The 288,358-nt window shown below is 35.1% G+C and overlaps 1 protein-coding gene across 2 annotated transcripts; it reads right to left on the reverse strand.

Annotated features, from left to right (window-relative positions):
* Nucleotides 1–220: 220 nt before the first annotated feature.
* On the reverse strand, nucleotides 221–237,320 carry TLL1 (tolloid like 1). Of its 2 annotated transcripts, XM_059923965.1 has the most exons (21): nucleotides 237,152–237,320; nucleotides 130,105–130,215; nucleotides 126,091–126,171; nucleotides 124,436–124,588; nucleotides 123,828–123,945; nucleotides 115,858–116,036; nucleotides 111,062–111,167; nucleotides 98,115–98,239; nucleotides 89,799–89,914; nucleotides 60,963–61,065; nucleotides 58,303–58,419; nucleotides 56,949–57,094; nucleotides 47,542–47,737; nucleotides 45,766–45,891; nucleotides 44,502–44,662; nucleotides 41,843–42,023; nucleotides 32,816–32,941; nucleotides 30,133–30,260; nucleotides 7,930–8,143; nucleotides 1,495–1,745; nucleotides 221–355 (listed from the first exon to the last, which is right to left on the reverse strand). In XM_059923965.1, exons 1-21 carry the CDS (start codon nucleotides 237,318–237,320, stop codon nucleotides 221–223), a joined length of 3,042 nt encoding a protein of 1,013 aa, XP_059779948.1. The 2 variants fall into 2 exon arrangements, with proteins under 2 accessions (XP_059779948.1, XP_059779947.1); XM_059923964.1 differs by lacking the exon at nucleotides 221–355 and having other exon boundaries at nucleotides 1,342–1,745.
* Nucleotides 237,321–288,358: the final 51,038 nt, after the last annotated feature.

Raw genomic sequence — 288,358 nt, forward strand, 5'->3', positions numbered from 1 at the left:
TTTATATTTATACTGTCAAGAATGAAGTTCAGATATCCTGGTAATGCTGATCAGGGTTAGCTGGAAACTTCTCTTTTAGTACAGAGATAATTCTGGTCTTGCAGTTTTCTTCTTCTCAAACTCATTATATAAAACTTTGTGCTAAAATCTTCATTTAAAAAAGAAATACATCTTCTTTCCATTATGCCCATTCCTTTATGTTTTGATGGAGGTTTTGGTGTTATTTTTTGGTATGCGTGGTATCTGGATATCTGATGCTTTTGTATCTTATATGAAATCCTTTCTTGCTGATTGTGTCATCAGTGTGAAAATGAATTAAAACTGTATCACCAATTGAATAGATCTCTTCTGGTGGCTGAAGACAAAAACAAACAAAACAAATAAACAAACAACAAGAATGAGTTATTTTTTCTTCAATGTAATTCATGTTTGGGATTTTTTTGGTATATAATTTAAACCTCCCAACAACATTGAAAAGTGGATAAGAGTGACTTTATTTTACAGATGAGAAAACTTGAGTTTCAGAGAACAGATGACATGCTCAAGATCACAAGGCTGATCAGTGATATAACTGAGCTTTGAACATAATTAAGTCTATTTCCAAATTCTGGAACTTGGTGTTTTTTCCCAAAATTTTAAGTCAATTTCCTTTGATTTACAAGTAATGAAAGTGAGGTTCACAGAGGATAAAGGGACATTAAATCTATTTCAGAAGGTGCTCTGAGGCAGAGCCACTTCCAGAATCCAAATCCATTCCTTCTTGTTTTAATAATCTAAGTACCAAGAATAATTTTCGTTTCATTTCAGTAGCTATTTGGACAGGATTTCAATATTATTTAAGAAATAGTCACTGGTAGACATTTGAAAAATGGGACTAATATCTTCAGAACAAAATATGTATTCAGAAGAACATTTGATATTAATGCAGTGAATCCTGGGGGAAAAGCATTGAGAAAACCTTAAGCTTTCCTGTTTCTTATTTCTCATGTAGACACCCTCTGACCTATGTTTGGTACTCCGTACTGTGCCCACTGCAGTGGAGCAACATTCAACAGTACTGGCTAAACCCCCACACCAATGGTAGATACTGCCACTTATCAAATATATTGTTGAGAGAGGAATGCCAATGATGTGCATATTCTTTTTGCTTTATGATTTAATTTATGAAGCTTACAAAATTGTCAAAGGTGTGTGTTTAGGCATATTGCTTTTAGATAATTAAACATTTAAATATTTATTGCACAACAAAAACATGAATTAAAAAAGTTAAGATGTGGACAGTAACAAGAAGTTATAGCTATTGAATTCATCTGTCTTGTTCAATATTATTGAGCAAATTCATTAGAGATGGAGAAGTAAGGGAAGAAGAGGCATGTTATAACTTGTCAAGCCATTTTGTAAAAGCACTGCTGATTTGCATATGTTACACATATCAATCACCAATTTATAGGCATTTTTATCATGTCTATGGTATCCTGCTGGTACTGTATTTACCCCTGATCCACAGAATCGACCAAGCCCCACCGCTGTTGAATCGAGACCATCAAAAAGCTCAACATAGTCATAGCCACAGTCAGCTTCTTCTTCCACTTCAAAAATCTGGAAGGATAACTCGAGTTGAGAGCCCCGTTCTGACACTAACAGCCATTCACAGTCAACTTGTCCTGGGTAGTTGTTATCACCAAACTGAGCATGTGAGTACAGATCTCTGGGTTTTGATTCCACTTTCAGTCTGCCACCACACTCTGCCCAGGAAAGAAAAATGAAATAAGTGAGCTCAATGAGCTTTAACAATTCAAATTTCTCTTTTAATATAGTCTAACCACTCTCTAACTTCTGTATTCATTTCCACCATCAGTTATGTTCCCCATATTTGAAGATTCAGATGGCATAGTGGGTACCGCTATAGGCCCTAAAGAGACTGCTGGGTTGGAATTTCAGCTCCATACCTACTAGCTCAGTGACTTTGGATAAGTGACATCACTTCTCTGATCCATAGGGTAAAGTGGTCAAGAGTAAAGTGCAGATGATAATAATAGTACCAATCTTAGTGGGTTTTGAGGATTTAATTAACACACAAAAATCACTTAAAACAGTACCTGCTATATAGTAACTCTCAATGCATTTTTTTATTGTTATATCTCATGTTGTTTTCAGTCTTAAATAATCGTTTTCATGGAAAAAAGGTCAGTGTCTTAATTTGAGTTTAATCTTAATAATTTAAGAACCCAGAATCCAAAGGAATAAGAAATAACTTAAAGATCAACAAAATATATAAAACTCCTATATGTGCATATGTGTCATATAGAACTCTCTGCATAGAATATACAGACCAGTATTACTTTATTTAGGTAGAAATATTTATCTAACTTGGTTGGGAAAAGCATACACACATCATTAATTGTAGTTATTTTTGTAGTTCCAGAACCTTGTCAGTTATATTTTGTGTTTTTAATAAACAAAGGAATTTTAAATGCTCTTTTTACGGCTTTTTCAGAGAGCTATTAATAAATATTGGCTTTACCAGTTACTACTTTTGTCATTAGAGGTAAATATACCAAAGAAATATATAAGCCTGCATAAAATTTACATTTAGTGTAATTTAGAGAATAAAAGTTTTCAAAATTTTCTCAGAAACTCTTTGTAGTCTGAGCTCCCAGATTTTACAATGACTAAAGAATAAATTGTAGAGGAAGTCTACAATGTCTCCTCCAACCAAGTACACATACAAACATATGGTTGGGGGTAGGGAGAAAAAGAAAGGGATATGAAAAGTGTCAGGAGAAAGTAGAGTTTCTTTCTGCCCTTATTTGCCAATGACTGAGGTTCCTGGGAAACAGTAATTTCAGTACTAAAACCAGGAAAGTCCCAAGAAAACTGGTATGAGTTGGGAGGGAACAGAAACAAAAATCCAATGTGGAAAGATTTGGACAGCTAAGCCTCTGGTTATCAAAACACAATTGTAACCCTGGTGTGGTCACCTGTGACCAGATTGTCCTTGGCAGGACCCAGTGAACGTGAATTAGGACAGCTAAAATTCTTAGATTTTTCAGATTTGTATATGATTTACCCACATTGTGGTTTGGTGATTTTAAGTAACAAAATATTTCTGAATTCCCAGGATGGAACCCCATCTAGATGTGTCTGAATACAAGTAGGCTCAGCCAAAACTATGGGCATTGTCACAGACAACTGCACATTCAGAGACCTTTGTGCAACTAACATATGAAAGAACTTCCAACTAGGGTTTCAATCATGAGAATGGCTTCCCCATCATTAACATGATGTCCCTTTGTCTTCCAGATGGTAGGTGGGGTGTCTTGCACAATCTATTGATGTAGGTGCCACAATTACAAATGTAAACATGTGAAGAAACACATGTGCTTAGAACCACTCTGGAAAGCTGCAAATCTCATGTCTTGGGAATCATCTCTTAAGTGTCACAGACGGGAAGCCAAGCATCCTTCCTTTCCCACCACGGTGCTTCTCTTACCCCAGTAATTCCAAGAATTATTGTCCTCTCCCTGTGACAGAACTCCACAGCTAAATGGCCTGGGTACAAATCTGAACTCTATGCTTCATCAGCTGTGGGATTTTGTCCCCCACTTCATTCCTAAAGTGGGGATCATACATAGTACTCAAATGATAGGGTCTAGATGAAGAGTGATGGGCTAATATATGTAAAATCATTGAAGGATAACTTGCACATAGGAAAAGCCAGATAAGTATACACAATCATCATTTTGTTATTATTTTCTAGTCAGAATATCTAAATGCCATCATCTATACTCCTAGGGATCCACTCAGGCATGAAAAGAAAAGCCAGAAAAATTGAAAAACAATTTAAAGCACTATTAATCTGTTTTCAGAAAGGAAGGATTATATTTTTGAAGGCCAGTAAAATATTTTGTGAAAGTATTTCTGAATTCAATATATAAATGTATAAACCAGTGTAATCTCATTTACAGATATTTAAAAAATTCGACTTATTCTCAAAGTTTGATATAATTGAGTGCTTTGTTTTGTTTACAACTGTCGACACTTGTATTACTCTTATTCCGCAATCCAGGAAGGGGCAGACTGTGGGAGAGGCACTGGCTTCTGCATGCCTACTTCAGAGAAACAAAGTAGCAAAACAAATCAGGATCCAGAGGAGACAATTCTCTGTCAACCCCAGATCAGAACAGAAATCAAGAAGGAAATGAAGTATTTAAACAAAAAGAGATTTCACAAAGCCTTTGTGAATCTGAAATGTGAGGCATCATTATTTGATTTTATTGAAAACTTCTAGAAAATGACAATACTCAAAACAAATGACTTAAACTACAATTAAGAGTGACTTAAAATGTTTCAGAAAGAGTGGCCCTCATTTTAATTTGGAAAGACTTCTGTTCATTTCCTGGTAAAGTGTTAAATCCTTGTGAGGGCCTGTAATTTGAGCAATAAATGCTTTTAGTAGGCACTATAATTTAATTAAGTTCTATCAAAATAATTTCTAAGGAGCCTAATAATATATTATTTGATTTTTAAATTAGGATGATGCTTTCTGCTGCAGAATAAAGTCCTACCTGACATGCCATATTTTAAAATATTTTCTCTCCACACTCCCCCTCTTTTTCTGTATTATAGCCTTATCCTCTGAGAGAATATATAGGTTATTATTTTTTTACTGAAAGAATTTTTTTCTTCAATAATTTATCTAAGGCTGGCATAACACTATTTGTTACCTGATTAAAATAAATTTGGACTTAGAATTTGGACCTACCTTTAGAGGAAAAAGGGACTTTTTCCAATAAAGTCCATTTCCCATTGATTTGGATAGTATTACTTGTAAAAAAAAATAGCCATAAAGCAATATTAATATTTCTCTTCACCTAATTTCAAAATTCATAGTATTAGAAGCTTTCCTTGTGGATAAAATTAAAATTGTATATAGAAATATAAATTTACTCAAGCAAATTAAAATGTATACTTCAGGGCCCCTTAATAAAAGTTACATGTATTCTAGAAAACATTAAATAATGAATAAATGCCTTATACATTTAGCAGAAATTGACAGGTGTGGTACTGGACTTGGCTGTCTTGTTGGTAAAAACTGACTGAAAATCATAAGTATAACTTATCAGACTATAGCTGTCAAAAGGCAGGAATTCCTTCTGTTTTCTCATAAGTTCCCACAAAATTCCTAACTTTTTGCTATGAATTACTAATATTTTACAGTGTCTATTCAAAGCAGGTACCAAATAAATATTTCATGAAAGACTGTGGAATAAACTTGTTAAAGAGAAAGCTTTCAAAAGAAATAAATAGTAAGCAGTACATAAGAATATTTCAGCATGTGTGGCTACTTGAAAGTAACAGTGTAAATAAAATCTACCCAGAAAATTCAAAGACAGCTGGTTAAGTGAGAGCAAAAATTTACACGTGAAATAGACAAGCAAACAAACAAACAGGTAATGCCAAAAATTTTGACGAGCACAGCTGAGCAGGAGTTGGGAGGCTAGGACTCTAATTCTAACTGTTATTTTTTGTGCTACTTCGGTTTCATTTGAATCTTAGTCTCAAAATCCTCATTTCTGAGATGACAGGACCGAATCATGTTTTGCCTACAAAATATGATTGAGGCTGCTCACGTGGGTATTTGAATGGATTTGAACTGAACAGGGAGAAAAAATGAGCCTCTTCAGTTGGATAGTTGGAACAGAAGATTTGATTAAGACAAATATGGAAGCATTCAGTCTCTACCTATTGTTTCAATTAACAGTGATCCAGTTTTGTATTGGTTTTCTTCCTAATCCAAAATGTTTATGTTAAGAGAAAATATACCATAGTAGAAAGTACATGAGCATTGGAAACAGAATTAGGATAAAATCCAGGCTTTGATATAATTTTAGAAGTCTTTGCAAATCAATTAATCCTTCCGATTTTAAATTTCTTTATCTGAAGATAAAGATAATAATTCATACTTCATATAGCTCTTTTGAGAACTCAATGTATGTAATTTATATTAAGTATATGTATGTGCCTGAAATATCAAGTGCATGCTATATATACAATTGGATTTCAATATATGATCTCTATGAGAAGATAATTAGGTCCTACCAGTGGATTCTAAATGGTAATGCAAACACTGAAATAGAGTCCAGAGCAGAGGCTGTGCAAATTAAGGAGTCATGGAGTTATATAGCTGCAAGAAAACTTGAGATTTAAGGTAAAGGTAAAGATAAAAAGAGAAACTATAAAAGTAGGTTTTTATGAAACTAAGACAGAGGAATTTATAGGTAAGTAATTTAAAAATAGTGTATCAGCTATTTCAAGAATTTTGATATTTTTACACTCCATTCTTGGAACCTGTGACAGCCAGGATTTTTAATTTTTTTTATTATTTATTTATTTATTTATTTATTTATGGCTGTGTTGGGTCTTTGTTTCTGTGCGAGGGCTTTCTCTAGTTGTGGCAAGTGGGGGCCACTCTTCATCGCGGTGCGCGGGCCTCTCATTATCGCGGCCTCTCTTGTTGCGGAGCACAGGCTCCAGACGCGCACGCTCTGTAATTGTGGCTCACGGGCCTAGTTGCTCCGCGGCATGTGGGATCTTCCCAGGCCAGGGCTTGAACTCGTGTCCCCCGCATTGGCAGGCAGATTCTCAACCACTGCGCCACCAGGGAAGCCCAGCCAGGATTATTTTAAAAATTGTGCCATTAACTCTGTGCTTCAGAAAAATATTGATCAAGTCATAGGATTCCAATTTTTCCATTCCTTCAATGTGTGACAAGTTATCAGGAAAATATTTAAAGAACAAACGTAAAGTGTATTAAAAAATCCTTCATTAGTATGAAATTTTTAATCCATGAAAGATTTTTCTCAAACCAGAATATTTATATTAATCATGAGAAATAATTACTTTGTATTATTTATGAGTCCAGTCATTACTAGCATGGATCAGACAATATCCACTTTCTCACAAATAGACTTCAATATAAATCTAATGCTCATAATAGAATATACTAGAGTGGAAAATAATATTGGACAATGGAATAAAGTTATGATTTCTAAAATGAAAGGAAAGTAAAAGGAGAAAACAATAATCAGGAAACCATGACAAAAATTACTGCACTAAAATTGTTTCATTGATGAATTTGTAGCCTATTATACTGCATTTTACACCAAGATAAATTTGTGTCTCGATAGTTTTGGCATTAGAACTGCCACTAGGTGTCACTATAAGCTAAATGATTTCAGTAAATATGGATTTTTTTTTTTTTTTAACTGAATAAAAAAAAGATATTTACTGGACATTTATGGAATATATTATAAACTTGCTCCAAATTATAAAAAAGTTATTTGACATTTTTGCTTAAAATTTTCCATATTTTTCTAAATTATATTTTATTTCTTAAAGACTTCCATTAGAGCTGGAATCTGTAAGAGTCAAATTAGGGATTAGGATTAGGGAAAAGATTGTGTTGCCTACCAAATAAAAGGGAAAAAAATAAGGCTCTGTAAAACAGAGAGTTAAATTCCAAATTTGGCTTACAAAAATATATTAATGTGAAAGTTAGCTAAACAAGTAGGATTTTAGCAAAAACAAAATTTTTGAATTCCAAGCTATAGATTTCTATCTGTTAAATATAACATATAAATCAAACTGCTAAAGTTAACATGGAATACACCATATAAATATTTAGAGATAGTTCTTCTTGATCATACCACACTGAACATGAATCAGATCAAACTATTGTGTTTCTTTTAATTAGTTCAACAGCTACAAAGATATTTAGTTAGGATGCTATGTAGTTCTCAAATATTTCACACAGTGCTTCAGTGAGACTTCTGATTCATTTATAATCCTGTTATAGATCCCCTGCACACACTAGAAGAGAAACTTGGATCTTACTCAGAAAAGAGAAGCATCCCCTAATTTACTGACCTGTAGAATGTGTGGCTTGAAAGCCTTTTCTTTGAACAGATGCATCAGAAACAAACCGAACAAACATTTTATTTCCAGTAGCCACAAGGGGCTCTGGTATCTTGTTCCCACACAGTCGTCCAAGAATTGGTGATTTTTCCGTTTCTCCATCAAATACTTCCAAGTGATCATAAGCACATTCTTGATGCTGCTCAATCTCAAACTCACTAAAGACCTATTAAAAAAGAAAGAAAGAAAGGGGAAAAAAATAAAAAAGCCACATATCACTCAAAATAGGTTCTTTTCTTTGGAGCAGAAATACAGAACAATAATATGTCCAGGCCATGCAAATGATTCAATCCATCTAGCACATCATTGAAAGGGGTGTGAAATCAATAGAATATAAAGTCTCTAGGAAGACTTTATAATGAGGAAAACAATGTAATAATTTCACATGAAATTCTATTGTACTATTTGACTATTGCAACTAATTCTACTATTGCAATTAAGTCTACTCCAGAATTGACAGATTATAATAACAAATGATATTTTATTCTGAATTTAATTCTGAATTTATTCTTAATGCATCAGAAAATTTTAAACAATTATATTTTGAAAATGATTCCTTCTGGTGTTAATGATCATAAACTACTGAACATCATCATAGCATTGAGCACTTAAACTAAAAAGAAAACCCCATAAAATAATTAAACAAGTAATTATTTTCACAAAAATTAAATGTAGTAAATCTTAATAGAATACATAACACAAAGGGATTTTTCATTATACATTTCTTTATTTAGATCTTACAACCCATATTATTAGAAAACACTAATATGACTTTAGGCTAGATTATTTTTAATTAACTTTTCAGAGAGATGGTACACTTATTTTAATATTTGGAGTCTTGCAAAGTTTAGTATGCTTTTTTATGTGTAGCAAATTCTTAAAATAGAAGTTTATTAAATATTTAACACATTAAATATAACAATGAAAGTTTAATTGAGACTGACTGAAAATAATAATTGTCCAAACTATTAATAATTCCAGGGATTCTAGGTTATTTGCCATTGCAAATTAAGGCTTTTTCCATTCCTCATAAAAACCATCATACATTCAAGAAATAAACCATCACTACTACTTAAGTCTATAGGGCAAAGCTAAAAAAAAAATAAAATAAATTGGAGGAAATATAAAATATGCTTGAAAATGTATTAATTTTGCTACAATCCCTACAGCATAAAATATTTGTACATAAACTTTCTACATACATGTTTTCTTTAATGCAGTTTTGTGAAGTGATTATAATTCTCAATTTAAAGCATACATGTTGTATTTTTGAAAGAAAAAAGTGACTAAGACTGGTTCTCCTTCACTGTTGACCACATTTATCTATTCCAACCACACTACCATCTGCTCTCACTTCTGACTTTAGAGGAGTAAGGGAAGAAATGAAGGAAGCAATTTATATTAATTAGGGAGTAGGAGAAAAGAGTGAAGAGACAAAAGAAAAGGAAGTGGGCTGATCTCTCATGTCTCATTCCACTGTGCCCTACTTAAAAATATAAATTAAAATGTTATAACCAATAAGCATTAGTGAATCACTATTTGCTATAATTATTACGAGTAAAAAGGAATATTTACTTCATTCAACCAATGACTCTGGCTAGTTCAAAAAAGATTAAATACAGCACAAAGAATCTCACTGGAAACAAACACAGTGCAGAAAAATATAGTGAACAAGGAGACTTCAGCAGAGTTTATTTAATCTGAAGCACAACATTCAAAGTACACCATCACCAAAGGGTTTGTCACTTATTAATCTCTGTAATCTAGTGGCAGAGAATGAAGCAGAGTAGACACACGGTGCATGGACTATAGAAGACACTGAATGGATTGTTGGCTGGATGTCTGGATAAGTCTGTCCATTCATCTACCTAATTACTTAAACCCAGTTTATGGCCAATCCCATGAATGGAAACAATGTAGACATGGCAAACCAAAACTTCTGGTTATCTGCCTCTCATAAGATGGTACTCAGTCAGCTTCTATTATCTTTGTGTACACAGAAACAGTCTTAATATCAGTTTGTAACTGTTAAGAAAGCAATAAGAGAAAATCAGCTTAACTGCACCAAGAGTTTTTTTTTTTTTTTAGCTAAATATGCAACAAAGCTTCTAAATAATAAGATAAATATTGCTTAAAAAGAAATATAACAATATCTGAAAACTGTTGCATGTTGAATAATTGTCTCTTTTGAATGGGCTTTAGAACCATTCATCTATAAATATAAAGAGCAGAGAAACCTACTGTGTACAAGAGAAAATTTTAAGAATGATGGGGGTAATAGCATTCTAAAGCTTATCCTTTAAGTAAAAGTTAAAAATGGGATCAGAATTTACAGACCACACATGTTCAGTCCATTGATTGGTCCACTGAAAACTAAGTGAATGAGATAACTAAGTGGCTACTTCATTCTCTAATGAAATAAATGCAGGATTTCTGGAGTAAATCATAACATATTTTACAGAGCAGAGCAATACAACACAAGGTGGCATTGAACTAGTGGGCTGGGGGCATGCTGACACCTGGTCTGGAGTCAGTTGGCTCCAGCTTTTTATCAGATTACTAATGGAATCAGACTGACTCTATAAGAGTCAGATTAGGCAAAGCTTTTGTAGCTGACACATTCTCAACGATGCAAATAACTCTCATTCATTAAAGTACTGTTGAATTTTCTTCTTGGAATAAGTAGCAGCTTGTTAGGTCAGCTGCAAAGATTGGGGGGTCCTTTTGGTCCTTTTCCAGAAGTCAGCTTAACCAAATGCTCCACCACACACAAGCAAAATGTGACAAATTCACATGCTGAGATCTCATAAATCGGCCCTGTAATATCATAGAGACATCCACGTAGAGACCCCTCCATATATAGTGACTTTGCCTTAATATAAAATATTTCTAGGCCATAGAATGGTATTATAGGAGTCCATGGGAAAATAGAAAATCTTTAAAAACGGTTTTTAGAGTCCCCAAAGATAATGTGAGATACACAATTTAGTACTTTATTCTATTACACATTCTGAGCCATGAGTCTCTATGTCTAAATGATGCAGAATGTGAAAATTTCCAGCCACCAGGAACCAATGGCACAGAAATGTCTCCCTAGAAGACACTTAGATTCCCAAAAAAGATTCCCCCAAAGTCCTTCAACTTTACAATGGAGACAGAACAGAAAAGCTGATGTGTGGAGCTGTAAGAAACTCTGATTTCTGCTGAAACACTGCCTTCTTTTTTGGGGACTTTTAAATATTTTTCTTAAGCGTGTATATTCAGACTTTACAGTTTGGTATTCAAACATTTAAACCTTATTCACTCCATGATTATATTTCTATGATTTTAAGGTTCATAATCCAGGTTTTAGAAAGACCAAAAAGAGTGAATAACAGTAAGTTCTAGTAAGAAATTCTAATGCATTTAAGGAGTTTCATTCAAAAGGAATAAAATTGAACTTTCATTTTAAGCTCTGGAAAGAATAACTGTTTGTTTCTGGAACATCCAAGCAAGCCTAATCTACCTTCCTGGCCACCAGCCAAGCTTCCATATGCAACCCCCTCATATGAACATCTGTAGAGGTACTTTTACTGAAAATACAGGCACTGGCTAAAGGATAAGGCCATTCAAAGTCACATTCACAAGGGACAAGATAATAAAATGATAATACTTAATGTGGAAGTAAAATCTAGCTAAGATTTAAACTAAGAGAATTAAAGAGACTGATACAATGTGAGCAGTTGTGAGATGAAATTCAGAGCTCTCGAGTTCTAGCCATCCTTCGCCTTTTCCTCCCTTCGGTGAGAACTATCATTTGGTTTCCCACAAGATGTTGGAAGGATTAGAGGCCACTGGAAAAAAAAGGCACAGTGGAATATAAACCCCAGTCTTCTGATTCAAAAGACCTTTTCTTTCCCATGAATACTCTATAACAGTGATCAAATATACTTATAATGGATTGATGGTGGAGAATTATATAACACTTATGGGTGTTTTGTTTTCCAAATATCCCATATATGAAGCTGTAAATCACAACTATATAACTTAGCAAAGCTTTAGGATATGATAAATAAAATAAAAATGACATAAGCCTATTGTGTGCTCCTATGCCTAGAACTCTATTTCTGTTTCATTTGTTTTATTTTGTTTTTAATGAAGAGTAATTCAGAATATGAAAAAAGTACCAGAAATTTAATGATCAGTTGAGCCTCCCAGAACCAAGACAGGGTGAAGCCAGGAATGATAGAACTTTATCCCTTTATTCATTCAGAACTTTATCTCTCTTCTAGTAGGACGACTTTTTCCAAGTATCTTTCAACCAAGGTTTCTTTTACTTTAAAACTGTTATCATGCATTTAGCATCTCATGATTAAACACACACACACACACAAATACACACTCTAAAAACAAGGCAAATATATTAGTTTCCTATTGCTGCTCTAGCAAATTAACACATACTTAGTGACTCAATACAACACACTTTTCTGGGGACTAGGACAAGGTCATCTTTGGGGAATGGGGAGCATTATTCGGCCTACCATAGAAAGTAAGGCCAAATATTTTCACCCTCTGATTCTCAGGGGAAATGAGGACAAACACTTATAACTGCATGATTTCAAACTCTTTTATCCATAACTTTATTAGCTTAGTCAAGAAACTAAGTCCCATACAGGAAATCTGGCTTGAAGCCTGCTTTTTTGTAATTAAACTTTTACTGGAACACAACCATGTCCATTCATTTGTGCATTGACTGGCCTCACCTAGCAGCAGACAGGCTGCCTAAGGACCTCCTGAGCCCACAGCCCTCTGGACACAGCCCTATCCAGCAGATGGCCAGGACCCAGCTCTACCCACCAGTGAGAAGGCACCAGCTTCAGAATCCCCTGGGCCCTGGTGCTGCCCTTCAGGAAGCCTGGCCTAGCCTCTGGATCAGCCTCACCCACCAGGGAGCAGAAAACAGATGCAAGAAAACCACAATCCCGTAACCTGTGGACCTAACCTGCCTACAGCAGGCCAGACCCTGCCCTGGGACCAGCTGGGCCCTGACCCTGCCCAGTAGCAGGCCAACACAAACTCCAGAACACCCCAGACCCAGTACCCACCTGTGTTTCAGGAACTGCCCCCACCCCCCCATTAGTGATCTTATATCAGCTCTGGGACTCCTGGGCCCTGTAACCAGACCCCAGAACCTGATTCTGCCTGCCAGTAGTCTAGCACTAACACCAGGACCTGGTTTCACCCACCAGTGTGTGGGCAACAGCCCCGGAGTCTTATGGACCCTAACTCTTCCCATTAGTGAGCCAGCACTAGCCTTGGGGCCCCCCGGGGTTCTGCAGCTAGCTGCCTTGTGACCAGGCCCCACCAACCAGCAGCTGGCAGCCTCCACACAAGGCAGGTCCAAGCAACCAACCAGACCAGGGGCCAACCAAGCCTAACAGTCCACCCACATAGTCAGCCTGCCACAATGGAAGAACCCATGCAGGCCTAATAGGGAGAACTCCTAGAGCATATAGCTTGGGTGACAAGAAGGGAGCACACTGCTGGGACACATAGGACATCTGCAAAAGGCCCCTTCTCCAAGACGAGGAAGCATAACCAACCTACTAGATACATAAAAATAAAAATAAAAACAGCAACTTAGGCAAAATGAAGTGGCAGAGGAACATGTTCCAGATGAAGTAACAAAATAAAAACCCCAGAAGAACTAAATGAAGTGGAGCTAGGCAATCTACCTGAGAAAGGTTCAAGGTAGTGATTGTAAAGATAATCAAAGAACTTGGGAGGAGAATGATGCACAAAATGAGAAGTTAGCAGGTTTAAACAAGGAGTTAGAACAACCAAACAGAGATGAAAAATATTATAACTGAGATGAAAAATACACTAGAAGGAATCAAGTGTAGGCTAAATAATAGAGAAACAGATCAGCAAGCTGGAAGACAGAGTAGTGGAAATCACTGATGATGGACAGAGAAAAGAAAAAAAGAATGAAAAGAAATGAGGACAGTTTAAGGGACCACTGGAACAACATCAAGTGCACTAATATTTGCATTAGAGTCCCAGAAGGAGAAGAGAAAGGGGCTGATAATGAATTTTAAGACATAATAGCTGAAAACTTCCCTAACATAGGAAACTTAACAGTCATCCAAGTCCAGGAAGTGCAGAGTCACATATAGGATTAACCCAAGGAGGAACACACCAAACACTCCAAAACACATTGTAATTAAAATGACAGAAAGGGGGTCTTGAGAAGATGGCAGAAGAGTAAGACGTGGAGATCACCTTCCTCCCCACAAGATACATCCGAAATATATCTACACATGGAACTGCTCTTATAGAACACCTACTGAACGCTGGCAGAAGACCTCAGACCTCCCAAAAGGCAAGAAACTCCCCACGTACCTGGGTAGGGCAAAAGAAAAAAGAAAAAACAGAGACAAAAGAATAGGGGCAGGACCTGCACCAGTGGGAGGGAGCCGTGAAGGAGGAAAAGTTTCCACACACTAGGAAGCCCTTTCACGGGCGGAGACTGTGGGTGGCAGAGGGGGGAGCTTCGTGACCGCGGAGGAGAGCGCAGCAACAGGGGTGCGGAGGGCAAGGCGGAGAGATTCCCACACGGAGGATGGGTGCTGACCAGCACTCACCAGCCCGATAGGCTTGTCTGCTCACCTGCTGGGGTGGGCAGGGGCTGGGAGCTGAGGCTCCGGCTTTGGTCGGATTGCAGGGAGAGGACTGGGGTTGGCTGCGTGAACACAGCCTGAAGGGGGCTAGTGCGCCACGGCTAGCCAGGAGGGAGTCCGGGAAAAGCCTGGAGCTGCTGAAGAGACAAGAGACTTTTTCTTCCCTCTTTGTTTCCTGGTGCGCGAGGAGAGGGGATTCAGAGCACTGCTTAAAGGAGCTCCAGAGATGGGCGTGAGCCGCGGTTATCAGCGTGGACCCCAGAGACGGGCATGAGATGCTAAGGCTGATGCTGCCACCACCAAGAAGCCTGTGTGCGAGCACAGGTCACTACCACACCTCCCCTCCCGGGAGCCTGTGCAGCCCGCCACTGCCAGGGTCCTGTGATCCAGGGACAACTTCCCCAGGAGAATGCATAGTGCGCCTCAGCCTGGTGCAACGTCACGCCGGCCTCTGCTGCTGCAGGCTCGTCCCACATCTGTACCCCTCCCTCCCCCCGGCCTGAGTGAGCCAGAGCCCCTGAATCAGCTGCTCCTTTAACCTCATCCTGTCTGAGTGAAGAACAGACGCCCTCAGGTGACCTACAGGCAGAGGCGGGTCCAAATCCAAAGCTGAGCCCCGGGAGCTGTGTGAACAAAGAAGAGAAAGGGAAATCTCTCCCAGCAGCCTCAGAAGCAGCGGATTAAAGCTCCACAATCAACTTGATATACCTGCATCTGTGGAATACCTGAATAGACAACGAATCATCCCAAATTGAGGAGGTGGACTTTGGGAGCAAGATAAATTATTTTTTCCCCTTTTCCTCTTTTTGTGAGTGTGTATGTGTATGCTTCTGTGTGAGATTTTGTCTGTATAGCTTTGCTTTCACTATTTGTCCTAGGATTCTGTCTGTCTGTTCTTTTTTCTTTTCTTTTTTTTTTACTTTTTAAAATTTTTTTCATGATTATTCTTTATTTTTTATTTTAATAACTTTATTTTATTTTATCTCACTTTATTTTATTTTATCCTCTTTCTTTCTTTCTTTCTTTCTATTTTTTCTCCCTTTTATTCTGAGCCTTGTGGATGAAAGGCTCTTGGTGCTCAAGCCAGGAGTCAGCTTCTGAGGTGGGAGAACCAACTTCAGGACACTGGTCCACAAGAGACCTCCCAGATCCACATAATATCAAATGGCGAAACTCTCCTAGGGATCTCTATCTCAACACAAAGGCCCAGCTTCACTCAACGACCAGCAAGCTACAGTGCTGGACACCCTATGCCAAACAACTAGCAATACAGGAACACAGCCCCATCCATTAGCAGAGAGGCTGCCTAAAATCATAATAAGGCCAGAGACACCTCAAAACACACCACCAGACGTGGACCTGCCCACCAGAAAGACAAGATCCAGCCTCATCCACCAGAACACAAGCACTAGTCCCTTCCACCAGGAAGCCTACACAACCCACTGAACCAAACTTAGCCACTGGGGACAGACACCAAAAACAACAGGAACTACGAACATGCAGCCTGTGAAAAGGAGACCCCAAACACAGTAAGATAGGCAAAATGAGAAGAGAGAGAAACACAGAGCAGATGAAGGAGCAAGGTAAAAACCCATCAGACCTAACAAATGAAGAGGAAATAGGCAGTCTACCTGAAAAAGAATTCAGAATAATGATAGTAAAGATGATACAAAATCTTGGAAATAGAAAAGAGAAAATGCAAGAAACATTTAACAAGGACCTAGAAGAACTAAAGAGGAAACAAGCAATGATGAACAACACAATAAATGAAATTAAAAATACTCTAGACGGGATCAATAGCAGAATAACTGAGGCAGAAGAACGGATAAGTGACCTGGAAGATAAAATAGTGGAAATAATTACTGCAGAGCAGAATAAAGAAAAAAGAATGAAAAGAACTGAGGACAGTCTCAGAGACTTCTGGGACAACATTAAACGCACCAACATTCGAATTATACGGGTCCCAGAAGAAGAAGAGAAAAAGAAAGGGACTGAGAAAATATTTGAAGAGGTTATAGTTGAAAACTTCCCTAATATGGGAAAGGAAATAGTTAATCAAGTCCTGGAAGCACAGAGAGTCCCATACAGGATAAATCCAAAGAGAAACACGCCAAGACACATATTAATCAAACTATCAAAAATTAAATACAAAGAAAACACATTAAAAGCAGCAAGGAAAAAACAACAAATAACACACAAGGGAATGCCCATAAGGTTAACAGCTGATCTTTCAGCAGAAACTCTGCCAGCCAGAAGGGAATGGCAGGACATATTTAAAGTGATGAATGAGAAAAACCTACAACCAAGATTACTCTACCCAGCAAGGATCTCATTCAGATTTGATGGAGAAATTAAAACCTTTACAGACAAGCAAAAGCTGAGAGAGTTCAGCACCACCAAACCAGCTTTACAACAAATGCTAAAGGAACTTCTCTAGGCAAGAAACAAAAAAGAAGGAAAAGACCTACAATAACAAACACAAAACATTTAAGAAAATGGGAATAGGAACTTACATATCGATAATTACCTTAAATGTAAATGGATTAAATGCTCCCACCAAAAAACACAGACTGACTGAATGGATACAAAAACAAGACCTGTATATATGCTGTCTACAAGAGACCCACTTCAGACGTAGGGACACATACAGACTGAAAGTGAGGGGATGGAAAAAGATATTCTGTGCAAATAGAAATCAAAAGAAAGCTGGAGTAGCAATTCTCATATCAGACAAAATAGACTTTAAAATAAAGACTATTACAAGAGACAAAGAAGGACACTACATAATGATCAAGGGATCAATCTAAGAAGAAGATATAACAATTGTAAATATTTATGCACCCAACATAGGAGCACCTCAATACATAGGCAAATACTAACAGCCATAAAAGGGGAAATTGACAGTAACACAATCATAGTAAGGGACTTTAACACCCCACTTTCACCAATGGACAGATCATCCAAAATGAAAATAAACAGGGAAACACAGGCTTTAAATGATACATTAAACAAGATGGACTTAATGGATATTTATAGGACATTCCACCCAAAAACAACAGAATACACATTTTTCTCAAGTGCTCATGGAACATTCTCCAGGATAGATCATATCTTGGGTCACAAATCAAGCCTTGGTAAATTTAAGAAAATTGAAATCATATCAAGTATCTTTTCCTACCACAACGCTATGAGACTAGATATCAATTACAGGAAAAAAATCTGTAAGAAATACAAACACATGGAGGCTAAACAATACACTACTTAATAACGAAGTGATCACTGAAGAAATCAAAGAGGAAATCAAAAAATACATAGAAACAAATAGCAATGAAAACATGACGACCCAAAACCTATGGGATGCAGCAAAAGCAGTTCTAAGAGGGAAGTTTATTGCAATACACTCCTACCTTAGGAAACAGGAAACATCTCAAATAAAAAACCTAACCTTGCACCTAAAGCAATTAGAGAAAGAACAAAAAAAAAAAAAACCCAAAGTTAGCAGAAGGAAAGAAATCATAAAGATCAGATCAGAAATAAATGAAAAAGAAATGAAGGAAACGAAAGCAAAGATCAATAAAACTAAAACCTGGTTCTTTGAGAAGATAAACAAAATTGATAAACCATTAGCCAGACTCATCAAGAAAAAAAGGGAGAAGACTCAAATCAATAGAATTAGACATGAAAAAGGAGAAGTAACAACTGACACTGCAGAAATACAAACGATCATGAGAGATTACTACAAGCAACTGTATGCCAATAAATTGGACAACCTGGAAGAAATGGACAAATTCTTAGAAATGCACAACCAGCCGAGACTGAACCAGGAAGAAATAGAAAATATGAACAGACCAATCACAAGCACTGAAATTGAAACTGTGATTAAAAATCTTCCAACAAACAAAAGCCCAGGACCAGATGGCTTCACAGGCGAATTCTATCAAACATTCAGAGAAGAGCTAAAACATATCATTCTCAAAGTCTTCCAAAATATAGCAGAGGGAGGAACACTCCCAAACTCATTCTACAAGGCCACCATCACCCTGATACCAAAACCAGACAAAGATGTCACAAAGAACGAAAACTACAGGTCAATATCACTGATGAACATAGATGCAAAAAACCTCAACAAAATACTAGCAAACAGAATCCAACAGCACATTAAAAGGATCATACACCATGATCAAGTGGGGTTTATTCCAGGAATGCAAGGATTCTTCAATACACGCAAATCAATCAACGTGATACATCATATTAACAAATTGAAGGAGAAAAACCATATGATCATCTCAATAGATGCAGGGAAAGCTTTTGACAAAATTCAACACCCATTTATGATAAAAACCCTGCAGAAAGTATACATAGAGGGAACTTTCCTCAACATAATAAAGGCCATATATGACAAACCCACAGCCAACATCATCCTCAATGGTGAAAAACTGAAACCATTTCCACTACGATCAGGAACAAGACAAGGTTGCCCACTCTCACCACTATTATTCAACATAGTTTTGGAAGTTTTAGCCACAGCAATCAGAGAAGAAAAAGAAATGAAAGGAATCAAAATCGGAAAAGAAGAAGTAAAGCTGTCACTGTTTGCAGATGACATGATACTATACATAGAGAAACCTAAAGATGCTACCAGACAACTACTAGAGCTAATCAATGAATTTGGTAAAGTAGAAGGATACAAAATTAATGCACAGAAATCTCTGGCATTCCTATACACTAATGATGAAAAATCTGAAAGTGAAATTAAGAAAACACTCCAATTTACCATTGCAACAAAAAGAATAAAATATCTAGGAATAAACATACCTAAGGAGACAAAAGACCTGTATGTGGAAAATTATAAGACACTGATGAAAGAAATTAAAGATGATACAAATAGATGGAGAGATATGCCATGTTCTTGGATTGGAAGAATCAACATTGTGAAAATGACTCTACTACCCAAAGCAATCTACAGATTCAATGCAATCCCTATCAAACTACCACTGGCATTTTTCACAGAACTAGAACAAAAAAGTTCACAATTTGTATGAAAACACAAAAGACCCCGAATAGCCAAAGCAATCTTGAGAACGAAAAATGGAGCTGGAGGAATCAGGCTCCCTGACTTCAGACTATACTACTAAGCTACAGTAATCAAGACAGTATGGTACTGGCACAAAAACAGAAACATAGATCAATGGAACAGGATAGAAAGCCCAGAGATAAAACCATGCACATATGGTGACCTTATCTTTGATAAAGGAGGCAAGCACATACAGTGGAGAAAAGACAGCCTCTTCAATAAGTGGTGCTGGGAAAACTGGACAGGTACATGTAAAAGAATGAAATTAGAACACTCCCTAACATCATACACAAAAATAAACTCAAAATGGATTAAAGACCTAAATGTAAACCCAGACACTTTAAAACTCTTAGAGGAAAACATAGGCAGAACACTCTATGACATAAATCACAGCAAGCTCCTTTTTGACCCACCTCCTAGAGAAATGGGAAGAAAAACAAAAATAAACATTTGGGACCTATTGAAACTTCAAAGCTTTTGCACAGCAAAGGAAACCATAAACAAGACCAAAAGACAACCCTCAGAATGGGAGAAAATATTTGCAAATGAAGCAACTGACAAAGGATTAATGTCCAAAATTTACAAGCAGCTCATGCAGCTCAATAACAAAAAAACAAACAACCCAATCCAAAAATGGGCAGAAGACCTAAATAGACATTTCTCCAAAGAAGATATACAGATTGCCAACAAACACATGAAAGAATGCTCAACATCATTAATCATTAGAGAAATGCAAATCAAAACTACAATGAGATATCATCTCACACCAGTCAGAATGGCCATCATCAAAAAATCTAGAAACAATAAATGCTGGAGAGGGTGTGGGGAAAAGGGAACCCTCTTGCACTGTTGGTGGGAATATAAATTGATACAGTCACTATGGAGAATAGTATGGATGTTCCTTAAAACACTAAAAATAGAATTACCTTACGACCCAGCAATCCCACTACTGGGCATATACCCTGAGAAAACCATAATTCAAAAAGAGTCATGTACCAAAATATTCATTGCAGCTGTATTTAGAATACCCAGGACATGGAAGCAACCTAAGCGTCCATCAACAGATGAATGGATAAAGAAGATGTAGCACATATATTCAATGGAATATTACCCAGCCATAAAAAGAAACGAAATTGAGTTATTTGTCGTGAGGTGGATGGACCTAGAGTCTGTCATACAGAGTGAAGTAAGTCAGAAAGAGAAAAACAAATACAGTATGCTAACACATATATATGGAATCTAAGAAAAAAAAAAAAGGTCATGAAGACCTAGGGGTAAGATGGGAATAAAGACACAGACTTACTAGAGAATGGACTTGAGGATATGGGGAGGGGGAAGAGTAAGCTGTGACAAAGTGAGAGAGTGGCTTGGACATATATACACTACCAAATGTAATGTAGATAGCCAGTGCGAAGCAGCCTCATAGCACAGGGAGATCAGATTGGTGGTTTGTGACCACCTAGAGGTGGGGGATAGGGAGGGTGGGAGGGAGGGAGACGTAAGAAGGAAGAGATATGGGAACATATGTATATGTATAACTGATTCACTTTGTTATCAATCAGAAACTAACACACCATTGTAAAGCAATTATACTCCAGTAAAGATGTTAAACAAAAAGAAATGATAAAAAGGTAAAGAGAGAATATTAAAAGTAGCAAGGGAAAAGCAACAAATAACATACAAGGGAACTTCCATAAGACTATCAGCTGATTTTTTTCAGCAGAAACTCTGCAGGCCAGAAGGGAGTGGCACAATATATTTAAAATGATGAAAGAGAAAAATTTCCACCCAAGAATACTCTACCCAGCAAGGTTCTTGTTCAGATTTGATGGAAAAATCAAAAACTTTACAAACAAGCAAAAGCTAAAAGAATTCAGCACCACCAAACCAGCTTTACAACAAATGTTAAAGGAACCTGTCTAGGCAAAAAAGAAAAGGCCACAATTAGAGACAAGAAAATTACAAAATGAAAAAGTTTGCCAGTAAAGGCAAACATACAGCAAAGGTAGGAAATCATACACATACAAGCTAGTAAGGAGGTTAAAAGACAAAACTAGTAAAATCATCTGTATTCAGAGTAAGCAGTTAAGGGATACACAAAAGAATTAGATGTAAAATATGATACCCAAAACAGTAATCATGATAGGAGGAGAGTACAAATGCAGGGATTTTAAAATGCATTTGAAATGAAGAGATCAGCAAATTAAAATAATCACATATATACATAGACTGCTATAAAAAAAAACCTGTGGTAATTTCAAACCAAAAATCTATAATAAATATGCACACAAAAAAGGAAAAGGAATCTAAAGACATAATACTAAACACAGTCATCAAATCACAAGAGAAGGGAAAAAAGAAGAAGAAAGGAAAAAAAATGACCTACAAAAACAACCCCAAAACCATTAACAAAGTGGCAACAAAACATGCATATCAATAATTACCTTAAATGTAAATGGACTAATTGCTCCAGCCAAAAGACACAGGGTCACTGAATGGATACAAAAACAGGACCCATATATTTGCTGCCTACAAGAGACTCACTTCAGATCTAAAGACACCCATAGACTGGGAATTCCCTGGTCGTCCAATGGCTAGGACTCTGTCCTTCCACTGAAGGGAGACTTGGTTGGAGAATTAAGATCCTGAGAGCCATGAGGCATGGCCAAAAAAAAAAAAAGGCACACATAGACTGAAAGTGAGGGGATGGAAAAAAGTATTCCATGCAAATGGAAATCAAAAGAAAGCTGGAGTAGCAATACTTATAGCAGACAAAATAGACTTTAAGATAAAGACTGTTACAAGAGACAAAGACACTACATAATGATGAAGGGATCAATCCAAGAAGAAGATATAACAATTGTGAATATCTATGCACCCAGCATAGGAGCACCTAAATATTGAATATATAAAGCAAATATGAACAGACATAAAGGGAGAAATTGACAGTAACCCAATAATAGTAGGGGACTTTAACACCTCACTTACATCAACGGACAGATCATCCAGATAGAAAATGAATCTGGAAACGCTGGCCTTAAATGACCCATTAGACCAGATGGACTTAATAGATATGTAGAGAACACTCCATCTGAAAGCCACAGAACACATTCTTTTCAAGTGCACATGGAACATTCTCCAGGATAGGTCACATGCTAGCCTACAAAACAAGTCTCAGTAAATTTAAGAAAACTGAAATCATATCAAGCATCTTTTCAGATCACAACACTTTGAGACTAGAAATCAATTATAAGAAAAAAACTACAAAAAACAGAAACACATGGAGGCTACACAATATGCTACTAAACAATCAGTGGATCACTGAGGATTGTATTTCAAATTGATATGGCTACAAAAAACTTGATCATGGTTGAATTTTCAATAAAAATAAAAAATTTTTAGATTAATATCATAATTATGATTATTATTATGATCTCATACAGCAGCATTTAATGGCACTTAATAAAGCACTGTGCCAAATACGTTTTATACAAGTTCATTTTGTATACACACAAAATTCGTAAACAGCAGCTTCAATTTCCAGATGAAGAAATCAAGGTTTTAAAATGATAAGTATCTTCCCAAGATAACACAACTAGTAAGTAGAAGCGCTAGGATCTAGACACAAGTCTGTGCTGTATATTTGTTTAATCATTTATTTAATCATTGTAATTTTGTTAGGATGTTATCCTAACAAATGTTCCTAATCATATTAGGAAATATGATTATTTTCCATTTAAATTATTGCATAAATGTACACAGCAATTATGGATCTCTTTCTTCTCTGATGCAGGATGCTATAAGGAAAAATAAGATTTTTCTGTAGAGACAGAATGCTTGGGCTTGAAGGTACTTAGACTCCTACTACCTTTATAAACTTTCCAAGTCATCTAAACTGCCTGGGACTGCTTCCTTATCTATAAGTGTCATTTATGACATCAACTTCAGGTAATATACAAGATACCACTTTGAAACCATTGGGAACTATACACACAGTCTTAGCCTAAGTACAGTTTTAAGAGATACAAATGTGCCCAAGCTACATTTTACAATTTGGAGAGCATTTTCAAGAAATGGAAAACTTAAAAACATTCATATTTTTATTTGAAGAATTTCATATGAGAGAGTGACTATTTTAGAATTTTCAAAAATGACACTCCCAGGGTCTCTGGATCCCAGCTCCCTAGCTTACTGCATTTATATGAAGATAATATTCCAGGGTCTTATAAAGATAAGAGAAGGTATATACAAGAATACAAAAAATCCTCAAGAACCGCTATATTGACTCATACACACAATTCTACTTGATTTTCATATTTTGCTTTATAATAGGGAATTCATGACTTAAAGACAAAAATTAATGAGTATGTTCATTATGTAGAGACATAATTTATGTTATTATTGTATTCAAATTGCTATTTTATATTACTGGATAGAATTTAGTATTGAATTAGAAAAAAATTACCTTTAAATATTTCCTGTTTGTATACTAGGTGGTATACTAGAACCTAACAGTATTCTGACTGCACATTCTGGACTTTGCCTAGAGAAAACTACTCAGGAGAGTATAGGTAGTAACTCATTTGTGTCATCTTTACTTTCCCGAATATATGCTGTCTCATACACTTAAATGCATGTGTGGGATTAAAGATGGCTACACATTCTTTGCTACTTCTCCCATTGAATCATGAAGTCTAATATTCTTCCCCTTCAATACTGGTTAGCTTTTCTGATTTGCTTTACCATAGAATGCATAGAGGTAATGTTCAGGAGCTACTTAGGTATTCCCCTGGGCCTCTTGGAACACTCTTTTTGGGGATCCAGAACTTCCATGTAAAGGGTATGGTTCCCCTGAGACCACCATGCTAGAATGGTCATGTGTAGGTGCTCTGGTTGTCCCAGCTAAGTCAGCCTTCTAGCCCTCCCTACCAAGGTGACAGACATAAAGTTAAAGCCAACTTGACCCTCCCAACCAGACCATGCCCCAGGTGAATATTACTTACTGACCTCAATCAATGCCATGGGCAACCGAAGAATTGCCAGTAAAGCATTACTCAAATCATGATCTCGTCCCCACAAAACCATGGGATATTATAAAATGGTTCTTGTTTTAAGTCATGAAGTTTTGGGTTAGCTTATTATGAAGCAGTAGATAACTAGAACAGTGCATAAAAGGTAATAATTGCATATTAATGCCAGAACTCTTAAATTTCCATAAATCAGTAATAAACTACCACTACTGATAGTTCAGTCCTTACACATAATTACTGTACACTAGATATAGATAACCACACTATGGTAAATAAATACTATGCACAAGAATGTTTGTATCTCACAAAGGGCACTGAATTTTATTGTAATTCCTCTTATATTCCATAATGGCAAGATTATCTAAATAACCTAAATAATATTAATTTGTAGTCTTACAAATAAACCAAATTAACTAAAATAATGGTTATCTCAGATGCAGTGAAAGAGGCTTGCTTATGCCCATAAGCCACTACTTGCACGTCACTCAATTCAACTCTATGTTAAGTTAAAGGAATATCTGGGTTAGAAAGAACAGTAAGACTCTCAAAATTCATAAACAAGGTGTTTTAAAAAATATGTCATGGAATTGTCTTCAGGGACAATTTCCTTTCTTTGCTTCTGTATGAATAGGTAAAATATTTAGAAATGTTTTCTTATTTTTCCACACAGCCTAAGGTAAGAGGAGTAAATATGAGTTGTAAAGAAAGCTCCATGGTGCACACAGGGACACCAAATCTTTTCTTTGCCTTTTCTTTTTTGCCTTGGCCTATAAAGAAACTAGCTTGGAACCAAGTATCTATCAGCAGTTCTTGACCTAACAGGATTAATAGATTTCAGAATTTTCCAAGTTTCCTTGGAATCTATTTTCCAAATTTAGTTTGGGTTCAAGTTCCTCCATGAAAATTAAGGACCCTAAAGAAAACAAACAAAATGCATTTATTTTAAACAATATATCTTTTTGATCAAATCTCCTGTATAATAAATGTCAAAACATATAGGTAGGTAATTGAATGGTTTGAATATTACAAACAATGCTGGTCAAATGTCCATTGGCTGAGATCCATAACAGATAGTGGTTTCAGTTTTAAAGTAGATAAGATTCATTAACAGTTATATTACAAGCAGGGAGACAAAAATAGTAAACGTAAGCAACAATAATGTCAAAATGGTAAGAGTTAAAAAGTATAGAACTAAAATATCACTTGAAGTTGGTAGCTAATCTGTTACAACACACTTTCTACTGATCCTGATTGTTAGAGTGATATTGTGAGTCAGGCTTTATATAAACATGATTAATGAAATAAGAGAGTGGAATCAATATTACGCTCTGATTCAGAAAACTTGGAGTGGCAAAAATGTGTTTTAACAAGTCTTCCAGGCTAATTCTGATGCATGTTAAGATTCTGGCTTAGACTGTAACTACTTCTACAAAGATCACAAAGTCAAATACTTAAAACAAAGATCAATAGTTGCATTAAAGCTCCTTTCCTTCTAAAAATTATCTTCTTAGGATACTAGCATGTATGGCCATTGTTGAACAGACTCTCCTGATCTTCAAGTGGAATATTTGCCTGTAATTTGTAAAGAAGCAGACTGTCCTAGAGTTGAAAGGGATGCTCAATAAGCTGAAAGGTATATAATTGAGAAAAAATAAATTATTGACATTTTTTCAAGTTGAGGTATATTAGGAGTTCTATTTCCCCTTGGATATAGAAAGCTGGGACTAGTGTTCCTTCTACCGTAGCAAGAAAACCCATGTAAAGTAAAAAAATCACAACTTTGCTGAACACATCAAAGAGCCAAAGTCACTAGTCAACCAAGTAGTATCAAATCCACTGACTCTCAGCCCCTGCCAAGGAGAGATGAGACACGAGCATGTCACCAGTGACAGACTACAGTTAGAGGAGATGCTGGGTGCCATATAACTAGGTTAGATGCATTCAGCTACAATTGTAATGTATTGTAAAGGTCAGTTGTGGACTAGAGTATAGCACCCTAGGAGCTGTAGACACAGGAGTTTGCACCCACTTGCAGGCTCTTCTCCACGGACTTCAATCTCCTGCTCATGAGAAAGACTGTGGGAAGAGCAGGAGTTAGGCAAGTGCCTTTCTTGGTGTTGCAGGCTTGGAGGGGGAAGTGGTCACTGCTGGGAGAAAAGCATGAAGTCCTGTTGCAACCCTTCTCTGGAAAAGAAAATAAGCCTCTGGGGGAGGAGCAGAAAACCTGTCACCACCAGGGCAAACATGCAGACCCACTGTAGCCACAGGAAAGCTTAAACAAACAAACAAACAAATAACACTTCCAACCCTGGGGAAGTCTTGGACTCAGGAGCCTACACCAATAATATCAGAGACCTGCTACAACTGGGAGAGGGAGAAGAAACTCTACCATGGAAGACCAACCAGAGATAGATGGAGTTTGGCTGCCAGGAAGAGAAGAGGCAGGACCACTGAGAAAGGCTATTTCTAAGACCTAGAAACACAGATCCTGTCTAAGGTAGAGAACCCCTTGTCCTCACCACAAGACTACCAAGCACCAAGCAGTGTGTAACTGCGGTCTATCACTGGTTGAGGGAAAAAAGTGTGAAGAGGGATACAGTTTGTGGTAGAAATGAAAGCGGAAGCTAAAGGTAAAGGAGAAACATTGAGAAAATGCATCTGAAATTCCAGCCTTCAATCTAAGAGAAAGGAATTAAAAGCCAATGATTCACTGAAGGTAATCATAGGAACAAGACAACCCAAACTCAGCTAATTACTGACTATATTCACTCAACAACATCCCTTCCCACATACACACATTCACTAACAGCCTAACAGAAGAGATGTACCCATTTCCAGATATAAAGTCTCTACTGTTAAACACAAAATATCTGATGTTTAATCAAAAATCACATGACACACAAAAAGGCAAGAAGAAAAGCACAGTGTTAAGAGAGAAAATAATCAACAGAGCAGACTCAAACATGACCCCTATGTTTAATCTATCAAATGAGAAATTTCAGCAGAGATGGTGTTATGAACTGAATTGTGCATCCTGGCCAAACTCATGCATTGAAGCCCTAAACCCAATGTGACTGCATTAGGGGACAGGTCCTTTAGGGAGGTAATCAAGGTTAAATGAGGTCATAAGGGTGAGGCCAGATCCCACAGGGCTAATGTCCTTATAAGAATATGAAGAGACACCAGAGCATGTACTCTCTCTCTCTCTGTCTCTCTCTCTTCATATGTACACACAGAGGAAAGGCCAAGTGAGGACACAGTGATAAAGCAGCCATCTACAAGTCAGGAAAAGAGGCCTCACCAGACACCAGTCCCCACGGCTCCTTGACCTTGAACATCTAGCCTCCAGATCTGTGAGAAAATACATTTTTGTTGTTTTAGCCACTCCATGTGTGGTATTTTGTTATGGCCACCTAAGCAGACTAATACACATGAAAAATCAAATGGAAATTCAAGAAATAAAAAAAACATGATAAGGGAGATAAAGAATACCTCTGTCAAACTCATAAGTACACTCAAGACAGCTGAATAGACAATCATTGAACTTGAAGATCAGTCCATAGAAATAACCCAAGCTTAAAACCAAAAAGAGTGGCAAAAAAATAACAGAATTCAAGAGTTATGGGATAATATGAAACAATCTCACATATGTGTAATTTGAATCCCAGAAGAAGAGAGACAATAATGCAGGAGAATTTTGTCAAAAATAATGGTCAAAAGTTTTCAAAAATTCATGGCAGACATCACAACATAGATGCAAGAAATTCAGAGACTTCTCAGAAGGATAAATTACTAAACAGATAGACAGACAGACGGACACACACACACACACACACACACTCCCAGATACATTATATTCAAAGTGCTGATAAAAAAATGTTGAAGGCAGCCATCAGAGAAAAGAATCATTATTTCCACAGGAATAAAATTAAGATTTACCACAGACATTAAAAACCATGAAGGACAGAAAATAGTGGAGTCAGGTATTTAAAGTGCAGCTGGGAAAATAAAATTGCTATCTTAGAATTTTATACCCAATGAAAATATCTTTAAAAAGTGAAACTGCACAGACATACTCTACACACAATATAAAAAGAAATTCTTCAGGGAGAAGGAATATGATACCAGATGAAACTTGGATGTACACACACACACACAAAAGTCTTCAGGAAAATCCATTTTCCCAACTCCCTTAGCTATTGCACTGCTGAAAAGAATGCAGCCTTTGCATCTCAGCCCATAAGCTTCAGAGAGTGATCATCTCAGTCAGGGTCTTCAACAGGACTGGAAAGCAATCAAATCCTACAGTGCTGTTATCTTAGCACCTAGCATCCTTCCAAAGAGTGGCTGAAATGAATTGATGTCTCTGTTCAAAAAGTCATTTCCTGATATCTTACAAATACGGTGATTGGAAGGAACTCCATAATAGGAATATGAATATCTCAGTGACAGTCTCTAATAACATTATTATTATGTTGCATATGAATAAGATGTCTTTATTGGCCAAAAAAACCCACTGAAGGAAAGGGTTCAAACAGACTTTCAAAATTAACTGGACTGGTCCAGTAAGCTACAGTGGACTGGTAGCCTCATTCTCAAGACAATTTCTTGTCCTTTATTATGGTTCTTCTTAGACTGTCCTGAACTTTGCTAGTTGGCATTCCTTCCTGCTTTTGACAACAGCCTACTTCAGAAAATTGTTAAAATTTCTATATTCCTATGATTCTATTTCTTTAAATTATATTCTTCAAGTATGTACTGTCAGATGACCAGGACAGAATGCAAGACTCATAGAATACAGGAGAGAGGACATATATTACATTCATATTTGAATTTGGAAGAAGTCTAACAATAATGGTACTCATCTAAAGAGGGCAACTACATTATGCAAAAATAATATTCCATAAACCATAAGACAAACTTAGTTTTATTATAAAAATACATATGCTTTGTATATGAGTCATATAGAATTGACACAACCGATAGAATTTACTATGCTGCATTGAAGTGAATACTTATTGCTTTCTTGCTGAATATCTGATATTTTTGTTCCTTCATTTATATCTCCATTTGGAAACATTATTTCAATAATATATTAGGAAGTAGAACATACGGTTTTGTAGTAATTTTGGTAATGCCTTTTAAAGCATCCCATCCAGGATAAGAAGACTGTACAAGAACTACATGGCTACCATTACTATCACCTTGATCTAGGAAATCAGGAATTTATTTAGTGTTAGTAGGAAAACATAAGAAAGAAAGTCTTTCCCATCTGCCTACTAATTCAATTCAATTCAATAAACATTCATTTTATTTATTTTATTTCCATGCACTAGCTGTGCAAGACACGGGCAGGCAGCTTAACAGAAAAAAGAACAACGCGCTCACTTACTAATTTGATTCGATGACCAGGAGTTGCACTGATTTCCCATGTGCATTCTTTCCTGCTTGGGTACTTGTCTGGCCAGTTGGGACTAGTGATGAAGCCACTTGGACTGTGAATCTTCTGTTCACACTCAGCTGTGCCAATAATGATAAAATCAATTAGTGTGGAAATCCAGCCCAGGATTGGGCCAGCAAGGAAGTAGCCTGTTTACACACTATCCTGATGAAAGATTTTCCTCAATAACTAATCATCACTCTAGTCTCCAGTATCATATTCATCCGCTTTGGTAAACCTGTTGCATAATCATAATCATAATCAGAAAATGTTTGTTTTTGGGTTCACATGAAATTGTGTTTACAATGAATTAGATAAATGCCTCCAAGAAAATGAACTATTTTTAACTGCTGGATCTGTAAGTTTAGATTTTAACAGAGCAACATTATTGACAATCAAAGGTATCAACTCTTGGTATGTGCAAAATATTTAATGCAATGCCACAACAAAAATGACTATGTCATTTTCAGTTATTTTTTTCCTATTAACAGCAACATCATTTATAGCTAATTAGTATCACTAAGCCACTTTATGAAACATGTCTTTACATTTTCTCTCTCTTTGTTAAATTATACACTTGAATACTTAAACCATAATTTTAGCTGCTAAAGTAAATTATCTGTCATTTCATCACAGTGAAATGAAGCACTAAGGGGAAAAATATGTAAACAACTACTAGCTTCTGAATTAATTTTTAAAAATGTCATTCAATTAACATGAAATTTCTTTTAGGTCTTACAATTTAAACAACTTCATCTTGGAGGGGACCATCCAATATTGTTAATTTCAAACTTCAAAAACATGTAATATCCTCAGACTGTATTCTATCTATATAATTTATGAAGTGTCACCCTGCACATTCTGGCATAGGCTGGAAATTATTTGTTATGTATTGTGTAATCCATTCTAAAATACAATTAATTCTGTGAAATTTTCCAAGAAATCTCTGGGGAAATACTTTACTATATGGAAAAAACACTTGTTGCACTACAGGGCTGCACAGTAAGGATAAAATGACTGACATTACTGTGCTGTTGGCACATGCTTTCCGACTAGACCTTTGCTTCAGCTGTGCCGGGTTTCCATAGGGAGATTTGGATTCTTAATCAAGGAACACAAAAAAAGGGTGAAATTCAGCTCCTTTCAAACAATATAGGGTCATGCAGCAAGACAGTAGTCTTAAAGTCTGGATCCTGTCTTGACAAGGTTTCCTAAATCCCATTATCCCTGTCCTTGCCTTGGTCATATGAAGTGTGGAATCTCCCAGATCTGGCAAATAGTTTAGTTTATAAGACAAAGCCAAGAGGCTCACTGCTAAACTGTATAAGGCACCTGTACTATAGCAGTGGTGAAAGAAAATCCAGCCCCTTTACTAACAGTAAAGATGAACTTTATTAGGGGTGCCTGGATACAGTTCCATTTAAAAAGAGTCCTTTCTTGAAAATATTTACTGTAATGAAGAGAGACTTTGGATATCTAAATTTATTTGCTACCTGTGAGTCACAGGCTACATGCATACTCTGAAAAGCTGTCTCTCTTTTTTCTGAATTACCTTCCATATTTCAAAATAACTGGGCCTATTTCCCAGCCTATTGATTTAACAGAATACTTTACCAAGTTACACATATCATAATCTCATTGGTTTATGCTCATACATGAAAGTAAAAAGAGAAAAAATCCTACTTGCATATGATTCTGGGCAATGTCATTAACTCTGTGAAATAAAGAGGAAAAAAATGTGACATATGACCATATTTGAATGGAACTGAATGGAACAAGGGTCAATTCAGGGTATTCTGTACTATTCAAATGTGCATACAAAGAAGTGCTATCTACCTGTGGTTCTAGTCAGGCACCCACCACTCTACATGTGCTAATGACTAGTTATGAAACCTGCCTTAGTAATAAATCCAAGTTAAATGGAAAATTCAGGAGCAGACCCACAAAGGAAGAAGTAAGACCTGAATAACTATTTCTTGTTCCCATGTAGTTCATATTGGCTAATATGATAATAAGATAATTATCTTTATAAAACCTTGGAATATGGTAAGACTTTAGGACCAAAAACTGGTAGGCTAATATTGAGTTACTAGGATGCTTTTGTGTGTGTGTGTGCTGGGGAGGGGGCAAAACCATGACTTAAAACTCTAAATGGCACAGTATTTTCAAATGTCTTTCTTCTGGTAAGCATTTGAATTTGATACTCCTGGTATTTAAAGTGACATCACTCATGTAGCACATATATGAGATATTTTGGGGAGGGAAATTGAACCAAATGTAAGACATTTAGCAGAAGTTAAGTTTAAATATGGAGATAGTTATAAGGTCTGGTCTGTGAAGACTGAGGGATAATGTAGTGCTTTTCTGGCTGCCAGATGGCATCACAGCAGCTTCTATGTCTGTTATACAAAGTTATTCTAATGCCAACCATATATGAAGTGCAGTACCTTTAGGTAATACAAGGTTTCCAATAGTATGACTTGGATCTTTGAACACTGCATGTATTTTTATTTTTGACATTTGAACAGTTAACATTTATCACTCATTGATATGATTAACTCTACCTGGAAGAACTGCTTTACCCAAACTGCATGAAATTCTAGATGTTGTCAAAAAAAGAACACTTCTTTCATACCTTCCTTGCAATCATGTTTATTTTCATGCAGAACAAATCCATTACGGCACTGACACATGTAGCTTCCCATTGTGTTGACACACTCATGATGGCACCCGCCATTATCCTTAGAACACTCATCTTTGTCTAGCAAAGAGATAACCCCATAGATTAGTAAGTAACTTTAAAAACAAAGGATATCAAAGGAGAGTCATTTAGTTGTGGTTAACACTGGCAAAGGGTAAACTAAGTCACAGCTTTCTGTGTTCCCAACATAAAACAAAAAAAAATCAAAAAATTTATAGTGTCTTAGTTCTACCCACTCCTTGTTTAGCTTGGAGCCTTGTGCCATGAATTGTTTCCAAGATCATTTGCACTAGGGTGACAACATGTAGTCCTCTTTCATTCCTATGCTGGAGAAGTTTTGAGTAGGGCAAAGGAAATGAAAGAATCTTTTTCCAACTAATCCTAAACATTTATAGCCAATTTTTAAAATAAATTAAAAATTGTGAGTAGTTTGATTAAATGCAAATAATGGCATTTAAGTGGAGGGAAATCCTTCACTGTATTAACCATGTTGTATAGGCAGAGGCTAAACACAAATTTCCAAGATTTGTGTGTAATCGTTTTTTAAAAATCACTCAGTATAATTACTGTAGTTGATTTTTTTCATTAACTTTGCAGTTATGCTTAGCATTAATAAATATGAACATTTTATAATATTTCAAGACAGAATAAGGCATCTTTAGACTATCCTAAAGAAGAAACAATTTATATATTTTAAATTAATCTCCTCTAGCAGACCAGTTTATTAAGAAGTAATTCTGTAAAAGGGCTTTTAGTGTGCTAGAAGTAAAGGTTAGAATAGGAAATATGAACTTTAAGAAATAGCCAACAAATTCACTACAGGGAAAAAATCCCAACTATATTAGCAGGCAGTCAATTCAGTGAGAGGCATCAGCCACCATATTATGCTGCTTAGCTGTCATTCCATGACTGGCTTGTCCTTTGAAGTAAAAACCTGGCCTCTGCTCCTGACACATACATATGATGACACATCACTCAGACCTTCCCCACTCCCATAGCACAGAGAACAAAAAGGACACACGGCAGTCACATCAAAGGTCAGGCTGAATTCAAAATTTACACTGTCAACTGATTTTTCTAGTGAGAATTTGTGAGCTCATGGTGGCATACAAATAGCAAATTTTTTTTTGCTTTTGTAATCAAATCAATATTCCCCCTATGGAGATGGGTTTAGGAAAGACATTTTTATCCAAGGATCTGATAGTAATTTTTATGAATGCAACTATTTTTCCCATTTTGTAGACTGATAACACGACATAGCACATATATGCTATGTCTTATATTGCCAATTCATGCATTGGCAATATCAGAATATTCCATATACATACAGGCAGTCCCAAAGTTCTAAAGAATATATCAGGATCAATATATCTGCAATTTATGTGTTCTCTACCGATCCTTAACACTTCCATTACACTTTTAATACTTACTATGGAGGCTAAGCAGAGGAGAAAAAAAGCATAGAATAAAGAAAATTTATCTCTAAAAGAGCATCAAACATCAAAATATATAAGAAATCAGAAATTAATAGAGAACTAGCCTCGTAAAATTAATTTTAGAGAAATTCATAATTTGGCAGTCCCATTACCTTAATTGTATCAACAGTGACAATTACACGTGGTAAGTTGTGAATGACCTATGCAGAATGGGTGAATGGTGAACCATACTTCCTACTACCATGCTGTCAGCTACCTGCATTTCCTAATTCAGACAGTCAAGCAGTAGATGATTTAAATTTATATTTTAACACACCTTTCCAGGGGCTCTTAAGATGCTTTGGAAAAATACTTCTTCATGAGTTGATGCAGAAATACACTTCATCATTGTTAAAAGGAAAGAGCCAATTTAAAAATTTCTGGTGCTAGAATTACCCACTCTGAAATAGACACATATTTCCTATAAAAATATTTATCTGTTGTTTGCTTGGTATACTTAAAACCTGATATAGTGAACTTTAGTTGTACTCTAGGTCAACCAGATTTTTGAGGGTTGGTTGGAAATCTAACAATTGTAAGTAAAGTAGTTTAGAAAAAATTAGTTCACATTTGCAATTGACTGGTAAACAGGTTGCTCAGTGACAAACCTATCGGGGCAGGGACTGCCTGAGTCATCCTTTTATTTGGATCTGTTTAGACTACCATACATGAGAGATATAAAAATGTTAAAAAAAAGAACACAAGTTAGTATTGCTGAACTTTTAAACCTACTGTCATTTTATAATGAAAACAATTCCAAACCATAAAATATTTCTAACATTTAAACTTCATTCTAGTGGAAATCTCATGTTGCTAGGTGATATTTGTAAGGAGAGTTATTTTCTTTAGATTTGATAGAACATAATCTGACTTGTGGTAATGGTAAGTAAACAGAAATAAAGTTGAAAGTGAAACCATTCATATTTGAATAGTAGTTTTTTGTAGCCAGTTTTTCCTATTTCTGTTGTGCTGGAAAAATAATTTTTAGAGGAAGAAGAATAAAATGAGGAAGAAGAGGAGGAGCATGAAGATTTTATATAGTCATATTGTCTAAGTATCTATTATTTTTCAGTGTTCCAGTTGATAAATGTTTCCTGTCTTCTTCCCTGCATCAAACATTGCTTAATACAAGCAATATCATGTGAAAATTGAGTTATCAAATACACTGCTAGAATATATGTATAGGTTAATCTAAAGCTTAGCTAAAATTCAAAATTGGACAAATCAAAATAGAAATTAAAAGCAGCAGGTAAAAGTCATCATCCCCAGCAAAGTAGCATATAAAATCGTACTGGCATATGCCAAATAGTCAATATGAAAAGACAAAATTTTAGTAAACATCGGAATACTTGGAATTATCCAGACTTTTTAATATCACGCAAACAAAGTTATTTATTTAACTTAATATCATAAAAGATGAGTTCCACAAATATATTCTGAACTTATTATAAAAGATCATCAAACTTGAGGAAAAAAAAAAAACTAAGCAAATATAATTCTGTTTTCACTTTCTTTCCTTTTATCCTCTTAGGACACAAACTACTAATATTTTGAAAAATGAAAATCCAAAGAAAGAGAGAAGGAAGGAGGATGCAGAGTTTTAAAAATTTCTCAGAAAGTCTGCATAACAAATTCAATAACTGAGAATTATATCAATGATTCATTTGAAATTTTCTAACATTTTCATACTATAGGCATGGAATTTAAAAAATAGTTTTTATTAGTAAGAGAAACAAACATTTTATTGAGTAGAAATCAAAACATTTAATTTTTGCAGGTGGAAATTAGCCTCCTTCTTTGGAATGGACATATCTGATTTCCATTCCTTCATGCTAGATGAAGGAAAGGTTCATTATTATGGAAAAAGGAAGTGGCATTTTCCCATCAGAGGCCTGGAGAGTATCCTTGAGTCTATCAGAGGCCATCAGTCTATGAATAATACATACTGGATGGGACTGAAGTGGCAACCTATATTAAGTTTTTGAAAGATTCAAAAATAAAAATTTTCTCTTTGCAGAAAGTTTCCTTGTCTGTAGGAAAAAGAAGTAAAGGGTCCACGCACCAGAACAGAAACACATGAGCAGATATACTTACAATAAATGCTAAAATATAAAATAAACAGATCACGCACACTCATGCATACACACATACACCCCATGCATGTGTGCATGCATACAAGACACACACAGGTTTCAACACAAAACTGTTGAAAAAATAATCACCTTCAAAAGAGCTCTGATAAGCTCTACTGAGAGCAACGACAGACAATTTGCTCTTTCTAAAACATGCAAATATTTAAATATCATAAATCATGAAACTTGGAACAGGATTCAGAATCATAGGAGAGCTTTATTTGAAATTAATCACACTAACATTTAAAGTTTTGTTAGAATAATATCAGGTTGAATTTATTCTAAAAATATCTATGACCATTCCATGAAAGAAATGGTGTACAGGAGGAACAATGTAAAGAAATATCTATAAACACTGAAAGGTAGATAAGATGAGGAGCAGGTCAGTTGAAATCACTTGAATACAGAGGTAGAAATATCACACAAATCATTTTATCTGACTCCTATATTTGTTACAGACAGAAATAAACTGGGAATCAAGAAATCTGGGTTTTACTGCATTTCTGCTACTGTGCAGGTTACTGGGTCCATCAGGAAAAGATCACATTCCCATTAAGTTACCTGTGAGGGGGACTGCCATTTAATGAGGTTATCCTTCAAGGCATCATTGAGTCTTTTCACCACTACCAGGTTGCCTAAAGAAGGTGGAATGTCTATGCACAGCTCTCACTGCCTGAAGTTATTTGTTACATTATTCCCAAATAATGAACAGTGTGATTAAATTAAAAGTCCAGTTTCCCAAATGTTGCTGCTTTTACATGCATAAAATCCTACTAATATTTCCTTTAAGTTTAACCTATTTAAAGAAAAATAATTTTGTTCTGAGTAGAATACAGTTAATTTTGCTTAATCACTTAAAATAAGTAAACTATATCATGTATACTTATGCAGATTTGTATACTTGTGTTCAAATATAACATCATATAAAATTAAGTTTGGTTTTACTATCATAAAAGTAAAGTAATTATTGTTAATCTAAAAACAAACTTCATTCATTCCAAGAAAATAACAGTATTATATTGTTGAACCAGATCTCTTCTAGAAAATGCCTATGCCATTATATTCTGAATTACATAAAAAATTTAATAGACAAGTAATTTTACATCATGTTCAAATAGCCTTACTTTTATAGTTGTAATTTCCTTATTTACTTCGATATTATTTCATTATATTGCTTTATAACATACCCTTAATATCAGAACAATATGACACTAATTTTTATAGAGGAGCTTGTGGATATTCTGCTATATAAACCAATCACTTCTAGATTTTCAAGCTATAGCATTTTTCATGACTAATTTAAGACATTAAATAAGAATTTATGTGATGGTTTCTTACTTTGATGAGCATAGAAGTGACAGAAATCTGTATTAATTATTTTGCTAAGAAGTTCTTAGTGTCATTTTTCCAATTCCATTTCTTAGGTCTATAAAGTGCTTATTTAAAATCAGAGGCTATGTGCAAAAACAAGTAAAATCTCAGTATGATTATTTCATTAAATAATTGTATTTTTTAAAATAATGCTATGGTTTATTTCATTATATTCATTAAAAATCTGAATACATTTCCTTGTGTTTTTTCTTTCTTGATGTATCACTTAGTTGCAAGACAGCTAGAAGTTATTTTTAAATAGCTTTCCTTTACAAAATATATGAAATCACTTATAATAAATATTGTTTGTTTTTTAATTGAATTTCTTGATAATATTTCTGGGAAAAAGTATGCTGAAAAAATAGCTAAACATGGTATATTTCTCATTATGTTTTCATAAATTCATAATCACTTCTAAACTTTTTAGAAAACTGGTTATAAACAGAACCACTTAAGATTAAGTCTCCAGACAGGGTGGGAGGGAGACGCAAGAGGGAGGAGATATGGGGATATATGTATATGTATAGCTGATTCACTTTGTTATACAGCAGAAACTAACACATCATTGTAAAGCAATTATACTCCAATAAAGTTGTTAAAACAAAAAAAGTTTGTCTCCATCAAATGTTTCCGGAATAACACACACAATACAGCAAACATTTATTCAATTGTCTATAAGATATTATAAATTAACTATAAAAATAAAAATTAGAAGCTTTAACTAAATTCAAAACACTTGTATTAATATTATTAATTTGTATTAATATTTATTAACTAATTAATAAATAGATGGATTTAAAAATTTCACTCTCAAAGATCAAAGTCTATTAGGTAATGTTTTCAAATCTAGAAAATATCTGGGGTAAAAGATAAGTAGAAATATGATGTGTGTTTTCCTTTTAAAGTTATTTTTATATTTAAATCAGATGAAAACTGAGAAAAATTGTGGTGAAACTACACTGCACCATCTTTTCACCTTAACACAAACATTCTAGGTATTTTAAAATAGTATCGTTCAGATCTGTTCCCACCCACGTGCTTAGCTGTATGCACAGTGCACATATAGCTTTATACCTAGATTTCCATTAATATTTTATCATATACAACTTTTTACACCATGAAATCATTAAACCATCCTTATGGTATGGAAGAGCTCACACAGTGCATTTGAATGTTGTTTAAAATTTCTGTCACTATCACAGTATATTGAAAATCCTTCTTCCAGATTTTGAAATATTTCTTTATGAAAGAGTCCCAAGAATTGAATTTCTGAGCAAACAGATTAGTCATTGTAATAATTCGTGATTCCTATGTTAAATTTATTTCTAAAGAATTTGTCACAATTAATGCAGTAATGCATTTTATCAAATCCCCAAGAGTGAATTTTAACATAAAAAAATCCTTCAATTTTGTTTGTGAAATACAATATCCCCATGGTTTACATGCCTACTTTCTAATAAATATGATGAGTTATTTGACTTTTAACACACAATTACACTTATAGCATTATTAGAACTCTAAAATGATATTTTCAATGTGAATAGAATCTATATATTACAATGGATGATCTTCTGTAAATTATGTTTTGGTAAGATGATCATAATCAGGACATTAAGTAACACTGCCATCTCTTTATTGTACAAAACAAATATGTTTTTATCTTCCCTTTTCCTGAGCAAACATCCTCCCCACTAGCAGAAACTCCCAAGAATTTAAATGTGAAATAGATCTAATTACTTATCCAGGACTATAGTATTTTAAATATGAATCTGACAAACTGCCAAGACTTTTCAATGAATCAAAAAGAAAACGCTGAATGTTTATACTTAATTATCTTGGACTTTACAAAATAATAATCTAATAAAGAAGTGAAAAGTATATCTATTGTTTTCCAGGTCACAGATATGTTGAACATAACACATAACTAATACAATTTGCAAAGGACGTGATCATCTCTTATGGTTAAGAGAACCCGAGATGAACTGGGGTTAAATACTTTGTGACACTGAACAGTTAGAATATTACAGTTTTACTTTGATTATTAAAGAGATAATGTATGCCTGCATAATAGGTTCTCAGAATGATAGCTACAACATGAGAATTTGGGGTTTAATTTTCCCTGAACTTCATTGTTCAGTTTACTTAACAATATTGTTGTCCTAACGACACAGACAAATAACCTGTCTTTAGAATTTGGGAAGTTTTGCCTGAACATAAATATCAGATAATGAATTTTAGATACTCTAGGGAACTTTAAATTTACTTATACTTTGTCACCAGTATATGTAGCATGCCTCTTTTAAAAAAAGTTTTATTAAATACAATGAGTGATTAAAGTATAGGATCCTGAATATTAATAATATAATAAAATCTATTCACCTTATAATTTTAATTTTTAAAATAAATATTTAGGTGGTTCTAAGATAAGAAGCCATATCTCTAAACACTGGATCACCTAAAATTTGTAAACTACATAATATTTATAGAATAGTAAAGTCTAAGGAAGTCTTCCTTTCATTGAAATAGTATATTAAAATGCTACTTTGAATAACAAATCTTAAATGAATGCCTGAGAATAATTTTATTTATTTATTTATTTATTTATTTATATTGAGGTATAGTTGATTTACAATGTTGTATTAGTTTAAAGTAAACAACATTGTGATTCAATATTTTTATAGATTATAATCCATTTAAAGTTATTATAAAATATTGGCTATATTCCCTATGCTGTACATTACATCCTTGCAGCTTATTTATTTTATACATAGTAGTTTTTACCTCTTAATCCCCTCCCCTTATCTTGCCTCTCTCCCCCTTCCCTCTCTTTACTGATAACCACTAGTTTGTTTTCTATATCTGAGAATAACTTTTAAAAGGCAATTAAATCTGAGGGAAGGAAGCGAATGAGAACAAGGGAGCCAAGATCCATTGTATTTTGAATGTTACTTTCATATATGACTTGGACCTCAATGGAACTTGTGAACCATTAATTTCAATTACACTGAAAGCCCCAAACAAACCCCAGGCACTGTAAATCTCATTAATCTTAAATACATGGGGACTGGAATAAATAGACTTTGAATTAACTCAATCTAAATTACCTGAAATTAAAACATAATTGGAATTCAGTTGCTTTACATTGCTTGCCAGTCTTTCAGGCAGAATAGATTGCTATATCTAGCAAGGCTTATTACAATTTTATCTATTTTTGAAGTTTCAGAGTAATATTTTTAAAAGGAACAATTTTGGAATTGGGAAAATAAGGGCATTTCACTGATGTTTCTATCTAGTTTCTTAAAATTTAGGGACTTTTAATCAAATTTCAGCTCTTTAAGAGGGAATTTTTAATGTGAGTTGGTTCAACTAAACATTAAATTCCAAATGTAGACATGTCAACTGCTAAATGTATCTGATAATATATTATTTTTAGTAAAAATATAATTTCCATATTTCTAGGCCTCTTACTGCAATTATTTCTATAATGATGAGGTAAAGTATGATTTTAAATGTCTGCTTAATAAAAAGAATGAAAATATAATAGCAAGAAGAGGAATAATAAACATGTTGCTAAGCAGTAAGAATAAAAAATATGTTGCTAAAATGAGACCACATATTCCAAATACAAAAATAATTTTGAAAAAGTCTGCCACTTTTTGGAAGTCTGGTATCATTATTGCTATCCACTTATAAAGTCACTGTGTGAAAATATTACCATAATAATTTTGTGTTATTTTTACTAGCCTTTGAAATATTTGATGAGAATTTATGTAAGATCTAAGTGTTGGAGAGCTGCATTTCATCAGGGCCATTCTTATTAATATCTTAATTTAAAAAAAGTATTAAACTAGGATAAATGTTCATGCATTCTATGTACCTCCAAGTTCATTTACAGAAAACTGGGAAGAATGGATAGCATACAATTTAAGCCAATCCATCTTTAAAATCTGTAATATACACATGCAGCATGAGAATACTGATACCTGAGAAGAAATGTGCTTTGAAGCCCTTCTTGGATACAGTATTGTCAGATTTGAATTCAATTCTCATATTGTTGAACTGAGATGTGATCACGTCAGGCACTTCAGCACCACAAAATTTGCCATGCAATTTAGGCTCGGAAGAAAGACCACTCCAAATCTCCACATAATCGTATTTGCAAACCTAGAAATAAACATGGTTACTGTAATCACCAGATTTGAGAGCATCAGATGATTGACATTTATTTTTTTTTAATTTGTTATGTTTTTCCCTCTTTACTCCTGTGGTAGTCAAACTGGACTTAACAGGTCCAAAAATCAAGAAAAATTGTCCAAATATGAAGCAGAAGGCATGATACACAGGTGAGAGAAGATTTTGCTCCGAATAGCCCCAAGAGATGTATATACAAATGTATGCTTTGTATATATGTATTTACAGCATACATGTTTCCCAAAAAATACAGACTTAAGGAAAACTGAGATGAATAATTGTTTAACAAAGCATATGATTGAACTCTGGGCATGATGTGTACTTTGCAATATGTCAACTCAAATTACTGGCTGTGATATTAATTAGGTGGTAAATAAGCAAAATGTTGCTAGGAAAAATGAAATAAGTTTTCTATCTACTTTGTTACAACTGCAACTTTTATTTAGAGAGGGCTCTGACACAAGATGGGATAATGTTACCAAAGCTAAAGTTGTTTGATATTGACTTTCCTTTTAGATATCAGTAAAATGAATAAAAGAATGAAGTTATAACTTAACCCAGTATTCTATAAGTCAAGATTTTGCTCATGCCTTTATTTTAAATATTCAAGACTTTAAACTATGAAAATGCACAGAATTTTATTAATAACGTTCCACACAGTAACCTCATCATAAGTTTAAGAATTCCAGGATATGTTACAGAGTTTGTAAAGGGTCCTTCCATGAATAAAGACTGCTACCATGAGAAAAATGCTTTCAAACACAATGCCCCATTTATTTTAAACCATCTACCCTTCTTCCTCATAAACATAAACGTTTATCCTTCTTAAGAACACCTATCAATTAGTGAATCAAAATGCCATTTCTGCCACAACCAACAGCTTTAGGGAAACTGAGAAAGTAGAAGCCATTCACATTACATTGAAGAACTGGCAGGGAGATTCCCATTTTCAAAACGTGTTGCTCATATGAAAGCTGTTCTAAGATTACTATAAAAATATGTTCTTAATTTTAATATTTCCCCAAATTTAAGGTAATTATTAAAGAAAAATGATGTTTCATGTGGATAAATTATGTAAGAAATATAAATTGCAGTCTTTTCCATCATAAAACTTACATGATGTAAAGAAGATCTCAAAAGGTCCATTGAGCTCTAAAATTGTACAATTCTCTGAAATATCAGTGCATTACACTTCATATTTTAATTTCCTTTAAGGCAACACAAAAGTCTGCACTTCTTTTTAACTCAAAACCACAGAAGTGCCTTGACTACTACAAATAGAATTTTTAAAAAATGATTAAAAGAAAGAAGGATAAGTGGGAGGGGAAAAAAGAAGCAAAGATACATACACAAAGACAAAATTACAGTATAAAACCCACAAATATTACCAACAATTATTGCCCAGGAGCACAGATACATTATATTTCTGTTCTCTCAGTTCTTTATGAGTGTTCCAACAGATATACATCAAAGACAAAATAATTTTTGAGTGAATTTTATCATACTTTTGGATCTCGTTCATTTTAAAATAAACACAGGAAAAAAAAGTTTTTGGGAGGAAGGATGTGGGAGTTAGAGAAAAGAAAAGAAAGTAGAAAAGCTGAAACAGAACAAACATTTATTACATTTTCTCTAGACTTAATGTTGACCAATCACACAAGACACAGTTCTAAAAGTTGTCATCTCTAGGCCTGACATTCCATTTGAATTTGGTGTGTGTGTACTAGCACATAGGAATTCTCAAATAAATGATTTCACTTGTTTAAAAGTGATCACCAGACAGAAAACTGGACGTTTACTATGGTAAGCTATAAAGGCAAAGGAAAGATAGTGTCAACTAAATACATGTTTTATTGAGGTTAAAAAAATTTCTTTCTTCTTCTCTCTCTATATTTCTCACTTTATCTGTGAACCATAAGCATACTCATAATGAAAAACTACTTATATAATGAAAATATACCCATTTCCACAAGTGAAATATACCAGGTTTTCCCAAAAAGGTATTTTTGTTATGACTCAACAAGTGAATTTTGGTTTATTTTTTCTAGAAAAATCTATGTGACATTACCCTAATATTTTCATAGTACTTTAATAAATCAGGAAAATGCTGGGGGGTAATTTTCAATCTCCCAGAGACAGTCTAAAATATCATCCAATGCCAATAGGAATTATAAGCAGTTGCAGAAATGAGAAATAGAGCAAAGAAAGACTACAGCGTTTATACTGTTGTACTACTGCAATTTTCCTTCCTCCCTTCATTTTTTCCTTCCTCCCTTCATTTTTTCCTTCCTTCCTTCCTCCCTCCCTTCCTCCCTCCCTTCCTTCTTCCTTCCTTTCTTTATTTCTTCTTCTCTATCTCTCTTTCTTTTTTTTTTTTTTTTTTAGTTTACGAGATTGCCTTTAGGGATTCCTAAAACACTTTATAAAAAAATATATTTATTATTCACTTACTTCATTGCCCTCCAATTCAAAAAACTCAAACTTCATAGAAATTCTGTACTGTGTTGGTGCCACCACTTGCCACACACAGTGCTTGTTGGGAGGGTACTCCTTCGGCCAGCCTGGAGTGGTTATGGTGCCATTCAGTTTTGTAAGAAGTCCACCGCAAGCCGCTAGAAAGAAAGAAAAGGGAAAGGTTTCCCCTAATAAATCTACTCCCTTCTTAGCATCTTTCCATTGATAATCAAACATCTCAGCATTAAATTTCAACCATCTTCTGGATTTTTCAAAATCTAGAAAGCTGCAGTCTCTATTCCTTAGTCTTTAGTACAACTATTTTAATCATCTAATCCAATTTATAAAGTGTTATTTTGTAGCTTTGGAGCGAAGAAAATGATGGCTGTACATTTTAGATCACTTCAAAGTTGGGCGAGCAATATAAAGAAAACTGGGGGTCAGATTTCTTATATTTTAAATGCGTATAATAATATCTACACCATACGATTGTTGTGAGAATTAACAAAAAGATACATGTAAAGTACAATACAGCATGATGTAGTAAGACCAAAATCAATTGTTTATTTCCCCAAACTCTTTTTTTTTTTTCCAAGACAAGGAACTTGTTACTTGTTTCCAAGACAAGGAAAGAGTTACTTGAGCTAGCAGGCAAGGTAAACTATAGTAAATAGAGCATATTTGTTATTCCAAAAACTCCATTTAACAACTGGTTTTCTTTCTCTTTTGGATGATCTATTTAAAAGAGGTACTATTTATGTTACCTCTCTTTCTTATTGATAGTGAAATTAGGAAAATTAGGGTTTCAAAAGCAAGTTAAGTGAAATGAACATATTGTACACAGTTCCTAATTAATTCCTAGGGAGTCAAGAGTTAGCTAAAGTAACTGGTCTCTTGAATTGCCTTTGTGTATATAGGCATATGTATGTATATGTGGATATGTATGTTAGCTAATATAAATATTACTATATTTATAAATATATTTTTTAAACTACCTGTAATCTCAGGTTTACCATATTTGGTAAGTTTCTAAAGTGTATTTATTTTTAGTAGTCACGTGGAAATAACAGCCACATAACTTCATTATTATCTGGAATACAATGTCCTGTGTTTTAAAGATACTGTATTTTCTTCATAACTGTGTCTATTTTATTCTAGTATAAGAGGAAGGCATAAAAAGAGAAAGAGAATGAGACTACATGGTAGAACGAAATGGGTAGGGGTTTCAGGCAGGGAACTCCACATGCAAATCCAGTCCCACCTTCGCACGTCCTTTTGTCAGGTCCCAGCTCATAGCCAGGCTCGCAGGAGCACTGGTAACTGCCCAGTGTGTTCAGACAACGCTGCTCACAGCCTCCACGGTCAGGCTTGGCACACTCATCTTCCTCTATAAAAATGGCGACAATTAGACAATTGATTTCTTCAACGAAGGAACAGGAACAATTTGCAAGCCCTTGACTGATGACATACAAGAACCCATGTCACTGCAATCTAAGAATTGTGTAAGAACCAGAAGGACTGGGCCAACTGAAGATCACCTCATCTCAGACACAGTATGTTTTTTTTCTGAATTTAAAGTTAAAGAGGATTATTAAAACCTAGAGATTTTTCAGAATGGAATAGAAAAACTTACTGAAAAAACATGGACTCACCTGCACCTGTTCATTTCATTGTATAGTTTGCTAGGTAGCCTGAAGAAATGCTTTTAAAGTAATATCATTATTAAGAAATAAAATATGGTGACTAAAAATTAAAAAGAAGGAAAACTATGAAACTTACTAGACCTCTTTAAATTGAAAACATTCACTGTTTTCTATATAGATATGTTGATCCAGAAAATACAATAATTCCATATTTTTGTAAACAGAAACTATTTTAATTGTATATGGTAACATGAAATATATATATGAAATAGACATATGAAAAATATATACTATTTTAAAAAACACATATGACAAAGTACTCCATAATCTCACTCTTTAGGAATAACCTACTGTGAGTTAGGAAAACAGCAAACAATATTCCATGGAGAAATTATGCATCATCCAAAGACTAAGCATTTTGTTAAGCAAATACACAAACATCACATGAGAGACTCTTATAGTATGTTTCTTCTACTGTAAAATATAACATAGAGAAGATTTAAAGCATGTAAATGAACATTTTAATGAATACTTGGGATACATATAGTAGAAGTGCCAAGGTTCTCTGCCTTTCAGTTCAAATGGTGAGCATCTAAGTAATGCTCAGGAAAAATCCATTATATTACTGCTCTTTGAATAATGAAAATATCTAGATATTATTCACACTAAATTTTGACATACACTACTGAATCCATCACTTATTCTTTAAAAATTATTATAGAGAAAATTTATTTTCTCTTCCCATAAAAGAATTTTATTCTATAATAACACACTTAACCTAAGTGCCTATGAATTTTCAAAATACAAATCTGATGTTATTATTTGCACTAAAATAGCTTTCTTTTTACCTGAGGAATACACACCAAACATGGGACATGAAAATAAACTAAAATTTGGTTATACAATTCAAAATTAAAGCTGATCAGTAATAATGTCAAAAAGACATTTTAGGGATCAGAATGTTCTACTAAGGAGGCCATAAATTATTTCTAATGTGGTAGAATTCTGTTCTCTAAGGGATGGTTTAGAAATGCTGCCACCCGGAAATAAATTGATAAACTATATATCAGTAATCCCCTTCTGGTTATGAACCCTTTGTTGACTATATTGCAAATATTTTCCTCTTGTCTGTATATTTCTGGATTTTGCTATTTTGACTATTTCCTAAAAAACAGGTGGTAGAATATCCTAATGGAGTTCCTACCCTGTGCTACAAATCTCCAAATTCCAGTTTTTTAACCAGTAAACTATTTCATCAAAAACCATCAAAATATCTTTATGAATAGTGCATACTTCAATCTTCAATATTACTTTATTTCTCCCCTAACTCAAAGCTAAATACCACATTTATCCTTGACAGAGAAAAGCTTCCACTTTAAATGATTTCAAATTACCTTTAAAAAAATTGGCAGCGAACCCTGCTTTGTTCACAGTTCCATCAGAAACAAACTTCATCCACAAGGTATTGGAGGTAGATCTGATATCTTCAGGTTTATCATAACCACAGAAACGCCCTATTAAAGGACTATTTTCACTGGTTCCATCTCGAACTTCTAGGTAGTCATAGGCACAGTTGTCATGTCTCTCAATCTGTAAGAGTAAAAATATGTGATCTATCTCATTAACAGACAAAGCTATTTCTATAAAAAGTATCATGTATTCTCAGTGCCATAGTACTAACATGGCCATATTACTTATACCAAAAGAGAGCATTTCTGTTGAGTGTGTATGGTAATATCTACACTGTCCATGAATAAAGGATTATTAATCTGGTAGAGAGACAGAGGAAAAAATCTATGAAAAAGTGCTTCCACATGCACTACGATCAATAGAAGTTAACTGCCTTTTAAAATAAAATAAAAATACAAGTAGTAATTCTTTGGAAAATAGAATTTAAGAGAATCCAGACTTATCATTAGAAATCTGGGCTAGATATGCTATAAGCAGTGCATAATTTGTTCTGAAACATAGTTATAAAAATTGCTCATAGTTGATCAAAAAAATCATTATTTTATCAATAGAGCTGCTGAATTCATATTATTGACAAATGTTGCACTATTTTAGGTTATACATATCTTTTTGAAGCAAAATCTGATAACATGGGATTACATTTCTTCCTAGTCTATGAAATCCTTTATCCATAGTTAGAATAGCTTTGTGTGGGAAGACTACTCCATTGTAGAACTAGCACTGGCCGCCCCTCTCAGGGTAACAGGCATGTTTAGATGAGCCTTTTACCTTAACATATTATTCTCGACCCATGCACCCTGGATGTATTCAATCTCTTTCCTAAACAACTAAATGCAAATATTAGCTCAGACTATTGGATTTATGAAGAAGTGAATGTTTGTAGACCTTTGTTTTAGCCCTAAACTTCTACAAACAACAAAACAAAATTTACAAATTTTTTATAAATTATAAGACAATTTCTAAATAAATTCTTGCTTTTTTATTTTCATAGAAAATGGGCCCTAACTCTGAAGTCTTAATAGAGTCAACTACTTATTAGGTATTTGAAGCTGGAAAGCACTGACATCTATAATTATAAACCATGAAAAGTATCACATGTTGTCAACCATCATTCAACATACAATTCACTAATTTATGGAATTCTCCTATTACAGAACGAATGTCAGGGAACACATTCATTCTATGAACTACAACCTGTATGCATGAAACTGCTGGTATAGTTGGTTGAAGAAGTCATTTCCTGATTTGTCAATACATTAACAATGATAGTCTTCAAATTAGGCAGCATAAGGACAAACAGAAAAAAATAGATTTTGAAGCAGGTTTGGTTAGAACTAAGTATTGCACTTGCTGCTGCCCTTTTCCCAATCACAAATCAGAATTCATTCATTTCTTCAATAAATATTCAGTGCCGGTTCTGTGCTGTGCACTCTTCTCACTGCTTAGTATGCATCATTCATCAAAATAACAGAGCCTTGCCCTGCTGGAGCTTATACTGGTGGGTAGACAGCAAAGGAACAATAAACAAGGTAAATAATAATCATAAAATATTAGAAAGTAATACATTCTATGGAAAAATACAAAGTGAAACAAGATAGGAAGTATGAGCAGTGGGGGTGGCGGGCGTGAAGGTTGCAATTTTAAATTGCTCCTACTATCAGTAGGAGCTCACTGTGACTCATAAATCCAGATTTTTCCCTAAAAATGTATTCTCTTCATGTGTGGAATTATGGGAAAGAATTGGAAAATATTTAACATTAAAAATATCTCATTATTTAAAGCATACTTTTGAGACAGTAGCTGTTAAATAGAGAGGTGAGGGAGAGCTAGCAGTCTCACTAGGAAAACAATTAGTCACTGGGGTGACAAGGCCAATCTGACCAGCTATAACATACCTTCTTCTCTCAGTCTTTAATACAGTCCCTTCAAAATCAGAGTTCTCCATAAATATGAGAACATTTCCAGATGGCCAATGTCTATTCATTGGTTAAGGGGACATATAAAATAATATCTAAAACTCTCAAGGTGTACAACTCGATAAAAGGGTAAGCAAAACTGAACAAACAACAAAACTGTAGGAAAAATAACCAAAGGTCTCAGCAAGTCAACCTATCTATCTTCACCTACTTGAGCAGCACAGAATGAAATGCTTGCAACTCATGAATTATATTGGAAGGGGGGAAAAAGTTAATTAGAAGAGGAAAGGGAGTGAGAACACACAATGAAGAAAGTAGCTGCTTGCCATAGAAAGTTAATTAATAGAAAAAAAAAATCACGTTGCTTCATATCAGAAGCCATACCAGAGTAAAAAATAAGAAGGTTAATTAAAATGGGTTTTTAATTACTATTTTGAAGAAATTACTGCTTTTGAAAATTACAGTATGAAGAAAACAAGAGAGACACTGTTGAAAAAAAATTACATATGATCAGTGATTAAAAGGATATAGGATAATGGGTATTTCCCTGTATATAAAACTCACCCTGTTCCTTTAATAGTTAAACAATAGATCTCTTTACATTTTAATTTATAGTGTATTCACTGGTTACTTAGTAAAAATTAGAGCTTTAAATATTTTATATGATACACAAAGTGTAAATATCTCATGGGTAAAATGAATAAAAATGACCAATTTTAAGATTGATTCCACCAGTACCTATTTATGAATTACATCTTACTTATATATTAAGTATTATGCACCTGGTATTAGGGGTAAAACAATAGAAATATACACTGTAGTCTCACACAGTAAATGCCATGGTTGTTGACCTAGATATCATATCAATGACCTCCATGATCTTTGTTTACATGTTTTTCCAGTTTAATTATATTAATCCTAATTGCAATACCAGCACAATAAATCTGCTCTATTGGTGTTAATTATAATTATACCTCTTCAACTACATCCACATAACAGTAATGATGGTGAGCACAAATAGGAGTTTGATTTATTTTATTTATGTTATTTGTGTAACGTTTTCTCCAGCAGTATTGATTACTTTATAAATTAGTGTAAATATAGTTGAAGAAATAAATATGGTTGAAGCTAAAAAGTGGATAAGTTCATTGATGTTATGCCAGTAACCTTAGGTACCATGAGAAAAAGAACACCAAAGTCAGTAATTCATAAAAAAAAGAAAAAGAAAAACAGTCTCTTCTTGATTTAAAGCATGGACATGTAATAAATGTTTGGTAATGATGATGCTGATTCATTACAGACTTTAAGGTAATCAGAACACAAACCATATAGGAATGTGGCAAGTTTATCATAACGTAAACAGACCTAATATGTATATAGAGAAAACAGTGAAAGTGACATTAAGTTCTGAAGAATTTTTTAGAAAACTGATATATAAATGATATTGGAAGTAAATCCAAATACACAGAGAAGGAAGAATAAGTACAAACCTTAGCCAGAAGGGATTAATATTACATTTCATTACTAAGTGGGGGGGTCCATGTCTTTACTGGCAGGTTAGAGAGGAAGCATCAAAAAACTGAGTTATTTTATTTAGCAAGAACTAAAATCAATTAAAAGTAACCTAAAGTAGTCAGCCTCTCATTCTAACACTGCCAACCAGTGCAGAGCTTTGTGGTCAGTGCATGTGGGGGAGCTCTAAGACTGAAGGAATGCCAGCCCTGGAGTGAGATACCATACCCAGGCTCAGGGGCCATTCACACACTTTGCTTTCATTTTACAATCAAATTTCCAAATAAATATAACATTGCAAAAACATCTACTGCAATACCTACTTATTTGTAAAAACCTCTGAAAACTCCAAAGTTTCTAGGTAATAGTTTCAGTAAAAGCTCTCCCGTACTCCCTGAAAAATTGAAAATAAAATTACCATATGATTCAGCAATTCCACTTCCGGGTTTTATATTTGGAAAATTGAAAGCAGGGTCTTGGAGAGATACTTGTACATCCATGTTCATATCAGCATTATCCATAATAGCCAAGGGGTGGAAGCAATCCAAATGTCCATCAGTGGATGAATGGATAAGCAAAATGTGGTCTATACATAAAATGGGATATTAGCCATAAAAAGGAAGGAAATCCTTTCAAGTGCTATAACATGGATGAACCTTGAGGATATTACACTAAGTGAAATTTAAAAAGTCACACAAAAAGTCAAATATTCTATGATTTCACTTACACGAGGTACCTAGAATAGTCAAATTCAAAGAGACATAAAGCAGAAGAGTGATTGCCAGGGGCTGGGGGGAGGGGGAAATGGGAAGTTGTTGCTTACTGGGTAAAGAGTTTCAGTTTTGCAGGATGAAAAGTGTTCTGCAGGTTGATTACACAACAATGTGAATGTACTTAACACTACTGTGTTATACACTTAAAAAATAGTTAAGATGGTAAATTTTATGTTATGTCTCTTTTACCATAATAAAAAAAGTCTTCTGTGAGTGTTAGAATGTAATTTCAAAATATAATTCATACTATCAACTCCATAAATGATTTAACTTTTATAGATAATATAACTTAAAATTCTATACATTTAGAACAATGCTAAGTCATTATTTTTTGCTTTGAGGTAAAATGTTAAAGAAAAGTATGACTAACAAAAACAATCAAGATTAGCATTTATTATTAAAAATAAATTAATTTTAATAATGAGAAAAATACAGTAAGTTTAAGTAATAAATGCTATGACAAAAGGAATTTTAAATAAAAAGGAAAAACGTTTAATAGATGATTATTTTAAAATGTACCACTGTCATATTTAATATTTTATTAATTAGTATTAGTTTTATTATTACTATTTAATACTTAATGAATATTGATACGTATACAATTAGAGCTCAAAAATGGAGGAGAAAAAACAAAATGCTCAACCATGTGAAAATCAAAACCATAAGGCTGGGTTAGGTCTATTTTTATATGATTCAGGTTTCTCAATGCTGCCATTTGATTTTTTTTTTCCTTCATGACACAATTATTTTTTACTCACTTATAAATTTAATAAATATTTACTGAAAACCTATAATGACCAGATAATAAATATATACTTGACAGTATATAAACAGTGATGAATAAACAGACATGTCCCTGACTGACAGGCATTTATTGATTAAACAACTCAAATGTACAAATGACAGTAGTTATGATGGGAAAGAATTTATTGCCATGAGAGAATTAGATGCCTCATTTTGCTACCAAGACCTGGGTGTAAGAGTGCCAGGCCATGGAACTGGTATCACTCACAGTCTACCAATTAAGAACGGTGTGACCTTGGGAAAGTTTATTTAATCTAATCTTTCAGAGCAGAATGATAGCCTAAACTATAATTCTGAAGAGCTACTTACTTCTCTTATATAGTCATTAACCAATATACATTCTTAGCCAAATATCCAAAGATAGTGCAGGGCAAGCATTAAAATGTTAACTAATTAAGATCTTGTCTTGGCTTCCTAGTTCATTCACAAAGACTAGTCTACTTAACTTAAACTAATATAAAATATTTAAAGGAATTAAAGTATTACTCTTAATTAGGTAATTCACAAAGTACAGTTGACCCTTGAACAACGTAGGGGTTAGGGGTGCCAACCCAGCACAGTTGGAAAAACCGCCAACTGCTATCTCTGCCTCAAAAACAAAGGAACTGATAAATGACTCACCCAAGGGAAGGAGGCTGAAATAGTTTGGAGAGGTTCACCACTTAAACCCTAATTCTTCTGATTCCATATATTGTGATCTCTAATCAAACACAAACTTTCCCCCACACTTAAAGATCTGTAAAATGAAAATAACAGGTACTATGTTTATTTTAAAAAGTCTACATATAAGTGGACCCCTGCAGTTCAAACCTGTGTTGTTCAAGGGTCAACTGTACCAAGATAAAAAATTTTCGTATGTAGTTTAGAATGTTGCTAGTAATGACGGGAAAGACTATAATATACTATGGTTTTCAAAAGGAACATATAACCAAATCACAGTGTGTAGAAATATTGATAAGTACCTCAAATGTAATCCCACTTAAATAAATGTATGTAGGGATTTTAATTAAACATAACTAAGCTCTGGGTTTATTTCACTTATTTCCTGCTTTATTGACATTTCTTTGAAGTTGTACTATAAAGTCTCCCCAACTTTTTCTCTTATGTATTTCTGCACACTGAAAGTTCTCAAGTGAAATAGTAGTATAGAGGCTTTTTTACAAATAACACCACTGCTGAAGAGAAGACGGTCCTTCAAAATGATTTTAGACATTATCTACATTCATGTACAAACTCACTTCAGTATTGGTCTTAAGAGTCAACATACCAGTAACTACTAGAGAAGAAAAATCTTCCCAAAGGTGATGATTACAGAAGTATTAGGACTCTATTACCCTCATTAACAAAAGCACTTGTTCAGATTTCTTTCTGTACTTACATTAAAATCTAAGTAGCATTAGGAGAGGTGAATATTCATGACATAAATTCACAGAAAGGCATAAATAATGAACAGCCAGTAAGTTCTTTATAGTAGATTTCAACAGAACTAGCTTATCTTAAGGGCCCTTTTATCTGAAAAAGGGAGAGAGTAACATAGGGAATAAAAGAGTTACAAAAATAGAAAGTGTTTGAAAAAGTCAAAGATTGATATCAGTGAATAAAAACAGTTTTGTCAGAGAAAGACACAAAACACTGAGAAATAGTGAAGACCTTTTTAAAATTATACATTTTAAATATAAAATGCATAAGCTGTATATTGAAAATATGTTATGTAAACAAAAACAAATCGATATAAACAGATAACTGAGTAACTGAAACAAACCACCTAATGACCACTAGACCAAATTAAAAATATATACAGTTGATTCTAGTATTAGCAGTAGTTGAGTTCAACAAAGTCACTGAAAACACTGAGTTAGTGAATACTGATACATGACTCCTGGAGAAATACAGGGTTAGGTTCCTGAGAGCTTCTGGTCACAAAATTTCTGTCATCATATCAATACTTAACCTTGCTTTATGTGTGTTTCTGTTTAAAGGTACCTTCACAGATATTCCAATTCATTAACAGTGAACTCATGGCCAACAGTATTATAACGCACGCCTGAAAGTCTAACACAAAGATTTTCCCCATGAGGCACATGGGGAGTAGTGTTTGATAAAACTTTAAGCAGAGGAGTGTTTGATATAACTTACACTGTGAAAGTATCATCCCAGCTGTTGTGTGGATATCAGGATATGTAGGGCAAGTGTAGAGATGTGAAGAGCTCACCAAAGTTCCAAAGCAAGAGGCAGTGATTAGAACAGTGGTGGCCAGAAAGTAGGTATAAAGTGGTCATGTATGTGGTATATTTTAAAGACATAGCAAATGGAATATGCTGATTAATTGGCCTTGGGGTTTAAGACAAAACGTGGAATTAGGGATATTCTTTGAGTAAATAGTGACATACTGAAACACTAAATACTGAAATAGGGAAGACTGAAGGTTAGTGTGAGTAAAACAAGACAATCAAAGGCTTGATGTTAGTCAGTTAAAGATGAGAGGCCTACTAGACATTCAAATATGTCCAGCATATAAATAAAGGAGGAAAAACATAAGGAAATAAAGCAAAATGAAGAAAGGACAGGAAACTAGAGATAATAAATAAAATGTACTATCAGCCAAACTGTGACATGATTTTACCTCATTTCCAAAGCTTAGCAATAACTTATTCCTTCACTTAATCAACAAGTATTTATTAAATGACTACTCTGTGTCAGGCATGGTTTTAAGTGCCTGAGGTGTAAATCTTTCTTATTTGTCCTTACATTATTCTATTTTTGAAGAATATCACTCTTACTATATTGATATATCAAAACAAACAAACGAATGAAAAAAACGTAGAAAACCAAAAAAAAACTGCAAACCAGCTAAGCCAGCAATTTCTGCATCTCTGTTTTTAGATGCATGGAATGAATGTATTTGCTGACATCACTACTATAATAGAATTCTATAAAACATTGAATTATATATTGAAAGGCAGTTCATCTCTTAATTTTTGCAATAGTACAAACTATTAACACATGTAATGTGGCCATTAGATAATTTTTCAGTGAACCAGTTGTTTTGGTCTAAAAAGTGAATCCTACCCAATTTTAGTTTACTCTTTACAATAAAGTGTTCTATTTGAATAATGTTTGCAATCCAATAAAATTTAAAAATAAATGTGAATCAGATAATCTCAGAACCAAGGTTTCCAAGAATGCAAAGGGGTCAGGGGCATAAACATCATGATCACAGCATAAAAGAGAGTTTTTTCATGATTAAAAAGAAATATGTCTTGAAAATTAAAAGGTACAAGCAAAGGGGTAGAGACAATACCAAAAAATATGTTACACAGTTTACAGGTGGGGGTATGAGTTTCTCTGGGCTTTTGAGTAACACCTGGATTCCCCTGGAGCTCCTGCTATGGGGACTGGGACACTACACAGTCACCACACTCAGTGGCAAGTACATCCTGGCAATGAATGGGGTTCTCTACCCCGGCCTCCTGATCACTTGGACAGTAAGTAGGCCTTCTAATTTCAGTAAAGAAATAATCTCCAGGAATGGCATCTGGATCTCTAACTTTCCTGGACCTACTGCCAGCACCTCATCATTCCTTCCTACTCCACCTTGGGCTCTCAATTTCTAGCCTGATTCTGTAATTTAAACATGCTCAGGAGTTCTTGACAAATTCCCATATCCCTTAGCTTCTAATCCCTCACTCAGTTCTCCCCACTACACAAAAATGACTCATTAGCTAGTGCAGTAGTTTTAGATGCAGACTTTGCTGCAGGATTCTGACTGGCCTTTGGTTTATTCTGCCCTCATCTAATGCAGTGTCGGTGCTGATCTCTTCCCCAATAAATATTTTTGATGAAGTCAAAAGCTCCTAAGAATATTTAAATCCCTGTTTTTTGATATAAATAATTTTTGGCACAATGATAAAAAGGTGAAAAATGGATTTACACTGTAACAACAACAAAAAAGATGATCTACCTTTAACCTCTTAGTTTAGAAGAGAAAGACAAGTTTTTTATTTAATGGACTCTTCAAGCATTCTTGTGAAACAAGCCTGGGCATTTGTCAAAAGAAACTATTGACAGTACTTCAAACATTCTAATTCAAAAAGCACAGATAATGTAAACTCACTTTAATCTTCTTGAAAATGTCTGCAGTAAGAGGAAAGAAGGAAAAAAAAAAACCTCTTTCGCTCTTGATGTTGCATTTTATAGGCAATCCTTTGCTTCTTTGTTGATGAAAAAGCTGATTCTCTAGTTCTTTGCTTTTTTAATGAGGATCCCATTAAATGCACTGTCATTTATGGAGGATGTGCCCCACAAAGGCTGCCTGAAGGACTTTACCTCAAAGGCCTGAAAGGTCAGCCCGACATAGCAGTCTTCTGACACTGCTATTTTCCATACACATTCTTTCATCGGCCTGTAGTCATCGGGATAATTAGGAGACTGAATCTGTCCTTCATTTTTACGTATCTCACCTCCACAGATAGCTGAGGAAAGCAAAAATAAACAAATAAATAAACCTAGACATGCTATTTCATTTTCGTTTTCTTCTAAGATAACATTTTAGTTTGGTGCCTTGAGCTGAGTATATAAAAACCAGGTTATAAAAATCAAGGTTGGCTGGTTGTAAATATTTAGTTGGTTAAAAAATAAGAATCTAGTCACTTAACTATAAATATTAGATAACAGTCAGCAGAGGAATATATGATTTTTAAATCACTGTTAATTCACATTTTTACCAAAAACAAGCATTTAAAAAAAAAACTTTAAAAACCTTTTGAGATTTTGTAATTTATTCTATGTGAGTTTCCTCTTTGATTCTCTGAACTGCTTCTTTAGGTCTTTTACCTCAGTGGAAGAGCTGATCAGGAGAGAAGCTCCACAAAACTCCCTGGGCCTCTGGCTGTGAGCGGCCCTCGTGCTCAACATCTGTGGCTCCATCCAAATCATACTCTTCACAACCACACAGTTAATCTCTAAAACAAATGCTTCCATTCTCTTAAAAGTCTAAGAGAAGCAGAAATCTTCTGTCTTCTAAATAGCCTAAACTTCTGCGCTGGCAGAGGCAGGAGCAAGAAGGGTCTTCTCTACCCATGATCTGGCAAGAAGGTTTTTAAAGCCAGGAAGCACAATGCCAGTTTACTGTTTTAGATACATATAGAACAAAGCCTCTAGTAAATTCTTCTTGAATGCTGACTCTTTCATTTAGACAAAGCAAGCTCCAGAACTGTGCGCAATTACTTTCTGTGCAGTTTACTTTATCAAGGCATTTCCGCAGTACAGGTATCAAATACACACAAACTCAGCACAAAGAGAAGTGGTAATTTCTTCACAACATTTTAATGTTGTCATGAAAAAACAAAAGTTTTTCTTAAACCGAAGTTTAAGAACTCTTTTGCCGTTTGTTGTTGCTGTTGTTTTCCACACATCTCTAATGGGGTTTTTTTCCCCCCACACATCCCAGATGAGTACATTTACATGTTACCACGTTACTGGTACCAGAAAGCAGGTTGTTTTTGCAGTTCAAATTTACCGAGTATTTTTATTAAAATCATCATAATGAACATTATAATACAGGTTTAGAAAATTTTGTAATTAAAATACAGTTACAATATCATTCTAATGAAATTGAGAGAAAGGATATTTCTGCTTAGAGGTCTAAGAGGAAGCCATCTCTAAACTCAGTGTGACTTGCCTTCATAGATGGCTGCAAAGCCCTTTCCCACCCAATTACTGCTGCTACGAAACTCAATCCACATTCTGCTGTCTGTAGAGGTAAGAACTTCAGGCAATTTGTCCCCACAGAATCTACCTAAAAGAAATAAAAGAATAAAGAGACTCCTAAATATGACTTTATATTCTACTTGCTTTTCATACTAGCTACAAATTGCATGCATAAAACCTGATTTGGTTCCTATATCTACCCCTAGGAACTAGAGCCATAACTATTCCTTAATATTTACTTAATAAAGGTGGATAAATAAATCCCTTCATATTTATTTATAGAATATTGGAACATATCACTCTCAGATTAAATGACTGATGTCAGTATCATTATCTATAGAATTAAGAAACAGCTAGCTCAAAACATGTCCTATTTGTAAAATGACACATGATATATCAAGGTGGGGAATATTATTCTATGGAAAACAGATAAAAGTACAGGTGATGCTGAAAAACTGCTTCAAAATTTCAGTTTGGTCATTAGTAGGGAAGTGACAGCTCAAAGTATAGTTCTTTGTTTAGCCATGTTCAATGGCGACTTGTCAGGGAAACCCACAGGCTGCCCAAGGATCTTATGTTACTACATACATTCCATCATCTCATCTATAAAGCTGTAGTATGTAGTGTAGTAGGCAGAATGGCAAACAGTATCAGAAGACTTGATAATGAGTTCTAATTTTTTTCTGATTGTTTATCCACAGGCAAGTATAATACTGAGCAAATACATTATTGCCTGTCATTCCTTCTTCCTTCCTTCAACCTTCCACAAATATTCGTTGCTTACTGTATATCTGCTACTGTGCTCTAAGATTTTATATGATGACAGAAAGTTAAATATGACAATGCACATGAAATAATTCCACAAAGAATAATATATTGTCATCCATTTTTGTGTGCCCTTGGTAATAATGTCATACAGAGTTTTCGTATATGAAAAATGTCAGTCAACTTAAAACAAATTCATACTAACAGATAGCAGGTGAAAAAATGTCTCCCTAAATGGCAAAGTAAATTAGGGGCATGTAAAAGAGAGCAATGTCTCTTAAACTGTAATGTGTGGGAAAGAGAGGGGGAGAGGGATAATTAGGAGTATGAGATTAACAGATACAAACTACTATGTATAAAATAGATAAACAAAAAGGATTTACTGTAAAGCACAGGAAACCATATTCAAAACCTTGTAATAACCTGTAATGGAATATAATCTGAAAAAAGAATCTATATCTATATATCTATACCTATATCTATATCTATATCTGAACCACTTTGCTGTACACCTGAAACTAACACAACACTGTAAATCAACTATACTTCAATTCTTTAAAAAAGGAAACTGGAAGAAAGTAACCTGACTAAAAGAGAAAAAGCTGTAATGTGCATATGAATTGCCAGGGAGTCTGTCAAAATGCAGTCTCTGGTTCAGAAGGTATGGAGTGGGACCTGCATTTCCATACTTCTAACCTTCTAAGTGATTCTGATGCTTCCAGTGTGACAGCTGCACTCTGAGGAACAAGGTCTCAGAGGAAATAGTGCGGAAAGCTTTCCACATGAATATTGTAGTCAGACTAAGCCAGTCTGTTAGGCCATTATACCATGCAATGTGTAATGGTGATGGTGCTCTAAAAAGTGTTCTCAATATTTCAGTTTTAGAATTGGTTTTTCAATATGAGTTTAATGAAATGTTTTCTTTGGAACACACATAAATATATTACAAATTGCTTCATCTAGGCTAAGAAACTAAATGTTCAAGACAATGTTTTCCTCATCCTGATTTATCAAATTAGCTCAAATCTTAGTTTTTCCTTATTTTTAAGCATTTCTACAGATCTCTTGGACTTACTAAGGCTGCTGTCACTTTTAATACAACAGTGTCCATTCAGCAGGTTTTAGATATTAAGAAGAAAAGATCTGTAGGCACATAAACACAGCTGAGTAAAGCTACTTCTAAAAATAGAAGGAAAAGTTACAATCTCAAAAAAAAAAAATCAGTAGAGTAGATGCTCACATGCTCACAGCAGCTCTCACCTTTAAGTAAAACAGAGGGCAACAGAAAGCGCCTCATGTAAGTTAGTGATGTCGTCTGTGGTTAAATGTTGGTAGCACACTTTCGTGAGCATCAAGTCTGAGCCACAATTTATACACAAACTGCAGATGCACCTTCTCAGCCACAAAAACTTGAGTAGCAAAACTGTGATGTCTACAGTAAGAACCAATATCCTTGGCGCAGGAAGCCAGCAACCAAATGTGTACCTAACAGCTCACGCTCTACTGCCTTAGCAAACAAAGCAAAACAACATACATACACAAATACACAATTTTTCTGGTTTACTCATTAAAACTCTGATTTTAAAATTAAAAATACAGAATATGTGATGATTATTCACTATAAGCTATTCTAAATCATTATGTTCAGGTCCAAATACCACCTCATAATTGAAGCTGGTTTAAATCAATTAATTGTCTATTTATCTATCTGTCTGTGAGTATTTTTGCTGTGATTGAAAAAAGTATAAGAAAAATTAAAATGTTTGTTTCATACATTTTAAACTCTAAGATAACTCTTGAAAGAATTGTCTCTAGACAAGACAGACTACATGCATAGCCACATAAGAGGCAAAAAAAATTTCTTACCAAGGAGAGGTGATTTCCTCCAGTACCCATCTCTTACTTCAATGTAATCATACCAGCACAAACTACTTTTGTATAGGTCCATCGTAGTAAAGTTTAAGACAATCTGCAAAATGTAACAAAAGAATACACAGATTAAAAATGATTGTAACTTCACATGGCTAGGAACCCAGGACTACTGTGAAAAGAGATTCATAGCACATTTTTTTTCCCTGTATCAGTATCCCTCTAATACTTTTTAAATAAACAACTCAAAAAAACACCCATTTTCTCATTCACTTTAATGTCTAACAATTTAGAAGCACAATGTCAATAAAGAAACTAAACATTTCAGCAATTAAACCAAAGTTTCTGTAAAGTTAATTTGAACAATTGTGAAACAAACAGAAATCTTTATTCAAATAGTTTATTTTGAATTTTCTTAGATAAACATGACTTAAACCATGAGAACTTCTGATTTTACTATGAGTGTCTTCTTTTTAATAATTTATTTCAGACATCTATAATTACGTTAAAAATAACCACCATGTGCCATATTCCGGGAACATAATATCATTGTGTATGTTGAAATGTTTTAAATACAGCTCTAGAATTAAAATTTGTCCATGTAACTATAATCAAAGACAGATGTCACTATGTTTCTCCAGATCCAAGAATATGTATTCGAAGACCTTTTAAGTTAGAAGATCTTGTACATGACCCTTTATTCTGTACTTTGTTTTGAAATGATGTTGCTTTTTAAGATAATTCAAGAGCAACTTTAGAAAAAACAGTTTTCTTACTGCTTTATAAAAAGACTTTACTTTTCATATAATTAACTTTTTTTTTAGTTGATTACACCAAAAAGTAGAGCCAAACTAACATAAAAATGCACGTATCTGCTGAGGTAAAATTCACTTGGAAAATACTTTTGTATATTCAAAAACTCATTCTAACTCTATTCTGCTTAAAACATCTAAGATGCTTAAGGTGTACAATGAACCTGTTCTTTAATCTAGAAATTGAAATGGACTTTGGCCAAAAGCAACAAATTATGAATATTTGACATATTTCTAATATAAAACTGTAGGTTGTAACAGTATTTACAGAATCCTTTTGTGTCAGTATAAAAATTCGAATGTAGGAAGACTCTCGAGGAATGAAAAAAAAGAAAAGAAAAAGTATAATCAATTTTGAATCCATATTCCCTAAACGTACTACCTTTTTTGTGTTAGAAAACATATACTTCTCCCCTTTCTTGAGCATAGTATTTAACAGAAAGGTAAGTACTAATTATGGCAAATCAATCCTCACTCAACTAGCTTACTTCTTCCTAGGATGAAGATACAGCATAACAATAAATATTTTTCATGGCATCTTATATCTCAGCACTGTGATGATCATTGATGAAATTGTATGTCAAAGTTCGTTTTAATTGCCCATATAAATAACCATTTCACAGAGATGGAAACTAAGAATTTATCTAACTATAATGAAAGTCAGTTGTACCTTATAATGGTGTTAACATTTCACCATTAAATTCAACATTTACCAGTTTCTTTAAACATGTACTTTCTTGATTACAAAAGGATGAAATCTATCAAGGATGTGAAAATAGAGACAAGATGTTGTTTAACTGTAATGCAGTAGGCGTGGCATAATTTGCTTCGGTTTAATAAAACTTCATTTATTTCTTTCTACCTTATTTATAGTTTTTTTCTTTTTCCTTTGTTTTTTTTTTCCTTCATCTGATTTTATCATTCTAAATATTCTAAAAAAGTTTTACAAGAATTTCCAAAATATCAAAGGACAAAGGACTAATCTTTTTTTTCCCTTTCTTTTTCAATAACCCTCCATATTTGATTATCAAAATGCATAGTTTCTAAACTATTTTCCTGAAGTTACCAATATGCTTGCTCTTCCATCTCTGAATACCAATTCAACATTAGGTTATTCTTAGGACATAATTGGGAAATAATTTCTGGTTTCCCTCCTTATATTTACTTTAAGGCTGCTACAAATGGGGAATACTACCACTGTCTGATATTAAGTTTCATTCTCCATTTGTATTCTCCCTATAGCAACCACCAGGGTTTCAACTCTGTATGATCATATGAGAACTTATTTGTTATAGCAGAGACGGCAAAACTAGAATACAGACACAAACAGTAGACCTCAAGGCTCATTTGTGGCTTCCCTCTGGGATATAAAGGAGAGTTGTATAATGGTATGCAAAGAGTTTCAACTTCCTCCTCGATGAGGAAAAAATCAGCTAAATTGGAGGGATGCGTGTCATCAAAATTTATTCAAAATTGAAACGATGTGGTTGGATTGCTAACAAATAGTTAATATTTGAAGTCCGGAACACACACACATACAACATACGTGCACGCACACACACACACACACACATACACACACAGTTGGAAGGGGGTAACTCTAAACAGAAAAGTTTCCTATCTTGTTTTTAATCTTCTATTTTAAACTCCAAGCACTGTGAAGGAACAAAACTGGCCTACTTTAATGTAAAACATAGCGTCCTTTAGAAGCAGAAAATGTAATAAAGATAGGTTTTCTAAAATCAAATCTTAGGGCTCTGATGTAGAAGTAAAATGTTGGCCTTTGACTAAGGTTGCTAGCAGAATCCATACTTGAATTACAAATCAAAAGCACTTGAAAAATATTTGATTGTTTTATATTATATTATGCTATTTTATATAAATATGTTGCATCTTTTTCTCAAAGAATGATGAAATAAAAACTACCTAGAACAATTATATAGATGTTTTATTTCTTATGTTAAGTATCAGTTTACCATTTCTCAATTTAAAATTAATCATAGTTCCTCTGGAACATGGGATTGAGGGAGATACAAGGAACAATTCTAAGATTTCCTGTCATCTGTTTGGCGTCTTAGTTGCTATTCTGCAAATTAAATGGATTCAATTGCTATGGAGTTTGCTTATTAAAGACTTTGTTTTACAATCTTACAGAGTGAACAATCTTGAAGAAAGGCAGATCAACAGTCAAGGGACTAGATGTCTGGAAGTCTCCAGAGAAAGATATAACCAGTGAACTTTTGTCAGCACGATTAAGATATTACTGACTACCTAAATTAATTCCATGAATACCATAAAAAGACCAATTAGAATATATTTATACCTTATAGTGCTGGGGCTGGGGAAGATAGAAATCTTGTCAATTAGACTGATATTATTAAATAGTTCTTTAGAAAGAGATATTAGAATTAAAAGCAGTAAAATAAAATAGATTTCAGGGCTCCATCCAGAAGTAGCTTGGACAAGTCTGATAAACTCTCTAGGCAGACAACAGTTTTCTTCTCAGAAATAAGACTAGGGGCAAAATCAGGGACCAGTAAACTATACCCCATGGGCCAAATCCAGCCTATAGCCAGTTTTTGTAAAGAAAGTTTTGTTATACACATTCTTTTACATATTGTCTATGACTGCTTTTGCAATACAATGGTAGCATTGGGTATTTGAACAAACTGTATATCTGGCAGAGCCAAAAATATTTACTGTATATCCTCTCCAGAAAGATTTGCCAAATCCTAGAATAACTGATAATTAAGGTTTTGTTCAGTGCTGAACTATATCATACTAAAGGGAAAATTTGCATTTATTATCACAACTAGGAGTTGTTTGTGACTGTGAGTCAAAAAGTGTAGGTTCAAGTTTTAGCTTCTCAGTTTGCTAGTTTACTTAAACTTTCTGAGTTTGAATGAATGTTCTTGCTATAAAATGGAGATCATCATATCAGGCTGATCTCAGCAGAATTAAATCAGAAAGATTTAATTGGATAATGTGTAGAAAAACACTAAGGTAATCTAAATACATTGTTAAGAATCTCATGTATTATTATTTTCATGGTACATATTTGAGCATCCCTTACAATATAAATCCTAAACAGTTATGAAATAAATAAAAATATTAATCCAATTTACTTAATCCAACTCTGCTGGGAGACATAAAAACATTAAAGTTTCCCAGGAAAATCAACATGTTAAAATAAGGGATTCTTAATTTAAATTCTAAAGAAGAAAGGGCAGGAGAACTTGGGGCCTTGGTTTAAGCCCCTGCCTTACAACAGACTAGTTGTATGACTCAGATCATAATTCCATCAGGGATTCATTATATGGCAGGTGAAAACCAGGAGCTGGATTAGGCTATGAAAATAATTTTTCTGCTTAAATATATATGATAATATCTGGATTTTGAAATTTTGATTTGTCATCACCAACTATTCACAGGAACACTTTTTATACCTGCCTTTCCTTAATCCTTACTCCATCCCTATATCTAATCAGTTGCCAATTTCTATAGATACTCTGCAATGCCCCTGAAAATGTTCTTCTCCTTCTATTTCACTGTCAGTGCTCTCCATGCTTCTCTGAATTAATGTAAGAGCTTCACAAGATGTGTTTTGGTTTTTAATTGAACTCTTCTCCAATTCATCCTACACTCTATGATCATTTTAAACCCAGTAAAGTTGGGTTCCCATCATGGTATTGGTGGCTTTACATCCATCATTATAAATTTCTAAGCCTGGGCATCAAAGATTCTAGGTGATAACCTACCTTTGCTGCCTCACTTTCACTATCTCAAACGAAGAATCTTCATCCCACTCATCCCTGACTCTTGCTATTGCGTCCTGACAAAGTACCCCAATTTTAGTATCCCTTTATTCAAGGTATACATAATTCTACCTGGGATCCTACTTTCTCCTTCCCTATTTCTAGAAACTCTTCATATCTCTCAAAGTTTGAAATAAATACTGCCCTCTCTTCAGTCATGTCTGGATCTCCCAACAAGATCTGAGCTCTCTTATCTCTGCAAATCCATGACAAGTTGTGTCTTGCTTTCTTCAGCTATTTTTCAGTTTGCCTATTATATTACTAGGCCTTGTCCTTGTTATATGTTTGTAAGATTCTTGATGGCAAAGATTTCTTTCACAAACAAGCAGATGCATTTATTTTAATAAAATCAAAGATTTTTCTACATAGCAATTGCTAAATTTAAGCAGTGGCCTTTGGCAATATAAATATTATATTGTAAATTGACCCCATATGTGTAAATCATTAGATTTTGTAAAAAGAAAGTTTTGCAAAATGAAAGAGATCAAATGATAGTTTTTAAATGGGCTATATAGGAAAAGAAAAAAATATTAACTCTAGTCAAGACATAAGCAATATGCCCTTGTAGAAAGGTCAATCAATTCTAAGGAATGAAAAAATCGATATTATGTGCTTCTGTCAGCTCAGTACGGCTACATTCCCAGAGGCACATTCTGGGCTGTTCCCAGCATTTGCTGTGCAATGTCAAGGACGGCCTGGGATTGAACAGGACTGCCTTTACCTTAGGAAGCTCAGTCCTAGGAAGACATACATGTACACTGACAATCTTATTATTATTATTATTATGTTCAATCTTATTATTTTTAACTGTGGTAAAATAAACATAAAATTTAACATTTTAACCATTTTAAGTATACAGTTCTGTGGCATTAAGTACATTCACATTATTGCGCAACAACACTCTTATTTAAAAAATATTTTTTCCTGGATAAAGTAATATAAGTTTATTGTAGAAAAGGAAAGGAAGAAGAAATCAAAACCTATTTGTAAACCTACCAGGGAGAAATAAGCATTGTGTTGGTATATACCAACACAATGCTTATATTCTTCTATAATCTTGTCTCTAACATATGTAATTTAAAAATTAGATCTTTTCATGCCTATGATTTTTAACCTGCTTATTAAACTTACCAATAATTTGAAAACATAGTCTCTAGTTCCAGGAAATATAGTCTTTTAAAAAAAATAGTTTGTAATAAGGGTGCCATGATATTTTAAAATAATAACTCATGTGATCATCTTCAGAGAGAGAAATTTAGTGACAGTCTTCTCATTTATACCATGTTTTATTCCTTCTTAATAAAAATAATTTGTTAAGTAAATTATCAAATAAACATTTCACTTTTGCATTGGCCATTATGTATATTTTTGTAAAATAGAATGTTTAGTACTTAAAAAAAATCAATCAGTGTTTTTTTTCGACTTTCAAATTTTATTTTGTTTTCAATTTTTCATTTTTCTAAATAGCTATCTTTGCATATAAACAGATAATTGCTGTAGGATAAATTTCTAAGATAAAGTGTTTTGCAAAATGTGATACAGATTAGCAGAGTTCTTCAGAAATGTTATCTCAATGTTTATTTCCAGGAGCTGGGTACTCTCACCATCATTTGATATTATCATTCTATTCCTTCTTTGCCAATTTAATGAATGAAGTACAGCACATTGTTGTAACATTACTTTGATAAAAAATGAGAGTAAACAATTTCATACATTGATTAAATATCTATTTACCCTGATACTTCAATAAATACTCTGCTTCTTCAGTCATTTTCTAATATGGTGTAAATCTTTATTTATTAATTTATAACAGCTCTTCATATATGTATAACATCAATGTTGTCTTATCCATTTGTACTATAATATTCTTCATTTTGATTTTAATATGTATATTTGCATTTTTATAAAAGAGATTTAGTTTATGTAAATAGCTCTGAAAAATTATTTTATTACATTTTCTTTTTTTCAATTTATGTACCTGACATCTTTTTCAAAATAAAAAACAAATCATTTATGCTTTCTTTAGAAAAAATATGCAATATAAAATAAAACTTTAGGGATCTCCCTGGTGGTGCAATGGTTAAGAATCCACCTGCTGATGCAGGGGACATGGGTTCAAGCCCTGGTCCAGGACGTCCCACAGGCTGCGGAGCAACTAAGCCCATGTGCCACAACTACTGAGCCTGTGCAGTAGAGCCCACAAGCCAGAGCCACTAAGCCCGCATGTTGCAGCTACTGAAACCCACACACCTAGAGCCTGTGCTCTGCAAGAAGAGAAGCTGCCGCAATGAGAATCCCAGGCACCACAACGAAGAACTAGAGAAAGCCTGCATGCAGCAACAAAGACCCAACGCAGCCATAAATAAATAAATAAATTTATAAAATAAAAGTTTAATGTTTTCAAAAATATTTTAAAATGATTTCATTATTATTTATTAAAAAAATCTTTTCCCAATTTATTTGAGACATCATCTCTATAAATGAGTATGTGATGTCTTCTCTTCCCTGAGGCATAATTCTGACTTTTTTAGATTAATCCAGAAGCCTATTTTACAATACCACAGAATTTGAATTACTGAAACTTCATAATGTTTTTTTACTATCTTACAGTGCAATTCACTCCCTTTTGTTAATTATTTTCAAATTTGCCTTGGGGGAGAGAGCTTCAAGATGGCAGAAGAGTAAGACGTGGAGATCAACTTCCTCCCCACAAATACATCAGAAATACATCTACATGTGGAACAACTCCTACAGAACACCCACTGAATGCTGGCAGAAGACCTCAGACTTCCCAAAAGGCAAGAAACTCCCCACGTACCTGGGTAGGGCAAAAGAAAAAAGAAAAAACAGAGACAAAAGAATACGGACGGGACCTGCACCAGTGGGAGGGAGCTGTGAAGGAGGAAAGGTTTCCACACACTACGAAGCCCCTTCATGGGCGGAGACCATGGGTGGCAGAGGGGGGAAGCTTAGGAGCCAAGGAGGAGAGTGCAGCAACAAGGGTGTGGAGGGCAAGGCGGAGAGATTCCCACACAGAGGATCAGTGCCGACCAGCAGTCACCAGTCCAAGAGCTTTGTAGGCTCACCCGCCAGGGCGGGTGGGTGCTGGGAGCTGAGGCTCAGGCTTCAGAGGTCGGATCCCAGGGAGAGGACTGGGGTCGGCTGTGTGAACACAGCCTGAAGGGGGCTAGTGTGCCACAGCTAGCCAGGGGGGAGTCTGGGAAAAAGTCTGGAGCTGCCGAAGAGGCAAGAGACTTTTTCTTGCCTCTTTGTTTCCTGGTGCGCGAGGAGAGGGGATTAAGAGCCCTGCTTAAAGGAGCTCCAGAGATGGGCGTGAGCCGCGGCTATCAGCGCGGACCCCAGAGACGGGCATGAGACGTTAAGGCTGCTGCTGCCAACACCAAGAAGCCTGTGTGCAAGGACAGGTCACTCTCCACACCTCCCCTGCCAGGAGCCTGTGCAGCCCGCCACTGCCAGGGTCCCGTGATCCAGGGAAAACTTCCCTGAGAGAACACATGGTGCGCCTGAGGCTGGTGCAACGTCATGCTGGCCTTTGCCGCCACAGGTTCACCCCGCATCTGTACTCCTCCCTCCTCCCGGCCTGAGTGAGCCAGAAACCAGAAGCAGCTGCTCCATTAACACCGCCCTGTCTGAGCGGGAACAGACGCCCGCAGGCGACCTACACACAGAGGAGGGTCCAGATCCAAAGCTGAACCCCACGAGCTGTACAAACCAAAAAGAGAAAGGTAAATCTCTCCCAGCAGAGGAGCAGTGGATTAAATCACCACAGTCAACTTGATCTGCCTTGCATCTGTGGAATACATGAATAGACAACGAATCATCCCAAATTGAGGAGGTGGATGTTGGGAGCAAAGATATATATATATATTTCCCTTTATCTCTTTTTGTGAGTGTATATGTGTATGATTCTGTCTGTGATTTTGTCTGTATAGCTTTGATTTTACCATTTGTCCTAGGGTTCTGTTGGTCCAATTTTTTTTTATTACAAAAAAAATTTTTTTCTTAATAATTATTTTTTATTTTAATAACTTTTTAAATTTTATTTTATTTTATATTCTTCTTTCTTTCTTCCTTTGTTTCCTCCCTTTTATTCTGAGCCATGTGGAGGACAGGCTCTTGGTGCTCCAGCCAGGCATCAGGGCTGTGATACTGAGGTGGGAGAATCAAGTTCAGGACACTGGTCCACAAGATATCTCCCAGCTCCATGTAATATCAAATGGCAAAAATCTCCCAGAGATCTCCATCTCAACGCCAAGTCCCAGCTCCACTCAAAAACCAGCAAGCTACAGTGCTGGATACCCTATGCCAAACAACAAGCAAGACAGGAACAAAACCCCATCCATTACCACAGAGGCTGCCTAAAATCAAAATGAGGCCACAGACACCCCAAAAAACACCACCAGATGTGGACCTGCCCACCAGAAAGACAAGATCCAGCCTCATCCACCAGAGCACAGGCACTAGTCCCCTCCACCAGGAACCTACACAACCCACTGAACCAACCTTAGCCACTGGGGACAGACACCAAAAACAACTCAAACTACGAACCTGCAACCTGCGAAAAGGAGACCCCAAACACAGTAAGTTAAGCAAAATAAGACAGAGAAACACACAGATGAAGGAGCAAGGCAAAAACCCACCAGACCTAACAAATGAAGAGGAAATAGGCAGTCTACCTGAAAAATAATTCAGAATAATGATAGTAAAGGTGATCCAAAATCTTGGAAATAACATGGAGAAAATACAAGAGACGTTTAACAAGGACTTAGAAGAACTAAAGAGCAAACAAACAGTGATGAGCAACAGAATAAATGAAATTAAAAATTCTCTAGAAGGGATCAATAGCAGGATAACTGAGGCAAAAGAACGGATAAGTGACTTGGAAGATAAAATAGTGGAAATAACTACTGCAGAGCAGAATAAAGAAAAAAAGAATGAAAAGAATTGAGGACGGTCTCAGAGACCTCTGGGACAATATTAAACGCACCAACATTCGAATTATAGGGGTCCAAGAAGAAGAAGAGGAAAAGAAAGGGACTGAGAAAATATTTGAAGAGATTGGAGTTGAAAACTTCCCTAATATGGGAAAGGAAATAGTTAATCAAGTCCAGAAAGCAGAGAGAGTCCCATACAGGATAAATCCAAGGAGAAACATGCCAAGACACATATTAATCAAACTATCAGAAATTAAATACAAAGAACTAATATTAAAAGCAGCAAGGGAAAAACAACAAATAACATATAAATGAATCCCCATAAGGTTAACAGCTGGTCTTTCAGCAGAAACTTTGCAAGCCAGAAGGGAGTGGCCTGACATATTTAACGTGATGAAGGAGAAAAACATACAACTAAGATTACTCTACCCAGCAAGAATCTCATTCAGATTTGAAAGAGAAATTAAAAGCTTTACAGACAAGCAAAAGCTAAGAGAATTCAGCACCACCAAACCAGCTTTACAACAAATGCTAAAGGAACTTCTCTAGGCCGGAAACACAAGAGAAGGAAAAGACCTACAATAATAAACCCAAAGCAGTTAAGAAAATGTTAATAGGAACATACACATCGATAATTACCTTAAATGTAAATGGATTAAATGCTCCAACCAAAAGACATAGACTGGCTGAATGGATACAAAAACAAGACCTGTATATATGCTGTCTACAAGAGACCCACTTCAGACCTAGAGACACATACAGACTGAAAGTGAGGGGATGGAAAAAGATATTCCATGCAAATGGAAATCAAAAGAAGGCTGGAGTAGCAATTCTCATATCAGACAAAATAGACTTTAAAATAAAGACTATTCCAAGAGACAAAGAAGGACACTATATAATGATCAAGGGATCGATCCAAGAGGAAGATATAACAATTGTAAATACTTATGCACCCAACATAGGAGCACCTCAATACATAAGGCAAATACTAACAGCCATAAAAGGGGAAATCGACAGTAACACAATCATAGTAGGGGACTTTAACACCCCACTTTCACCAATGGACAGATCATCCAAAATGAAAATAAATAAGGAAACACAAGCTTTAAATGATATGTTAAACAAGATGGACTTAATGGATATTTATAGGAGATTCCATCCCAAAACAACAGAATAGACATTCTTCTCAAGTGCTCATGGAACATTTTCCAGGATAGATCATATCTTGGGTCACAAATCAAGCCTTGGTAAATTTATGAAAATTGAAATCATATCAAGTATCTTTTCTGACCACAACGCTATGAGACTAGATATCAATTACAGGAAAAAAATCTGTAAGAAATACAAACACATGGAGGCTAAACAATACACTACTTAATAACGAAGTGATCACTGAAGAAATCAAAGGGGAAATCAAAAAATACCTAGAAACAAATGACAATGGAGACACGAGGATCCAAAACCTATGGGATGCAGCAAAAGCAGTTCTAAGAGGGAAGTTTATAGCAATACAATCCTACATCAAGAAACAGGAAACATCTCAAATAAATAACCTAATGTTGCACCTAAAGCAATTAGAGAAAGAGGAACAAAAAAACCTCAAAGTTAGCAGAAGGAAAGAAATCATAAAGATCAGATCAGAAATAAATGAAAAAGAAATGAAGGAAATGATAGCAAAGATCAATAAAAGTAAAAGCTGGTACTTTGAGAAGAGAAACAGAATTGATAAACCATTAGCCAGACTCATCAAGAAAAAAAGGGAGAAGACTCAAATCAATAGAATTAGACATGAAAAAGGAGAAGTAACAACTGACACTGCAGAAATACAAACGATCATGAGAGACTACTACTAGCAACTCTATGCCAATAAAATGGACAAACTGGAAGAAATGGACAAATTCTTAGAAATGCACAACTGCTGAGAGTGAACCAGGAAGAAATAGAAAATATGAACAGAGCAATCACAAGCATTGAAATTGAAACTGTGTTTAAAAATCTTACAACAAACAAAAGCCCAAGACCAGATGGCTTCACAGGCGAATTCTATCAAACATTTACAGAAGAGCTAACACCTAATCTTCTCAAACTCTTCCAAAATATTGCAGAGGGAGAAACACTCCCCAACTCATTCTATGAGGCCACCATCACCCTGATACCAAAACCAGAGAAAGATGTCACAAAGAAAGAAAACTAAAGGCCAATATCACTGATGAACATAGATGCAGAAATCCTCAACAAAATACTAGCAAGGAGAATCCAACAGCACATTAAAAGGATCATACACCATGATCAAGTGGGGTTTATTCCAGGAATGCAAGGATTCTTCAATATATGCAAATCACTCAACGTGATACATCATATTAACAAACTGAAGGAGAAAAACCATATGATCATCTCAATAGATGCAGAGAAAGCTTTTGACAAAATTCAACACCCATTTATGATAAAAGCCCTGCAGAAAGTAGGCATAGAGGGAACTTTCCTCAACATAATAAAGGCCATATATGACAAACCCACAGCCAACATTGTCCTCAATGGTGAAAAACTGAAAACATTTCCACTACGATCAGGAACAAGACAAGGTTGCCCACTCTCACCACTATTATTCAACATAGTTTTGGAAGTTTTAGCCACAGCAATCAGAGAAGAAAAAGAAATAAAATGAATCCAAATCGGAAAAGAAGAAGTAAAGCTGTCACTGTTTGCAGATGACATGATACTAAACATAGAGAATCCTAAAGATGCTACCAGAAAATGACTAGAGTTAATGAATGAATTTGGTAAAGTAGCAGGATACAAAATTAATGCACAGAAATCTCTGGCCTTCCTATACACTAATGATGAAAAATCTGAAAGTGAAATTAAGAAAACACTCCAATTTACCATTGCAACAAAAAGAATAAAATATCTAGGAATAAACCTACCTAAGAAGACAAAAGACCTGTATGCAGAAAATTATAAAACACTGATGAAAGAAATTAAAGATGATACAAATAGATGGAGAGATATGCCATGTTCTTGAATTGGAAGAATCAACATTGTGAAAATGACTCTACTACCCAAAGCAATCTACAGATTCAATGAAATCCCTATCAAACTACCACTGGCATTTTTCACAGAACTAAAACAAAAAATTTCACAATTTGTATGGAAACACAAAGACCCTGAATAGCCAAAGCAATCTTGAGAACGAAAAATGGAGCTGGAGGGATTAGGCTCCCTGACTTCAGACTATACTACAAAGCTACAGTAATCAAGGCAGTATGGTACTGGCACAAAAACAGAAACATAGATCAATGGAACAGGATAGAAAGCCCAGAGATAAACCCATGCACATATGGTCACCTTATCTTTGATAAAGGAGGCAAGCATATAAATTGGAGAAAAGACAGCCTCTTCCATAAGTGGTGTTGGGAAAACTGGACAGGTACATGTAAAAGAATGAAATTAGAACACTCCATAACACCATACACAAAAATAAATTCAAAATGTATTAAAGACCTAAATGTAAACCCAGACACTATCAAACTCTTAGAGGAAAACAGGCAGAACACTCTATGACATAAATCACAGCAAGATCCTTTTTGACCCACCTCCGAGAGAAATGGGAAGAAAAACAAAAATAAACATTTGGGACCTAATGAAACTTAAAAGCTTTTGCACAGCAAAGGAAACCATAAACAAGACCAAAAGACAACCCTCAGAATGGGAGAAAATTTTGCAAATGAAGCAACAGACAAAGGATTAATGTCCAAAATTTACACGCAGCTCATGCAGCTCAATAACAAAAAAACAAACAACTCAATCCAAAAATGGGCAGAAGATCTAAATAGACATTTCTCCAAAGAAGATATACAGATTGCCAACAAACACATGAAAGAATGCTCAACATCATTAATCATTAGAGAAATGCAAATCAAATCTACAATGAGATATCATCTCACATCAGTCAGAATGGCCATCATCAAAAAATCTAGAAACAATAAATGCTGGAGAGGGTGTGGAGAAAAAGGAACCCTCTTGCACTGTTGGTGGGAATATAAATTGATACAGTCACTATGGAGAACAGTATGGAGGTTCCTTAAAAAACTAAAAATAGAACTACCATATGACCCAACAATCCCACTACTGCGCATATTCCCTGATAAAACCATAATTCAAAAAGAGTCTTGTACCAAAATATTCATTGCAGTTCTATTAACAATAGCCAGGACATGGAAGCAACCTAAGTGTCCATCATCAGATGAATGGATAAAGAAGATGTGGCACATATATACAATGGAATATTACTCAGCCATATAAAGAAACGAAATTGAGTTATTTGTCATGAGGTGGATGGACCTAGAGCCTGTCATACAGAGTGAAGTAAGTCAGAAAGAGAAAAACAAATACAGTATGCTAATACATATATATGGAGTCTAAGGGGGAAAAAAAAAAGGTCATGAAGAACCTAGTGGTAAGACGGGAATAAAGACACAGACCTACTAGAGAATGGATTTGAGGATATGGGGAGGGGGAAGGGCAAGCTGTGACAAAGTGAGAGAGTGACATGGACATATATACACTACCAAACGTAAAATAGATAGGTAGTGGGAAGCAGCCGCATAGCACAGGGAGATTAGCTCCGTGCTTTGTGATCACCTAGAGGGGTGGGATAGGGAGGGTGGGAGGGAGGGAGACGCAAGAGGGAAGAGATATGGGAACATATGTATATGTATAACTGATTCACTTTGTTATAAAGCAGAAACTAACACACCATTGTAAAGCAATTATACTCCAATAAAGCCGTTAAAAAAATAAAAGTAATAGTGAAAGAAGAAAGGACATGAAAATTTTAAATTACCATTAAGTTTTTACCTTGGTGTTGGGGATGGCCATTATAAAGTAAAAATTATATGTTTTATGGAGATGTTTATTTAACTATCAATCTGATGATGATGGCAAATAAAAGGTCAATTCCTTCACTGATGACTGTGTTTTTCTATGATTAGTGTCATTATAGTACAATTCTTAACCATCTGGCTTGAACAGGGAGTACAAATTTGGAGCTCTATGGAGAAATGGGTGGGATGTATACCTATAAACAAGCATTCAAACACTTTTCCCCCTAATTTCTAACAGGCTCTGTAAATGAGAAGCAAGGGGCTTGTGGCTCCAACTCCAACCAAGGACCTGGATTACAAGTAATACACAAGACTACATACATTTTAAAATGTCTGTCTTAACAAGTAAGTTAATGAAGGCCATGCTTATTTTCTTTTAAGTAAAGCAGGACAGCAGTCTTAATAGATAACCATGGTCAAGTAAAACATTTCTCAGCATAGAAGTCATGCCTGTGTAAAATTGAAAAGTATATGTTTGTAGGTTGATTACACAAAACAGAAAACTGTGTAAGTCACATCTCCTACATAAAGAATAGTTGGAAATAAATATGAAAAAATTTAAGTGTTTCTGACATATATGGTGAATAAAGCATTCATATCCTAAATATGTAAAATCTTTTCTTCAAATCAAAATGGAATGAATTATCACTCTAATAGAAAAATGGAGAATGGACATTTGAAATTCATTTAAAAATATATGAAAATAAAATTTCAGAAAATGGATGTTAAAAGAAAATAACCTTTTACTCATATCAAATAAGCAAGTTTTTTTTTTTGTTGTTGTTGGCTGTGTCAGGTCTTAGTTGCAGCATGCAGGATCTTTGTTGCAGCAGGATATTTCTTTGCAGTGCAGGGGCTCCCCTCTAGTTGCAGCTAGCAGGCTTGGTCGCCCTGTGGCATGTGAGATCTTAGTTCCCCAACCAGGGATCAAACCCTGCATTGGAAGGTGGATTCATAACCACTGGACCACCAGGGAAGTTCTGGCAATTTTTTAAAAATATTCTTTTCTACTGGGAACCAAAATATAAATCAAGCTTTCTATATCTGAATTCGGGACTGTAAAACTATTCTAGAGAACAATATACCTTATAAGTGTGAATACATTTTGAGTTGGTAACTATGGCAAAAAAGATACATATATACCAATAAAGTGTCCAACGATGTGGAAAATCTACCATATTTTATCTATGATACAAATGTAAAACTATTTAATTTCTATGGATGATCAAATGGGCAAATAAAGCATACTATTTGATACATTAAAAAAATATTTGGTAAATATTCAACAAATGTTGTTGAGAAAAATGGATCTCTATGTGGAAGAGAATGAATTTAGATTCTTATCTTAAGCCATATACAAAAGTTAACTCAACAATGGATTAAAGACCTATACATAAAACTCAAAACTCTAAACCTCTGAGGAGAAAACATAGGGGAAAATCTTCATTATACTGGATCTGGCAATGATTTCTTGGTTATGTCTCCAAAAGCAAAGGAAACAAAAACAAAAAATAGATAATTAGTACTACATCAACTAAAAAGCTTTTGTGAAGCAAAGGAAATGATCAACATTGTCAAAAGGCATCTACAGAAAAGGACAAAATATTTGCAAGTCATATGTCTCATAAGGGGTAAGTATCCAGAATATATAAAGGACCCCTACAACACAAGAAAAAATTAAATAATCCAATTTAAAAAATGGGCAAAAGGCTTGAATAGACATTTCTCCGAAGATGATGTACAAATGCCCAATAATCATATGAAAAAATGCTCAACATCACTAATCATGAGAGAAATGTAAATCAAAACCATAAGGAATTATCACCTCACACCCATTAGAATGGTGAGTATCAAAACATTTGAAAATAACACATGTTGGTGAAGATGTGGAGAAATTGGACCCCCATGTGTGGTGTTGGAGAGATTCTGAATAGTGCAGCCACTATGGAAGACAGTATGAAGGTTCCTCAAATAATTAAAAATAGAACTGCAATATGATCCAGCAATCCCTGAGAAGTTATGCATGCTACAACATGAATAAGCCTTGAGGCCATTATGCAAAGTAAAATAAGTCAGTTACAAAAGAACAAATACTGTGTGACTTCACTTATATGAGGTATCTAAAGCAGTCAAATTCATAAGAAACAGAAAGTAAATGGTGCTTACCAGATCTGAGGGGAGGGGAAAAAGGAGAGTTGTTTAACAGATATAGAGTTTCAGTTTTGCAAGATCAAAAAGTTCTGGAGAACTGTTTCATAAAGTGTGAATGTATTTAACACTATTATATTGCATATTTAAGAATGGTTAAAGGACTTCCTTAGTGGTCCACTGGGAAAGACTCTGCACTCCCAATGCAGGGGGCCCAGGTTCAATCCCTGGTTGGGGAACTAGATCCACATGCATGCCACAACTAAGAGTTTGCATGCCACAACTAAGAAGTCCACATACCAGAACTAAGAGTCTGCATGCCGCAACTAAGATCCCGTGTGCTGCAACTAAGACCTGGGGCAGCCTAAATCAATCAATCAATTAATCAATCAATATTTGAAAAAATGTTTAAGACAGCAATTTTATGTTGTATGTTTTTTTATCACAATAAAAATGTTAGGTAAATATCTGCATATAGATCAATGTTAAGTGCAAAAAAACAATAATAACATCTCATTTGCTTCAGGAAGAAAACAAGCTTGAAAACAAATCAAAACAATAGCATGTGACAATGTGAATCATAATCTTTCTTTAACATCTTTTATGGTTTGGGAGGAGGATAAAGATACTAATTATATATGACTCCATTAAAAGAGTAGCCTGGAGCTTCAAGATGATGGAAGAGTAAGACGTGGAGATCACCTTCCTCCCCACAAATACATCAGAAATACATCTACATGTAGAACAACTCCTACAGAACACCTACTGAACGCTGGCAGAAGACCTCAGACCTCCCAAAAGGAAAGAAACTCCCCACGTACCTGGGTAGGGCAAAAGAAAAAAGAAAAAACAGAGACAAAAGAATAGGGATGGGACCTGCACCAGTGGGAGGGAGCCGTGAAGGAGGAAAGGTTTCCACACACTAAGAAGCCCCTTCACGGATGGAGACAGCGGGTGGCGGAGGGGAGAAGCTTTGGAGCCAAGGAGGAGAGCGCAGCAACAGGGGCGCGGAGGGCAAAGTGGAGAGATTCCTGCACAGAGGATCAGTGCTGACCAGCACTCACCAGCCCGAGAGGCTTGTCTGCTCACCCGCTGGGGCAGGCGGGGGCTGGGAGCTGAGGCTCAGGCTTCGGAGGTCGGATTCCAGGGAGAGGACTGGGGTCGGCTGCGTGAACACAGCCTGAAGGGGGCTAGTGCACCACAGCTAGCTGGTGTCTGGGGAGTCTGGGGAAAAGTCTGGAGCTGCCGAAGAGGCAAGAGACTTTTTCTTGCCTCTTTGTTTCCTGGTGCGCGAGGAGAGGGGATTAAGAGCCCTGCTTAAAGGAGCTCCAGAGACGGGCGCAAGCCGCCGCTATCAGCACAGACCCCAGAGACGGGCATGAGACGCTAAGGCTGTTGCTGCAGCCACCAAGAAGCCTGTGAACAAGCACAGGTCACTCTCCACACCTCCCCTGTCAGGAGCCTGTGCAGCCCGCCACTGCCAGGGTCCCGTGATCCAGGGACAACTTCCCCGGGAGAACACACGGCGTGCCTGAGGCTGGTGCAACATCATGCTGGCCTCTGCCGCCGCAGGCTCGCCCCGCATCCATACCCCTCCCTCCCCCCGTCCTCAGTGAGCCAGAGCCCCCGAATCAGCTGCTCCTTTAACCCCATCCTGTCTGAGCAAAGAACAGACGCCCTCAGGTGACCTACACGCAGAGGCGGGTCCAGATCCAAAGCTGAACCCCTGTAGCTGTGTGAAAAAAGAAGAGAAAGGGAAATTTCTCCCAGCAGCCTCAGGAGCAGTGGATTAAATCTCCACAATCAAGTTGATGTACCCTGCATCTGTGGAATACCAGAATATACAACGAATCACCCGACATTGAGGAGGTAGACTTTGGGAGCAAGAATATATATATATATATATATATATATATATATATATATATATATATATATATATATATATTGCCTTTTTCTCTTTTTGTGAGTGTATATGTGTATGCTTCTGTCTGTGATTTTGTCTGTATAGCTTTGATTTTCCCATTTGTCCTAGGGTTCTGTCTGTCCATTTTTTTTTTTTTTAATTACTTAAAAAAATTTTTTTCTTAATAATTATTTTTTATTTTAATTATTTTATTTTATCTTCTTTCTTCTTTCTTTCTTTCTTTCTTTCTTTCTTTCTTTCTTCCTTCCTTCCTTCCTTCCTTTTTCTTCCTTCCTTTCTTTCTTTCTTTCTTCCTTTCTTTCTTTCTTTCTTACTCTCTTTCTTAGTTTCTTTCTTTCTTTCTTTCTTTCATCCCTTTTATTCTAATCTGTGTGGAGGACAGGCTCTTGCAGCTCCAGCCAGCCATCAGGGCTGTGCCAGTGAGATGGGAGAGCCAAGTCCAGGACATTGGTCCACAAGAGACCTCCCAGCTCCATGTAATATCAAACGACAAAAATCTCCCAGAGATCTCCATCTCAATGCCAAGACCCAGCTCCACTCAATGACCAGCAAACTACAGTGCAGGACACACTATCTCAAACAATTAGCAATACAGGAACACAACCCAATCCATTACCACAGAGGCTGCTTAAAATCATAGTAAGGCCACAGACACCCCAAAACACACCATCAGACATGGACCTGCCCACCAGAAAGACAAGATCCAGCCTCATCCACCAGAACACAGGCACTAGTCCCCTCTACCAGGAAGCCTACACAACCCACTAAACCAACCTTAGCCACTGGGCACAGACACCAAAAACAGCAGGAACTACGAACCTGCAACCTGTGAAAAGGAGACCCCAAACACAATAAGTTAAGCAAAATGAGAAGACAGAGAAACACACAGATGAAGGAGCAAGGCAAAAACCCACCAGACCTAACAAATGAAGAGGAAATAGGCAATCTACCTGAAAAAGAATTAAGAATAATGAGGGTAAAGATGATACAAAATCTTGGAAATAGAATGGAGAAAATACAAGAAACGTTTAACAAGGACCTAGAAGAACTAAAGAGCAAACAAACAGTGATAAACAACACAATAAATGAAATTAAAGATTATCTAGAAGGGATCAATAGCACAAAAACTGATGCAGAAGAATGGATAAGTAACCTGGAAGATAAAATAGTGGAAGTAACTACTGCAGAGCAGAATAAAGAAAAAAGAATGAAAAGAACTGAGGACAGTCTCAGAGACCTCTGGGACAACATTAAACACACCAACATTCGAATTATAGGGGTCCAAGAAGAAGAAGAGGAAAAGAAAGGGACTGAGAAAATATTTGAAGAGATTAGAGTTGAAAACTTCCCTAATATGGGAAAGGAAATAGTTAATCAAGTCCAGAAAGCAGACAGAGTCTCATACAGGATAAATCCAAGGAGAAACAGGCCAAGACACATATTAATCAAACTATCAGAAATTAAATACAAAGAACAAACACTAAAAGCAGCAAGGGAAAACAACAAATAACACATAAGGAAATCCCCATAAAGTTAACAGCTGAACTTTCAGCAGAAACTTTGAAAGCCAGAAGGGAGTGGCAGGGCACATTAAAAGTGATGAAGGAGAAAAACCTACAACCAAGATTATTCTACCCAGCAAGGATCTCATTCAGATTTGACAGAGAAATTAAAAGCTTTACAGATAAGCAAAAGCTAAGAGAATTCAGCATCACCAAACCAGCTTTACAACAAATGCTAAAGGAACTTCTCTAGGCCGGAAACACAAGAGAAGGAAAAGACCTACAATAATAAACCCAAAGCAATTAAGAAAATGTTAATAGGAACATACACATCGATAATTACCTTAAATGTAAATGGATTAAATGCTCCAACCAAAAGACATAGACTGGCTGAATGGATACAAAAACAAGACCTGTATATATGCTGTCTACAAGAGACCCACTTCAGACCTAGAGACACATACAGACTGAAAGTGAGGGGATGGAAAAAGATATTCCATGCAAATGGAAATCAAAAGAAGGCTGGAGTAGCAATTCTCATATCAGACAAAATAGACTTTAAAATAAAGACTATTCCAAGAGACAAAGAAGGACACTATATAATGATCAAGGGATCGATCCAAGAGGAAGATATAACAATTGTAAATACTTATGCACCCAACATAGGAGCACCTCAATACATAAGGCAAATACTAACAGTCATAAAAGGGGAAATCGACAGTAACACAATCATAGTAGGGGACTTTAACACCCCACTTTCACCAATGGACAGATCATCCAAAATGAAAATAAATAAGGAAACACAAGCTTTAAATGATATGTTAAACAAGATGGACTTAATGGATATTTATAGGAGATTCCATCCCAAAACAACAGAATAGACATTCTTCTCAAGTGCTCATGGAACATTTTCCAGGATAGGTCATATCTTGGGTCACAAATCAAGCCTTGGTAAATTTATGAAAATTGAAATCATATCAAGTATCTTTTCTGACCACAACGCTATGAGACTAGATATCAATTACAGGAGAAAAATCTGTAAGAAATACAAACACATGGAAGCTAAACAACACACTACTTAACAACCAAGAGAGCACTGATGAAATCAAAGAGGAAATAAAAAAATACCTAGAAAAAATGACAATGAAAATATGACGTCCCAAAAGCAAAACCTATGGGATGCAGCAAAAGAAGTTCTAAGAGGGAAGTTTATAGCAATACAATCCTACCTTAAGAAACAAGAAACATCTCAAATAAACAACCTAACCTTATACCTAAAGCAATTAGAGAAAGAAGAACAAAAGAACCCCAAAGTTAGCAGAAGGAAAGAAATCATAAAGATCAGATCAGAAATAAATGAAAAAGAAATGAAGGAAACAATAGCAAAGATCAATAAAACTAAAAGCTGGTTCTTTGAGAAGATACACAAAATTGATAAACCATTAGCTAGACTTATGAAGAAAAAAAGGGAGAAGACTCAAATCAATAGAATTAGAAATGAAAAAGGAGAAGTAACAACTGACACTGCAGAAATACAAAGGATCATCAGAGATTACAACAAGTAATTGTATGCCAATAAAATGGACAACCTGGAAGAAATGGACAAATTCTTAGAAATGCACAACCTGTCAAGACTGAACCAGGCAGAAATAGAAAATATGAACAGACCAATCACAAGCACTGAAATAGAAACTGTGATTAAAAATCTTCCAACAGGGCTTCCCTGATGGTGCAGTGGTTGAGAATCTGCCTGCAAATGCAGGGGACACAAGTTCGAGCCCTGGTCTAGGAAGATCCCACATACCACGGAGCCACTGGGCCCATGAGTCACAACTACTGAGCCTGCACGTCAGGAGCCTGTGCTCTGGAACAAGAGAGGCCGCGACGGTGAGAGGCCCACACACCGCGATGAAGAGTGCCCCATGCTCGCCGCAACTAGAGAAAGTCCTCGCACAGAAAGGAAGACCCAACATACCCAAAAATAAATAAAATAAATAAATAAATAAAAATTAAAAAAAAAAAATCTTCCAACAAACAAAAGCCCAGGACTGCATGGCTTCACAGGTGAATTCTATCAAACATTTACAGAAGAGCTAACACCTATCCTTCTCCAACTCTTCCAAACTATAGCAGATGGAGGAACATTGCGAAAGTCATTCTACAAGGCCACCATCACACTGATACCAAAACCAGACAAAGACGTCACAAAGAAAGAAAACTACAGGTCAATATCACTGATGAACATAGATGCAGAAATCCTCAACAAAATACTAGCAAACGGAATCCAACAGCACCTTATAAGGATCATACACTATGACAAGTGGGGTTTATCCCAGGAATGCAAGGATTCTTCAATATAGGCAAATCAAGCAACATGATACACCATATTAACAAACTGAAGGAGAAAAACCATATGATCATCTCAATAGATGCAGAGAAAGCTTTTGACAAAATTCAACGCCCATTTATGATAATAACCCTACAGAAAGTAGACATAGAGGGAACTTTCCTCAACTTTCCTCCTTTCCTCAATAAAGGCCATATATGACAAACCCACAGCCAACATCGTCTTCAATGGTGAAAAACTGAAACCATTTCCACTAAGATCAGGAACAAGACAAGGTTGCCCACTCTTATTCAACATAGTTTTGGAAGTTTTAGCCACAGCAATTAGAGAAGAAAAAGAAATAAAGGAATCTAAATTGGAAAAGAAGAAGTGAAGCTGTAACTGTTTGCAGATGACAAGGTACTAAACATAGAGAATCCTAAAGATGTTACCAGAAAACTACTAGAGCTAATCAATGAATTTGGTAGAGTAGCAGGATACAAAATTAGTGCACAGAAATCTCTGGCATTCCTATACACTAATGATGAAAAATCTGAAAGTCAATTTAAGAAAACACTGCCATTTACCATTGTGACAAAAAGAATAAAATATCTAGGAATAAACCTACCTGAGGAGACAAATGACCTTATGCAGAAAATTATAAGACACTGATGAAAGAAATTAAAGATGATACAAATAGATGGAGAGATATGCCATGTTCTTGGATTGGAAGCATCAACATTGTGAAAATGACTCTACTACCCAAAGCAATCTACAGATTCAATGAAATCCCTATCAAACTACCACTGGCATTTTTCACAGAACTAGAACAAAAAATTTCACAATTTGTATGGAAACACAAAAGACCCCGAATAGCCAAAGCAATCTTGAGAACGAAAAATGGAGCTGGAGGAATCAGGCTCCCTGACTTCAGACTATACTACAAAGCTACAGTAATCAAGACAGTATGGTACCGGCACAGAAACAGAAACATAGATCAATGGAACAGGATAGAAAGCCCAGAGATAAACCCACGCACATATGGTCACCTTATCTTTGATAAAGGAGGCAAGCATATACAGTGGAGAAAAGACAACCTCTTCAATAAGTGGTGCTGGGAAAACTGGACAGGTACATGTAAAAGAATGAAATTAGAACACTCCCTAACACCATACACAAAAATAAACTCAAAATGGATTAAAGACCTAAATGTAAGGCCAGACACCATCCGACTCTTAGAGGAAAACATAGGCAGAACACTATGACATAAATCACAGCAAGATCCTTTTTGATCCACCTCCTAGAGAAATGGAAATAAAAACAAAAATAAACAAATGGGACCTAATGAAACTTAAAAGTTTTTGCACAGCAAAGGAAACCATAAACAAGACCAAAAAACAACCCTCAGAATGGGAGAAAATATTTGCAAATGAAGCAACCGATAAAAGATTAATCTCCAAAATTTACAAACAGTGCATGCAGCTCAATAACAAAAAAACAAACAACTCAATCCAAAAATGGACATAAGACCTAAATAGACATTTCTCCAAAGAAGATATACAGATTGCCAACAAACACATGAAAGAATTTGTATTTGTAGTGAGGTGGATGGAGTTAGAGTCTGTCATACAGAGTGAAGTAAGTCAGAAAGAGAAAAACCAATACAGTGTGCTAACACATATATATATGGAATCTAAGGGAAAAAAAAAAAGAGGTCATGAAGAACCTAGTGGCAAGACGGGAATAAAGACACAGACCTACTAGAGAATGGATTTGAGGATATGGGGAGGGGGAAGGGCAAGATGTGACAAAGTGAGAGAGTGGCATGGACATATATACACTACCAAACGTAAAACAGGTAGCTAGTGGGAAGCAACCGCATAGCACAGGGAGATCAGCTCTGTGCTTTGTGACAACCTAGAGGGGTGGGATAGGAAGGTGAGAGGGAGGGAGATGCAAGAGGGAAGAGATATGGGAATATATGTATATGTATAACTGATTCACTTTGTTATAAAGCAGAAACTAACACACCATTGTAAAGCAATTATACTCCAATAAAGATGTTAAAAAAAAAAACTCAAAATGTATTAAAAACCTAAATGAAAGACCAGAAACCATAAAAATCCTAGAAGAGAACATAGGCAGAGCACTCTTTGACATAAATAGTAGCAATATTTTTTTGATCTGTCTCCTAAGGCAAAAGAAATAAGAGCAAAAATAAACAAATGGGACCTAATTAAACTTAAAAGTTTTTGCACAGGAAAGGAAACCATCAACAAAACAAAAAGACAACTTACTGAATGGGAGAAAATGTTTGCAAATGATATGACTGACAAGGGTTTAATATCCAAAATACATAATCAGCTCATACAACTCAATATAAAAAAAAGGCAATCCAATAAAAAACTGGAAAGAATCTTCTGACAGACATTTCTCCAAAAAGACATACAGATGGCCAACAGGCACATGAAGAGATGCTCAATATGGCTAATTATTAGAGAAATGCAAATCAAAACCACAAGGGGATATCACCTCACACCTGTCACAATGGCTATAATCAAAAATTCTACAAATAGCAAATGTTGGAGAGGATGTGGAGAAAAGAGAACCCTCCTACACTATTGGTGGGAAAGTAAATTGATGCAGCCACTCTAGAAAACAGTACGGAGGTTCCTCAAAAAACTAAAAATTGAACTATCATATGATCCAGCAATTTGATCCCTGGGTATATATCTGGAAAAAATGACAACACTAATTCAAAAGGATACATGCACCCCAACGTTCACAGCAGCTCTATTTACAGTAGTCAAGATATGGAAGCACCCAAGTGTCAATCTACAGATGAATGGATATAGAAGATATGCCATATATATATATATATATATATATATATATATATATATATATATATATATACACACATTCCTTTGTATATAGCAATATTAGCCATAAAAAGAATGAAATCCTGCCATTTGCAGCAACATGGATGGATCCAGAGAATATTATGCTTAGTGAAACAAAGTCAGATGGAGAAAGACATATACTGTATGAAATCACTTATATGTGGATTCTAAAATATAATACAAATGAATGTATATACAAAACAGAAACAGACTCACAGATATAGAAAACAAAATTGTAGTTACCAGAAGGGAGAGGTAGAGGAGGAGGGACAAATCAGGGGCATGGGAATAAAAGATAAAAACTACTATGTATAAAATAAGTAAGCAAAAAGGATATATTGTACAGCACAGATAACTATAGCCATTATCTTGTAATAATTTTAATGGAGTATAATCTGTAAAAATACTGAATCACTATGCTGTACACCTGAAACTAATATAAAACTGTAAGTCAACAATACTTCAATAAAATATAAAAGAAGAGCAGAATGAACTTAAATATTGAAAGAAAATAATAAAAATATAAGAATAAAAAATGAGTTAATATTGTTCATTGGCCACTTATAACAATAAATTTATTTGCTCATAATTGTACACAATATTAAAAAAATAGGAGAAAAAATGATAGATTTGTTTATTTTTTCCTATTTGCAACATTTTGGAAAATACCATTTTATTAGTAATCCTAGATACAAGAAAACTGAATAAACTTTGAATGCTGATGGTATGGGTACTGCAGTTAGATAGGAGAAACTTTTTTTCCAGGTATTATTTTGCTCTTACAAACTGATTTAATTTGATTAATCTTGTGCCAAAACTTTCCATATTCTACAATGCTTTACTTTAAAAACTCATGTATATTGCAGCAACATGGATGGATCTAGAGATTGTCATATTGAGTGAAATAAGTCAGATAGAGAAAGACAAATGTCATATGATATAACTTATATGTAGAATCTTAAAAAATAGTACAAATGAACATCTACAAAACATAAATAGAGTTACAGATGTAGAAAACAAACTTATGGTTACCAGGGGGTAAGGGGGTGGGGGTGGAAGGTATAAAGTGGGAGATTGGGATTGACATACACACATTACTATATATAAAATAGATAACTAAAAAGGGCCTACTCTATAGCACAGGGAACTCTACTCAATACTCTGTAATGGCCTATATGCGAACAGAATCTAAAAAAGAGTGGACATATGTATATGTAAAACTGATTCACTTTGCTATACACTTGAAACTAACACAACATTGTAAATCAACTAGACTCCAATAAAAATGTTTTTAAAAAACTAAGAAAAACTGAAAAAAAAATATCATGTACAATTTTAAACTTTCTCTGAAGCTTTATCATCTTTTATATCTTGCTCTTCAGTACCTCTTTAATGATTTTCATAATATGTTTTCAGGGGCTTATTCAAAGGATTTAAACAGAAATTGATCAACACCTATAACTATATTACAACATAGACTCATAATGCTTAAAAATAACTCTATAAAGAATTATGTATGTGTTCATGTATTACAAGTCAGTTGTAACTTTTTATGTATAAAATCTGTTTATGCTACGCAAGAGTTTCATTTAGTTTTCATTGTGAGTATTGCAACATCCTGGACAACTCCATACCCATGATACTCGTAACAACACTCAATTTTCAGGGAGTTGAAACTTTCTTAACTACATTTGCTTTTCCACCAAAACTCAAAGTGTATATGAGTCATTCCAGATGAATTAGTCAAAGGCGAAGGACAAAAATAATTTAATAACTAGTAAAAAACAAAAATTGATATCATTACAATCTTGGTCTGGGAAGACTTTTAAGGTTAGCATTCCAGACAGAATCCAGAAATTAATAGATTTATTCATTTCACTTCTTAATAATTTTAAATTCTATAACCAAACAAACAATATGATAAAAGGAATTTTATGTCTTCCTTTTTAATTCTTACATGTGTAATTCCGTTTTCTTGCCTTAACATGCTACTATTTCCACCAAAATGTTAAAAAAAGAAGAGGACTGGTGGACATACTTGGTTTTTTACTTATCTCAAAGGAAATACTTTCAGAATTACCCTAATGATAATGGTATTTGCACTAATTTTTGTTGCTTCTCTTTATAAGATTAATACTCTTCTATTCCTAGTTTGCTCAGGCTTTGTTGTTGTTGTTAAATCATTAATAGATTATTTTTCTTGATTTAATTGAGATACTCATCTAATGGTGCTTGTATATATTTACATATACATATACACACAAACATATATACATAATATATCATACATATATACACATATCCATGCATATATCTGCCCTTGAAATATATATATATTATATATTATCTATATATTTACAGATTGATAGATAGATACATACATACATACACAGGCATATATATTTGCATTTGGTTTGCTAATGTGGGGAGGATTTTACATACATATTCAAGTGTGAGTCTGGGTTAAAATTTTCCTTTCTTACACTGTTCTTGTCATCAGGATGGCTATCAAGGTTTTGCTAGCCATATCAATAGGAGAGGGTATCTTTTATTTTATTCCCTGGAAGACTTTATATAAGATTATACTTAATTCTTATTTGGTTGTTGTGTAGAACTCACTGATGAAGCCATCTGAGCCTGGATTTCATTGTTGAAAAAATTTTGACTAATAATTCAATAAAATAGTAATTTGATTTCTTTAGTGGTTATAGGAGCATTCAAGCTTTTTATTTCTTCTCAAATAAGAACTTAGTAAGTAATATTTTGTAGTAATTTGCCCATTTCATTTACAATTTTAAAGTTATTGGCATAATGTTCAAAATGTTCTTTTGGTGCCTAAAGTATCTATGGTTATAATCTTTTTATTCTAAATATTAGCTAATTGTGCTTTCTCTGTTATTCTTTTTTTTTCTTGATCTCTTTTCACCCATTTCTCTATTTTTCTAAATTGTTTCAAGTACCAACTTTGTCCACACTTTGTACAATACCATGATATTTTCAACTTTATCTTTTATTTATTACTTCCTCCTTTATGTACTTTGTCATTTATTTTATTGCTCTTTTTCTAGTCTCTTTATGTGAATGTCAATCTCATTAGTTTTGGGTATTTCTTATTTCCTAATATGAGCATTTAGGTCTGTGAATTTCCTTCTAAGTACTGCTTTAGGTGCATCTTACAGGTTTGGTATTCTCAGTATTTTTGTTATAATTGAAAATAATTTCTAATTTTATCACAATATCTTCTTGAATGAATTGAATATTTAATGTGTATTTCTCAATTTTAAAATGTGTGGGATTTTTCTAGTTATCCATCTGATACTGACTTTTAATTTCAGTGTGTCTGAGTACATAATTTGTATTATGTCAACCCTTTTAGACCATTTACCATTTCTTTTAAAATTACATCTTTCAAAAAATTCCTGGAGTTTGAGTAATTTCCGTTATAAAATTTCTGAGCTATTTTACTAATCAAACAAGAATAAAAAACAAAGTAAATTATATTTGAAAGAAAATGAACCTTTGCATCTGAGATTAAAGGAGAACTCTTGATGGGATAAACTACCTTCTCTCCTGGGGTCACAGAAACTCTCCAGATGCAGTGTGTATAAGATGGGTAGCCATTTGGAAATCCTGGGGAGGAAAGGTTGCCATTGGATTCTTGTAGGGTTTCTCCACATGCTGAAAGAAAAAAAAAAAAGTTTGATTTTCTTAAAAGATGAAAAAGATAAGATTATTCTCTAATTTTTATGAAAGACATTGGCCTCATAAATAAAATCTCCAGTCTTTTGGTGTTAGACAAGAATATATATTTGTATTTTATAAAACACTTTTCCTTTCTAAGTAATTTCTCTTTACGTCTTTCTTACTAGAATTTCAGTATACTTAATCGGATTACTATAGCTAACCATATAACAAGATTATGAGATAAATAACCTGAAGAACCACAAAGTTCTTCCTCATGGAAACCTTTCTCATTCATTCTCAAGGAGCCAGTAGCCAACTTATACGTCACCCATATTCAGCTTCAGGCCAGTGGATACCTAGTTGATGTGGCTCTGGGACCACACAAAACATTCCATTAGTATATTTGGTGTAGAGTGAGGTTAATTTTAATAATGAATACCATATCAAAGTTGAAAAAAGAAATCGTAAATAATAATGAATAAATAATCAATAAGAGGTGCCAAAATGTCACACACAACGAAAATATTTTTCAAAATAAACTGGAAAAAAATTGAAAGATAAAAACATCATGGAAGGGCTTCTCTGGTGGTGCACTGGTTAAGAATCCGCCTGCCAATGCAGAGGGCACAGGTTCGAGCCCTGGTCCGGGAAGATCCCACATGCCACAGAGCAACTAAGCCCGTGCACCACAACTACGGAAGCCTGCGCACCTAGAGCCCGTGCTCTGCAACAAGAGAAGCCAATGCAATGAGAAGTCCGCACACTGCACTGAAGAGTACCCCCCGCTGGCCACAGCTAGAGAAAGCCCACGTGCAGCAACAAAGACACGATGCGGCCAAAAATAAATAAATAAAATATAAAAAAAGTGGAAACAAACTTAAAAAAAAAAATCACCGAAGATTCAAATTTTCAAATAAGATGTAGACATTTATTTATTCTCTGTTTTCTGTCAATCATAAGTAGAAATTACTGGAAAAGCAATTATATTTTCCTCTTACTAAGCCTTTCTAATTTCTTGGAAGTGATTACCAGTCATCTGAAATAGCAAATAATAATCAGTTACACAGCTTCAAAATCTGTGTGATTGATATCTATAGGCCATTTCAACAAAGGCAAGAACAGAGCATAATTAACTCTGTTTCAGCCAAGGTTTGTAGTTAGAAGCATTCTATAATGGATTTTCTTGTTGTTTTTGCAAGACATGGTATGAGCCACATGAACCTAGGCTGCTTTAAGTATCCTTAATTCAAGAATAATTCCTATACTGCAGCCAGTTTATATAAAGATTTATATAAACATGTTTATAACCTGCACTCAACAATTTGAAAGAACAGCCCCTTCCCTCTGAAGGGACTGAAATAAAAACTGATATACTACCATATTATAGAACCATAGCTCCCAGCAAGTGAACTCTTGTCTCATCAAATCAATAAATTATAAATGGTCTGCATATCTTGATTTAAATGAAGAAACAAAGATTATGGCTTTGAAAACATAAAATAGAGCTGTAAAAACAGTCTGATAAGATATAAGTATTTATTTAGAAACACAGATATTATGTTTGCACAACAAAATAAATTTAAAGTAAGAGCAAGCCGTGTTTATTCTGATGAATAGGCAGATAAAAGCAATTTCAGAATGAAACAAAAATGCTCAAGGTAAAAAATATATAATCAGCACTTTCCAAGAATCATCTAAGGATACTGGTAAATGTGACATTACAAGAACCCTTAGAAAAAGGAAAATTTGTTAAGATTTATTAATGCAGACAATGTGCTTCTAACTAGGATCAGTTTAGATGCTGAATAGTCATTTGGGAATTGAGTGGGTTTCAATGAAAAAAGGCTGCAATTTACAGTAGTTTAGAAATAAATTCTGAAATAATTGAAAACTCCACTAAGCCACATAGAATGCTGGTACTGGATTTCCTAAAGTGGAATTTAAAAAATTAAATATATTTGACTCACAAATGTAAACAAACACTACGGTTCTGATAAAAAAGATAAAAACTCTCTAAAATGTAAAAAAACAGAATATAATTCAAAAATTAAATCTATTATATAGCACCTGCTTATAATTCAAGAAGTACAAACACATATTGTCAAGTTGTGGTAATCATTTGTGCATTTTCCTCAATAAGTGTGGCTGTCCCAGGCTACATGATCACTATTTCAGAAAATTTCATCAACTTTCCTGGCCATTTGTTGATTCATCTGAAGATATATAAAAAAAACTTTAATATTAAAAGAACTAAAGGAAAATTAACAAGGAAAAGATGGTACTACTAAGTTAAATACATAGTCTGTCCATTTACTCAGAAAGCTATGTGGATGAGAAAAGAGAAGTTGAGTCATGGCATTACCCCTTGTTAATTATGTCATACAAGCAAGTCTCAAAAGCTTCAACTTCAGTTTTCTCTTCTGTAAAGTGGCTATCTTATTAATATGTACTTCATAAAGTTGTGTTGTAGGAGTCAAGTATTGTGATGCCCAAAGATCTCTTTTTAACCCTTAGATACCTCTGACACAGGTAGGAAGACTGTGCGCTTAATTGTTAGAATGTATCTTTGAGCTCGAAAATGCAGTCTTATTTAAGAGCAAAAAGGCATAAAGAAATATACAAAGGCAAATTATTATCACTCTCCTAATCAAAATTACTCTAAAATGAAACATAATTCAGAAGTTAAACTGCTATCTCTCTAGGCAGATGACATGATCTTATATGTGCAAAATTATAAAGATTCCACAGACAAAAAAAAAATACTGTTAGAAGTAATAAAAAATACTCAACAAAATTGCAGAATACAAAATCAACACACAAAATCAGTTGCATAAACTAACAACAAACAATATGAAAAGGAAATTAAGAAAACAACCCCATTTATAAGAACACCAAAAAGAATAAAATATTTAGGAATAAACTTAACCAATAAGGCAAAAGACATGTAAGGTGAAAACTACAAAACATTGCTGAAAGAAATTTAGGGAGACAAAAAAATGTGTTCATGGATTGGAAGACTTAATATTGTTAAAATGATATCCTTACTACCCAAAGCAATCTACAGATTCAGTGCAATCCCTATCAAATTCCCAGTGGTGTTTTTTGCAGAAATGGGGAAAAGTGCTTAAAATTCATATAGAACCACAAACCCTAAATAGCCAAAACAACCTTGGGAAAAAAGAACAAAGCTGGAAGCCTCACACTTCTTGACTTCAAAACATATTACAAATCTACAGTAATTAAGAGTATGGTACCGGCATAAGAGAGACTTATAGACCAATGGGACAGAATAAAGAGCCAAAAATAAACCCACACCTAAACAGTAAACTGGGATCTTCAACAAGGGTGCCAAGACTGTACAACATGGAAAGGATAGTCTCTTCCATAAATGGTGTTGGGGAAATTAGATATACACATACAAAAGAATAAAATTGGACCCTTTTCTTTCATTATACACAAAAATCAACTCAAAGTGGATTAAAGAGTTAAAAGGAAGACCCAAAATTGTAAAATTCCTAGAAGAAAAAACATATGTGAAAAGTTCCATAACTGTGATCTTGGCAATGATTGCTCAGATATTGACACTAAAAGGCTTTAAAAGCTAAAATAGACAAGGGGGACTACATCAATCTAAAAAGCTTCTGTGCAGTGAAGGAAACAATCAATAGAGTGAAAAGCAATCTTTGGAATGGAAGAAAACATATGCAAATCATGCATCTCATAAGGGGTTACTATCCAAAATATATAAGGAACTCTTACAACTCAATAGCAAAAAAGCAAACAAAGAACAACAAACCCCAAATAACCAAATTTTAAAATGGGCAAAGGACTTGAATAGACAGTTCAAAGAAGACATACAAACGGCCAATAGGTACATGAAAAAAATGCTCAACATCACTAATCATCAGGGGAATGCAAATCAAAACCACAATGAGATATCACCTCACACCTGTTAAGATGGCCGTTATCAAAAAACAGGAAATAACAAGTGTTGGTGAGGATGTGGAGAAATTGGAACCACTTTAACTGTTGGTAGGAAAGTAAAATGGTGCAGTCACTGTGGAAAACAGTATGAGTTTCCTCAGAAATTATAAATAGAACTACCAAATTATCCAGCAACTCTACTTCTGGATATTGATGCAAAAGAACTGAAAACAGAATCGTGAAGAAATACATACACTCACATATTCATTGAAGCATTATTCAGAGTAGCCAAGAGATAGAAACAAACTAAATGTCCATCACTGGATGAATGAATAAAGAAAATGTGGTATATACATACAATGGAATATTATTCAGCCTTAAAACAGAAAGAAATCTGTCATGTGCTAATAACATGGATGAACCCTGAGGACACTATTCTAAGTGCAATAAGCCAGTCACACACAGAAGGACAAATACTGCAGGAGGTTTCTAAAGTAGTCAGACTCAAAGAGGTGGAAAGTAAAATGGTGGTTGCCAGAGTTTGGGAGGACAGGAACAGGGAGCTGCTGTTCAATAGATATAGAGTTTCAGTTTCAGTCATGCGAGCTGGAAAAGTTCTAGAGATCTGCTGTAAAGCAATGTGTATATAGTTAACAGTACTGTATTGTGCAATTAGAAGTTTGTTAATAGGACAGGTCTAATGTTATGTGTTTTGCCAAAGTTAAAAAATAGTTAATAATAAAAAGTTCTTTATTCTATGATCCATCTCACTTTTGCATCACATGATTCTAGTGTAACTTACCTCTTCCAAGATAGAAAATTGTGTTTGAATTGTATAAATGCTACTTGGATTGTGTGTGGCTGAGAAATTATTACAAATTCTTGTGTTATTAACAATATGGTTAAATTTACTGCTGATTGTATTTACATCTACAGATATTTTCCCAAGCAAATGTTTACAACATCCACCAAATATCAAAGATTGAGAATCCTTTTTCCAATTTTTTATAAGAACACTTTACAATTTTACTAACTCTAAATAAAACAGACAATAATGTATTATATAAATCTCTTCCCCCAAAATCTTGATAAACTCTAGAGTAGGGGAAGAAATAAAACTATATCTAATCAACTTAGCACTACCTAATTAACTTTTTCATACATCCATGGCTCCCTTAAACTTTTATATGTAATAAATAAAATTTAGATTTAAAATTATTTTAAGATAAGGAATGTTAAAAGAAATCCCAAGTCATCTGAGCCATAATGGTGAGATTAATTACTGAAATATTTTAAAATCTATTTCAATAGTAACTCCCTAGCCAAGTTTGAATCATCTTTGAAGATGAAGCACAAACCAACTCCAAGAAGCCTTCCTCATTCCAGGGTGCAGCTCAGTTTAGGCACCCCTCTCAGAACTGCTTTAGCATCCTTTACTGATGAGATTTACTTCCTCAACAAGTAATATTGTCTGTATAATCCCACAGATGATTGGCTATTTGTGTGTATAATCTGTGCTTCCTTCTCTGTGGCCATAATATCTGGTGCAGTACTTTTCTCATATTAAAGCAACTATTTCATTCATACAACAACTTATTGAGCATCTAACTTATATCTGATTCAGAATACCCTGAGGAAAAAGCCTAACTCCAATCCTAAAGATTATACTCTAATGTGGGAAATGACAAGTGAATTGATGATTATAGGAGTAAGACATAAGGCCAGAACCAAATAAAGCATTTATCAACATGGGAATCCTGGGAGACCAGCGAGTTTTTAAGTAGGAGGTTACATAGGAGTCAAATTCTGAATATGAATTAGGATTTAGCCAGGAGGCAGTTAAGAGTTTTCTGGCTGGAGGAAGAAGCAAGAGGCAAGCATACTGTAGTGTCAGGGGCTGAATGAAGTAGAGGTGAGAAACTAGGCTGTAAGGGAAATACCTAGAGAAGAGGCTGGGGGAAGAGACAGGGGAAAATCTTGAAAGAGACATTGAGAAGGAAATCAGCCTTTATCCTAGAATAAGCAGAGTAAGATTTGCATATTGAAAAGTCACTTGTGTGTGGCCAGAGAACTAAAGAAATGTAAGGATGGAGGGAAGAGCTTACTTAGGAAACATTGTAGCAATCCAGACAAAAGAAGAGGATCCCTAGAATAGGGGATTCACTTCAAGAACATGAGATAAATACCAAGAAGGCAGCAGGACTGACTAGTTGTGGGAAGTGAGGCGAAAGGAGGAAGGAAGGAAGAATGCCCTCCAGGTTCTGGCTTGGGAAGATCTATGTGTGGTACCATCAACTGAACTAAGGAATGTTTTATGGGAGAAGAATAAATGGGTCCATGAATAAGTGGGAAAATGGCTAAATTCTTTTTGCATGTTGGCAATATATTTTAGTCAAGAATTGTACATAAGCACATATATCAAGGGTATTCTGGCTGGAATCTCAGAGCATTATATAAGGAATTAAAGAGATTAATATTTTAGGTAACTAAAAAGAACCTCATATTAATTAAAAAGTAAATTTAATGTATGAGTGTTTAAAAAGTTTCTGGTATTCAAATTCCATGAACACTGAAACTGGTCTTCCATCCCTACAACCACACAGATGTGCATCCATAGACGTGGATATCCTGTACATATACTGTATGTGTAACAACACTTTTAAATTTGTAAACATAGATTGTATGTGGGTTCATGTGTGAATACACATACACTTTTATATAATTATGAACACTCTAATCCTCAGAAGCTCCTTTATTTTTAGATATTAATTTACTTTATTTTTTCCTAGTTTTATTATGTTACTTGACATTTAATTAAAGAAGATTTACTGAGAGAATATTACGTTTGACAGTTGGCATAAGTATGAGGTAGTTATAAGCCAAAAGTTCATGGGACTACAGAAAAACTATATTAAGAGAAAATGCAAATAAAGACCAGAGACTGTATTAGAAGAAGAGTTCAGCTTCAGGAGTTTAGAAATTAAAAAGGAAAGTAATCCTAAAATTAGATCCAAGTAGAGAAGAATACATTTAGAAAATGAGAGTCACAAGAAAAAGAAGGCCCCCAAAAAGAGAGAGAACAAGACAACAAATGAATCATTTATGAAGAGAAGAAGATGCACCACCACTCACACACCTCAGAGAGGATCTCTTTCACAAGCAGACTGCTGATTACCGGGATAAAGGGAAGATGAAGACCATTCTCTGCCCCATGTAGATGTTTCTATATGTTAATGAGCAAATATTACATTTGTGAATGAATCAGCTAGCCCTCTCTTGTACCCTACAAAGAAAGTTTCCTGGACTGGTACCAATAATCACAGTAAACTTAGTTAATATAACTTCCCAATAGTTAAATATATATATAAATAAAATTTAAACAAAACCTATGTAAAACTTCAATGATTAATATACCCATCTTATCTCTGAATGTCTGCACAAATTATTAGAATAGCAGCCAGTTAAAACTTTTATAGTTATTTTACCACTTGTGATCTTAGTATCTGGAACAAAAAGTGAATTCCATAGGTATTAGTTTCCATAAACAAAAAAATTTGGGAAAAGCTGTGTTAAGCAAAGTTAAGCATGTATCTTTGATATAAGCTATTTCAAGCATTTTGAGTATATAGGAGGTGCATAGAGTAATAAGTATTTCCAGTTTGGAAGCAGAATCTTTTCTTTCTTGGACCAGTAAGGCATTAGTGTTCCCTTGGAACATTGTTATTAAGACCTTCCTTTAATCTTTTTTCACAACTTTAATAGCAAACATTTAGTAGTTCACTAGAAACATGGTTAGAACTTATTTTTTGCAACAAAGTTATAAATTCCACTTAATTAAATTTAAATTTATATACTGTTAATGATGGTATTTGGAAGAAAAGATCATTCAGGACTCAATTCTGAAGTTAAAATAAAGGATATTCTTTTTATGTTGACAAGGAAGCTCTTAATTTGACTATGAAATCATGCAACCATTTAATAACAACTATAAAACAACGTTTTTTTCTCTTTTACTCATTAAATTAAAAGAAATAAAGCTTACTATCCCTGTTCTTGAAATATGATCTCTAGCAATTTGTTTTTAATTATACCAATGGGTGTTCCAGAGTTCTCTCCTATTTCATTTTATGATTAGCAACTTTGAACTGAATATGTCAGTCACATGCCAGCATGAAAAGAGACAAGTAAACAGTTAAGTAAATTGTGGCTTATTTATCTGTAAGAGCACTATCAGGCACAACTATGCTTCTGAGTTTGGGTGGTGCAATACCTGGACATCTGTACAGCTTTCTTGCCTGTGCAATATCTCCTTTGCTTAAACGGGTTCGCTGACCAATTGCTGGACGTATGCCATTATCATCACGTGAGGGGAGAATGGTATCCAGAAACATCCCCCTGGAAAAAATCAGAAGCAAGTCACACATAAGTCACCAAATTAAGACACATATATTCCTTACAAATATGTTTTTTTTTTTCCAAACTCAAACCAAAGGAGAAATATATCAGTGTTAAGATTTAAAGAGTGTGTCAGACTTTCAAAACACCTTCATCAAAGTAGAAGAAAATTGTGTGCTAAATGTGTATGGCTAATATAAAGTCAGTGATGGCATTCACTTTTTCCTTAAAAATGTATATTATTTGTTTTTTAAAATCTAAAATTCTATATAGTCCCTATCAAGTACACTATGGTTCTTGTTTTGGTAGCTCAAGATCTAAAAACAATTAAATTACCAAGTTGTCAAACAATTCTTCCTCATAGCGATCTATTTTCTTAAGAACAGCTTATAATAAATATTTTTTAGATTACTAAACGTGTAAAAGTCAAACAAAACAAGTATGTTAATATTTTTAAATTAAACTACTAATTTAACCTAAGCATTTTTTGAAGTCAAATTATTACAGTATATGTTACAAGAAGGAGGAAAAACAAAAAGTGTCAAATTTTAGGAAGTTTAAAGCAAAATAATTTTGTCACACACACATAAATACAAACACACATATACATATAGTGTAAAAACTTCATGGTAAAGTTTATAAGTAAAAAAAAAAAACAACTAAGCAATGCACTAATAATGCTAAGCTACAGATACTGAGCTTTTTCACACCCAAGGTTGTGATACAAACTTGCTATGCATGACTAAAACTTCTGAATACAGTAAACTAAAGATACAGTCTAATTTTGCAATGAATATTAACATTTGTAGCTCTAAAGAAAGTAACTGAGCTTGAAAGTTAAATGGATTGGGAGACTATTCCAAATGGTGAGGATGGATTGTATAAAAAGAGACACTTTTTATAAAAGTATTTTAAATTAAGAAATACAATTATTTTTTAAAAAAACAACTTTGAAACTGGGATGAATGATGGAACAGCTTCTTTCCAAAATTTTTAAATGAAAAATTGTATTTAAACTGCAGGTTAAAAGAACAACATTTTAGCTCTACTTTTTCTTCCTTTAAGAAATATTTACTGGGAATTCCCTGGTGGTCCAGTGGTTAGGACTCCACACTTCCACTGCAGGGGGCATAGGTTTGATCCCTGGTCAGGGAACTAAGATCCTGCATGCCATGTGGCATGGCCAAAAAAAAAAAAAAAAAAAAAAAAAAAATTTACTGAGCATTGTTATAGACCTACAGACCTGGATTTATAGCAGTAAATAAAAGAAACAAAAATTCCTTCCCTTAAGATTCTCACATTCTAATGGAGGGAGAAAGTCTTTAACAAAGATTGATAACTGAGATAGTGACAGATACTTTGGAGAAAAATAAGGAAGAGAAGATGGATATTGATTATCCACTGATGGGATAGCTTTTAAATAGAGTGATCCAAGTAAAGCTCACTTGGAAGTTGACATTTTAGCCAAACATCAAGGAAGTGAAGGCGAGGTAAATGTGGGTAACTGGGAGTAGAGAGTCACAGAGAGAAAGAACTTTAAGAAATACAGCAACCCTGAGATGGGAGGATGCTTTGTTTGAGTGTCAAAGTTTAACTTTTAACCTGAGGAAAACTCTTAATATGTGGATGATGGTAAACAGAGGTATGACATGATCTATACATAATTTATGACTAACCTCCCTAGCTTCTAGGTAGGAGTGGTGATCTTTAGATAAAACCCAGATAACTCAAATAGATACTGGAACTCTTTTAAAACCAAATCTAAGTCTCTACAAAATTCCATATGTATACTACCTGAGATGAAGGTAGGGAAGGGGAACTAATGATCATCAAAAGTGAGAGCTTGCACACACTTAATAAAACACAACTCCAGCTAAGCCAGTGCAACTGAAGGGGAAGTTGAACTATAGGGTAGCACCGAGAAAAGTTATTCTTCAACTTTGCTGCACAAATCAACAGATACATTAAGTAGGTAAGTCCAAATTAGTGAAGTGTTACAACTTCTGCAGTACTTCAGTACTAATGAAGTATTCACTATTTTCTATTCCTATTTCTAAAAAAAAAAAAACCATAGTCTTCGAAAAATTTTGTGTTTTCCAGTTTTCAAAAAAAAAGATTCAATTTTAAAAGGTCAAGGACATCTTGGAGAAGATATATTCAAACTCAGGTGATAGAACGATGAATTTTGGCTCATTTAATCTATGGAGGTAATCTGCCTTCCATTTGTATGGGTGTCAGTCACCCATTCTTTTGATCTTTCTTTGTGGTCAGAAAGTTAACAATTCTCTCCTTCCACAACCAGGCCATTAAGCAATGTAGGCTTTTCCTGAACATTCTTTCAGACAGACCATAGATGGGGTCACTTACTAATCTTCATTTGTTTTACCTACATTAGAAGAGTGAATTAACTGTGCTTTTCATAAAACTTCATAAAATTTTACAATTCTCTTATTAGAAATGGGCAGTTCCAATTTGCAAGCATGTACATTACAAATTATCTATGCATATAAAGCCCCCTATATGCAGCCCTGTTCTTCCCACAGTAAGTACCTAAATCTGCTCATGGGAAATATTGATGAAAACAACTAAAACTTTTATAGACTATCTGGGTTCAGAATAGAAGAAACTATAAAACTTCAAATACTTACATTAACAGAATGAAGGACAAAAGCCACATGTTCATCTAATTGATGCAGAAAAAGCATTTGACAAAATTCAAAACACTTTCATGATAAAAGCACTCAACAAACTAGTAATAGAAGGGAACTATCTCAACATAAAAGGTCATATATGAAAAACCTACAGATAACATCATGCTCAATGAAAAACTGAAAACTTTTCATTTAAGATCGGGAAGATGGCAAGGATGTTTGCTCTCACCATTTTTATTCAACATAGTATTGAAAGTCCTAGTCAGAGAAATTAGGCAAGAAAAAGAGTCAAAAGGTATACATGTTGAAAAGAAAGAAGTAAAGTGATCTCTGTTTGCAGATAACACGATCTTTTTTTTTTGTTTTGTTTTGTTTTGTTTTGTTTGTTTTTTTATACTGCAGGTTCTTATTAGGCATCAGTTTTATACACATCAGTGTATACATGTCAATCCCAATCGCCCAATTCAGCACACCACCATCCCCACCCCACCGCAGTTTTCCCCCCTTGGTGTCCATATGTCCATTCTCTACATCTGTGTCTCAACTTCTGCCCTGCAAACTGGCTCATCTGTACCATTTTTCTAGGTTCCGCATACATGCATTAATATACGATATTTGTTTTTCTCTTTCTGACTTACTTCACTCTGTATGACAGTCTCTAGATCCATCCACGTCTCAACAAATGACTCAATTTCGTTCCTTTTTATGGCTGAGTAATATTCCATTGTATATATGTACCACAACTTCTTTATCCATTCGTCTGTTGATGGGCATTTAGGTTGCTTCCATGACCTGGCTATTGTAAATAGTGCTGCAATGAACATTCGGGTGCATGTGTCTTTTTGAATTACGGTTTTCTCTGGGTATATGCCCAGTAGTGGGATTGCTGGGTCATATGGTAATTCTATTTTTAGTTTTTTAAGGAACCTCCATATTGTTCTCCATAGTGGCTGTATCAATTTACATTCCCACCAACAGTGCAAGAGGGTTCCCTTTTCACCACACCCTCTCCAGCATTTGTTGTTTGTAGATTTTCTGATGATGCCCATTCTAACAGGAGTGAGGTGATACCTCATTGTAGTTTTGATTTGCATTTCTCTAATAATTAGTGATGTTGAGCATCTTTTCATGTGCTTCGTGGCCGTCTGTATGTCTTCTTTGGAGAAATGTCTATTTAGGTCTTCTGCCCATTTTTGGATTGGGGTGTTTGTTTCTTTAATATTGAGCTGAATGAGCTGTTTATATATTTTGGAGATTAATCCTTTGTCCGTTGATTCATTTGCAAATATTTTCTCCCATTCTGAGGGTTGTCTTTTCGTCTTGTTTATGGTTTCCTTTGCTGTGCAAAAGCTTTGAAGTTTCATTAGGTCCCACTTGTTTATTTTTGTTTTTATTTCCATTACTCTAGGAGGTGGATCAAAAAAGATCTTGCTGTGATTTATGTCAAAGAGTGTTCTTCCTATGATTTCCTCTAAGAGTTTTATAGTGTCCAGTCTTATATTTAGGTCTCTAATCCATTTTGAGTTTATTTTTGTGTATGGTGTTAGGGAGTATTCTAATTTCATTCTTTTACATGTAGCTGTCCAGTTTTCCCAGCACCACTTATTGAAGAGACTGTCTTTTCTCCATTGTATATCTTTGCCTCCTTTGTCATAGATTAGTTGACCATAGGTGCGTGGGTTAATCTCTGGGCTTTCTATCTTGTTCCATTGATCTATGTTTCTGTTTTTGTGCCAGTACCATATTGTCTTGATTACTGTAGCTTTGTAGTATAGTCTGAAGTCAGGGAGTCTGATTCCTCCAGCTCCATTTTTTTGCCTCAAGACTGCTTTGCCTATTCGGGGTCTTTTGTGTCTCCATACAAATTTTAAGATGATTTGTTCTAGCTCCGTAAAAAATGCCATTGGTAATTTGATAGGGATTGCATTGAATCTGTAGATTGCTTTGGGTAGTATACTCATTTTCACAATGTTGATTCTTCCAATCCAAGAACATGGTATATCTCTCCATCTGTTGGTATCATCTTTAATTTCTTTCATCAGTGTCTTATAGTTTTCTGCATACAGGTCTTTTGTCTCCCTAGGTAGGTTTATTCCTAGGTATTTTATTCTTTTTGTTGCAATGGTAAATGGGAGTGTTTCCATAATTTCTCTTTCAGATTTTTCATCGTTAGTGTATAGGAATGCAAGAGATTTCTGTGCATTAATTTTGTATCCTGCAACTTTACCATATTCATTAATTAGCTCTAGCAGTTTTCTGGTGGCAGTTTTAGGATTCTCTATGTATAGTATCATGTCATCCGCAAACAGTGCCAGTTTTACTTCTTCTTTTCCAATTTGTATTCCTTTTATTTCTTTTTCTTCTCTGATTGCCGTGGCTAGGACTTCCAAAACTATGTTGAATAATAGTGGTGAGAGTGGACATCCTTGTCTCGTTCCTGATCTTAGAGGAAATGCTTTCAGTTTTTCACCATTGAGAATGATATTTGCTGTGGGTTTGTCATATATGGCCTTTATTATGTTGAGGTAGGTTCCCTCTATGCCCACTTTCTGGAGAGTTTTTATCAGAAATGGGTGTTGAATTTTGTCAGAAGCTTTTTCTGCATCTATTGAGATGATCATATGGTTTTTATTCTTCAATTTGTTAATATGGTGTATCACATTGATTGATTTGCGTATATTGAAGAATCCTTGCATCCCTGGGATAAATCCCACTTGATCGTGGTGTATGATCCTTTTAATGTGTTGTTGGATTCTGTTTGCTAGTATTTTGTTGAGGATTTTTGCATCTATATTCATCAGTGATATTGGTCTGTAATTTTCTTTTTTTGTAGTGTCTTTGTCTGGTTTTGGTATCAGGGTGATGGTGGCCTCATAGAATGAGTTTGGGAGTGTTCCTTCCTCTGCAATTTTTTGGAAGAGTTTGAGAAGGATGGGTGTTAGCTCTTCTCTAAATGTTTGATAGAATTCACCTGTGAAGCCATCTGGTCCTGGACTTTTGTTTGTTGGAAGATTTTTAATCACCGTTTCAATTTCATTACTTGTGATTGGTCTGTTCATATTTTCTGTTTCTTCCTGGTTCAGTCTTGGAAGGTTATACCTTTCTAAGAATTTGTCCATTTCTTCCAGGTTGTCCATTTTATTGGCATAGAGTTGCTTGTAGTAGTCTCTTAGGATGCTTTGTATTTCTGCAGTGTCTGTTGTAACTTCTCCTTTTTCATTTCTGATTTTATTGATTTGAGTCCTCTCCCTCTTTTTCTTGATGAGTCTGGCTAATGGCTTATCAATTTTGTTTATCTTCTCAAAGAACCAACTTTTAGTTTTATTGATCTTTGCTATTGTTTTCTTTGTTTCTATTTCATTTATTTCTGCTCTGATCTTTATGATTTCTTTCCTTCTGCTAACTTTGGGTTTTGTTTGTTCTTCTTTCTCTAGTTTCTTTAGGTGTAAGGTTAGATTGTTTACTTGAGCTTTTTCTTGTTTTTTTAGGTAGGCTTGTATAGCTATAAACTTCCCTCTTAGAACTGCTTTTGCTGCATCCCATAGGCTTTGGGTCGTCGTGTTTTCATTGTCATTTGTCTCTAGGTATTTTTTGATTTCCTCTTTGATTTCTTCAGTGATCTCTTGGTTATTTAGTAACGTATTGTTTAGCCTCCATGTGTTTGTCTTTTTTACGCTTTTTTCCCTGTAATTCATTTCTAATCTCATAGCGTTGTGGTCAGAAAAGATGCTTGATATGATTTCAATTTTCTTAAATTTACTGAGGCTTGATTTGTGACCCAAGATGTGATCTATCCTGGAGAATGTTCCGTGCGCACTTGAGAAGAATGTGTAATCTGCTGTTTTTGGATGGAATGTCCGATATATATCAATTAAATCTATCTGGTCTATTGTGTCATTTAAAGCTTCTGTTTCCTTATTTATTTTCATTTTGGATGATCTGTCCATTGGTGTAAGTGAGGTGTTAAAGTCCCCCAGTATGATTGTTTTACTGTCAATTTCCTCTTTTATAGATGTTAGCATTTGCCTTATGTATTGAGGTGCTCCTATGTTGGGTGCATATATATTTATAATTGTTATATCTTCTTCTTGGATTGATCCCTGGATCATTATGTAGTGTCCTTCCTTGTCTGTTGTAACATTCTTTATTTTAAAGTCTATTTTATCTGATATGAGTATAGCTACTCCAGCTTTCTTTTGATTTCCATTTGCATGGAATATCTTTTTCCATCCCCTCACTTTCAGTCTGTATGTGTCCCTAGGTCTAAAGTGGGTCTCTTGTAGACAGCATATATATGGGTCTTGTTTTTGTATCCATTCAGCCAGTCTATGTCTTTTGGTTGGGGCATTTAATCCATTCACGTTTAAGGTAATAATCGATATGTATGTTCCTATGACCATTTTCTTAATTGTTTTGCGTTTGTTTTTGTAGGTCCTTTTCTTCTCTTGTGTTTCCCACTTAGAGAAGTTCCTTTAGCATTTGTTGTAGAGCTGGTTTGGTGGTGCTGAATTCTCTTAGCTTTTGCTTGTCTGTAAAGCTTTTGATTTCTCCATCAAATCTAAATGAGATCCTTGCCGGGTAGAGTAATCTTGGTTGTAGGTTCTTCCCTTTCATCACTTTAAGTATATCATGACACTCCCTTCTGGCTTGCAGAGTTTCTGCTGAGAAATCAGCTGTTAACCTTATGGGAGTTCCCTTGTATGTTATTTGTTGTTTTTCCCTTGCTGCTTTCAATAATTTTTCTTTGTCCTTAATTTTTGCCACTTTGATTACTATGTGTCTCGGCGTGTTTCTCCTTGGGTTTATCCTGTATGGGACTCTCTGCACTTCCTGGACTTGGGTGGCTATTTCCTTTCCCATGTTAGGGAAGTTTTCGACTATAATCTCTTCAAATATTTTCTCGGGTCCTTTCTCTCTCTCTTCTCCTTCTGGGACCCCTATAATGCGAATGTTGTTGCATTTAATGTTGTCCCAGAGGTCTCTTAGGCTGTCTTCATTTCTTTTCATTCTTTTTTCTTTAGTCTGTTCCGCAGCAGTGAATTCCATCATTCTGTCTTCCAGGTTACTTATCCGTTCTTCTGCCTCAGTTATTCTGCTATTGATTCCTTCTAGTGTAGTTTTCATTTCAGTTATTGTATTGGTCATCTCTGTTTGTTTGTTCTTTAATTCTTCTAGGTCTTTGTTAATCATTTCTTGCATCTTCTCAATCTTTGCCTCCATTCTTATTCCAAGGTCCTGGATCATCTTCACTATCATTATTCTGAATTCTTTTTCTGGAAGGTTGCCTATCTCCACTTCATTTAGTTGTTTTTCTGGGGTTTTTTCTTGTTCCTTCATCTGGTACATAGCCCTCTGCCTTTTCATCTTGTCTATCTTTCTGTAACTCAACACGATCTTATATGTATAAAATCCTAGTGAGTCCACCCAAAAACTATCAGAACTGATAAATGAATTCAGCAAAGTGGCAGGATACAAAATCAACACTCAAAAATCAGTTGCATTTCTATACAATAACAGTGAAAAATCTTTAAAGGAAATTAGGAAAACAATTCCATTTAAAATAGCATCAAAAAGAATAAAATACTTGGGAATAAACTTAACCAAGGAAGCAAAAGACTTATACACTGAAAATTACAAAACATCATTGAAAGAAATTAAAGAAGACACAAACAAATGGAAAAACATTCTATATTTATGGATTGGATGACCTTATTTGTTAAGATGTTCACATTACTCAAAACAATCAACATAATCCCTATCAAAACCAAAATGGCATTTATTGTGGAAATAATAGAAAAAATAACAGTTTTAAAATTCATATGTAATCTCTTAGAACCTTGAATAGCCAAACATGTTTTGAAAAAAAGAACAAAGGTGGAGGACTCACAGTTTCAGATTTCAAAACATATTACAAAGCTTAAGTAACTAAAACAGTGTGATATTGGCATACAGACAGACCTATAGAACAATGGAATTGAACAGGAATAAAATACACCCTAGTATATATAATGACCTTTAACAACGGTATTAAAGGTATTAACTCAATGGGGAAAAGATAATCTTTACAACAAATGATGTTGGGAAAACTGGATATCCATGTGCAAAAGAACAAAGACCCTTATCAAAGCCATATATAAAAATAACTCAGAAGAGATTAAAGACCTGAATATAAGACCCCAAATTATAAAACTCTTAGAAGAAAACATAGGGGAAAAGCTTCATGACATTGAATATGGCAATGATTTCTTGGATATGACACCAAAAGCATAGGCAACAAAAGCAAAAACAGGTAAGTGGGTCTAGATTTTTAATTAAAAAGCTTGTGCACAGCAAAGGAAACAATCAAGTGAAAAGGAGAGAAAATATTTGCAAGATATATATATATCTGATAAGAGACCAGAATATACCAAGAAATTCTACAGCTCAACAATAGAAAAATGGAGTAATCTGATTTAAAAATACTCAGAAGATTTGAATGGAGATTTTTTTCTTTTTTTTCCCTAATATTTATTGGAGTATAGTTGCTTTACAATGTTGTGTTAGTTTCTACTGTACAGTAAAGTGAATCAGCTATACGTATACATACATCTCCTCTTTTTTGGATTTCCTTCCCATTTAGGTCATGCAGAGCACTGAGTAGAGTTCCCTGTGCTATACAGTAGGTTCTCATTTGTTATCTACTTTATACATAGTATCAATAGTGTATATATGTCAAGCCTCATCTCCCAATTCATCACACCCTCCTCCTTCTCCCTTGGTATCCATATGTTTGTTCTCTACGTCTGTGTATCTATTTCTGCTTCACAAATAAGATCATCTACACCATTTTTTTAAGATTACACATATATGCGTTAATATACAATATTTGTTTTTCTCTTTCTGACTTACTTCACTCTGTATGACAGTCTCTAGGTCCGTCAACATCTCTACATATGACACAATTTCTTTCCTTTTTATGGCTGAGTAATATTCCATTGTATATATGTATCACATCTTCTTTATCCATTCTTCTGTTGATGGACATTTAGGTTACTTCCATGTCCTGGTTATTGTAAATAGTGCTGCAATGAACATTGGGGTGCGTGTGCCTTTTTGAATTATGGTTTTCTCCGAGTATATGCCCAATACTGGCATTGCTGGGTCATATGGTAGTTCTACTTTTAGTTTTTTAAGGAACCTCATACTGTTCTCCATAGTGGTTGTATCAATTTACATTCCCAGCAACAGTGCAAGAGGGTTCCCATTTCTCCACATGCTCTCCAGCATTTATTGTTTGTAGATTTTTAAAAAATAAATTTATTTATTTTATTTTATTTATTTTATGTTTGGCTGCTTTGGGTCTTTGTTGCTGCATGTGGGCTTTTCTCTGGTTGCTGCGAGTGGGGGCTACTCTTCTTTGTGGTACACAGGCTTCTCATTGTGGTGGCTTCTCTTGTTGGGAGCATGGGCTCTAGGCGTGTGGGCTTCAGTAGTTGTGGCACATGGGCTCAGTAGTTGTGGTGCACGGGCTTAGTTGCTCCGCGGCATGTGGGATCTTCCTGGACCAGGGCTCGAACCCACGTCTCCTGCATTGGCAGGTGGATCCTTAACCACTGCACCACCAGGGAAGCCCTGTTTGTAGATTTTTTGATGCTGGCCATTCTGACCGGTGTGAGGTGATACCTCATTGTGGTTTTGATTTGCATTTCTCTAGTAATTGGTGATGTTGATGGCCAAGCATATAAAAGTATGCTCAACATCACTAATTATCAGAGAAATGCAAATCAAAACCATAATGAGACATCACATCATACCCATTAGGATGGCTACTATCAAAAAATTAAAAAACAAAACAGAAAAGAACACATGTTGGTGAGGATATGGAGAAATTGGAACACTTGTGCACTGTTGATGGGATTGTGAAATAGTGCAGCATCTAAGAAAAAAATTATGGAGGTTCTTCAAAAAATTAAACATAGAACTACTATACAGTTCAGCAATCCCACTTCTGTGTATATATATCCAAAACAATGGAAAACAGGATCTGGAAGAGATATTTGCATACCCATGTTCATGGCAGCACTATTCACAGTAGCCAAGAGGTGAAAGCAACTCAGATGTCCATCAACAAATGAATGAATAAACAAAATGTGGTATATACATCCAATGGAATATTATTCAGCCTTAAAAAGGAAGGAAATTCTGTTACATGCTACAACATAGATGAACCTAAAGGATTTTATGCTAGGTGAAATAAACCAGTCACAAAAAGGAAAATACTGTGTGATTCTACTTGGTATCTAAAGTAGCCAAATTCAGAGACACAGAAAGTGGAAAGGTGGTCCAGAGGCTGGCGGTGGGGTGGGGGTGGGGTGGGGAGAGAGGAGAGCTGTTGTTTAATGGGTATATGGTTTCAGTTTTTCAAGATGAAAAGTTTCTGGACATCTGTTTCACAACAATGTGAATGTACTTAATACTACTAAATTGTACACTTAAAATTAGATAATACAGTAAATTTGATATTGAGGTTTCTTTACCACAATAATAATTAAAAAAATTCAAATACTTTGGAGGTGGTGGCTGAGAGCTGTGTGAAATATTTCCTCTCATGAAATTCAGAACAAAAAAATAATGTGTATTGAATCAATTCTTCTAACAGGTAGATACAGTTACTTTCACTATTGGAATATAAGTTTATTTGGGAAAATGGAATAGGTAAATTTTGAAACAATAAGAGAAAATAATAGTTCAAGGCTAGTTGTCGTGCAACTCCAAAGTTAGGTGTAGGGGGTGATAAATTGCAAGAACCTCGTGGTTTATGGAAAAGCAACAATTTAAAGACATAAAAGGAGTACAGAATAAGGGAAAATGTATGTTTCAAACTTTGGTTTAGGTTCATTGTTTACCAGGGATAGAAAGAATAAATTACGTTTTCCATTCTCCAGCTCTATTCCAAAGAATCTAAACTCAGTTTATTTCTAACTAATATAACTCAACAGTATAAGAGAAACACTTTGGCTAAACTGGTACCTAAATTCTCATTTTTCTCATGTTTCTAAAGAAAACTCAATTCCAAGCATGAAAACAAAGCTTTATAAGCTTTATAAGCTTTATAATTCTTTAAGATTAATTTCAGGCCAAATTTATGGATGTATTTCTACTAAAACTTCAATTCAATTCAAAAAACAAGTATTTGGGTAGTTATTATATTTGAACAAATATATACTTCAGAATAAAATGATTTTTAAAATACAGTTAACACTCAATTATGTTAATAATAAAGTTTGGTCATAAAAATCATCATTTAAATATTTATCCAAGTATTAAGAGTTTGTTTACACCCTTCTCTACTTATTACCACAAATTTTTTTTTAAAACAGGGAATTAACTTGAATTTACTGTCTTCTTCCTGACCCTGCCTTTAAACATAGACATTAATGAATTGTGAAATGGGCATGGTGATCAGAAAAGAATGAGTGGAATGGACATGAGTGTAAAATGGGTATAAAATGGGAAAAAGATATGACTTCAATGGTTTTAACAGTTTCAGATTCCTTACCTGGAAACCATTGCCTTGATGACATCTTGTTTAGAGTGAAATAGATCAAAACCCAAATTTATTACACTCTTAAAAATTAGCATTCAGTCACTAATGAAATAATTTTAAGGTTAATAACTGGAAAGTATATGAAGTAAAATATCTTCCTAAAATGTTCTCTGAGAATTATTTTACTATAACATTTTTCTAGTGAAATTAGTACTTGAGCAACAGAAAATACACAATAAAAGCACAAGTCACATGGAGAGTATAACATTCCAACTCAACAACTGAGCTTGCTATTTGACTTGAAATGCCTAATTTCCATTAATAGTGCTTTGCCAATTTAACATGCTGATTGGTTTGGTAATCATTTTAATTGAACTTTTTTAAGATTTAAGAATATTAAATAATGTAAATAATCAAACAATTTTAATTTTTACTTTGAATCTATTTATTTGATAGGAAATGTGAAAATGTGTTTTTAAAATCTCAAATGCCTGTTGTTGGCTATAAACACCAATCAAGTATATTTTGTACTTTATGACAGCAATATTTGAAAGTGGTTCTAGTTCTAATGTTAAACCTAGTTTTGTGAGGAGCCACACAGAGGAAAGGAATTAAAAGTCAAAAGGTATAACCTGAGACTCCAACCTTGAGAAGGTGTTCCTGGCATAGTGCATGATACTGTCAAAATCATATCTTTCTCCAAGCGAGTTCACTTCTCCAGGCTCCATCTTCAGAAAATTGTACTCTTGCCCTAAGAATTAGGCACAGAAAACACTTCAGAAGCCTCTTAACAGACAGAAAAGAGAACAGAAGAGCCCTTCCTGCCTCTATCTGCTCTCTACCAAATGCTGATCGCTGATTTTCATGACGTTGTATTTACACACTAACACCCAGGTACTCGCAAAAGGGTACATCCAGTGCCACTGCTTGCACTTGAATGCCATCCTGAAAGAGTAATATTGAATTTCATTAATAAGTTAATTTTGGCAAAAAGGTAGATTACCAAAAGCATGCTTTGGATTTGTTTTCTTTGTATACTCTTCCACCTTCTCTAAATATTTGTTCCTTTAAAACTACTGTTTTTTTTTTTTTAACAATATTGTGATTATAAAAAGTTACATTTTTACTTAATAAGTTTCCCACCTTTCTCTTATGACTATATTTGCCAAGACCCCCCTAAAAAAACTTCCTATTTGTGTTAGAGTCTATGAAACACTGGGAAAAATATAAAAACTATATTTGTATGTACACAGAACATTGCAGGCATTTGCTATGTGACTTTGTCACTAAAGATAAAACCACAGCAACTGAAACAAGATTCTCTTTGATGAAAAGGAGACGCTACTTGGAGGGCTTTTTTGGTCAAGAGAATATGCTTCAGAACTTACTTTTTCATTTTTTACTTTTCACGACTGCTATTTTAACTTCTGGACATCTTCATGTTAATAGATTTCTCAACTGCCTGTTTGTATCTGTATTGTAATATTATTTCTTGAAATTTGAAAATAACATAGTGTTAAATGTGTAGATCTACATCAATGGTTCCAGAGGCAGAGTATTTCCTCAGATAGAGTTTAGGTTTCAGTGATTCATTTTTCACAATTTCAGCAGCCAAAGATGGTTGCTTTTATAGCTCATTTTGAAACATCAAAGTGTAAAGCTGAGTTATTAGGTTTCCAAATTCAAGGCTGGGGTTCAAAAAAGAACTATTATTGTACAACACTTATGTAACTATTTTAATTTTATTCCAACTGCCGTATTACTACTGAATATAAAAATATTACATTAAAAATTTCCCAAAAGGCAATAAAAAAACTGAGTGATGCCACAGAGTATAATATCTTTCCTACATGTGATAAGGAAGTCTGATATACTCACTTGAGCATTAAAGATAAAACAATCAGCCTGAAGTTACAGAACCCAAGTCCCAGAGTAAAGTGTTTCAGTCCACCTTACAATGAATTCACACAATAAATAGTTTTCAATGAACTAACTACACCATATAGTGAAATACATGTTCCACAAATCTCTGGTTTGTCTGTCTGTATTACAACTATTCTTGGGAAATACCCTGCATTATCTTCAACCTTTGATAGAAGTAACTGTTAAAAACTCTGTTCTTCATGAAACATGGTAAGTATATTTTAGTACAACCAATTCTAAGGTGAGATTTTTGTAAAGCTGTGGAGCTGATTTTTTAATATTAATCTATAACCCACTGGAGATTTCAAATTTCAAGCACAATATGTGAGTATACTCTCTAATTAAAGCAAAATGTTTCATAAAAATTTCTGAAAGTGGAACACGAAGCAACTTCAGTAATACATTTTGATGTATATAACTGAGCAGTTACCATGTATGTGAAACAGTGTTTTGTGCTAGTTAAAAAGAACACAGCCATACTTGGTCCAAATAAAGAAAATCAGACATTTCATAACAGAAGAGAAGAGGATCAGAGATACAGAGCACCAGTGGAACTCACCCTAAACAATTTTTTAAAAAATGACAACCTCCTTCTTGAAGGCATGTTCTAAAGTGGATTAAAGTAATCCAATCTTTGTACCAAATTGGCTCCTATCATAGTCACTAATTTTGCATATAAATGCAGCTAAAGTCCACACTTATTAGACGTTGCCCTAGAATAACACTTGATCTAAAATTTCTGAGCCAAAGTAAGTCACAAATTTGCTCAATATTATTCTCCAACATGAATTTTTCATACTAGAATTACCTTGCTATAGTACAGTCAGCCTTCAGTATCTGCAGGGGACTGGTTCCAGGAAGCCCTTGGATACCAAAATCTGTGGATGTTTAAGTCCCTTATATAAAATGGTTTAGTACAATGAATAAGAAATTTCAGTTCAAAGGTTGGTTGAATCCATGGATGCAAAACCCTATGAATATGGAGGGTCAACTGTCCATACATACAAATGATTGCAAGTGAGTGAGAAAAGTGAAAATAATCATATGTTGAGAATATCGTTGAATCCAAGCAAGGTATGACAAAATGTGCATGGAGTTCCAAATACTGAGGACATCTCATGCAATAAATTGTTGTTTTCTATTAGATTGAATGTTGACTCAAAATATGAGTCAACATTATGAGTCATATTGACTCAAAAATATGAAAAGCCATAAATGGTTTAGCACTGTGTTAAGTATTATACATTTACATACTATTTATACATTTCTGCTTGTTTTAGCTACATAAATTTATGTTGAACCAGAGTCCTATTTTTAAGAGCAAGAATCATTCTTGGAAGTTACTTCCTTTATAAGTTATTTTGTCCACATAATAGAGGAAATTTAGTAACTGTGGTTGATAGAAAACTTTTCATTTAATTGGTAGTTGGAGTAATTTTCAGAAATATTATTTTCTCTTTGTCTCCCAATGATATAAAGTATAAGATGAACCTTGATAGCTGGTCAGGCATTAGAGTCTTCTATATTGGGAGTATAGATGTTATTTACTTCTCTTTCAACACTACAGATTACTTCTTTATTCTTGAAGTGATCTCTTCCCTGTAACATCACATTCATTGATTTTTCTCCTACTTCTTAGACCAAACTTTTTTAATCTTTTGAGAGATATTCTACAAAATGTTGCTTAAATATTGATGTTCCCCATATTCTACCCACAATCTTATTTTCTTCTTCCTCCAACATTTTCCTAGACAGTCAAATCCACTAACAAATTTCTATCTCTAGATATCTTAAAGTCTAGACTCACCTTTCCTTTGTCTACTAAATATCTCCACTTGGACCATCTAAAGGCTTCTCAAACTCAAGGATATGCTAAATGAAATTATTTGTCTTTCTTCCTCTTAAAAATATGTTGCTTTAACCACATTTCTTACTTCATTTGATGGTGCCACCATTCATCCTGTTGCCTAAAAATAAAATCTTGAAGATTTGCTTTCACATGATGTTCCTCTTAAAATATTTTTGAAAGATTATTCCTCTCCTTCTTCTTGGCCTACACCACCCTAACTGAGGACTTAGTCACCTCTTATAAACGATTTATTTAAGTTTCTAATAGGTTTCCCTGATGTCACGTTCATCCTCCCCACCCCCATATCCCCATTCTCAGTTAATAATCCCTACAGCTGAAAGAATTCTTTTTTTAAATCTGAACTTGCTCTGCTTTCAATCCTTTGATTATTCTCCAGTAGCTAGAGGATAAAATCTAAATTTCTTAGCTTCAGATAGAAAATCCCTATGATCTAATCTCCCTTGGTAATTACCAACTAATCTCTCACTTGTAACTTACCATGCAGACATTTGGGCAAATAAAAATGATTTAATTATCTGTAATTGTAGCTTTGATCATGATGCTTTTTTTTTTTCCAGTTAGAAATTCCATCACTCTTCTGGGCACTTAGAACCCCTTTACTTCTAAATTTCAGTTCCTTTGTGGCGTCTCCCTTGACTCGGAAGGCACATTTTGTCACACCTTGCTTGGACTGGGCTGTGTTCTCAATATAACACTATTCTCACTCGCTTGCAGTCGTTTGTATACATGGATATACATACACTAAGCTCTATAATTTTCATGAAGTATCTCTAACATCTAATAGTGCCTCAATAAATAACTGGCAGCAAATATGCTATGAACAAATAAATAGAGCAACGCTGTTAATCACAGGAAATTCTAAGGAATTAAATGTTTGTAACTTAAAACTGGCCATGATAAGGAAATAAGGACACATTTCTACTTTACTTCTGCTAGAAATACACACAACTTTCTAAGACAATTCTAAACAACAGGATTTTTCTTCTGGCAATTGAGATGTACTTATCGTTATGAATTATGAAAGGTAAAACAAATGAAAAACTAAATGAGGTGATTATCACACATCAACTGTCGGAGAAAATTAAATTTTAATTATATATTAACTATTGAACTACTGAAACTATTGAAAACATTCTTAAGAATTTGTCTTTAGTATAGTTAAAGGGAAATCTCAAGAAAATATTTGGACTATCCTGGAAATGACTCACTTCCCTGGAATTTTCTCCAGAACTTGTCCCTGGTATAATATAGATTTGTATGGTAGCAGCACATTTTGTGGCAAACCCTGGACCCTTTTTAAATGCCAACAACATAAATTATAGAATTAAGTATAGAAAATACTTTTAAAAAATTTATTAATATTAATTTATGTTTTAATAGCCTACACCCATTCTTGGAAAGCACCGAAGTTTGGATATAAAATAGCTAAATCTTAAGAAAAAAAAGCAAGCCTAAAAAATGCATAAGATCATTTGATCTGCAGGAAAAAATTAACACCATAGCAGCTATTTTTAAATCAAGCAAAATGTTGATCTACAATATCAACAAAATCAGTTCACAGTTTTTAAGAAGGTAAATGATAAATAGTACAATACATTTAAAAGATATTTAGTCAACCTTAAACCCAACACATTCTGAAGCCTCTCACCTGGCTGGATGTTTTCTCTTATGATAGTTACATGATTATCTCGATCTGGTCGTGTGTGTTCATGCCAAAAACCTATCACATGGCCCAATTCATGAACAACAATTCCAAATTTATCACAGTTCTTGCCAATAGAGATCGCCTGAGGTCCATTTCCACGCCGACCTACATAGGAGCAGCATCTGGAATAAAGTAGAAAGTGCAGATGGTGGTGGACAGGGAGACGCTGAGTGAATTACAGTAGGGTGAAACTTTTGTAAAAATTTGTCATGAACTGTAAAGTCCAACACATTCAGAGGCAGAACAATTTTTCATTAATAAATATTTCATTAATAAAAATTTCTAGTAATCCTGGTAGATTTATGTACGAGTCCCCAAATAATCTATTGAAGTGCCTTTGTACTAATTCATATATTAGAAGATGTGCCTTAAATAATTTTTAGGAGTATTCAGAAGATAAATCAGAAAATAAAATACTTATGATGATGATTAATGGTTATTATACATATAGTTAAACTTAAGACATCAACTCACATGTATTTCTAATACAATTTTTTATCCTCAAGACCCATTTAGGTAACTACTTTGTCAATATGGTTATCTAACAATAATCCATTATTTCAGTATTAAAAATAAAAACAAAGTTTATTTTTCCTCTTTGAGAAAAACAATTAACTTTATGAGAAATGTTGGTTAATTAAAAAAGGAATTACTTTTCCTCTTCATGGGAGAATTTTTTTAAAGAAGAGAACTTTTAAGAGAAGTCAATCGAGGAAAATTAGTTTCAAAAGGTGAATTATCTAGGGTTAATGGTTGACTGGTGAAGGAAAATCAACAACTGGTAGAATTATGAGACTGTGTCAAATGGTCAGGCAAATGTTTAGTGTGATAGTCCATTTCACCTTCTGAAAGAATCTCTTGGACTTTCAGAATGTGAACCATGCAGAGCATCTTCCTGCAAATTTTCTTCAGTTTATTGATATTTATACATATTCAAATAGTGATGCTTTTCTACCCAAAATATAGATATTCCGTTTATTCATATTGTGTGTGTGTGCATACGTGCATGTGTGTCAGTGTGCATGAGAGAGTGTGCACACACATGCAAGGGTGGACACATAGGAACACACTTTAAAATAAGCTTTAAATGGTATAATAATATGGTAACTACAATCATAGTTATAAATAAAATTACACTTAAAACTTCAAAATTTAGGGTTTACATTAAAATAGCTTATCTAAGGGCCACCCCTCTAGACAGCAATAGAGGGCAGTAAATAACTGGTCTTGAATAGATGGGAATCATAATGTGCTGGACACTGAGCACCTTTTCTAATTTATTAAGTTAAAAGAAGAAATTGCCCAAAATTAATTGCCCAAATTTTTAAAATGCATTTCACTAATTTCACTTTTCAGAGTAAGCACATTTGTCATTCCAATTATTTCTGTAGGCTTTCAATGCCAGCTAGAAGAAGTAATTCAACTTATTATTTATGAATCTATTATAACAGTTAATTAAGCTTAATAAATCAATAAAAGAAAGAAAAGTGAAGTAAGTGGTAGGGGAAAAAATCAGGGAATTGTATTTTTGCTCTCAGGTAGATTTTTTTTTACCAAGACTTTTAAATTTATACATATGTAGTTATTTATTACATACTGAAATAGTAAAGTATTAGGTGTAGCAAAACTCAAAATTTGCAAATTTTGGAGAGATTTAAACTGAAATATTTGCTACCATAAAGCAATAGTGATGAAAGTGAAATATCTGAGGATTATACAGCAACTAAATTACCCACACTGAATCATTCTTGCTGGTTATATTCAGAGAAAAAAGTACTTTGCAAATCAAAATCCAGGAGATAGTCAAGCAATGTGGTTGATTCTTTTAATCTAAAACACCTTTTATTAGCATAATTTTACCTATAACAATTTCCAATAAATAAGATGGGGTTTCATAATGGAAAGCAAAAATACGTTTCACACTGGCTTTTACAATGGTCCTGTGAAGAAAAATGTGGTGTTTTGATCTCTGACATACTACAGGTCCAGGAACGGAAGAATTTTAGATGCTCAAATGACTAAATAGCTAAATATATGCACATACAATTATGTATGGAATGACAGGTTAATATGCACAGTTTATTTTTAATATGCACAGTTTATAAAAACATGGTTTTAACATGTCTGAGTTTCTTTCTAATTCCATCCAGGTTTGATGCCGTTTTCTTGTACATGGCTTTTGATTTTCTGTTTCAAATTTGAGTGCTGCTTTTAAAGCTTGGCCATTATAAGCCCTACCTGTCCTCTCAAGAAAATCTTTTACTAATTTTAGAGAAGCCTCACTAAGCCATAGAGAGCAAGAAGGTAATCCAAAACCCACTATTCCCTACTTTGGCCTTGGATTGGTGGAGCAAAGCCTATACGCACAAAGAGAGTTGCTTGTAAGCTTTATGCCCTCCTCACAGCAGTCTTTTCTCTCAGCATAAAGATATGTTTTAAATGTAAACTCAGATTACTCCACTTCTTTACTCAATATTCTCCAATGACTATGTCGTAAATTGTGTCAATATTCAAAAGTATTCATTACCCCTCTCTGGGAGATAATTATACATCCCTACCCTACTGATGCTGGGTTTAGTCATGTGACTTGCTCTGGACAATGTCATGTGAGCAAAAAATGTGTCATTTCTGGAGAGAATCTTTAAGAGCAAATATGGTTGACCATATTGTTTCTATTCTTTCTGCTACAACTGCAAGGTTCCAAAAAGAGGCTTCTCCATCAGACTGGACACCATAGTGATGACTCTGGAGTGAGCTACAGCTAACCAGTGGCAGATATACAGTAAGAGTAAGGAGTAAGTGTTTGTTGCTCTTGCTCCTGGGATTTGGGAGTTGTTTGTTACCACATCATAAATTGCCTTAGCTGACTGATACAGGCTATTTTGCTCAGAGGAAAATCAAAGTACTTATAAAAAAACTATAAGATCTTACACAATCTTCACACACAAATATCTTACCATATAGATCTCGTCTCTTATTATCATCCCTGTCACTCCACTCGAGCCATGAAGTTTCCTTGTTGTGCCCTGAGCATGCAGACATACTCTTGCCTCAGAGCCTTTTTACTGTCTATTTTCTCTGTCAAGAACTCTGTTTCCCAGATATACATATGGCTTGTTTCCTCCTCTCTTTCAAGTTCTGTGCAAATGTCCTTCCATCCCACTTACACTACTTTTCTTTTTGTCCTAGAATTTATTGTCTATTAATACATTTTATATTTCATTTATCTTTGCAGGGTTTTTGCCTCCCCACCTAGAATGTAAGCTTTTGGTGGGCAGAAAGTGTACTTGTTTTGCTCATGCTATAATGCTAGCTCCTAGAATACAGCCTGGTACATAATAGAACTCAATAGATACAGAGAACATATTGGTGGTTGCCAGAGGTGGGGGCTAAGGGTGGGTGAAATGGATGAAAGGCGGTCAAAATGTACAGACTTCCAGTTACACAATAAGTAATTTCTGAGGCTGTAATGTGCAGCATGGTGACTAAAGTTAACAATACCGTATCATATATTTGAAAGTTGCTAAGAGAGTAGATCTCAAAAGTTCTCATCACAAGAAAAAAGAAAAACGTGTAACTAAGTATGATGATGGATGTTAACTAAACTTATTATGGTGATCACTTCACAATATATACAAGTCTAAAATCATCATGTTATACACCTAAAACAGTATGTTATATGTCAATTATATCTCAATAAAACTGGAAATATTTTGAAAAATAAAAAGTTAAAAATTTTAATAAATAAACATTTATTGAAAGAACAGATCTCCTAAGTGCAGGACAGAGCCAAGACTCTAGTAATTAGCAGCAAGCATCCAAAGAAGTGGTGGAAATGCTCAAGGTGAAGGGTTCAACATGCTCTTTCTGAGACTCCTCCTTCAGCCTGGCTCTCCACTTTTTCTATTAGTGTAATTCTATAGATTCCTTTAAAAAACTATTTTTTCTGCTTAAGTTAGCCAGTCTCTGTTGCTTGAGAACAAGAATCCTGGCTAGCACACTTCCTCTGCCTAACTATAACATCCTTGCAGAGAGAAAACAACTTACATTCAATTTTATAGTCCCCAAAGTTAGTACAGTAAGTGGTACAAAATGGGAATTCAACAGGAAAGGATGAATAAGTGACTACTGTTACAGTCTGAATAATCAAACTGACCAAAGTTAAATACAATTAAAGCATATGAAATCTAGAAAATAAGAAAATAAGTTAACTCTACGTTTGTTTGTTTGATTGTTTTTTGGCAATCATTAAAAATCAGCATATAATAGATGAAGGTAATAAATTCAGTTACATAAATCTCTGACTTACAAAGAATAAAATCAAACAACTTCTATTATAAAATGGTCTCACATTTTGCTGTTTATAATTAATAATCTTGTAAAATAAATAAATGCCACTGAAGCTAATAGACATTCATTGAAAAATATGTATAGCTCAGTTCAAACCTTTTGTCAATATAGAGGGTTAAAGCCTATGTCCACTGCAGATGAAGCAAAGATATCATATACCTAAAAACATGCATACAGATATATATAAACATAATGTACGATTATAATGCAACTTAAAAATAGGAAATACACTAGAGCTAAATGGCAAAAAGGTCTGATTTCTACTTTTTGCTTTTTAAAATTTTATTATTTTCCCACCTATCAAAGGCCTGATATGGAATTAGACACCCACTAAATATTTATTGAATAAAAATTGACTGTAGCAGAATAAGATGGGAAATATAATGCTCTAAATGATATAGGTGATTCCATGTTTAATAATTCCTCCCATAAGTATGGAGATTATTTTAGCTTTTATTTTTAAAAATTGCAAGAGCTACAAGTTGTCTGACTTAGTGGGTAAACTCAATGAAAGTGAAGACAGTGATAAGAAGTAAGACACATTTGCCTTCTAGATTAAAGCTAGAAACAGAACTAATAAATGTTGCCATCCATATCAATGGCACCACCTTACAGGTTCTCCATATTCTATGGATATTTACACTAGGTATTGCTAAATGTGGTGCATTATATGCCGCAGCTCTTATAGGAAAAAAGACCCAATACTAAATCCAATAGAGTGTTAAATGTTTGACTCAAAATATATCTTATTGCAGATGGCCTTCACTATTTTGTGTAATACCAACTGTCAAACTCTTTAATAATTTAAATTGATTTTTATGAGATATAAATGCAGCATTATCATAGCAAGAATGATGAAATAACCACAATTTCATGAAATTGTGGCCAATAACGGTAATTTAAAATGAAATTTAGAAGTCACAAAATGATTAGAATGATTAGCAGGCCAATGATCAAATTTTATAAAAAGTATCATCCTTCCTATCACTGAAAAAATAATACAGGGCAAACTTTGAACTGGAAAATGAGCACCAAAACAAATCACCAAAATGCAACATTACTACTATAACAGTCACAAATAAACTCAAGAGTCTAATTTCAGGAATGTAACTACAGATTCAAGTATCTTGGGGAAAGTCATAACTTCAGTTTTCACATCTCTAAATTGATGACGTACATGTTCTTCAAACCCCCTTTGAATTCTTACATTTTTTAATCTCAGGATTACACACAATGTACTTTAGCTGACATGTAAATTGTTGGTACTTTCCTAATCACCTACCTATAAAGCCATGTGCTGTGTGTCATGAGGGACACAGAGGTAAGCTCCCTGCCCTCATCATTGATGAAGGTAGACATTTGAACCAACAGTGGAAATGGAGCTATTATAGCTGTTGTAGAGCAAAGTCCCACTGCAGGCAGCTCAAAAATGGTTGAGCATGAAATATGTGAAAGATTTCCACTGATGAAAATGGAAAGTAAAGGCATTCAAGCAACTAAAACATCACAAAAACAAACATGAAGGAATGATAGTGAATGGGGAAAAATAGTTTAGCAGTATAAAACAAATGAAATGGAAAACTTTGAAAAGAACCAAATTAATAAAAGAAAATGAGTATAAATATGAATTTGTTACAAACAGAATTTGAGCAATAAAATAATAAGTGATTGGTGCTTTGGATGTATTTACAGAATTGAAGGGTGGGTAAAGAAAAGATGTATTGATCTGAATACATTTTATATTTAGAAATATGTAATCTGAGCTATATCCACTCCTATTAGATAATCAGAAGGAAGGAAGGACAGTCTAGATTTAGACCATAAAAGGTCCTTAATATTTAAAAATATTAAATACATACAAAGAATTAAGAGGGACTTCAAATGTAACCAAAACTTTGCAAGAGTAAGTAATTAGAGTAATTTAGAAGAAAACATTGCTTAAATAAATCATAGCTAAAAAAATCATGGTACTATCAAAATATATAGAAAAATAATAATGTATAATTTTTCCTAATGTCACTTAAGTAGGGCCAAAATTAAAACTCATTACTTTGTAAGTTAAGTTAAATGTTCTAGGAAAATATGGTAGAACAAAGCCAGATGATGTAATGCCCCCAATACCTAGTGAAATATATACTTCCTCCACCCTGAAAATATGTGTCATTAGGGCATGAACTATTTCCTCCAAAGGAATTATGCATTTATTTTTACTTCTCTGTGTGAACTATAATAGAGGGTATTCAAATACTTACAGTTGATTAGAGATAATTCCTCTTTATAGAAGAATTTCAGCTAATAAATGTAGAAGGAATAAAAGAAAAGAACAACATGAGAAAATGACTATTCTGCAATGACGGGAACTTACAATTGAGGGACCTGGCTGTCACCATTTGAATCCACTGATCAATCACAGTATCACTAAAGTGGTAGGTCCAGGCATATGTGCCTTTTGATGTGATGCAGTGTAAAGTAGATAGCACACCCTATCAAGTATTCTTAACAAACAAACAAACAAAAATGGAAACAATTTAAATACTCAAATACTTAAATATAAGTTCCAATTAACTGGAAATATAGGGAGAAAAAATTTGAAAGTTTTCACAATGAAAAGTCTTTTAAAGTATACAGCATTGCTTGGAGAACTGCTGTTACTATAACTTGGCTAGATTATGGGATTTGTGGAGAGAAGTGGTGGCAGCAGAAGCAGCAGATGGAAGCTGTGGTAAGTTCATGGCATTCCTTAAATGTTACATCCAAGCATCTAGGTTTTATTCTCAAGCTAGCATTTCCCAGAATGTGTTCTGGAATACTGATATACATTCCTCACTATTAACAGGGTGAGATGGGTGTTCCCTTTTTAAAAAAAGTTTAGGGAACACTGTATTCTATATTTCTTTCAATTGGTTGAATATTAGTAAGGTTTAGCACACTGCTTGTAGAAATACCTATTGAAATTTAACACAGCATTTTCACAACTTATAGAATAGTTTATTTTGAAGAGAGTATTGTTATCCTGTAAGAAGCAAATCTAGAAAATATCACTGTAGGAGGAAACACTGAGGAATCTCAATAAGTGTAGTATTTTGCTCTGAAGAGTATTTTTTGAAGATAATTCTAGTGGCAGTGAATTGGTGAGGCAAGACTGGAGAGCAGCTGGAATACAGCTGGTGTGAGAGGACAAAGACATGAACGGACCAAGGGACTGACATGGGATAAAAGTGGAAACCATAAGACACAGTGGATATCAACAGAAATGCATTGTTTCTGTTGATATCACTAAAAAATCCATCACTAAAAACAATACTGAGGTTTCTAACTCAGGTTAGTGGGATGTTGGCAATGCCACCATATAGTTAGAACAGAAGGGAAGGCAGCTGTGGTGGTGGAGGATGCACAGAGGTCTGTGATCAAAGAATATATTTATTTAATATATAATATTCTCTTATGTAAAATTCATACTTTCTCACGGGCAAAATACTAAGCAAATATTAAAAAGTGAATCTTACCTATGGATTTTTTTTTCCCTTCTAAATTTACTTAAGTCATTCCCTGGTTCTACTTACCCACAAGGCCTATATGTGAATACAATGTAACTCTCTTCATCCCCTCTTTCAATGAAAGTCACGCATGTGTGCTTTTCCCAGTGCCTCATGGCCTGCTTGAACATGGCTCGCTGGCTGCCTGGAAAAATGGCATGACATTAATAAAACAATGGGCTCTTCCATCCCAGGTCTGGCTGCACAGGTCAGACACCACCTCTATCATCAACCAAAGAATACTAGCTCCAAGCACTGCAGTGAGCCACTCTTGAGAGTGGGCACTGCCTTCATAATCAGTAGGCTTGAGCTTACTGTCTCTACAAGTATGTGTGTACAAGGCTCCGTAAACAAGACATACATTATTCCTGTCAGCTGAAATCAGCTTCCAGATTTAATAGGTACATTTGAAATTCAATTTAAAAACCAGAATAGTTCTTTAGATTCTTAGAACTCAAGATTAAATATATTTTTAAATTTCAAGACACCCTAACTGACAACTCAGGTGAATGGAATATTTCTCGTGTTTCATTTAATACTATGTTTTATATGTTAGTATTCTTTAAAAATATACACTTAATCTATATGATAATTATTAATTCTTTATCAAAATAGACCCTCTGGGAATATCTTACCAGTGAAGTTGCCTCCTATAACGTAAGGAATAACACCTCCAGGCCATACTCTTTCAGTTCTTGATGTAGCAGCTCTGGGAACTCGATTTTTCTCATTTTGCCCTGAGAATTTTAGAGGTACTTTTTCCTTAACTGTGTTGTTTTGCTCCAAGCCTGCAGTGACATTTAAAACATTCTGTGAAACAGAAGTCCTTGGTCAGAGAATCATTTACCTCTTAAAGGACAAGGTGAAATGTCTTATTTACACATTTATATAAATATGCCTGAAGTCAAAATGCATTAAAGAAAAACTTCATTTATATTACATACTTGAAAAAAGTGTTAAAATATTTAAGTAGTTCATGTCAAAATACTATTTCCTAATGCTCTATGAACAAATTTTGATGAATTTCCATACAACAGCCCACAGTGGACAGAAGTCAGGTAGACTTTGTAAGCCACAGAAAAATTCTTTTGTTTTCTACTTTACTAGAACACTAAGAAATTCACCACTAGAATTAAAAAGACATTGTTTAAAAAGTCCTATGATGTTCAAAACCTTTCTTACTCCTGCTAAATCCCTAGTCCTTTAAATCAGAATTGATATTCTGTAGTACAGCTTAAAATTGTGAATATTACACTGTAGAGATAGTAAATGAAATAGAATAAGACAGATATGGTCTCAGATTCTGGGACAAGGGGCTATCTCTATTTCAATTTCCTCAGGATTCATATCCACACAACAGAAAAGATTTAGAGAGCAGTACACAAGGTGAACAGGCCAACATAAAATGCAGTCTATTGTGGAAGAGCTTTCAAGTCTGCAGTCACTGACTTTTCTTGGTGACCCTTCATAATTTTTTTGTTACTGTTTTATTTTTCCTACATTTTCATGATTATTTTTTCTTATTTACATATCATTGTTGATACAAATAGTTTACCACTTACATACACTTCAGACACAACGAACACTGAATGTATGCGCCCTATGCCTGTGTTCCTAACATGTCTAACTTTTTAATATCCTGGAGCAAAGTATCTTCACTTTGGAAAATTAGTCCTTAAAAGTAGGCACTTTAAAATATTTCATTAGTATTAATCAATTGAAGAGATGTTAGGATATGAACTTTGAACAGAAGACTTGAAAAAGAAACTCTAAAATCTACAAATAGTGATTAATAAATTCAATACTTTAAATATTAACTAATCATTAAGCCAGAAGGCAGTTTCTCTGAATGTTTTCCTATATATATTTTTGGAAGGGTAAAAAATATTTTCAATTATTTTTTAATCTAATTAATCAGTTTGACAATTTACTTTAAGTGGATTTTATTTCAAAAGAAACAGCCATGATATTTTTCCATTTGACTAAAACTGATGTAGCTCCATGCTTGATAAAAATACCAATCTACTGGAAATAAATACCAACAATAAAATAAACACCTAATACATTTTTTTATTAAAGAGAAGCTGAAAATAAGCTAAAATATTTCAAATGTCCCCAATTAAGTTCTAAAAAACTTACGTTGGATATCAACTAACAAAATAACAATGAATAAAGGACTCTTTCTCAGCATATATCCTTTCCATAATTTGCAGCTTAATGGCAAACAGAACTGCTATGAGTATAATATTCACTGTACATCAAGTGTCTGAAACTTTAAACATTGGTATACCAGAGCCAATTCTTCTTATCCTGTCTATAAGTTGGTAGAGGGCCCCTCGTTTCTTTGACATACCATGGTCTCCAAATCCACCTTAAAGAGTAAAAGAAAATAGTAAGTTAACTTCACTGTAAATTAAAGTTCTTGTAAATAAGCAATAGTAGTAGGCTACATTGATTTCTCTTTGGACATCTCTTTTTATGTGGTCTTAAAGTAATGAATACCCGTAAATCTTGGAAGAGGGTAAAAATTCTACAATAACAAATTTTAGTAACTAAAACTAAGGGGGTAAGAGAAATTAAGAGAGCAATCTAAATGACTTTATTTGGACATCATGGCAATTGAGTCATCTATTGATAATCTGAAACATTTTTCTTCACTGTGACCTTGACATCACATAGTATTATATAGGATGACAGCAAGTTGTTCTGCCCTGTTGAGTGCATTCCAGCTATTTTCCCAATACAAACTAAATATTTTCAGATGGCAAACCAGCAAATGGAAATAAAAACGTTAGAAGAGCATAGGTATGTAAATTCTCAATGCAACAGGGAAAAAAAGCAAGTGTATAGTGCAACTTTTGCCCCAAAGCTTGGATAAATTTTGAGATATTTCTAATAGCATATGACATTTTATAATGTATTCAAATAAATTTTGAAAATTAGTTTCTATAATTTATAAAAACCAATAACAAAAATTAAAAAAAATTCACAAGGTGAGACTCCAAAACGATGTCCAGCTGCAAAATACATTGTTATGTTATGCAATTTGCAAAATTTATAAAGGGGATATAAAGAATTTTATAGCTCAAAATGTAGAGGAGAGGGTGACATAAGGAAATATGTCTTCTTGCAATTTTAAGAACAAAGTCATATCAGAAAACAGATCATTTGACGAAAATCCAAATCTTCTGATTCTCATTCCAGGGCTTTAACAAAATGCTCTCCCAGTTTTATCTCCTATTTTGCCTTCTCCTTGAATCTTTGATAGAAAAATACAAAGAGGTATCATTGAGCAAACAATTAATTTGATCACTAATGATATCAGAACAAGGTGGTTCATGAGCCTGTGGGCTAAGACAATGAAAAAGGACCAGAAATTCATGCAAACCACAAACTGTTCTTGCATGGAAATAGTTTGAACTATTTCCTTCCAATATTTTTTCCCCTTTGAAATTAATACTGAAACTTAATTACCTAGATTGAAGCTAATAACAAACAAAAACAATAATAAAAATTATTAATATATAAGCCTCTTATAGGAAATATCTATTAAGTCCTTATAAGGCAAATAAGTTAGAGTGCTTGTTCACTAATAATCTGCTTAATTATGTGAATTACATGGTCACATTTTTGCTGTGCCCCTTGAGAAAAATTTTTGAAATTTTTTCATTGAATATTTTAGAAAGATGAGGTAATACTTAAATGCATTCATTCCTAAGCAGTTACAACAAACATTTTTAAAGGATAGTAAAAATGTATTTGAAATGACCATTACCTAACAATTATATTGCATATTAGGTAGGTCTGAAACACATATAAATATGTATAGAAGGAGGCTAATTATGAGGAAAAAAGAAATATCTTCGTTAATATTAAGGTAATTATAAGCATAAGAATAATTATAGGCTAGGAAAAACATTTCAAGACTCTCAAAGTCAATAATGTTTTAATAATTTTGAATAATTTTTATAGCAATATAAATAAAATTCTGTGTAGATAGTTCATTGAAATAGAAAAAAGGAAAATTCATAGTATGTGTTTATTTCTCATATATTCTAAAATTTTTAAAATAAAAATATACAAACCTAATAAATATTTATGAGAAAGACAATACATTTTGAAATAAGAAAATAAATATAGTCAATTCAGCACAAACTAACAAGAAAGGGAAAAGTTAGAGTAAGAAAAAACTAAAATATAGAATTCTTTATGATGCTTGAAATTCAACTGAATAGTATAAATTACTTTGAAACATGTACCTTTCACATATATATTTACAATATGATTTTTATAATTGATAGTATAATTGTTTTATGTTATTTATCTAAATAATGATATTTTATTTCCAAATGTTACTATTTCAGAGCTTAACTATAAATGAAATGACAAAATTACATAGTATTAAAATGTTCTGAATCACAGAAAATGAATGTCTCCAGTACAAAGAGAGGACAATGGGTTAAATAAATGACCTGAATAAAGCTTGAATCTAATGAAAATCTTAATAAAAATTGAGAATGTAATGTGATAAATTTAAGATTTTGCTGAGTTATACCATTGCTCTCTTGTTCCAAATCTGTTAATCTCTGTGACAGTGTTAAGTGTGAGATAATGGTTGGAGTCTGTCAATAAACATACCTATAGGAATATACTATCTGCGATTACACTGCAAAGCAGTTTCCCTCATATATTTGATGTATGTTTCAGAAAATAAAAAGGCTAAAGCATATTATTTTTAAGTACTGTATTATTTGTTTTATTACCTTACATAACTTTCTTATATGTAATAATATTTTGATCATGTACAATAATGTCTTTATTCTTAAAAGGGCATGTTAACCTATTTAATATTGAAAAGCTATGTTGTTGGTAATTAACTTCAAAATATTTTATACATACTTATACATGTATGCATGCACACACACATACAGAGAGCAAATATGGTAAACTGAACAACTGCTGAATCTTCAAGGTGTATGGGTGTTGCTTGCATTATCCTATCAACTTTTAGATATCTTTGAAACATGTCATAATAAAAAGCTGCGAAAAAGTAAATTGGGCAAAGAGAGATGTTAATTCACAGTAAAAAGTCTTAAGACTAAAATATATTTGTCTGCTAGATACCACAAAGGAACTATATGTTTTATTTTCCATAAAATACAAGAAGAAAGTAAAAATAGCATTGGACAGAAGGAGAGATTCAATGAAATCAAAAAGCATGACACTGAATAAATGTTTTAGCTATAACTACAAAAAGAAATTTTACATTTTTAACCTTGCAATTTTTCTCCAAAATAAAATACAGAATAAAAATTGTATCAAGATAATATAAAATAGGGGCTTCCCTGGTGGCGCAGTGGTTGAGAGTCTGCCTGCAAATGCAGGGGACACGAGTTCGAGCCCTGGTCTGGGAAGATCCCACATGCCGCGGAGCAACTAGGCCCGTGAGCCACAACTACTGAGCCTGCGCGTCTGGAGCCTGTGCTCCGCAACAGGAGAGGCCGCAATAGTGAGAGGCCCGCGCACCGCAATGAAGAGTGGCCCCCACTTGCCACAACTAGAGAAAGCCCTCGCACAGAAACGAAGACCCAACACAGCCAAAAATAAAATAAATAAACTAAAAAGATAATATAAAATAATTTTTAAATTTTAGTACAGATATTTTAAAATGAGGACCCAAATGTCTTTTAAAATATTACAAGTCTCATATAGGCATAATTCAAATATGTTCAAACAGTTGAAATTGAAATTTTCTTCCAGGTTTTCACAAAAATTATAAAAATAGATAGATAATTTTTCTAAATAAGTTTGTATATAATTACTCTAAGAATAATTTACTTTTTGCATCTCAATATCCAAATAGGAGGCAACTGAATATAATGTTCAAGACTATGAAATTTAACCTTCCTCAGAATTGAATTTTGGTCCTGACTCAGTCATTTCCTGGCTATGTGACAATAAGAAAACGACATAACCTTGTAAATCTCCATCTCCTCACTTGTAAATCACAATAAGCAGCTACCTTCATGGGGTCATTATGAGGATTCAAAGAGTTAACACCTGCAAAGTACTTAAACCAGGCCTGGTACATGGTACATGGTAAACACTACAACATCTTTGTTAAATACATTAATTAATAAAATTAAAACTATGAATAAAACTTAAATTTCTAAATAGGCTCATTCATATCAAGAAAATCAAAGTGATCACTGGAACATCAAAAATGATCCAAAGAGTATTTTAGCATTTCAAGAGTATATTTTCTTCTAAATGAATGCAAACTGAATCAAATAATCAACTGTACCTGTGGTATGTCCAAATTTTCCAAAGGGGTTCTGTGTAAGGTCAATTGTCCTATCAATTTGAAAGATATTTAAGTCTTCATCGTCTAAGGCAATGTCACCCCAAAACACAGCTAAAAAAGAAAATTTCAATTAAAATATAAATTATTTAAGAGCAAAAATCGATGCAAACAAAGCTAATTAGAAAAATATTGCTAAAAAATGTGGAAATGTGGTCCCTAAAGATGTAGAGATATTTCAGAAAGTAAGTGTAACTGAACCTACTGGACCTGTTACAGTGTAATATAAGCCACCTGTGAAAGCACGTGACCCACTTTTTTTACTTTGATGTTTGAGGGGAGAGGGAGAAAGTTATTTCTTTGAATGAAATGGCCTCAGATTTATGGGGTGGGGATGGGGTTCTAAGGGAAGAAAATTCAGCAATCATGGCTAATTTGCAAATAAATGAAAATCTGATAAGAATGTCTATATTTACAGTGGATGTCTGAGATCAGCAGGTCTTCACTGACAGGTAGAAGAAGAGGTAGTAGCAACTAAACTGTGTGCTATGATAGCTTCATAAAGTGAGGTTCAATTGAGACAAAAGAATATTGTGCTGTTATAACAACTCATTCATCACATTTTTATACAGTTATAATGCACTTTCTCTAAAGATGACATTGCCTCTGAGTCTCTATAAAATGTATAAATAAAGTCAACTTTTATTTAGGCAATGACCAGGTGCTGACCTTTCATCATTAATGACAAATAAGACACTGCCCATATTTTTAGGAGCGTCAAAATCATTACCCTGATCCTGGAAACACTCTATCTTTTATACCCAGCAGTTTATGCTACTTAATAAAGCAAAGCTCTATAAACCATTGTGAATGTATTTAAACCAGTAAGTGAATTCTCTTTTAAGGTCAGAAATATACATTTGCATAACAAAAATGGCCTCCTTGTTTATTTGAGCCCAAAAGTATCCCTTTGTACTATCAGATGTCAAAATATAATAACTTTAGGAAATGTAGCAAATTTAAGAGAGAGAATAAATTAATCATGAAATAGTAAAACATTGACAAATGCCTTGGAAATTCTGGGATATTTGTTTCTTGATACAGGTTTACAAATTTGCTTTTTAAATTTTTTCTTCAGATTTTTCTTCTGCAAAACCAAAAAGGAGGGGAGGAATTTACATTAAAACATTTAGAGAGAATCCTACTCAATATATTGTAATCACCTATAAGGTAAAAGAATCTGAAAAAGTGTATATATATATATATATATATATAACTGTATCACCATGCTGTACACCTGAAACTAACACAACATTGTAAATCAACTATATTTCAATTTAAAAAAGTGAAAAAAATTTAGAAAATGACAAAATCCATCCTTTTCAAATCACTTTTACTAAATTCAAACCTTAATATGTATGAATTTTAGCTATAAAAACTAATTAATAAAATGAGTTTTAAGTCATAAACTTCAATCCTGAAAGCTATACAATGCTTTAGGCTTTGATCAAAGGTTTATCATAAAAAATTATATACTTAGTTTAGTTCGCTTATACAAAACTGACATGAGATAAGAAGAGGTTTATTTATGTGTAAATCTAGAAAGGAAGAAAACAGAAATTAGTTCAAGATGCGTTATCAGTTCAACATATGAAAAAATCTTCATTAGAATTAGAATTCGCTCATCAACCCCTCTCTTCTGCCCTACTGTCAACGGAATGGCAGTCTGTAGAAGTTATGCTTACAATCTTTTGATATCAGGGATGAAGAAGTCTGTAGAAGAGTTAATAGTGCTGACTAAGAAGTTGGTCTTGATGACTGAAATTGAATCCAGATTCTAATCAGTTTCATACACATGCAGCAGAAACTGCTAAGTCTCCACCGTCCCTAAAGCCAGACATCCTAACAAATAGATGGCCTACCTAAATAAAATATCTTCCAATTATATAAAGCCTTGTTCGTTTTCATAAATAAATTTTGCACTCTTTTTTTTTTCAAGATTTTTCACTATTCTAAGGTAAATACAAGTTTGCTAGTTATTTAAATCTTCTATCATGTGTATTTACTATGCACATAGTTGTGAGCACTGACTGGCAGTGACTCTCTCAGTCTGCCTCTTCCTTCCCTAGTGCTGGGGGACAGTTAGGGACACTAAAAAAGTGCTTCTCTTTTATTTTTCCAGGAATCACAGCAAATCTGGTAAAAATGCAGGCTCTGATTTAGTAGGTCTGGGGAGAGGTCTCAGATCTACATTTTTAACAAGCTCCCATTACTACAAATAATTATCATTGTCATTATCTTTATTAGAATCATTTTTTTCTCCAACAATAAATTTTACTTCTCTCTGAATCAGCTGGTTGACTTGAAAGCTTAAGCATTCAACCAAATAAAGTGTATTTCATCTGTACTACATTTATATAATAAAGGTAGTAGTAAAATAAAACTCAAATGTGTTTTAGATTTTTATTTTCTTGTAGTGACTTTTCACATGCAATAGGATTCATGTCTTGATGGATTATATCAAACTAAGATCAGCAGTCCAGGTTGATATAACACTTCACAGAAGAAAAAAAATTATTTCTGGAATAAGAATGGCATAAGACCAGATGATTCTCGAAGGAGACAAAACTGCTCTGGAGTACATAGCCTATTTTTTATTTATTGTTATTTTTTTTCTAACTAATAGCCTCAGTAGTTTTGCAGTTCTGAATCCGCCATGAATTGCTTCAGGAGCAATAGTGAGTGACTAAGCCAATTCGTATATGTGTAGACTTGATGTACTGTAGGCCATATATACCTTTAAATCTTGATATTGTCTACAGCAACAAAAAATAGACATCTTAGAATTTTCAACTTATCACATAGTTTAAAATGCACAATTTCGGGCTTCCCTGGTGGCGCAGTGGTTGAGAATCTGCCTGCCAATGCAGGGTACACGGGTTCGACCCCTGGTTCGGGAGGATCCCACATGCCGCGGAGCGGCTGGGCCCGTGGGCCACAATTACTGAGCCTGCGCATCTGGAGCCTGTGCCCCGCAACAAGAGAGGCCACGATAGTGAGAGGCCCGCGCACCGCGATGAGGAGTGGCCCCCGCTTGCCACGACTGGAGAAAGCCCTCGCACAGAAACGAAGACCCAACACAGCCATAAATAAATAAATAAATAAATAAATAATTAAAAAAAAAAAAAGCACAGTTTCTTTTTTTTTTTTTGCACACATTTGAAGGTTTCCTTAATTCACCTTCTACTTTAGTCTAAGTGACTTATTTCTACATGTTAAATATTTACTTATGCATTGGCATAGCAGCTGGAAGATGACAATTTATATTAATATGTATTTAGAATTTGCATTGTAATCCAACATATATTTTTTATATAGGTTCCAAGATATTTGTAATTCTCAAGTCCACATTGGAGCTTTTTGTTTTTCTTTCTATATGGTATTTTCTATTTATTTTACATCAAAAAACAAAAATTAAAGAGAAATACTTTTAAAACTATAAATTATCAGGCTTCCCTGGTGGTACAGTGTTAAAAATCCACCTGCCAATGCAGGGGACACGGGTTCAAGCCCTGGCCCAGGAAGATCCCACATGCTGTGGAGCAACTAAGCCCATGCGCCACAGCTACTAAGCCTGAGCTCTAGAGCCCGTGAGCTACAACTACTGAGCCCACATGCCACAACTACTGAAGCCCACGTGCCTAGAGCCCGTGCTCCACAACAAGAGAAACCACGACAATGAGAAGCCCGCACACCACCAACCTGCCGCAACTAGAGAAAGCCCGAGCGCAGCAACGAAGACCCAACACAGCCAAAAATAAACAAATTAATTAATTAATTTAAAAAACTATAAATTATCAGTCATTAGCCCCATTTAATACAGTGATTTGAGTTTACTGATATCAGATACAGAAGCAATATAGGAAACTGGTTATAAATTACGATACTAGGGAAATGTTCAGTGCAATTAGAATATTTACTATCTGTTTGGAATTCTGCTCAGATTCCAGTCAAAAAATGGGGATGTAGCTAACCAATAGTCCAAAATAAAATGTCAAAAATAACAATTTTGAAACTACATGGAAAACCACAGATTTTGTTTTTCCCCAAAGGCTATTTGCATTCATTGTACTACAAAAAAATTTTTTAATCAGAGACCAAAAAACAAAAAAAAAAAGACAGGGTGCTTTTACTGCACATTTTATAAAAGAATATATGGTGAAAATAAGCCATCCAAGGTTGTGATTCCCTATACTCTAACTTTAAATGATGTCTCTTCCACCCACATCCCGATTCCCCAGTGATCTATAGTCCTGCAATTTTGAAGCTGGGGTCCAGGGACCAGCTTTAAGGACACTTCAAGCCTGTGATTTCCTAAAAGCTGTATGCAAAAAATATGTATGAGTTTGTAAACACAGTCACTACATGTTTTCCAGAGAAGAGGTCCATAGTAGATTACCAAAAGGGTTCACACAAAGTAAAGAACCTCTACTTTTGCAAAAAGCAGAGCCTTTCAATGCACTCAGGAGAAAATACTTACAAACTAAATATTCTCAAGAAAACGAATATATTTTCTTGATAGTTGATGTAGACAAGATGACAGAGCTCCTCAGGCATTTCTTACAGAAAGCCCCCCCAGGAAGCTCCTCTCCCCAACTAACCCTTAGGGGTCTCACCCGCCTCCATGTCCTGCCTGTCTTTCCAACACACAAGATTTCATAACATGCTTTCGATTGTCTGATTCCTCAACCTAAGTTTAAAAATACTGACCACAGGAAGGATGTGTTGCTCATCTTTAAACACTCACTGCCAGAGTGCCTGACATAAAGTAGTCCTCAGTATATGTTATGAGGCACAAAAAATGTGAATGAGTAAATGAATTGGGGTATAGTTGTATATAAGAAAAATGAGGCTAGGCATGCGACATAATTCACAAATTTGCCTTATGACCCCAAATACTAGGTGTTCAACCATTCCAAAGAATATTTCAAATCCTTTCAAGCTACAGGGAATTATTGTTGTATACTTTAAAATAAAAAACAATTAAAAGGTAGCTGTCTTTCTTTTTATTCCAATAGCATATATTATTAAGTGTAGTTATGGGAAGTGTATCATTTTTTCCTAAACATCACAATGATGTGCTCAGGAAATACATGACTGAACTAACAGATCAGTTATATTGAGACATATAGGATTTGAGCGATAACTTAAAGATTCAACAATAGCCAAGAGGATTTGCTTATCACACTTTTTCAGTTTAAACTTTATGCTGTTATTGATGTTGGATTTAGGGAGGAAGATGATGTCATGTGAAGGCCTGACAAAGCTACTTTGGCTACTGTAGGCTAAAATAAAGGCCTAGGGAAAATCTCCTCAGACAAGGGCAACAGCGAAGGCTTAAAAGTCAACAATTTTTACATGATTGATTGACAACCACTAAGCAAATTCCCAAGGAAAAGTAAGATTTAGCAAAAGTTCCAATATATATATTTTGGAGACAACATTACCTTATTTAAAAGAGGAAATAGTTTTCTGGTGGCATTTCATATGCACAGAATAAATTTTTTCCCCAAAATGACAAACATGAAAGTTACTTTAAGTTCCAAGTTTGGGAAACAATTATCTAACATTTTAAAAGTTCTTGATACAATACTAAAATAAATGAAGATATATTTTTATATAGATTCTCAGAAATGATCTTCAAAAATAAAAGGGTAAGAAATTTTTCATGTAGTACATTTCTTTCTTAAATTTCTAATAATAAGAAAGGATTTGTAGTCCAGTTATTTTAGTGGTTGTTCATAAAAAAATCATATGCAATGCTTTATTTAAAATATTTCATAGGGTTTTTTCAAGATCTGCATTATAACTTCTACCATAAACTATCACATAAACCGAACAAAATCATCCAATCTACAAAAAATGTGATGTGGTGAAGTATAAATGATGAGTTAAATAAAATGGTTTACTCATCTTTCTCCGAAAAACTGGATTGAAAGGTGCTTCTGGATAATATGACTCTCATCTGCCGCCTTAAAACAAGACGCCTCTATGTACCAAGGGCAGGTTTTCTGGAGGAAGGGGGTGTGGTACAGTATAAAAAGCTAACTGTTTGGGCCATTATTTTAAAAAAAAGCTGTCCAAACATACTCCAAATTTAGAGGTTGCTTCAAAGAACACAAAACTGCTGCTCGAGTTAAACACAGTTTTGATTATTTCTTGAATCAGGAAACAAAATACAGTCTCAGCACAAAATCATATGTTCAATCTGAAATGCAAAACAAATAAACATATGCATATACATGTACATATATACCATGCAAGGAATATTCCTCCAGAATATGGAGACATTTGATAATAATTTTTCAGGATATTAATGAGTTTCAAGATAAATCTAGATTGATCAATAGATTCTGAACACAGAACAGAAGCAGCAATTTATCTTTTTAAAATCTTTTTTTCCCTGTTTTAATGCACTTTAACAATATGGATGTGATTAAATACTAAATTTTCAAATAATTGTATCTTTCTTTTTAAGTAAGAAAACCAAATTTTTCCCACAAAAAGTGATCCATCAAAATACCGTGTCAATCTGCATTTATAACCCACAATGCCCATGGATAGGGTTCCTCAGGACATTTTAAAAATGTCAACCACATCACAAATACTCATTTTGAACTCTTTGACTCAAAAGAAAAAACACTGACAGAAAAGTACTTTGATCAAGAAATGTAAAGATAAATATTGAAACTTATTTTGTGTATGGCCTAATATTTTCTGTCACAAGCTTTAAAAAAAATGGTTTATTGTAGCTCATAAGTTTTTAAAAACTGCCATTCTTATACTGCTCAAATAATGAATATATAATCAACCACTACCAAGATTTGGTTTATTTATATTTCCCATGTCTCCTCCATCTTATAACAATTGAGCTGTTTTTTTCTTCCCTTAGGCTTGAGTTTTTTCTTCCCTTAGGAAGTTTGTCTACAAACTGTGGCCAGTGTAGGAGTCACCCTAATACTTCTTTTTAAATTAATTTACATTTTTAAATTAAATTGGTTTATTTTCTAAATATTGACCTTAGCTCTTGGAGTAAATCTTGATGCCTTCCTGGAAGTAAGGTCATTCATGAAAATGCTATTTTCTATATTCTAGCTATGTTTTACCCACTGGCTGGTCAACTCTTCACAAAAACAGAAGAACCTTTTTTCTCACTTTTTCCATTTTTATTAGTCTATTGTTATAATAGGTTAAGAGAGAAAATGTTATATTCCAACCTTTCTGACCATTATTCATCTTTGTAAAAGATTTCCTCTAGGGCACAAGTCAAAGGTTGGAGTCTTTTTTCTTTGCTTAATTTATGCCATTGCACAGCCCTCAAGTCAACATGTGCTCAGTGAAATAGCCTTTACAAAATTTAAAAGCTCATTAACATCCTAAAAACTTGACTCCACATACTGTTTTCTATTCCTTCTCTTCATAGTCTCAGAGACCTTCAACAATTGAAAGGATAATTAAATGGAACTTTATTCACACCAAAACAAGCAAAAAATAGAAATATCTGTGAAATATCCTTGGTCAATATTATTTTGAACTTTGTAAAAGTTCCATAAAGTGTCAGTAACTTATATTGATATTAAATGTATGGTGCTTAATGTTAATAAAGCACCCTCATCAATATTATTCCAATTGAGCCTTAGAAAATTCTACGATATAGATTCATATTACTAACCTGTCGATAGAATTTACTTTTTAAAAACTTACCATCTCTTATTGCCCATTATATTATACTATCTCCCTTTATTTGATTTGGGAGTTTATTGGCACTAACTTCAGGTAATTTTTTAGAGAAAAAAGATTCTGAGTCAGAAGCACTGTCTGTCTAAAAATTTCAATTTGAGGTAATGCTGGTGCCCCATATGAACCACTTGATGGTCTCATATGGCAAATGAAGAGAAGAGGTGCTTTTCTTTTTGGATGGAGAGGAACAAGGATGGACTGCATTGGCATATGGAGATGATGTACTTCACTGACAATTGGAAATGATATACCAAAAAAATAGTATTTTAGTAGTACTACTAAAAAAAAAAGGAGTTCATCATAGCTGGCGTGCTGGAAGGAGAGAAAACACCAAAGACTCTGCTTATTATCTAGTTGCAATATTAATATTACTAAATAATCTGCCAGTAATGTTTCAAGTCTGGTTATAGATAATAAATTAGAAGGAAATAGATGCTGAAATGTAAAATGAAATGCATGCATATTAGATAAATAAAATCTTTATAAATACCAGAAAAATCATTATTTAAATTTCAATATTAAATAATTATGCCATTATTTCAATTTAAATATTTAGAACTGTCATAAGTCTTAGCTAATAGATATAAATTGGAAAACTGGCCATAAAATCCTCCAGTTTCTCTGTAGCAATAGTGATGAGTTATTTTTAAAAAGAGAATAACTTAGAAGCTAAATAAACTACCAAATGTGTATCATGAGCAAAAATTATATATTTAATATTGAGCAAAATAATACAGTTGGAAAAAATCTATCTATTACTTGAATAAAGTCACTGTAGTCTTATAAAACAAACCAATGTCTGAAAAATGTAAAGAAAGGTCATAAATAAACCTGTATTTTTAATATCCCCACATATTTAATTTCTTTGACATCATGTTTTAAATCATTTTGTTTAAGTGTATCCCTTAACTACTTATCGTGGATATAGGTGATTTTACTACTTTTGTCTTTTAACCTTCCTTTTAGCTTTATAAGGGGTTGATATACTACATTTGCCATATATTTGTTTTAACCAGTGAGATTTTTCCTTTTTGTAATGTTCACACTTTATTTCAACAACATAAAATAAGCATGTATATGATTTCATGGAGATTAAACAACATGCTACTAAAAAACTAATGGATCAAAGATGAAATCAAAGAGAAAATTAAAAAATACCTTGAGACAAATGACAAAGAACACACACACCATACAAAATCTATGGGATGCAGCAAAAGCAGTTAGTACAGGGAAGTTCATAGCGATACAGGCCTTTTTCAAAAAACAAGAAAAATCTCAAATAAACAATCTAACTTAAAAGAGTTAGAAAAAGAAGAACAAACAAACCTTAAAGTGAGCAGAAGGAAGGAAATAAAAGATCACAGAGGATATAAATAAAATAGAGATTTAAAAAAATAGAAAAAATTGATAGAGACTTTCCAGGATGGCGGAGGAATAAGAGGACATGGAGTACATCTCTCCCCACAAATAGATCAAGAATACATCTACAGGACTTCCCTGCAGTGGTTAAGAATCCACCTGTCAATGCAGGGGACACGAGTTCGAGCCCTGGTCCGGGAAGATCCCACATGCCGTGGAGCAACTAAGCCTGTGTGCCACAACTACTGAGCCTGTGCTCTAGAGCCCACGAGCCACAACTACTGAGCCACATGCTGCAACTACTGAAGCCCATGCACCTAGAGCCCGTGCTCTGCAACAAGAGAAGCCACCGCAATGAAAACCCCGTGCACCGTGATGAAGAGTAGTCCCCGCTCGCTGCAACTAGGGAAAGCCCACCTGCAGCAATGGAGAAACAACGCAGCCAAAAATAAATAAATAAAATTTATTAAAAAAAAAAAAGAATACATCTACAAATGGAACAATTCTCACAGAGTACCTGCTAAATACTAGCAGACAATTTTGAACACCTAAAAGAACAAGAAAGATCCCCATGTAACCAGGTAGGAGGAAAGAAAGAAGAAGGGAAAAGGAAGAGGAGAGGAAGCAGGATGGGACCTACACTCCTGGTGGGGAGCCGAAGGTAAGGAGGTTCCCTCATCTGGGGAAACCCCCTCACCAGTGGGAGATCAGCTGGCACAGAAGGGGAGTTTTGGGGGCTTGGAGGAGAACCCAGCAACTGGTCTGTGGCAGGCAGGATAGAGTGGGACCTACACAGATGGTCCATGCCACAGCCCTGTGTGTCCCAGCCTGAGATGGGTGTCTGCTGGTGTGCACGGGGGCTGGGTGCTGGGATGTGCGGTTTGGAGAGCAGACCCAGGGAGGGGACTGCTGTTGGCTGTGAAAAGAAAGCCTGAGGGGACAGGAACACTGTGGAGGGCCCCCACAGGAGCTGGTTCGTGTGCCCCTGCCATTGCCTCCTCCACCCCCTCCCACCTGGGTGGCCTGCTCTCCATGATCACTGCCTCGGCTCCTTCTTGCCTGGGCTCCCATGTGGTCTAGCAACCTCCAAAGCAGACTCCATTGGGCAGGACACACACAGAGGTGAGGCTAAAACCACAGCTGAGCCCCAGGGGCCATGTGACTAGGGAAGAAGCACAGAAATCTCTCCTCGCAGCTGTGTGAATCACAGAGTTACACCTCCACTGACGGCTTCCTTGCCTGTGAAACATCTGAAAGGGAACAAGTGCTCCTGCAGATGCGATGGGTCAGGCTTTAGCAGCTGTGGGCTTTGTGGGCACGTAAATGGATTAAATGCTCCAACCAAAAGACATAGACTGGCTGAAAAGATACAAAAACAAGACCCGTATATGTGCTGCCTACAAGAGACCCACTTCAGACCTAGGGACACATACAGACTGAAAGTGAGGGGATGGAAAAAGATATTCCATGCAAATGGAAATCAAAAGAAAGCTGGAGTAGCAATACTCATATCAGACAAAATAGACTTTAAAATAAAGGCTGTTAAAAGAGACAAGGAAAGACACTACATAATGATCAAGAGATCAATCCAAGAAGAAGAGATAAAAATTATAAATATTTATGCACCTAACATAGGAGCACCTCAATACATAAGGCAACTGCTAATAGGCATAAAAGGGGAAATCAACAGTACCACAATAATATCGGGGGATTTTAACACCCCACTTACACCAATGGACACAGCATCCAGACAGAAAATTAGTAAGGAAACACAAGCCTTAAATGACACATTAGACCAGATAGACATAATTGATATTTATAGGACATTCCATCTGAAAACAGCAGAATACACTTTCTTCTCAAGGGCACATGGAACATTCTCCAGGGTAGATCACATCTTGGGCCACAAACCAAGCCTTGGTAAATGTAAGAAAATTGAAATCTTATCAAGCATCTTTTCTGACCACAACACTATGAGATTAGAAATCAAACACAGGAAATAACTAAAAACCCCAAACACATGGAGGCTAAACAATATGTTACTAAATAATCAATGGATTACTGAAATAAATGGGAAATCAAAAAATACCTAGAGACAAATTACATTAAAACATGATGATCCAAAACTATGGAATGCAGCAAAAGCAGTTCTAAGAGGGAAGTTTATAGCAATACAATCTTACCTCAGGAAACAAGACAAATCTCAAATAAACAACCTTAGCTTATACTTAAAGCAACTAAAGTAAGAAGAACAAACAAAACCTAAAGTAGGTAGAAGGAAAGAAATCATGAGGATCAGACCAGAAATAAATGAAATAGAGATGAAGAAAACAGCAGCAAATATCAATGAAACTAAAAGCTTTTTCTCTGAGAAGATAAAGAAAATTGATAAACGTTTAGCCAGACTCATCAAGAAAAAAAGGGGAGGACTCAAATCAATAAAATTAAAAAATGAAAAAGGAGAAGTTACAGTGGACCCCAAAGAAATACAAAGCATCATAAGAGACTACTACAAGCAACTTTATGTCCAAAAATGGACAACCTAGAAGAAATGAACAAATTCTTAGAAAGGTACAACCTTCCTAGACTGAACCAAGAAGAAATAAAAAATATGAGCAGACTAATCACAAGTACTGAAATTTAAACTGTGATTAAAAATCTTCCAACAAACAAAAGTCCAGGACCAGATGGTGTCACAGGTGAATTCTATCAAATATTTAGAGAAGAGATATAATGTATACTTCTGAAACTCTTCCAAAAATTGCAGAGGAAGGAACAATTACAAGCTCATTCTACGAAGCCACCATCACCTTGATACCAAAATTAGAGAAAGTATCACAAAAAAAGTAAACTATAGGCCAATATTACTGATGAACATAGATGCAAATACCACCAACAAAAAACTAGCAAACAAAATCCAACAACACATTAAAAGGATCATATAGCGTGATCAAGTGGGATTTATCGCAGGGATGCAAGGATTCCTAAATATATGCAAATCAATCAATGTGATACACCACATGAAAAACTGAAGAATAAAAACCATATGATCATCTCAATAGATGCAGAAAAAGCTTTTGACAAAATTCAGCACCCATTTATGATAAAAACTCTCCAGAAAGTGGGCATAGAGGGAACCTACCTCAACATAATAAACGACATATATGACAAACCCACAGCAAACCTCATTCTCAATGGTGAAAAACTGAAAGCATTTCCTCAGAGATCAGGAACAAGACAAGGATGTCCACTCTCACCACTATAATTCAACATAGTTTTGGAAGCCCTTGCCATGGCAATCAGAGAAGAAAAAGAAACAAAAGGAATCCAAATTGGAAAAGAAGAAGTAAAACTGTCACTGTTTGCAGATGACATGATACTATACAGAGAAAATTGTAAAGATGCTACCAAAAATCTACTAGAGCTCATAAATGAATTTAGTAAAGTTGCAAGATACAATATTAACACACAGAAATCTCTTGCATTCCTATACACTAACAACAAAAGATCATAAAGAGAAATTAGGGAAACAATTCAATTTAACATCACATCAAAAATAATGAAATACCTAGGAATAAACCTACCTAAGGAGACAAAATACCTGTACTCAGAAAACTACAAGATACTGATGAAAGAAATCAAAGATGACACAAACAGATGGCAAGATATACCGTGTTCTTGAATTGGAAGAATCAATATTGTGAAAATGACTATACTACCCAAAGCAATCTACAGATCCAATGCAATCCCTATCAAATTACCAATGGCATTTTTCACAGAATTAGAACAAAAAATTGCACAACTTGTATGGAAACACAAAAGACACTGAATGCCCAAAGCAATCTTGAGAAAGAAAAATGGAGCTGGGGGAATCAGGCTCCCTGACTTCAGACTATACTACTAAGCTACAGTCATCAAAACAGTATGGTACTGGCACAAAAACAGAAATATAGATCAATGGAACAGGATAGAAAGCCCAGAGATAAACCTATGTACCTATGGTCACCTAATCTATGACAAAGGAGGCAAGAATATACAATGGAGAAAAGACAGTCTCTTCAACAAGTGGTGCTGGGAAAACTGGACATGTAAAAGAATGAAATTAGAACACTCCCTAACACCATACACAAAAATAAACTCAAAATGGAATAAAGACCTAAATGTAAGACTGGATACTATCAAACTCTTAGAGGAAAACATAGGCAGAACACTCTCTGACATAAATCACAGCAAGATCTTTTTTGACCCACCTCCTAGAGTAAAGAAAATAAAAACAAAAATAGACAAATAGGATGAAATTCAACTTAAAGGCTTTTGCTTTTAAGGAAACCATAAACAAAATGAAAGGACAACTCTTAGAATGGAAGAAAATATTTGAAAATGAAGCAACAAACAAGGGATTAATCTCCAAAATATACAAATAGCTCATGCAGCTCAATATCAAAAAAAAAAAAAAAATCAAAAAATGTGAGGAAGGTCTAAATAGATATTTCTCCAAAATGACATACAGATGGCCAAAAAGCACATGAAAAGATGCTCAACATCACAAATTATTAGAGAAATGCAAATCAAAGCTACAATGAAGTATCACCTCACAACACTCAGAATGGCCATCATCAAAAATCTACACACAATAAATGCTGGAGAGGGTATGGAGAAAAGCGAACCCTTCTACATTGTTGGTGGGAATATAAATTGATACAGCTACTATGGAAAACAGTACAGAGCTTACTTAAAAACTAAAAATAGAGCTACGATATGATCCAACAATCTCACTCCTGGGCATATATCCAGAGAAAACTATAATTCAAAAAGATACATGCATCCCAATGTTCATTGCAGCAGTATTTACAATAGCCAGGACATGGAAGCAACCTAAATGTCCATCAACAGAGGAATGGATAAAGAAGAACTGGTACATATATATAATGGAATATTACTCAACTACTAAAAAGAACAAAATAATGCCATTTGCAGCAACAAGGATGGACCTAGAGATTATCATATTGAGTGAAGTAAGTCAGACAGAGAAAGACAAATATCATACGATATTGCTTATATGTGGAATCTTAAAAAAGGGTACAAATGAACTTATCTAAAAAACAGAAATGGAGTCACAGATGTAGAAAACAAACTTATGGTTACCAGGGGTAAAGTGAGGGAGGGATAAATTGGGAGATTGGGATTGACATATACACACTACTATGTAGTGATTGGAATGCGTGAGCCTCTCAGGGAGGGGGGATCTGAGATGGTGATAGAGGAGAGCGTGTCGCCCAGGCAGGAGGGAGATAGTGGAGGAGGTGATGACGGGGGCGCGTGAGCCTGCTCCAGTGGGAGCCCTCCTTATTGCCCATGGAGGCAGGAACCAGAGGGTGAGAAGAGATGCTGCAATGGTGGCTCCACATTTTGCGTGTCCCCATGGTGGTCCGGGCTTCCTCCATGAGCATTCCTGATAGTGGAGCTCCTCACTTCTGTCCTCTCAGGCTGTCTCCTCACAGCCAACAGCAGTCCCCTCCCTGGGTCTGCTCTCCAAACCCCACATTCCAGCACCCAGCCCCCTTGCACACTGGTGGACACCTATCTCAGGCTGGGGAACACAGGGCTGTGGCATGGACCATCTGTGTAGGTCTCACTCTGTGCCGCCTGTCACAGACCGTTGCTGGGCTCTCCTCCAAGCCCCAGAAATTCCCCTTCTGTCCCAGCGGATCTCTCCACTAGTGAGGGGGCTTCCCCAGATGTGGGAACCTCTCCTCACCTTCAGCTCCCTGCAAGGGGCACATGTCCATCCTGCTTCCTCTCCTCTCCCTTTTCCCTTCTTTCTTTCAGCCTGCCTGGTTAGATGGTGATCTTTCTTGTCGTTTTAGATGTCTGCGGTCCTCTGTTAATGTTCAGCAAGTGCTCTGTAAGAATTGCTCCATTTGGGGCTTCCCTGGTGGCGCAGTGGTTGAGAGTCTGCCTGCTAGTGCAGGGGACACGGGTTCGAGCCCTGGTCTGGGAGGATCCCACATGCCGCGGAGCAGCTGGGCCCGTGAGCCACAACTACTGAGCCTGCGCGTCTGGAGCCTGTGCTCCGCAACAAGAGGGGCCACGATAGTGAGAGGCCCGCGCACCGCGATGAAGAGTGGCCCCCGCTTGCCGCAGCTAGAGAAAGCCCTCGCGCAGAGGCGAAGACCCAACACAGCCAAATAAATAAATAAATAAATAAATAAATAATAATTAAAGGTGCTAATAATTAAAAAAAAAAAAAAAAGAATTGCTCTATTTGTAGATGTATTTTTTTTTAAGTCTTTATTGAATTTGTTACAATACTGCTTCTGTTTTACATTTTTTGTTTTATTTTGGCCCTGAGGCATGTGGGATCTTAGCTCCCTGACCAGGGATCGAACACACACGCTCTGCATTGGAAGGCAAAGTCTTAACCACTGGACCAGCAGGGAAGCCCCTTTAGATGTATTCCTGATGCATTTGTGGGGAGAGATGAACTCCACATCCTCCTACTTCTCCAACATCTTGAGGATCTCTAAAGAGAAGCCTTGTAATATTTTACTGCTAACTATGCTTTTAGCTAAAGGGTTATGGCAGATACTTTATTAGGTCAAAGAAGCCTCTTATGTTCCTATCTTGAATTTTAGCATTTTGATTTATAAAAGAGATTGGCCCATAATATTTTTCTCTTATTTTCACCTGTCTAGCTTTAGAATCAAAGTTATAGTAACCTCCTAAAATAAGCTGGAAGACATTATTTCTTTTCTAGTTACTCAGACAACTTGTGTAAGAGTGGGATTATTTATTCCTTAAACAGTTGGTAGGAATGATCTGTATCCATGTCTGAGCATGGTATTACATTTAAGGGCATATGTTTTTTCTAAATAGTAGCCTAGTTGTTTCCTCGCTCCACTGCCTCTATAAATATGGAGGAGATTGGGAGATGGGTACAATTACTAGAGTCTTTTCCATGTTTTTTTTTTATTTATTGAATTATAGTTTACTTATAATATTATATCAGTTTCAAGTATACAACAGTAATTTGATATTTTTATAGATTACCCACAATACAAAGTTATTATAAAATATTAACTATATTCTGTGCTGTGTATTACATCCCAATGACTTACTTATTTTGTAACTGGTAGTTTGTACTTCCTAATTCCTTCATCTCTTTAGCCCCTTCTCCCATCCCTCTCCACTACTTTGTTCTCTGTATCTGTGAGTCTCTTTCTGCTTTGTTATATTTGTTCATTTGTTTTGTTTTTAGATTCCACACATAACTGACAATATACAGTATTTATCTTTCTCTGTCTGATATTTCACTAAGCATAATATTCTCCAGGTCCATCCATATTGTTACAAATGGCAGAATTTTATTCCTTTTTATGACAGAGTAGTATTTCAGTGTGTTTGTGTGTGTGTGTGTATATATATATATATATATATATATATACACACACACATACAGACAGACAATGTATATATGTGCACACATATATATAAGATATATACTATATCTTCTTTATCCATTCATCTGGTGATGGACACTTAGGTTGTTTCCATATCTTGGCTATTGTAAATAATGCTGCTATGTCTATGGTATTTTTTAGAGGATGCTTTGATAAGCTCCTGAGATCCCACCTCTTGTTTGAAGAATTTATTCCCAGATCCTGGAAAGGTTGTTGACCGAAAAACTTCAGCTATCAGTCCCTTTGGCTGAAGACTTACGCCATCCATAGCCAAACCCATCTTGTGTAGGTAGCCAGCATCCAATAACTGGTAGAGGAGAGTACATAAGGGTGTAGCCCCACCTCAACACAACTTGGGACATCTCTGATGAGTCATCCTAGCATCAGAGCTCTAGATTTGTCTGGGACCTCCACTGAGACTACATTATAAGCCAATATCTTCCTTTGCCCATCTTGCTCCCTTCCCTTCCTTTCACAAGTGGTGCTCCCCACAGGAATTATCCCTGATAAAGCCCTACATGTTAATGTCCATCATCAAGTCTGCTTCCCGAGCAACCCAACCTGTGACACTTGGTGCCAATATTGGTACACATAAGCACACACTAAAATGAGATCTTGGCAATGGAGATTTTTGGCTGGCAATGAGAACTTCATCACTGGTTGTAAGTAGAACACAAATAGCCTCTGGCGTAAGATAACAGTATAATTGTTAAATTTTTCTCCTGTAGTGATGGTAGACCATATAAGGGAATGCTAGTGTAATGTATCAGGTTTTGTGCAATACAGGGGAAATAGTAACTCTAAGGACAGCAAATTAGGCGGCTAATGCTAAACGCCGTTGATGTTTGTTAAATGTTAACAAAAGACTGAGAACAATTAATTAGTAATTAAAAGCTATGGGTGAAAACCAGAAAGCCTCCTCAGTAGCATATAAATATGCTCTTGTCTCCTACAGCTTGATGGCAGAGAACAATTAAAGATGAGGTCCAGGACCAAGTCCCAAGAGTTATAGAGCTCTAAGGAAGGGCTATCCTCCTGATCTCAGCAGGTCAACTATAGCAAAGTTATGTTCTTCTCGGTAAAAAGTAGTACCCTGACACAAATGAAGAAATATGAGTTGATGCACCTGAAAATCGTGAGCTTCCAGATCTCTCTGAAAACTCTGAGTCTGAAGAAGTGGCCTACTCCATCCTATGAAGTACTAGTGTTCTCCCCTTATTTAAAGATGATGCAGTGACCCTACCCTGAAAGATAAAATGCTCCCCTCAAGATCTGCCCTCACCTCCCTTTCTGACCTCTAAACTAATAATAACTGGGATTAAATCACAAAATAAGTTGACCAGGATGAGTTCGGCCTAAAATGGAAGGCAAGAGACTGTATCCAAAAGTATCTACAGAACCTAGCTGACTTGTACCTGGAGGAGCCGAGAGTACAAAAGGACTCAAATCTAAGGGTGGCACATGAAGTTATGCAAGAGAGAGTTTATTCATTTGGAAATGCTATCCTGGGATACAGGTTTTAATACCCTTGAAAGGACACCAGAAGATAATATAAACATGCTCTTAGCACTGACCTACCTTAAGTAAGAGAGAAATGCCAAAATTGTAAATGCCAGAGGGATTAAAAGGCTCAGAGAAGTAAGTATGAGTGAATGGACATATTATGTTCAGCCAGAAAACCCACCAGATAACTATACTACACAGCAGGACCCTGAAGATATACCACTTACCAAAGACATAAGGAACACAATGGTGAAAGAGCCAACATCAGTAAGAAGTGATAATCCTCTGAAAGCCAAGACTGATGGCAGAAGATGGTGTTAACAGAACTGGGCTTGCTGACAATAATGGGTATGATAGAATCCCCCCAAAATAGAAGTCATAAGATGAAGCTCAATTAACATAAGCAATTACCACAAGCCAGGTAGAGGCAGTTATCATAATTCATGGCAAGGTTGGAGTCACATGCAGAAACCCTGACCCTCAGAGAGTTATGAGATAGTTCATAGAATGTGGCATCCAAGTGGCAAAATAAACAGGCAGTCGACCAAGGGTATTATGCAATGTGTACAATAAAAAATATGGAAGCTGTAGGATGAAAAGATTGAGAGTGGTTAACTCTTACCTTCCAAAAAATACCTCAGTGAGCTTCAGGATATGAACCAGTGTTCAGACCTGGAACCCATATACTGAAGAAGGAATCAGGGTTCCAAGAAGAAGAACCCTGTAACACCATGAAAAGAATATATAATAATGATTCTTCAGTTGTTCCACAGAGGCCTAAGCTATTTCCTCGGATAACTATACACAGATATTTTGAGGACTGTTGGAAACAGAGCATGAGGAAAGAGATACCCCTTGAAACTGGATGAGAAGGAAACATCTAAAATTAACAAATTCTTAAAGGCTCAGTGTGGACTGGCATCACAATAAAAAGCCTAGAGGGAGAAATAGAAGTGGTCTTATTAACACCGCTCTCAGTAACCCACTGGGAAATTTGTGCTTCTAGTCACCCACAGCTCTGTACTCTGCACATTTAAAGGTCTTTGTTCACAAAGAAAGAGCTTTTCCACCTGAAGACAAGGCAAGAATCCCATTGAATTTTAAACTATGACTGCTGCCTGGCCTTCTTCTGCCAAGGTACCAGCAGGCAAGATAAGGAATCACCATCCTGAAAGGGGAATTGACCCTGATTATCAGAGGAATTGGGGCTGCTGTTATACACTTGGCAATAGAGAAATATGTTTGGCAGCAGTTAATTCCCTTGGGAAACACATGATACTTTCTTGACCAATTTTTATTGTAAATACAGCAGCCATGGCCTGAGAAGGGCACCATAAGTGGTGGCTTAGAGCCCTCAGGGATGTTGGTGTAGGTGAATCCACTAGATAATCCACCCAGAGTAACCAAGGAGAGTCTAAAACTACCAACCCACAGGGTGTGACCTTGGGGAGAAAAAAAACTCATGAATTTCAATTTCTGTTGCACACGAAAATATTGGATCACCAGTAAACCAATTCAATTTTATATTGACTATTTATTCTTTGAAACAGAATAACTATAATCACTTAAATAATGTGTTAATTTCTTTTTTAAGAAGCATACTCTAGAGTAGGAAATTTGAATAGGTAAAAAAGCAAAGGCAAATATTCTCAGAATCCAGTTATACACAGTCAAAAGAATAATGTCTATTTTAAATGCTAACATTCTTGCACCTCTTATTTAAAATGGAGACACAACCTCCTCCTAAAGTTTTTACTTACCAGAAGAGAACAAAGATTGAACATTTATAGTAATTTGTAATTATTTTATTTCTTTTTTTAATTGACATATAATTGATTTACAATGCTTTGTTAATTTCTGCTGTACAGCAAAGTGATTCAGTTATACATACATATATATTATTTTTTATATTTTCTTTCCCTGTTGTATACTGTAGGTCCTAGCTGTTTATTATTTTATTTCTTAACTATTCATTGTACATTATGCTTTGTAAAGTTTATTAGAGCAGAGACTTTGTTTTTCTGGTTCAATGCTAAATTTTCAGCTTCACATACAGAGCTGAGTACATAATAAGTGCTATGTTAACATTAGTTACATAAATGAACCTGGTTCCAAAAAAAAAGATTGAGTGGCAAGTAATAGTCTCTAATATACTTTAAATATCTCAAAAAATTCACCTGCTTAAGAATATAATAGTTGGTCATATTTCAGTTACTTGTGAATCCACTGGAGTGAATTCCCATTGGATCATTTCCAAGGCCATTGTGAATATGTATTCTTGTGTTCCTTCTTTCATACATGTAGAAATCAAAGAAGGGAGGGAGATCAAGATAGCACAGGACATGAAGTTCACTTTCTTCCACAATCACATCAAAAATATATCTACATATGGAACAGTTCTCATGGAAAACTAACTGGAAACTGGCAGGACTCCTTTACAACCAAGGCTGTAAGAAAGATATACATGTAATTGAGTAGGATGAGAAGAAAAGCATCAGATCGGGACCTGTGCCCCTGGGAGGGGAATCAGAGGAAAAGGGAGATCACATGTGTGGACCCTTACCCTGGGGAGTGGGCAGGACAAGCCACAGACTGGGCCTCCTAGTCCTGGGATCCTATGCATAGGAGACAAGCCCCTTTCACTGCTCGCAGAACTGCTGGGACAAATAGAAGGTCTGAAGAAGCCTAGATTCCACTCGTGAGGAGTACACAGATTCTTCCCTAGAGGTCTGCCCTATCATTGGCTACTGCACCACGCTCCCCAGTCTGAGCCAAGTGAACACCTTAGCCTCGCTCACTCCATGCCATACCTTGGCACTGGATCTAGGGCAGCCAATACCTGGGAAAAGACTTGACCTAGGGATGCAGAGGTGACCCAGTCCTGGGACAGAGCCCAGGTGGGGGTGGCAGTCATTGTTGGTGCTTACTCAAGCAGTGCCCCAGAAGCAGCCCAGACTTCTGAAAGCAGTGCAGCTGCCAGAATTCCCACAGCTGCCTTGCTGTGCACCACAGCACACTCCACAGCACAGTGTGGCACTAGACCTAGAGTGGCCATGACGGGAAAAAACACAACCTTGGGATGCATCTAAGCAGAACTTCAGACACTTACACAGGCAGAGCATTGGACCTCTGTGAGCACATGAGCCCCACTTGCTTCAGCACTCCCCTCCTTTGGGGCAAAGCCCCCAGTACAGAGAGAAGGAAAACTACAAACGTAAAGGAAACAGAGTCAGTTTAAGCCTGACCCTCAGGGCTTCCACTCGACAACTTGACAGCAGACCCCATTCCTGACAAGGTGGTGACAGCCACTGAGCAGAGGAAGTCCTGCCTCACAACCTGCACAAACTCCAGCTCCTACATCTCCGACCACTCCCCCTAATAAGGTGAGAGTGGCCAAAACACCCTGAGTAAATACATGACTGGCATTCACATCAAATCCAGCCCTCTACCACAGGTCCTCCCACTGTGCTGGGCAGACGCAGTCTACATAGGGACATGCCCACATAAGAACACCTCTTCAAGACCACAATAGGTAACTGTTTCACCTAAATTCATAGATCAGAGGAACTACTCCCAATTGAAAGAACAAGAGAAAACCCCTGGAAAAATAATGAAACATAAATAATTTGCCAGGCATAAAATTTAAACATTAGTAATAAAAATGTTAACTGAGTTAGGGAAGAGAATTGATCTAAACACAGATCATTTAAACAAGGAACTAGAAAATATAAAGAAGACCCAATCAAAAATAGATAATTTAATATCTGAGATATAAAGCACTCTAGAAGCACTCTAGACTAAATGACATAAAAGAATGCATAAGTCACCTGGAAGGTTGAATAATGGAAATCACCAAATCAGAACAGCAGACAAAAAGACAAATGACAAAGAAATGAATACAACACATGAGATCTCTGGGATAACATCAAATGTGACAAATTTGCACTTTAAGGGTTCCAAAAGAAGAAGAGACAGATAAGGGTATCAAAAATGTATTTGAAGAAATTATGGCTGAAAACTTCCCCAACCTAAAGAAGGAAACAGATATCCAGGTACGGGAAGCACAGAGGGTCCCAAACAGGATGAACCCAAACAGACCCACACCAAGCATATCATAATTAAAATGACAAAAGTTAAAGAGAAAATTCTAAAGGCAACAAGAGAAAAACAAAGAGTCATTGCAAGGGAACCCCCATAAGGCTATCAGCTGATTTCTCTGCAGAAACTTTGCAAGACTGAAGAGACGGGCATGATATATTCAAAGTCCTGAAAGGGAAAAACAGGATATTCTACACAGCAGGATTATCATTTAGAATAGAAGAAGAGATAAGGAACTTTTCAGACAAGCAAAAACTAAAAGAATTCCTCAATACTAAACCTACCCTAAAAGAAATGTTGAAGGGTCTTCTCTAAATGGAAAAGAAGTAAGAATCTCTAGGACAGGGAAAATCCCTATAGGAAAGGCAAGTATATAATAAGTATTGAAGATCACTTAAATAAGCTAGTGAGTAGATTAAAAGACAAGAAATTGCAAATCCAACTATAACTACAATAAACAGTAAAGGAATAAGCATGAAGATATAAAATATGACATCAAAAACACAAAATGTGGGGGAGGGGAAAAATGTAGATTTTTTAGAATGTATTTAAACTTAAAATGACTATCAGTTTAAAGCAAACCTAGAGGCTGTTATACAGAGTGCAGTAAGTCAGAAGAGAAAAACAAATATTGTATATTAATGCATATATGTGGAATCTAGAAAAATGGTACAGATGAACCTATTTGCAGGGCAGAAAAAGAGATGCAGACATAGAGAATGGACTTGTAGACATTGGGTGGGGGAGGGGAGGGTGGGACAAACTGAGAGAGTAGCATTGACATATATACTCTACCATGTGTAAAATAGATAGCTAGTGGGAAGCTGCTGTATAGCACAGGGAGCTCAGCTCAGTGCTCTGTGATGACCTAGAGGGGTGGGACAGGGGGGTGGGAGGGAAGCTCAAGAGGGAGGGGATATATGTATACATATAGCTGATTCAATTTACTGTATAGCAGAAGCTAACACAACATTGTAAAGCAATTATACTCCAATTTAAAAAAAAGATGATATAATTATGGATCAACACATATGAACTGCATGGAAACCACAAATCAAAAACCTATAATAGATACACAAAAACCAAAAAGAAAGGAAACAAAGCATAATATAAAATAAAATCATTAAACCACAATGGGAGAAACAAAAAGAAAAAGAAATGAATAGAGACAAACTATTGATAAAAACCAACTGGAAAACAAATACTAAAATGGAAATAAGTACATACCTATCAATACCTACTTTAAATGTCAATGGACTAAATGCTCTGATCAAAAGACATACGGTAGCTGATTGGATAAAAAAAATAAGAACCTTCCCATATGCTGCATACAAGAGACTCACTTCAGGGCTAAAGCCACACAAAGACTGAGAGCAAGGGGACATAAAAGGATATTTCATGCAAACAGAAATTACAAGAAAGTGGAGGTGGCAATAATCCTATCGTACAAAACAGACTTTACCAAAGGCCATAACAAAAGATGAAGGGTGTTATATAATGATAAAAGTATGAATATAAGAAGAGGATATTACACTTGTTAACATATATGTACCCAATACAAGAGCATCTAAAAATATAAAGCAAACATTAACAGACATAAAGGGAGAAATAGACAGTAACAAATAATAGTAGGGGGCTTTAACACCCCACTGACATCAATGGACAAATCATCCAGATAGGAACTCAGTAAGGCAACAGTGGTCTTAAATGACACAACACACCAATTGGACTTAATAGATATCTACAGTTCAGTACACCCAAACCCAGCAGCATACACATTCTTTCAAAGTGCACATGGAATGTTCTCCAGGATAGATAACATATGAGGTTACAAAATAAACCTCAACAAATTTAAGAGGATAGCAATTATATCAAGCACTTTTTTTCCAACTAAAACAGTATGAAACTAGAAATCAACTACAGAAAGTAAAACAAGAAAAGAACAAACATGTGGAGACTAAACAGCATGCTATTAAAAAACCAATGAGTCAATGATGACATCAAAGAGGAAATCAGAAAATACCTCAAGACAAAAGAAAATGGAAACACAACTTTCCAAAATCTTTGGGATGCAGCAAAAGCAGTTCTAGGAGGGAAGTTCATAGTGATACAGTCCTTCCTCAATAAACAAGAAAAACCTCAAATAAACAACTTAACCTACCACCAAAAAGAATTAGAAAAAGAAGAACAAACAAAGCCCAAAGACCACAGAAGGAAGGAAATAATACATATCAGAGAGGAAATAAATAAAATAGAGATCAAAAAACTAGAAAAAGATCAATGAAACAAAGATCTGGTTTTTTGAAAAGATAAACAAAATTGATAAACCTTTAGCCAGGCTCACGAAGAAGAAAAGAGAGAGGACCTAAATCAACAAAATAAGAAATGAAAGGGGAGAAATAACAACCAGTACTATAGAGATATGAAAAAATCAAAAGAGAATACTATGAACAGTTATATGCCAACAAATTAGACAACGTAGAAGAAATGGACAAATTTCTAGAAATATACAGCCTGTAAAGATTGAGTCAAAAAGAAACAGACAATTTGAACAGACCAACATTGTAAGTGAAATTGAATTTGTAATAAAAAAAAACTCCCAGCAGACAAAAGTCCAGGACTGGAAGGCATCACAGGGGAATTCTCCCAAACATATAAAGAACTAATACCTATACTTCTCAAACTATTCCAAAATTGAAGAGGAGGGAACACTCTCAAATTAATTCTACAAGGCCACCATTTCCCTGATACCAAAACCAGAAAGACACTACAAAAAAAGAGAAAATTACAGGCCAATATCTTTGATGACTATAGATGCAAAAATCCTCAACAAAATATTAGCAAACTGAATCCAGCAATACATTAAAAGGATCATACACTATGGTCAAGTTGGATTTATTCCAGGATCACATGGATAGTTCAATATTCACAAATCAATATGTGTGACAAACCATATTAACAAAAGGGAGGATAAAAGTCACAAGATTATCTCAATAGATGCAGGAAAAACATCTAACAGAATTCAACATCCATTCATGATAAAAACTCTCATCAAAGTAGGTATAGAGGGAATAAATCTCAACATTAAAAAGGCTATTTATGAGAAACCCACAGCTAACATAATACTTAATGGTGAAAAGCTGAAAGCCTTCCCTCTTAAACCAGGAGCAAGACAAGGATGTCTACTCTTGCCTCTTCTATTTAACATAGTATTGGAAGTCCTAGCCACAGCAATCATACAAGAAAGAGGAATGAAAGTTATCCAAATTGGAAGGGAAGTGGTAAAACTGTCACTGTTTGCAGAGGACATGATACTTCATAATACTTCTCTATACTTCATATAGAGAACCCTGAAATTTCCACCCAAGAATGATTAGAATTAATAAATGAATTCAGCAAGGTTGTAGGATACAAGATTAATATACAGAAATCTGTTGCATTTCTATACACTAAAAATGAACAGTCAGAAAGAGAAAGTAAAAAAAAAAATTTGTTTAAAATCACATTGAAAAAAAAAAACCTGGGAATAAACTTAACCAAGTAGGTGGAAAACCTATACTCTGAAAACTGTATAACATTGATGAAGGAAATTGAAGATGACTCAAAGAAATGGAAAGATATGCTGTGCACTTGGGTTGGCAGAATTAATATTTTTAAAATGGCCATACTATCCAAAGCAATCTATAGATTTAATGCAAACCCTATCAAAATACCTAGGACATGTTTCACAGGACTAGAACAATTAATCCTAAAAGAACCACAAAAGATCCTGAATTGCCAAAGCAACCTTGAGAAAAAAAGAACAAAGCTGGAGCTATACCCCTCCCAGTTTTCAGACTGTACTACAAACTGTACTACAACCAGCAAAGGAAACCATCAACAAACCAAAAAGACAACCTACAGAAAGGGAGAAAATGTGTACAAGTGATGTGACTGACAAGGGGTTCATATCCAAAATATACAAACAGCTCATACAACTCAATATAAAAAAAAATTTAAGAATGGGCAGAAGACCTGAATAGACACTTCTCCAAAGAAGATATACAGATGGCTAACAGGCACATGAAAAGATACTCAACATCACTAATTATTAGAGAGATACAAATCAAAACCACAATGAGGTATCCCTTCACTCCTATCATCAAAAAGTCTACAAATAACAAATGTTGGAGAGGATGTGGAGAAAAGGGAACCCTTGTACGCTGTTGGTGGGAATGTAAATTGGTGCAACCACTATGGAAGAGAGTATGGAGGTCCTTCAAAAAACTAAAAACAGAACTACCATATGATCCAGTAATCCTACTCCTAGGTATATATCCAGAAAAAATAAAAACACTAATTCAAAAAGATACTTGCACCCAAATGTTCACAGCAGCATTATTTACAATAGCTAAGACACAGAAGCAACCTAAGTGTACATCAACAGATGATTGGATTAAGAAGATATGATATACACACACACACACACACACACACACACACACACACAATGGAATATTATTCAGCCTTAAGAAGAATGAAATACTGCTGTTTGTGGCTATGGGGATTGGCCTAGAGAATATTATGCTTTGTGAAATAAATCAGTGAAAGGCAAATACTGTATGATGTCACATATGTGAAATCTGAAAAATAATACGAGTGAATGCATAGGCAAAAGAGAAACAGACACACAGATACAGAAAACAAAGTTATGGCTACCAAAAGGGAGAGGGAAGGGGGAAGGGATAAATTAGGGGTATGGGATTAACATATACAAATTACTATATATAAAATAGATAAGCAACAAGGATATACTGTATAGCACAGGGAATTATAGCCACTGTCTTGTAATAACCTATAGTGGAGTGTAATCTGCAAAAATGCTGAGTCACTATGCTGTACACCTGAAATAACATAATATTGTAAATCAACTATGCTTCATATAAAAAAAGAAATCAAAGAAAAGAGGGTTCCTTAGGAAAGAGCAATGTTTACAGTATTCTAAAAATATTTCACTTCTAATATCTCGAAGCACAAAAGTAGTGAATAAACATTTTTAAAAATCTGATTAATTACAAATATTAATAGGCAAACAGAGAATTAAAATTTTTGAATTTTGTTCTTTTCAAAAAGTGGTCTTCTATGGCCTTAGAACACTTTTTAGAAGTTCAATGTTTACATCTTATATAGTAATGAGACATTCAGAATCTTTCTTAGTTTGTGTATTTAATATTAACAAATTCCCTTAGAGTTATGCAGGATGAAAAATTGTGTGGGAATGGTAGATTCCTATAAAATTATACATACAATATTACATATAGTAAAACTCTAGTTAGGAATAACAACTTCTCATAAACTTTATATGATAAGGATATGCCCTAGTGATGATAAAATATACAAAACAAAATTCTTCAAAGGATGTTAGTGTTTTCAATATTTTAATATGAAAAAGTCCTTCTAAGTACAGTGATTAATAATTCTGAACCTGTGCTCTATTGTTTATTTTCATGACAGCAAGAATGCCACACTCCCATGAAAGACAGAGAAAAGCAGACCCTGAGTAAATTCTGTCAGGTCATCTCTAAAATAATGACAAAAAAAACTACCAATTTATGATACTCTCTGCTATCATAAGTTGTATCCATTTGAGGATATTTTCCATATTTTTTTTCACTATTTGGGTTAGAGCTAGAATTTGAAGCCTGTTTGAAAACATACAGCATATATGCAGGGCTTTTAAAAAATGTGTGTACATATGACTATTTACAATGTTATGCACTCCAACTCTACCAAATAAAGTTAGAGACAATCTCAGTGCTTAATGGCTTAGGGTCCTGAACTCTTTCTAAATGAATGTCTGCTGAACACAATAATAAAGGTAAAACTACTATTTCAATATAATTAAATACAAACATACTGGTAATGACTGACTGATTTGTGCCATCAAGGCACAAATTAAAATTTTAAATTGAACTCAGGCATTCTGGACTAGAATACAATTTAACATTGACAAGACAAAATTTCCAGGTTCAAACAAGAAGGCCCCATGATTAACAGTTCAAAACACTTCCAGGTTCTTCAAGGATCAACATATACATATTTATATTCTTTCCTTTCACCACCCAGGCAATAATGGAAGTAGCTTTCCAAAACCACAGTTGATATTTCTTTGACCCAAGGTGTCACAGCTCCTGATGTGGCTCCTTCTAACTATTGCTACAGTTACATGGAGGCAAAAGCTCTGACTTTTAATTTAAAAGATGAACTATAAAACAATTTTGATCTCATAGGTTGGAAAAAATAATATATGGTAGAAAATATTATGGTTTGAATCTTTTTTCTTAAAAAATATTGGCAAAAACTCCTCTTTTAGGCTATCAATGTGTCTTAATTGGCTTATATTTTCTCCGACAGAAAGCCAACACCGCCATGTTTATTTTAATATAATACAACCCAGTAGGTTATAAAATCTTAATGGGACTCTGCCATACTTAGCTTAAAATCTTGAGATTCTGGCATATAGAAGTTTCTCATTAAGGCTTTAATGACAACACAATTCTAGCAAAGATATCACATAACACATGTTATTTGGTTGATCAGGGATATTTTTAGTGATGTTCTGCTGCACTGGTATCTCCTTCCATTTCTCCCAACCTTACTTTTTCACTTAATCCATTTTCATGCTGAATGCACAGCAGCTGTGAATCTATAAACCTCAGCGCCATCACCATGGAGACTCATCCTCACCTAACAGATGTAGATAGAGACTCTTCATTGAGCTTTCACCCTTGCTCCTCACAGTTTATGAAAAATTATAGACAATTGCAATCCTTCCAGTCTTCCAATAGTATTATGCATTTTCCCCTTCATATGGATTATCTTTTGTCTATTATTCTTCAATCCTCACTATAAAAATCTTACAATTCCAGAATCAAAATGCAACCCTCCCTGAGCTTTGAGATTATAATATCCCCAATTACCCTGACAAAGAAAGAAAATATGATACATGACAAACATAAAATAGTGATAAGACCATCATGAAAAGAAACTAATCCAAATATGTGCTTCATTTAAATGTCTTTGTGATATTAATATGGTCTCAGAATTCTGTCTTTCTTCTGCTATCACACCCCAATACTCTGCTTGGCTGATGGTTTTTTTCCCTCAGTAAGTTTGTGTTCATAATTTGTTCCATTTACATTTTTATGAGTCCATTAATATTTTCCAGATTGTTAAAAAAATCTTCCTTTTGAAGAATCCACTTGCTCCCTGTAACTGATTTACCCCTTTCACTCCTCTCAAGTGTTTAGGTATTCTGAGTATTTCAGAAAAGTAGTTATGGTCTATCTTACTCAGACATTCTTAAAATCCTCCTCTCCCCATATACTTGGCACCCCCCCACTGTTATGGGGTAGTGTTGTGTGGCCCTTTGAAACATTCTTATACAAATCCAATTAGTGAATGTTGGAAAGAAGCCAGTAATTATTAGCGGAGTTAAAGTAATAAAGATCCAAAATAAGATATAATAAAAATAAATTTTGAGTTTAAAATAAAAACTTCAAGATAGTATCCAAATTAAGAATTCTAGCCACCAGAGTTTGAAATAGATAAATTAGGTGAGCACTTGTGTTTAATTACAAAGATCATTTCAAGGGAAGTAAAAATTCAAGGAAATACCATAATTATTATAAGCAATTCTGCCACAGGATCCTTTCTTAGGCCTAGAACCTCACAAAGATTTTGCAATGGAATTTATTTCAATTACAAAAGGCTAGCATTCACATTCCAATTCAGAAACACCTTCTGTCTAATAAAGTTATAAAAAGATATTTAAGGGAAATTATGCTCTACTGTTAAATAAAGAGAAGTGTATAAATGGCATTGTGTCCTTGACTAAACTGAGTGAAATTCACTCTCTTCATTTGTACCAAAAATATGGCAAAGAGGGAATGGATGACCTATCTCAAAGGCGTTTTTAATGACAAATAAATACCACTGCAGTTAACATCTCTGCAAATGGAAAGCAACAACAACAAAACCAGCTGGGTGCTGCAGCATGAGGTGATATATAAATAGATGTTCCATGGAGAGAACACAGCAGTGGAAAGGCAGGTAGAAGTTAGCTCCTGGGGCTTCAGCACTGACGCAGTTAACCAGACTCCAGATGGAGAAGTGAAGCTTGGGGGAGCCAGGTATGTGAGAAGCACAGGCTGTCCATCTGGCAGCCCCTCATGGTTCATGAAAACTGAGGTTGGGTGAGAACTTGAGCAATAACAATAAAAAACAAAGGACAAATACCAAACACACTCGCTTGGACTTGCCTCTATTATCCAAAGCCATGGTTATTGTCAAAATGTAGAAGTCACTCATCATTTCAGCATGGCACTGGTAGTCATGATGTCAAACCTAATACTTGTACCACTATGCCTTGACAAGACAGCAACTGCTTTTAACATCTAATTTTGACCTTCATTTTAACTTTACATCTTAGACATGTTAAGTCTTTTTGAAAGACTAGTAAAAAAAAATAAGAATCTACCAGGATTATAATTAAGGAAATATACATAAGTGAAGTTGGAAATTAAGCAAACATGTCAGCAATAAAATCTGCACAATATCTCAAGTTTTCTTTCTCTTTTTAAGCTCATTCTTGCTCTCTAGTGTGGGACACTTTGTGCAGTATAATTTGGAAGACAAAAAAAAGACCTTTTTCCTTTAAATTTTTGGATCCATTTGTCTTTTGAAAATATTGATTTTTGTCTCCCCAGTCATATGAACTGGGGAGTTAACATAGGTATTTTGGCAGAGAGTCAATTCTATTGTGCCTTCCACTGACTATTAATATATTAGAACCATGAAAACAGTAGATCTGTATGTCCTTAGAAGGCACTCAACATCTTCTAATACCCTATAATCCTTCATTTATTTATTTGCTTGTATTTTCATGTACAAGTAAGTCCACCCATTCTCATCAATCTTCATAAGAAATCTATAAGATGGAAGGGCAATAATTAAGTAGGAGCCCCAGGTCACAAAATAATGAGCAATATCTAAAACTCAGGTTTTTAATTCCTTGCCCAGTGATCTCCCCACTTCACTTTTTCGTTATTCAAATCACTCTTTAAAATATTCAAGTTGATGCACAATTTATAATTCACTCTCAGACAAGTTTTCTTCAAAACCAGAATAGAGAATCATTCAAATGTTCCAAATGTTTCCTCAAGATTGTACAAAAATTTTTAAAAGTTATATCTGATCCATAAGATTTCATAATTTTAATAGGGGAAAATATGAACAAAATAACAATGAAATATTACAGAAATTTAGTATAATCTTTTGGTATGTTTCATATTTAGAAGAGCATCATTTCACATTTTCCTTGACTTGGCCAAAATTGTAGAGTCCATCAGAATAATTTGATGAGCAGGAAATTCTCCATTTAGAAATATTTTCTAACAGGTAACTGCAAAAGTCAACCTTTTATTTCTACCTGTTCATAAAATACAACAGACCAGTTGTTCAGATTTATAACAAAAGTAGAAAATAACCACAATGCTACACAAAATGTAATACAGAGTAGATCAGCAGTGCTCTAGCACTGTGATCTTTAAGATCAACCACACTGCTTAAAAAGAATAAAAATTCAGGAACACCTGAAATTAGGTTGACTTGGTGGAAATGGACCAATGACTGTAATGGAATTAAAACACTATATGGAGTATAGCAAGGTGCTTATATTTGTCACCTAAAGAAACTTCACTCCAGTGCAGGACACCGTGGCTGAGTAGGGAGCTTACGGAAGTACCCAATGATAAAAGAGGAACTATCTTTGCCACCAGTACCACCAGAATGTGAAGTAATGCACAATCAAGTCAAAATTCTTCTCTGCATACCCACTGCATCACTAGGGTAACGCACATAATTAGCCCTTCCTTTTTAATGTGACACATTCCTCTTGAGACTCTTTCTCTCCTTCAAAGACCACCTAGACCTTCTTGAATGTAGCTACTGAAGCCTGGCCTTAACCGTCCATGGGCCAAGTGTGACCCAGACAGTCCTTATGTCAGTGGCCCATTCCTGCCAGCAGGCTGGGTCTGGGATTTCCCCTTGGTGCAATAAATCTGTGTTTGGCCACTGTACCATAGTCTGATTTTCTCATTATTGTGCTTTCCCCAACATCTTGTCCTAAATTCTAGCCCTCCTATACCTGAAGTTTTCTCTCTTGGAAGGATATTAACTGGAATTTGATTTCTTTAATAGATATAGGCTGTTTGGGTTACCACTTCTTCTTGGATGAGGTTTAGTAGTCTGTGTCTTTCAATGAATAAGTCCGTTTCATCTAAGCTGTCAAATTTTATGTGCATAGAGGATTTTTTGTTGTTTTCCATTTCAATAATTCTAGGATCAGTAATTACATCCCCTCTTTCATTCCTAATGTTTGTAACTTGTGTGTTCTCTCTTTTTCACTTAGTCCATCTGGCTAGATGTTTATTAATATTATTTTACTTTTTTTCAAAGAATCAGCTTTTGGTTTCACTGATGTTTCTCTAATGTTTGTCTCTTCTCAATTTAACAGATTTCTTCCCTGATCTTTATGATTTCCTTCCTTTTACTTACTTTATGTTTTTTCTCCTCCTTTTCTAGATTCTAAAGGTAGAAGATCAAGTTATTGTTTTGAGAAGTTTTTCTCTTTTCTAATGAGAGCATTTAGTGCTATAAATTCCCTCCTAAAAACTGCTTTAGCAACACCATGCATATTTTGATACATTGTAGACTCATATTCTTTCAGTTCAAATATTTCTAATTTGCTTTGCTATTGTTCCTTTGATCCCTGGGTTATTTATTTGTATGTTAGTTATATTATTTAGTATTTCCAAATATATGGAGATTTTCCATCTATTCTTCTGTTATCTATTTCTACTTTAATTCCATTATAGTAAAAATATCTTTAATAATTTCATTTTTTAAATTTATTAAGGCTTATTTTATGACCCATAATATAGTCTAACTTGGTGAATGTTCAATGTACACTTGAAAAGAATGTATATTCTGCTGTTGTTGAGTAGAATGTTCCATAAATGTCAACCAGGTCAGGTTGATTGATTATGTTGCTCAAGTTTTCTGTATATATTTGCTAATTTCCTTTTTGTTACAGCAATTAATGAGAAAGCAATGTTGAAGTCTCTAAATATAATTGTAGATTTCTCTAGTTCTTTCAGTTCTTTTAGTTTTTGCTTCACATGTTTTGAAGCTTTATTGTAAAAGACCTACTTGAATTTTTATGCCTTAATGAGTTGACTGTTTCATCATTACATAATATTCCTCTTTGTCCCTGATAATTTTCCTTGTTCTGAAGCCTTCTTTGGCTGATATTCTTTAGCTACTCTAGCTTTTGTTTTTATTCAAGTTTTTGTGATATATCTTTTTCCATCCTTTTGTTTCAAGTGAGTTTCCTGGTAGATAGCATATAGTTGGGCCTTGCTTTTACATCTAATCTGATAACCTCAGTCTTTAATGCTGTAGTTAGACCATTTACCTTTAACATAATTGATTTGGTTGGATTTATGTCTGTCATTTTAGTATTACTTTTCTATTCATTCCTTACGTTTTGTTGTGTTAGTTTTCTACCACTGCTGTAGCAAATTAGTATAAATAGAGTGGTTTAAAATAACTCATTAATTATATCAGAGTTTCTAGGCACAGTGTGGTTCAAATAGTTCCTCTGCTTAAAGTGTCACCAGGTTGAAACTGACTAAGGCTCTGGGAAAGAATGAGCTTCTAACCTCTTTCAGGTTGCTGGAAGAATTCAGTTCCTTGCAGCAATAGAGATGAGGTCCCCATTTTTTGCTGACTGGTGGCTGTTGGCTGGGAGCCTCTCAGATCCTTAATGTTTCTTGCATTCCTCATCATCTTGCCCTTCAATAACAGTAAGTTAAGGACTTCTCACTTTAAATCTCTCTGACTTCTATTTTTGTGGAATCTCTCTAACTCTCTTACCTTCCTCTTCTGTTTTTAAGGTCTTATGTGATTATACTGAGTCAATCTAGATAAAACAGGATAATCTCCCTATGTTAAGATCAGCTGGTTACATCTTAATTACAACTGCAATGCCCCTTTGCAGCAGTAGTTGGATTAACTTGATTGAATAACCAGAATAGTAGAATCTTGGGAAAACATCTTATAAATTATGTCTACCACAGTCTACCTTCAGGTCCCCAAAGGTTCAGATCTCTCCCAAAGGCAAAATACATTCACACTCCTCCCAATGTTCCCAAGAGTTTCATTCCATTACAGCATCAGCTCAAAGCATAAAAATCTCATATAAATCTTATCTGCTCAAAAGTCCAAAATCTCTCATTTAAATCAAGTGTGGGTGAGTAATCCATTAAATAGAACTCCTGGGAATAATCTCTCTCTCTCTGTGAACCTGTGAAATTAAAGACACATATTATCTGTCCCCAATGTACACATGTGAGACAGACATAGGGTGTCAGTTACAAACATGCTAGTTCCAACAGGGGAAAAATGGAAGGTAAAACATAGTCGCAGTTTCAATGCAGTTTTAATATCTAGGTAGGACAAGTACATTAGGTGTCAAGACTTGGGAAAATTCTCTTTGGCTTTTGTTTCTGCCCTCTAAGATCCCAGTCCCAACCTTTGGGCTCAGTACACCTCTGTTTTCTCTGAAAGGTAACACCTATTTGCAGTTGAGTAGTTTTATCATGAATTTTATCTGTCAGTAGAATTTTGGGGATCACACAGCCAGACTTAATTAGTTTCATACTCCTCTGTCTTTCTTTGTCCAAGCTGGCAGTGTTTCTACCAGTATAAAATTCTTAAAACCTGTGTGGGCTTTCTGTGAATTTCACAGGGTTTCACTCCATTAGACAAGACGTCCCTTCACAGATCTTTTCTCGATAATGTCTTCCCTAGTTTTGCCTTCTGCTGTGATGGCTGAGGAACAATACTCTTCAGATTCCTAGAAGCCCCTGGTTTGAATGAGGGGATCTGTTAATCACACCTTTAATCTCTTCAAAGACCCTTCTATGTACCTGAAACTTTGATCTTTTGTAGAGTCACACCCTTAGACTTTTCTCCACAGCACCTTTTACTGGCAATAAATCTCTTAATTTTAGAGTCTTTTGCCATCTGGATAGGGTGAGAGCTTCCAAAATCATTAGGTTCTTTTTTATTTTTGTTTAATAATTTTCTGCTCAATTTATCTTTCTCATCTCACAATTTACTATAAGCAAGAAGAAGCCATATGTTATGGACTGTATGTGTCCCCCTAAAATTCCTACTTTGAAGCCCTAACCCCAGTTTGGCTGTATTTCAAGTAAGAAAGTGATTAAGGTTAAATGAAGTCATAGGAGTGGGGCCCTGATCAAATAGAATTAGTGTCCTCATAAGAAGAGACTCCGCAAATAAAAAGAAGCCCTGTGAGCACAGTGAGATGGCAGTCACCTACAAGCCAAGAGAAGAGCCCTCAGAATGCAATCTACCTTGTCAGAACTGTGAGAAATAAATTTCTGTTGTTTAAGCCTCCCGTTCTGTGGTATTTTGTTACAGCACCCTAAGCACACTAATACACCTCGTAACATCCTCCATATTTTGCTTGGAAATCTCAAGTAAATATTCAAGTTCATCACTTACAAGTTCTGCTTATAACATAACTACAGGACACAATTTTGCTATGTACTCTGCCACTATGTGACAATGATCTCCATTCCTCCAGGTTCCAATAACGTTCCTCACTCCCTTCTAAGCTCTCATCAGAAGCATTCTTAATGTCCACTTTCATGTTCAAGGCAATCTAGGCATTTTCCATCAGAGTCCTCAAAATTCTTTCAGCCTCTGTCCACAGCCCTGAGTGCAAATCCATTTCTGAATTTTAAAGTATTTGTTACAAAAGCACCCTACTTCCCAGGTACCAAAATCTGTATTAATTTTTATTGCTGCCCTAACAAATTACGACAAATTTTGTGGCTTAAACCAACACCAGTTATTTCACAATTGCTGTAGGTCAGAAGTCCAAGCACAGAAGTCCAGGCTCAGCTAGTTCCTCTGCTTAGAGTCTCACAAGGCTGAAATTGAGGTGTCAGTAAGGTGACGTTCCTTTCTGGAAGGTCTGGAGAAGAATCAGATCTTCCAAGCTTGTTCAGGTTGTTGGAAGAATTCATTTCCTTGGGGCTATAGGGCAGAGATCTCCAAGATCCCTTTTCCTTGGTGCCTCTTTTGGCTCCTTACAGCTGTGTGCCTCACTCTTCACCAGCAAGAGCAGGTGGAGCTGTTTCCCTCCCACATTCATCTCACACTTCAGGGCTCTCTGCTTATTCTACTGCATTTCTCTGACTGATTCTTCTGTCTCCTGCTTTCAAGAGCTGATGGGACTACAGTGAACTCACCTGAACAATCTAGGATAATATCCTTATTTTAAGGTCAATTGTTTAGTAACTTGACTTCCATCTTCAAAGTCCTCTCAGAGCAGTACCTGGATTGGTGTTTGGCTGAATGACCTGTGGGCAAGAATCTTGGGGGACATCTTTAGAATCTGCCCACAAAACTTACATTCTGATTTTCCTTCCCTGCCCTCTTTTGATACCTTTGAATATTTTTTACAATTCCATTTTAATTTTCTTGACTTTTTTTTACCATAACCTTTTATATAGTCTTTTACATAGCTTTATATAATTTCTTCAGTTGTTCTAAGGCTTACAATATATAATTCACACTTTATACCATCAACTTAGAATTAACAATTTGACCACTTTGAACAAAAATAAATAGACTTTACAATTATGAAGGTCCTTTTCCATCCCCTTTATGATGTCACCACATGCAGCACACTGAAAGCCCTATCAGAGAATTTTCTCTGCTTTCTGCTGAATCACCAACCATTCCTTCTCTACTAGATGACTCCCATCAACATACAAACTTGCTCCAATACCTATTATTCTTTTCAAAGTCCTCTCCTGCCCCAAAATGTCCCTAGTGCTATTATACCATTCTCTGCTTACCATTCAGAAAGATTTTTAAAAGTTGTCTATACTTGCTATCTTTAGTACCTCCTCTCCTCTTTAATGAACTTCTGCCCAATTTTTGCTCCCACAACAACACTAAAACTTCTCTTGCCAAATTAGTAATAGTTCAGGTGGTTTATTTCAATCTCTCAGCAGCATCACACAAGGTAGAACACTTATTCTCTCAGCATCTCACAATGCTTTCCTCCTACGTTATTTGCTAGCTTTCCTCCTACGTTATTTGCCATTCCTCCCCAGTCTATTTGCTGACTCTGCAAAATTCTACTTCTTAAATGTTAGGATTTCTCAAGCTTTTTCCCTGGACTTTCTTCCTTCCCAACAGTGCCTCCCAGTTAATTATATCTAGTCCTGTGTATTTGAATAACAGTTACATATTGAAGATTGTCAAATTAATTTCTTTAGTTAAGACCTCTTTTCCGAGTTCAAAACTCACATATCCACTTCCTAGTTGACATCTTTACATGCATCTCAGATATCTTCAACACAGCATGTCCAAAATCTTTTTGATCCCCTACCCCAAACTTGTAATGCCAATGCCAGAATTACACATCTACAGAAAATGCACCAACATTATCTTCTCTCAAGTTCCCGTTTTCTTAAAACTCTACTACCACTACTTGAAATCCAAATTACCATCTTCTTCCCTAGATGCTGCACAAGGCTCCTAATGGATTTTCCCAGCTTTACTCTTTCCTACGTCTGATTCAATCTTCAAGAGCAGTGAATCTGAACTCCTTTAAATTCAGACCTTTTTATCCCCTTCTAGAAACCTTACAAGGATTTCTCTTTATACTATGAAATAAGTCCAATTTAGTTTAATACTGCCTTCCAGGCCCTGCTAAATTCTGTAACCTTATCTCATGTCATTATCTTGCCACCCATTATGCTCCAGCCACACTGGTCTTCCTTCAGTTTAAGAAACACATCAGGATCCTTCCTGCCTCAGGAACTTTGCATAAACTGTTCTCTATGTGGGAAGAAATATATTCTTAATCATTCATTCTTAACCTTTAGTATATTGTTCTGCTCCTATTAAACAATATAGATAAATCCCAGGTCTTCAAGGTCTACCATTTATGGTAGAGAAGACAATAACAAAGAAAAAAATATATATGTATAATCAAGTAAATAAATGATATCATGACAGACAACATGGGGACATGGGGGAAGGAGTAAGTTGGGGTTGATGGAGAAGACCTCTCTAAGAAGGTAATATTTCATTTGAGGCCTGCATGATAAGTATAAGTCAGTTAAGTAAATGAGTCAAGAGCATTCAAAGCAAAGAGAAGAGAATGTGCAAAGGCCCTGAATCCAGAAAGAGTGTCCTGTGTTAGAACTGAAATATGGCCATGGAGACTCAAGCACTTTGAGTCAGAAAAGAAGGTCCTGCAATAAAGTAGGAGAGCAGATAAAGGCCTAATCAGGGAGGAATTTGGATTTTGTAAGTATTTTGGACAGCTTTTGGAGTTGTTTAAGCAATAGAGTGACACAATTTAATGTATAAAAATAACTTTAACGTAGTGTATTTTAACGGCTCTCTCTCAAAATCAACAGTTGAGATCACCGATAAAAAGACTATCTGCAAATAATGAATGTCCTCCAAAGGGGCATTTTATCCTTTTTTATGAAGTTATATCAGCTTATTCTCAAATAGCTAAGTTCATAAAGTCTGAAACAAGAATTTATTTGAAACTACTAAAACTATATACACACAAGCATAAAGAAGTCAGTCCCCAAAAGGAAGGTGGATTAGCTTAACCAAATAATATCATGATGCACAAAAGTCAATATACAATTGTGCATATGCAGCATCAATAAAAAAAACTATAAATGTTCAATTCAAATAAAATACACAGCACAATGTAATAATAAAAAAAAAAACTCCAATCTACTTAGCAGCTTTGTTTATGTAGTACACACATTTTCTTTTTCATGACTTTGCCTTATTATGGCTTTAATGATGAGGTCCATAATAAGTATTTTGCTTCACATTTTCCAAAGAGTACATGTGGCTTAGGAAGACTATAAGGGAACAATTTCCGAATAATCACAAATTAGAACTCAGATTCATGGTTTACTTAATACTTCCTGGCATGACATTTTAAAGGTTCAATTTTAAGGAGATAAGCAGTTTTCTTCTAAAGAAAGCTTTTTATATTATATGCATTTTATCTCTTCTTAAGAAAAATCATATTAGGAATATCTAAAAGAAACAAAAAATGTAAAATACTACCAAGAGAGAAGAGCTTATGATCTTTTAAAATTTGGAACTTTCAAAGCTCTCTAAGAAGATTTCTAATTAAATTAACTAATTTTAATTATTTAAAACTGATATTACAGTGTATACAACTAATAAAGTAAGATTTTTTTAAATCAAGGAGTTTCTAAGAAACTTAAAATTTTACTTCTTTGTGTGAAAGCTTAAAATGTATTGTTTTGAAAGTTAGTTTTTAAATTGTTAAATAAAAAAGAAGGAAAATCCATTTAAGCAATTATTCTATTTGCATGAGCTAGCAATCTTTTCTTTTATGCTGAGTATAGCAAATAAACAAGGAAGTTAATCTTGCAGTGCAATTAATTTTGGTTTAAAGTACCTAGGCAAACATTTCAAATTTAGAGAGGAATAAAGAGAACTTGAATGTCCTATTTACCTTTGATAACTGAAGAATTTTTTTTTTAAATTTATTTACCCATTTATTTTATGGCTGTGTTGGGTCCTTGCCTCTGTGCGAGGGCCTTCCCCAGCCGCGGCAAGCGGGGGCCACCCCTCATCACGGTGCGCGGGTCTCTCACCATCGCGGCCTCTCCTGTTGCGGAGCACAGGCTCCAGAGGTGCAAGCTCAGCAATTGTGGCACACGGGCCCAGCCGCTCCGTGGCATGTGGGTTCCTCCCAGACCAGGGCTCGAGCCCATGTCCCCTGCACCGGCAGGCAGACTCTCAACCACTGCGCCACCAGGGAAGCCCCTGAAGGATTTTTTTCTGCTCTTTCCAATCTTTAAATGAAATATTCTTTCAGAGAAAATATTTGTCTGAAGTGAAAATAAATGGTGCTCAAGAAGATCCATGACCAGTGATAATCGACATAGTTTGGTGTTCTGAGAAAGCCTATGTATGTGAATAATCTTAGACACTGATAATAATCCAGAAACAGCTCTCATTTACTGAGTAAGCTTCCCATGGCATGTATGCACTTGACATATGTTATCTCACTTCTCATAATTATCCTATGAGGATGGAAATAGTATTGAAGCCAACTGAAGTACAACTGAAGAAGCAAAAGCTAAAATAAGTAAGTTATTCAAATTATACCAACTTATAATTTAAAAGATTATATTCTTCTCTCAATTGCTCTTCCATACTGAAAGATACTCAGCTAGACTCTGGTAATAGAAAGACTGGAAGTAATCTTTGCCTCAGCCTGATCATGGAGATAAGGAATGCCATGGGAGCCCAGCATCATCTTTTTTTTTTTTTAACACAGCCATAGGTGGACAGAGAAGGAAGGCTTTCTGCTGGAAGTGATGCTAGGGTTGGAACTGAGTCTTGGAAGAGGATGAAGAGTTAGCCAGGATGAGAAATGGGCAGGGTAGTGGGAAGAACCTCAGAGATAAGTGCATTACAAAGTCACACATATATGAAATGGCAACTGCAAATGCCAGTGGTGTTGGAAGTATAGGCTTGTGTAGAGAAATGGCCAAAAGTGAAACTGGAAAAAACATCAGATGTCCCTGATGAAGAAACTATGAATTATGTTATCTTGGGAAAACTACTTAGTTTTATTATCCATGCTCCCATCTCTTCATCTGTAAAATGGCTTAATAATACCTCCAGTTTTTGTGAGGAATAAATGGGTTAATAACCAAAATGTAAAAGAATGACCAGAACACCATACATATTCAAATATTTGCTATTATTAGCTAACAGAAGAAAAGTAGCTAGACCTAGATCATACAGCTAGTAAGTATCCTAGCTGAGGCCTAAACTCAGATTGGAGGAACTCTAAAGTCATTGATTCTAACCCTACCTTAAGTCAATGCATTTCAAACAAGTGTTGTTTTTCCTCATTTTTTTACTTGGGAGCTCCCCAATTTTTTAAAATCCCAGAATTTAAAAAAAGAAAGTCAAGGTGACAAGGAAGGAGGGCAAAATAACAGGAAAGAGAGTCTGAATATAGTAATTGTGTTTTATGATGTAGGAAAAAAAAAAGAAAAATGAATGAGAGAGAGAGAGAGGAAGGAAGGAAGGAAAGCTAATAAAAATTAGCTATTGGTAACAGAATTTACTCTTTATATGTGGGAGTACTTTGGACAATTATTTCCTATTTTTTACTTAATTTTAAGTTCTTTTTCAAATGAATGTACTTCAAACTTAAATACATTTTCATGTTGGTATTGGGCCATAAAAATCCCAATCTTTGTTAAGGTGTAATGCTAAGTTTGATCAGTCAATACATTTCAGCAACAATGAATTATTAAAATATGTCTTAGCCTCATCATTCATTAAATACCCTGTCCTCTGTTTCCCGCCTCATAAATTCTCAGCTATGCTAAAATGGTTTGCACTTTGTTTCATTCATACATGGTATATGTTCTTTTTATATTATTAAACAACTTCTTGTCTTCAATTTATCTCTACTTTTCTCCTAAAATTTAATTCTTTCCTCATCATTAGAACAAGTTCAATTTATTCTGTAGGACCTGAGAGGAATCACCTCTTCTCAAGCTCTCTCTTTTATAAACCAGTAAATAAGGAGTAAATTAATTCAGTAAAGTCTTTATGTTCAGAAGTAAAGACAGTAGAACAAAAGTTACAGAAAACCAAATCATGTCTTTCAAACATGTATTGAGAAGACATTCATTTTAGGTTTTTATATAACCTTGATCCAATTACAAAGCTCTGAAGATATAGAAAATACATCTTATTCTCAGATCTAAACGATGTAAAGTGATAATGAAATCTCTGATACAACAAAATCATGTTGAATTCTAAGTTATTCTGTACATAGAATGAAATAATCAATCCTAAGAGATAAGATTGAGCAAATGTATAACATTTCCAGCTAAGCAGCAGGATATAGAACATCAAGGAGAAATATCCCAATACATGGTGAATGCTTACAAAATGCAAGCAAGTTTGATGCTGTCCAATTTTGTACTCAGTTGAGAAATTAGATAACAAAGGTTGCATGTGCATTCTGCTCTTTAATAAAACAGATGATATATGATAAGTAAAAGTCACATCCTCTTTCATGTCTTTCCTAACAATAACACAGACAGGAATATCTAGGAGGGCAAAAAATCTCATGGTATTTTGCTTGGAACAATTTCTACTCTGCACATATGCATATAATTGAGAAATCTTATCTTCTTGAACAACTTAAGAAATAAATTTCTCCTCTCCATACAACAAATTTGTCCATGATAAAATTACCAATTTCTTTGGCTATCTTTATGCCTAGTGTATACATATATATACACTGTGTGTGTGTGTGTAAAGAAAGAGCTATTTTGTACAGTTTTTAGGAATTTCAACTTCCTTACATCAGTTTGACAGAATTTACACTGAGCAGATTTCTTTAGTTATACAAATGTGTAACGTATATCTCTTATTAGAATAAAAGAAAAAATAGCTCAAACTGGATTTAAGCAGCAGCAATGGAAAGAAAACGTTGAATGCAATCACATAAAACTTTAAAGAAAAACAAGTGGATTGATTTAATTTCCAATTATATATGTAGGTTGTATTTAAAGGTACTTCTAAAATGTCAAGCATGATTGCATAGGAAAACTATAGTGTCCTGAAGTAGGAAAGAGAAGAGAAGCTGGTTTTGTAAGAAATATATCTTTGATTTTAATATTTGACTTTTTTACTAAAATGTATAGAACACAGAAATGAAAATGCCCAATAAGAAGGTGGACATACAGAACTGCAGTTTGGTTAAAGCTAGATATGATCATCCAAGTGATCACTGATGGAAAGTCAAAAAAGTGATAATTATAAAATGCTGAATTACATCCATGTTTAACAGATATTATAGATGACAGTGGCACCATAAGAATAGACAAAGAGAAAGGAAGATATAAGAGAATAAAAGTAATAAAAACCATGAAAGTTACAGGGAATTATGCCCAATATCTTGTAATAACCTATAATGGAGTATAATCTGAAAAAAACCTGAATCAGTGTGCTGTACATCTGAAATGAACACAATATTATAAATCAACTATACTTCAATTAAAAAAAAAAGAGTAGTATGATAGTTGTGTCAAATGCTGTAAAAGACTGCAGTTTATGTAGAGAAGTCCATAGCTATATTTAAGGATATAGCTGTAGACTTCTCATTTCAAGATGGATATTTAAAGACATTTCCATACTCTTCTACTTTCAAAAACATCCCATAAACAATAGATAGAACAAGAAAGCAAGGTCTAGACACCATCTTGAATGAAACTAAGATACACCTTAAACCTAAATAGTAAGTAGATAGAGGAAGCATAGGTGACTTAGCAAAATGGAAGGAAGATAATCCTTAAGAAATAATGAAGAGGAAGCAAGCCAATTCACCCTGTAGAACCCTAGAAATGTTCAAGTATGGAGAGCTCCAAGTATAGTGGAAGGCTAAGACGAGGCTGGGGCTGAAAACAGGTGGGTCTTTTCAAAATCTGTTTAAAGAATAGTTGGATACCCAAATCCTACCCCATCCAGATCTGTCAAGCTTTCCAGAAAAAAGTTTTATAGGTTCTGGAGAAACTTAGCCAATCAGATTCCAGACTTAGGAACACCAAGCAGAGAATAAACCCAGGATGAGATGTGGCATTCAAAACAAAATGGTTAAGTGATATTTTCATAGCCATCAGTGAGATCCAGAGCTCCCTTTTCCTGCCCCAAATTTGTAAGACTAGAATAATCAGGAAGGACATGAGTGGCTCATTCTTTGGAGGTAGCAAACCACACCAAGCAAAACATTTACAAATAATTTTGAAGTTAACAATGAATACATTCACTCTGCAGTGAAGCCCAAAACCCTGAAAGACCCACCCAGGCACACAGACTTCCAATCAGCTTTTCAGCACTTCACATTGAATATGATTGGATAGTTAAGAACCATCGGACATCTGAAAAATATATTCAACTTTATAAAAAGAATAGCAAAACAAAAAGGAAAAGGGAACTCTGAGGAACTGCAGAAAAAGCTTTCAGGAAACCTTAATTAACATCTACAGACAGATAAAATGGCATTGCAGCCATGAAATAAGAACAAGATGTTAAGAAAAATTTAAAATACAGCTTAAATTAAAATTCTTGTTAGAAGGATAATTAGAAAAACTATAAGTTCAGGAAATTTACAAGAAAAGAGAACAAAAAGACAGAGATTTTAAGGGGAAACTCCAGTAATAGAAAACACAGTGGTGGTTGTCGGGAGATGAGAACAGGGTAAGGGGATTGACAACAAAGGAGCACAAGGGAAGTTTGGGATATTGTGGTGACAGTTAAATGACTGCATGAATTTGTCAGCACATCAAACTTAAACTTGAAAAGTGTGGCTTTTATAAATTATATAATTATATTCTTAAAAAAGGCAAAAAGATGGTGCCTTACTCCTTTTGGTCTGCTAAAACAGATTACCACAGACTGGGTGGTTTATAAATGACAGACGTTTATTTTTCACAGTTTTTGAGGCTGGGAAGTCCAAGGTGCTGGCTGGTGAGAGTCTGTTTTGTGGTTCATGGACAGTCTTCTTTTTGCTGTGTCCTTACATGGCAGAAAGGGCAAGGGAGTTCTCTGGGGTCTCTTTTATAAGGGCACTAATCTCCTTCATGAGGGCTGCACCCTCATGACATAACCACCTCCCACATGCCCCATCTCTAAATATCATCACATTGGGGATTAGGATCTCAATATATGAATTTTGTGGGGACACAAACAGTCTGACTATAGCAGGTAAAAACAACAAAACAAAAGGAAAATAATTAGAAAATTAATTCAGGAAGCCAAGCATTCAACTAATAAGAATTATAAAATGAGAGAATTAAGAAAGTGAGGAGAGAAAAATTAAAGAAATAATAGAAGACACTAATCATCAGGGAAATGCAAATCAAAACCACAATGAGATATCACCTCATACCTGTTAAAATGGCTATTATCAAAAAGACAAGAAATAACAAGTGTTGGTGAGGATGTGGAGAAAAGGGAACCCTCATGCACCGTTGGTGGGATTGTAAATTGGTGCAGCCAACATGGAAGACAGTATGGAGGTTTCTCAAACCATTAAAAATAGAACTGCAATATGATCCAGCATTTCACTTCTGGATATTTACCTAAGAAAATGAAAACACTAATTTAAGAAGACATATGTATCCCTATGTTCACTACAGTGTTTGTTATTCACAATAGCTGAGGCATAGAAGCAACCTAAGTGTCCATAAATAGATGAATGGATAAAGAATATGTGGTAAAAATATACAATGGAATATTACTCAGCCATAAAAAAGAATGAATTCTTGCCATTGGCAACAACATGGATGAATTTACAGGGTATTATGCTAAGTGAAATAAGACAGAGAGAGACAAATACTGTATGCTCTCAATTATATGTGGAATCTAAAGAACAAAACAAAATGAAAACAGACTCATAGATACAGAGAACAAATGTGTGATTCCTGGGGGGAAGGGTTGGGTGAAACAGGTGAAGAGAATTAACAGGTAAAGACCTCCAGTTATAAAATAAATAAATTGGGATGTAATATACAGCATAAGGAATATGGTCAATAATATGGTAGTAAGTTTGTATGGGGAGAGATGGTTACTAGATTTATCATGGTGATCATTTCATAACATATGCAAATGTCAAATCATTAAGGATTTTGTCAAAAACAGAATTTTCAGTGGCTGTATTAATTCTGGAAATTGGGTAGTTATAGCTATACTCCTGAGTTAAACAATGAATGATATTCATAATATCCTTAGGTATTATAATAATTAAATACAATTTAAAATAAACTCAGTAAGGAGTGCACATTTTTCAATAAGAGCTAAAATAAGAAGATGGTAATGGAGAAAATACTAGACTAAGAGTAAAGAGGCACATGAGTTTTAACTCTTGCAATGGCACTGACTACTGTCTCCATATCATTCAAAACTCTAAGTTCCAGGAGGGCCGGAACTGTTTGTCCTATTCAGCATTAAAACATCAATCAATAAACATTTGTTGCTTAACTGAAAAAAATGTCAAATCACTATGTAGTACACCTGAAACTAACTATATTTCAATTAAAAAATATAAATAAAAGAAGAAAATTTTCCCAAACTGAAGAACAAGACTTTCTACATAAAAAACGTTTCACCTGGTGCCTAGCCCAATGAAAGAATAAAGACTTACACTAAGGCAAATACTTGAGAAATTTCAGAACACTGGGTATGAAAAGAAGCAGAAAAAGGAGAAACATACAGTAAAACAGGAGTCACAACAGCTTCTGAATTTTAACATAATATTAGATGCTAAAAATCAGTGAGGCAATACTATCAAAATAATTAAAGGAACTTATAACCACTCTATTATTTTATATCTAGTCTCTGAAGGAAACAAAACAAATAAAAAAATTATAATAAAAAATTCCCCAAATAAAGATATTTAAAATTATATATTAAGAAAGCACATAATATACCTGAGAGTATCAACCCATAACTACCAACATCAACAGATAATCTAGTAAAATTCTGGACTTGAAAGAAAAAAAAAATCCTGTGGACATTGAGATAAAAGGAGTATATGAAGTATAAGGGAAAGAAAACAATTGTCTTTCAGAGTGGTGCTTTATTTCAGAAATAAATGGAGAGTATGATTAAGATGCTCAAAAAAAATGAAAATTTGAGCCAAAGATCATTCTTAACAAAACTGACTTTCAACGTAAACTGTTATCAATAGGAAAGAACTCACAGAAGGTGGTTACTATTAGCCCTTCTTCAGGAATCTATTAGAGAACAAATTTCAGGCAATAAAAATGTCTAGAGAGACATCAACAGAAGAACTTGTGTGGAGCATTAAATAAATAGTTATTTGCAGAACAAAGAAAAATGATGAAGGTTAGAAGGAAGAAAATATTATATGTTATGGCTATAAGCTCTGACAAAAAATTGAGGTTCATAGATGTATATATGCAAAGACATTTTGTTTTATTGTTTTCAGTAATCAGAATTGGTAATAATAGTTCTAGTATTGTTATTCTGAGAACGTTGTGTGTGATATGTGAGACAGAATAATCATGGAATATTCTAACACCCTCTGTTGTCCTTGAGAACCAAAATGAAATAAAGAGATAAGTGAAAACCCCAAGATCCAAAATTTGAATTAGCAATATCTGAATGAACACATCAGGTATTTCACCTTTAAAAATACATGATATTTCATAGTTTTTCCAGTGGGTAGGCCAAGAAACAATGACAAATGATAGATGAAAGGATCTTGGAGCATGACGAAGGAAGGAAGAACAAGAGAAGGAGCAGAATTTGGGGGTGTACACAATAGGTCTCTTCCTCATGGGTTTTATAAGTCATATTTGATGATTAAAATGAAAATTATAATACTATCTGTTACTCAAAACAGTGATATTTATTTTTTCCCAGATTTACTGAGACAAAATTGACTTATAGCATTGTACAACTTTAAGGTGTACGGGTTGAATTGGAACCTTCGTATATTGCAAAATGATGGCCACCATAGCTTTAGTCAACACCTCTTTCATGTCACATAATTACCATTTCTCTTTTGTGATGAGAAGTTAAGATTTACTCCCTCAGTAACTTTCAAGTGTATAATATAGTATTATTTACTATAATCACCATGCAGTACATTAGATCCTGAGAACTTATTCAACTTAAAACTGGAAGTTTGTACTATTGGACCAACATCTCCCTATATCCCCCACCCATCAGGCCCAGGTAATCAGCATTCTAGTCTTTATTGCTAGGAGTTCAGCTTTTCAGATTCTAAATATGAGTGATATCATACAGTTTTTAAGACAATGATACTTAAATTTAAATATTTAAATTTGGGAGAGGGAAAGAGACCTAAATGGAGAGGAGGTTTTCACATTTCCTTTTAAGAAGTAAAATGCTGTGCAACAAGATTTCTCCTCCTGCCCATCTCTGCTCCTATGGCTCGAAACCACCTTGTCTTCTTCCAGCTGACTTTACATTTTTGAAGTTGAGAGAGAAGGCATCTAAAGCCTTCAAATGTCATAGAAAACTTCTGTCATATTGTTCAGCAGCAAACTTAGCAGTAATTTCTCATCTCTTCCAGAAAATAACTGTCAATCAGTTAGTAGAAAAATATTTAAAATTTAAATAAATTATTGAGGGGGCGCCTTCAAGATGGTGGAGGAGTAGGACATGGAGATCACCTTCCTCCCCACAAATACATCAAAACTATATCTACATGTGGAACAACGCCTACAGAACACCTACTGAATGCTGGCAGAAGACCTCAGACTTCCCAAACGATGCCCTCAAGCGACCTACATGCAGAGGTGGGGCCAAATCCAAAACTGAACCCCAGGAGCTGTGTGAACAAAGAAGATAAAGGGAATTTCTGTCCCCAGCCTCAGGAGCAGTGGATTAAATCTCCACAATCAACGTGATGCACCCTGAATCTGTGGAATACCTGAGTAGACAATTAATCATCCCAAAATTGAGGTGGTGGACTTTGGGAGCAAATGCAGACTTGGGGTTTGCTTTCTGCATTTAATTTATTTCTGGTTTTACATTTACCTTAGTTTAGTATTTAGAGCTTATTATCATTGGTAGATTTGTTTATTGATTTGGTTGCTCTCTTCCTTTTTTCATTATATATATATATATTTTTTCTTTTTTCTCTTCTTGTGAGTGTGTATGTGTATGCTTCTTTTTGTGATTTTGTCTGTATAGCTTTGTTTTTGCCATTTGTCCCAGGGTTCTGACTAGCCTTTTTTTGTTTTTGGTTTGTTTTTTGTTTTTAGTATAGTTTTTAGCACTTGTTATCATTGGTGGATTTGTTTTTCTCGTTTGGTTGCATGCTATGTTCTTTCTCTCTTTCTTTTGTTTTTTATTACTTTTTAATTTTTTTATCTTTAATAATTTCTTTCTATTTTAATAACTTTATTTTATTTGTTTAAATTTTTCTTTCTCTTATTTTCTCGCTTTTCTACTGAGCAATGTAGGCTGAAAGGGTCTTGGAGCTCTGGCCGGGTGTCAGGCCTGAGCCTCTGAGATGGGAGAGCTGAGTTCAGGACATTGGTCCACCAGAGATCTGCTGGCCCCATGTAATATCAAATGGCGAAAGCTCTCCCAGAGGTCTCCATCTCAATACTAAGACACAGCTCTACTCAACGACCAGCAAGCTACAGTACTGGACACCCAATGCCAAACAACTAGCAAGACAGGAACACGAACCATCCATTAGCAGAGAGGCTGCCTAAAATCATAATAAGTTCACAGACACCCCAAAACACACGAAGGGACATGGTCCTGCCCACCAGAAAGACAAGATCCAGCCTCATCCACCAGAACACAGGCACCAGTCCCCTCCACCAGGAAGCCTACACAACCCACTGAACCACACTTACTCACTGGGAGCAGACATCCAAAACAACGGGAACTACGAACCTGCAGTCTGTGAAACAGAGATCCCAAACACAGTAACTTAAGCAAAATGAGAAGACAGAGAAATACACAGCAGATGAAGGAGCAAGGTAAAAACCCACCAGACCAAACAAATAAAGAGGCAATAAGCAGTCTACCTGAAAAAGAATTCAGAGTAATGATAGTAAAGATGATCCATAATCTTGGAAATAGAATGGAGAAAATACAAGAAACGTTTAACAAGGACCTGAAAGAACTAAAGAGCAAACAAACAATGATGAGCAACAGAATAAATGAAATTAAAAATTCTCTAGAAGGAATCAATAGCAGAATAACTGAGGCAGAAGAATGGATAAGTGACCTGGAAGATAAAATTGTGGAAATAACTACCACAGAGCAGAATAAAGAAAAAAGAATTAAAAGGATTGAGGACAGTCTCAGAGAACTCTGGGACAACATTAAATGCACCAACATTCAAATTATAGGGGTCTCAGAAGAAGAAGAGAACAAAAAAGGGACTGAGAAAATATTTGAAGAGATTATGGTTGAAAACTTCCCTAATATGGGTAAGGAAATAGCCAATCAAGTCCAGGAGCACAGAGAGTCCCATACAGGATAAATCCAAGGAGAAACATGCCAAGACACATATTAATCAAACTATCAAAAATTAAACACAAAGAAAAAATTTTAAAAGCAGCAAGGGAAAAGCAACAATTAACATACAAGGGAAACCCCATAAGGTTAATAACAGCTGATCTTTCAGCAGAAACTCTGCAAGCCAGAAGGGAGGGGCAGGACATATTTAAAGTGTTGAAAGGGAAAAAACTACAACCAAGATTACTCTACACAGCAAGGATTTCCTTCAGATTTGAGGGAGAAATTAAAACCTTTACAGATAAGCAAAACCTAAGAGAATTCAGCACCACCAAACGAGCTCTACAACAAATGTTAAAGGAACTTCTCTAGGCAGGAAACAAAAGAGAAGGAAAACACTTACAATAACAAACCCAAAACAATTAAGAAAATGTTAATAGGAACAAACATATCGATACCTACCTTAAATGTAGATGTATTAAATGCTCCAACCAAAAGACATAGACTGGCTGAATGGATACAAAAACAAGACCCGTACATATGCTGTCTACAAGAGACCCACTTCAGACCTAGAGACACATACAGACTGAAAGTGAGGGGATGGAAAAAGATATTCCATGCAGATGGAAATCAAAAGAAAGCTGGAGTAGCAATTCTCATATCAGACAAAATAGACTTTAAAATAAAGACTATTACAAGTGACAAAGAAGGACACTAAATAATGATCAAGGGATCAATCCCAAAAGAAGATATAACAATTGTAAATATTTATGCACCCAACGTAGGAGCATCTCAATACATAAGGCAAATGCTAACATCCATGAAAGGGGAAATCAACAGTAACACAATCATAGTAGAGGACTTTAGCACTCCACTTTCACCAATGGACAGATATTCCAAAATGAAAAAAAATAAGGAAACACAAGTTTTAAATGATACATTAAACAAGATGGACTTAATGGATATTTATAGGATATTCCATCCCCAAACAGCAGATTACCCTTTCTTCTCAAGTGCTCATGGAACACTCTCCAGGATATATTATATCTTGGGTCACAAATCATGCCTTGCTAAATTTAAGAAAATTGAAATCATATGAAGTATCTTTTCTCACCACAGCGCTATGAGACTAGATATCAATTACAGGAAAAAATCTGTAAAACTTACAGACACATGGAGGCTAGACAATACAGTACTAAGTAAGCAAGAGATCACTGAAGAAATCAAAGAGGAAATCAAAAAATACCTAGAAACAAATGACAGTGAAAACACGACAACCCATCCCATGACTATGGGATGCAGCAAAAGCAGTTCTAAGAGGGAACTTTACAGCAATACAATCCTACCTCAAGAAACAATAAACATCTCAGATAAACAACCTAATCATACACTTAAAACAATCAGAGAAAGAAGAACAAAAAACCCAAAAGTTAGCAGAAGGAACAAAATCATAAAGGTCAGATCAGAAACAAATGAAACAGAAATGAAGGAAATGATAGCAAAGGTCAATAAAACTAAAAGCTGGTTCTTGGAGAAGATAAACAATATTGATAAACCATTAGCCAAACTCATCAAGAAAAACAGGGAGAAGACTCAAATCAACAGAAATAGAAATGAAAAAGGGGAAGTAACAACTGACACTGCAGAAATACAAAGAATCTTGAGGGATTACTACAAGCAAATATACACCAATAAAATGGACAACCTGGAAGAAATGGACACATTCTTAGAAAAGCACAACCTTCTGAGACTGAACCAGGAAGAAATAGAAAATATAAAGAGACCAAGCACAAGCACTGAAATTGAAACTGTCATTTAAAATCTTCCAACAAACAAAAGCCCAGGACCAGATGGCTTCACAGGTGAATTCTATCAAACATTTAGAGAAGAGCTAACACCTATCCTTCTCAAACTCTTCCAAAATATAGCAGAGGGAGGAACACTCCCAAACACATTCTACGAGGTCACCATCACCCTGATACCAAAACCAGATAAAGATGTCACAAAAAAGAAAACTACAGGCCAATATCACTGATGAACATAGATGCAAAAATCCTCAACAAAATACTAGCAAACAGAATCCAACAGCACATTATAAGGATCATACAATATGATCAAGTGGGGTTTACTCCAAGAATGCAAGGATTCTTCAATATACGCAAATCAATCAATGTGATAAACCATATTAACAAATTGAAGTATAAAAACCATATGATCGTCTCAGTAGGTGCAGAAAAAGCTTTCGAAAAATTCAACACCGATTTATGATAAAAACCTTCCAGAAAGTAGGCATAGAGGGAACTTACCTCAACATAATAAAGGCCATATATGACAAACCCACAGCCAACATTGTCCTCAATGGTGAAAAACTGAAACCATTTCCACTAAGATCAGGAACAAGACAAGGTTGCCCACTCTCACCACTATTATTCAACATAGTTTTGGAAGTTTTAGCCACAGCAATCAGAGAAGAAAAAGAAATAAAAGGAATCCAAATTGGAAAAGAAGAAGCAAAACGGTCACTGTTTGCAGATGACATGATACTATACATAGAGAATCCTAAAGATGCTACCAGAAAACGACTAGAGCTAATCAATGAATTTGGTAAAGTAGCAGAATACAAAATTAATGCACGGAAATCTCTTGCATTCCTATACACTAATGATGAAAAATCTGAAAGAGAAATTAAGGAAACACTCCCATTTACCACTGCAACAAAAAGGATAAAATACTTAGGTATAAACCTACCTAAGGAGACAAAAGACCTGTAGGCAAAAATCTATAAGACACTGATGAAAGAAATTAAAGATGATACAAAGAGATGGAGAGATATATCATGTTCTTGGATTGGAAAAATCAACATTGTGAAAATGACTCTACTACCCAAAGCAATCTACAGATTCAATGCAATCCCTATCAAACTACCAATGGCATTTTTCACAGAACTAGAACAAAAAGTTTCACAATTTGTATGGAAACACAAAAGACCCCGAAGAGCCAAAGCAATCTTGAGAACGAAAAATGGAGCTGGAGGAATCAGGCTCCCTGACTTCAGACTATACTACAAAGCTACAGTAATCAAGACAGTATGGTACTGGCACAAAAACAGAAATATAGATCAGTGGAACAGGATAGAAAGCCCAGAGATAAACCCATGCACATATGGTCACCTTATCTTTGATAAAGGAGGCAAGAATATACAGTGGAGAAAAGACAGCCTCTTCAATAAGTGGTGCTGGGAAAACTGGACAGCTACATGTAAAAGAATGAAATTAGAACACTCCCTAACACCATACACAAAAATAAACTCAAAATGGATTAAAGACCTAAATGTAAGGCCAGACACTATCAAACTCTTAGAGGAAACCATAGGCAGAACGAACACTCCATGACATAAATCACAGCAAGATCCTTTTGAACCTCCTCCTAGAGAAATGGAAATAAAAACAGAAATAAACAAATGGGACCTAATGAAACTTCAAAGCTTTTGCACAGCAAAGGAAACCATAAACAAGACGAAAAGACAACCCTCAGAATCGGAGAAAATATTTGCAAACGAAGCAACTGACAAAGGATTAATCTCCAAAATATACAAGCAGCTCACGCAGCTCAATATCGGAAAAACAAACAACCCAATCTAAAAATGGGCAGAAGACCTAAATAGACATTTCTCCAAAGAAGATATACAGATTGCCAACAAACACATGAAAGGATGCTCAACATCACTAATCATTAGAGAAATGCAAATTGAACTACGATGAGGTATCACCTCACACCGGTCAGAATGGTCATCATCAAAAAATCTACAAACAATAAATGCTGGAGGAGATGTGGAGAAAAGGGAACCCTCCTGCACTGTTGGTGGGAATGTAAATTGATATAGCCACTATGGAGAACAGTATGGAGGTTCCTCAGAAAACTAAAAATAGAGCTACCATATGACCCAGCAATCCCACTACTGGGCATATACTGTGAGAAAACCACAATTCAAAAAGAGTCATGTACCACAATGTTCATTGCAGCTCTATTTACAGTAGCCAGGACATGGAAGCAACTTAAGTGTCCATCAACAGATGAATGGATAAAGAAGATGGGGCACATATATACAATGGAATATTATTCGGCCATAAAAAGAAATGAAATTGAGTTATTTGTAGTGAGGTGGATGGACCTAGAGATTGTCATACAGAGTGAAGTAAGTCAGAAAGAGAAAAACAAATACCATATGCTAACACATATATATGGAATCTAAAAAAAAAAAAAAAAAAAAAAGGTTCTGAAGGACCTAGGGGCAGGACAGGAATAAAGACACAGACGTAGAGAATGGACTTGAGGACATGAGGAGGGGGAAGGGTAAGCTGGGATGAAGGGAGAGAGTGACGTGGACATGTATACATATATATTTTACATATATACGAAATGTAAAATAGATAGCTAGTGGGAAGCAGCCACTTGGCACAGGGAGATCAGCTCGGTGCTTTGTGACCACCTAGAGGCGTGGGATAGGGAGGGTGGGAGGGAGATGCAAGATGCAAGAGGGAGGAGATATGGGGATGTATGTAGCTGATTCAGTTTGTTATTCAGTTTGTTATACAGCAGAAACTAACACACCATTGTAAAGCAATTATACTCCAATAAAGATGTTAAAAGAAAAAAAAAAAGAAATAAAATGCTGATACCACTAGGTGATGTCACATATGAATACTGTAATACCCAGAGCAACCACTAAAAATGCTATACCAAAAATCACTATAAATAAAGCAAGACAGATTTCTAATTTTAGGTAATCACAGAAGGCTAAAACACATCAACTATGTTTGAATTAGTTCATAATGGTTTTTTACAACACTAATTGTTGCCTTAGAGGAAGACAGGGAATGAAATTGTTGCCTTTATAATTGTGTAAATAAAGGTAAGGAAACAAACATTTATCCTGCCTTTCCTGTATGAACTAATTCTCTCTGGGTAACCAAAAAAATAGAAGAGTGGAAGGATTTTTTTTTTTAATTATATAAATGAAAAAAAAATACAATATCATCATTTTGTAACTCTCAAGGAGTTAATACTCATTATAAGCATTAAGTAGCAACAGCTTTTAATATTTTTAAAAAGTTAAAACCAGACATGATGTACATCCTGATAAAAGAACATACCACCAGCAGAGAGATCTAACTCCAGTCTGATTACACATCTAGACCCAGCTGCCAAGTAGAGAAACGTAAAGACAAAGGAACAGGTTGAATGCACCACAAGTCTCCAAATCAGCAAAATCATACTCTTATGATGAACTATACCAGTTAAAGGGTATAAGTTCTTCTTCAAATAGATTATAAAGAAAAGAAAGAAATTGAAAGGGAACCTGTAGACTAAAGGAGACTTAAAAGATATATCACATTTTTAAATGGGCCAGACTAAACTATGGTGTCTAGGAAAGCACTCTTAGCTTATACAACCACATGGAAAAGTGGTTATTATAAAAATCAGGGTGGCGGTTATATATGAAGAATGCAATAGGCCTACGACAGGGGCTGGGCACATGGATAGCTTCTTGGGCCACTAGAAATGTTCTATTTCTTGACTTGGATGGTGATTCCAAGGGTATTCAGCTTACAATTCACTAACCTATATGTTTGTTTTGTCTGGTTCCCTACATCTGAGTTTTATTTTATAACTCTTAGTTCTAAAAAAAGTTAAACTTAGATCATGTGCATTAAGTTAGTACTACATTAATTTTATATAAGTTACAGCAAAAGAGACTGATGTCAGACAGGTAATACTAACTCTTTCAGCATAACTTCCTCAGTGTGTTCTGAAGATAACTAAGCACTAAGCATTGTTTATTTGTCACAAAATTTTTTTCATCACAGAAATATTTCTAACATGTTCTATTTGCTGAAGCTTAATGACTTGACAAGGCATGGGTTCTGATTTCAGACAGACCTAAATTTCAATCCTAATCCCACTTCTTTTTAGTTTTGTGACTCAGCCTTTCTGATTTTCAGTTTCCTTGTCTGCACAATGATTCCCAACTACTGGTACTGTTGTTTTTAAAGATACTAAAAAAATACCATACACTATTATGATTATAGAAATTCCTTTCATAATTCTAATATTTACTTTAACAAAATAACAAGGCCCCAAGTACTGACTGTTCCATAACAAAGAAAACACAGAATTTTGGTTAGAATTAATTTAATATTAATATTTTTATTCAATTTCCCATTAATAGCTTCCACATATTTTGAACCAATGAGAAATATTACAGTTTTTTATTAAACTATTTTTTATTATTACATCTTTTTATTATGAGATCTTGTGGCTGTGGTGACAAACATTAAAACGTACCAGAATCCTGGAGGCCACTAACAAAGGGATAAGGCCACCAGGACACTGTCTAGAGGTGACCCGAAGTTGTTGGAATGAGCTCTACCAAAGCAGTAAAAAGGCACGTGGTGCAGAGCTGGGGAATGTATTCCTGTGCCTCTTGTTTTTCTCTTCAACTGAATCTCTTTCTCCCTGCCTTCAGCTCCCTGGGGCATTCTTCTAAAGTTGGATGCAAGATCTTTGTGTCTGATTTGTAAGCACAACTTTCTGTGCTTGTTTTCCATTTGAATCACTGCCTGACGTGGAGGAGGCCTCATCCTCTAACTTCTGGTTGCCAGGACTAGTGCAGTCAGTTTAAGCCACAAATCAGAGGGTACAGAAATGATACTCTGAAGCATAACTGTATTTTTAAAAATTTTTCTCTATGACAAAGTGTGTTTCCCAGTAGGCATTTTGCACTTGAAAAGGGAGGATGAACTCCACCTTGAGAAGGAGGTGGATATGACCTACGGGAATTTCCAGCAAAAGAGAAATAAGAGAAGCTCATAGAAATTTGAAAGGTAAGAGAAGCAACAGGGGAATCAGTCATGAAAAGTGTTCCAGCTCCCACACCGTGTGTTGAAACAGCAAAAGGTACAGGGGTGCTGAGAGAAAACTGAATGCAGGGAGCATTTGGAGATCTGAGAGGGAGGTGCTGGCCTAGTGGACCTCCTCCAAAGTGGGGTCGTGCAAGTTAGCACTCCCCAACCCCCGAGGGGCGAGGAACGTGGTGAGGATATTCTCTGAGCCCGGCGCAGAATGAAAAGGTAATCGACAGTGCTGGATAAGATTTCCAAGGGAGTTACCACAATAGAGTCGAAGTGGTCCTGAAATGAAAAGCTGAAGGACAGACTGCCAGGACAGAATGGACTGTAGACCTTGGGATTTTCAACCATGGGGACACTCCATGGGGTTTGCGTCAGTAGGGACCCAAGTTCTTCATCCCTGATTTCCACAGTGAACGCCAGCCAAGGAAACAGCAGTGGGCACAAGAGCAGCATCTTCACAGCCCCAGCAGAGGCCAGTGAGAATCCAGGGACGGCACTCAGATCTGAGGCTTCCTTTCACTCAAGACCATGATGTCAAAAAACAACCCTCTCCCCTGCTCCCACGCACCCACATAACATCCCAGGGAGTATATGAGACAAAACTGATCAGACAAGGAGGTGAACTTACTGAACAATTAAGCAAAATGAGACTGAGATAACCACTTGGTGCTTTAAGTACCCATCACCACACCCAACACCACCACCAGCATGCAGTGGAAGCTTGAAAAATAGGACAGAGAAAAGAAAAATGCTTGGGTTTTTTTTTTTTGGTTTGTTTTGGGGGTGTGGGGGGCATATATAGTAGAGTGTAAACTTATGAAGTCTTATACAAGAATTTTTTTGAGAAAGTTTGTATAATTAAGGCTGCTTTAACATTCTAATCAAAAGTGGTACGCATACCCAGGTAACATGTGTCGTACTGTACAACTGATAAGAGCAGTAGTGTATCTGACCAACATTTACACTGTAGCTTTCACAGATCTTTTCCATGCATCAAACAGTTCAACGTCACAATTCATAATGCAGTGCAGCAAACTTATCATCTCAGAGGAAATTTAAATTTTCAAATCAATGTATACAAAATGGATGGCTTTATTCACAGAGTCAAAGGAATAAGGAATACACTACTGATATTAATGTATTAAAGTGTATGATTAATGTATTAATAATTTAATAATTATATAAATAATATATAATAACGTTTGATTTATAAATTACATAAACAAAATAACTTAATTATAGAATTATTATTAATGGATTAATGTTTTAAAATATTTTTCTGACAAGTAATTCTAAATCTGTTCAATAACAACTGATTATAAGTAAATTCTAAAGAACAGGAGGGATTCTGAATCATGAATGTCAGAACATCCAGCTACATGGTCTTCATGTCGAGCCTGGCAGCTGAGCTTCATCTCCTGAGTTAACGTGTGGTTACTGCAGATACGGATGAGTGTCCCTAATTTGAAAGGTTTATAGGTTATCTCTGTTCATGAATCTGCCCTTTATCTTGAGGTAAACAGCTATACAGATAGAACTTTATAAAGATAGGAGTAAGGGATAAGAAATACTTCATTAGGAATACTCACTTTCTACCCACAAAAATATTTCAGTTGAGAATCTCCCAGTATAAAGAAACAATCTAGAAGAGATGGTGACAGGAGGAACAAGTTAAATAACATTTTCCGAGTGGAAAGCATATGGCGACATGCTGAATAGCTGAAACAGCTGTGCTGAGGGTTCAAGAAAATGGGGTGTGGTGCGGGCTCTCATGAGCGTGGACTAAGTTGGGGAGTTTCTCATCTCAAATGTCTCTGTCTTTTCATTGTATTCTTTTATGCTTCCCCAAGACAAGTTCCAGAGTTAGCAGAGATAAGTGGCATGAAATACTGGACTGCAAACATCTCACTACCTATTTCACAGTGTACAACCCTTGTCTGACTGTCGTGCAAAGTTAAGTCCCATTTAGGGCTTCTACTTGTATTCAAACTCTTAACAGTCATTCCTCTGACATGCTTAATGATCCACTTAGTATAGATTCTGCTTTGCTACTAAAAGCCATACAGGGGATCATACCCTTTGCTTATCAATTATCCAGCCACCAGCTAAGAACTTGTCTTTGCTCCAAGCCACTTCCTCTTTGTGTAAAGTATCTCAGAATGAACTGCTGAATGGAGGACTATCCTCTGCAGAGTATGAAGCCAGTCATTTCAATCTCCAATATGGGCTCACTTGAATGCATTAACTTTAGAGAAAGAAAAAAATAAACCCAATAGAAATCTAACTGTATAAAAAAATAAATTTAGAAGTTTAAGAAAATTCAATTAAGCTCAGAACTGAAAACTACCAAATTACAATTCAATTCTCCTTTTATTAAAACTATTCTACATCATTCTTAATACATTTGTCATGGAATACAGTCAGTGCCTTGGCTTTACAGTCTCAAGAAATGTAACTATTCATTTGTATCAATAAACCCATGAAATATATTATAAATGATATTTTATTAGTTGTTTTTCTTACAAGTTAAATTCTTCAACTGTATTCATGACTAAAAAATGTCATCTATAAAATGAGGATAATAATTATCATACTTCAACGCAGACCTACTAGAGAATGGACTTGAGGATACAGGGAGGGGGAAGGGTAAGCTGGAACAAAGTGAGAGAGTGGCATGGACATATATACACTACCAAACTTAAAATAGATAGCTAGTGGGAAGCAGCCGCGTAGCACAGGGAGATCAGCTCGGTGCTTTGTGACCACCTAGAGGGGTGGGATAGGGAGGGTGGGAGGGAGGGAGACGCAAGAGGGAAGAGATATGGGGACATATGTATATGTATAACTGATTCACTTTATTAAAAAGCAGAAACTAACACACCATTGTGAAACAATTATACTCTAATAAAGATGTTAAAAAATAATAATAATAATTATCCTACTTCAAAGGGTTGCTGAAAAAAAAATTTAAAAGTACTTAGAACAGTGTCTAATACAGAATAAACACATTATAAACATTTGCTGTTGTTATTGTTATTTATTCACTTCCCTAATACAACTGGTAACACTATTCGAGATCACTTTGCAGTCACTATACTACTATATGCATATGTTTTTTTCTGGAGTGCTTATAGATCATAAGAAACATACTTCCTTTTACACATTATTTCAATATTTCCATTTTAAAAGAATTTTTCAGGTATTATAAAGCAAATAAGATGAAAAGAAAGTATTTGGGGTTATCATTTCTTCAAAAGAAAATAATTTCATTTGTCTAGGTGAATTGGACACTGAGAGAATTTATCTATAGTTTTTGTTTACCAAAGGTATTTCTTTAAAGCAAGGGTCAGCATACTTTTTCTGTAAAGAGACAGATAGTAAATATTTTAGTCTTTGTGGGCCATAAATTCTCTGTTGCAACTGCATAACTTGCCATTGTAATGCAAAAGCAGCCACAGCCTATCTATAAATGAACATGTGCGGCTGTCTCTTAAGCAGGCAGCAGATGATTATTTACATAGAAAACAAAATCTAATAGACCATAAAAGAAAAAGCATCTATGGCATAATGAACAATCTTTAAGAACTCAAAACACTTTAAATCTCGTAAGTCACACTTAGGACTGCTTGCCCGCTAATTCTTCAGTATGGTCCCTCTGTTAGTACCACTGCTGGTCTCTACATACTAAAGGGGGACATGTTGACCTTCAGCATATTCATCTGTACCTCCTCCTCCTCTAACCAACCTGATTGACAGCTGAACTCCACTGATTCTGGGAGAATGCACCCAGGCCTTGCTTTCTGCACATTCCTCCTTAGATCAGTACAGATTTAAAACTATTGGCTTAACTTAGTGGCCAAATTCATAAAGCTGTACTGATTCAGCTCTAGCCAAGTCGACTCTTTCTGGGATATTTATTAGGTTAAGTGAAGTTGTGACAAATTCATAATGAGCAGCTAATCATGAATTTTACATTCTGATGGGAAAAAAAAAGAGGTTGCCAAATGTCAGACTAATTAGAATTTAGTCATACAAACCGGAAACTAACTGATATCAAGGGTGGAAAAATACTTATTTGTGTTATAGAACCTTTTTCTTCACAAATACTCTATAGACATTACTTCATAAGTCCTGAGCCAAGAACAGCAGGTACTATTAGATTTATTTCTAGAAAGAGAAGTTCAGACATCAAGAAGTTAAGTGTAACAGAAAGTCAGCTCTTGGCTGGAAAGAGAAGAGAGATTTCCTGAACTCTCCTGTCACTGTGATATCTACTACATGACTTCTTTTTATATCTGGATATTTCCAAAGAAAAGCAGCAAAAGGAGTTATTCTACTTAAACTCCCTTCTCCTGAGAAAAGTCAGATTTGCTGAGGGAAAACTCACGCAAAATTTGTCTACTTCTTTACAGCTGATAAAATATCAGTTTCCCTCAGAATACTCTCATTTCCTTTTATGACATACTCTAAGGGAAGATACTGATTTTCACAGCTGCAAAAGAAAATTGAATATGATGGTGCCTTAGGCCAAGCTGAGATTCACTAGTTCAGCAATGCTGACCAATGTTTGGTCACGAAGCCAAAAATTGGTGCTGCCTGTTGTCCATGTGTGGCAGAAGCCTTGGTACTATTTCTGTCATCATGCTCTCTACTTGTTTTAGGAGAGTTGAACGGGATGACACTACATTTGGCCCACCTACATTTGTGAATTAAATCAGCTGTTTTAATTACCCAAGTCCATTGCCCCAAGGGGATTATTAAAATTCTAAACTATTTCCAGGGAATTTGATAGAGGGGAAAAGCAGACACTTCTTAAAATTTGGATGTGTTGTTCCTGGCTCTTCTGCACCACAATCCACAGTTTTAACAATGAAGCAGCAGATCAGGCACAAGTTAAGACAAGTACAATAGGAAAGACAGGACCTGACCGGATCCTCAGACTGTGATCCAGGCTGTCTGTGCTTGTGATGAACACTTTGGACATGAACCAATGGTTCCAGTGCAAGGGCTATGTGATAATATTTATTTTTCACAGCTTTAAAGTTCTTTTGTAAATTTTTGATATTTTAAAGCAACACAAGAAGAGCATTTTCATTCAGCAACCATATCCCCATCACACTGAAACTTTTCCACATTACTTAACCTAACAGGGCTTTCATAATCCTAAGCTTTTGCCTATGCCATTCCTTTTGTCTGGGATGCCCTGCCTCCCCTTCTGGCAAATTCCTCCTGTCGTCCAATAGCCTCTTTTATTAGAATGCTTTTCACAGTGTGTGATCACTTTTATTTACACGTCCGTCTCCCCAGTTAAATCACAGGCATTGAGAAATCAGAAGCTACATCTTCTGATCTTCTGTATCAGTTCACTCACAGCACCTAGAATGGCATTTGACACAAGTAGGTGCTTGTGTGAGGTTGAATGAATGGTTTAGCCAAAATATTTTGGTTTTCTTAGGCTAAAAGAAACCTCAGATCTCGCTCAGTTCTGACTTTTAGAGAAAGAAATGAAAGAGGTAAGTGACATGTCCAAGGTTGTACAGCCAAGTGCAGGCCTCCTGACCACCTTTTCATTCTGTACAAGCCACACCTTAGGAAATAACTCTTAAAAGATTACATTTAGTACAAAATAGACAGCCACTTACCCTTCTCCACAAAGCTACACATACCTATTTAAGTAAGAGGAATGGAAAAAGAAAGAAGGAAAAGGAAAAAGGAAAGCAATAGGAGGAAGCAATAAACACTCCTAGACCAGGGCTTCTCAACCTTGGCACTATTTGACATTTTGGATTGGATAATTCTTTGTTGGGGGCTGTCCTATGCACGGTAGGATGTTTAGCAGCATCGCTGGCTTCTATTCCCTAGATGCTTGTAGCAACCCACCTCCCCAGCTGTGACAACCAAAAATGTTTCCAGATATTGCCAAATGTTCCCTGGGGGCAAAATTGCTCCTTGGTTGAGAATGACTACCCCAGGTGAACAATCTCAGAGGAGGTAATCTTCTACATTACTTCAAGCAAAGTGCCAATAAATTAGCATGTACTGGCTTCAAACCAATACTCTCATATTAAGCATAGAAGCCAGAATCTAAAATGCTTAATCTTCTTACATTTTTATTAATCTGTTTTATTAAAAACAATGATGTCACTTGGTCTATGGTTGCTAATGCAATAGCCAGAGCAGGAAAAATAATTTTTAAAACTAGCTAAAATTTCCAGTTCTAAAGAGAATTAAACACACTTAATATGTTCTAGAGATAATCTTAATAATTTTTATTTTAGTTTTACTTTAAACTTGCTTAAAATTCCTTCATCAGTATCAAACATAAGAATCACAATTTCAATATTCCTACAAAACACAGTCTAAGGAAATAAAAGGAAAATAAAAAGTTTGAAAGAGTAAGCTAATATCCTTCACTTGATTTTAGTATGTATCTTCCAAAGGCCATGCCTTCCTTCATTGAAGCAAAAGTTTCCAATTGAGATTTTTATATTCTTGTTTTTTTTATTATTTTTTTTAATTCTTAAAGGTAGCTTCAGTAGTTAGAGTTCTGCTCTAGATTCTAAATAAGTAATATAACATCAAATTCACATTTCAAAACTGTAATATCAAACATGAATAGTCAATGGCCAGAGCTATTACTTTTTATTTTGATAAAGAAGCTGGAATTAATTTTAAAAAAATAACATAAACCTAGTATTCTCCACTCATCTAGTGCAATAAAACCTTATCATGATTTAATAAATAGAGTCCAAAACTGTAGTTGCTCAATTGTATAAACCATAATGTTCCAATATTGCGAAGTTAGTGAAACAACAGAGTCGGACAGTACAGCAATCTGGCTGGGAGTTCTTGGGGTCTGACTTCCAGCTCCTGGCTCTGGTATGGCACCACTGGGTAGCACCTGTCTACTTTGGCTTAAATATCAATGAAAAGAATGCATGGCACTAATGCCAGCTGAGATGTCCAGAACAACAGTAGGAATCCCTGAAAATTAGGTGATTTCATCACTAGATTGTGCAAATTGAACCTAAAAGATACTCAAGACTCACCCTCTGCCTTCTGCTTCTTGAGACAGAATGGCCTCCTGTTTCCCTCCCTGAGCCACCTTCTCCCATAGGAACTTTAGCCAGAGGATAAGAGCAAATTGCCAATCACATTATTTCCAAATTTCATTTCTTCTGGGGTTTTAATATTCATGTTTTAAATGCATTTAAGAGGAATATTACAGTTTCAAATATAAAGTTTTTAACTGCAAACCTTTCCCATCCAGCTTGCTATCTCCTGAGTAGGTCTTAAAACCTGAATTCATATGTTAAAAAAAAAAGATAGATACAGATAAAAAAGATAGCTGGATAGAAAAAACCTATACACACATACACACACACACACACACACACACACACACACACACACATAGAGGCACAATTTGATATCTTACTTCTATTGCAACCCACAGGTTCCCAAGTTATCTGAGAATCTGGGATGCTATCAAGGCTGGCAAATCAAAATTACTGTTATCAACTCTTTGACCCATGATAGTATTCAAAATTTAAACTTTTATTTAAATTGCATTATCTTTCTATTCCAAAGCCTCACTGAATAGCTTAGAAACAATTTTCTGATTTACTTTTCTAATAATTAATATCATATGACTATATTTAAAATAATATTTATTTATATAATATTTAAAATAATACTTTATTTAAAACTTTGAAAACTGACAGATAAAATGTTGATAATCTGTTAATTCCAAAAGTCAGCAATTTCTGATTATTGACTAAGAGTGAAAACAAGTTTTTGCTGTATTTTGGGGTTTGATAATATATAAAGCATCATCATGTTTAGAGAAAATTTCCCATTTTTCCCATTGCCCTATGGCTTGGAGGTAGGGCTACTGCATGTAACTGTAGTACTATTTATACATCCGTGACAGTTTCCAGGTGGCACACAGAGGCCTAAACCTAGCCCAGTCTCGGTGCCAAGCCACACTTGAAAGGAAGAGTCAATTGGTGCAATTCTTCTGCTCAGAGAAGGCACTTTTTTTTGTAATTTATTCAAAGACAAATACAAGCTAGTTAATGATATTCCTACCTGAGAGACCGAGGTACACTACAGCATCTCGAGAATCCCTCAAATGCAGAAAATCAGGCAGAGGAAGGAATGCCAATTGACCAGAGGTCAACTCTCAAATACTGTTCTTGTTACCAGATTCTAACCCTCAGAGAAGAGCAGCCTCTGTCTAAAGATCACATTCCAAATTTTCCAGTTTTTACACAGATATAAATTCTGAAAATCATAAGACAATGCTAACAAATAGCCCAAATTATTGAAGTAATGCTCTATTTTTTTAAACTGTTTTGTCTTTGTCAATATCAGTTTCTTTATGCAACAGGGAAAATTTGAAAATTCACTGTGACACATTAATCTCCTTTGAGTTTATGGTGCCTATGATTGATATGTTTGAAGAAAATACTTGTGAGATATCCCATTGTCCAGTGAGGACCTGTAAGTCTAAAGAAATCATTCTAAAATCTTGCGGTGGGAGAACTGAAAACAAGGAAGGAAAGGAAACAGAAAGAGACAGAGGAAGAAAGGGAAGGAAAAGGATGATTATAATAAATGAAGAAAAGGGAACAATGGAGAACCCAATTTTCCACCTCAGGGTAATTACAGAATGGTATACAATGTTCATGCAAATATTGCACTTTTTAAACCACTCTTTCAATTGCAGGCTTCAAAAAACAAACAACCAATAACAAAGAATCAGAATTAAGTTTATGATGTTTAAACTATGAATGCCAAGATAAATGAGTTCCTTACCTCCTGCTACCCATTCATTTGTGGCGTTTTTCTCCCTTCCAGTGTTCTTGGTGTGTGCTGTTCCCCAGGTTTCAGAACTCCAGTCAGCTCTCCTGACATCAGCCCTGACAAGCCACAGCAACCCTGGCATAATGAGCTCTCTGTCTTTCTCTCATCCAACAGCCTTCCAGAACTCATCTCCAACAGAAAAATTCACCTTTGACTGCTATCCTGTTTATGCAATTCAGGTTTCTTTGTATTTCTTCTCAAACTCTGCTTACTTTCCTTTTTATGCATTACTTTTCTGGTTCTGCCCTTCTCTGAGTTTTCATTCTAAACATGTGGTGAGATTCAATAAATTTTTCTTTAGTTGTAAATGGCAGTGACAGATACAATTAAAGGGTTTCAAACCACAGAACTGTCTCAGTTAATGCACAGACATACACTCCTGTCAATACCGCCTGTGGTTTTGTTACTCACTGGGACCAAAGACTGCTCTCTTTTCTCTGGTCCACAGCTGAGAGCTCCACCTTGTCTTACTACAAAACACCAAGGGAAAGGTGTCCAAACTTTTTCTACAAAACCTGCCAGGATGTCTATGTGATGTAATACCGACAAAGAGGGTCCACAAAATATAAAACTTAAGGTCAGGAGACAAGCAGGAAAGTCCTACCAACCTTGGAAAGTAAGGGAGTAGAAAGAAAACAGAGTGGAGAAAGGGAGAGAAGGAAGTAGAGAAGTTAGAGAGGGCAGGGGAGAGAGGAGGGAGGGCTGACAAAGGCAGTCTGATTCCATTATATGCCGTGGTAGCTAAAGCTGCTTTTTGTAAATATTTTGATGTTGTTATTCTATGTATTTCAGTCCACTATATATTAATTGCTGTGTTTCTTACTCTTTTTTTTCACATTTTAAAAAATTCTTTTAAAATTTTTAATGTTTTTAGCCACACCACGCACCATGCAGGAGAGGATCTTAATTCCCCTACCAGGGATGGAACCCGCACCCCCTGCAGTGGAAGCATGGAGTCTTAACCACTGGACCACCAGGGAAGTCCCTCCTTACTCTTTTTAAATAAAAGTTATATAAGGAAGATGTCCTTCTCTAAAGTTGCTGGATAAAACACCCAGATTATTTTAAATGTTTTGTTCTAAATCTTGCCCAAAAGATTAACAAATTTTCTACAGTCTGTTACAGTTAACATAGTACTTTTACATATTTACTCTCATTTCGTCCTCACAACAACTTAGGAGGGTAGGCAGGGAAGGGAATCAGATCTGATACTCACAAAACTTAAATGACTCTCTTTTAAACTGATTATGGGAAGCCTAAAATATGCCTGGGGCTTTTTGCTTTAGGTACTTTCCAGTTCTCACTATTTTAATATGTTATGGATTGGATTCAATGAAGGAAAATAGCAATATGTGAAACATTACTTTATATGATATAAGTTTAAACTTGTTTATCAGAGTTAGATGCAAGCCATTAGATAGAAAAACAGAAACCAGTTTGAATCTTTACTTACTGTAGAACTTTGTTGTCCTTTCTATATAATGAAGTATTATAATTTTACACAAAAGTTCTAGAGTTCAACAGTACAAGAAAATTATCCTCTCATGATCTTCAAACACCATAACCTTGTAACTTATAAACAGCTAGAAGAAAACTGTTTGAAAAGATATTTAGATCCCCAGGACTTGATGAGAATAAACTTGATGGTATTATGATATTTTCTATTATTTCATCACTTTCTCCTCTTCTATTCTTAATGAAAACTCCGTCTTAATACAAGCATCATATTACAACTTCTTTATTTTGCCCCAAAGGAAAAACCCAATCCTAGTCTCGTGTAATTTATCACAAATGAACATTATTTCTACTATTTCTATTATCCATTTGTACACATCAAGTGTTTTCTGATAGAATTTACTGAGCTGTTATCTTTGGGAATTCCTACATGGTTGACATTTCATGAAGTAACATCACTGAAAAGAAATAAATCTGTACTAAGCAACAATGCTCAACAACAATGTCAAATTACAGCAAAATTAAAACTTTTCTCAAAGATAGAAATCTTGCAGCTTTGCCCACTTATGCATTTATGAGTACATTTATGCTCATCTTTAAAGTCCACAAAAATTTTAAATTAGACTTTCTAAGTTTTCTGTAAACTATCATTGATGGAAATTTTCAAAGTAACTCCAGTTTCCTTAAAGTAATATTTTCATGGAATTGAAAATATTGATGGGTAATCCTAGGGAAACAACAAATTGAACACATATCTTTGCACTGTGCTTTTCACCAGAGATACATAAGAATTAACACTTGAGAAACGCTTCTAAAGTTTTATTTTAGGTCAAAGGCAAGATTTTGTGGTATGATGATGACAAACACCACACACTGTAAATAATCTTTTATATGGCTGACTTCATACAGACCTAAATCACTGAAGGGATTTAGCTGCCCCTGTTAGGAAGTCACTTACATTGATTCTGACCTCCCATCATGAGAAGTCCTGGTGCTTCTTCTTGAACTTCAAGGGGTCGGGCAGCCCAGGCATTGCCCCAACACTGCTTAGAGCAGTGGTCAGTCTGGAAGTAAAGAAGCACAGTAGTATCCCAAAGTGAGTGTTTTAAACAAGGCCTTCAAGAGGCACTACCCTTGAATCCATGTTTGGCCACATGTCACTTGAGACTATAACATTATCCCGCCACAGCAAGAAATGGTGATGAAAACCTAGAATAAACTGTATTTTTCAAAAGGATATATCAAAAAAGGTTTATAAACAGATTTTCCACATTTTGATTCCTTTGGAAATTAGCTGTAATGACATGACAATATTGTAACTCCATATTTTAAAAAATTCTGGAATACATAGAAGGCAAGTTAACTGTATATAGTATATGAATAATATTGTTGTCTATAAATGAGAACAAAATCATAAGAATTAATATAAAATAGGTAAAATTATTTTACAATAGGTAAAATTACTTTAAATATTTATTTTTTATTATATGATCTTTAAACTTAATATATATCCCATAATTAAAACTAGTCTATTACACATATAGTACATTATCACAGAAAAAAGTTAAATATAATATAATAAATATGTAGTACATAAAATTTAGAGTAGCCAACTAAAAGTGCACTGTACTTTCTCCTGGCCACAAATAACTCTGTTTATGGAGCAGCTTGACCAATCCAGTTCAGGTATCTAGGGGCTAAGCCAATATCTTCACTCATCCCCCAGTGCTTCAGAAAATACAAATGTACGATACCCGTGAGGCTCATCCACCAAAACAAGGCCTGACTACACATAATAGATCTCTCCCAAGGGTTTTGAGGACCACATGAACTCATTAAGAAAAACACAGTCTGGAGTAACCAAAGGAAAGCAGTGGGAAAAGCACTGGTTTAAGAGGAGACCAAGATTCTTTTTTAATTCTGAAGGCAAATAGTCTATGACTTCACCAAGATCTAGAGCACTTCTGTTTCCTTTCTAAATGTTGCCAAAAAACAAAAAACAAAAACAGATGGATGATTCTGACATTGACATCATGGTAGAATCACCAGGGGAGCTTTTGAAAACTAGGACTATTCAGGCCCTATTCACAGAGATTCTAATTTAATGCATCTGGAGTATGGCATTAGTAATTTTTTAAAACCTCCTGAAATAAGGATTAAAAACCACTAATTTAGAATTCCAGAAGATCTCAAAGCTTCTTCCCAACCTTCCAAATTTTATGATTCTGTACAGTGAGCTCATTTTGTCACCTTGAAAACTATGAAATATGATTTAAAAAAGAATTTGAAATGATACACAAAGAAAGCATTATACAACTACTGAGCTACAGTACATAAAACTTTGACATTTGTTTCTCCTTCAAATGATATACTATTATCTTATATGTATATGTATGCTGGGGTGGATAAAATATATTTAATATTTTAGAATAAAATGTATTTGCTTTATTTATTTATATATCCCAGCTAACATTTTCATTAGTCTGAAGTGGTGCCTACTACAATTAAGAATATCTTTATCCACTTAATATGAAAAAGTAGCATCTTTACATTGCAATATTTTTAAGTTACACTAATGACTGAAATTTTAATGTCTCACCCTTTTAAAATTCTACATTCCTTACATTTTGAGTTGTACAAGTCTACAATTCTTACATTTTGAAATTTTTAGGGAGAAGACTAGAAAGCAGTAATCAACACTAAAATCTGAGAAATAAAAAAGAATCTCTTAAAGGAGAACAGAGGTAGGGAATAAATAAACCCAATCATAATGTGCTTTATAGATGACTCATGTTTCTGTATAAAGAACTGTAAGAATTACAGTGTGCATGTTTTATTGACATGACAAGTGAAGATGTAAATCCTATAAATATTCAGAAGCACAATCTCTTATGAAAGTAAATGTCAGCTATAAATAAAAAGTAAAATAAACAAAACAAAATATAAACATACAATGTTAAAACTAAAAGTCATTCACTAGCAAATTCTAAGGTTACCATTAATAAAAGTTTTAATAATAGATTTTATTAAATACTCTGATCTGTAGGGTGTGATTATTATCCCTATTTTATACCCAAGGAAAAAGACTCAGAGAACTTGAGTAACTTTCCCAAGATCTCACACTTAGAAATGTCACAAGAATTAAACCTAAGGTAGTCTTGACTTCAGAGATTCTTACCCTCTAAATGTTCTAGAGGAGTATAAGAGCAAGGAGAAGCCATTTTTAAGTAGTCCTTCATTATGACTTATACCAGTCAAACACCAGAGGCAAAGTCATTTTTTTGTTTTCCCAAAAAAGACATTAGGAGAATCTATGTAAAGTTCATGGACCTTTTCTAAAGAAGTTGCCTTCACTGCTATACTTTCAAAGAAATATATTGATCAGGAAATGTCAGTTGTATTCATTTGTATGTGAACATAAAACTGAAATGGATAGTTGGTTCATAAATACCATAGAATATATAAATTCACAATTGATTCTAATTTCAAAAGCATGAAAACTGCCTCAATGCTACAAGCATGAAAAATAAAAAAGGAAGGAAAAGTATATTTTCCCGAAATTAAGAGTTTCAATAATACCATAGAATGCCTTTTTTTCATCTTTGATAACACTCATGATTTTTCTGACACTTATATAAAGAAATCTTGGGGCAAATGATCAAATTTTAATATAAAGACAAGGTGCCGAATGAGTTCTTTTGGTTCTAATTGCTGCCCTGCCAATGACTTAATCTTCTTCTCCCTAAACCTCACTTTCCTCATTTTAAAAATGAGAGAGTTGAACTATATTGGTGAGTTTTCTAAATGTACAGCAAAGTTGAAAGAAGCACACCTAAGATCTTCCATCTATATTCTACCATTAACAGGCAACTATACTTTCTTCATTGTATATCCATCCTATATCTACCCATCAATCTACCTTATTTTTGGTGTGTTTCTAAGTAAATCACAGACATCAGTATATCTCCCCCTAAATACTTCAGCATGCTCCAATTGAGATCATTAATTGTTTATAGTGTTTTACATAAAATTCAAATGTAATAAAACATACAAATGCATGCATCCAAACTCCTATCAAGTTATAAATTGTTCTCAAACTATTCCAAAAAAATTGAAGATGAAACACTCCCAAATTCATTTTATGGGGCCAGCATTACTCTCATACCAAAACCAGACAAAGACACTACAATAAAGAAAATTACAGGCCAATATCTTTGATGAATATTGATGCAAAAATCCTCAAAAAAAATTAAGAAACTGAATCCAACAATATATATAAAGGATCATAGACCATGATCGAGTGGAATTTATTCCAGGGATGCAAAGATGGTTCAACATACACAAATCAATCAGTGTGATACACCACATTAACAAAAGATAGGATCAAAAATCACATGATCATCTCAATAGACACAGAAAAAAGCATTTGACAAAATTCAACATCCTTTCATGATAAAAAAAAAAAAAAAACTCATCAAAGTTGGTATCTCAACATTATAAAGGTCATTTATGACCAAATCACAGCTAACATCATACTCAGTGGTAAAAAGCTGAAAGTTTTCCTCTAAAATCAGGAACAAGACAAGGATGCCCACTCTCACAACTTCTGTTTAACATAATATTAGAAGTCCTAGCTACGACAATCAGAAAAGAAAAAGAAATAAAAGGCATCCCAATTGGAAAGGAAGAAGTAAAACTGTCACTATTTTCAGATGACTTGATACTTTATGTAGAAAACCCTAAAGTCTCTCCACCAAAAAAATACTAGAACTAATAAATGAATTCAGAAAGGTTGCCGGATATAAGATTAATATACAGATATCTGTTGCTTTTCTATACACTAATAATGAATTATCAGAAAGAGAAAGCAAAACTAAAATCCTGTTTAAAATCACATCAACAGAATAAAATTCCTAGGAATAAACTTAACCAATGAGGTGAAAGACATATTCTGAAAACCACAAAACACTGATGAAGGAAATTGAAGATGACACAAAGAAATGTAAAGATACTCCTGCTCTTGGATTGGAAGAATTAATATTTTTAAAATGGTTATACTACCCAAAGCAATCTATGATTTAATGCAATCCCTATCAAAATGCCCATGACATTTTTCACAGAACTAGAACAAATAATCCTAAAAGAACAACCAAAGACCCTGAATTGCCAAAGCAACCTTGAGGAAAAAAAGAACAAAGTTGGAGGTATAACCCTTCCAGACTTCAGACTATACTCCAAAGCTACAGGAATCATAAAAGCATGGTGTTGGCACAAAAACAGACACATAGATTAAGGGAACAGAATAAAGAGGCCAGAAAATAAATTCATACACTTATGGTCAATTAATCTATGACCAAGAGGCAAGAATATACAATGGAGAAAAGACAGTCTCTTCAATAAGTGATGATGGGAAAACTGGAAAAAAGCCACACATAAGAGAATGAAATTAGAACATTTCCTCACACCATATACAAAAAACTCAAAATGTATTAAAGACCTGAGACCATAAATGTAAGACCTGAGACAATAAATCTCCTAGAAGAAAACATAGGCAGAACTCTTTGACATATATCATAGCAATATGTTTTTAAGATTTGTCTCTTAAAGCAAAATAAATAAAAGCAAAAATAAACAAATGGGACCTAATTAAACTTAAAAGCTTTTGCACAGCAAAGAAAACCATTGACAAAACAAAAAGACAACCTATTGAATGGGAGAAAATATTTGCAAATGATATGTCTGAGAAAGAGTTAATATCCAAAATCTATAAACAGCTCATACAACTCAATATCAAACAAAGCAAACAACCCAATTAAAAATGGGCAGAAGACCTGAATAGACATTTTTTCCAAAGAAGATATACAGATGGTCAACAGGCACATGTAAAGATGCTCAACATAGCAAATCATCAGAAAAATGCAAATCAAAACCACAATGAGATATCACCTCACTCCTGTGAAAATGGCTATTATCAATAAGTCTACAAATACCAAAAGTTCAAAAGGATGTGGAGAAAAGGGAACCTTAGGACACTGTTGTTGGAAATGTAAATTTGTGCAGCCACTATGAAAAACAATATGGAGGTTCCTCAAAAATATAAAAATAGAACTACCATATGATCCAGCAATTCCACTGCTGGGTATATATCTGACAAAAAGGAAAATACTAATTCAAAAAGATATGTGCATCCCAATATTCATAGCAGCATTATTTCCAATAGCCAAGATATGGAAGCAACTTAAGTGTCCATGAAGAAATGAATGGATATATATATACTATATATATAGTATATAGATATGGTATATATATTTTATATATATATATATATATATGATGGAATATTACTCAACCATAAAAAAATGGAATTCTGCTATTTGCAATAATGTGGACAGTCCTGGAGAGTATTACGCTTGGTGAAATAAGTCAGACAGAGAAAAACAAATACTCTATGTTATCACTTATATGTGGAATCTAAAAACAAAAGAATGTATGTAACAAAAGAGAAACAGACTCACAGATATAGAAAACAAACCAGTGGTTACCAATGTGGAGAAGGAAGTGAGGAGGGGCAAGATAGGAGTAGGGGATTAAGAGGTACAAACTGTTATGTATAAAATAAATAAGCAACAGGGATATATTGCACGGCACAGGGAATTATAGCCACTATCTTGTAATAACTTTAAATGGAGTACAATCTATAAAAATATTGAATCACTATGTTATACACATGAAACTAATATTATATTATAAAACAACTATATTCAATAAAAAATAAAAGATATAAAATACTATACAAGCAAGTTTTAAAGTTTGTTTTCTAAATAACAGAAGCCAAGCTGTGAAACAGGTACAAGTAGAGTGTCTCTATTAGAAATAAGTAAAAGTGAAGATCTTAACCCTCAGAGGGTCCCTCTGTCCTGCTTCAGGGTTCCAAGAGCTTGGGGCTCCTAAAGGGAAGAAAATCATCCCAACAGGTGCCAAGATACCTTCCAGCTCAGTACGGCCAATGCCTCTGACTGCAGATGAAAATATTTAAATCACTCTGACATTCTCTGCCTTTCACTAAACATCTCAATGCTCAAAAGTTTCACTGGTAAATTGGAATTGATTTAATTGTTTATTGTGCTTAAGGCAATCCTGTATTTGCATTTCAGATATTCATCTTTTAAAAATTATTCTGAATGACAATTAATATTTTTCCACACTAGGGCTGAGCTCTAATCATAAACTGAAATGCACCTTCATACATTCTGGCAAGTTCCCAAATACAATACTAGTTTGAGTAGGTATTTACACTGACAAGTGGAGTTTTCTATACATAGAGGATTAAAGTCCTACTGAGATCAGTCAGTCTCCACCTCTCTGTCTCACTCATTTTCGACCTGAACACAATGTGCTCCTTTAGAATAAACCAACGACCTCCAGGAAGATATGCTCCTCCCCTTTGTGTAACTTTAGGTGAGTCTCCCAGACTCCCTGGGCCTCAGTTCTCTAGTTGGTAGTATTGATTTGAGAGGGGGGTACTAAATACTCCTCAGCATTAATAACCTCAATCATATGACTAGTTAACACAAAAAGTCACTTTGAAAGAGCCAGTTTTAATCAGTATCTTATAGTTTTTTGAGCACAGGTCTTTTCCCTCCTTAGATAAGTTTACTCCTAGGTATTTTATTCTTTTTGTTGCAGTGGTAAATGAGATTGTTTCCTTGATTTCTCTTTCTGATCTTTCGTTGTTAGTATATAGGAATGCAAGAGATTTCTGTGCATTAATTTTGTATCCTGCAACTATACCAAATTCATTGATTAGCTCTAGTAGTTTTCTGGTGGCATCTTTAGGATTTTCCATGTATAGTATCATGTCATCTGCAAACAGTGACAGTTTTACTTCTTCTTTTCCAATTTAGATTAGTTTTATTTCTTTTTCTTCTCTGATTGCCATGGCTAGGACTTCCAAAACTATGTTGAATAATAGTGGCAAGAGTGGACACCCTTGTCTTATTCTTGATCTTAGAGGAAATGCTTTCAGTTTTTCACCATTGAGAATGATGTTTGCTGTGGGTTTGTCATATATGGCCTTTATTACACTGAGGTAGGTTCCATCTATGCCCACTTTCTGGAGAGTTTTTACCATAAATGGGTGTTGAATTTTGTCAAAAGCTTTTTCTTCATCTATTGAGATGATGATATAGTTTTTATTATTTAATTTGTTAATATTGTGTATCACATTAATTTGTGTATATTGAAGAATCCTTGCATCCCTGGGAAAAATCTCACTTGATCATAGTGTATTATGCTTTTAATGTGTTGTTGGATTCTGTTTGCTAGTATTTTGTTGAGGATTTTCGTATCTATGCTCATCAGTGATATTGGTCTGTAATTTTCTTTTTTTGTGATATCTTTTTCTGGTTTTGGTATCAAGGTGATGGTGGCCTCATAGAATGAGTTTTAGAGTGTTGCACCCTCTGCAATTTTTTGGAAGAGTTTGAGAAGAATAGATGTTAACTCTTCTCTATATGTTTGATAGCATTCACCTGTGACACCATCTGGTCCTGGACTTTTGTTTGTTGGAAGATTTTTAATTACAGTTTCAATTTCATTACTTGTGTTTGGTCTGTTTAAATTTTCTATTTCTTCCTGGTTCAGTCTTGGAAGGTTGTACTTTTCTAAGGATTTGTCCATTTCTTCCAGGTTGTCCATTTTACTGGCATATAGTTGCTTGTAGTAGTCTCTTATGATTCTTTTTATTTCTGTGGTGTCAGTTGTGATTTCTCCTTTTTCATTTCTAATTTTACTGATTTAAATCCTCTCCCTTTTTTCTTGATGAGTCTGGCTAAAGGTTTATCAGTTTTCTTCATCTTCTCTAAGAACCAGCTTTTAGTTTCATTGATTTTTGCTATTGTTATCTTCATTTCTATTTCATTTATTTCTGCTCTGATTTTTATGATTTCTTTCCTTCTATTAACTTTGGGTTTTGTTTGTTCTTCTTTCTCTAGTTGATTTAGGTGTAAGGTTGGGTTGTTTATTTGAGATTTTTCTTGTTTCTAGAGGTAGGATTGAATTGGTATAAACTTCCCATCTTAGGACTGCTTTTGCTGCATCCATAGGTTTTGGGTCCTTGCGTTTTCATTGTCATTTGTTTCTATGTATTTTTTAATTTCCTTTTTAATTCCTTCAGTGATCTCTTGGTTATTTATTAGCTTATTGTTTAGCCTCCATGTGTTTGTGTTTTTTACAGTTTTTTTCCTGTAATGGATTTCTAACCTCATAGTGTTGTGGTCAGAAAAGATGCTTGATATGATTTCATTTTTCTTAAATTTACCAAGGTTTGATTTGTGACCCAAGATGTGATCTATCCTAGAGAATGTTCCGTGTGCACTTGAGAAGAAATGACAGAGACAGATGGAGAGATATACCATGTTCTTTGATTGGAAGAATCAGTACTGTGAAGATGACTATACTACCCAAAGCAATCTACAGATTCAATGCAATCTCTATCAAAGTACCAATGGCATTTTTCACAGAATTAAAACAAAAAATTTTATAATTTATATGGAAACACAAAAGACACCAAATAGCCAAAGCAATCTTGAGAAAGAAAAATGGAGCTTGAGGAATCAGGGTCCCTGACTTCAGACTATACTACAAAGGTACAGTAATCAAGACAGTATGGTACTGGCACAAAAACAGAAATATAGATCAATGGAACAGGATAGAAAGCCCAAAGATAAACCCATGCACTTATGGTCACCTAATCTATGACAAAGGATGCAAGAACATATAATGGAGAAAAGACAGTCTCTTCAATAAGTGGTGCTGGGAAAACTGGTCAGCTACATGTAAAAGAATGAACTTAAAACACTCCCTAACACCATACACAAAAATAAACTCAAAATGGATTAAAAACCATTTTGGTTTTACACTATAAGACCAGACACTATAAAACTCTTAGAGGAAAATATAGGAAGAACACTCTTTGACGTAAATCACAGCAAGATCCTTTTTGACCCACCTCCTAGAGAAATGGAAATAAAAACAAAAATAAACAAATGGGACCTAATTAAACTCAAAAGCTTTTCCACAGCAAAGAAAACCATAAATGAGACAAAAAAGACCACCCTCAGAATGGGAGAAAATATTTGCAAATAAAGCAACTGACAGGGATTAAAGCTCATGCAGCTGAATATCAAAAAAAAAAAAAAAAAAAAACACACAAAAATGGGTGGAAGACCTCAATAGACATTGCTCCAAAGAAGACATAGAGACAGCCAAGAGGCACATGAAAAGATGCTCAACATCACTAATTATTAGAGAAACACAGATCAAAACTACAATGAGGTGTCACCTTACACCACTCAGAATGGCCATCATGAAAAAATCTACAAACAATAAATGTTGGAGAGGGTGTGGAGAAAAGGGAACCCTCTTGCATTGTTGGTGGGAATGTAAGTTGATATAGCCACTATGGAGAACAGTATGGAAGTTCCTTAAAACACTAAAACTAGAACTACCATATGACCGAGCAATCCCACTACTGGGCATATGCCCAGAGAAAACCATAATTCAAAAAGACACGTGCACCCCAATGTTCATTGCAGCACTATTTACAATAGCCAGGACATGGAAACAACCTAAATGTCCATCGACAGAGGAATGGATAAAGAAGATGTGGTACATATATACAACAGAATATTAGCCATAAAAAGGAAAGAAGCTGGGTCATTTGTAGAGATGTGGATGGACTTAGAGTCTGTCATACAGAGCAAAGTAAGTAAGAAAAAGAAAAACAAATATCGTATATTAATGCATATATATGGGACCTAGAAATATGGTACAGACGAACCTCTTTGCAGGGCAGGAATAGAAATGCAGAGGTAGAGAGCAGAAATTTGGACATGGAGGGTCATGGGATGAATTGGGAGATTGGGATTGAGGTATGTACACTGCCATGTATAAAACAGATAGCTATTGGGAACCTGTTGTACAGTGCAGGGATCTCAGCTCGGTGCTCTGTGGTGATCTAGATGGGTGGGAGGGAGGTCCAAGAGCGAGGGGATATATGTATACGTATAGCTGATTCACTTCATTGTACAGCAGAAACTAACACAAAATTGTAAAGCAACTATACCCCAATTGAAAGAAAGAAAGAAAGAAAGAAAGAGAAAGAAAGAAAGAAAGAAAGAGAGAGAGAGAAAGAAAGAAAGAAAAAGAAAGAAAGAAAGAGAGAGAGAAAGAAAGAGACATCTTAATGCAGGCAATTAAGTACCTGCCAAAAGAAAAAAAAAAAAAAAGAAAGAAAGGATAGCCTCTGTAGTTCATCACATCACACCATCCCCTAAACTCTCAATCCTAACCAGGAGCTTTAACTCCAACTGTAGAAAGAGACTGTTCTCAATAGTCCTGTCTGAATAGCTGGCCCTTATTTCTCTGACATGTCTTATTTCCTTTTTGTTTCTCAGTTCTTCTTTAAAAGGCAATTCCAGTTTGGGCTATTGTTATTGAACATGTTTCCTAGAACCCGCTTATGCAGTGTTCATCTGTATGAAAGGGGGCTGGTCTAGGATGAACTGCCCTTCCCTCTGTGCTTCTAGGCATTATGTTCTAGCCGCACTGTTAACCATCAATATTGCCTATGATACTGGTGATATAAAAAGATACACCCCAAGGTAAACTCAGGTAACCAGAATTAGTAGAATGGGTATAAAATTCTGATAGGAATAGTTTAAATCATGATCATATTCATTGCTCAGGACTATTGAGAGACAATTCTCCAAAGGTCTCTTGTGGGCATATCTTGTGGTAAGTACTGATGTCCTTCGTTCTAGACTACCTTTTCAAGGAATTTTTATAGAGGACAGTCTAGACAGATAGGGCAGTGGGCAGATTTATTTTCTGAGCAGTATAACATCTCTTTCCAGGGCAGAGTTTGGAGAGGCTTGGCTGCAGCCCATTTGAGGTCCCTGATTGTGACTCTGCTCCTCCGCATTAGCGCCAACTACTCGGCCCTCCACGGCACCCCCGAGGGACCTGGGGTGCGTAAAGAACTCCCACAAACGTGAAGTCCATACTGTTTGTTTTACTAGGTGTTGTTTTTCTCAGAAACAAAATCTTCTGCCAGCATCTGTGAAACTGTGGCCGGCTAACCCCTCAGCCTGCAAGTAGTCTGCAGGAATCTCAGACCTTCACAGTTTTTCACAAGGGCATCATCACTGTACACGCTGTCATCCCGTGTATCCTTCTGTTCCAACTGAGGGGTCACCAAGTCTCTCCTCAGGTAACACTGAAATGGCTTGAACATCAAGCCTTCAATAACTCTCCAGAAGTCAGAGAACTCTATGAGTTTGAATAGCAGTACAAATTGCATTTCATGGAATCAAAATTATGTGTTTATTTAGATAAGAAAATCTGAGGAAAAATCATGAATAAGTTCAAGACTTCTCCAAATCTGCATAAATACATTTTTTACTAGAGCCTGTTGTTCTCTGGGGCAGCAATGGAAAAACAAACCTACAAACATTTTACACGTGGTAAAAAATAAAAGCCATACACAAAATACTATCAAGTGAAGATAACGAATATAAAAAAATTAACATTCCTGAAAAGAGTTTAAACATCATTTCTTGTTGGTGCTATAAGCAACTAAAAATGGTGAAGAAGGAGAGAATTATGGAGATTTAATGCATTAACTTCTTATAGCTTTGGAACTTCCCTAGTGTATGCTGTAAATAATTAGAAACTGAAATATAAGTGTTTTACATAGTACTTCAGTTTAAGTGGTACTATGAGACAGCTGTTATTTTGCACAACTGCAAATTAAGGGTAAGATGCAGGAGAGAAGACTCAATAATATGGAATTCTGTTTTGGAACACAGTATTAACATATTTTCAACTAGACTTCCATGCTTAAGCAGGACTGGCTTTGCCCTGAATTTCTCAGGTGAATAAATTATATATCATTTTATTTGCTTTAAGCAGTTCTTTGTAATTAAGCCATAGTTCAAAAAGTAATCTGCATATGCTGCCTCAGAGAGAAAAGTAACATGACATGCCGAACAAGAACACTCAGCTCTGTAAAGGCTCTTTTCATACAACAAAAATAGACAATAGTCAGCAAAATGGAGACAGAAACTGTGTTTGTCTCTAGTACCTAATAAGATTGTTTGCATTTAATAGACATTTATTAAACATTCACTAAGTAAATTAACCTAAATAGGTTTATTTTCATTGAATATTTTAATTACAAAAATGTTGTACTAAAAGGGATTTAAAAAATCAGTGATCTGGACTTGCTATTCAACTAAGAAAAATATCCATTGGAAAATTGGCTGAAATCTCTTATTTCAAAAACTGTTTCGAATAAACATGTAATAACCTCACAGCTTATATGGTATGATGATGATTTTTAAAGAAAATTTTGCTTGTAAACTCCAATGCATAAAGTGTTTTATGTTTCATTAAAGACGGTAAAAGAGAAAAAGGATTTAACCTAAAAGGTTTTGTTTTTATTTTTTGGTAAAATGAGCACCTCTATAGGGAATATGATTCTAAAAATAACTTCTATTTTTAGAACTATTTTTCTAATCTCCAGAAAAATGCTTACGCACCATTTTTAGAATGCCTTCTTATTATAATTCTCAAATACAAAGTTTCTAATCAAGGTGTCACGACAGAATGATAGCTAATTCTTTAACTTCCCATACCTGGTGAAGAAAGATTATTGAACCAGGAGAAAACTGGCATGGACACCTGCTTCAGGTAAAGATATCACATGGGCAGGAATTCCCTGTTTGGCTATGCATGAAAGCAATTCTTTTCAATATAGATTTCCAGCTCGCAACTCAAGCAACTGATTTAGTACTTCAAATACGTACTTTGGAATCTGTAATTTAAACATTTCTTTGGGTGATTCTGATACTCTGATAGGTCTGAGAGCTGTTCACATAGGTCATAGAAACTGAGCAGGAAAACAGAACAGTTGACAAAGCAAATCAAGTTTTGGAATGAGAATTAGGAAGCTGCAGAGAAGTGGGTCAGACCTGGGAGTGCTCTATGTCCAAGAGTTAAGAGAGAAATGAAGTCACAGACTCAAGCTGGAGATCTGAGTAGGACAGTGTGTTAGGACCAGGAAGACAGTCAGCTGGATGTGTGGATCTGTAGGCTGTTGAAGGGGGCAAGCAGTGCTGCCAACACAAAGTCTATTATCTAATGCTCTGAATTCAGAGACAATATCATTTTAAAGAAAACCTTTAACTTTTCTGTGGAAAAAATAAATACTGTCACATTAAACAGACCCATAAATTTGAAGGGATTTGTGTTTCAGAAACACAAATTAAAATTTGGGCAGTGCAATTTATGACTGAAGAATGAGAGTAGAGTTATAAAATGTTAGGCACAGGAAAGAGATGTGAGCAGTTAACTGAGTTAACTTGAAAAATTAACTTGAAAGAAAGGGGGTTCAGAAATGAGGCACTTGACAAAAACCAAGCTAACTGGTTTTCCCACTCTGTAAACTAAAATAAATCATTACTTCTCCACATCAAGGAAGGTGTACACCCCCTAAAAAACTGAGATCAGACTGTTTCATGCTTAAGCTTTCAGGTGTAGGACTCAGGCTTGTGTTTCGTCACTTAGCAGTTGTGTGACCATGGGTATGTCAGTTAATCTTGATAAGGCCCAATGTCCTCATATGTAAAATTAGATGACAGGTGATAATAACAGCAACTATTTCAAGTGATTATTATGGTTATGTGAAATAATGTATTGTTTTACTAAATAACTTAGTATAGATCCACATTACAAGTTCAGCATTTTGGTGAACCACAGCATTTTGGTTACCCAATTTTCATGAATATATTAGTTCACAGTTTCTTTTTTATGTAGTAGTGAGGAAAAGGCCCCAGATGTTAACATTTGTGCTCTCCATAGGACCCCAGGATGCTAGAGCTGGAATTGGTTTTTTGGGGCTCCTGTCAAACTCCCTCATTTTACAGGAGAAACTTAGAGATCAAATGGGTATGAACTACATCTTTCTACTGATGTCTAGAAATTGCTGAATTGAATTTTGTCTTACAGTATTTTACCATTTTTATTTTTGATGAAACTTAAGTAACACTTGTTCATTGTAAATAAATCAAACAACATTATAGAGGAAATTAAGTCTCCTTTTGCTTTGCCCTTCCAAGTCCAATCTTCTCTGCAGAAGTAACTCCTTGATAGGTGTATCCTCCCAGACCTTTTTAATGTGCCTACAAATCCTTTCCTACATGAAAGTCAGGCTCTCAGCAACATACAGAGCTCTGAGAAATTAGTTTCAAGGCTTCCAGAAAGTTAAACAGCCAGGACTGGTCTCCAAATTTCCTGATTCTCAGTCTAGTGCTTTTTCACCACACCATGATTCTTTGTGTACTTGTAGGTCATCTCGCTTTGTTCTAAATGTTCTTCTGTTATTTTCCTTAACATCAATCACTTTTCTCTACTTTGCTCTGGTCTCTAACTGGTTCCTTCTTATAAAACACATCACGCTAGAAAATTAGCAGCACGGGCTATAATAGGTATTGAAAATTGACTTGACTTTGATAACCAAAAAAAGTGCTAGTATTAACTGTAAAACTACAAGCAACTCATCTTCTCTCTGTGAAAAAAAAAAAAAAAAAAAAAATGAATAATAGGGAGTCATTATTCCTATTACTTACTTCTTACTTTGTTATTATGACAACTAAATAAACATTGCTTCATACAATAAATAAAAATATTTAATCAATACAGTGTTTAAGGATGGACTTTCCTTGAAGTATTCATTGCCTAACATTATCATTAGACCCATAGCATGGTCTAGAAAAAAATTTCTCCATGTCTCTCTTAAGTTACAGATCAACATGCCCTTAGAGTTCTTCCCACATCCAGCAGCCTCTTTTCTGTTTTTATTATTATTATTCCAAAGCAACTGCATTAGTCTCAAGCTCCATACTGGTTCCTTCTTATCTCCAAGAACTCAGAATGCTGGAGCACCCTAGAACTAAGTTCTCAGACCTCTTATCTACAATCATTCCTCTAAGGATGTCACTCAATCTCACCACTATAAACACTATATACATTCTGATGGCTTCCAAATTCCTATCTCCAGCCTAGACTTTCCACTGAACTCCAGACTCAAGTGTTGCAACTGCCCATTTGACACCACCACTTGGATGTGTAATTGGCATCTTTATTCCACAAGTCCAAACATCTAAAACTCAACTCTGACCTGCTCATCTCTCAGTGTTCCCCATAATTATATTCTTCTAGTTGCTCAAGTTTTAAACTTTGGAATCATTTTTGACTCTTTCTTCCTCTCAAAACCCCACTCATCCAGTTGGCTCTATCTTCAAAATGCATCCAGAGTCTAAACACTTCCCTCCAACCTCATTACTAATACCCTGGTCTGTGCCACAATCATGTCTGTCCTACAATGGTCCACTCATCTTCTCTTTCCCTGCTCCCACCTCAAATCTATTCTCAGGTATTTAAGGAGCTTCAGAATCTAGACCTTCTTTGCCTCCCAGCCTAATTTCCAACCTCCTTTCCCTGAATTCCAGGCAGACTGACTCTAGCTTTGTGCTTTCCACTCTTCTCTGTAAGGGGTAGTACAATACAGAACTTAAGAGGATTCAGAGCTGGAAGACCTGGGTGTGAATAGTACTTCCACAACACACCAGCTATGTACACAGAAGCCACTGAACCCCTCTTGGTTTCAAATTACTTTAAAAATTAGAATAACAATACTACTTGTTCTACTAAGTGGCTACAAAATTAGATTAGATATAAAAAAGCATTTAAAAAATTAAGTGCTATAGAAATACTTAGTATTCTTATAATCTAATCCTTCCTATCTACCTAAAACCCAGTTCCACCTCTTTGTAAAGCAGTCCAAAGGTGAACTAGTAAAAGAGTATCTCTTCCTTTTCAAGTCCTATAACATTGTTTGTGGCAAAGATTTGTTACCTTCCATATCAACTTATATTATTTTCCTGAACAAGTATTTCAATATTTTAATGCTGTTTAACTTATCACAAGTTTATAGTGTCTTATGTGAAGTTGACCTTACTTCTGCATTTTTTTATTACAATCATCTGTATACTTTCTTCTACTACTCCCTACCAGACTATAGTCTCTTTGCAGGATATGACACTCTCTGCAAAATATTCTTTAATTCCTCATATATTCCGCAGGTACCTACTAAAAGGAAATGAACACGTTTTTGTGGCTGTTTGATACAATAAACAGAAATTGCTTTAACACCTCATGATGAACAAAACTCATGCTTCGCATATTGAAAGAACTATCTATTATGGCCCTAGAGCCCAAAAATGGATTAAGCTGTGGCATAATGGTTTTTTAATAAAACCATAACTCTAAACTCTGGTCACAAGCATAATCTCCATAAGGAGAAACAGTTACCAAATTGTATGCTTATAATTTTTAAACTTTTTTGAGGCCACTGTGTCAAAAATCCAAACTCAAATAGCTTCAAGAAAAATAAGCAAGCTGTCAGAATCTCTTGAGCCTGTTTCGTTTCATAAGTTATAGTTGCAAACAATTACTGGAATAAATGTTTACTGATTTCTGTACTACACTGATGCAGAAGATATAAAACAGGTTTAAAGAAAACTCAAAGTTAGGAAGCTAAATTTTGGAAATGATATTGATTTCTCGGTGAAACAGTTCCACGGATATGACACTGAACCAGAAAGACAAAATCGAGCAATGAAGAAGCTGATAAAAGGAGCCTGAGTCTACTGTCCTGTTAAATTACTGTACTGAGATACAGGCCTAATTCGAAAAAGTAACTTACAATTTTTAAAAAATTGGCTTCTATCACAATTATTCTTTCATGAATAAGCCTGAAGAAACTGCAGTAATTAATCCAGAACTAATTAAATATATCTTATCTTCTTTCTTATAATAAAAATAATTCCCTGATTTTCACCTAAATTGGCTGGCTGTCCACCATAAATTCACCATGTATTCCACATGCTGGATTTTTAAAACATTCTGTATTTCCTTTATTTCTTCAATTGGAGCAGCAGTATGAGACAAGCTGTTAAAAGCCCAGACTTTGGAGTTAAGCCACCTTTGTTCAAATCCTGGCCCTACTACTTATGAGCTTTGTGACTAAGGACAAATTACTTAACCACTCTGTGCCTCAGTTTCCTCAGTTAAATAAGTATTGTAAGAGAACCTACCTCATATGATTTTTAAGTATATTAGAATTAATATTTTAATTAATATAGTAAAATAACCTGGCACATAGTAAGTTCTGCGTTTGCTGCTATTAATTAACTATAGGAGTCAGCAAACATTTTCTTAAAGAGAGTAAATAATTTAGGTTTGCAAGAAGGCTTGCGACTCTAGTGGTTGCAACTACTCAACTCCACAGTCATAGCGTGAAAGCAGCCGTAGACAAGATGTAAAAGAACAGGCATGGCTTGTGCTCCAATAAAACATTTTTTTAATAAAACTTTTATTTACAAAAACAAGTCAGCAGTTTTCTGATTCCTGGACCATAATGTTTAGAAAACTGCTCCTATCCTAGAAATGAGCTGTGACATTATTATTCTAAAAATACAAGCAGAATTATTCTTAGACTATAACGTGGGTACCTGCCTCACTGGACATCTGTGGGATCTCTCATTGGTGAGCGACTGAGGAATGAGTCATAAAAGCAACTGATGATGCTTTTAGAAAACAGATTAGGAATCATAAAATTGGTTTTAACACATTTAGATACTCTCTTCATTTCAGCTCCTAATCCTAAACGTTGTATTTGATGCTAATTTTAACCAACTCTCACCTCTATAAAAGTAGGTGTGTGCATGTTTAATCTAGGGAGGGAGGGGGTGCAAGCAGTGTTTGCCAGTGAACAGGAAGACAACAGGGAGAAGATGACAAGTGGATATGCCCCAGAAGATAACTAAATGGAGTATGGAAAGTCACATTAAACAGGAGAGTTTAGTACATCAAATCCTTTGTGAAATCAAACATATAATACAGGGCAGAAGGAAAGTTTCAAACAATGAAAAAGGTTTAAACAATGAAAACGTCTTCATTTAGCAATGTAGTTACCATTTCCCATGCTTTTTATTCCTTTGAGTAGATTCAGATCTTCATCTCTTGTCATTTGCCATCTACTTGGAGGACTTTTACTTTCATCCAGATATTGCTAAGCGGGTTCCAAAGTGATTATATCTTATCAGCATTGTATGAGAATTTCAGTGGCTCCACATTCTCCCATTCAGTATTGTCTTTTTCTTTTTAGTCCTTCCAGTAAGTGTGGGTTTACTTCATATTTTCTTGACTACTAATGACATTTATGTTTATATCTTCCTTTCTAATCCTTATGTCTTTTATTTTTCTTGCTTTAGTGCACTAGCCAGGAGATCCAGTACAATCTGAATAGAAGTGGTTATAGTGGGCATCCTTGCCTCATTCCCAATGTTAGAGGAAAAGGATTCAACAGTTCCCTATTAGATATATCTGCTATAGATTTTTTGTAGGTAATGTATATTAAATAAAGGAACTTCCATTACATTCTTAGCAAACTTAAGTTTGCTAAGTTTTTAGTCATGATGATTTTTTTTTCACATATTGAAATGATCATATGATTTTTCTTCAGTTCCCCGGAAAATTTTGTGTAAAATTAGAAAATTGGTGGGTTTCTTCCCTTAAATATTTTGTAGAATTCATTGTACCTTTTGACTGCCTTCATCCAATTCCACTTCCCCCTACACCTCGCCTCTGGTAACCACAAATCTGATCTCTCTTTCTATGAGTTTGTTTGTTTTTGAAGTATAACTGACCTATAACACTATGTTCATTCCTGGTATACAACAAAGTGATTAGATATTTCTATACATTTCAAACTGATCACCACAATAAGTCTGGTTACAAGTTGTCACCATACAATGGTATTACATAATTATTGAATATATACCTCATGCTGTATATTTCATACCTGTGACTCATTTATTTTGCAACTGGAATTCTGTACCTCTTAATCTCCCTCACCTACTTCTTTCCTCCCCTCACACCCCCTCCCTCTGGCAACCACCTGTCTGTTTTCTGTATCTATAACTATGTTTCTGTTTTATTGTTTGTTCACTTGTTTTTTAGGTTCCACAGATAAGTGAAATCATGCATCATTTGTCTTTCACTGTCTGACATTTCACTTATCCCTCAAGGTCCATCCTTGTCACAAATGGCAAGATTTCATTCCTTTCTATGGCTGAGTAACATTCCATTGTATATGAAGGACTTCTTTTAACATTTTTTGTAGGGTCAGTTGGATAGGGATAAATTATTTCAGCTTTTGTAGGTTTGAAAAAGTATTTCGCCTTCACTTCTTGACAGATATTTTAACTAGGTAAAGAATTCTAAGTTTACACTGTTTTTCTTTCAGTAGTTTGAAGATGTTGCTCTACTATCTACTAGATTACATTGCTTACAGTGAGAAATCTGCTGTCATTCTTACCCTTGCTCCTCTTACATATACAGTTGACCTTTGAACAACACAGGTTTGAAGTGCCAGGATCCACTCATGCATGGATTTTTTTCAATAAACATAGTACCTGTATTGCCATTTTATAGATCTTTACATTAACTAAGTGTTGAGGAAAGTTTGTGTTCAATTAGAGATCACAATATGTGCAATCAAAAAAACTAGGATTTGAGTCTTGATTCTATCCAAAATGATTCAGCCTCCTTCCCTTGGGTGAGCCATTTATCAATTCCTTTGTTTTTGAGGAACAGATAGCAGTACTCAGATGTTCAACTGTTTGGGGTCAGTGCCCTTACCCCCAGGTTGTTCAAGGGTAAACTGTAATTCCTTTGTATGTTCCTCTGTCATGTGCTCTTTACTCTGGCTTCTTTAATATCTTCTCTTTATCACTGGATTTAAGAAATATTATGTGACATAGTACAGATTTTTCCGTGCTTTTTGTACGTGGGATCTATTTAGATTATCACATTTACACATTTACTGTTTTCATCAGATTTAGAAATTTTCAGGTATTATTTCTTCAAATAGTTTTCTAGGCTTTGTTCTCTCCCACCCCATCCCCATTTATCTCTTCTCCTTCAGCAACTCCAGTTACTTGCACACTAAGCCACTTACCATTGTCCCACAGCTCACTGATACTCTATTGTGCTTTAAAGTCTCTTTTCTCTTTGTGTTCCATCTTGCATAATTTTTTGTATTGTGTTCAAGTTTACTAATCTTTTTTCCTGTGACATATAATCTGTTGGTAATACCATTCAGTATATTTTAAATTTCAAATGTTGGATATTTCATTTCTAGAAATTTGATTTGGGTCTTTTTTAATATTCTTCATGTCTAAAAATTATTTTTTAAATCTTTCTTCTAGCTTATTGAACATATGAAATAACATTATAATAATTAGTTTAATGTCTTTGTTTACTAGTTCCATCATCTGTATCACTTCTGAGACACTTTTATTTGACTGATTTTCCTCCTCATTGTGAATTATATTTTTGTAGTTCTTTGCAAGCCCAGTCGGATTTTGAGTTACTTTATTATAAATACATTACAACATTACATAAAGTTTGGGGAAATTGAAAAAGCAAAATGATTTATAAGCTTTCCATGCTAATAACTTTCATTTTTATGTTTTCTCATCTACACTTCATCCACATCCATCTATATTTTACATACTTTACATAATAGAACTATCATTATTATTGCCCACAAACATTCAGACATAACAAAGGGGGGAAGTATACATAAATCTAGCATTCTTTAAATAAAACTCTCAAGTTCTTACTAGTCTTTATCTTTTACATGCTTATCCTATTTTTACAGTTGTACTGAAAGCATATAGTCAACTAATATTTCCATAGTCATTTTGTATTATAAAAATATTTAATATCCCTACATAGTCTTTGTCATTAATTTTTCCTATTAAATATTTTAAGGCTTGAAAAATTACAAAGTACTTTATGCTTATCTTACAAATAAAACAATTCAATTATATGAAAGAAAAAATTATATAGTCTCTACACCCTATGCCTATTCCATTTCCTCAGGTAACAAATATTAACAACCTGGTATGTGTTCTTCCATACCTTTTTCTATTTTTCTCTATTTTTCATATGTAAACAATATATAGACAAAATATATAATTTTTGCAGTTTTTTTCGAAGCTTGCTTTTATTTTTCATTCATTAAATCATGAATATAGAGAATTAGTTAAAGCATATATGTGTTGATTTAGAGAGCTGAATCAACACATATATGCTTTAACTAATTCTTTTCAATATCTTCATTTTATTTTTTACTAAGGATATAACATATTTAAGTCAACCATTTTCCTAATGTTAGACATTCTCATTGTTTCCATATTTTTTTCTTTTTTTGCCTCTTAAAACAATGCTGCAACACTGATTTGATGCCAGAAGCAATGCTGATTGAATTTTAACTTGTTGGTTGCTGGATATCTTTATATTCCTATAAATACTCTTGAGTTTTATTCTGGGAAGCAGTTAGATTGCTTGGATCCTTTCTGATCTTTTTTTCGAGCTTTGTTAGGTAGGACAAGAGCAGTGTTTAGGCTAGAGCTATTCTGAATACTGTGGAAAAACTCTTCTCAGATTCTATCTGATGCCCAGTAAATTATGAGGTTTTTCCACTCTCCTGGGTGACAACAGAACATTTTTACCAGCTCTGTGTGAGCTCCAAGGATTTTTCCCTCTTATCCTTTTGGGTAGTTATTTCCTGAGTATTGGGTAGTCTTCTTACATGTATGCACTAATCACTAGTCTGCTGAGTATTTGGGCTGGACATTGCTGGGAATTCTCTGCAGGTCTCCAAAGTTTTCTCCATGCGGTTCTCTCCTCTCTGGTACTTTGCCCCATAAACTCTAGCTGCTTTGGATTCTGGACTCCCAGCTCCATCTCCTCAACAGGGAAACTTCTGGTCTCTGCCTGGATTCTCCAACCCTGTTGTATACATAGTAATTTGGGGCAGTCATAGGGCCCACCTCATTTATTTCCTATTTCCCAACGACCATTCTCCTTCTTGCCTGATCCCCAATGTCCTGGGAACTATTGTTCCTTATATTTTGTACAGTTTTTAGGCACAGTGATAACCTGGTCCCTGTTACTCCATCCTGGCCAGAAGCAGAAGTTTACATAGCTTGAATTTAGCAAGATTTTAGTCATTCCCATATCAAGAAATATTATCATTAAATTTGGATCAAATTTTATTTAAGTAGTGAACACTCATTTAGAAAACCGTACTAAAATAGCACTTTAAAACTTATTACCGTTCTATGGAAGTTTATTAGACTATCAAGTGATAGTCTCACTCAAAAACTCAGTACTTGCTTACATGCTCACTAATTACTTAAAATGACAAATACAATTTGGAGTTAAAAGAAAGAATGAAGTTGAAGGAAACGGCTACCCCCTTAAAGATGAAATCTCTAAAACTTTCTTTTAGAGAAGAAAAATCTCTATAACCACAACCCAGATCAAGGCTGACTAAGAATGACTGAGAATAATGCAGAGGCACCAATATAAGGAATGCAAAAATTTAAATGGCAAGAGAGTCATTGGAGTACCCAGACTAGGAGCTACCCAAAAGCAAAGTGGTAAAGTAGGCTAGGGTTGTCCTCAGAGCTGCTTTCTCCACATTCTTATTTTCTGTGTTCCTAGTATGTTTATGAAACAGGTCTGATCTTTCACATTAATGATTTTCATGTTAATGACTTAACATTTACCCAGCAAAGAGTATTTGTGTTTTAAAAGAAAAGATGCATAGAAAGAACAGTGCTTAATTCAAAGCAATCATTAATGGCATATTTTCAGGAAACAATAACGAATCAGTGAATGACACAGTGTATGGCAGTGACCTTTCTAATCTACCTCTTTTCATATACACAAGTCACCACCACCAACTCCATCGATTTGCATAATCTCCTCCAAAATAAGTTAAGCATGATAGCTGGGATTGTTTAGGACTTCAAAATATTATAGTGCCTCTAATATGAGGAGTTTGAGGTTATAACCTCTAAAAGTACATTCAGAGCTACATTTCTATGACTTAATAAGATTTCATTTGAGGTCCTGTAACTGAAAAGGCAATACAGGAAATTTTGAATGAGTAGATGTTAATTGAGGTTAAAATTGTATTATTAAAACTTTGAATAGTCATGTGAGAAGAGGTTAAAGAAGTTATTCTTATTTTAAATAAAAAAGAAAAAACTTTATTAATTTTTTAAAAAAATAAAGATATCAAATGATGGTAGGTTGCTTCTCTATTTTTTCAAAATTAGTAAAACAGATACATTAAATATCAAAAAATGTAGAAACACATTCCCAATCTACCTCACTGGAAAGTTTAAGAAAAGCATAATCCTGCAAGGTTAGAGTAATCAAATTTGCCTAAAGGCAGCAAGTCAGTGCAGATAACTTGTATACTGCTTCATTCAAGCAGTGCATCTTTCCCTTGCAAATCACAATGTCTAGTTTGATTTACACATGGACGTTCTTCCCCTGTGAAATCTGAATCGAATCCTTTCAAGTGAAGGGTATAAAAATGTTTACATTTACAATGAAGTCATCACACAAAATTCATGAAACTTCTGGAGTTCTTGTGCATAGCTATCCTGAAAGGTCAGATAAAACAAATGGTGCCTCGATCGTTATGAAATTACCAATTAACCAAAGTAGACATATGGTATATTCTTATAGAAGATCTATGGTTATATTTAATAAACAATGATAAATGAGTTTTTAAATAAAGCCATTTAATCATCATAATTTTTAAGATCTGGAAGGAAATGTCCTGATGATGTTTAATATTTTAAAGTTCTTTTTAACTTTTAAAGTCCCTTTTAAAGACTGCTGTTTCTGCCAAAATGACAAACTAGGTACTATGGGGCTGAGCTTCCTACATAACTAAAAATGCTAGATAAAATACTTTAAAAAATCTCCTTGAATGTATGACAACATGAGTAAAACATTTTCATGGCTGAGCGAAGGAGGGAATCCAGACAGATAAGCAGAAGACTAAATAAAGCCAGCCCTCAACTGAGGGCATGTGCCAAGCTTGGTTGACATGGCTACTGAATTTTGTTGTCAAGCAGGGCTCAGAGGACAGAAGACACAGTCCAAGGTCCACCCAAGCTTAAAAGTATAATAGAATAACCCCTCAAAAATCTGGGACTCCCAAATTTGGGACTCATAGCACCCCAGGTAACTTCACAAAAACTGATTTTCTGAAAGCTTGAACCTAAGTAGAATGGAGAAAAGCTAATATCCTCTGAAATCTCATAAGCAAAAATCATTCCCAAAGTAGCTTTGCATTATAAATTTATATTACCATGGTAGTCCAATAAACTTAAGCAGAAAATTTAGTTTAAACTTGTCCTGAATTGTTAGTACTCCCAGACACCCAACAGAAACAAAGAGAAACTCTTTCAATACATTAAAAAGAACAAATAATTCCAATCTTCCACAAACTGTTCCAGAGTGTTTATAAGGCAAACATACCTTGACACTAAAACCTAACAAGAACAATAGAAGAAGAAAAGTTTCAGGCCAGTTTAACTACTGAACATAAAACAAAAATTCCAAACTAAATATCAACAAATTGAATACAGGGATATAAAAAGAATGATAGCTTGTGATCAAATTGGGTTCATCTCAGAAATACAAAGTGGGTTAATATTAGTAGATCAATTATTCTAATTTACCACATTAAAAGGTGAAATGAGGATAATTATATCATCTCAGGAAAGGCAGAAATCCTTAATCTGATAAAAGGTATCTATTTTTTAAAAAGACATCAAGTAACATAATTGATAAATAATTGAAAGCATTCTCTTTAAAACTGGGAACAGAGTAAGCTAGGTCTCAGTTATAACTTCTATGTAACACTGGAAGACTATCAGCACATAAGGCAAGATAAATTAAATTAAACTAAAAGCACAGGAATTGTAAATGAAAAAACAAAGCTACACTTTTATTTCAGATGATTTGATTACCTATGTGAAAAATATACAGATAAATTATTAAAATTAATAAGAGACTGGAAAAGATTTTGGATAAAAATTAACTACATTAAAAATCAAATACATTTCTACACAAGAGCAGCAAATGACTTAAAAGAGAAATTTTATAAAATTGTATATCAAAATGTCATCAAAAGTAGAAAATATATGTGAATAAGTCTATCAAAACATGAAGAAAGAAACTTTAGAGATAAAAATATTAAGAGTATTAAAAAAGGCCTAAAAATGTAGATATATACCATGTCCATGGATTAGACTCAATATCATAAAAATAATTCTCTGTAAAGTAACCCATAGATACAATGCAATTCTCATCTAAATCCAAACAGTGGGACATGATGAGTTGATTTCAAAGTTAATACAGAATACAAAAGCCCAGATATAACCAATCTGCTCTTAAAGAACAACAGCAGGCCAAGACCTGCATAACAAACATCAAAAATTTTGTGCAACTCAAAGAGATCCAAACGTACTTGCTTTACAAAACACAAATGCGTTTTTTATCCTGTTTCTTATGTGGCTTATCTGTACCAGTTTCTCACGCCACTCACGTAGGCAGCCACGAAGACATCATCTTGAACTCTTCCTTTTCTTTATATCTCTCGACCTCCACCCCAAGGCCATCCAGTTGTTGACTGGTCTTTTAAATAGAACCCCTCTTTTCTACAACTGCTGACACAGTGCATATGCAAGCACTCATCAACACTTGCCTCTACTCTTACTCCAGCAAGTTTCCCTCCTCCCACTTGCTCCTTACTTCCTACAGCAACTATATCTGACCATCCTTCACATCCTCACTTATCTTTAAAAATATGTGGCTGTTATCAAGCCAATGACCTGCTTCAAAACTTCAGTAAGTCCCCATCCCACTGCCGAAGGGATCAAACTCACACCCCTTAGTTAGGCATTAAAGATCCTTTACATTGCACCTAACAGAATCATTTCTTGCCAAAGCACAAACTCTAACATACCCTGCCCACATTAGATTATTTACCACTTATTGTCCTTTCATAAAAGTCCATGAATCTTCACAACTTCAATTTTTATTTAGTTATTTGATTCTAAAGTTTTACACCACATTTTCTCCAGGAAAAATACTACAAGACTTCAAGATTCAGTTCAAATGCCACCTTCCTTTACAAGCCTTCTCTATTCCAAATATAATTAATGAATTCCTTCCTCTGTGTTACCACAGTATTTTGTTTATTACACATTCATATTGATAATTGAAACACATGTTGCTTTTTTTCTGGCAGATACTGAAATCCTTACTATAAGGGAACACACCTTATTTGTACACCCCAAGCATCTTCCTGAAACATATCAGTTGCAAAATACTGGCTGTGTTAATTTGCATCTGTATGGTGCATCACAGTTTACCAACACCTTGTGCATTTTACCCTTACATGTTTTATGGACTAAGTATCACTACCCCCATGTTACAAATGAGAGAATTTAGGTTCAGAAATGTTCAGTAAGTAGACCAAGATAATGTAATTAAACACAGAAGAGTCAAGACTTACACCTAGGTCTCCTGACACAATATCCAGTGTTCTTTAAACTACATTACCTAGATTCATGCTATTAATTTCTATTGGAGTTCATTCTTTACTATTATAAAAGCTCAAGAATGAAAACTTCCTTTGGTAAAGACTTGGTTGAGAATTGAGACTCTTCATTAAAAAAGTATATACATAAGTTAACTTATGATGAAAAGAGTAGTTCCTTACTAGACAATTCAGTAAACTGGAGGTTTGTGAAGTTGAATTTTATGAAGATAATTAGCATGATGCTCTTGTGCCAAGCAGAAGAATGTTTTCAAGTATAGATATAAGTGATTAATATAATGTGTCTTTTAATATGTCGTGTATTTAGTAAAAATGCTTAGAGCCAGAAAAACTTTCCTGCAATTTCCTTGCCTAAATTTCTTGTTCTTTCCATTATGAATATTGACCTCAAACTTGAAAGAATTGGATTTTTCCCATCCACTGGCCATGTTCTGCTCATCCAACATACAAATCTGACTGAACAACACTCAATTCTGATGCTGATGTGAGACTAACATGCTCTGATAAGCACATATGTGATGTCCACATAACTTGTCACTACTCTGGCAGATTTTTACTGATGGACTGAGGTTGGAAAAGAGCGGTGGGAAATTATGCATAAATTGGTTTCAAGGCCAATTTTGGCAAAGTCAAGTCAAGGAACTGCACAACCTATTGCAGCTGCAACCTGGTGGCTGCCATGATTTGGCTGGAACCATGAGAAACCTCAGGCTTTATCAAGACTGACCACTGAAGAGGTGTAAAATCTTCCCTTTCCTCTGAGTGGACAGTGTGGGTCACTGGCCCTGAGATTTCTTGGTACCACATCAGAAGAGCTCTTGTTCTGATGTCAGAGAAACCAGGATTCTGAAAACTTTGGGACTTGAACAGGCTTAGAGATTTCTAAGTCTCAGAGAATGAGGTAAAGAAAAATCAAGGGACGTCCCCAAGGTTACATGAAAATACAACAGCAGAACCAATAGTAGAAATTACATTTCTTGACTACCACTCCAGGTTGTTTTCCAATTGCCATACCACTACCCACATAGAATTATGTAAAGAAAGAAAAACTTACATTTGCTTTTTGAAATCACGGTAGAATAGTGTAAGTAAAAAAACCTAGATATTCATTTCATCTGTTTTATCATTTGCTTTTGCTTCTCCTAATTTGTAAACAAAGAAAAAGTTAACCACGTACCTTTAAATGCATTTAAGGAAGGGATATATTATGGAGGACAGAGATGTACTCTGGTAGCTAATATGGAAAAATATGACAAAAAGAAGTTGAAAATTTTAAATCAGGGTATTTGAGAAAAGAATAAATGGAAAGCATGATTGCCAATACAGACTACATCCAAATAATTGCTTACATCCTATCCCAGCCTGCTGCCGAGTAACAAAGTCTACAAACTACTGACTTAAAAGTTGTTACACTCTCTACAAAGCTTTATCTCTCATATTTCATGAGTAAAGAAAATTGCAGGAAAAACTTACAAGAATATATATTCTGATTATCATAATTTATAATAGTATCCATTTGCAAATGCTAAATTGAAATAATTTTAGCATACAAATATGTGATTAATAAACATAAAAAACTTTATACATTAACTATCATCTACCTACAAATGGTAAAGTTAAGACTACGCCAGGTAAGGCACTGTATCATTTTTCATACTTCTGTAAGTATGTGTTGTTCAATAAAGGTTTGATGAATTTATGAATATTTGTAGCTTAGAGCCATGTGTAAACTTAGCTCTGTGTAAACATAGGGTTGTGAGTATGTAAGCTCTTCAAGTTAATTCAGATGGCAAATAAAACATGAACCAGAAATTACTGAAAGACTATATAGCCAAGATTCTATTCACACATTAGGCAATATGAATTGAGAATTGTGAATATATTTTGAGTGTATTAGGCATCTGAGCAAATAACCAAGAGAACAACACATAGGAGATATTTCTATTGGTTACCTCTGATATCTTTCCAAACAAAAAGGTCTGTCTGAGGGATTAAACTCAATTTTAAGGTTTAGAGGACTTGAGATATGAATACATTTTTATATATGGCAAGAGAAAATAACTTTATCCCACAAACGTTTTTATAAAGATCATCTTCTTACGTGTAAGCAGTTGCAATTTTTTAAAAAACCCTCTACTTCCTATATATTTATGCTACTATGAATAAAAATTACAGTTTTTACTATGTTCCAGAGTGATTTTCACTTCACATCCATTTAATTCTTATAATAACACCATGAGGGACTTCCCTGGTGGTGCAGTGGTTAAGGATCTACCTGCTAATGCAGGGGACACGGGTTCAAACCCTGGTCCAGGAAGATCCCACATGCTGCAGGACAACTAAGCCCATGCACCACGACTACTGAGACTGCCCTGTAGAGCCCACAAGCCACAGCTACTGAAGCCCACACGCCTAGAGCCCGTGCTCTGCAACAAGAAAAGCCACCGCAATAAGAAGACAGCACACCGCAACAGAGTAGCCCCCACTCGCCGCAACTAGAGAAATCCCGTGCGCAACGATGAAGACCCAACGCAGCCAAAAAAAAATAAATAGATAAATACATTTATATATAAAAAAAACACACCATGAGAATTATAACATCATTCCCATTTTATAGATCAGAAAACTGAAACAAAAAGGTGTTAAATAACTTGTCAAAAGCCACTCACTATGTAAAACTATGTGTAGTTACTATGTGGTGTGTCCAGTATTAGAATTCATATCCATGTCACTCCAAAGCCCAAGATTTTAATAGATGCACTATTCTGGCCTCCCTGAAATCTTTAAAGAAAATGATTTTTGAAGCCATCCCCAAGTTGCAAAAAAGCCCTCATACCAAAAGAAGAAGAAAAAGAAGGAGGAGGAGGAAGGCGAGAGGGAGAGGAAGAAGAAGAAGAGGGAGAAGAAGAAAAAGGAAGAAACATCATGGCAGCACATGGAATCCAGAATTCTGGATTCAAATTCTGATTCTATCATTGGGTAACATAACACATGTTATCATAAAGCACTAAGCTACAGGTACCATGCAATTCAGAAATAAGGGGTATTAAAGGATACTTGTTTATGAAGCATACAGCTTTGTGTATGATGCTCCATTCCACCCTCACATACACGATAAATCTGTTCTTATTATAAACATTTAAATCCTGGGACCCACGGGAGGTATAGCCTATAATCAGAATCTTCTTTCTGCATTTAATTCTTGGTCCCTTGTTCCCCCAGCAAACTGCTCACAATCTCTTTGCACATAGAAACATAATGCAACACAAGGCCCCTGATTTTTAGGTCATTACTTCTGTTACCCATTCCAGGTGGCAAATCCTAATTATTCTTCCACTGATGACTGCCTGCAGGCCACACTCCATGGAGATCCAAATATATATTATTTCTTCTCCTGGGACTAAAAAGTAAATATGAAAGGAAAACCTCCCCTTGTTCTTAGGTTTAGAAAAACTGTTTTACCAGTTTCATTTTTAATCCTTTGTTAGAGAAAAAGTACAAGCAGAAAATCTTCCTCCTAGACAACATGATAATTTGCTAACAGTAGTATGTTTTCTTCTAAGAAATTGTAATATAGTAAATATTACACATAGTATATATTTTGAATGTGCCAGACTTCCTACTCTTAGGAAACCAGACTGGAGTTCCAAGAAGTTTAGTTAACTCTATGAGCCGTCAGAGCTTTCAAATTTTTGACCTGAGGGCTTTTAGACAAGTTGGAAATGAAAAGATAAAGTTATTTAAGTACTTTCTTACAGCATATTTGTTTTCTCAAAGGCATTCACACATCATTTACATACATAATGTACACTGTAAACCACTTTCCTGAACAGCCTGCATTTGAAAGGATGTGCTTCACACTGTTTATGGGCTCATAAGCAGGAGTTCAATGAATACTCAGAGAGCAATCTAAAATGTGAAACAATTTAATGGGTACCACATAAAATGCCAGGGCCTGTGCCAAGAACGAGACACTAATGACTGAATTCTACTCGAATCCAATTCAACCCCCGCCTTAAACAACATGGAAAGCCTGCTGTCACAATTTATATACTTGGGGCAACATACAGCAGTTTCTCCCCTAGACTACTATGCACTCAAATATATCTCTATTAGAATTAGTCGTATTCATTTTCATTTGTCTTACACATAGTTGAGGTATTTCATTTGTGACTCTGCACTTAGGAAATACTCTCTTGAAAGGGAGTAGGGCCTGCCCAATATTCCATACAATTGAAAGTATTGGCCTTACTCTGACAGTACAGTATATGGCTTATAAAATGCAAGAACGTTGAAGGCAAGATGTATCCTCACTAAAGAAAATCACAGTGGATGAATGCACATGGCACAAATACCATCACTTCAATTGCCAGTCTTAATATGTTTGTACTGACTGGAGAGCCAGCAAAGGAGATTCATAAAAAGAGAGACATCACATACTAAACCTGGGGTCAAGTTCTCACTGTTTATCAACTGGGATGGCAGACCAGGCACTGGATCCTTCTGAGTTTCAGTTTCCTCATGTGTCCAAAAGGGTTAACAATAATGTTAATTGATAGGGATATGGTGAAGACACGAGACTTTTTACAATGTAAAAATATGAGCTATGTTACTTTGACATGAGTCATGAAGGCAATTCCTAGATATGTGAGGTATATGGAGTCCAAGGATTTATTCTCTGGAAATTTCTCCATTTGGATCTTTTCTAGTTCTGCATGATGCTCTTCCCTGGGATTTAACTTTCATGCAGTGAGGGATACTTAATAACACAAAAATCTGAGTACAAAACACAAAACCATAAACTTCAACTACTAGGCATTTGGATCAGAAAGATCAGGGCAGAGGAATGGAGCTCCATCCTTTCAGGATAGTCAATTGACTGAACCGAAGCCAAGGTGGTTCCAATGCTGCACAAGGGCTGGGATTATCTTAATAAACACTTCAAATCCACTCATGGAGAAAGAGAACTCCGAACCTGCTGATATCAACCACCAGGGCAGGGGCCATTTGAGGTGCCCCCGTGGCACACAATCCATGTGCTGATATTTAACAAAAGTGAGAAATGTAAGGAATACAAAAACTATTCCACATCTTCCTCCCTCATCACACAAATTAAGTGTCATCAATAGGAAGTTCGTCAACACAGAAGACACTGATAGTAAACACATGGTTTGTGTCTCCACCTCCGTAATGACTCCCTGATTTGTAAAATGGGGCAGTGTGTTAGAAATTGTTGAAATGTCATTTTCAAACATTGAGATGAATGCTTTAGTAGCATATTAATACATAAAATTTGATTTTGTTTTGGGAAAAGTAGTATATTTGGAAACACTTCTGACCATGGTTTCAACTTTTTGGAACTATTATAATTTGAGAAGTTTTTTTTTTTTTTTTTTTTAATATGGTCAATGGCAAATATTTTAGGTTAAACTATAAATGTAAGTTGCAGGAGAAGAGCTGATTAAGACAAACACCTCATTGGTTCACTTTCTGAATTTCAATTAACACCTAATTTACGATACTTCTTAATACAAATGCAGCTTGACAGGATTAGTACACATTTTGTAAGGAGCTGACAAAGCAAGCATTCCATTAGCCAGCCCACAATGTCTCAAAATTTAATAGTCAATATCCCACTTTCAGGGCTGATGTTGTCAAGAACTAAATAAATAAGCAAGGAGCCCCCACTTCTGATTTCTGAGAAAGAACACATTCTATGCAATTTCTTCCATAGCTTTGAGGCTATAAATTATTTTTTTAATGTTCCTCCTCTCGTAGCATTCTTCAATAGATAACTAAAGGAAATAAACCACCGAAGCCACATTGCTAAATCATTCTATTGTATCCAGAGTTGGGGAGAGAACTCTCTACACCTTAATTTAGGAAGGATAAGTCCATGATTAATTCCAGATCTTGGAACATGAAAGAGCTGTAAGAGTCCTCAAAATTCCCCTAGTAGAGGAAATCTCATATCCCCAGGAATCTGGCCAGGCACCTGAGCCCTGGCCTAGCCCAGGCCTCGCTGTGGGCTCAAAATGCTGTGGGCGGGGGCCTTCCTTACAGTTTGGGGGAACAGCAGAGCTCCCTTCCCCCACCTCCCCAGACACCAGATGGTCCCAGCAGGATGTGCAAGGTTGCATTTTAAATGGATTATTTGCCTCTATCTTTTCCAAGCATTGTTAGAAAAGCTTAGGGAAGGTCCTAGTTTTAAACATTTTAAGCAGATGGTGCTAATATACTATTAGAAACAATAGATAACAGTCTAAAAAGAAAAAAAAATTAATGATAGTAAATCACTAGCATCTGATACTATCTACCTGAATTCTAGGAACATTGAAGGGTTAACCCCTGTCCAGTACACTCACTGACTGAGAGGCCTAAAGGATCATTAATGTGACTAATATTCTTAAGGTTTACAAAGAATATAGTGGTAACTACAAACAAGTGAGTCTAAATTTTAAATCAGGGAAAGTTGCTAAGATGTACAAAAATCAGATTCATACATACACAATGGGGGAAGAAAATACGTTTTCTGTAGAAGAAACTATACATGGTATATATTAGACTTTTGTAGAAAAGTGAGCCATCATGAGGGCAAGAGGAAAAGTTGTGGAATTATATATTAACTTTCTCAAAAAGCCTTCACTAGCTCTTACACACTTTTAACTGTTCTGCTGTGGGCTAAGGAGGCCTAAACAGAGAAAAGAGGGCTCAAAGAGCACCTACTTGAAGGGAAACCATAAAGGTTCCATGAATTATTACAGGAACTACCTCACAGAAGGGATGCCAGTTAAATTTTGAATTTGTAAAACACACTACCCTGTTCAGAGACAAAAAGTGGGAAGATCTCAGGAGACTGTGTAAACAAGCAAACAAAAAGGAGCTTTAGAGCCGTCTTAGACTGAGAGGATATATTTAAGAAAAAACAATCTATCTTATTCCTAACTAGTATCAGTAACTGCCATTGGTGGACCCAACAAAATCAATGTAGGCCCTCAGGACAAGGGCTAAAGAATTACTATTGGCTAATGATGAATAGAATTCAACTATACAGAATTCTTATCCATCCCTTTTGCAAAAACTGTATTTTGACCACTTCTGAGTTGGCACTAGAGGCAGGAGGAGAAAAAAAAATCAAGATCTGAGGAATGGCGGTTTCTCTGGTGGCGCAGTGGTTGGGAATCTGCCTGCTAATGCCGGGGACACGGGTTCGAGCCCTGGTCTGGGAAGATCCCCTATGTCGCGGAGCAACTACGCCCATGAGCCACAATTACTGAGCCTGCGCGTCTGGAGCCTGCGCGTCTGGAGCCTGTGCTCCGCAACAAGAGAGGCCGCGATAGTGAGAGGCCCGCGCACCGCGATGAAGAGTGGCCTCTGCTTGCCGCAGCTAGAGAAAGCTCTCGCACAGAAATGAAGACCCAACACAGACAAAAATAAAATAAATAAATAAATAAAATTAAAATTCTAAAAAAAGAAAAAAAATCTGAGGAATGAAAACTAAAACAGAAGAGACTAGCTAAGAGAAGCAGCTCTATGAAATACATTTTTAACATGAGGGTTTGGCAACCTAAAGAGGTGCCAGGCAATAAATATATGTCTGGATATTTAATATTATGATGGAATAAAATAGACATAGGGTTCAACATCAAATTCTAAAATGCCATACCTAGGAGGCTGCCAATGAAGCTAGAAAGTACAACACTGAGAACCAAAAAATGATAAGATCTTACTGAGAGATTATAAATTTATGAAAATTTCCCCAAGAATTAGTATACTAGGACAGTAGGACACTGGTTATAAAGAAAAGCAGAAAGAATAATCCTTTAGGATACCAAAAGCCTATTTCTATATAAACAAGCTTGCATATGCCACTCTAAAGACAGATTTAACCTTGCAAGTCACTGACCTTTAATCATGCTTGGATTTTTTTCAAGAAAAAAAAATCATTTACTCAGAAGATTAAAGGTAGGGAAGACTTTTTTTTCAGAGTTTTCACACTTCTTTAAGAGGATAAAGATACCCTTCCTTATCAGTCTTATCAGCCTCTACTCATCATTCAAAATTCTAATTTATTCAATCTTCCTCTTTAGATATTATATTTCCAATTGTCTGTGCTTTCCTGATACCCCCTTAAATACAAAAAGAGAAAAGAAGGGAGGAAGGGTGGGGGAGGGAGGGAGGGAGGAAGGAATGGGGTAGGGAGTAGGGAGAGAACACAGAGTTGGTTTATCAGGTCTCTGCTTTTCCAGGTAATCTACAGACAAATCTGAGAGATTAATTTGCACACTGAATTTGCCCAGGCTCTTCACAGATATTCACAGATACTCAGATTAACATCTACTGGTACAGTACAACAATGAAACAGTACTCCTCAGTCTCTGTTCTGGAATGACCTCCTGCAGCATCAGCTTCTCAGTATCCCTCAGGACCCTTTTGAACTAGAGAAAGTAAGAGAAATCTGATTGCAAATTCAGATGACTATGTATTGTGCTGACACCTTAATGTGCAAGACAGACATTCCTTTGAATTATCTGCATCTTTGTGTCTGTTTATATATAGAGATGAATTACCTATTTTCTGTCCTAATGGATTTGGCTATACAAATTACATCTGAGGCTGTGCTACACTGACTTATCTACTTCTATTTATATCAAAAATTTCTTTCTAAAGCAAAGTTAAATTAACACAAAATCTTCCTTTCTGTCCTATAGTTTCATGAACTTCAAATCAGAGTTTTGAAAGGCATACAAGTTATCTTGTTTCACAAATATATTAAGGATGGCATAATTTTAACAAGTAATATTTCTCCTTGGGTAACATTTGATCTTGGTTAGAATGAGATGTAGATGAGGGATGAAGATCAATATTAATAGTCTATAGATATGAGAAGGTATTGAGAACTTTCCAGATATCTAACAATGTTAATCCATCCCTGTGATAAACATTAAAAATCAGTTATGATCTCTGTCCTCAAGGACTTTATATTCTCACTGTATTTAGAAAAGATGAAATTATGTTCTTAGTCATTTCATTCATATCAGTTAATGAAAGTAACTACACTTCTATTAGTTTAGACTCAGATAAACCTGGACAAATTTCTGTTGTTTGCATTTCAAGGAAGGCCTCCAAAAGGCCAGCTAAGATTACAGTGTAATTGTTTAATACAAGCAGACTTTGAACAAGGAGACTTGGAATCAAGTTCTGGGTAACGTTAACAAATGGGTTTGACCTCATGGAGCAACTGTTTTCCTATCTGGGTAACGGTAACATTAACAAATTCCACTATTTGGGCTGTGCGTTGAGCTGAAATAATGAACTCAAAGTGCTTTGAAACCATAAAGCTATGCTAGTCACTATGACATCAAGCCACCATATAGTTTCAGGAACCTTAGGACCCCTGTTAGAGAAGGGCATTTTATTCAGTGGGCCATGCCCTCCACTCTGCTCTTGGGGAAGGGCAGATCAAAGGTATCCTGGAGTCTGGAGAGCACCCCCTCTTACTTTCTGGCTATCTTCCACATATCTGTCTTCATCTTTCTTATTTTAGTGACCTTTTTTTGACTCTTGTTTGGGATTTCAATGTACTATTTAATTTTTCCTTGTTATTACTTTTATTTGTCTTATACAGTGCCAAAAAGAGGGACTAAGATTTTGCTATTCTTTAGCCAAGATGGTAAATTAAAGCCTTTCATTTCTCTAAGTTAAAAAAGCAGGGTTGATCATTTAAAAGTGATCTCAGATTTTGGCCATACTTCTCAGTCTTCCACTTGGGCCATTCTTATATTTCTTTCATTACACACATGTACAGGTTTGCCTCTTGTATGCAAAAATTGGGAAGAAATAAGATTAGAATAATAATCCATTCAAATTTGGTTTTATTGCTGTTTTATCCTCAACAGCTCTGTTCAAAAATAAACCAGTAGTAAAGGAAAAATAAAAGTAAATGCTCTTAAGGTTGTTGTTGTTGTTGTTGTTTTTATCTTGCCTGGATGTTTATGTGCTGAGGAAAATAGATATTTATGCTTGAGGTGTGTTTCAATACACATGGTACAACTAAATTGTAAAATTGCAAACACTCTTAAATAGAAAAACACACATGTTCACAGAACCTTCTTCTATACAATTTCTAATGTTAAGATAAGCCTGAAACAACATAACTTCTGAAAATGAATTAGCTAACTTTTGATACTTCTTATAATATGTGCATGTTTGAAGTTAATGATTTTTTAAAGCATAAGCTTTTACTTTAATGTGTATAGAAACCTACATTTATTTTCCTGAAATCAGATCAATGTATAGATAAGCCCTGATTTTCTTATATTTGTAGCTGGCTGAATCTTTCACACAACAGAGCATCAGAATAGGTGTTTTCGTAGACAATCTTTAGAAATAATATACTTCATTTCTACCTCTCCTAAAACAAGAAAACCCTCAATTTTCACCCAGTTGCAAACATTATTCAAAACAAATTTCTCAATAAAAAGTAGGTTTAGGGAGTTGTATACTGAGGTGGCTGCCCAACCACAGCAGAAAGGTGTCTTGTCCTCTAAACTATCAAGGAAGGCCTAGGAAACTTCTGGTGGGATAGACTAAATGTTAAAGGTGATGAGGAAACTTATAAGCAAAATTGAATTAAATCAGAATTCTGAATTCCAGACTGACATATTTCTGCTAAGCTACTCCAAGTTTTGAAGAAGTACACGCAGTAAGAGTGCACCAAGAAAGATCTGATAACGCGAACACATATGCTCCCTGTCACAAACATACCCTCCTTGTCAGAACAATGTGCCATCAAAGGTACAAGTTAACAAGGGAATTTCCAGCATTTTCCTTCATTTGCGTACATCTTTCCTAACTTCAGGCCCAAGAGAGGTCAAAAGAGGTTTACCTAGCTAAGGAAAGGAAGACATCGCATGCAGACCATCCGCACAGAATCAGAGCGGCAAAGCTACTTTGGGGATTTTGCCCTCCCTTCCTCTTGAGATGCGGCAGAACGTGCCTTCTGCTTACAGGCACTCACCTAATCGTCCCCAGCACCCTCGTGATCACTTTCCTCGCAAAGTGAATGGTGGGTCCACCGACCCCAGTTCACCTCGGCCTCAACTTAGTGGAACAGGGCCCGGGGTCAGGGCGTGTGACTCCGACCTCAGGCGGCGGGAGAAGGGCCGGGAGGGGCGTCCCGGTCCCACCGCAGGTCTCAGGGTGCAAACGGGGTGTGGGGGCGAGAAACGAGTTTGAATGGGATGGCAACTTGGAAGTGTTTTTAAGGTTTCTTGAAATGGGCAAATGCTCTGAATCTATTCAGCGGGGGAGCTTTGGAGGACGTCGCCATCCCCTTGTCGCCTGGGACGCACACAGGACCCTGGCCGAGAGGGGGCGAAGGTGTCCCGATGTGAAGTCCGCCCGCCCGAGCGCGGGATCGCGGGCGCCCGGCACCAGGGCGGCGCCGCCGGAGAAGCGCCGGGCCGCGGGCGCTGGACTCAGAGCCCTGGCTGCTGCGTCCGCGGCTCGTCACGCCGCGCCGGGGCGGGGGTGGGGGGTGGGGTGTAGGAACTCCAGGAGGTCCCCAAACTCGGTGACAGAGCTTGGCACTCGGTCCCGCCGGCGCAGAGCTGCGGCAAAGGAGGCGGCGCGGCCCCTCGGGGTGGGGAGGGGGTGGGAAGGAGACAGGTGAGACCCGGCGCCCTCCCAGCGCCAGCCGCGCCCCCGCCGTCTCGCCCCGAGAGGGCACTCACCGGCTTTGCACGGATCCTTGTAGTCCAGCGCCTCCGCCTCTTCCTCTCCGTTGCCACCGAAAGTATAGTCATAGTCGAGGCCGGCGCAGACCCCCAGCTCCGCGCAGAGGACAGCCCCCGTGGCCACCAGCCACGCGAGCATCCCCAGGGAAAGCGTCTCCAGCCCCATCTTCCTCGCGAGGAAGGGCACCGGTGGCTGTCCCCGTGGGAGGCTCCTCGGCGCGGCCGGCGCTCAGGTGTCTGGGGACATGGGGCGCCGTCGGGCCGAGAGAGGGCTGGGCGGCCTGTCCCCCGGCGCGGGCGAGGTGGCGGGCGGGGGCAGGTAGGGAGCGGGTCCGGGCGGGCGCGCGGCCAGGCTGCCTCCCCGCGGCCGTCCTTCCTGCGGCTCAACGGCTCGGCTGCCCCAGGCTCAGGCTCCCAGGTCCCCGGGCTCAGGCCCCGCGCGTGTCCCGCACCCAAGACCCGGCGCCGCCCTGGGAGGACAAGACCCGTCTGCACATCAGCGCGTCTGAGCTGAAAGTGGGGAGCGCGGTCGCGGGTTGGGGGCAGACATTCCTTCGCCGTCAGACCTTAAAAGCCGCAGAAGCAGCACGGCAACTGGCTGCGAGAAGGGCGAAAGTGGGAGGATTTGGGGATGCACTGTTTGCCTTCCCCCCCACCCCCGGCTGTCTTTTTACCCTCTTCCTAACTTAAAAAAAAAAAAAAAAAAAAAAAAAAGAAAAGAAAAGAAAAGAAAAGAAAAAAAAAATCTTCACAGCATCTAACCCAATCACTTGCATCCTGCTTACTTATTCATACAATCAGGGTCAGGATCCGGGCCACAGCCTCCTCTCCGCCTCCTTTCGGTAGCCCTACACGAGCAGACAGACACGAGCGCGCCGAGAATTCCATTTATAATTTACTAAAGATAAAAATGAATATATCATGCACTGCGTCCAGGGACAGCAGTTAATAGATGATGTACGTGCCAACCGAGAGCGCCAGACCGGGGGTGGGCGAGGGATGGTGACAACTCGGCTCAAACCTCTTCTCCCCACCAATACACAAGGAGCTTGCGACTCCCCTTTGCTGCCTTGGCCTCGGTGCAGCCCGGAGGGGAGGAAAAGTGTCTGGGCCTCCGCGACCGAGGTAAGGAAACTGCTTTCAAAGTCCCCCAACCAACAAAGTTGTGCTACGAACTAAGATCCTCAGAACTGCAGTTAAAAAAAAATCCAAAATCCAGTTACAGATTGCAGCAGCAGGAAACGCGAAGACCTCGCCAAGGGCTGCGCTGTGGCTCACGCGGGCTCAGGAAGGGAAGTTGGAAGGAACACTTGGGAAGCAAATTTTCTGTGACAGCTCTGGCGCCCATGCCCAGAGTTGCTCAGTATCCTCTGGCTTCAGTTGTTTTACTTCGGAGGAGAGTGTGTAAAACCTGGCAGCAGGATTAGCGAGGTAAACCACATGTCAGCCTAGCAGACGCAGGACAAACACAGGCTGTGGGAAATTGGGGAGGAAAAAAAATCAGAGGAAATCTCTGCAAAACCCCTGTTGTGAGCAATTCAGAGGTTTCCCTACATCTGCAAGTAGTTTCCAAAATAGGTGAGAGGAATTCTCCTCCCCCAAATTTCCAAAGGACTCATGATTGGGAGCCTTCTCTTTTCCAACTAAATCTTGAACTGTCACTTTAGCAGTGACTTGTAAAAAATATTCTGTTGCCTTTACATCTTAATTTGACTTCTAAATGTCTCCCCCTTTTCTGAGTTACCATCAACATACAGTCTCATCTAGAGGGAAATAGGAAGGCAACCACACGCATGCGCACATACATACATACATACACACATGCACACACACACACACACACACACAAACACACAAACCTTTGACAGGTAGACCCAGTATTGGTTAGGGGATCTGACTAGGTTTTACGTTTGTTAAAGAAAAATTAGAGGCTAAAGTTGAAGAGGTATCAATTATTTCCAACTTAAACTAAGAGTAAAAGGATGAGAGGGCTGGGTAGAACTGACTGATTCCATGTTCCTGGCAAAACTGCGGCTTTCTCAGAAGCCACTAAAGTGATGGAGCCTCCCTTCCATAAATCTCAAACTTCTAACCACAGGTCATAGAAAAGAGAGCAGATCTGGAAAGAACATGTTCAATAAGCAGGTAGAAGTATTTGGTTTTGAAATCTCTTGCTGAGTCATTCTCAAATTCTTTTACCCATCAAAAACATGTTTGCATAATTAATAGTGACGTTCCTCTAGTGCATCCTCTAAATAAGAATATATTTTGTTTAGTCTATTTGAAAGCCCAGGAAATACAGCTTTCTTTTAGAGGATCGTCTTGAGCTGCTGACAGTGTCCCCACTCCCTACCCCCAGACCTTTAAAATGTCCCTTGTTAATTTAAATGACTTGCAAACGTTTCCTTAGGCTATTTTATCATACGTAATTTCGCAAGAGTTTGTACCTAGAGTTTGCCTAAACATCACTTACTTTGCAGTAATAAGTATGTTTCATTCATTTGTCCTGAAAAAAATGTTACAATATAGGGACATCTACCTATTATATTTTCCTTACAGAATTTATCATTGCTCAGTTTTACAATTTTATACATTTGTAACCCAGAGTTAGAATGATTGACATAGTAGAAGCTCAAATCAAAATGTAGAAATGTTTCTTTGTAGCTAAAATACTTGCAGAGAATACTTATTTACATCACAGTATCCTAGGCCTCAAATCCCTGATTTATTTTTAAATATTATTTTAAAATATGTATTAAATCTAAGTTTATCATAATAAAATACTTACTTTTAAGCTTTATTTCTATAGTTGGTACGATTGCAAACAAAAATAGATTTTGCCCTGCCCCTGAAAAATATAAATTTCCAAGAATTTGCAAGAAAACATAAAAAACAATATGCATGTGAGAAAGGAGTTGAGTGTTCCGTCATACGAATATAGCCATAGATATGTGCCCTATGTAAATCCAGTCTCCTTAGAAGATAAAAGAGGAGACTGATTGCTTCAGTAAGACATGCTGAAGGAACCTTGGCTTCTAGCTGGCAGCAGCTGCCTCTGACTACCATTGTCGCTTGCAGCAGAACCGCATCGACCCCAGCAATCCTAGGGAGGAAGCCACCAAAGATAGCTGAAGCAAGAGGTACTCTCTATGCCAATTGGTATATCTTGTTTGCTATCACAGTAATTAAAATAAACTTGCCTTGTAGACAATATCAATTAAAAATATCTATTTTCTAATCTAGTCAATTTGTTATTAGCTAGTAGTGATTGTTTTTTGCTATGAAACCAGGTAATACATGAATATATTCTGCTCATGTTCCTCGTAAAAAGAGATAACTCAGACATATATGGAATAAAATGTGGTTCCCTCTCTCCACTGGTTTCACCCCTGTCAACCTGCTAGCTAAGTAGTGTGCATATATTTTGGCTCCATGAAATTGTCTAATCTGTTGGTTGAAAACAGCAAATATTGGCAATTTTATAAGGTTCAACCTAGTACTTCAAGGCTTTAAAAAATTCTACTCTGTATTAATGTTGTTGTTCTTCTGAATCTATATGCACCTTAGTCAAATATTTTTACGTGAGAAGATGGGTCTCTGGGCCTCAATGGTGTTTACCTCCCACAGTTTCTTTTCTTTTTTTTAAAATCTTACATTCTATGACTTTTTATATCACATTATTTCATGCATCACCACTGCAGGATGTTCCCAACTCTTGATAATTAGAATGATGCTGCGTTCAGTCAAAAATCTGTCCCTTATTTCTGTTTCCTAGTAGCAAGTAGACTGAAGAAGTGAACAGAAGGCAATGTTTGTTTCACAACAAGTGTTACAGAAGGTGTTTGTTTGTTTAGAAAAAGACACACACACCTCCCCAGGAAATGAAGACAAAGAAAAGAGCCTTCCTTCTCTGCAGTGGATTCTGGTCTGAGCAGGGGTTACTGACCTAACAGTCTCTGGTCATTTCTTAGTACTTGCTGATTGGCTGTACTGCCCTTGTTACTAGTTTGCTCTTGCTGTGGAAGACAGAGACACCCTTTGTTTTTATGGCTTTTAGCTACTCCAGACCTTTTAACTCTCCCTTTTGCCCCATTCTCATGAGACCCTCTACAGCACACATAAGCTTTATTTTACCTTCTTTCTTCTAAGACTCTCTCTCAGTCCTGAGCAATTCTACATAACACCTCTTATGTCTAAGTGAGTCCCAAATGCTACTGATGCTACATGAGATCATTTTGGGTAACATAGTGATAAACTTAAAAAAATTTTAAGAGTTACATATGTGTGTGTATGTTAGAAAAAAAATCAACAAATTTGCCATTGTATATGCATGTCTTATAATGATGCTTAGCTTAAAAAACAAGTTAGTTGCTTTATGAAATTAAGTCATCCATATAGGCAGCCCATGAAGGTTAGCTGATGTTTGATAAACACTGATTTAATTCAGTTCCTATGTCCCCCTACCCGATGCTGTCTGTTAGGTAGGGAGACATAGGAACTGAATTCATTGCACCTGTACTGCAGTCTATTCCTTCTCCTACCTGCTTATCACCCATTCTCATTGCCAGTAGCACAATGCAGAAAGACTATGTTTGGGCACAGAGCTGCATGTATTTTCTGTCAGCACTTTTGGTTTGTTCTCTTATTTAAGCATTATTTGCTGTAGAAGTCTCAAGAATGGCTCCACTGACTTATTTGTTCAGAAACCATGTATTATTGCCTAATGGTATCTGGAAACGATTGTATTCTTTATTCAGGCATCAGCTTTGCCAAAGAGAAATGGAGGGAATGGAATGGAGTAAGAAGGGACGGGGCGGGGCGGGGGGATCATCTCATTTCCCACCTGGTGAGACTGATAGGTTTGAGTCCACCATATGTATTCAACTGTATGTATTCAATGTATGTCTGTACTGAATCTTCAGTGCTGTCCCCTGAGCACTGAGCTAGGGAGGTACAAGTGTATCGCTTGGAAGTAGTCTCTCAATCCAAGTTCCAGCTCTCTGCTTAATAGCTTGGTAATTTTGGACCCACTTTTTTAACCTCATGTGCCTTCAGCTTCTTCATCCATAAAACAGGGGTTATCTTATTATTCCATAGTATTTCAGAGTTGTTATAAAGATTAAGTTAGTTAATATATGTGATGTACTTACAGTTCCTACTATAGAGTGCACTTTTGGTATTTGTTTGCTATTATCATCATAAATAAGTTGTAAAAAGTCAAACTATTTCCAGCTCTTCTAAAACACATTATTTGAAAACAGCCTTCTTCTCCTTCACTTTGACCTAAATGGTATAACTCTAAGGCAGAGTGACTTATTCTAGGTTATGCTGGAGAGAAGCAGTGGATAGACTGGTGAAGAACATAGACTTCATTAGCAGAAAACTCAGAGTTCTAAGTCTGACTTTGCCACTGAGGAGCTGTTTGGCCTTGGGCAAGGTCCCTCCCTAGCTCCACTCTCCTGACTTTTGAAGCAAGAATGAAATACCTAATAGGGTTGGACTAAGAATTAAGTAAGATTATAAGTGTAATGTACTTTCTAGTAGGGATAAGCACATTACAAAGGGTGGTTATTATTATTAATTGGCATTTTCCTAGTGATCTATGGGGAAAACCTGTACATTATGATCTTTTCCACTGTCAGACGAGAAATTCAGCACACACACAAACCTGGTTACAAATTAAATAAAGCTAGAACAGTTTTATTTGAAAAATTCCACTGATACAAAACCTATTAAATTGAAATAAAGATTTAGGTGACTTTGCTGGTGTTGCTTATAAATTCCCCAATTTATAGAAGTATATTTACTTCTGTGACTGACATCTAGAATGTTTTTCATCTGGCCATTTTCTGTCCCCTTGATTTAGCTAATATGGTCTTGTGTTCATATTTTCATATTATGAGCAATAGGTAGGTGTTCCAATTTTTCCTACACAATTTCCCTATCAAACAAAATTTGTGCTTCATTTCATTCTACTTTTCTCATGAAGATTAATAAACAGGCCTTGAAGCTTTCCATGAAACATACTATATTCTTTCAATACAATGAGAATAACTTAATTTAAAAATAAAATAATGAAGTAGTACCAGCCTCTTGTGAGAAAGAAATACCTAAACTCCGTAACGCCCATTATCTAGGTTGATCACCTGCAAACATTTTTCTGATCCTCTGCTCTTTTGAAGATAAGGAGTAAGAGTTAGAAGGACTGAGTCATTCATGAACATATTACTGTCAACTTGTAACCTCTGACCCTCCACTGGCTCCTTCAGCTGGCTGTTCTTTGGGGGCCTGCAGTTCTGCTAATCCAGTGGACAAGTGTTGGGCAGTGGGGAACTGCATGTCTAAGAGTGGCCAAGAGCCTCTAACCCCAGTAAGAGCCCATTCTTCCTTTGGCCTCTGGTGAAGCCTCACTTTGCATTGTTCCTTCCTGACTCTACAGATTATATTCTAGACAGAAGTGCCTACTCTGCCTGCATCCAAGTCATTGTTCTCATCTAGACCATGTCTTCCCCATGCATGAATCCCATAAAACACATATTGTGCATGTACATATGTACTAGAGCAAAATAATTTTTTAACTGACAAAAATAGAATTGAGCCTATTTCAGCAATCCAAGTAATATAGGCCACCACTGGAAACATTTAACATTGGAATAAAAGTGAAAATTAATTTTAAAAATCTATACATTTAATATAAAAGCAGAGCTTAGGATTAGAAAATGTCCTTGAATCCTTGTTCTACTTATTAGATGTCTTTGGACACATTCTGCCTTAGCTTGATTTTTCTCACCTTTAAACCTCCTGTGGTTATCTCGTATATCCGGTATATAAATCACTTAGCATGGAACATGGTGTTTGACAGGAGCTCTGTGGCTATGAAGTCCTCACCTCCTCACGCCCACAAATAAAAAATATCTATGAGATCACAATCAAATCAAATACCCTGAAAAGAAACTTGTAATAAGTATTTACAAAATGGTTGGGAAATACAAGATAATTCCTTCGGAGGTAAAAAGAGAATCTGAAGGGAGACTGAAAAGGAAGACTGCCTATATTCATAACATCACTCAGGGATTTCAGGCTTTTCTCTCTCCTTTCTAGTCCCTACCTGTAAGCAACTAAATGTCCAAGTAGCAGTAATACCCCATAGCTAACTTGGTTAATTTACCTTCTCACAATAAATTTCTGACAGCCTAGATTTATCAAAGCAAACATCTTTGAGTAACACTGGAAAACCTGTTGCTAGGTAATTCGTTGGTATATATTTAAAACTTGTTTGACATCAGTTTTTATGATGCATTGTAAAATCACCAAGTTATTTTGTAACTTATTTAACTCTATTCACAATTTGCAGCTGCATTTGAACACTGGTTTTTCTGTGAGTATTTCTAAACTCTCCATCATGCTCTGGGTCTGTTTCTAGGGCCAGGCCAGATTTATTTTGTAAGCTGCACTGGGCGGCTCTCAGGTGGCAATAATTAATGACCTTGGCCTTCAGCTTCAGGCATGATAACTCACTCTGTATCGATTTTCCAACCACTAAACAATAGTTTTGCCCTGTAAAACCAACCCCCAATCAATATGAAGCATCTGAGGTGTGTTTATTTGTATATTTATTGTTTTTCATCTTCGAAGCCCTTTAACAACACTAACTGATGGTCCTTAAAATAGGTGAACAGGTTTGTTCAAGGCTAGCAACACCAACTCTAAAAACCTAAGATACTGAAGTGGCTACAACTCAGAGGGGACAATTTCCTTCATTTTTTCCTCTTCCTCACTTCCTGGGGAAGTTTTTATTCAGACTTACTCTATGTCTGAAAACTAAAACTAAAAAGAAAAAAATCTTGTCAACAGAGCAGAGCACAGCTGGGCCAGTGGATTCCGATTTCTTCAGGTCAGTAGAGCACTGGAATATTCACATTGCTTTGCCAGGGTACTGAGGAGAGCTGGGTTATCGAAAGCTAATTACTCAGACAAGGTTTTGAAAGCACCGCTCACCATCAATTATCTAGCTATTTCAGATGAAGATGGGTGTGGTGCTCTCAGTTTTTGCTCATGGAAAAGTGCTGACATTTCTGCATAATTTCCTCCTTTTCCTACTTTAGTTAGCATGTATTTGATAGAAGGTTATACCCAGTGTTTTCCAAATTATTATAACTACTCCAAAAACACCATCTGTGACTGTGGTCACAGTTCATTTTTAAGGCTGTGCTTAGTACCAAATCCTCACTGTTAAGTACTCTGGTGGTAACAGAAATGTAGTGGGTTCCTACCTTTTTTTTTTTCTCTCTCTCACTTTTCTTCAGAAGGATTAAAAAAAGTTTCATTCATATGGGTTCCAACATCAAACTAAAAAGTAATTAAATTATATTGAGAGACCAATTTCTAAATACAGCTCCCTTTTGAAAGAAAATGCTTTAATAATTTCAAAATGAATAACAACAGTTTTAAACATTTCTTGAACCTGTAAAAATGAGTTGGTTCTCCTTTGTTTTCTTACTCTCTAATAACAATTGCTATGAGAGATGGAAAATGTCATGTGTTTGGCTTTAAAATCAGTGCAAAGTTTATGGCTTTCTCTTTTGAAATCATCAGGCCACTTGCAGAGAACCTGAGCTGTTTGCTCTTAATTACTAGTAAGACAGGAAAACAATTAGTAGAGCAATTAATTCAATATGTAGTAGGATCTTTTACTAGCCATTTTATTCTAATAACTCAGTACATAAATGCCTCAGTTCACAGGACATGCTCTCCAAGAATAATAAAATGATCATAAAACAATAAGCTCTTCATATCTTTTGTTTCAGTTAATGATCTTAACTATACAAAAAACAATATCAGAGCAGACCAGTTACTAAATTGTATTCTTCTTACCCCTCAAAACTCACTTGCCCCTAGTTAAATCTATATTTACTGTTTTGGCCTCAGTTATCTGAGTTATTTTTAATAAATAATTTCTCAAAATAATAAATAGTAAAGTGAATAATCTGATGATAAATTTTCATTTAGCTCAATAGAACTTATTTTATTGCAAAATTAGTTGTTTCTTTCACATGTCAAGTACTATAGGCTGAAGTGATGACTTTTTTTTTTGTTGTTCTGAAAGATTTTCTGTGGCTTTTGAATTTCTAATTTTTAAATTTCTAATTTTGAATTTCGAAGATGAAATCTGTTTTTCCCCAATTGTCATAATATATTTTTCCATAAGATTAATCCTTTAACCATATCACTCATTTCAGGGTATGTTTTTGGAATGATTTCTCCATTTAAAATTTCTCCTGAGGATTTATAGTTGTGAGATATTTTTGTATATATTTTAAGCATTATTTTGTTTTATTAATGTTCTAGTTAATATGATGGGCAAAAAATCAAAAGTATGAGCTCCACATCAGAATTTGAATACTGAAAGTACTGTATATGATGAAATTTGAAAATTGAGATCACCAGATGAATATTTGCCTGTGGAACCTACTCAAGTGTGTTGAGTAAAGGACAGGATGATGTCACATCCTTTTCTAGCAACATGACTAAACTCTTAAAGAATTATTGATTTTGTAAAAGTTGAATTTATAACATTGATTGTGATGCTAATTAAATATGTCTAGCACTTCATAAAAGAGAGAAAATATAATAATAACCTAAGTCATCAGGTAATCTTAACTACATTGACGCATTTGCTCTAAAGAATGTTATACCAATCCTTCAGATCCTGTTTTTCTGCCAGGTCTTCAAAGGCCACATAGCATTGAAGCTCTTAGTTTCAAAGACAGAACCAGAGCAGGAGTTAGGCACTAATTGGCCTTAACGTGTTTTAGAGTATGGTGTTCTAATTGGCATGCTGTGTGAGGCATTACCCAGATTGTACAAAGAGGATGCTTTACGCAGACTACATTTGGCAACTATGTCCTTGTTGGCTGGTCAGTTGTTTGACATCCGGCGACCTCTAGTGAGAACCAGAAGTTGTTAGTCAACATAAATTTCCTTGTCCAGTCTGAGTCCCTATAGGAACTACAGAAAAAGACAGAAAAGAACCTCAGCAAGGCTCATAGAATACTTTTCCTTTTTAAAAATCACAGTATTAATTCAAGTTTGGGGGGGTGAAAATATTTTTAAAAATATATCTTTAGAAAATTTTCTTCAAATTTTCTAGATATTTCATTGCAGTCAGTTACTACACTAAAGAAAATTAAAATGCATACAAATAAAAGGAAAAGTGTGAAAAGTTCAATGATGATATAAGCTAAGTATTAAAGAAAAAAAGAAAATGACTATATATTACAGATAAAACTGGACAGTTATTTGACATTTTTTTAAGCAACTATTTTTGCAAATTTTATATGCTCAAATTTTAGAATGATACAATTTTACTAGATTTTAATTAATCCTATAAAGCAGCTATGCTTAGTTTAGTTCCTGAAATTAAGACATTAAATAATTAGTTAAGTATATTTCAATGCATAAATATAAATGCATAATATATAAATGCATAAATAAGTACATACGGTATGAATGAGAATATCATGACCTTAACTCTCAAAGCACATAGCACAGCACCAGGCATTCTGATAAATTTAGTTGTAACAACTATAACTTTTATAATGATGCCTAGTTGTTTGAGATCAATATATATTAACAGGAAAACATAGGAACAGAAAATGAATGACATATGGTCACCACCCTGAATGTGCAATTTAGTAAGGTGGATGTCAGGAGTAACTTGATCAAATGTGATAAATACCTTATATGATGAACAAATGAAAGCTTATAGATGTTCTATGAAGAGTGATAGCTTTCACTTTAGAGAATGAGGGAAGAGTGTTCATGGGGGTGTTGTACCTTAAAAGAGAATATGAGGGAGAATGAAAGAGGAAAAAGCAAGTACATTTCTGCTTCCTTTGGTGCTGTCTAAATCCTATTTATCTTACTTGGCCTTATTTATGAAAAATATTCTCTCTTTACATTTTACTTTGGGTAATAACCTTCTATTTTTTCTTAAATTTCACATATATTTTATAACTTTCTGTATTTTAATCTTTCTATTGTTAATAACAGTGAACATATTAATGCATTGTTTACATTAGGGTGTTTGGTATAAATAATACACATTTTAAAAGGGTTTTACACTTAACACTTATATATAGTTTTTCAACATTTCAGGACTATAGTTGCTTTGGGAGTTATAAATTTATCCTCACTTAGAAAAACTGAAGTGCTCCGTACCTCCTTAGTGCTATGACATTTAAAAATGTTCCAAGAAACATGAGTTCAATCAAAAAAAAAATCCTTCCTCAAAAAAAAGGGCAAGGTTCTGTGATCAAATAAATATTTTCTTGGGTATATATTTTTTATACTTTATACTTATTTATAAAATTTATGTCTCCCAGACTAAGTAAATGTATTTAATTTAATTGAATCTCAAACTTTTTGAGAATCTCTTAAGACTTATAGTTATTACTACACATGTAATTTTTCTGAGATTTGAGTGTGAGAGTGATTCTCATTATGTCCTAAAGAGTCCATTGGATAAACTCTACCCAGATAATAATAAAATATTTTATTTTTAAACATTTAAAAATTTCTTTAATTAAAAATTTTCTTTCCAGTTTTATTGAGCTATAATTGACATGCAGCACTATAAGTTTGAGGCGTGCAGCATAATGATTTGACTTACATATCATGAAATGATTACCACAATAAGTTTAGTGAACATTCATTGTCTCATATAGGTACAAAATTAAAGAAATAGAAAAATATATTTCTCCCTTGTGATGAGAACTCTTAGGATTTACTTTCTTAACAACTTTCATATATAGCATAGAGCAGTGTTAATTATACTAATCATGTTGTACATTACATCCCTAGTACTTATAACTACAAGTTTGTGCCTTTGACCACCTTTATCCAATTTGCCCTCCCCCACGCCCGCCTCTGGTAACCACGAATCTAATCTCTATCAGTTTGCTTATTTGTTATTGAAGTATAATTGACCTATAACACTATGTTAGTTCCTGTTACACAACATAGTGATTCGATATTTCTATACATTTCAAAATGATTGCCACAATAGTTACCATACAAAGATATTGAATAATTATTGACTATAAAAATCTTTTCTCAGTCAACTGAGCACAAAATTGATTATATTTGGCCATATAATATGTAACTTGTTTGCTATGATTATCTTTTCTCTCTTTCTTTCTTTTAGGTAGGGAATTTAGTGTAAATAGTTCTAGATCTATTCTTATGGATCTAGCTTCCTAAAATTCTTATAAATTGGTTTTTAAACTAAAGAACATCATAAGAAAAAATAGGGAATTGGATGATATTTTTCTCCGTCATATTTGGCAATACTGGGGTAGTTTCAAATTTTGTGATTAGTAATTTAGAAAATGTAATTTCAATTAATCAACCAATATAATTCAACTAAACAAATGTATGGAATGAGGTGACGTAGTCAGAAAACTTGTTTTAATTTTTAAAACATCAGCTATTAGAATCTTTTAATGAAACTATTGGCATGGACCATCAGAATCATAGCAATTGAAATGATCATAGATCATGTCCAACTCCCTCATTTCTAAAATAATTGAATCTGTTCTTACCTTGGAGACCTGCATGAGTGTCAGGTAGCCAGTATGACTCTTAGCTATAGTCATTTTCTTTGGGTTTAGTCTGAATTTTCTTTCTCAGTTTCTGATTTAAGGCTTGAGTCAGATGACTGAGTCTTCGGTTGGCACAAATTCTTTGGAGTGTTTGTAAGTGTTAGTACTTTAGAAAGTACTTGAAGTTCTTTGTAGCCACATCTTGGGAGCATCATTGCTTAGCTGTGTCTCCACAGACAAAAGAGTATGGATAAAGGCAATTTCTTCTACATAATGGATGAAGGGGAACTGACCAAAAACATCCAGATCACTCTCCTGATGTTCTCTTGTCTCTTACACCATCAACAGGTGTGGTCGCTCAGAAACTTTCTAATTACTCAGAGAGAAATTAGTAACAAGTTAACTGTTAAGATTAAGATTATATGGTAGAATTTGTTGCTGGTGGTGTTGGTGTTGTTTTATTACTCACATAGTAAACCAATGCAGGGTATTAAATTCAATTTTATTCTATTTCCAACTCAATTCAACCAGTATTCTGTTATGTACTCTAGGGAATAAAAAGGAAAAGACATGATTTCTTACATGAAGCTAAATATGTTTTATGTAATGTGAAAATAGTTACCCAGAAGCTGATTATTTGGCTGTAATGGAAATTCAAAATGGGTCCATAACTATAAAATGATGCCTAAAGAAATAAGTATGAATCTTTTGAACATTGTACAATATTTTATATTTCTGTTTTATCACCCTTTCATGAGCACAGTGCTGGATACAGTAGGCTCTGTATAATGACTTTTTTTAGTAATTAAGGAATGGTGAGTAAAACATTAATTTCTAATTCATAAATCACATGCTAGATAGCCTATCTTTCTTTCTGAGTAATTTTATCATCTACTTTGTTGGTTAGCTGAATTGAAAGGTACACTCATCTTGGCAATGACAGTAAGTTGGAGAAAGATTTTGCTTCTTTTAAACTGTCAAACATTATCTACCCATAAGCATTAACTGTTTTTCTGTATCAATACCCAGTTTGCTCTAAGATAACTCATAAGTACAGACCTTTTTGAATGCTTAGATTATACTTTTCATCACTGAGATTATGGGTTTTCCCCACTAACTTTTATGAATATTTCTGATTGCTGCATGCTCTAAACTTTGGAGGCTTAGCAGCATGTAACCTAAAGAATTTAAAGACTCTAGTCTCTGCTCAGCTGACTTTTTAATTTTTTTCAAACTTTTCCAACTGGTACATCTGATACAGGGATTAGAGTGACTTTTCCATTTGTAGAAGTTCCTTTGTAGAAAGATGATATTCTATCTTCTGAGATGCCTGATTCTTTCATGGATAGTCAGGTTTTCACTATATCTTGAATCAAATTTGATAATTTCATTTTTCTTAGAAAATTATGTCCTTCATTTCATTAGCCTGATTAAGATTTTAAAATTTACAAAGACTGATGTAAACACAGTGTTTTATTATAATTTTCTAGTTTTTTATTGTACAACTCATGCTGTTTTCACTTTCAATTTTATGCATTTCCAATTAGGTTTTATTTACTTATTAGACTAGTAAAAATGATTTTCTTTTTTTAGTTAATTTATCTTTCTATTAATTGATTTCTTTTACATTTTATACTCATCTTATTGAAGTTGGGTTTAAAAACAGTTAAAAATCCTCAGCATATATACTATTTTTTAAACATGAGAAGATTTATTATAATGTAGTATATCATTTGGAGTTTAGTTGCAGGAGGAAAAACTGTTCTATTTTAAGCAAAGAGAAATCTGTTGGAATTGTACACTTAGACATTGGAAGGCCTGAAGAAGCAAGCTTGATCCAGCAGGAATGACCCCAGAAGAAGACCACAGAACCAGCTTGTTAGGGAGGTACCACATTTGATATAATCAGAAAGGGAGGAATTGGGATGCCAATTGCTGGAAATGCTGACTTCATGAACGCACTACTTAGCTTTGATCCAGAAATCAGCAAGTTGCTATCACCACCACATCTATTTCCCCTGCAGAAAACCCAACTTCTCTACCACAGTGTCTACCAGGAGAAACTGCCTCTACAGCAGGAAACTGCTTCTCCCCGTTTTCATCATTTAGAGCTCTGCTGCCCAGCGCAGTAGTCGTCAGCCACATGTGGCTGCTGAGCATTTGACATGTGATTAGTTCAAATGGAGATGTACTCTAAGTTTAAAATACACACCAGATTTCAAAGACTAAATGGGAAAAAAAAAGAATGTAAAACATTCCAATTTTTAAATATTGACTACATGTTAAAACAACGGTATTTTGAATATACTGGGTAAAGTAAAATGCAGTATTAAAAATTGATTTCATCTGTTTTCTTTTTACTTTTTATAATGTGCCTACTAGAAGATTTAAAATTGCATTTGTGGCTCAGATTAAATTTCTATTGAACAGTGCTGTTCTAAAACTCTCAAGAGTGCATCTCCTAGAAGAACCAATTTCACATCCAAAAATCTAGTTGTGAGGAAGTCATGTAAAAGTAGGCTTTAGCTTTCTAGCTCCTGTCATTCAGAAAGCTCCCCTGATTGAAAGTTGAAATGAATACTGAGCAAGCTAAGGCACTATATCTTCCACATGAAGTATTTTTTAGTGAAGAGCTTAGGCAATATCTCATAAAGTTTAAAATTTATTTTTCTCATTGTAATGCTTTTTGATGGTATGTAGTTTTATTCTAATTTTATTAAATTTCACTCGAAAATTAATTAGAAGATTTATTTTTTTAATCTCAAAGCATCTGAATTTTGTTTTCTTTTTTTGTCAATTTATTATTAATTTTTATTTCCTTTTATTTTTTACAGTGTGATCAAAGAAAGTGGTCTTGCACATTTTTTTGCTGTTTGGAATGTATTAAGGTTTTTGTGTGTGTTGCCAACCAGCTTTGTAAAAGCCCCACAGGCATGGGAAAGGAACAGATTTTCTCTTCTGTAACATAAGAAACTAATTTGTATGTGTTAATGTCTTTATTTATATTAAACTGTCACTCCCTCATTTTTTGTTTTGTTTTATTATTGTTGTTGTTGCATTTTGTTTTGTTTTAAACCCCAGAGATCTGCTAAAGATAGGGATGTTTTAAAGTCTCCGATTTTGCTAAAAATAACTTAGAATTAGGAGATGAAGTAAAATATTTAACAAGTGAGCAAAATATAGGTTAGTATGGGATATATGTAACCGAAAAGTAAAAATAGGAACCATGAAAAGTTCTGTGTGAGGAAACATTTTGTCTGTGGGGATTGAAAAAATGTACCATATAGGATAAGACATTTTATGTGATTCTTGAAATATGAATAAGATTTGGTGTTATAGAAGAGAGGAAGACGTTACAGCCCGTGGGAACAAATAATCCGAGGTTGGTCTTGTGACACTACAGTAAATGTTTGCTAAAGCTAATGTGGGATTGTTAATGTTATAAGCAATGAGGATCCATTGAAGATATTGAGAAAGAGAGAGACATAATAGAGCTGATGGTTTTGGAAGATTATCTAGTGTAGAGGGTGTGGAGGAATATATTGCCACAGTTCATGTCAGTCATGACAATGAAAATGTCAGTCCACTGAATGGAATATTAAATACTCCATTAAGTAAATATATTACTATGAAGGAGTAATTCATAGAATTTGATAAAGTAGATTAATTTTTTCCAGTGGAAAGGGACAGCATATGGAAAAAAAAAATCAATCCCTACACAAAGAGTTTTAGCCAGAATGACCAGAGACGCTAGAAACAGAAATAAAAAGGTTGGTAAGATATGTTAACTCTCCAGTTTATATCTCCTCTGTGCTCAGGTCTCACGTATTCAATTGCCAATCTCTGTTTGGATACTTCTCATTCAGCTAAACGTTAGCACACACAAGTTCTTAACCCAAACAGATCTTCCCCATCCTGACTTTACCCCATATTATAGCCATATTTCTTATCTCAGTGAATTTTCTGTCTTACATGTTAAAAGTTTTTTGAAAATATATTCTTAATAGCTACATAATATTCTACCTTATGGAAGCAGCAAAATCGCTGTCACCATTTCTCAACTGTTGAACATTTAGACAGTTCCCAATTTTGTGGTGCTTCAGTGAATGTTCTTACTTGTATTTATATCTTAAGCTACTTTTGTTATTTCCTTAGAATATAGTTCTTAGCATAATTCAAAAAGAATAAAAGCATATAGTGAAAATAATATCAAAAAGTATGAGCATTAATCCCATACATTATCTTTTCAGAAGGTTTTACTATGTTAATATTCTATCAGCACTATATGAGTATGTATTCTCATCATATACATACCTACCCAATAGTGAATATAATCTACTTTTGATCTTTGACAACTTTAATTTCCAAAAAAGTATTATCACATTAACTAGAATTTATTTGATTAAATACTAGTGATATTGAACAATGCTTTCTTTTATTTATTAAATATTTGTATTAATTTTTCTGAAATGGCCCTTTTATGATCCTTGCCTAGTTTTCAACTGGACATTTTGGACTTTCCTTATATGTTTTTGTTTTTTATAATCACTGTAAATATTTTCCTCAACTTTGATATTTTCTTTTTAATTCACATGGCATATTTGTAACACATAGAAATCTCTACTTTTTTGGGGTCTTAATTCAATCACTCTTTATTTTTCAATTTCATTTTAGTTTATGATCTCTTCATTCATATCTAAAGACCAGATGATATATGCAATTTACTTTCTGCATATTTTCTCTATATTTTTCCTAATTTAATAAGCTAGGAAATCAATTTTTAACACCATTTTATTGACCAATTGTTCTTTTCACAATAGTTTGTGATACCAGTCTACTTACAAACTATAGATTCTGTTCTTTTGAAGTGTCTGCCTATGTAGTGCTACATTGTTTTAATTATTCTGACTTCATATTATATATATTTAATATGGCATAGAGTATATATTATGGAATATACACTTCCTTAGGCATATAATTATTTGCTAAGGCTGTTCTGTTATGAGTCTTCTTGTGCAAAATGCTCTTAGCTAGTTATACCCATGAACTTCTATGATGGTTAAACTTATTGACTGGGCCAGAGGGTGCCCAGATATTTGGTTAAACATTATTCTCGGTGTGTCTGTAAGGGTATTTCTGAATGAGACAAACATTTGAATCAACAGATTGAGTAAAGGAGACTGCTCTCCCCAATGTGTGAGGGTCTCAGAGATATATGTATATGTCTCCTATCAGTACTGTTTCTCTGGAAAACCCTGACTTATACAATTTCTAACAAGTTTAAGCAAATAAAACTCCACTGGAGATTTTCTGTATTTATATAAAAACTACAAGTTAATTAGGAGGTAATTGACATCTCTATACCAATCCATGTTTTCATTCAGGAACATGTTTCTTTTATTCATATACGTCAGCTTTATTGTCTCTCACTAAAGTTTTCCACTTTTTTTTTCTCTCATTTTATCTGTCTTTAATTTCAGTTACATAGGACCTAAATTTTTTATTTTTTAACATCTTTATTGGAGTATACTTGCTTTACAATGGTGTGTTAGTTTCTGCTGTATAACAAAGTGAATCAACTATACATATATATATATCCCCATATCCCCTCCCTCATGTGTCTCCCTCCCACCCTCCCTTTCCCACCCATCTAGGTGGTCACAAAGCACCGAGCTGATCTCCCTGTGCTATGCGGCTGCTTCCCACTAGCTATCTATTTTACATTTGGTAGTATATATAAGTCCATGCCACTCTCTCACTTCGTCCCAGCTTACCCTTCCCCCTCCCCATGTCCTCAAGTCTATTCTCTATGTCTGTGTCTTTATTCCTGTCCTGCCCCTAGGTTCTTTTGAACAATTTGTTGTTGTTTTTTTTTTAGATTCCATATATATGTGTTAGCATAAGGTATTTGTTTTTCTCTTTCTGACTTACTGCACTCTGTGTGACAGACTCTAGGTCCATCCATCTCACTACAAATAACTCAATATCATTTCTTTTTATGGCTGAGTAATATTCTGTTCTGTATAGGTGCCACATCTTCTTTATCCATTCATCTGTTGATGGACACTTAAGTTGCTTCCATGTCCTGGCTATTGTAAATAGAGCTGCAATGAACATTGTGGTACATGACTCTTTTTGAATTATGGTTTTCTCATGGTGTACGCCCAATAGTGGGATTGCTGGGTCGTATGGTAGTTCTATTTTTAGTTTTTTAGGGAACCCTCCATGCTGTTCTCCATAGTGGCTGTATCAATTTACATTCCCACCAATAGTGCAAGAGGGTTCCCTTTTCTCCAAACCCTCTCCAGCATTTATTGTTTGTAGATTTTTTATGATGGCCATTCTGACTTGTGTGAGGTGATACCTCATTGTGGTTTTGATTTGCATTTCTCTAATGATTAGTGATGTTGAGCATCTTTTCATGTGCTTGTTGGCAATCTGTATGTCTTCTTTGGAGAGATGTTCCTTTAGGTCTTCTGCCCATTTTTGGATTGGGTTGTTTATTTTTTTGATATTGAGCTGCCTGAGCTGCTTGTATATTTTAGAGATTAATCCTCTGTCAGTTGCTTCTTTTGCAAATATTTTCTCCCATTCTGAGTGTTGTGTTTTCTTCTTGTTTACGGTTTCCTTTGCTGTGCAAAAGTTTTAAAGTTTCATTAGGTCCCATTTGTTCATTTTTATTTCCTTTAGTCTAGGAGGTGAGTCAAAAAGGATCTTGCTGTGATTTATGTCATAGAGTGTTCTGCCTATGTTTTCCTTTAAGTTTTATAATGTCCAGTCATACATTTAGGTCTTTAATCCATCTTGAGTTTATTTTTGTGTATGGTGTTAGGAAGTGTTCTAATTTCATTCTTTTACATGTGGCTGTCCAGTTTTTCCAGCACCACTTATTGAAGAGGCTGTCTTTTCTCCATTCTGTATTCTTGTCTCCTTTGTCAAACATAAGGTGACCATAGATGTGTGGGTTTATCTCTGGGCTCTTTATCCTGTTCCATTGATCTATATTTCTGTTTTTGTGCCAGTACCATACTGTCTTGATTACTGTGCCTTTGTAGTATAATCTGAGTCTTCTCCCTTTTTTCCTTGATGAGGCTGGCTAATGGTTTATCAATTTTGTTAATCTTCTCAAAGAACCAGCTTTTAGTTTTATTGATCTTTGCTATTGTTTCCTTCATTTCTTTTTCATTTATTTCTGATCTGATCTTTATGATTTCTTTCCTTCTGCTAATTTTTTGGTTTTTTGTTCTTCTTTCTCTAATTGTTTTAGGTGTAAGGTTAGGTTGTTTATTTGAGATGTTTCTTGTTTCTTGAGGTAAGATTGTATTGCTATAAACTTCCCTCTTAGAACTGCTTTTGCTGCATCCCATAGGTTTTGGGTCATCGTGTTTTCATTGTCGTTTGTTTCTAGGTATTTTTTAATTTCCTCTTCAGTGATCCTCTTCAGTGATCTCGTGGTTATTAAGTAATGTATTGTTTAGCCTCCATGTGTTTGTATTTTTTACTGATTTTTTCCTGTAATTGATATCTAGTCTCATAGCGTTCTGGTCAGAAAATATACTTTATATGATTTCAATTTTCTTAAATTTACGAAGGCTTGATTTGTGACCCAAGATATGATCTATCCTGGAGAATGTTCCATGAGCATTTGAGAACAAATTGTATTCTGTTGTTTATGGATGGTATGTCCTATAAATTTCAATTAAGTCCATCTTGTTTACTGTATCATTTAAAGCTTGTGTTTCCTTATTTATTTTCAGTTTTGATGATCTGTCCATTGGTGAAAGTGGGGTGTTGAAATCCCCTACTATGATTTTGTTACTGTGTATTTCCCCTTTTATGGCTGTTAGTATTCGCCTTATGTAGTGATGTGCTCCTATGTTGGGTGAATAAATATTTACAATTGTTATATCTTCTTCTTGGATTGATCCCTTGATCATTATGTAGTGTCCTTCTTTGTCTCTTGTAGTAGTCTTTATTTTAAAGTCTATTTTGTCTGATATGAGAGTTGCTACTCCAGCTTTCTTTTGATTTGCATTTGCATGGAATATCTTTTTCCATCCCCTCGCTTTCAGTCTGTTTGTGTCCCTAGGTCTGAAGTGGGTCTCTTGTAGACAGCATATATACAGGTCTTGTTTTTGTATCCATTCAGCCAGTCTATGTCTTTTGGTTGGAGCATTTAATCCATTTACATTTAAGGTAATTATCTATATGTATGTTCCTATTAACATTTTCTTAATAGCTTTGGGTTTATTACTGTAGGTCTTTTCCTTCTCTTGTGTTTCCTGCCTAGAGGAGTTCCTTTAGCATTGTTGTAAAGCTTGTATGGTGGTGCTGAATTCTCTCAGCTTTTGATTGTCTGTAAAGGTTTTAATTTCTCCATCTTACCTGAATGAGATCCTTGCTGGATAGAGTAATCTTGGTTGTCGGTTTTTCCCTTTCATCACTTTAAATATGTCCTGCCACTCCGTTCTGGCTTACAGAGTTTCTGCTGAAAGATCAGCTGTTAACCCTATGGGGATTCCCTTGTATGTTATTTCTTGTTTTTCCCTTGCTGCTTTTAATATTTTTTCTTTGTATTTAATTTTTGATAGTTTGATTAATATGTGTCTTGCGTGTTTCTCCTTGGATTTATCCTGTTTGGGACTCTCTGTGCTTCCTGGAATTGATTGACCATTTCCTTTCCCACATTAGGGAAGTTTTCAACTATAATCTCTTCAAATATTTTCTCAGTGCCTTTCTTTTTCTCTTCTTCTTCTGGGACCCCTATAATTTGAGTGTTGGTCCATTAAATGTTGTCCCAGAGGTCTCTAACACTGTCCTCAATTCTTTTCATTCTTTTTGCTTTATTCTGCTCTGTGGTAATTATTTCCACTATTTTATCTTCCAGGCCACTTATCCGTTCTTTTGCCTCAGTTATTCTGCTCTTGATTCCTTCTAGAGAATGTTTAATTTCATTTATTGTGTTGTTCATCATTGTTTGTTTGCTCTTTAGTTCTTGCAGGTCTTTGTTAAACATTTCTTGTATTTTCTCCATTCTATGTCCAAGATTTTGGATCATCTTTACTATCATTACTCTGAATTCTTTTTCTGGTAGACTGCCTATTTCCTCTTCATTTGTTTTGGTCTGGTGAGTTTTTACCTTGCTCCTTCATCTGTTGTGTGTTTCACTCTCTTCTCATTTTGCTTATCTTACTGTGTTTGGGGTCTCCTTTTTGCACACTGCAGGTCATAGTTCCCATTGTTTTTGGTGTCTGCCCTCAGTGGCTAAGGTTGGTTCAGTGGGTTGTGTAGGCTTCCTGGTGGAGGGGACTGGTGCCTGTGTTCTGGTGAATGAGGTTGGATCCTGTCTTTCTGGTGGGCAGGACCACATTCAGTGGTGTGTTTTGGGGTGTTTGTGAACTTATTATGATTTTAGGCAGCCTCTCTGCTAATGGTTGTGTTCCTGTCTTGCTAGCTGTTTGCTATAGGGTGTCCAGCAGTGTAGCTTGCTTATCGTTGAGTGGAGCTGGGTCTTAGCATTGAGATGGAGATCTCTGGGAGAGCTTTCACCGTTTGATATTATGTGGAGCCAGGACATCTCTGGTGGACCTATGTTCTGAACTCGGCTCTCCCACCTCAGAGGCACAGACCTGACACCTGGCTGGAGCACCAAGACACTGTCGCCACATGGCTCAGAAGAAAAGGAAGAAAAGAAAGAAAAGAAAGAAAGAAAGAAAGAAAGAAAGAAAGAAAGAAAGAAAGAAAATAAATAAGTAAAATATATTTATGAAAATAAAAAATTTTTTTAAATTATTAAAAATTAAAAAGTAATTTTAAAAAAGGAAAGAAAGAAAGAAGAGATCAACCAAACCAAAAAACAAATCTACCAATGATAACAAACACTAAAAACTATACTTAAAAAAGAAAAAAAAAGGGACAGACAGAACCCTAGGACAAATGGTAAAGCAAAGCTATACAGACAAAATGACACAAAGAAGCATGCAGATACACACTCACAAAAAGAGAAAAAGGAAGAAAATATATATATCTATATATTAAAAAAAATGAGCGAGAGAGCAACAATTCAATAAACATATCTACCAGTGATAATAAACTCTAAATACTAAACTAAGATAAACATAAAACCAGAAACAAATTAGATGCAGAAAGGAAACCCCAAGTCTACAGTTGCTCCCAAAGTCCACCGCCTCAATTTTGGGATGATTCATTGTCTATTCAGGTATTCCACAGATGGAGGGTACATCAAGATGATTGTGGGGATTTAATCTGCTGCTCCTGAGGTTACTGGGAGAAATTTCCCTTTCTCTTCTTTGTTCACACAGCTCTTGGGGTTCAGCTTTGGATTGGCCCTGCCTCTGCATGTAGGTCACCTGAGGGCATCTGTTCCCGCCCAGACAGGATGGGGTTAAAGGAGCAGCTGGCTGGGGGCTCTGGCTCACTCAGGCCAGGAGGAGCGGGGGGTACAGAATGAAAGGCAAGCCTGCGGTGGCAGAGGCCGGTGTGACGTTGCAACAGCCTGAGGCATGCCATGTGTTCTCCGGGGGAAGTTGTCCCTTGATCACGGGACCCTGGCAGTGGCGGGCTGCACAAGGTCTCGGGAGAGGGGGTGTGGATAGTGACCCGTGCTTACACACAGGCTTCTTGGTGGCTGCAGAAGCCGCCTTAACGTTTCATGCCCATCTCTGGTGTCTGCACTGATAGCCACAGCTCACACCCATCTCTGGAGCTCGTTTAGGTGGTGCTCTGAATCCCCTCTCCTCATGCACCCTGAAACCTCTTAGGCAGTTCCAGACTTTTTCCCGGACTCTCTCCTGGCTCGCTGTGGCAACTAGCCCCCTTCAGGCTGTGTTCACACAGCCAACCCCAGTCCTCTCCCTGGGATCTGAACTCCAAAGCCCGAGCCTCAGCTCCCAGCCCCCACCCATCATGGCTGGTGAGCAGACAAGCCTCTCAGGCTGGTCAGCAGCAATCTTCTGTGTGGGAATCTCTCTGCTTTGCCCTCTGAACCCCTGTTGCTGTGCTCTCCTCCATGACTCCAAAGCTTCCCCCCGCCACCCCGCCCCCCATCTCTACCAGTGAAGGGGCTTCCTAGTGTGTGGAAACTTTTCGTCCTTCACAGCTCCCTTCCAGAGGTGCAGACCCTGTCCCTATTCTTTTGTCTCTGTTTTTTTCTTTTTTCTTTTGCCCTACCCAGGTATGTGGGGGAGTTTCTTGCCCTTTGGGAAGTCTGAGGTCTTCTGCCAGCGTTCAGTAGGTGTTCTGTAGGAGTTGTTCCACATGTAGACGTATTTCTGATGTATTTGTGGAGAGGAAGGTGATCTCCACGTCTTACTCCTCTGCCATCTTGAAGGTCTCCCTACTTTTTCTTTATAAAGCTGCTGAACTTTCATTTGAAAAGTTATTCTTTGGTAATTTTATTGAAAATAAATAGGATATTTTTAATCAGAGTAGATAGTTGGATACTGAGCCTTAAACTGGAATCAGTGGACTCTCATTATCCATCAGTGCAGGAGCCTGATTTCTCCCCCTGGACAACTAGGCACTCCAATACTTGTTTAATAAAGAATTTGGTTTTTGCCTTCCTTTGGCTAATGCTCATTAAAGAGAGTATTGAGTTTTGTCTACATAAAAGATATTCATTGGACCAAGTTCACATGTGCTTTAATTTGAGGGGAATAGTTCTTCTACAGCATGGAGGTGAAGGGCCAATAGAGAGAATACTGGATAAGGGGCAATATGCTTCTCCCTGGCCTCCAGTAATAGATTTGGGAACACCCTATCTTAACTCTCCCAGAAAGAGGCAACTAACTCTCTTTCCTCACTAGAAATACTACACAAATTCAGGAGGAAAAAGAAGAAACACATTTGTTTGTTTTTCATTGTGAGCATATTTCACACAGGTCATCAGCTGACATCAGCAGATGGCCCCATAGCAATGGGGCTGGTAAGATAAATTTTACCCTTGATTATTAAAATAACCAAATCATTTTGATTTGACACTCAAATAATAATGTTAAAACAATTAAGTTTATTGAACAGACAATAAAATATCCTTTTAATTTTAAATCAAATATCCTTTTTAAATGCCACAATCCAACTTAAGATGTTTTGTTTTTACACATCAAGATAGCTGGAATTTAAAGGATTAATACCAATCAATGAAGTACATACTACTTAAACTTGGATATTTGCATACATTCTCTGTAGGTGTCAGCATTGCTTTGTAACAGCTGTATATCCAGAACTGTGTTTTCATCATGTCATAGGATGAAGTTTTTATGTTTAGTTCAGACTTAAAAATCAGAAGAGTCAATCCAAGGCTTAAGGACGTCTCTTGGACCATTCTTTATTTTTTAACATAACAAGTTGTGACTGAATGATTAAATTCCAGTTGGTAAAAAATGTATGTTTATGTTCCTGCTTTAGCTATGAATGAGTACTTTCAAGGTTTTGCATGGCATTCTCTGAGTTTAGAAAAAAATAATGCTTTGAAAAAGTATGCTACAACATTCTGATTATATTTGGAATACTTAGAGATGATATTTCATTACTTGTTGTTGAGAGAACAGTTTATGTAGAATTCTACAGAGTGATTCATATCATAGGCATCACTGCATTATCGTGTACATTTCATTGTTCTTAAGGTTCCAGGAAAAAAAGGTTTTAGAATATGATGCACAAGATGCTATACCAGGCAAAGCCCTTTCCATTAGTATCGTAAAAATAGCCACAACTAAAGAAAACATACATAAAATTGTATAGCAGGAAATAAATTGAACCAATTATGTTCAGCTGTTGTATTGTGTTATTAGAATTCAGTCTAAAGTGCACTTCAATTTTAAAAGGAGAGATATATATATTCACACCAAGAGGGTATCTATTCTTGGGGCAGTTTCTCATTCTCTATCCTTCAGTAGAGACTTTATTAATGAGTACTATATTCAAGGCTCAGAAAATTCAGTAAGATCCTGCAGTGATGGAATCTGGTTTAATAAATGCTTTCTATAACTGAACTTGCACCCACAAGCAGTCCTGCTATGCATAGCCTCTGTCAGTAGGGACTTATTCAGTGCCTACATGGCTCTCATTCTCTAGTGCATTGTTAGAATTACTGAGGGTGTAACACTTACAAGTGAACAAATCACTTGAATTATGTTCAAGTTTGTCATCACAAAACCAAGATTATATGCATTTATACTTATGATTGTATATTGTAAATTTTAATGGACTATTATAATTGTAAAGTGTTACAGAGAAAGATCAGGACCTTAGAAAGCACATAGCTAGGTGTAACAATTGAGTGTGGAAGTCATTTCAAGCAAGAAAAAGAGACATAATGAACGTTTCTGTTCACTCAGTTGCTTGCTTGCTTGTGTGCTTTATTTATTTATTTATTCATTGCAATTTTATTTTTTATTCTTTTTTTAAATTTAACTATACATTGATTTACAATGTTTCAGGTGTACAGCAAAGTAATATCTTGTAATAACCTATTTATTTATTTTTATTGAAGTATAGTTGACTTACAGTATGATATTAGTATTAGATGTACAACATAGTGATTCAATATTTTTATAGATTATATTCCATACAAAGTTATAAAATATTGACTATATTCACTGTGCTCTACAATATATCCTTATAATTTATTTATTTTATATCTAGTAGTTTGTACCTCTCAATCCCCTTTACTTATTTCACCCCTCCCCCCACCCCTCTCCCCTCTGGTAACCACTAGTGTGTTCTCTATCTGTGAATGATTTCTGTTTTGTTATATATGTGTGTTTGTTTTATTATTTTAGATTCCAAAATCAGTTGCTTTCAATGATATGCTAGTAACTAGCAACTTTACTAGCTTCCTTTTTTATATATGCTGGTATGATAATATGTTAGTAAATACTGTGAATTTTTCTCCAGTAAATGATACCAAAATAATTTTATAATCATTTTGCAGCTCCTTTTCAGGCAGGCATTCTTCAAAACATCTGAAATAGGGTAGTTTGTGTGTGCAAAAAAATCAAAAGCAGTTTCTCTTTGAATTCCACACAACATATGGAATCTCACTTGCAGCTGGCAGATGTACCTCTGGAAAAAAATCAGAAATTTCCTCCATATCTCTCCAGAAAGTGAATCCTTATGAATCAACTTTCATTATTTTCTCATGTAAAAGTGAAATAAAAATGCAGCTGAAACACACTACCTAGAGAATGCCACTATGTGCAGCTTATTGCTAACATGAAGATGTTTAGAGGGAAGCTGTTAGAAAGATATACTTCTTAGAGGTTGAAAATACAAACCCAAAATTTTCCTATCATTATTCATTTTAAAACAGTTAATTTTTTATGCATTTCAGTGAAAGCCATTCTCATACATAAATACTGACAACGTCAAGAGGAAGATTATTGGTCAAATGATAGCAAAATGGTTTTGATGGTTTGAATCTCTGGGACAGAAATACAAAATGTCAGAGCTGGAAAGGACCTACAGTACAATCTAATCCAGTTCTTTCATTTTTATAGGTGAGAAAATTGAGGTTCAAAGAGGTTCCACCAACACCCAGTCACTCAGGACCAGTTCCACAAACCAAGGCCTTTGTTGTGATCTCAGCATTCCTTCTTTGATCCATGAAACCTACAGATTGACTTTGCACTTGGAATGTCTAAACAGAGTCAGATTGTGCCACAACATATCACTTGTTCAGCTTTTAAGCCAACTTACTCAACTAAAACTCAAAGTAAATATATGTATTTACTATTTGTCCTAGATCAAATAAGCTGACTTTGGAAAATTTTACATTTTAGTCAAATACCACAATTTCACATAAAAGCAGACTTAAAAATTAAGGTGGCCAGTTGAAGGAAATAACTAAATTTAGCCTAATCCTTTGTACTTATGTGTATTGTGATAGTATTTTCAACACAAATTTCTTTTTACCTAAAGAATTTCTCAGTATTACTAGTTGTGACTACTCCAGTCTCTAGACTAGACATTGATTATAAACACCCTTCCATAAAACAGAAACATAATGGAATTTCTGTTTGATGAGCCATACATGTATTTTTATTAGAATTTCCACAATATTCTACAGGTACTTAGAACAAAAACTACATCCTAGGAATATTCCGTTTATAGACATATTTCAACAATGTTTTATATCATATTTGCAACTCATACATGAGACTTCATTTCTGATATTTACAAGACCATATCATCGTTGTTTGTTGAACACAACTTTTAAAGCGTTGTGTTTAAAACTTATGTGAAACTCTCTCATTTTTTCCTCTGGCAACAAATCTCACTGCTGACCAAATTTCGCAAGATGAAATGGTTTATTTTTAGATTGTGTGGAAAATCATTAGAAGCTACTACTGAGGTTCCAAAAGGTGCATACTAGTGCATATTCTTTGATAAGATCTCTTCTCCACCACAAATATATTCCTAGGTGACCATGCATTCTCGTTTCCTTGTTTCTCCCGGTCAGTCCTAGTTTATGCCTGTGGTTACAGAAGAGTAGTAATATCCCTGGCACTCTCAAAAGTATCGTAGTTTAGGTGATAATTTTTATGCTTACTATAGCGATGATGCAAGCCAAAAAATACAGTATTTACAGTCCTCCTAGTATACACAAAAAAGATAAAATATTGGGGAAGCTGCTTAGAGTTTGCTATGTGAGCCTGATGTTACTGCTATAATTAAAACTAAACCCCTCATGGCCTCAGCCCAACTGCTACATATTCTTCATGGTCACATGAGGTGGTTTTGAGGGTCAGCATGTTATTTGCTTCAGTTCTTCAATTTAGTCTTAAGAATGGTCACACTGAATTGCAAGGTCAATGTTGTTAATAATCTTTATCTTTTCTCTCTAAAAACTTATCATTCTTTCTAAAAATCTATATGCTGTGGTTTCTGATCCTTCATCACACAGAACACAAAGTTGTCCTGCTTCCTCCTTTTTCCTTGTCATAAAAGAGTATCTAAGGGAGTCTGGAGTTGAAAGAGCTTTCAAATACTGACCAGAGTCTTCAGACAGTACAGTAGCAGAAAGAACAGTAAAAATAGCTCACTTACATTAGCCTCTGTGTCAGGAATATTTAAAAATTAATACTATTTTAATACTTACATATCATGTTACTTGACCTTATAATCAACCTTGAATTATTTAACTTGTGGTTAGAGATGATCAAAGTTGATAGTAAAAAATAATTTATAGAGCACATGCAATTACAAACTGTTTTATTGGCAATATAGAAGAGAAAAATGAAATCTCTATTGCTGCTGGATATTATACGATTGCTGGTAATATTTATAATACTAATTTGCTAACTGAGCTCTGGCAGAGAGGCAGTGCTTCTTAGGTGATCACGGTGCATTTTAGCAGTCACAGTAGTCCTGGCACAAAAGGTCATGAACAAAAATTCCTATGGGCAGAACAAAGACTCTTACACCTAGGATTCCCCTGAATTGCTACAGATTAATAGTGTTTTTCTGTGTGTGTGTGTGTGTGTGATGTGTGGTGTGTGTGTTTAGGTTGTAGTTGTGTGCATGTGGGAAAGAGAAAGAAAGAAAAACCAGTTTTTAACCACATTCATACCTCTGGAATGGCTCTTGCCACCTTAACCTCCATGGCAGCTCACAGGGCAAGAATGATTTAAGAGGAAAAAAAATTCCCTTCCAAACTGGAAGACAAAAAGTTTATGACAGAGGAAATTAACCCAGTTAAAATGTTAAAGTAACATATAGCAATACTTCTGGAATATATCCTTAGATAAGAAAAAAAAAGAATCAATGTATAATTTTTCATATAGTTTAAGAAAACCCCAAAATTAAAACATTTCATTTGACTGGCACCATGTTAATCCAACACAAAAGGATCAATTGGAGGCCTGCATGAGCTTTCAGAGTTCAAATGGAAACATAACAAAATTAAATTCTACATAATTAATACTGTATTATAGTCAAAATACCAACTCTTTGTCAAGTCATGGCAAATGTAATCAAGTCAAACACTAGAGACCATATGAATATATGAAAATTAAAGATGAAATGAGGAGATAAGCCTGCCAGATTTCACAGCTTAAAAAAATAATGTTGAGATTCAGCCTAAGTTCAAAGATGATAAATGAGAAGGTTAAAAAACAAACAAACAAACAAACAAACAAAAATATGTCACTGAATGGTCTGTGACATTACCTTCATTGTTTGGCCCACAAATTATGGCATTAGACAAATGTCCTGGCATCTTGCAAGTGTAGCCTATTTTGAAATTATTGCCCAGTATTGGACCTGTGACACCTTCATTATTCTTTAAGTCTGATGAAGATTTTAAATTCTAAACTGAATTATAAAAATGAATACTAATATTAAAGAGCAAACTCTGATCTGGCTAAGTGTACATTTGATTAGATAAGGTACAAAAACAATTAAGACAAGATTATTCTGGCACTAAGAGATTATTGAGTAGTAGCTATATAGTTAAACTATCTTGATAATATCATTAATGTCACTATTATTCTTTTAAAATATTTTAATAACACATACACATTTGGCCTTCCTTTGCAGCTCCATCCTGTCTCCTTGGGAAACAGGGAGTCCTGACACACTTGGGATCAGCCAAACTCAGCCTTCATCTTGAATTACTGAGATTCACACTGGTGAGGCTTCTCCCAGGATCTACCCTTTTCTGGTCTGAGTGCCTAACCTCCCAACAGTGGGCCTCAGGCTCTCATTAGGCCATAGGAAGAAAGTATGTCATTAATTTTTTCTTTCTCTGGGCCTCTCAGAGACTCTGACACCTCCTGATTGTCTGGAGCTCTTGAGAACAAGTCACTGCTTAGCTCAGAAGTAGATACTATGGACTTGGGAAAGTAACTCTATTTTCAGAATTCTCCCCTAAGCAACGTGCTTTAAGCCTAAATTTTCTAGACAATTAGGTAGTTATTACTGTATATATCCCATGGGCCTTTTGGCATGAAACTACTTTGCTGCAAATAAATTGAATAGCACCTTGCTCTTAATATGCTGGTAAAAAAAGATTAAAAAGCTCCCTCTGATACTTCAAAGAAGTGGGAATTTTTCTCATGGTTATATTAATGTGTATGCCAACATGTATTATATTAATTGTTTGTGCATGTTATATTAATATGTATATCAAAATAATATTTATATGCATATTTATATATTGAAAAAATGATGTCTCACAATTTGTCATAACTTAATAGCTTAATACATGAAAAACAATCTTGTTTTAACTTAATAAATAGAAAAATCTATTCTCTTCTATGTAAGAAAAGAACAAGAATTTTCAACAAGATTGTTGCTAGTTTTCTCTCTGTTTTTGAGTTTCATTTAGTCCATTTTGGAAAGTTGGGCCTCTTCAAATTACTCTACTCAACTTCCACATGTATGGCTAAGTTCTCACTAAGAAAAAACTTTCTATCTAACTAATACAAATATCTAATAGCAAATATCAATTCATCTTCACAATTTATGACATTTTTTTAGATTATGGTAGAAATACATTGTTTTCTGGTAATGAAAACTGACTAAATATCTGTTGGAAGAACTGATACTAATGTTTGCTCCAAAACTGGCAAATTTCAAGTCAGGAGCTTCTGACCTTGTTAAAGACAATGGCTAATTCATCATGTATGTATAGAGAAAGACAGAGACAGAGACAGGGGCACAGAGACAAAAAGAGATATAGAGAGACAGAAAAAGGGTCAGAGAGAGAGAGACAGAGAGACAGAGGAGAGAGAGAGAGAGTTTCAGCATAATAAAAACACATTTTCAAAAACCGTTACTTTTTTATTTGTGTATGAGAAAATAGAGAAGATTTATAAATTGATAAAAAATCATTTGGGATTTTTGAAAAAGTACAAGAGATGCTGATTCAAAATTAATTGAAATTTTCCTGGCAAAACTTTCCTCAAAAGAGCCATCACCAATTGATATTTTTTGAGTGAATATTATTTTGTTTATGTTTTAATTTGCCTATTAAATTTTTGAGGGTCATCCTAAGGAGCCTGGAGAAAAGTAATTTATAATAATACCATATATTTGGTAGGCACACAATAAACAATGACTGATGATGATACCATATGATTCCAGGCTCTGGCGTCTCACACTGAGCTTGGTTGAATTGCTAAGAGAAGAATGTCAAGTAGCCCTCTTTCTTGTTTTGTTCTCTTGTCTAACCTATATACAACCTATATATAATTTATTGGCTTTTAAGAAATAATAACAAGCTTAACTTTTCTTTCCATACAGGAAAGCAGACGTTTTTGTGATCTACAGAACATAGAACATACAAACAGATGCACAAAACTATCCATCTCTGTAGATATGAAAGTGTATGTGCTTGTGTATGTGTGCTTGTGTGAGTATGTGTATAAATATGTGTGTGTGTTGCAATAAGAAGACTTGTCAAGAAGAATTGTGTGGTTGACATAGATAAGACAGCCAGTTATTCTTCAGTAAATTTTCAGTAACTTCCCTGTGCTCCTCTAGAGTTTTCAAGTGGATATTTTTGTGCTGAGATCAATGGTTACATTTTAGTCCAGGAAAATCTAATAAACAAAACATGATCCAAATGAATGTACATACCTTTTAAAAATGTTTTACAAGGCATATTGAATTTTTTTTTCTCAAGTAGTCAAGACGTACAAATGATTTAAACCAGAAGTTGGCCCTGGAGATAAAAGCCTAGGGCATATTTGGATCCAGATGACTTGAAAATACTGAGTTTATCCTGTAAACATGGCTGGTGATAACAAACTGTTCAAGAAGGAGACCTAGGAAAGGCATGAAAAAAGACAAATGAGAGGTGTCACTTGAAAAATCTTATATATCAGTTATGTCCACACTTCCCACCTCCACTCCCATAAACTTTTTTTTTTTTAAGTTGGACTTTACCTAATATTGCTGAGGACTGATCAGTATTGCAACAGGAAAACTGTTTTTTTTTTTTTTTAAATGTGATTGGAGACCTAAAGCCCAAATGGAGGTGACACCACAGAATACAATTTCCTGATGCTATTAGAAAGAAAGGCAATTGATTTAAAACTATTTTTTACCTTAGTATCTATTGCAAAATGTCAAGCTTTATCAAATGTTAAATGTCACTTCTTTAAACCTATGGTTTTGAAACGTTACTGTTTTATTAAAGGTTATCACTCTGACCTAGATTAGCGATATGAATTGTAATTTTGCATTATGATTTGACAAGTACCTCTATGTCTTATTGTCTTATTACTTAAGGAAAAAAATACATTGTTTAAATATCTCTTTTATTAGAATCAAAATGTTAAGTAGTAAGAGCAGTAATTCAAGGAGAGTATATTTTATTAATCAATAACAGGTTCTTTCCTTTTTTTCAGTGCAAGCCATTTCCTTCCAAATTGAAAGTATTGAGTTCTTATTTATTTATTTATTTAATTAAAAAAAATTCTAAACAAAATGAATATTTTTTTTAATTCTTGAATTTTATTTTATTTTTTTATACAGCAGGTTCTTATTAGTTATCTATTTTATACATATTAGTGTATACATGTCAATCCTAATCTCCCAATTCATCCCCCACCCCCACCCCCACTTTCCGCGCTTGGTGTCCATCCGTTTGTTCTCTACATCTGTGTCTGTATTTCTGCCCTGCAAATCTGTTCATACCATTTTTCCAGATTCCACATATATGCGTTAATATACGATATTTGTTTTTCCCTTTCTGACTTACTTCACTCTGTATGACAGTCTCCAGATCCATCCACATCTCTACAAATGACCCAATTTTGTTTCTTTTTATGGCTGAGTACTATTCCATCGTGTATATGTACCACATCTTCTTTATCCATTCCTCTGTCGATGGGCATTTAGGTTGCTTCCATGACCTGGCTATTGTAAATAGTGCTGCAATGAACATTGGGGTGCACGGGTCTTTTTGAACTATGGTTTTCTCTGGGTATGTGCCCAGTAGTGGGATTGCTGGGTCATATGGTAATTCTATTTTTAGTTTTCTGAGGAACCTCCATAATGTTTTTCAGAGTGGCTGCACCAACTTACATTCCCACCAACAGTGTGGAGGGTTCCCTTTTCTCCACACCCTCTCCAGAATTTTTTATTTCTAAACTTTTTACTGATGGCCATTCTGACTGGTGTGATGTGGTACTGCGTTGTAGTTTTGATTTGCATTTCTCTAATAATTAGCAAAGTTGATCATCTTTTCACATGCCTCTTGGCCAGCTGTATGTCTTCTTTGGAGAAAAGTCTATTTAGGTCTTCTGCCCATTTTTTTAATTGGGTTGTTTGTCTTTTTAATATTGAGCTGCATGAGCTGTTTATATATTTTGGAGATTAATCTTTTGTTGATTTGTTTGCAAATATTTTCTCCCATTCTGAGGGTTGTCTTTTAATCTTGTTTGTAGTTTCCTTTGCTGTGCAAAAGCTTTTAAGTTTCTTTAGGTCCCATTTGTTTATTTTTATTTTTATTTCCATTACTCTAAGAGGCAGATCAAAAAAGATCTTGCTGTGATTTATGTCAAAGAGTGTTCTTCCTATGTTTTCCTCTAAGAGTTTTATAGTATCTGGTCTTTCATTTAGGTCTTTAATCCATTTTGAGTTTATTTTTGTGTATGGTGTTAGGAAGTGTTCTAATTTCATTGTTTTACATGTAGCTGTCCAGTTTTCCCAGCACCACTTATTGAAGAGATTGTGTTTTTTCCATTGTATATCCTTGCCTCCTTTGTCATAGATTAGTTGACCATAGGTGCATGGGTTTATATCTGGGCTTTCCATTGTGTTCCATTTATCTGTATTTCTGTTTCTGTGCCAGTACCATATTGTCTTGATTGCTTTGTAGTATAGTCTGAAGTCAGGGAGTCTAATTCCTCCAGCTCTGCTTTTTTTCCCTCAAGACTGCTTTGGCTATTCAGGGTCTTTTGTGTCTCCATACAAATTGTGAAATTTTTTGTTCTATTTCTGTAAAAAATGTCACTGGTAATTTGATAGGGATTGCACTGAATCTGCAGATTGCTTTGGGTAGTTTAGTCATTTTCACAATATTGATTCTTCCAATCCAAGAACATGGTATATCTCTCCATCTGTTTATGTCATCTTTGATTTCTTTTGTCAGTGTCTCATAGTTTTCTTACAGGTCTTTTACCTCTTGAGGTAGGCTTATTCCTAGGTATTTTATTCTTTTTGTTGCAATGGTGAATGGGATTGTTTCTTTAATTCTCTTTCTGATCTTTCATTGTTAGTGTATAGGAATACAAGAGATTTCTGTGCATTAATTTTTTATCCTGCAACTTTACCAAATTCATGGATTAGCCTCAGTAGTTTTCTGGTGACATCTTTAGGATCCTCTATGTACAGTATCATGTCATCTGCAAACAGTGACAGTTTTACTTCTTCTTTTCTAATTTGGATTCCTTTTATTTCTTTTTCTTCTCTGATTGCCGTGGCTAGGACTTCCAAAGCTATGTTGAATAATAGTGGCGAGAGTGGACGTCCTTGTCTTGTTCCTGATCTTAGAGGAATGCTTTCAGTTTTTCACCATTGAGAATGATGTTCACTGTGGGTTTGTTGTATATGGCCTTTATTATGTTGACATAGGTTCCCTCTATGCCCACTTTCTGGAGAGTTTTTATCATAAATGGATGTTGAATTTTGTCAAAAGCTTTTCCTTCATCTATTGAGATGATCATATAATTTTTATTATTTAATTTGTTAATATTGCGTATCACATTAATTTGTGTATATTGAAGAATCCTTGCTTCCCTGGTATAAATCCCACTTGATCATGGTGTATGATTCTTTTAATGTGTTGTTGGATTCTGTTTGCTAGTATTTTGTTGAGGATTTTTGCATCTATATTCATCAGTGATATTGGTCTGTAATTTTCTTTTTTGTAGTATCTCTGTCTGGTTTTGGTATCAGGGTGATTGTGGCCTTGTAGAATGAGTTTGGGAGTATTCTTTCGTCTGAAATTTTTTGGAAGAGTTTGAGAAGAATAGGTATTAACTCTTCTCTATATTTTTGATAGAATTCACCTGTGACACCATCTGGTCCTGGACTTTTGTTTGTTGGAAGATTTTTAATTACAGTTTCAAATTCATTACGTGTGTTTGGTCTATTTAAATTTTCTATTTCTTGCTGGTTCAGTCTCGGAAGGTTGTACTTTTCTAAGAATTTGTCCATTTCTTCCAGGTTGTCCATTTTACTGGCATATAGTTGCTTGTAGAAGTCTCTTATGATCCTTTTTATTTCTGCAGTGTCAGTTGTGATTTCTCCTTTTTCATTTCTAATTTTACTAATTTGAATCCTCTCCCTTTTTTTTTGATGAGTCTGGCTAAAGGTTTATCAGTTTTCTTCATCTTCTCAAAGAACCAGCTTTCAGTTTCATTGATTTTTGCTATTGTTATCTTCGTTTCTATTTCATTTATTTCTGCTCTGATTTCTTTCCTTCTACTAACTTTGGTTTTGTTTGTTCTTCTTTCTCTAGTTGATTTAGGTGTAAGGTTAGGTTGTTTATCTGAGATTTTTCTTGTTTCTAGAGGTAGGATTTAATTGGTATAAACGTCCCTCTTAGGACTGCTTTTGCTGCATCCATAGTTTTGGGGTCATTGCATTTTCATTGTCATTTGTTTGTATGTATTTTTTAATTTCCTTTTTGAACCCTCAGTGATCTCTTGGTTATTTAGTAGCTTGTTGTTTAGCTTCCATGTGTTTGTGGGTTTTACAGTTTTTTTCCTGTAATGGATTTCTAACCTCATAGTGTTTTGGTCAGAAAAGATGCTTGATATGATTTCAATTTTCTTAAATTTACCGAGGCTTAATTTGTGACCCAAGATGTGATCTACCCCGGAGAATGTTCCTTGTGAACTTGAGAAGAAATGAGAGAAAATTTAAATATTATTTATCTTTAGACAGCACATAGCCTTTTTCAAACTTAAAAGAAAAAGAAAAAGAAAGGAATTAGAGGCTATGGTGTCTGTTGGAGAGAGATTGAGCTGTGTTCCCATCTACTGTAAAGCCTGGATATAGAATTTACCTTCACTGCTATAAATATTTCAGAGATACTGAAAGTTAAAATATCTCCCAATCAGATGAGAATGTTGATCACTTTTAGCCAGGTTAAAACAGATCAAAATTAATTATAGCCCACATCTTCATGATGGAGATTACCCCAATAATTTCAATAATAATAGTTACCATTTACTAAGTGCTTGGACACTAATGCTAAATCTCAGTTAATCTATATGACAGCACCATTAGGTAGATACTAAAATGTTTCCATTTTCTAGATTTGAAAACTGAGGTTTACAAGGATTAAGTAATAGTCTAGTCATATAGCTCTAAATGGTTGAGTCATCATCCAGTGTTGTCCATCCCAGAGACTGCACTCATTACCACCACCCTATACTGCATGTTTCTCGGGTAAGAAGGTTTTAAATTAATCTACAGTTCAAAATTATTTTTTAAGAAGTATCTGGGTAAGGAAGAGAAGATATACTGAGAGTTGTCAGTATCTCCTATGATCAGTCATGAAAGCTCAAGAGAAATTAAGCAAGTTTTTATGCTTAAATATAATTTAAAGGGAAGGATTTGAAGAGGAGGAAGGAGAAATTTCCATTTGCAATGAACCTGCTCCAGAAGGAGCACCTTAAACCCCCATTTGCTGATGCCATTTGCTGCGTGAGTGAGTGAGTGAATGTGTGAGTGTGCATGCCTGTGTGTGTGTGTGTGTTTAGGCTACTCAGCGAGCAACCAAGCTCAGAAATTTGGCTCTGATCCACCCTGGGGTGCCAATAGGAACCTGGTAGGAAAATGAAATCCATTAATTAGAGTACAGGGTCAAATATGCATTTATTCATACAGCCAAACATAAGTCATGTTGTCTTTCACATTAAAAAAAAAAAAAAAAGTATGCACAGAAGCAAAAATCTGACGTTTAGACAATCGTTTGAATTTAATTGAGAAAGTCTCTGAAACTGTCCATGTATGAAGGAAATCATTACTTAAGCAATATTTGTATAATACAAATAAATTAGTGTCTAATACAAATAAATCCTTCTATTTTAATTAGCTGTAATCCACTGTAAATTTTTAAAATGTAAGAATGGGAGGCTGGACGGTATATAGGAAGGGAACACAATGGGGTAAACACAAAAGTACAGGATGTTCTAAGTAGAAGAGAACTTGAGGTTGAAGTAATTCTCTGGCACTCAAGGGCAGGAGCAGGGCAGGATATAAGGCTGGAAATACTATTAATACTAAACCAGAAATTAATTATAATTTATGTTTACAAAGAAGAAAATTTTGATTTTTATTTTGAACTAGGAAAAAAAAAATTGTGCCCATGCTTTCCTCCTGCTCCTAGCATTGTGTAATCCAGGACAACGCAGGTAAGGGGACACTGAGGATACAGAATGTCCTGGAGGATAGCAGGCATTCTGTTAGTGGCACAGACATCATGTTACCCAGGAGTGGAATTTGCCCATATAGAGGGTGTTGCTTCTATAAGAAAAAGTGGGATAGAGGCTGTGAATTGTTTGATTCTGAGAAGGTATTTGGCCCTCGTTCACAATGGGGCAGATGGTACATCAGATGTGGAAGAGGGTGTGCTTGTGTATCTAAGTAGTTCTGAGAATATTAAGATATGTCAAACCATGATTCAAAAGATGCATTGTAAGTTCTTTCTATCGGCTCAATAATAATTTTCATTCTTAATATACTAGCTTTTCTGCCTTTGTATTATTTTTTCTTCAAAGTGTTTATTATGTTTATTAAATCTATTGTACAGTGATGAAAGAATTTGAATTATTTACATGGTCAGCCTTTGAGAAAATAACCTGATTTAATCAGAGGATGCAAATGTGTCATGTCTCTTTTATTTATTTATTTATTTATTTATTTATTTATTTAAACTTTATTGGTGTATAATTGCTTTACAATGTTTTGTCAGTTTCTACTGTATAACAAAGTGAATCAGCTATATGCATTCATATATGTGACCACCTAGAGGGGTGGGATGGGGAGGGTAGGAGGGAGACGCAAGAGGGAGAAGATATTGCTCGGTTTGTTAAAATGAAGTTTAATGAGCCTAAACCAAAGCATTTTCTTTCTTTAAAAAAATCATTTTACTCACTACACACCACACTTGAAAAATACAAAGAGCAAAAAAGTGTTTTTAGTTTAATAGCATTTTCAATATGAATATTGTTACCATAATTGATTTTTAATTATAAATTTTACACAAATAAAAAGAGAGGTTTGAATTTTACAAGGAATTTTGATCCTAAGGACATACATGATATTATGGGTTTAGTTTTTCTCAAAATGTAATTAACCAGAAACTCTACAAGATGGTCCATAAAATATACAGCATTATTTGTCTGCTGTAGTGAGAAATCTGACACCCTCTTTCTGTCCTAAAGATAACTGAGTTTAGAATACAAACAGCGCAGGACAGCTAAACTGTCAACCTCCATAAAGGCAGTGATGGAAGAGTACTCAACACTTCAACTCGCACGGCTTTAACCAATTGGTGAGCCGAATTAATTGTCAGAGTAGAGTAAGTCTCAGGAAAACATTGGCTGAATGTTTCTCTTCTCCTTTTGTTGTTCTTTGGGGGGTAGGGATAGAGAGGAGACAAAATTTTGTAAAATGTCCTTTAAAAAGGAAACTATGTAAATAGGATCTGAATCACCTTTTAGTGCCTCATGATCACAATTTAGTAGAGATCTGTGGGTCTAGAATCTATTTTACTTAGAAAGAGAGGCGAGATTGGGCACTTTGCCTTTTTAGGTTTGTCCTTGCTCTCCTTCCAGCGCTTATACAAACTAGGTGCATTATTCAGGGGCAAGATTTCTTATTCACAAAGAAGGTTGGGTTAGTGTCCATGGATTTCAGAATTGTCTGGAGAAATAATCTAAGTATTTCTTCAGCACAAAGTTAGCTGATTTTCTAGTACTAGAAAAAAATCAAATTACCTTAAATATTAAGGTATATTTCTCTATCTCAAATTTACTAGTTAACTCAACTTACTGTCTTTTGAATTATGTTTTTCTCCCTGAGGGATAAAAAGTAAATATCAGTGTTTAGATTAGACAGGCAAGTAGAAAGAGAACTTATACTTGAGTACATCCTATGTATATCAGGCATTGTGGTACATGCTTCCCATATCTTACTTTATTTAATCCTCAAAAAAGAAAGCTATACAAGAAGGAGGAGATATGGGGATATATGTATATGTATAGCTGATTCACTTTGTTATAAAGCAGAAACTAACAGCACGCCATTGTAAAGCAATTATACTCCAATAAAGATGTTAAAAAAAAAGAAAGCTATAAGTATTATAATTTCCATTTTATATCTAAGTAATCTAAGGTTTATTATAGAGAAGTTTAAGTTGTTTGTACGGTGTCACACTGTTTTAAATTCAAAGAGTTTCTATGAGAATCCACATGATGGATTACAAAAGTTCTCTGCACCGTGTCATATTGTACAAACCCATAGAAACAACTGTTTGCTGTCTACAGCAATATATCACCATGAAGTGACATGTTAGAGTTATGACCCAACAGAACAAGCGTTAAGTATATGAATAAGGTTTTCTGCATTCTAATGCTAGATGTGAGCTAAATTTCTGACTTAAAATGAATGATTCAATATTTTTGGCTAAATGGACATTTAAATAATGTTAATTTGATGAGAGTGTTATTGCATTATATAATATTGTTAGATTAATAAGCAGAACTGAAATATCACTGCAATACTATTTTTTGTAATTGCTTATTTCTGCCACTGACTTCATTGTATAAATTAAAAATCAGATTCCTCTAAAGTTTTTTTTTTTTGGCTTATAATTTTTGTGTTTTTTCTCTTTTTATAATGCAATCAATTACAACTACTTTTAATATATTGTTATGCCAGCTTCTTCCAGAATCTAACCTCAAAATGTCTATCATGTCACTCTTAAATGACCCATTAAATGTTTCATAATACACAAATATACTAACAAAACAATTTTCTCACTAAGAGTGACTCTGTCACCAATTATTTAAATAGCTGCTTATTTCTTCTTCTGCAGTATTCTGGATTTTTCTCTTTTCTTCTCTTCTGTGCTTTCTCTCTCCCTTTCTTCCTCCTCCTTCTCCCCTCTTCCTCTTCCTCCTTCTTTCCTCCTTCTCTCTCTCTTCTTCCCCCATCTCTCCACTTTCCCTCTCTCATCTATGTCTATTTCTCTATCTCTATCTCCCCCCTTTCCCTTTCTCCCTCATTCCCTCCAGTTGGTTAGGTTTTTATACCCCTGCCTTTTCCCATTTAACACCTACAATGGACCAGCCATTGTCCTAGGTGCTGAGTACACAGACTATTGACTCAGTTCATGCTTCCCTCTTTCCTATTCTAGTTAACTTCCTCACTTCTTGAATCCTGAGCTAAAGGCCCTCTGTGAGAGCTTCCCCAGTTTCCTCTAGACAGAAATAATCCCTCTGTACTTCTTTTGAAGGAGTATAATAATTATAGTATTTAGTTACAATGAAGTAATATTGGTGAAATGAAGCTGGAGGTGGAATAATGTGTGTTCTATCATAGAGGAAACAGCACAAGATTTCAATTTTGTGGTAGAAAATTTACAAATAGAATATGTTAAATGTGGGTAAGAAACAGCTGACTATAATCAAACCCATAGCTACTCAGTCTTCACATCAGGTACCATGAAGAACAATATAGAAGCATGTAATATATGTGAGGAATATTAGGCAGAGAATCCAGAGATCCTAATCTAGCTCTTGGTTCTGTCTCTTACTAGCTATTTCACACTGGGCAATGAGTTTATTCCCTTCGATTCTAAATTTTTGTATGTCTGTATTCTGAACATTTGTAAAACTGGTAAATTGTCTATGAATTAAACAACACCTAATGTCCTTTCCACTTATAAATTCTATGATTTCAAGAACTTTAAATGCCCTCAAGAGAGTAAATCTTGGTGATATATCCACTCCTACCTTATAAACTACCTTACATCCAAATACCACCAACATTTAGTATACCTGATTTGGTAAAGTATTTTCTTTTACTTATTAGCTGTCTGGCTGTGGTAGGTAAGATTTTGTTTTGCTTGGGTTTTGTTCCTGTTGCCTCATACTGTGCTTTGAAAACAATACAGTAGTTTGAATGAAGTGAGATGAAGATAAATATTGTCCTCAAAGCAGTGGTAGCCAAAGTTCAGCAAGTAGAGAGTGGGATAATGGCCCATTTCCTCTTTCGTATAAGTATGGGTGGTAGCCAAAGGTACTCTGTTGAATGTTGCTTCCTGTATACACTGTGTATCATTGTATGTGCTACTCTGGCCAAATTTTAGAAAGTATACCAAATGGAATTTCACACCAGGTTTGGAGGAGGAGAAAGGCAACAAAATGAATTTACCTCCCTTCTCTTCACCCCAGTCCCAAAAATCCTCCACCAAACAGAGGAGGCTCATATATAACAAACATTTTCAGTGGAATAAACCTCTGGTTTGCCAAGCAGATGAATCAAATATCAAGTAATTATTTTTGCCTTATATCCCAGCAAGAACTCCAGGCAGTTATAATCAACACTAATCTACATGACTGAGGGAGTATGCTTTCCTGCCCTCTACTGACAAAAACGCTCATTTTGACTCCCAGCTCCCAGTTATCTTGCCTCTAAGAGCGCACCTGTAAAAAGGGCCTTGTATATTCCCAGATTTCCTCCTGACTCTCAGGTAACGCTTAGGGATTTATGAGGTGAAAAAGATCTCACAATTTAAATGGAAAGATTGGGAAAGAATTAAGCCTAAATAAAGAATCATGCCAGGAAAAGTCAGTGCAAGAAAAAGGTAGAGGGGAGCCAGCAAAGGAAAAGGAGCCTCAGAAGGCTGCAGAGGTTAATAATCACTGTTTAAAAGAAAGCTTTGGTATTAATCTAGCCAATGGATAGGTGAACTGGAAAGCAACTGAAAATGTGGAGTGGATTACTTAACTCTCAGTGCCTCAATTTTCTCATCTTTAAAATGGTACCCACATGAGAAGGTTGTTACTAAGGTCTAGTAAACTAATTCCAAAGCATTTAGCATTACATCTATTAAGTATTCCAGAAATATAAATTGTTGTTATTAATGTGATAATAATAAAGGATGAGTGATTATTTCATGAGCAGTTTAAGAGAAAACATAGTTATTTGGGACAAAAAAGTGGCAGAATTTGGAAATAAGAAGTGTAATCATCTTAAATTACAGAAGACTCTATGAGGATGGATCCTAGGTGAAATAGAAAAAAAATTCATAAATATAGCAAAGTATAATTTGACATAGAAAAGTGAAAAAATGTGAATTAGAAGCAAATCTAACAATCTAATATTTTTAAACTGAGAATTTCAAAATAAACTTTAAAAGAAATCTAAGCAGGTATCAGAGCAACTATAGAAAAATAAATATGGAGGTAAATGCCAAACAGAGAACAGGAAAATCCTGGAAACTTCTATTAACCTGCATAACTTCCCTCCTAATTATATTCATGGAAGATATATTAGTAGAACAATTTGTAAACAGCTCGATATATTCCAAATCTGACTGATCATTGATAGAATTTTTTAAAGCCAAGTCATCATTGTCCTCACCAGGGATACTAGTACCACTATGTGAGAAATTTCCAGTGACTGTGGAGATAGAATTCCCTGGCACCATCAACTGGCTGCCTTCTATGATAGTACATCCTCTCCAGACTGAGTAAAGGAATTTTCTCATTTAAAGGAACTGAAAGTGGGTTTCATATGAGATGGCTCCCCAGTGTGCAGTAAATAGTAAGTTGTAATCAGATTTTGTTTTCATGAGAGTTTTAGACATCTATTGAAAAAAAATGGGCAAGAAATATATACACAAAAAAATTCTGAGTAGAAGCATCTTAGAACACTGTGCATGTGTTGGGGGGGAGGGTGTATAGACACACATACACATATTTACATACCACAATACTTGTTGTTTTGAAAAGAAAAATGGAAAGTTGGAGAGGAGGCTAAAAATAAATTGTAGAAATTAGGACATTGGGAATATGTCCCATATCTGCAGATATGAATAATTAGAAGTGAGCTGATGATGGAACTCAGGTAGCCTTTCTACTCAAAAGATAGCTTACAGGTGAGACTGAGTAGGACAGTGAGCTTTAGTCAATATCTTTATGAAGTCATGGTGTGCTGAAAGATCCTGGATGCCATCTAGAATGTTATTTTAAATATTACATGCTTTCTAGATAGATTTAGTTATTGACTTTGTAGACATCAATATGTTTATTTCATGGCTGATTAGATTCTGTGTTGTTTGATAACTGGGATCCCTCAATTTGTTGGTTTTCCAATGCAGAAATTGTTCTTTTATATTGATATAAAATCCTGTAGTTCTGTATTTTTATATTCCATTCTTGTGAAATAAGTAACAAAGCCTCTCACAGGCTCACCATGCAAGTATGTAATTCTTATAGGGAAAATGAATCATGATATTAGGAAAGAAATCCTTCTCATTTACGGAATGTAGGAAAATGTCACTTGTGTATGTGTAAATTTTATTTGAGGAGATTACAAACATTAACATAGGAAATATTGCCCCATCCAATTGTGAGTGTGTGTGAAAAGCTAAGCAAAGTCTTTCATGCCTGTTATCATTCTCTGTATTTACCAAAAAAATTGTCAAATCTAAGAAGTTATGCCCATCACAGACTCCAGCTAGAAACCTGAGCTAAGCTGTACAGGGGCCTTGAATACACTACATGAGACACTAAAACAGTTCAGTGGGTCAGATAAACAGATTCAGGAAGGATAGTTGTACCTAAAAGATTTCCTTTCCTTTTCCCTTTGTGCACTATGCTCATTCCCACACATAAGATATCTGCAGAAGAAAAGTTAGCAGTTAACAGAAACAAAATGCTTCAGAAAATATTTTAATATTTGTGATCATTTTACTTTAAAAACTATTATACAGGAGCATGAGACTTTTGCTCTGGTGTTATAGACACAAAATATCTCTAACATGTATTTGTTACTAGGCTTTTTCACATTTAGAATAGTTTTCTATTGTGAATAGAATTCAAATGAGTGGCTCACATATTAACAAACTAGTAGACTGGAGACAGACAAATATAATGTAACTAAAAGTTGGTTATTTAAAATGGAACTTAATGAAAAGATGAAAAGCCTTGAAAAAATGAAGGTAAATTGTCTAGACTATCAATGACGGGATGATTAAGTGCTGCCAGATCATCCAATCATCCAATGAAGGATGATTAAGTGCTGCCAGAGGAATCAGAATAACCTAATTTTATTTACATCTAGCTAAAAAGGTAGGTAGCATACTAATAAAATCACAAATAATACTGAATTAAGAAGTGTTGAAAACCCCCAAGGTTTGCAGCTTCCTTTCCTCTCCAACTCACACTGCAGACAGATCAAAAGGGCTATTTTAATAATTCATATCTGACTAATCAAATTTCTAAAAACTGAGAAACATTTTATTCTCACAAAAATTCTCACTTCTGTAGATTTCTTCTCCTATACCTCTAATAGGTCTTGGGGATTTATCCCAAATTGCATAGAAATAGCCAAATCAGGAGACTGTGGTAAGCACCTTGGAAAAGAAAACACAAATCTAAAACAACAGAAGTTACAAAAATTGATCTAAATTCAGCCAAATATAGATAGAAATTTTGATTCATTCAGAAAGATACATATTAAACCTGACTGTAGGCTATAACCTAAATTATGTGTAAACATCTGTATAGTAACAGAACTTCTACTAGTTGCTTATTAGCCTAAGCTTAAATTCACATAAGACATTAACGAGAGAGTCAACATCAGCTACAACTCCCAAACAATCCATTAATGCTGATTATACTGATTACACTGAAGACCTCTTAGGTGGAATAATTATGTGTTTAGATAGGTGCAGCTGGATGTTTATTCCCATGCTCAGCTGTGTCACATTCCCAAATGACAAAAGAAACTGCATGTCGTCTGAGAGACTTGAAAACATTTCACAAGAAAATCTTCAGAAACTCAATTTTCCTCAAACCTAAGATATTCATTATTACATACCATATTGTTGTAAAGTCAAGATGAGCTCAATCAGAGTGATTCCCAATACATTTTAAATATCCCACTTACTTGTGTCTGGTTGGCCAAAATCTAGTGATGCTTATTCTACTAGATCAATATATTTAGCACATGAGTTGAATCCCAAATAAATATTGAAAAAATACTTATTTTGAAACAAAGAGAATTCATTATATCCCCAATACTCACAAACAATACAGCATTTTTGATTATTGTTAATATTTTCATTTCCTGAAGACAAGATTTGCCATGTGAAAATCAAAAAATATGGTCAAATCTCAATTATCTAAACACCTTTACATTTCTAACTTGTTTACCATCATCTAAGTCATTTCCAGGCTAAAGGAATAAGCTCAACTCATCTTTGGGCTTGTGAGAATTGTCATTAAGCTGTAAAATGAGTTAATCCCCTGCCAAAACTTGCAAACTTTAATATAGAAGGCCTTTACCCAGAAGTACTGGAGAAAAGCATTTTTAAAATTGTTGGCAGACGCAGTCATTGGTAACTCTGCAAAACAGTTGGCTTCTATTTCCTCCTTCAGACACTTTACTCTCTCAGAGTCCCGTTCATTCATGCTATCCCTGGTTCCTAGAAACTTTCAGTCTCCCATCAACTCTACTGATCATTTCACCCTTTTCAAAATTAACCAGATTTGTCCCCCATTTCTCTAAGGATCTTCTCTCTACATTTCCAGGAGATAACTAGTTAATTCAACAAGCAAATCTGTACTGAACAGATACATTTGCATGTTTATAGTAGCTTTGATAGGTAATGTTTTAACCCAAAAGGATGGTATCTGCAGCCAGGTCTCTTGGGGTTGCAAGCTCATCCATCAGTATTTTTCAATTTTTAACATTTAGTCTGCCTATCCAGCATATCCTAAAGCAAAACACCATTGAAATATAATAGAGGTAAGTTTCATTCCTACTACATGCACTAATAGATTCACTACCAGGTACTCAGATGGATTTCACATGATAGACACTTATGCAGGGAGTTATTTCACTGGATATTTAAAATCAAAACAAAACAAAACAAAAAAACTTCCTTGTTAAAAACATGAATCCCTATTGCTTTTGTAACATGTAGCAAATTTGCTCCCCTCTCTCTCTCTGTGTCTCTCTCTCTCTCTGTGTGTCTCTCTGCCAGCATTGGCACCCTGGCTATTTTCATGCTGCTTTACATAATTGGTCTCTGAGTACAATGAAGCTGCCACCTGTTCACAAATATACAAATCACTCTCCTTTGCAAGCATGATTTAACTGAATCACGATGGAATAATGAGCCCGGACACCAGTTTCACATCTGTATAAACATGGATTCACCTCCTACATTCAGTCTGATAATTTCTCATAATAGAATAAGGGTTATATTTAAATGAAAACAATGTAATTATTATCCTGATCTTATTTGATTTTAAGTAATTCTTCCACTTTACCCTTTCCACTTTCTGCTCTACTTACTTTACCTCTCTTTTGCTGAGAATTTGCTGTGTCCAGATTATCCAATCAAAAGCAAACATAGTTTTCCCCAAAGACCCCCCAGTACAGGATCAAATATTCAGGATATCACATTTCTGGACTGTAGTTCTTCATCTTGCCTGGCTCAGAGAATACAGAGCTCACAAAAGAGTACTGTTACTCATTTTTATATATTGGAGTCATCTAAAGGTTTTAATTTTTTAACATCTTTATTGGTGTATAATTGCTTTACAATGGTATGTTAGTTTCTGCTGTAGAACAAAGTGAATCAGCTATATGTATACATATATTCCCATATGCCCTCTCTCTTGAGCCTCCCTCCCATCCTCCCTATCCCACCCCTCTAGGTCGTCACAAAGCAACGAGCTGATTTCCCTGTGCTATGCTGCTGCTTCCCACTAGCCATCCATTTTACATTTGGTAGTGTATATATGTCAATGCTACTCTCTCACTTCGTCCCAGCTTCCCCTTCCCTCCCCGCATCCTCAAGTCCATTCTCCACATCTGAGTCTTTATTCCTGCCCTGCCACTAGGTTCATCAGTACCATTTTTTTAGATTCCATATATGTGCGTTAGCATATGGTATTTGTTTTTCTCCTTCTGACTTACTTCAGTCTGTATGACAGACTCTAGGTCCATCCACCTCATTACAAATAACTCAATTACATTCCTTTTTATGGCTGAGTACTATTCCATTGTATATATGTGCCACATCTTCTTTATCCATTCATCTGTTGATGGACATTTAGGTTGCTTCCATGTCCTGGCAATTGTAAATAGTGCTGCAATGAACATTGTGGTACATGTATCTTTTTGAATTATGGTTTTCTCAGGGTATATGCCCAGTAGTGGGATTGCTGGGTTGTGTGGTAGTTCTATTTTTAGTTTTTTGAGGAACCTCCATACTGTTCTCCATAGTGGCTGTATCAATTTACATTACCACCAATACCACCAAAGAGTGTTCCCTTTTCTCCACACCCTCTCCAGCATTTATTGTTTGTAAATTTTTTGATGATGGCCATCTAAAGGTTCTGAACAATAGGATTAATCAGCATTGGTACAGAGCTGGAAATATACTGTGTCTTTTCATTAGTGCTTTAAAAGATTTAAAAGGATTAACTGTCATTCTATTATGCAGCCAGATTAATTGGCTAAAGAAAATCTCATAGCTGCATGGCTATTTCTAACCATGTTCATCATAGTCACTATCTTCTGTAAAAGAGCATCTGAAGAAAATTTACAAAGTTTCCTCAGATTGAAGACTTAGTTGCATATGTAACTTTTACTTAAATGGTTTAAGAACTAATTCAACCAGACAACATGATGTCAAGAATACTATCATATTTTCTATTGGAAACAATCCCAGTGCTACTCTTAAAATACATATAAGAAAAGGGGGGAATTTAACATTATGATGAAGTTGATATGTAGAAAGATTGCAGATATCTGACAACAATATATATAATATACAAATTTCCATGTCTCCTACATCATCTTGTTTCTTGATTCCTAAAATGAGGAAGGATAATATTTTCATCCAAAATCCCCAAAATTCAGAGGAATTGTCTGATAACTTCTTTGACTACCACATCTAATTAGCAAGTGACAATTAGTTTTCTATCTCCCCCCAAACCCAGCTTTTTATAATATGACTGTCATATTTTTATGACATAGGATCTATGAAAAAACAATATGTATTATATTTATAAATATATAATACATAAGTTAGTTTATGTCTCTAATGTAGATATTTCATCTTATAAACTATATTCTGCTTATACATAGAAAAGAATGAAATAATGCCATTTGCAGCAACATGGATGGACCTAGAGATTATCATACTAAGTGAAGTAAGTCAAACAAAGACAAACATCATATGATATCACTTATATGTGGAATCTAAAACAATGATACAAATGAACTTATTTACAAAACAGAAACAGACTCACAGACTTCGAAAACAAACTTATGGTTACTAAAGGGGAAAGGTGGGGGAGGGATAAATTAGGAGTTTGGGATTAACCTATGCACACTACTATATATAAAATAGATAGTCAACAAGGACCTAATGTATAGCACAGGGAACTCTACTCAATATTTTGTAATAACTTATATGGGAAAAGAATCTGAAAAAGAATGGATATATGTATAACTGAATCACTTTGCTGTAACTAAAAGAACATTATAAACCAACTGTACTCCAATATAAAATAAAAATTAAATTAAAAAATATATTCTGCTTATAAGTCTTCATAATTTTAAAATTGGAAGGAGGCTATGAGATTATATAATCTAAACCTTTCATTTTAGAGATAAATAAATTAAAATCTCTAAAAACCATAAGTCCAGAGAGTGGTAGTCCATGAGAGAGGAATCACCTCTCTGTTTTGTTAATTCTTATATCCACAGAGCTTTAAAAAGAGGCAGGTAGGCACTAGATACATATTTGTTAGATGAATACTTGAGTGAAAACCAAGACAAGAAAACCAGGACTACTTTATATACCTTTAGCATTTAGATCTTCATAAGCAACATCTATTTGGTCTATAACAAATTCAGTTCAGTAATTACTGAGTACTTTCTATCAGGGAGTATGCAAGATAATTTGGAGAAAACAATTTAAGATGAATGACATAACTTTTGCCTTAATGTAATTAGCTATGTATAATTTACATTAATATCATTAAAATAAGGAATTTGCTAAAAGTGTTACAAAATACTAAGAAGGGAGAAATTATTTCTCAATGGTTGTATCTAGAAAGTCTTCATGAATGAAGAGGTATTTGGCCTAGATCTTGAAAAATTGTTAGAAAATCAATTAACAGAACTACTAGAAAGGTCCCAAGAATGTTCTAGGAAGAACAAATTTGAACAAGAACACAAAGGCAGGAAAAAGCATGACTTATTACAGTAATAATGGGTGGTTGGCTGAAGAGTAGTATATGAAAACAGAAATAAACCTGGAAGAGATAGGCAGAAGCCAGATTGTGAAGGGCTTTGAATGTCTGTGCTTCATCAGGCAGGCAGTGGGCAAGGAAGGCTCTGACCAAGGGAGTTACATACTAAAGAGATATCAAGGCTGCTCCAGTTTCAGTGTCCAGAAAAAGTAAAGATCAGACCTTTCCTTTAAGGTCCTTAGGTAAGGGGCACAACTGTGTGTTGCATTGTACAGACAACAAATACTCCCTTAAAATTATCCAATGTGTTTCTCTGGACATATTTGATTCATTATGAAATGATTACATGTACCATGGAGGTAAGAGAGAGACAAACATGGGTGGATGTGAGCAGGAAAAGGAGAGGAAATGGAGAAGTAGCTTTTGTATTTTAGGACATTTGTTGTTTTAAGAAAAAAAGTTATATTTTATATAAACGCTTTCAGTATTAAAGCTTTTTGGAGTTATAAATGTTGTCTCTCTGGGAGACCAGGAGAAATTACAGGAAACTGAAATGGACATGATGCAAAAAACCTGATATATATGGAGAAATGTATGATCCTTCTCCTTTTGAGTACCTGTAACAACCACTGCAACCGGTTATCTTCGGCTGTATTAAAGTCCAGTTTAGATAGCACCAGGTGCCAATATCTGCTGGGTTATTTTCAAACATACAAGCAGACATCTAAAAGTATATTTGTTTTGTTTCATTTTGTTTTAATACTAATGCAACTTCAACATGATTGTGAACCCTTAATTTACTCTATTTCCAGAATTAGGTAAAAATACAGGATAACATTTGATGTAATTTTTAAATACTTTTAAATTTCATCAGCCAACTCCAATCTAAACAATGTTAGAATCCAACAGCATTAAATGGTTAGACAAACTAAACAGTAGGTAATATTGCTGACACCTTTTTTATTTGTATAGTATGTCCCAATAAGCTAAAATTGAAACATATAAGGTAAGTTAAAATGGATCTTGATTTTTTATTTGATGGTAGTCTCTTTAACTTTAGTGTGTGGGTGGAATGCTATCCCTTCTCATAAACAAATGTATGCAAG

Source organism: Balaenoptera ricei, chromosome 5, assembly GCF_028023285.1.
Source record: "Balaenoptera ricei isolate mBalRic1 chromosome 5, mBalRic1.hap2, whole genome shotgun sequence".
NCBI lineage: Eukaryota > Metazoa > Chordata > Mammalia > Artiodactyla > Balaenopteridae > Balaenoptera > Balaenoptera ricei.

Coding starts and splice junctions, on each gene's coding strand:
- TLL1 (XM_059923964.1), bottom strand. CDS start 237,320: ATGGGGCTGGAGACGCTTTCCCTGGGGATGCTCGCGTGGCTGGTGGCC. Junction 116,037..123,827: donor TTCACATATAGGCCTTGTGG/GTAAGTAGAACC, acceptor ACTTTATTCCAG/ATGCTGCTCCTATGTAGGTC. Junction 1,746..7,929: donor TCAAGCCACACATTCTACAG/GTCAGTAAATTA, acceptor TTTCCTGGGCAG/AGTGTGGTGGCAGACTGAAA.